The sequence below is a fragment of the Muscardinus avellanarius genome (assembly GCF_963383645.1).
Source record: "Muscardinus avellanarius genome assembly, chromosome: X".
In the NCBI taxonomy this organism is placed as follows: domain Eukaryota; kingdom Metazoa; phylum Chordata; class Mammalia; order Rodentia; family Gliridae; genus Muscardinus; species Muscardinus avellanarius.
The window spans coordinates 85,483,484-85,771,841 of NC_137792.1; the positions used below are offsets into that span (position 1 = coordinate 85,483,484).

General features: G+C 40.7%; 4 protein-coding genes across 8 annotated transcripts in view; 2 read left to right on the forward strand and 2 right to left on the reverse strand.

The window, feature by feature from the left end:
- Positions 1-16,848: 16,848 nt before the first annotated feature.
- MCTS1 (MCTS1 re-initiation and release factor) lies at positions 16,849-69,431 on the reverse strand (the record flags this gene model as incomplete). The annotated part of the gene is given in 9 exon segments (XM_080718954.1): positions 16,849-16,930; positions 18,695-18,762; positions 27,275-27,408; positions 32,618-32,715; positions 33,237-33,389; positions 33,898-33,913; positions 33,916-33,987; positions 34,481-34,916; positions 69,375-69,431. Coding segments are annotated over 9 exon segments (1,116 nt in total).
- A 107-nt stretch (positions 69,432-69,538) lies between these two features.
- On the forward strand, positions 69,539-118,265 carry CUL4B (cullin 4B; the record flags this gene model as incomplete). Of its 2 annotated transcripts, XM_080718781.1 has the most annotated exons (21): positions 69,539-69,632; positions 70,352-70,888; positions 72,917-73,032; positions 88,408-88,511; positions 89,000-89,069; positions 91,446-91,519; positions 93,778-93,940; positions 94,082-94,171; positions 94,474-94,556; positions 95,142-95,209; positions 97,851-97,969; positions 98,798-98,990; positions 100,327-100,431; positions 101,063-101,173; positions 101,613-101,698; positions 104,319-104,426; positions 106,429-106,542; positions 107,259-107,364; positions 108,513-108,685; positions 112,230-112,382; positions 118,170-118,265. In XM_080718781.1, the coding sequence occupies 21 exons, from the start codon at positions 69,605-69,607 to the stop codon at positions 118,263-118,265; spliced, it is 2,697 nt and encodes an 898-aa protein (XP_080574907.1). The 2 variants fall into 2 exon arrangements, with proteins under 2 accessions (XP_080574907.1, XP_080574908.1); XM_080718782.1 differs by lacking the exons at positions 69,539-69,632; positions 70,352-70,888 and adding an exon at positions 71,168-71,189.
- Positions 118,266-177,968: 59,703 nt separating this feature from the next.
- On the forward strand, positions 177,969-232,203 carry LAMP2 (lysosomal associated membrane protein 2; the record flags this gene model as incomplete). Of its 3 annotated transcripts, none has more annotated exons than XM_080719635.1 (9): positions 177,969-178,032; positions 196,522-196,640; positions 198,160-198,373; positions 206,207-206,365; positions 208,906-209,093; positions 209,902-210,024; positions 215,562-215,625; positions 216,414-216,578; positions 232,061-232,203. In XM_080719635.1, the coding sequence occupies 9 exons, from the start codon at positions 177,969-177,971 to the stop codon at positions 232,201-232,203; spliced, it is 1,239 nt and encodes a 412-aa protein (XP_080575761.1). The 3 variants fall into 3 exon arrangements, with proteins under 3 accessions (XP_080575761.1, XP_080575763.1, XP_080575762.1); XM_080719637.1 differs by lacking the exon at positions 232,061-232,203 and adding an exon at positions 228,615-228,754; XM_080719636.1 differs by lacking the exon at positions 232,061-232,203 and adding an exon at positions 219,999-220,138.
- A 48,809-nt stretch (positions 232,204-281,012) lies between these two features.
- The window catches only part of ATP1B4 (ATPase Na+/K+ transporting family member beta 4), a gene marked incomplete at both ends in the record, with an annotated part of 18,819 nt that continues 11,473 nt past the window's right edge, over positions 281,013-288,358 (reverse strand). For both annotated transcript variants that reach the window (XM_080718399.1, XM_080718398.1), the window contains 4 exons: positions 281,013-281,174; positions 281,885-281,980; positions 284,261-284,317; positions 285,738-285,934. In XM_080718399.1, coding sequence (XP_080574525.1) covers positions 281,013-281,174; positions 281,885-281,980; positions 284,261-284,317; positions 285,738-285,934 — 512 coding nt within the window. The remainder of the gene's footprint in view (positions 281,175-281,884; positions 281,981-284,260; positions 284,318-285,737; positions 285,935-288,358) is intronic.

Genomic DNA, 288,358 nt, shown 5'->3' on the forward strand with positions numbered 1-288,358 from the left:
GCATTCGACCTCCGAGCTACACCCCCTGCCCTACTTTTTATTCTTTTATTTTTGAAACTGGGTCTCACTAAGTAGCTGAGGCTGTCTGCGAACCGCGATCCTCCAGTCTTAGCCTCCCGAATGCTGGGATTACAAGCATGTGCCACCACACACAGCTACAAATCAAATTATGTTTAGTGTAAATTCAATGATAAACAGTATCTCTCCGAGTGTAACACACTTCCCTCAACACTATTGTGACACCTTGTTCTCAAAACCAATATATTAAAAATGTTCATCTTAATTACATTGGTGTATCAATGTACTGCAATAAGTATATCAGAAGATGCATTCCATTGTTTGATTTACCTAAGATAATATGGTACACTTATTTCTTTTTGTTTGTGTTTTTTTGTAGAACTGGAGATACGTAAGACCCAGGGGCATTCTACCTCTGAGCTACACCCCTAGCCCTATTTTATTCTTTATTTGGAAACCCGGTCTAAGTTGCAGAGTACCTCACCAAGGAGCTGAGGCTGTCTGCAAACCTTCAATCTCCTGTATCAGCCTCCCAAGTACTGAAATTACAAGCGCGTGCCACCACGCCTGGCTGAAAACATGATTTTTTATTTCTATTTATTTTTATTTTTATGGTACTAGGGATTGAACCCAGGGGCGTTCTACCCCTGAGTTACACCCCCCAGCCCTATTTTATTTTAGTGTGTGTGTGGTACCAGGGATTGAATCCAAAGACAATTAACCTCCAAGCTGCACTACACTAAGACCTGTTTTACATCTTTTGTGTGTGTGTGTGGGGGGGGGGGTTAGGGGATGGAACCCATGGGCATAAGAGCTCCGAGCTACACCCCCTGCCCTGCTTTTTATTCTTTATTTTGAAACAGGGTCTCACTAAGTTGCAGAGGGCCTCACTGAGTAGCTGAGGCTGTCCACGAACTGCGATCCTCTGGTCTCAGCCTACCGAATGCTGGGATTACAAGCATGCACCACCATGTCCGGCTACATTTTTATTTTGAAACAGAATCTCACTAGGTTGATGAGAGTCTCACTAATTTGCCAAGGCTGTCCTTAAACTTGCAATCCTCCCATCTCAGACTCCTAAATACTGGAATTATTAGTGTGTAGCACCACACCTGACTACTCTTTTATTTTGAAACATGATTTCCAAATAAGTTACTGTGCTCTGGCCTCAAACCTACAATCCTTTCTCAGCCTCCCAAGTACAGGGATTTAAAGGCATTTGACACAATGCATGGCTCTATTGGGATTTCTTAAATCAGGACACCTGTGTTAGAGAAGTTGCTGAAAGCAGTCTAGTGATGATATATCACTGTTTATCACTATTTCTACTTCATTTGTTAAGAACACTGTGGGGGTTTTTTTGGTACAGGTTGACTTTGATGCATGCCTGAGTGGTTATGTGAAGAGTTTATGTGTACAGAAGTTAGCTTTTTTGCATACAAAGAATTCAGAAATATTTACCAACTTCCCCAGTAAAAGAATTCCGACTGTGTGGTGGTGCATGCTTATAATCCCAGTACTTGGGAGGCTAAGACAGGAGTATCACAGGTTTGAGGACAGCCTCAGCAATGTGACCCAGCAAGACCCTGTTTCAAAAGAAAAGTAAAAAAAGGACTGGGGGTATAGCTCAGAAGTAGAGTCCTTAGGTTAAGTCCCCCGGACCACCAAAAAATAAAAATAAATCAAAAATCCCCCCCAACTTTAAAAATAACCACAAAAATTCTAACATCAGAGATAAAAATGCTATAAGACATTTAAAGGATAATGAAAAAATTACTTGTTTGAAAAGTATGAAATGGTGTGTAACTGGGGTCTGTGTCATAAGTTTTTTCTTTTTTCTTTTTGTGGTACTGGGGATGGAACCCAGGGGATTCTACCTCCATGCTAAACCCCAAGCCCTGTTTTTTATTCTTCATTTTTAAAACAGGATCTCACTGAGTTGCAAAGGGCCTCACTAGCTGAGGCTGTGAGTGGCTGAGGCTGGCTGCCATGATCCTCCTGTCTCAGCCTTCCAAATGCTGGGATTACAAGCATGCACCACCATACCTGGCTGTGTCATAATTTTTGTGTTTTTGTGTATGTGTAGTGCTGGGGTTCAATGAACCCTTAAATTTGTACATTACCAATCAAGCACTTTACCAATCAATCCCATTACCAAACCCTGCCCCCATCATATTTTTGTGCGTATGGTACTGGGGATTGAACCCAGGGTCATTCCACTACTGAGTTACACTCCCAGCCCTTTTTTATTTTTTATGTTGCAACAGTCTCCCTAAGTTATCATGCAGGCCTCAAACTTGCCATCCTAGTGTCTCAGCCTTCCAAGTACTGGGCTTACAGGCATACACCACCACATCTGTCTTCATAATTTTTATAATTTATTTGTTGAACTGGGAATTGAACTCAGGAGTACCTTACCTCTGAACTATATTCTTAGCCCCCCCTTAATATTTGAAACAGGGTCTCACTAAGTGCCTGGCCTCAAACACGGGGTCCTCCTGCCTCAACCTCCTACACATTGGAACTAGATATGCACCACCCACACCCAGCTAATAATTTTTAAAATAAAAAATTTCACTTTTATTAATGTGGCATCTATATACTATGATTTTTCCTGTACATCTATGAGTTCAATACCAGGCTTAGTACTTGGTGGAAGGCTAAAATGAACCCAAACTTGATACATTACAGGTAGTCAATCATTTGATGTAAGCTTTGCATGAGCAGTGAGACAAACCATAATTCATTAGAACATAAATGTTCCTTTTGCCTTGATAAATTTTGGACTTGATAAATGTGTGTGTGCGCGCGCGCGCGTGCGTGCCTGCAAGCATGCACGTGTATATAGAGGAACATTCTACCTCTAAGCTACATCCCCAACCTGTGGAAAGCCATTAAGGTTTTCCCCTAAAAGAATATTTCTGACTCAGCTGACTGTCTTTCGCCCAGAGTCAACAAGGTTTGGGGTTATGGAAAGTTCAAAGTAAAAGGTTTGAGAGAAGATCAGGTGGTGATGTTCAAAGTAAAAGGTCTGAGAGATCAGGTGGTGACGGCACGAGGATATTTATTAACCTACCTATAATGTATGTGCTTTGGATTGGTCTCTATTGTATTCTGGTGATGATAGCACAGGGATTTTGATTGACCTGTAACTCTATAAATACCCCAGGAGTGGAGTCGACAGAGGAGAGATGATATTGACCCAGAAGTAGGCGTCGGCCAGTAGGTCGGCCCAATAGAGAATACTGACCCAGGAGTAGGAGTCGACCAGTAGAGATATTGACCCAGGAGCAGGGTCAGCCAGTAGAGATAGTAGGCTGGCACCCCCACGCACGTTAGAATTTTTCAAAATTCTTTGAATCAAATTCTAAGAGTTTAATTCTTCATCCTCATGCCTCTCTTCAGAACCCATACTTTTGCCGGCGGGCTCAGGCACCAGCCCTTTATTTTTTTCTTTTGAAACAGGTCTCACTAGGTTATTGAGTCTTACTACGTTGTTGAAGCTGGCCTCAAACCTGTGATCCTCTCACAACTTCCCAAATACTAGAATAACAAGTGTGTGCTACCATGTCCAGCTTAAATGTTATCTTTAACCCACATGAATTCCAGTTTCTTTGGTAGTTTTCACTAATACAAGAATAGCCATAATGGTTATGCCATTGCTTTGGCAATGACAAAAACTCTTGACAGAAAAAATAGGACTTAAATTTTTTTTTGTGGTACTAGGGTTCCTGGAAGCCCTTCTACCCCCGGGGTAGGGCTACACTCCCAGACCTATTTTTATACTTTTGTATTTGGAAACAGGGTATCTTATGCCAGCACATGCAGCTGGCTTCAAACCTGCATGATCCTCCTGTCTCCGCCTCCCAAGTGCAGGGATTACAAGCGTGCGCCACCACGCCCGGCACTAAACTTTTTTTTTTAATACTTTAACCAGGGATGGTGGCATACGCTTGTAATGCCAGTACTGAGACAGGAGAATCACAGGGTTTAAGGACAGCTTCAGCAAGTTACTTCTATCAACCTGGTGGGACCATTTCAAAATAAAATAAAATAAAATAGGGCTGGTGGTCTAGCTCAGAAATAGAATGCCCCTGGATTCAGTCCCCAGAAACACACACACACACACACACACACACACACACACACACACTTTGACCTAGTGAATGACTAACACGTTCATTTACCCAGGTACCCAAAATTTTAGATAAATGGAAATGTTCTTAGTCAAAACTCCCACTGAGTACCATTTAAGAGGGTAAGGGAAAAACTCTTCTTGAATTCATGGAAAACTGAATACTGACACTGATAATTTTCTGTACTTACCACTAAAGTACTTGCCTCTGGAAAGAAGCTACATGGAACACTGCCTTTTCTCCATCTTTAAACATGTGAGCCATATGTGTACATTTAAATTTTCTAGTAGCCACATTAAAAAAAGACATAGGTAAAAATCATTTTAGCAATATAATTTATTTAACCTAATATATCTAAAATAGTCATTTCAACATGTAATCAACAGAAAAAAATGGAGAGTTTACATTTGCTTTTTATTAAGTCTTTGAGATCCAGTGTATATTTTACAGTTACAGAACATCTCAATTCAAACTAGTCACATTTCAAGTGCTCAGTAGTCACATGGCTAGTGGCTACCATACTGCACAGCACAGTTCTAAATAATTCCAGAAATGTGAGATATCCCCCAGGGTTAAATGTGAATGGGAGAAAACAAAGTTTCTTCTAAAAGTTGTATTTATTTTTCTGGTTGTCTTGAGTGCAATGGAAACTGCAACCTGACTTTTAGCAGACCCCAGGCCATTTCCTTGCATGAATTCATTCGCTGGATCCTTGTTCCCAAAATTAAATTATTTTATCTGGAGCAAAACATAGACCTCTCCAAGTTTCTTTAAATTATACTGAACCCAAACTGTTCCTGCCATTAATTTTAATATCCATGAATTTCTCCAACTGTCTTCAAAGCAACTGCAAATCCTGCCCTTGCATATTACACTCTACATTCACATTACTCCATTTATCTTTTGTTTGTTTTTATTTTGTGGTGCTGGGTATTGAAGTCAGGGGTGTTGTACCTGAGATACAACCCCAGCTTTATAGTATTTATATTGCTGAGGCTGGCCTCAAACCTGTGATACTCCTGTCTCAGCCTCCCAAGTAACTGGGATTACAGGGGTGTGTCACCACACTTGGCTCATCCCACTTCTTAACTTGCCCTCCCCTTTATGTTCTTTTCTACAGATCCAGCAGAAACTTCTAAATGACACACCCTTTAAATGGGCACAAATCATCTGGCTTGAAGGTAACCAACCAATAACAAGAAAAGTTCAGACCTCAGGACTGATTCCAATTTCTAAAGATTCTCCTAAAATACCCTGCTGTTGAAGAGGGAAAAAGAAAAATATTCCTTCAGCAGCACAGGGAAGACATTCCATGCATCCCACACATCTCATTCAGATCCTACCCACATTTTCCCACTGTAGAGAAGATGCTTGCCAATTTACACCTTTCTCCAATAACCCATAAAGATTAATGTTTTGTGAAATACAAGGGGAGAGTTTTCTGCAAAACATAGGCTTTGCAGACAGGAAGACCCGGTTTGAAATTCCAACCTTGCCATTCATCAGCTACATATCCTCAATTAGTGACAGAACCTCTCAGCCTTAGTTTCCTCATTTGAAAAATGAAAATTAAAATCTACCTCATGGCATTATTATAAAAATCAAGCAAAATACCATGTATTAAAGCTTCTGAACAGAGTAGGTACTTAGAGAATGTTCTTTCCCTTTTCCTTTTACACATCCGAACAAATTTAGCACTTTAAACAGTTAAATAGCAATCCTTTGTATTAATACCTTGTTGGTAAAATTTAAAATATTGATGTGAATAACAGCTGGCACTGGAGACTGAAATTCACAGGAAACTCCTTAATAATTTTAAGATGACATCTGTACATTTAATTGGTGCCATGTGATAAAACAGCTTTTCCTGAAACATCTTTTTTATAAATATTTTAAGGAGAAATTCGTAACTTTCTTTTAAGAACATTAGCTTTGAACCTCCTCTGGCACAGAAAATTAGATATTACTGGAGCCCAAATACCTAAATTAATATTGTTTCTAACTCTGCACACTTTAGTCAAGATGTTACTCTTTGTATTAGCAAATATTAACACCACATAAATAAGACTAAATGCATCTGGGCATTTGGTACTTGGTCCTGGAGAAAGAACTGTATTTGATAACACCCAGAAGCTAATGAGGCCATTTGCCTTCTCTTAAGAGCAGAAAAGCAGAATTACTTTGTGGACTCCTTTCCAGACATTTTACAAAATATACAATTTTAACCTTGAGAAACACAACATGAAATAGTGCAGTATAAGTATCCAAAATTTTAATAACATTCAGCCTCTACTATTTTGAAAATGGAATAAAGCAATGCCAGTAAAAAATATTTTCCAGTCATGCGCCTTTTGGAAGACAGATATTAATGAGTTAGAAATAGCTACTATCTAGCCGGGTGTGGTGGCGCACGCTTGTAATCCCAGCATTTGGGAGGCTGAGACTGGAGGATCGTGGTTTACGGACAGCCTCAGCTACTTAGTGAGGCCCTCTGCAACTCAGTGAGACCCTGTTTCAAAATAAAGAATAAAAATTAGAGCAGGGAGTGTAGCTTGGAGGTCGAATACCTCTGGGTTCCATCCCCAGACCCACCAAAAAAAAAAAAAAGAAAAAGAAAAAGAAAAAAGTAAATAGGTACTATCCAACTAAATGAAGCAATATCTACCCTATTATATTCAAATACATTACAAGTTGAACTTTCTTAAATCTAAAATGCTTACACAAGCAAATTTTAAGAATGCTGCTTGGAGCCTATACAAAAAGAACTCTCCTGGCCCTGACAAATCTAAATTGACATATAAATGGAAAGTGAATTTTGGCTTTAAAATTTTTTGAATGGAGCAATGTTTGAACTGATAAATACAGTACACAGGCTAAGAATATACAAAATCTTTCAGATTATGAGAAACTGAAAGCTAATATCAGTATGCAGTACACATTTTATTTATTCATTTTTTATTAGTTCACCTATATAGTAAGATTCAAGCTCTATGGACAGGAAAGCAAAACTATAAATACATACGCTGCTTCTCAAAGTTGTCTCAGGGCTGAGGTATGGTTCAGTAGTAGAACATTTGCCTAGCATGTGTGAGGCCCTGGGTTCCATTCCCAGCAATGCCCAAAAAAATTGCCTCAAATTTATGCTCACTCAAGGACTGTTGAGAGCATCAAACTAGCATGCAGTTTCATCACAGAATCATCTTACTGGTTTGCAAATTTCCAAGACTCTGTGCTTTATCATGTATTGGTATAGGACAACCCCACACTTTGGGGACAAAGACATACAGAGTCCTTTTCAAAATGGAAGCTGGTAAGACTAAAAATAGTTTGCAGGATCTCAGCAGGCTTCCCCTGAGGCAAAAGGGAGCTGAACTTGTTTTCAAAGCATATGTTTAGAGAAACAACTTTCTCCATGCAAGTGTTTAGTTAGAACCAATGACTTATTGATAAAAACCAAGTCCGGTGCTTGCATGCTTGTGAAAAACCAGAGGAAATTATATATTTACCATAAATTATAGTTATCATTTACAATCAAGTTTTGTGATTAAAAAATTAAAATAAGACAAAATAAATCACTGTATCTTTTTTTGTGTGTGTGGTACTGGGGTTTCTGGAAGCCCTTCTACCTCCAGGCTTCACTCCCAGACCTATTTTTTATATTTTTATTTGGAAACAGAGTCTCTTAAGCCAGTGCGGCTGGCTTCGAACCTGCGCGATCCTCCTGTCTCCACCTCCCAAGCGCGGGGATTACAAGCGTGCACCACCAACCCGCCTAAATCACTGTATCTTTAAAACAGGTATTTTTCTTTTCCCCCTGATGAAGTTCTGAGAACATTTTTTTTAATTGTGGTACTGAGTATTGAGCCCAGGGGCATTCTACCTCTGAGCTACACCCCAGCCCTATTTTATTTTTTATTTTGAAACAGCATCTCACTAAGTTGTGGAGAACTTCACTAAGTTTTTGAGGCTGGCCGTGAGCCTGTGATCCTCCTGTCTCAGGCTCCCTAGTACAGAAATTACAGGTATGCACCACCACACCCTACTCTCAGAACACTTACAATGAACCTCAAGGAAGTAATTCATTATGTTTCTGAAGTATTCTATATTTATATATTAGCTGAAACTAAAGTATTTCAAAAATTAGGGAATAGAATGAAAGCAATAAAAATTGTGTGGAAGTTACCATATTTTTCCACTTTAGAAATATTATTTTTTAAATGTTCAAATAATTTAATGATTTAGGTTTGTTTCCTTGTTTTGTTTTGTTTTGTTTGGTGGTACTGGGGTTCCTGGAAACCCTTCTACCTCTGGGTTACACTCCCGGACCTATTATTTTATATACTTTTTATCTGGAAACAGGATCTCTTAAGCCAGCACGGCTGGCTTCTAACCTGCGCGATCTTCCAGTCTCTACCTCCCAAGTGCGGGTGTTTACAAGCGTGCGCCACCACACCCAGATTTTTTTCTTTTTCCTAAAATGTATTTTGTGTGTGTGGTAATGGGGGTTGAACCCAGGGGCTTTTATACCTCTAGGCTATACTCCCAGACCTATTTTATACTTTATTTGGAAACAGGGTCTCACTAAGTTGCTGAGAGCCTAAGTAGCTGAGGCTGGCTTTGAACCTGTGCAATTCTCCTGTCTCAGCCTTCCAAGTGCTGGGATTACAAGCATGTGCCATCATGCCCAGCCTTTTTTGCCTAAAATTTAAACTAATTTAGTGTACGTTGATATAAATAAGTCTGTAATATTTTGGACATTATACCCTGTTGAATTATAGTTCTGTATAACACTGATGCCTGTAGTTCAATTTTTAATTAACTACTTCTGATGGTGACACATCTTTTCCTTCCTTCCTCTAATTCAAGTCTATTTATTTATTTATTTATTTATTTATTTATTTATTTTTGTGGTACTGGGGGTGGAACCCAGGGGCTTTCTACCTCTGGGCTATAATCCTAGCCCTTTTTTATTATTTTATTTGGAAACAGGGTCTCACTAAGTTGCTGAAAGCCTCACTAAGTAGCTGAGCTGGCTTTGAACCTGTGTGATCCTCCTGTCTCCGCCTCCCAAGCGCGGGGATTACAAGCGTGTGCCACCACGCCTGGCTAATTCAAGTCTTTTTAGCCATTTGAAACATCAGTTCTCACTTGTTAGGATTTCTATTTGCTATATTTCAAAAACTAATTGCCATAACAATTAGAACTGGGCATTAATAGTAAGCCACGTCATTCTGTCACAACTGGGATTTAAGTAGAAACTATTTTACTATTTCATCCTTTATTAGTCAAAGAATTCAACAGTAAAATTTGGAGTTCTTTATTTTTTTCCCTGAGGTATTCATTATATTAATATACTTAGATTTTTAAAATTTTTCCTCCCCACAACCTGTTCTTAATAAACATAATAGAAGAAATTCTAAGAAATTATCTCATATATATATGATATATATGAGATAATTTCTTGGAATTATCTTGAATATACATATATATATATATATATATGTATGTATGTATGTATGTATGTATGTATGTATGTATTCAAAAGGCTAGGCACTTAAACAAAGAAACCTGTCTCTTAATATCAACATTTATTCATTTATTTTTATTTCTTTTTTGTGGTACTGTACATTGAACCCAGGAGCATTCTACTCTAAGCTACATCCCTAACCTTTTAATGTTTTGTTTTAAAACAGGGTCTTACTAGGTTGCTGAGAGTCGCACTAAATTGCTGAGGCTATCCTCAAACGTGTGATCCTCCTGTCTCAGCCTCCCAAGTACTGGGATTTTTAGGTGTGCACCACCACGCTAGCTTTAACATTGATTTAAAAACTAGTACTCAGCCGGTGTAGTGGCACACGCTTGTAATCCCAGCACTTGGGAGGGTGAGACAGGAGGATCGCACAGGTTCAAAGCCAGCCTCAGCTACTTAAGTGAGGCTCTCAGCAACTTAGTGAGATAAATAAATAAAATAAAATAAAGTATAAATAAAGTATAAATAGGTCTGGGAGTATAAACCAGAGGTAGAAAAGCCCCTGGGTTCCACTCTCAGTACCAATAAATAAATAAATAAATAAATAAATAAATAAATAAATACTAAAAACTAGTACTCAATTTTGTTTTCACTCCTGAGCTAATTGTGTTGTGAGCTTTTCCTAGTACTTAATTGGTTTTAGTACAATATTAAACACATTGATATATGTGGTAATATCTACTCGTTATTTTGCCTACCATAAAAAGTATAATAAAAGTATACATACAAAATATAAAATACATACAAAATATAAAAAGTAGAATACATTTACATGCATCAGTCTCCATGTTAACAAGTATTGCTTCTTTAGGAACTGCTGCTGAAAGATTGTTCAAGATCAAGAGTACAATTATATTTAACCTAATTTTTACTGCCTTAATATTATTAACATATTTAACATAAGTGTTCTACAGGGCTTCCAAAATATTTTTATTGCCTAATTCTTAAAAGTTATTGAATAACTTGATAAGTTTCTGATTGCTTGAGACCTCAGATGTGATGGTTATATTGACATAAGATGCATACATTCTCACTGTTTCTTTCATTACAAATCTGTTTTAGTGGATACTCCTTTAGAAATTGGAATCATTTTGAGTTTCTTGAAGAGCCTTGAGAGATATATTCTCAAAATTAAGGAACCTAGATAAACAAAGTTAAAATATTTACCACATTTTGTTTGGGCATACATTCATTATTTCTATTAATATATAATTGCTATTTTAATAGTCTCATGAACAACAAAAAAATGAAAAATGATAATAAATTAAATACCTCTGCAAATTTAGTGAATTTCTTCTGAAGTACTCTAGAAACACCATATCCTCAGTTGCTGATTTTTATACAGAGGAGAAATTTGGCTAGAAAGAAGTATTATGACAAAATGCCAGATGACCTTTTGCTTGGGGACTATCAAATCCCTCAAATTAGAAATGTTTACAATTACCCCTGGAATAAACCCAGCTGCTTTTGCTTGAGATCTAGAACACGTAAAAGAGAGAAAGAAGGAAGAATAAAATGTATCTGCCACCAGACTAAGACCAAATCACTGTTAACAGTCTGCTAGAAGAGTAGAGGCCCATCTGAGTTAGAACACTACATTGTTACAACTCCAAAACTTGTGTGTGTGTGTGTGTGTGTGTGTTTGCGTGCATGCATGCACGCTCCTGCTTAGTACTAGGGATTAAACCCAGGGACATTCTACCTTCAAGTGACGCACCCATACCCTTTTATTTTTTGTTTGGAAACAAGGTCTCACTAGTTTGCTGAGAGTCTCACTATGTTGCTGAATACTGGGAATGTAGTCATGCACCACCATGCCTGGCTAACATTTGGATTTTTGTGTGTGCCATGCTGGGGATTAAACCCAGGGGCATTCTCCCTCCAAGATACACACGTAGCTCTATTTTATTTTTATTTTGAAACAGGATCTCACTAGTTTGATAAAAGTCTCACTGCTTGCTTAGGCTGTCAGTGTTACTCCGGTCTCAGCCTCTCAAGTACTGGGATACAGGTGTGCACCGCCACCATGCCCATCTTATATTTGGATTTGGATTCTTTTTTTTTGGGGGGGGGGGTTCCTAGGGATGGAAACCAGAGGCATTCAATCTCTGAGCTACAACCTCTGCCCTATTTTTTATTTTTTATTTGTGTGTGTGTGTGTGTGTGTGTGTGTGTGTGTGTGTGTGTGTGTGGTATTGGGGGTGGAACCTAGAGGCTTTCTACCTCCGGGCTATACTCCCAGACCTATTTTTGGAAACAGGGTCTCACTAAGTTGCTGAGAGCCTCACTAAGTAGCTGAGGCTGGCTTCAAACCTGTGTGATCCTCCTGTCTCAGCCTCCCAAGCGCGGGGATTACAAGCGTGCGCCACCGCACGTGGCTTATTCTGTATTCTGAAACAGGGTCGCACTAAGTTGCAGAAGGTCTCATAAAGTAACTGAGGCTATCCGCAAACCATGATCCTGTCTCGGCCTCCCAAATGCTAAGATTACAACCATGTGCCACCACGCCCAGCTGGATTTGGATTTTTTTAAACATTATATTAGATACAATCTAAGAGATATTTTTTATTTGTAAGATTTAAAATTTTGAGGAAGGGAGGTATTGGGGATTAAACCCAGAGACATTCTGCCTCCAAGCTACACTTTCAACCCTATTTTCTCATTTTATTTATTTATTTATTTATTTATTTATTTATTTATTTATTGGTGGTACTGGGGTTCCTGGATACCCTTCTACCTCCAGGCTACACTCCCAGACCTATTTTTTATACTTTTTTATTTGGAAACAGGGTCTCTTAAGCCAGCACAGCTGGCTTTGAACCTGCGCGATCCTCCTGTCTCCGCCTGCAAAGCACGGGGATTACAAGCGTGCACCACCACGCCTGGCTCATTTTATTTTTTGAAACAGAATCTCACTAAGTTGCTAAGGTTCTCACTAAGTTGCTGGCCTTGAAGCTGTGATCTTCCTGTCTCAGCCTCCCAAATACTGGGATTATAGGAATATACCACATGGCCAACTAATTTACTAATTTTGATGAATGAAACTGGAAAGGTATCTGTAAATTCCTACTAACTCCATATATTAGTATTAGGTTCTCACCATTACCTGGATATCTTTGTTTTACTTATTTATGTATTAATTTATATATTTGGTACTAATGACTGAACTCATGGGCACACTACCTATGAACTACACCCCCAGACCTATTTTATTTTATTTTATTTTATTTTAATTTAATTTTATTTTGAGACAGGGTCCCACTAAGTTGCAAGGACTGACCTCGAACCTGTGATCTTCCTGTCTCAGCCTCCCAAGGACTGGAATTATTAGCATGTACTATCCTGCCCAGTCAGATTTATTTATAAATTTTCTTTACTCTCTAGACTCTGCCCATAAGGATGGAGATACTTGCATATTATTTGGCTTTGTGACACTTCACCTACAACCTAGTAGTTAATAAATATCCATGGAGCTAAAATGCCTTTGGCTGAGCAAAAGTGAGTCAAATATACAGGAATGGCTACATTGTGGGTTGGTTTGATACAAATTTATGTGTGTGTGTGTGTGTGTGTGTGTGTGTGTGTGTGTGTGTATTTGGTACTGGAGATAGAACCCAGAGGCAGTCTACCTCTGAGCTACATACCCAACCCTATTTTTATTCTTTATTTTGAAACAGGGTCTCACTAAATTGTGGAGGACCTCACAAGTAGCTGAGGCTGGCCACGAACCTGTGATCCTCCTGTCTCAGCCTCCCAAGTACTGGGATTACAAACATATGTCACCACACCCAGCACAAAATTAATTTTAAAACTTACAATGAACTAGAGACACATTGCCTGAGAGAAAACTCTCTCCCTATATTCTTATCTCTTAGGAATATGGGTAAAGTTTCCTTAAGTTTCCCTCAAGCACAGTACCTAAAGAGAATGATCTATCTGCTGATTTAATCTCTTTGAACTGGCTTTCATATATGACTACTATTTAGAAGCTGAAAAAAGCATTTACACATAGAGTGACACCCATGATTAAAACTGATGAACTCAGACCTCAGACCCAGGGGAAGTGGGGAAACATACATATTTAGTCTATATCACCAGGGCAACATAGTCAGTGTACCTCAGCATAGCAGAAAAACAAGCACAGATGTTGATGTTGAATATTTTAAAACTCTTCTCTACACCCACTGTACCAGGGGTCAGAAGCAAGGGTAAATTATTTCAGAAACCAGGCAATTAAAAGTTTTAACTTCCCTAATGTGTGTTTATGTATACTTTGTTTTTAATTGCTAACACTCCATAGGCAATCTTGATCAATTAACCTTCTCTTTGCATCAAACTAAAAGTTTGAAGTATGGTTTTGACATAAATGATCCAATTATTCTTTTGTCAGAGTATAAGAAGCTATATGCCTCAAATAGGATACATCCAACTCCAAATGGGGAAACATCTGAATTTGAAAGCACTAAGTAGGTATTCAAGGAAACCACCCGCTGAAGTAACCTCTCTTGAGAGATTTCTAACTGTATTATTACTGTATTACTAATAAGACAACTTCTACTTTTTCTGTGTGTATAGTACTAGCGGTTGAACCCAGAAGCATTCTACCTCTGAGCTACACCCCCAGCCCTATTTTATTCTTTTATTTTGAAACAAGGTCCCACTAAGTTGCAGAGGCCCTCACTAAGTTGCTGAGGCTGGCCTCGAACTTGTAAATCTTCTGTCTCAGCCTTCTAAGTACTAGGATTATAGGTATGTGCCACCACATCCTGCTATTTATACTTTTATCTACCAGAAAGAAGTAATAAAGGAATATGGTAAGTTGTAGAGTATAACTGTCATAACAAAAAAAGAGTATTATACATAGAATTTGAAAAGGATATAGGAAGTAAAATATCAGAGCATCTCTACTGGCTAGGAAAGAGACAAGATTTTAGCCCAGATAAGCATTCTAATTAATGACGAAACAGGAAAAATTATCCAAGCCTTACCCTAGCCCAGATGAAATATTACCCCAAGTTATCAACCTTTCTTTGATCTTAATCCATGTTTACCAAAACACTTTCTATTTACTAATAGTTTATCCTGGGTAAAGCTATCACTATAAATTAATATATTTGCATTCTAATAGAAATGCTACAGGTCTGTCAGTAGGGCATGGTTACTTAATCAACCTGAGGGTCAAACTCTGAATCTAAATTCGCCTATGTTATATCTTGGGAGGCCCAGCTAGAACAGCCAGCCGAATCATCTCTCTTTTTACTATCCACCCTCACCTTTCTCACCAACTTCTAACTGTAACACAGGTCATCACAATCTTGTAAATGTCTGTATCCATCTGAAAAATAAAATCACATGTCATATATTGATAAACAACCAATGAAGATGGCTGAGACACTAGAATAATAGCAAGATTATTAGGAAAAAAGCCCTTTATCAATAAATAAATTCAGAGCTGTACTTTAAAATTCCCAAATAGATTACTGTTCTTACTAAAGGAGGTCAATGACCTTCAGGATAGAAGACACAAATTCTCTGGGAATTATGTTGGGGACCCAAATTTGGAAGTTCATCTTTTGGTATGATTTTACTCAAGAGAAAGCACTAAATATATGGAATCTTAATCTGATGGTGGCTGTCTGGTAATATGATATAGAAGGGGCATAAAAACAAGGTAAAAGACTTCACATTGAAAGAATTAACAAAATCCAGAATGTGTATAGAAACTTTATAAAACAACTAGATTTCTTAAATAATTTAAAGAATAGGGCTGGGGATGTAGCTCAGTGGTAGAACATTTGCCTAGCAATATACAAGGCCCTGAGTTTCATCCCCAGTACTTCAAAAAATGAATAAACAAAAAGCTGAGATCTAATTTAAAGGCTAAAAAGAGAAGAATTTACAAATTAAAAGAGACAAATAACCAAATGCAACACACAAGCCTTGTCTAGTGCCTAATTCAAGCAAAACAACAGTTAATAAAATTTCAGTTGCTGGAGTTGGCCTCAAACCTGTGATCACACATCAGTTAATAATTTTTTTTGGTGGTACTGGGGGTGAACCCAGAGGCTTTCTACCTCCAGGATATACTCCCAGACCTATTTTATATTTTATTTGGAAATAGGACCTCTTAAGCCAGCCGAGGCTGGCTTCGAACCTGTGCGATCCTCCTGTCTCAGCCTCCCAAGCACGGGGATTACAAGCGTGCGCCACCACGCCCGGCTCAGTTAATAAAATTTAAAAAGATAATTATAGAAATGTGGACAGTCCAGATAGTTGATCATATAAGGGAACAGTTAAATCTTTTAGGTATGATCATGTTATTGTAGTTATATTTTTTAAAAAGATCACATCTTTTAAAGATACATATTAAAATAGTTATGGATAAAATGATAGAATATCTGGGAGTTGCTTCAAAATAATTGTGGGGAGGGGAAGGTTAATCGAGGTAGAGATGAAAGAAGACTGGCCACAAATTGAAGCTGGGTGATGAATAAAGAAAGATCCACTGTACTATTCCCCGTATGTTTTTGTTTTTGAATCTCAGGGTGCTCTATCTCTGAGCTACACCGCCAGCCCTTTTTATTCTTAAATTTTGAAACAGAGTCTCAATAAATTGCTAAGGCTAGCCTCAAACCTGCAATACTCCTGTCTGAGCTTCCAAAGCACTGGGATTACAGGCATGTGACACCATGCCCAGCTTTCCCCATACTTGTAAACATGTGTAGATCTTTCCATAATGAAAAGCTTAAAAATAACAACAACAAACAAACACACGACACACACACACACACAAAAGAGAGGGTATTTCTGCGTGCCCTAGGATTATAGGATAAAATTCCAGTCTAGCCCCATTAACTACACAAATTATCTAGGGGGTCCACAATAAACTGGCAAGTCCAGTTACCAAGTCATATCATTAACCTAAAAAAGGACATTAAGTTCTGTTTAGTTACTTACCAGATACCTCTTAATGTCCACGTTTGCTACCCGATTTTAACTTGACTTAGAAATATTAAAATAATTTCTGAAGCTAACAGAATTTTGGCATCTGTAGAATTTATTCAGCATAACCACAGAGGCATTGTCTTCATGCTGTCACACACAGACACAAACACAGATACAGCACAATATCCATATTTAGCCCAAGTGCATTCCTTCTGAGCATCATTTATATGTCTTCATATGCCACAGCCCATCATTTAAATAATGGATATTTTCAATGCCAATTCCTTTGTTGACTTTCTCACTGTAGAAGGGAAAAAAAACATATTTTATGCAATTATATAGATTTATTCATGGTAAACATAACCCAAATTTCATACTATTTTCTAATAATTGAGTCACATGTAGAGAATTTATTATGTATTTTTGGCTATACCCCCAGCCATATTTTATTTTTTATTTTTTGAAACAGGATCTCACTAAATTGTGGAGGGCCTCACTAAATAGCTGAGGCTGGCTTCAAACCTGAGATCCTCCTGTCTCAGCCTCCCAGGTACTGGGATTACAGATGTGTGCCACCATACCTGGCTTATTATCATCTATTTTAAGTTTCATTACTCCACTGAAATTCATGTTTTAAAATGATTTTTGCAATGTAACTCATGGACCTACATAAGCAGAGTAATGATATCTACAAATGAAGCAAATATCAGAGTATTAACCTCAAACCAAAACTTTTGTGTGTGTGTGATACTAGGGATTGGAGCCAAGAGCATTCTAACCCTGAGCTACACCCCAACCCAACTTTACTTTTTGTTTTGAAACACGATCTTACAAGTTGCTGAGGATAACCTCAAATTTGTGATCCTCCTGTCTCAGCCTCCCAAGTACTGGGATTATCAGCATGCACCACCATATCAGGGCAAAACAAAATTAACAGGACTAAGTCTGGTCATCAAATGGGACCCAAAGTTTTTTTTAATATTGTCTATATTTTGGTAATATATATTATATAGTTCTCTAATATTTGACATTTCTTATGCCACCAGAATATAAAATAAACCGGGCATGGTGGTGCATGCTTGTAATCCCGGCATTTGGGAGGCTGAGACAGGAGGATCGTGGTTCAAACATAGCCTCAGCTACTACATAGTGAGCCCCTTTGCAACTCAGTGAGACCCTGTTTCAAAATAAAGAATAAAAAATAGGGCTGAGGGTGTAGAATGCCCTGGAGTTCCATCCCCAGTACTGAAAAAAAATATAAATATATATTATATATGATAAATATTGTATAGTGCTGAACTATCACTGATTTAAATTCTAGTCTTTTTTACATATATATATATATATATATATATATATATATATATATATATATATATATATATATATATATATCAGCTCTATGGCCAGGAGTGGTGGCACACTCCTGTAATTCCAGTACTTGGGAGGCTGAGACAGGAGGATCACAGGTCCACAGCCAGCCTCAGCTACTTTATGAGGCCCTCTGCAACTTAGTAAGACCCTGTTTCAAAATAAAAAATAAGAAATAAAAAATAGGACTATGGGTGAAGCTTGGAGGTAGAATGCCCCTGGGTTCAATCCCCAGTATCACAAAAAATTAAATAACTGTGGATATACAGGTTCTTTACAGAGTACTTAAGAAAGAATGCAATTCAGGTGTGGTGGTCAATACCTGTAATTACACTACTTTGGAGTTGGAGACAGGAGGATTACAGGTTCAAGGCCAGCCTCAGCAACTGAGCAAGACTATCAGCAACTTTGCCACACTGCTTCGAAACGCTATTTTTAAAGGGCAAGGGGTCGAACTTAAAGGTAGCATGCCCCAGGGTTCAACTCCCAGTACACACAAAAAAAAAAGAAAAGAAAAAAATGCAATCTTGAAGATGAAATATATCTCAAAGGATTCCCAAACATTAGGAAAAATCAGAAATGAGGCTTCTGTAATATGTGGTATGAATGAGAGCAAATTTCACCTGTAATTCTGATGCTTCCTGAGTTGGTTACCCATATCTCAAAACCTAAGGGGGCCTAAAGTGAGACTTACATATCTTCTGCAGACATCTTCATGACTCCAACACATAAAGCATGCTGTTTCCCTTCTGCCATGATTGCCTGAAAGCACAGCTAAGAAAACTATCTCTAAAAGTGTTTCATGGGAAGGAAAAGATATCACACAATAATCATGTTAATCAGTTAGCCACTCTGAATTGATCTTATATCTTCTCCCAGACTGCTGACCCTAGGAACCTAGCAGAGTCTGTGAGTATGAACTGAATGAATCTTACCATTTTGGTTATAGGACAAATGTCATACTACACCCCCATATCAACAAAACTAGAATGTATCAGGCAAAAAGGAGATATCATTTCTTGCAAATTAATACTAAAACAAGTCAAATAAATACAAATATTCTAATGTTTTGATAGCTAAATGGTGGCATTATTATTTTTATCATCATCATCATCATCATCATTACAATTCTGTGTGTATATATATGTGCAGTACTGGGACTTGAACCCAGAGGCATTCTACCTCTAAATCATCCCTTGCTCTATTTCATTTTGAAACAGGCTCTCTTGCCAGGCGTGGTGGCGCACACTTGTAATCCCAGCATTCAGGAAGCTGAGACAGGAGGATCATGGTTCACGGACAGCCTCAGTTACTTAGTGAGGCCCTCCAAAACTTAGTGAGACCCTGTTTCAAAATAAAGAATAAGAAATAGGGCAGGGGGTGTAGCTCAGAGGTCAAATGACCCTGGGTTTCATCCCTAGACCCACACACACACACACACAAAAAAAAAGAAATAGGCTCTCGCTAGGTTGATGAGAGTCTCACTACTTGCTGAGGTGGTCCTCCAACCTGCAATCCTCCTGTGTCAGCCTCCCAAGTAGTGGGATTACAGGCATGCACCATCCCACTTTGCTTGAATGGTAGCTTTATGGAAAAGCTATATTAAGCCAGATATGATGGTGCATACCTGTAAACCCAGTATTTTGGAGGCTGACACAGGAGGATTACAGGTTCAAGATTAGTCTCAGCAACTTATCCAGATTCTGTTTCAGAATAGAATAGAATAGAATAGGAGCCCAGTATGGTTTCATATACCTGCAATCCAAGTATTTGGGAAGCTGAGCCAGGAGGATTGCTGGTTGCAGACCAACCCCAGCAATTTAGTGAGATCATGTTTCAAAAGAAAAATAAAATAGGTCTGGGGGTATAGCTCAGAGTTCAATCCCTAGTACCTCCCCCAAACTATAATACCAGTACTTGGGAGGATTAGACAGGAGGATCTCAGGTTTGAGGCCAACCTCAACAACGTAGTGTGAAATCCTGTTTCAAAATAAAAATAAAACAGGGCTAGAAGTATAGCTCAAAGGTAGAATGCTCCTGGGTTCAATACCTAGTACAAGAAAAAACAAGCTGGGCATGGTGGTGCATTCCTATAATCCCAGTATTTGGGAGATTGAGAAAAGAGGATCACAGGTTCAAGACCAGCCTTAGCAATTTATCAAGACCCTGAGCAACTTAGTGAAAACCAATTTCAAAATAAGAAATAAAAGCCGGGCATGGTGGTTTAAGCCTGTAATCCCAACACTTGGGAGGCTGAGACAGGAGGATTGCAAGTTCCAGGACAGCATCAGCAAGTAGTGAGTCTCTTATAAACCTAGTGAGACCCTGTTTCAAAAATAAGAATAAAAATAAAACTGAGGGTACAATTCAGAAGTAGAATGTCCTGGGTACCACAGTACCACAAGAAAAAAATCCCCAGTACCACAAGAAAAAAATAAAATAAAAATAAAAAATAAAAATTACTAGGGCTGTATCTCAAAGGTAGAATGCCCCGGGTTCAATCCTCAATACCAAAATATAATAATAAATAAATAAAAAGAGCTGGGGATATATCTCTGAGGTAGAATGCCCCTGAGTTCAATCACCAATACAAAAAAGTACACATTAACTCAAATGTGGTGTTAGACACCTTGTAATCCCAGTACTTGGGAGGCTGAGACAGGAGGACTACAAGTTCAAGGCAAACTCAGCAACTAATGAGACACTTAGCAACATAGCAAGACCCTGTTTCAAAATAAAAAATAAAAATGGCTGGGGGGTATAGCTTGGAGGTAAAATACCACTGGATTCAATCCCTAATACCAAAAAGAAAAGCTGAGATGGGAGGATGGCATGATTCCATCAGTTCAAGACCATCTTGGGCAATATAGCAAGATCCTCATCTCAAAAAAAAAAAAAAAAAAAAAAAAAAAGCCGGTCATGGTGGCTCACTCTTGTAATCCCAGCATTCGGGAGGGTGAGACCTGGAGGATCGTGGTTCACAGACAGCCTCAGCTACTTAGTGAGATCCTCCGTAATTCAGTGAAACCCTGTTTCAAAATAAAGAATAAAAAATAGGGCAGGGGCTGGAGCTCGGAGGTCTTATGCCCCTGGATTCCATCTCCAGATCCGAGAAAGAAAAGAAAAGTAAAGGGAGGAAGGAAGGAAGGAAATGAGAGAAAAGTATGAAAGAAAAGGTTCTATGTACTAGGAAAATCTTCCATTTAAATGAAAGCTCAGAACTAAAAAGCTACCATGGTGGTGCATCCAATAATTCTAATACTTGAGAGGCTGTGGTCTCTCAAGTATTAGATAGGTCTGGGGGTATAGCTCAGAGTTCAATCCCTAGTACCTCCCCCAAACTATAATATCAAGAGGATGTCAGGCTCAATGCCAGCCTCACAATTCAGTGATACTCTCAAGATATTAGCAAGACCCTCAGCAACTTAGCAAGACCATGCTTCAATTTTTTTTAAATGAAGACTAATGGTGTAGTTTAAAATATTTCAAGTCCTAGTGTGCCAGTACTGGAAAATTGATTTGGTATTAATTTCCAAAATGTACAAAGTAGTCAGAGCCTGGGTGCTGCACAGGTACTCAAGCAGGGAGGAGCGGCAGCTATTACAATGCAGAGTCCCTCTCTCCCTTTGCCCCTCGTTCTAACGATTAACCTATTGTAAAATTTTGCCTTAGAGAAATAAAGCCTTTAATCCTAAAAATATTTAGAGGCAATCAGTGCCGTTTTTTTTTTTTTTTTTTTTTTTTTTTTTTTTTTTTTTTTTTACCTCGTCTCCTGTGTGACCTGGCCTGGGTATAGGAACGGTAAACTCCATGTGCTGCTTCAAAGCACCAATAGTTGATGAGCAACTAATACTGCCCAATACAATAGAAGCAAAGGCCAGGTAGATTATTAACCCCTGCACTCAGTAAGTGCACTGTCCAGGGACAAAGAGGCACCACCTAGCTAAGAAATAAGTTACTAACCCACTGCCTTGATAACACTGATAAGAAGATACCAATAAAAAAAAACTATTTAAAGGCTGGAGTCCCGAAAAGGATTATTTTCAGGCTCTCTAACATGCGGGCCAGCATCCTGCTTTTTCCTTTTCTTCTCTATTTCCTACTGATTTTGTAATAAAGACTTGTTAAAGTTGCACCGAGCTGCCTATTAGTTTTAATTTTTCTGTTCAACAAAGTTTAGTTGAATAAGAAAAAGAAAGCTGGGTGCGGTGGTGCACGCTTGTGATCCCAGCGCTTGGGAGGCTGAGACAGGAGGATCACACAGGTTTGAAGCCAGTCTCAGCTACTTAGTGAGGCTCTCAGCAATTTAGTGACACCCTGTTTCCAAATAAAACATAAAATAGGTCTGGGAGTAGAGCCCAGAGGTAGAAACCCCCTGGGTTCCATACCCAGTACCACAAAGAAAAAGATTCCATGGCATTACCAATAAGTAACCAACCTAGAGAAATAATAATGAAACAAGTAACCAATCCTGCTAGGTATGGTGGCACATGCCTGTAATCCTAGTTCTTGGGAGGCTGAGACGGGGGGGAGGGAGGGGGACGGGACACTGCATGTTCAAGGTCAGTCTCAGCTACTGAATGAAAACCTCAACAACCTAACAAGTCCCTATTTCAAAACAAACCAAAAAAGAAAATAAAAAGGGCTGGGGGTATAGCATAGAAGTAGAGTGCCCTTGGATCAATCACCAGTACAAAGAAAAAAAAGAATAACCAGTCCTCATTACTTTTATACTTGTTTTTTTTTCCCCTTTTTCTTCTTCTATCCCCCCTCCCCCATTTTTGCTTCTAGGGCTCTCATCCAGGGCCAGTCCTCTGAGCAGCTAACTCCACAGCTCTTTTGATTTGTTTGTCTGCTTTGTTTTGTTTTATGGCATTGAGGATTAAACCCAAGGGTACTCTACCACCAAACTACACCTGAGACTATTTTATTTTTGTTTTCAAACAGTGTCTTACTAAATTGCCGAGGCTGGTCTTGAACCAGCGATCCTCCTGTTTCATCATCCCAATTACTGAGATAACAGGTGTGCACCACTATACCTGGCTTTTTTATTTTGTTTTGTTTGGCTTTGAAACAGGGTCTCAATAAGTAGCTAACTAAGAACCTACAATCTCCCTGTCTCATTTTCCAAAATACTGGGCATATAGGTATATACCACATCTGCTCTCTGTTGGTTTTCAATTCATTAATCCATTCAATGTTCCACAAATGTTTTGGGGACCTATTATGTGATCAGTATCTTTGTTGACACAAGTTGTTCCTAATAAAAGTATGCAACTTCTTCTATCCCTTAGTCATTAGTAACACGATAGAGGATAGTTTCCTTTTGAGCGCAGAACACACCACTTATTTACTTATCTTTTATTTTGACAGTACTGGGGATGGAACCCAGGAGCATTCTACCTCCAAGCTACACCCCAGCCCTATTAGTTTTTATTTTGAAACAGTGTCTCACTGAGTTGTAAAGGGCCTTACTAAGTAGCTGAGGCTATCTGCGAACCATGATCTTCCTGTCTCAGCCTCCCAAATGCTGGGATTACAAGCGTGCACCACCACGCCTGGCTCTTATTATTTTTGCTACTTGGAATTGGACCCAGGGACATTCTTCCTCTGAGCTACAGCCCCAGCCCTATTTTATTTTTTATTTTGAAACAGGTTTTCCCTAAGTTGCTGAGGCTGGCCTCAAACCTGTGATTCTTCTGTCTCAGCCTCCTGAGGACTGGGATTACAGGCATGTGGCACCAAACCAAGCAAAGGACATACTCTCAACCCACTCCAATGGCATTCCTACACCATAGTTATCTCCCTGTTCCCACCAAATTCCACTCCTTTCCTCAACCTGAGGCAAATGGCTACTTTGCCTATGACAAAGAAGATAGCCTCGCCGGGCGTGGTGGCGCACGCTTGTAATCCCTGCGCTTGGGAGGCAGAGACAGGAGGATCGCGCAGGTTCAAAGCCAGCCGCGCTGGTTTAAGAGACCCTGTTTCCAAATAAAAACATAAAAAATAGGTCTGGGAGTGTAGCCCGGCGGTAGAAGGGCTTCTAGGAACCCAGTACCAAAAAAAAAAAAAAAAAAAAAAAGAAGATAGCCTCATGCCCAGACTCATTGACAGAAACCTATTTAATCCTGAACCTATTTGATATACAGTTCTGAAATATCACTGTAGAAATGGAAATATTGCTGAATTGGTCAACTACATCATGAATCAAATAGATTCTCAAAATCTATTTGGAGCTGGGTGGGGTAGCACATACTTTTAATCCCAGTATTTGGTAGGCTGGGAAAGGAAGATCAAAGGATTGAAGACAGCCTCAACAACTCTGTGAGACTGTTTCCAGATAAAAAATAAGATTGGCATGGGGGGAAGTAGCTCAAAGGTACAAAGCTCCTGGGTTCCAACCCCAGCCCACAAAAAAAAAAAATGGCTATTTGGAAATAAGGTACAGTGGTGTACCTGCCTATGAGTCCAACAGCTTGGGAAGGTCTTGTCTCAAAATGAGAAAGAAGGGCTGGGGACTTAGCTCAGTGGGATAGTGTACCGGGGTTCAATCCCCAGCACCATACACAAACAGGGGATTGCCAATATTTCTCTAATACAAAATTTTTGCCTGGGAAGAAATCTATACTTGCTACCTCAATTCCTTTCCCTTTTGAGTTCTTTTATTCCATTCTATCTAGGTGAATCAAACTAAGTCATAACAAGTGATAAATTGATGTCAGAAAAGCTGATCCTAGCTGAGTGTGGTGGTTCATGCTTGTAATCCCAGTAGACTGAGACAGGAGGATCGCACAGGTTCAAAGCCAGCCTCAGCTACTTAGTGAGGCTCTCAGCAACTTAGTGAGACCCTGTTTCCAAATAAAATATAAAATAGGTCTTGGAGTGTAGCCCGGAGGTAGAAAAGCCCCTGGGTTCCACCCCCAGTACCACACGCACACAAAAAAAGCTGATCCAATCACATCCCTTATATCATTGTGTGTATGTTACTGGAATTAATCTCAGAGGTGTGTTCTACCTCTGAGCTACACCCTAGCCCTTCTTTTTATTTATATGTATGTATGTGGTACTGGGAATGAAACCCGGGGGACATTCTACCTACGAGCTATACCCCAGCCTTTTGTTTTGTTTTGAAACAGGGTCTCATTAGGTTGGTGATTCTTACTAAATTGCTAAGGCCATCCTTGAATCTGCAACCCTCCTGTCTCAGCCTCTCAAGTACCGGGATTACAGATGTATAGCACTGCACCCAGCTTTTTTAAAATTTTGAGACAAGGTCTTGCTAAATTGCTCAGAATGTTCTTTTACTTGTGATCCTCCTGCCTTAGCCTCATGAGAAGCTGGAATTATGGGTTGTGCCACTGCACCTTGCTATCGTTTCAATTAGCAATCAAGAATTTCAGCTTGCATCCTGAGTCTGATAACAAAATTTCTTACTTTGGTACAAGGCAGCTGGCGCCTTCTCTGTGTATATGTGCATATGTGTGCGGTACTGGGGATTGATCCCACACTAAGCTACACCCCCAACCCTTTTTATTTCATTTTTAACTACTTAATTAAGGCATTGCAATTATAAATGATAGTGGGGTTCAGTATGCAAAAAACATACATGCACATAGCACTAGGTGTGTGTGTGTGTGTGTGTGTGTGTGTGTGTGTGTGTGTGTTACTGGGGATCGAACCCAGGGACATTTCACCTCTGATTTACACACAGCCTTCTTTTTTATTTTGAAACAGGATCTAAGTTAGCCAGGCGTGCTGGCACTCGCTTGTAATCCCCACACTTGGGAGGCTGAGACAGGAGGATCGCACAGGTTCGAAGCCAGCCTCAGCTACTTAGTGAGGCTCTCAGCAACTTAGTGAGACCCTGTTTCCAAATAAAGTATAAAAATAGGTCTGAGAGTATAGCTCGGAGGTAGAAAAGCCCGAGTTCCAACCTCAGTATCACAAAAACAACAAAACAAAACAAAACAAAAAAACAAAACAGGATCTAAGTTGCTGAGGGCCAATGTTGTTGAGGCTGGCCACAAACCTATGGTCCTCTTGTCTCAACATCCCGAATACTGGGATTATAGGCATATGCCACCCCACCCAACTGCAATTGGTGGTTTTGGAGGGGGTGAGTATGGGAGATTTAACCCAGGAGCATTCTATAAGGTCTTGTTAGGTTGCTGAGAGTCTTACTACATTGCTGGGGCTGTCCTCAAATCTACGATCTTGTCTCAGCCTACCAAGGACTGAGATTATAGACATATGCCACCACTCCTAGCCTCTTGGTAGGTTTTTTCTTTTTGTAACTTTTTAGTACTGACAATTAAAGCCAGGGGTATTCTACCTCTGAGCCACATCCCCAGCTCTATTTTATTTTTTATTGAGAAACAGATTCCCACTAATTTGCTGAGGCTAGCTTTGAACTTGTGATCCTCCTGTCTCAGCCTCCCAAGTACTGGCATTACAAGTGTGCGCCACCATGCCCAGCTTGTTTTTTTTTTTATAATTTATTCTGTATATGTGTGTTTCTCGAGGTTGGAACTAGAGGCATTTTCCTTGAGTTATACCCCAGCCCTATTTTATTTTTTACTTTGAAACAGGGTCTCACTAAGTTGTGAAGGGCCTCATTAAATTGCTGAGGCTAGACCCAAACCTTGGATCCTTCTGTCTGACCTTCTCAGTACTGGGACTACAAACATGCATGACCATGCCAGGCTTCTTGGTGTGTTTTGAGACAGGGTCTCAAGAAATTGCTGAGGCTGGCTTTAATTCTCCTGTTATAGCTTCTGAATAGCTGAGATCATAGTGGTAAGCCACCATACCCAGCAGCTGAGACTCTTATAATTTGTTTCCATTTGTATGAAACTACTAATATGAAACACAACTCATTTTTTTGCAGGTCTGGGGATGGAACCGAGGGGCATTTGACCTCTGAGCTATACCCTCTGCCCTACTGTTTTATTCTTTATTTTGAAACAGGGTCTCACTAAGTTTCAAAGGGCCTCACTAAGTAGCTGAGGCTGTCCAAGAACCGTGATCCTCTGTTCTCAGCCTCCTGAATGCTGGGAGTACAAGCATGCGCCACCATGCGCAGCATGAAACACAATTTAGTATCTAAAATATAAAAAGTTACTTTCCATTACTTTGACTGTGTCCAGAAAGGCATGAGATGACAGAAACAGTAACTTCCCAAAAAAGTACATCTAATGTACTTCTCACATATCTTTCCTTAACTACAAGAATACAACAAATACACTTGTAAGCAATTAGTGCCTGGAAAGGATACAACAATGGTATCTACTGCAGCTGGGTAAAGCTTAGCTCCAGGAGAAGTTAAGCCGGGACACATGATATTTGCTCCACTGAGTACAAATTTGATGGCGCCTTTATCAACCTGCTGATGTGGCAGAATAAAAGGATCTAAAAGAGAAGAAATAAATTGTATAAATTAATAAGACTGGAGACTCAACAGAAAAAGGTAAAGAACACAAACAGATATTTCCCAAATTACAATACTGACAGATACATAATAAAACTAGCACTACTCCTCACTGATCAAATTGGTAAATTATTTTTAAGAAATACAATTCCCCCCAAAGAAGAAATATACTTCTCAAATGCATATAAAATGAAGAAATGTAATCCCCAGTGCTAGTAAGAGGGTAGGAACACTGGCATTCCCATATATTGCTAGAAGGCTTATAAATGAAACCTTTCCTCGGGACTACTTTAACAACATACATCAAGAGTCTTGAAAAGGTTCAAACTCTGACTCAGTAATTTACTTTAAAAAATGTATCCTAATAAAAGTATGGGACATTCAATATATTAGGGATAAAGATAGTCTTTGCAGCACTAATATTTATAATAGACATAAACTAGGAGCAATGTCAATGTCCAACAATCAAGGAAAAGATAAAATACTTGAGGTATGTCTATTAAAAAGTCATGCAAGCATACGATAAAATCCTATTTTTTAGAATACTTAATGTCCAGGGAACTGTTCGTGATATAATGTTAAGTGAATAAAAGCAGAATAAAAAACTATCAGAAGTGTTGGTGATTATTAAGGGTTGGGGGAAAGGAGGAACACTGGGGATGTTTCAGACAGTAAATTATTCTGTATGATACTGGAACAGTGGATACTTGTCTTTATGTATCTGGCAAAATCTACAAAATTGTACAATCTGGAGTAAACTGTAATATAAATGACAGACTTTCATTGGTAACAATGTAGTAGCCAGGTATAATGTAGCAGCTGGGTGTGGTGGTACATGCTTGTAATCCCAGCATTTGGGAGACTGAGACAGGAGGATCGCAGATCACAGAGAGCCTCAGCTACTTAGTGAAGCCCTTTGGAACTCAATGAGACACTGTTTCAAATAAAGAATAGGGCTGGGAGGCAGAGGTGGGAGGTAGAATGCCCCTTAGTTGCACCCCCAGTACTACTACTACTACTACTACTACTAATAATAATAATAGTAATAATAATGTAACAATATTAGTTCTTCAGTTATAACAAAGGTATAGCACCAATACAAGCTGTTAATAATAGAGAATACTATATAATACAGGGCCCAAATTAAAAAGGAATACTAATGCTGGGTGTGGTGGCGCATACTTGTAATCCCAGCGCTGGGGAGGCTGAGACAGAAGGATCGCACAGGTTCTAAACAAGCCTCGGCTACGGAGTGAGGCTCTCAGCAACTTAGTGAGACCCTGTTTCCAAATAAAGTATAAAATAGGTCTGGGAGTATAGCCCAGAGGTAGAAAAGCCCCAGTGGTACCCCAAGTACCACAAAAAAATAAAAAGGAGTAATAGGTACTTGCCTATAATTCCAGTACTTGGAAGACTGAGACAGGATTGGAGATTCAAAGCCAGCCTCAGCAACTTAGCCAAGAACCTGTTTCAAAATTTTAAAAAAAAGCCAGGTGTGGTGGTGCACGCTTGTAATCTCAGCATCCGGGAGGCTGACACTGGAGGATCGTGGTTTGTGGACAGCCTCAGCTACTTAGGCCCTCTGCAACTCAGTGAGACCAGGTTTCAAAATAAAGAATAAAAAATAGGGCAGGGGGTGTGGCTCAGAGGTCGAATGCCCCTGGGTTCCACCCCCAGACCCGCAAAAAAATAAAAAGGTAAAAAAAAAAAACCTAAAATATTACTGGGGTGAAACTCAGAGGTAGAATGCCCCTGGGTTCAATCCCTAGCACCACAAAAGTAAATAGATAGATAGACAAACAAATGGAACAAAAGGGGTTGGAGGTATAGAGTACATACTGAGCATACGCAAGGCCATGGGTTCAATCCCCATCACCAAAAAATGTATAAAATATAAATATTTACATACATCACAATAAATAATTGGATATAAGTACTTCAATACACTGGTGATAGTTAGCACTAGGTCATAGGTAACTATTAGTTATATATTTCTGTGTATTCCAAACTTATGTGTATATATTCTCACCATAACTACTTTTTCTTTTCCTTGTTTTTCTTTTCTTTTTTTTTTGGTAGTGGAGATTGAACCCAGGGACATTTTACCTCTGAAGTATAACTCCAGCCCTTTATATTTTGTTTTATTTTATCTAATTTTTTTTGTACTGGGGATTGAATACAAGGACATTATACCTCCAAACTATACCGCACCCCTTTCTTATTTTGAAACAAAATCTCACTAAGCTACTGAGCCTGTCCTCAAGCAGGTGGTGCTTTTCTCTCAGACTCCTAAGTACTGGGATTCCAGGGGTACACCACCACACTCAGCTTCTATTGTAATCTTAAAAACTGTGCTTACTAATAATCAATAAGCTAAAAAAGGATTCCTGAAGAATTTCTAACAATAACTGCAGAGGAAAATTTTTGAGCTTCTTAGAGCTCTCTAGAAATGAGAATAGGTAAAATTTATTTACTTTACTGCCCTACTACTAAACCTCACTAGTTGGGAAACAGATAAGTCTTCTGATTACTAAGACTAAAAACTTATTTAAACCTAAGACCAAACTAATTTAAACATTTACTGATTATAAAGAACTTGAATGAATAAATGCATTTACTATGTACAAACCACAATCTATTTTCTCTTTCTTCATCCTCATAATACCTGCTCCTTTGATGATGATGATGATGATGATGACAACGACAATGATAATCATGATGACAAGCAGTAGGAGACATTTACTGAATGGTTGCTAATTCACTATGATGGCTACCATCCACTGAGCACTTGCTGTGTTTCAGGTATTGTTTTAAGTATATTATTTATGTCATTGTATCCTTGTAAGCCCATGGAGATATAAAATTACAGTATCCATATTTAAAGATAAGGAATCAAACCTTGCAGAGGTGACTTGCCAAAGTGATATGTACTAACCGGGCGTGGTGGTGCACACTTGTAATCCTCGCACTTGGGAGGCTGAGAGAGGAGGATCGCACAGGTTTGAAGCCAGCCTCAGCTACTTAGTGAGGCTCTCAGCAAGTTAGTGAGACCCTGTTTCCAAATAAAATATAAAAATAGGTCTGGGAGTGTAGCCTAGAGGTAGAAAGCCTCTGGGTTCCACCCCCAGTACCAAAAAAAAAAAAAAAATCAAAGTGATATGTATTACAAATTGAACCCAGGTCTGCCTAAATTCAAATTCATCATTTATGTATTTATTTTAGTGGTACTGGGCATTGAACCCTGGGGTGCTCTACCTCTGAGCTACATTCCCCAGACTTATTTTATATTTTGAAACAGTATCTCTCTAAATTGCAAACCTGATATCCTCCTGACTTGGTCTTCTAAATCCTGGGATTAAAGGCATGTACCACCATTCCCAGGTCAAATTCAAAAAAATTTTTTTTGTGTACTGAGGTTCCTGGATGCCCTTCTACCTCGGGGCTACACTCCCAGACCTATTTTATATTTTTTTAAACAGGGTCTCTTAAGCCAGTGCAGCTGGCTTTGAACCTGCGCAATCCTCCTGTCTCCGCCTCCAAGCGCGGGGATTACAAGCGTGCGCCACCACGCCTGGCCAAATTCAAAATTTAAACTACCAAATTATACTGCCTTGGTGGGGTGGGGTTCTGGGGTTTGAATCTAGGGCATTCCACTTGAGTCACATGCCCCCAAACCTCCCCTTTTTGTTAGAAACAAGGTCTTGCTAGGTTTCTGAGAGTCTCACTACACTGCTGAGGCTGTCTTTGAACCTGTGATCCTGCCTCAACCTCTCAAGCACTGGGATTATAGGCATGCTTCTTTCATGCCCAACACTTGGGAGGCTGAGACAGGAGGATCACAGGTTTGAGGCCAGCCTCAGCAACTTAGCAAGACTGTTTCAAAAAAATAAATAAAAAGGGTTGAGGGTGTAGCTCAAAAGTAGAATTCCTTGGGATCACATACACACACAAAAGAAATCAAATAATTATAATTCTTCTTTGTGTGTTTGTTGGGGGATAATGAGGATTGAATTTAGGAGCAGTCTACCTCTGAGCTATACCTCCAACTCTATTTTATTTTTATTTTTATTTTGAAACATCATCTCACCAAATTACTGTATATTAGCCTCAAACCTCTGATTCCCCTGTCTCAGCCTTCGAAGTACTGGGAATACAGGCATGTGCCACAACCAGCTATGTAATTATTCCTTTGTAAAATACTAAAATGCTTCACCTCTTTTGAAGACTTACCTAACAAGTTTACTATTCCTGAACTCTGCACCACCAGGGACTTAACATTTATTTCCTCTCACCAGAAGACAAATTCACTCACTCAACCACAGCAACAACAGAACGTACCACTTTATTTCCTTTCCTTCTGCCTCTTGGGCAAAATGCCAGGCTAAAAGGAGAATTTTACTTCCAACTTGAAAACTTCTTGCATATGGCATTATATCTTCCCTGGATAGTCTTTTGTAATATATTCAACCTAAGCCGGGCATGGTGGCCCATGCTTGTAATCCCCTCGCTTGGGAGGTGGAGACAGGAGGATCGCGCAGGTTCAAAGCCTGCCGCACTGGCTTAAGAGACCCTGTTTCCAAATAAAAATATAAAATAGGTCTGAGAGTGTAGCCCAGAGGTAGAAGGGCTTCCAGGAACCACAGTACCACCAAAAAATAAATAAAAATAAAAAGTAATATACTCAACCTAACACATACAAATGTGAGTATGAAATAAACAAGACTTGGTTTCATATCATCTGACCATGGCGGTAAACTAGTAATAACTGGGACTCCCACATTTACCCATTGCATTCCCATACATAGAATTATGTCATTTATCCTTTATCACAGTTTATGACTATATATTTGCTGAATTACCTACTTGTTTATTTTCCTAACTAGACTATCAGCTTTATAAGGATAAGACTATGTCAGCTTTTGCTTAACTGAATTCTCAGGAACTTGGTAAGTGCCTGCTACATAGTATGTTCAACAAGTATTTGTATTTGTTGAGTGAATGAATTTTTTTCTTGGGCTTTCTGGAGTGCATAATTAGAAAATTTGCATTTCTCAGACTTACCCCAAGATGGGCACTCCTTTAATTTCATATTCCTTATACCTAGCTCTAATAAGTAACAAATTAACCACCAGAAGTCACCCCTTTTGTATCTTTCTATATCCCCAAATTCGTATTTCTAACAAGACTTACATTTGTGAAGTAACCTTAGGGTTGGATAAAAAGGCCCTTCTCTTTGTCTAAAAAATAGTAATTCTCCATTTACTGTAAGGATTTCTATATGTTCATGGCTGTAAGACAAATGTCAAAGTACCAAGTTAGATATTTTCTTTCAAAAGTGAAGGTATGTCAAACATCCTTTAAAATGTACAACATGAAATGTGCATTTACAGAGATACAGTAAACTTTATTTTACTAAAGATCCTGACCAAAAAAGCATTGCTTACATTGTTTTACCTATCATACAAGTCCAACAGAGGAAAAAAATATAGGACCTGCTATAACTAATTTCATTTCACATTTTATTTTAATTCCATTGTTAGATAATTCAATAAATCAAATCTAATCTCTAAAGAATGAACTTAAATTAAATCCAACTCTTAAATTAAAAAATTCAATCCAATGAGACAATACACAAAGCCACACTTTTTATGGATATTAGAAAAATAAATATCGATAAACTTTAGTTATTCTATTCCAATCATTAATCTGTCAATATTTAATATAAGTTAATTCCATTTAGAATGAGAGCAACATGATCATTTAGTATTCAGCTACTCTAAGCTATACATAGAGAAAAGCAAAGACTTACCATCGAACTATTTTGACAGGATCTTTCTTAGGCATGATTTGATTAAGCCATGGTTCAATACCTGGAAATTGTTCTATCAATTGGTTCTTAATACCCTTAATAACTGAGGTTTTCAACTGGATGCAGTTGGACACATTTTCTTTTTCATCAAATCTGCCAAGTGATTTTTGCAAGAAAAAAAAGGCATTGCTAAGCAAAAGTATCAGAGTACCTAAAGGTATTGTTCTAATTAATCATCTATTCACAAGAAAGGGCTTAGACATTTAAAATAATTATGAAATTTTTTAAACTATAATTTCCCTTTTATTCTGACCAGTGCAAAACCAACATTTTTATAGAATATTAAAATGAACTGCTATATATTTACAGCAATTATCTGGGGGAATGAGACATAGCTTGCACTAGAATCGGTAAGCAGCTACACAAATGCCTTTCCTGGGAACTCTTACTCAAGGGGAAAAAAAACAGACTCCCACCAGTAAAACCTGTGTTTAAAAAAAAAAGATACAAAACACCAAACCAAGAATTACACCCCAAAAGAGCCTCTATTAGGCTATGTAATCTGCCAAAAATTTTTAAGTGATGATGATGATAATGATGATGTTGATGATTTCTAATATCCCTATCTGGTTTTGTTCAAAACTTCAAGCACAAAACCCACCTTCCTTTGCCCATGATCCCCTTTGCTTTTTGCGTCTACACAATCTGGAAGGCAAACCTACTAGGTTGAGTTCCCAAGGATTTTCTCTTCCTTAAACAGAATAGCCTATGGGAGTAATCACGTTATTTTAAAGACAAGGTTACTCTGGCAGCTAAGCAATAGGCATGACAGGCCACTAGCTTCCTGTCACCCAGACTCCTTCACTCCTATGACCCAGGAAGTCAAGCCTTCCCTTATTCAGTTCATAACTAATAAACATATGGCAGCGAGTGCAGGGCTCCCCTCTCAGCTTAAGGAGGATATGCCCCTAAATCATAGTGCAAGGATGTGATTGGTAGAACCCAAGGAAAGAGAGAGATTTAGGGGAGGGGGCAAAAGAAAAGAGGGGTAAGGAAAAAGAAAATGGGAGTGGAGGGACCGAAACCCGATTGAAGAGTAGGGATGAAAAGCTTAAAAAAGTGTTGCAAGTTGCGCGTGAGAGCAGAGTACTATAGAAAACCTTAGGGAGTCAGGATGGCAGGGGCGGGGGAGAGAGAAAGAGAATCTTTGCTCTCGCCCTCTTCCCCACCCCCACCCCCACCACCTTTGTGAGCAGCCGATGGAGGCCACAGCATGTCCTTACTTCTTGAACATGATCCAAGGTGAAGGGGGCGACGATAGGGAAGGGCCCGGAATGGGAAAGAAATTGAATTAGCAAGGGTCCGGCAGGTCCCCTTACACGAGGAAGGCCGGCACTGACAGTCGGAGCAGGTGTCGTTATCCGGAAGGTGAAGCTGCCCGGCGCGCTTTACGGCTCGCGGGGAAATCTGACTACTTCCGCTCCTCGGAACTCCACGTCGGCGCTTTGGCCGGCTCCTTTTGGGTACCTGATTCCTCTCCATTGGGGGCAGCTGAAAGGGCGGGACTTGAGAAGGAAGAAGTGATAAAGCAATTCTTTCTACTTGCGGGAAGAGAAGAATGGAGTAGGCGGGGAAATCAGTCAAGGCAGCATTTATGGCAGTTGCGTCAGTTACGGGTTCCTCAAAAGGTCAAAATTTTTCCGTACCTCTTTACTACCAACTGACAATCTAAACAAGTTTTAGTGGCAATGTGTTTTGCTCCCTAGTGAAATAACTAAATGAATTAGCTCTTTCTGACTAGCATGAACTCAGACAAGCCTCACAGCTTTATGTTAATGTTGGTACGGTCAGGTTTAGCAAATAAAATACAAGACTCATGGTTGAAGTTGAATTTCAGATAAACAGTGAATACTTTCTTAGTGTAAGTATACCTCGTCAATATTTTGGACGTAATTACACTAAAAGTACATAGTCCGTGATTGTCTGAATTGAACTGAGCAGCCTGGTTTTTTAATCTGGTGAACCTATTCAGTGGCCAGATTAAAGTGCCCCTATTGAGTTATGAAGTAAGTCAATAGGTTGCACTGGGCGTGGTGGCTTATGCCTGTGATCCCAGTACATGGGAGGCTGAGACTGGAGGGTCACCGATTCCAGGACAGCCTGAGCAATTTAGGGAAAACGTCAGCAACTTAGCAAGACCTTGTTTCAAAAAGAAAAATAAAATAGGGCTGAGGAGAGAGTGGCTTGGAGATAGAATTCCTCTGGGTTCAATCCCCAGTACCAATAAAAAAAAAAAAGTCACTAGCTTGTACAGCCAGACTTGTAGCATGAGACAGAAGGACCTCAGGTTCCAGGCCAGCATGGTAATTACAAAATAAAAGGGGAGCATCAGCCATAGACCACCCCTGGTTTCAATCCCTAGTACTACACACACACAAAGTCACTGTGTTACAGTTTCCTGTCCTAATACTTAAAAATTGAACTATAGCCAGGCGTGGTGGCACACGCCTGTAATCCTCACGCTTGGGAGGCTGAGACAGGAGGATTGCACAGGTTCAAAGCCAGCCTCAGCTACGGAGTGAGGGTCTCAGCAACTTAGTGAGACCCTGTTTCCAAATAAAGTATAAAATAGGTCTGGGAGTATAGCCAGGAGGTAGAAAGCCTCTGGGTTCCACCCCCAGTACCACCAAAAAAAGAAAAAAATTTGAACTATAAATCAAGAGAAATAATTTTCAATACAATAGATGGACTCTAGATGAACAATACTTGTAATATGATTGAATTGATAACAGCTTAAAAAACACATTTTCCTTATGGAAGTGTGTGTGTGTGTGTGTGTGTGTGTGTGTGTGTGTCACTGGGGATTGAAACCAGGAGCATTCTACCTCCCAGATATACCCCCAGTCGTATTTTATTTTTATTTAGAAAAAGGATCTACCTAGGTTGATAAGAGTCGCACTACTTACTGAGACTGTCCTTGAACCTGTGATCATCCTGTCTTAGACTCCCAAATACTAGGATTACAAGCATGCATCACCACACTTGGCTTTGCTTATGTAATTTTAAAAGAGAGATCTAATAAATAACCCAGCATAGTAGCACATACCTATAATCCCAGTACTTGGGACGCTGAGACCAGAGGATCACAACCTCAAGACCAGACTCAGCAATTTACCCTCAGTAACCTAGTGAGACAATGTTTCGAAATAAAACAGAAAATAAAAGGGCTGGGGGTTGTTGCTCCAGAGTAGAATGCCCTTGGGTTCAATCCTTATTACCTAAAAAACACAAACATTATATTTTCTTCATCCTTCATTTATTTCTCTTTTCTTCCTACTTTATTTCTTCTACCTCAAATCAAGTGTTTTGATCAGCAAAAAAGGAAGAGAAGATATTGTTTCAAAGCCTAAAGAGAGCCGGGTGTGGTGGCGCACATTTGTAATCCCAGCATCGGGGAGGCTGAGACTGTAGGATCACGGTTCGCAGACAACCTCTGCTACTTAGTGAGGCCCTCTGCAACTTAGTGAGACCCTGTTTCAAAATAAAGAATAAAAAAAAAATAGGGCAGCAGATGTAGCTCGGAGGTCAAATGCCTCTGGATCCCATCTCCAGACCCGCAAAAAAAAAAAAAAAGCCTAAAGAGACACTTGTAATCCCAGCATTCTGGAGTCTGAGACCAGAGGATCTCAGTTCACAAACAGCCTCAGCTACTTAGTGAGGCCCTCTGCAACTCAGTGAGACCCGTTTCAAAATAAAGAATAAAAAATTGGGCAGGGGGTGAAGCTCGGAGGTCAAATGCCTCTGGGTTCCAGACCCGCAAAAAAAAAAAAAAAAAAAAAAAAAAAAAAAAAGCCAAAAGAGTTGGGATAGATGTACACTGACCAGGAAAACAAATACACCAGTCTCTTTAGATAACCACTCTCTTGTCCATATTGGGGAGTGGGAATATTAAAATAATTATAACAAACAGTACTTTACATTTTTGCAGCAGCAGCACTGGGGACTGAACCCAGGGGTATTCTAACTCTGAACTACACCCCCAGCCCTTTTATTTTTTGGTTTGAAACAAGATCTACCTCAGTTACCATGCACTGGCCTTTAATCTGAGATCCTCTTGACTCAGCCTTCCAAATAATGGGATAACAGGTGTGCACAACTGTGCCCAGCTCGATACATTTAAATTGTTCAACTATGCCTGGCGTGGTGGCACACACTTGTAATCCCAGCATTCGGGAGGCTGAGACCGGAGGATCGTGGTTCGTGGACAGCCTCAGCTACTTAGTGAGGCCCTCTGCAACTCCGTGAGACCCTGTTTCAAAATAAAGAATAAAAAATAGGGCACGGGGTGTAGCTCAGAGGTCAAATGCCCCTGGGTTCCGTCCCCAGACACATAAATAATAAATGAATAAATAAATAAATAGTCCAACTAGACCAGCCCAGTGGCACACACCTGCAATTTTAGTACTTGGGAAGCTAAAATAGGAGGATCACAGATTTGAAGACAGCCTCAGCAATGTAGAGAAGCCATCTGAAACTTAGGGAGACCCTATTTCAAAATAAGCAATAAAATAAGGCTGGGGGTATAGCTTAGAGATAGAAAACCCCTGAGCTCAATACTTAATACCAAAATAAATAATAAATAAAATTGTTCAACCAACTCACCTTGTCTTGATTCTATGGTAAAAACAATCTTTGGAATATCATTCAGATTCCCATGAAGATCTGCCCACAAGGAAAGATTTGCTATTCATTTATTTGTTTTTGTTTGTTTGTTTGTTTGTTTGTTTATTGGCACTAAGGATGGAAGCCAGGGGCCTTCTACCTCTGAACAACACCCAGAGACTTATTTTATTTTTTATTTGGAAACAGGGTCTCACTAAGTTGCTGAAAGCCTCCCTAAATTCCTGAGGCTGGCTTTGAATCTGAGATCCTCTTGTTTCAACTTCCCAAGTACTGGGATGACAGGCATGTGCTGCCACTCCGGGATGGGATTTGCTATTTTATTTTTTTTTTTTTTTTTTTTTTTTTTTGGTGGTACTGGGGTTCCTGGAAGCCCTTCTACCTCTGGGCTACACTCCCAGACCTATTTTTTTTTTATATTTTTATTTGGAAACAGGGTCTCTTAAGCCAGCGCGGCTGACTTCGAACCTGCGCGATCCTCCTGTCTCCGCCTCCCAAGCGCGGGGATTACAGGCGTGCGCCACCACGCCCGGCAAGGGATTTGCTATTTTAAAGTCAAATCTGGAGCCAGGCGTGGTAGCACATGCTTGTATTCCCAGAATTTGGGAGGCTGAGATAGGAGGATCGTGCTTCGTGGACAACAGCTACTTAGTGAGGTCCTTTGCAACTCAGTAAGGCCCTGTTTCAAAATAAAGAATAAAAAATAGGGCTGGGGGTGTAGCTCAGAGCTAGACTGCCCCTGGGTTCCTTCCCCAGTACAAATAAATAAATAAAATAAATAAATAAATAAATAAATAAATAGTCAAATCTGCATGAGCAATTTGTAATGAGAGTTTGTCTTTGTAAATTAATAAACTGGCATTCAGGTTTTTTTTGTGAACATCCTTAGCATAAATTCACATTGCCGCCATCAATCAATTCTGCCACATTTTGGGGGGTGCTGGGGATGAAATCCAGAGGCCTTCTACCTCCAAGCTACACTCCTAGCCCTATTTTTTTTTTTTTATTTTGAAACAGGGTCTCACTGAGTTGCATAGGGCCTCACTAAGTAGTAGCTGAGGCAGTTCATGAACTGCGATCCTCCTGTCTCAGCCTCCCAAATGCTGAGATTACAGGCCTGCGTCACCATGTGTGGCTTTGCCACATTTAGAATACTGAGTTTATGAACTTGGAAAACTGAAACCCAGATCCCAAGCTGTCAGGATTCTTGCCAAACATCCTTCCTCTCCTGTAAACACATACCCTGGGCACCTGTCATTTTACAACAAATACGTTGTGTGTGTGTGTGTGCGTGTGTGGTACTAGGGGTGAAACCCAGGGGCTTTCTACCTCCAGACTACACTACCAGACCTATTTTATATTTTATTTGGAAACGGTTTCACTAAGTTGCTGAGAGCCTCACTAAGTAGCTGAGGCTGTCTGCGAATTGTAATCCTCCTGTCTCAGCCTCCCAAGTACTGGGATTACAAGTATGTGATACCAAGCCCAGCCAACAAATACGTTTTAAACAGCTATTATTAAGCAGTTTGAAATGAGTGAAAATAGATAATTTGCATTATATTTTATACAGTGTTCCTTGACTTATGACAGGGTTACACTCATGAACCCATCATTAATCATAAAATAGCATTAAATTGTAAGTGCATTTAATACACCTAACAAACCTCATACCTTGGCAACCCAGAACACAGCAGAGTATTGGTTGTTTCCCCTGACTGACTGGAAGCTGCCCCTGGCTCACCAGGACTACCCGCATAGCTGGAGACCCTCATACTACATATCTCTAGCCTAGGAAAAGATCAAAATTCAAAATAATGGTTCCAGGCAGGCATGGTGATACATACTTATAATCCTAGTTCTTGGGAGGCTGAAACAGGAGGATTACAGGTTTGCGGACATTCTCAGCAAGTAGTGAGACACTGGTCAATCTAGTAAGACTCTGTTTCAAAATTAAAATTAAAAAAAGAGGGCTGAAGCCAGGCATGATGGTACACGCTTGTCATCCCAGCATTTGGGAGACTGAGACCAGAGGATCACAGTTCACGGACAGCCTCAGCTACTTAGTGAGGCTCTCCACAACTTAGTGAGACCCTGTTTCAAATTAATAAAAAAATAGGGCAGGGGGTATAGCTCAGAGGTCAAATGCCTCTGGGTTCCATCTCTAGACCCGCAAAAAAAAAAAAAAAAAAAAAAAAAAGGCTGAGGATATAGCTCAGAGATAGAATGATACTGGGTTCAATCTTTAGTGCCAAAAAAATGGTTCCAGTGAAAGGGCATTGCTTTTACACTGTTATAAAATAAAAAAAATCCTAAAGTTGAAACAATGTAAGTCAGACAGTCTTTATGTGGTAATACTATATGTATTAAGTATATATTTCACTAGCAAATGAACCTTAACTTAATGGACACAGATATTAACAAGACCTAGATGGGCTTCCTAATTTCTTCAATATTTTTTTTGAGAAACTTACTAATTTTGTTGGTTTTGCAGTACTAGAGATCGAACCCAGGGACATTCTATTTCTGAGCTACACCTCCAGCCATATTTTTATTCTTTATTTTGAAATAGGGTCTAAGTTTCAGAGTGCCTAAGTAGCTGAGGCTGGTTGCAAAGCTATGATCATCCTGTCTCAGCCTCCCAAGTATTGGGAGTACAAGTGTGTACCACCACACCCGGCTCCTAATTTTTGAATTATTAAAAAGTACTATCTGGCCGGGCATGGTGGCGCACGCTTGTCATCCCCGCGCTTGGGAGGCAGAGACAGGAGGATCGCGCAGGTTCGAAGCCAGCCGCGCGCGCTGGCTTAGGAGACCCTGTTTCCAAATAAAAAAATGTAAAAATAGGTCTGGGAGTATAGCCCGGAGATAGAAGGGCTTCCAGGAACCCCAGTACCACCCCCAAAAAAACTGATCATAAACCAGACATGGTATCACACACTTGTAATCCCAATACTTGAGAGGCTGATACAGGAGGATTGCAAGTTTGTGGCCAGCCTCAGCTACTTAGTGAGGCACTCTGCAATTTAGTGAGACCCTATTTCAAAATAAAGAATAAAAAATAGGGCTGGGGGTGTAGCTCATAGGTAGAATGCCCCTAGGTTCAATCCCCACTACTGCAAAAAAAAAAATGAAAGAAAGAAAAGAAGAGAAAAGAAAGAACTCCCTGGACATGGTGGTGCACACATGTAATCCCAGTATTTGGGAGACTTGAGACAGGAAGATCACAGGTTTGAGGACAGCCTCAGCAAATAATGAGACTCTTATCAACCTAGTGAGACCCTGTTTCAATATAATAAAATCAGGCTGGGGATGTAACTCAAAGGTCGAATGCCTCTGGATTCATCCTCAGTACCGCACACACAAAAAAAGTACTGTGCTGGGCACAGTGGAACACACTTGTAATCTCAATACTTGAGAGCAGAGAGAGGACGATTTCAGGTTAGAGACTAGTCTCTGAAATTTAGCAAGAATCTCAATAACCTAATAAGACTTTTTAATTTGTGTGTGTATATATGGTACTGGGGATTGAATTTAGGGGCATTCTACCTTGGAGCTACACCCCCAACACTTTTTTATTTTTTATTTTGAAACAGAATATTGTGGCCTCTGAAATCTAACAAAACTGTCTCAAAAATGAAATAGAGCTGGGCGTGGTGGTGCACGCTTGTAATCCTCGCGCTTGGGAGGCTGAGACAGGAGGATGACACAGGTTCGAAGCCAGCCTTAGCTGGCTTAAGAGACCCTGTTTCCAAATAAAATATAAAATAGGTCTGAGAGTGTAGCCCGGAGGTAGAAAGCCCCTGGGTTCCATCCCCAGTACCTCCAAAAACAAAAAAACAAAAACAGAAACAAAAAAACAAAAAAACAAAAATGAAATAGAAAGCCGGGCCTGGTGGCGCACACTTGTAATTCCAGCATTTGGGAGGCTGAGACAAGAGGATCGCGGTTCACAGACAGCCTCAGCTACTTAGTGAGGACCTCCACAACTTAATGAAACCCTATTTCAAAATAAAGAATAAAAAATAGGGCAGGGGATGTAGCTCAAAGGTAGAATGCCTCTGGGTTCCATCCCCAGACCCGCAAAAGAAAAAAAAAAAGAAAAAAGAACGAAAGAACAAAAGAAAGAAATAGAGCTGCACATGGTGGTGTGCCCCTATAATCACGATACTTGGGAGGCTGAGACAGGAGAATCACAGGCTCAAGGCCAGCCTCAGCAAATTAGCGATAGTCTGTTTCAAACTGAAAAATAAAATAAGGCTGGAGATGTAGCTCAGAGGTAGAATGCGGCTAGGTTCAATCTCCAGTACAAAAAAAAAAAAAAAAAAAGATGAAAGTAAAATAGGGCTGGGAGTATAGCTCAGAGGTAGAATGCCCCTAGGTTCAATTCCCAGTATTATTACAAAAATAAATAAATTAATTAGTTAATTTTAAAAATTAAAAGGCTGAGGAAGCCGGGGCTGGTGGTACACACTTGTAATCCCTATACTTAGGAGGCTGAGCCAGATGGATTGCAGGTTCACAGCCAGCCGCAGCTATTTAGTGAGGCCCTTCACATCTTAGTGAGACCCTGCTTAAAGATAAAGAATAAAAAAATAGGGCTGAAAGTATAGCTCGGAGGTAGAAAGCCCCTGGGCTCAATCCCCAGTACCGCTAAATTAATTAATTAATTCTGTACAACGTATTTTCCAAAGGTACTCATCACACATGTAGCACAGGAGAGAAACCTCAAGTCTGTAAGACATTTTACTAAAAGAAGTAACTTAGCAGTTGGGTGTGCTGGTGCAACCCTGTAATCCCAGTACTTGAGAAGCTGAGACTTGAGAAGCTGGATCTCAGGTTTTTTGTTTTGTTTTGTTTTGGCAGTACTAGGGGTGGAACCTAGAGGTTTTCTACCTCCGGGCTATACCCCCAGACCTATTTTATATTTTATTTGGAAACAGGGTCTCACTAAGTTGCTGAGAGCCTCACTAAGTAGCCGAGGCTGGCTTCGAACCCGTGCGATCCTCCTGTCTCAGCCGCCCAAGCGCGGGGATTACAAGCGTGCGCCACCACGCCCGGCTTTATAGGGTCATTTTTTTCATAGTGGGTAGTCAGCATTCTACCTCTGAGCTACATTCATAGCCTACCCCCCTTGAACCTAGGGGCATTCTATCTCCCAGATAGAATTTGTTTTAAACAAATTCTCACTATGTTTCTGAGAGTCTTCCTAAATTGAAGTTGCTAAGGCTGGTCTGGAACCTGCTATCCTCCTGTCTCAGTCTCCCAAACACTGAAATTACAGGTACGCCATGCCTGGGATTTATTACTTTATAATAGTCAGGATGGAGGCAGACACCCATTCTCCCTATAGTTTCACCATTGCTATTGACTTTCTTGAGTACATCAGGTACTGGTGTAGAACATCTGTTTCCTTTTATGTCAATTATGATTACAAGCCCCCAAACTCCCAGGCTAACCTTCATGTAACCCACTCATCCCCATTCTGTAACCATCTGCCATATTTTCCCAACTACTGAAATCTTTCCACTTGTACCTTCTAGAACTTTTATCCATCATTAGCAAATATTTCTATGGTTCTCAGTTTCCTTTCTGTGTGTTCAGTTTTTATTATTCTAAAGAAAACCTGGATCTTCTCTGAAGGCATTGTTTTCTCCACAGTCCTCAGATGATGACTATTGATGATGGCTATTCATCTGGGATGATTGGGTATCCTCCTTGTTCCTTACTGACACTTCTAGAACATTCCCTCACTCAAAGCGCCCTGCTTTAAATTTCATGTCAACAGATATGTTTCCATCCACTTCCCACTCTTTGTTGTTATCATCTGCTGACCTCTGGATTATTCTTGTTCATTTCGTGTGTGTGTGTGTGTGTGTGTGTGTGTGTGTGTGTGTGTGTGTGTTACTGGAGCTTGAACCTGAGCTACATCCCCAGCCCTATTTTTTATTCTTTATTTTGTTTGTTTGTTTTGTTTTGTTTTGTTTTGTTTTGCAGTACTGAGAATGGAACCCAGGGGCACTCTACCTCCGAGCTACAACCATGGTCCTATTTTTTAGTCTATATTTTTTGAAACAGGGTCTCATTGAGTTGCGAAGGGCCTCGCCAAATAGCTAAGGCTGCCTGTGAATCCCGGTCCTCCGGTCTCCGCCTTTCAAATGCTGGGATTACAAGCATGCACTACCACGCCCAACCCTTTCTTTACTTTGAAACAGGGTCTCACTAAATTGTGTAGGGCCTCACTAAGTAGCTGAGGCTGGCCACAAATCTGTGATTCTCCTGTCTCAGCCTCACAAGTACTAGGATTACAAGTGTGCACCACCACACTTGACTCATTTTTTGTATTTTTCTTTTTGGTAATACAGATAAACCCAAGGGCATTTTACCTCTGAACTACATCTCCAGCCCTACATGTTTTGAAACAGGGTCTCGCTAAGATCTGAAGGTGACCTCAAAGCAGCAATCCTGTCTCTGCTTCCCGAGCATCTGTACCCATACACTCTTTCTTCTCTCCTATTGCTATAGGTCGGTAGTAGTTTGGGTGTGACCTGGGGGACCTCTGGGAGCCTATGATACGAGACCCTCCCATTTCCAGCTACATATGTGTATATATAGAAGGTTGATGTCTATCTTAGTCCACTTGTGCTGCTATAACAAAATATCTGAGATAGGGTAGTTTATAAATAATAGAAATTTATTTCTTACAGTTCTGGAGGCAAGGAAGTCTAAGATCAAGGTGAGGTCAGTGTACGGTGAGGCCTGCTCATCAGAGATGGTATCACATAGGTACCCTCACATGCAGAAAAGATAGAAAAGCAAACCCAGGAGAATTCCTTCCATCAAGCCCTCTAATAAGTGCACCTAATCCCATTCATTAAGGCATAATTTTCAGGATTCAGTCACCTCCTAAAAGCTATGCCTCTTAATACTGTGGTATTCTGAATTTAGGTTTTGACATGAATTTTTGGTGGGGGATAAAAATATTCAAACCATAGCATATAGTTGGGCATGGTACTACACGCCTATAATCTCAGTATTTGGGAAGCTGAGGAAGGAGAATCACAGGTTCAAGGGAAGCCTCAGCAACTCAGCAAGACCCTATTTCCAAATTAAAAATAAAATAGGGGTGAGATGTAGCTCGTTGGCAGAATACTCCTGGGTTCAATACCCAGTAAAACACACACACACACACACACACACACACACACACACACAGAGCATATGTCTACCCAAATAACATAACAGATTAAATGAAGAAGACAGAGCTGAGTTCAGAGGCAAAGGCTGTGATCCCAGTATTTGAGACTGAGACAGGAGGATCACAGGTTCAAAACCAGTCTCAGCCGGGCATGGTGGTGGTGCACTCTTCTAATCTCAGAGCTTTGGAGGATGACAGGAGGATCTCACAGGTTCGAAGCCAGCCTCGGCTACTTAGTGAGGCTCTCAGCAACTTAGTGAGACCCTGTTTCCAAATAAAATAGAAAATAGGTCTGGGAGTATAGCCTGGAGGTAGAAAAGCCTCTGGGTTCCACCCCCAGAACAACAACAAAAACATAAAACAACAACAACCAAAAAAAAAAAAAAACAGACTCAGAAATGTAGTGAGACTCTAATTAATCAAAGGAGACCATACTACTACTTGGGAGGCTGAGACAATAGGATCACAGGTTCGTGGCCAGCCTCAGCAACTTAGTGAGACCTTCAGCAATGTAGCCAGACCCTGTTTCAAAATAAAAAGGACCTAGCTGGGCATGGTGGCGCAGCTTGTAATCCCAGCACTTGCGAGGCTGAGACCAGAGGATCGTGGTTCATGGACAGCCTCAGCTACTTAGTGAGGCCCTCTGCAACTCAGTGAGACCCGGTTTCAAAATATAGAATAAAAAATAGGGCAGGGATTGTAGCTCAGAGGTCAAATGTCCCTCTGGGTTTCGTCCCTAGACCTGCCCCCCCAAAAAAAACTTTAAAATAAGAGGTGCAAACTGGCCATGGTGGCACACACTTGTAACCCCAGCATTTGGGAGGCTGAGACAGGAGGATCACAGTTCAAGGCCAGCCTCAGCTACTTAGTGAGGCCCTTTGCAACTCAGTGAGACCCTGTTTCAAAATAAAGAATAAAAAAATAGGGAGCGGGGTGTAGCTCGGAGGTAGAATGCCCCTGGATTCCATCCCCAGGCCTGCAATAAATAAATAAATAAATAATAAAAAGGGCTCATTGGTTGTGATGGTGCATGCTTATAATCCCAGTACTTGGGAGACTGAGACAGGAGGATCACAGGTTCATGTCCAGCCTCTGCTCTCTGCAACTCAGTGAGACCATTTCCAAATAAAAAATATAACAGAACTGGGGGTGTAGCTTGGAGGTAGAATACTCCTTGGTTCAATTCCCATTACCCAAAAATAAAAATAGTATCAAATAGTACTGGGGGTATAGCTCAGAGGTAGAATGCCCCTGGATTCCATCTCAGTACCACACACACACACACACACACACACACACACGCACACGCACACGCACACGCACACACACACGCACACATGCACGCACACACGCACGCAGGATCATTTATCTTCACATGTAATGACTTATCATTACTACTTTATAATTGTATTTGTCCATTTTCTGTTATTAATAATGTAATACAACAGACTTATTAGCTTTACAAAAAAGAAAATTATTTTATGTGTTTGGAGGTCCAAGGATTGAAGGCTGCCTCTGGTTACCTTCTTGCTGGCAGAGTCCCAAGGAAGTAAAGGCCATAACATGACAAGAGACTCAGTTTATCTCTCTTTTTCTCCGTCACTCTCTCTCTCCCTTTAATAAAGCCATGTGTACTAAGTCGTGGGAGCTTTGCCCTAATGAATTTATCTAATCCTAATCACCTCCCAAAAGTCCCAATTCTGTACTCTACACCATATGGTCAGATTAAGTTTCCACATTCTTAATACCTCATAATTGGGATTAAACTCTAAGATGAGCTACAAAAGATATAATCCATAAATGTTTAGGGAATAAACATTTTTAAATTTATGAATTTTAATTTATAATGCTCTAAATTAATAACCCATGTAGGCAAGCTCTTTGAATCTTCAATCATTTTTCTTTTATTTTTTGTAGTACTGGAAACTAAACCCAGGGGCATTCTACCTCCGAGCTACACCCCCAGCCCTATTTTTTAAATTCTTTATTTTGAAACAGAGTTGCACTGAGTTGCAAAGGGCCTCACTAAATAGCTGAGGCTGTCCTCAAACCCAGATCCTCCTGTCTCAGCCTCCCGAATGCTGTGATTACAAGTGTGGGCCACCACACCCGGCTCCGCAATAGTTTGCATAAGTACAAAAGGATGCCAAGATAATAAAGTTTGAGAACTGCTGTTATAGATCACGCATCCATGCTTAAATCTAAGTCCTTCACTGAGGTGCACACCTGTCATCCCAGTACTTGAGAGGCTGAGACAGGAGGATCTCAGGTTCAAGGCCAGCCTCAGCAAGTAGTGAGACTCTCATCAACCTAGCAAAACCCTGTTTCAAAACAAAAATAAAATAACTGGGGGTGTATATCAGAGGTAAATGCCCCTGGGTTCAATCTCCAGTACCACACAAACACACAAAAAAGAATAAGATGGGCATAGTGGCACATACTTGTAATCCTAGCCTTTGGGAGGCTGAGACCGGAGGATCGCGGTTCGCAGACAGCCTCAGCTACTTAGTGAGGCCCTTTGCAACTCAGTAAGACCCTGTTTCAAAATAAAGAATAAAAAATAGAACTCAGGTTGTAGCTCAAAGGTAGAATGCCCCTAGGTTCCATATCCAATACTACAAGAAAAGAAAATAAAAAGCTAGCCTGGGGCTGTAGTGCGGTAGTAGAGCACTTGACTAGCATGTGGTAAACTCTTGAGTTCAATTTCCAGTACAGAAAACAGAGAAATAAACAAAAATAGTGAAAGTCTCTTGAACTTACTTTCCCCTCTTTTTTCATTTCTGTACCCCCACAGAAGCACAAGGCCTGTGGAGACATCATTCTCAGTCGCTCTCCTTTTCCATCTCTCTCTCTCTCTCTCTCTCTCTCTCTCTCTCTCTCTCTCTCTCTCTCTCTTTTATTTCAGTACTGGGGGGTTTAAAACTGAAGCTCTCTACCCCTCAGCTGTACCCTAGTCCTTTTTTTATTTTATTTTGAGGCACGGTCTTGCTAAATTGCTCAGGCTAGCCTTGAATTTATAATCCTTACCCCAGCTGAGGACTCAGACATCGCAAAGTAGAAATGAGCCATCTCTTAGGTGCCACGTCTGACTTCTTGACCCAAACAATTGTAAAATATAATAATAAAAACAAAAATTTTTTTGGTGTACTTTGTAATTTCAGTACTTGGGAGGCTAAGACAGGAGGATATAGGTTTGGAACCAAACTCGGCTATTTAGTAAGGCCCTCTGTATCTTAGTGAGAACCTGTTTCAAAATAAAGAGTTACATATAGGGCTTAGGGTATACCTCAGAGACAGTATGCCCCTGGGTTCAATCCCCAGTATGACAATACATAAATAAATAAAATGTTTTAAACCACTATGTTTTGGGATTGTGTGTTATGAAGGTAATTGAGCCAATAAAAAATGGACTTCAGAGCTGGGCGTGGTAGCATAGGCTTGTAATCCCAGTCCTTCGGAGGCTGAGATAGGAGGATCACAGGTTCGCAGCCAGCCTCAGCTATTTAGCAAGGCCCTCCACAATTTAGTAAGACCAGGTTTGGTGATGCATACCTCTAACCCCACTACTTAGGAGGTTGAGGCAGGAGGATCACACGTTCAAGGACAATCTCAGCAACATAGTGAGGCTCTCAGCAACCTAGAGAGACCCTGTTTCAAAACAAAAAATAAAAAGGGCTTGAGGTATACCTCAGAGGTAGAATGCCCCAAGGTTTAATCCCCAGTACCACACAAATAAATGAATAAATGAATGAATAAAGCATCTTCATGAGCAACCCATCCTGAAACCCCATCAATTCAGCCCTCTAAGCAAATCTCTCTTTCTCTCTCACCCCCCCCCGTGTGTGTGTGTGTGTGTGTGTGTGTGTGTGTGTGTGTGTGTGTGTTTTCCAGGGATCCAACTCAGGGCTTTGTGTATGCAGAGCACAGTCTCTGCCACTGAGCTGTTAATCCCCAAGCCCACTAAGTATCACTTAAAACTCGCTTGCTCTTTCTTGGTGTCTACCATTCCCACTACCTTCATTTAAAATACCTTCTAATCAGAAGTATAGTAATAACCTTCTCATTGATCTCCTGGCATTGAATTTTCCCCCTCATCTAATACTTTCTTTCCTTTTTTTTTTTTTTTTTTTTTTGGTGTGGTACTGGAGATTGAACCCAGGGAAATCCTACCTCCAAGCTACACCCCAGTCCATTTTAATTTTTTTAAACAGGGTCAGCTGGGCATGGTAGTGCACTCTTGTAATCTCAATACTTGAGAGACTAAGACAGGAGGATCACAGGTTCAAAGACAGGCTCAGCAAATTAGTGAGGCTCTCAAAAACCTAAAGAGACTTCTGTTTTCTTTTCTTTTTTTTCTGTGGCACTGGGGATGGAACCCAGGGGCTTTTCTACCTCTGGGCTATACTCCCAGACCTATTTTATACTTTATTTGGAAACAGGGTCTCACTAAGTTGCTGAGAGCCTCACTAAGTAGCTGAGGCTGGCTTCGAACCTGTGCGATCCTCCTGTCTCAGCCTCCCAAGTGCTGGAGTTACAGCCACCACACCCGGCCTGAGACCCTGTTTTCAAATAAGAAATAAAATCAGGTGGGAGTGTAGCTCACAGGTAGAAAGCCTCTGGGTTCAATCTCCAGTACCAAGATAAATAAATTAATTAATTAATTTAATTAATTAAATAGAAACAGTCTTACTAAGTTGCTGAGGGCCTTGATAAGTTGCTGATGCTGGCCTCAAACCTTTGATCTTCCTGTCTTAAACTCCCAGGTAGTGGGATTACAGGCGTGCACCACCACAATAATTCCCAATCCACTCATTCATTCATTTTTAGAACTAAAGGTGTTCTTCCTCTGAGCTACGCTCTCAGCCCTGTTTTATTTTTTATTTTGAAACAGGTCTTGCTGTTCTTGAAGCTGGCTTCAAAACTTTAATCCTCCTGTTTCAGCTTTCCAAGTACTGGGATTATAGGTGTGCACCACCATGCCTAGCTCCCCCAGTCCTATTTATTTATTTTTATTTTATTTTATTTTATTTTATTTTTTGTGGTACTGGAGATGGAACCCAGGAGCCTTCTACCTCCAGGCTACACGCCCAGACCTATTTTTATACTTTATTTGGAAACAGGGTCTCTTAAACCAGCTGAGGCTGGCTTCGAACCTGCGCGATCCTCCTGTCTCCGCCTCCCAAGTGCGGGGATTACAAGCGTGCGCCACTACGCCTGGACCCTCTTTTTTATTCATTAATTTAAAACAGGGTCTCACTAAGTTGCGAAGGGCCTCACTAAGTAGCTGAGATCTGTCCACGAACGGCTATCCTCAGGTCTCAGCCTCCTGAATGCTGGGATTACAAGTGTGCGCCACCGGCTCCTGGTCCTCTTTTCTATTCTTTATTTTGAAACAGGATCTCACAAAGTTGTGGAAGGCCTCAGTAAGTGCTGAGGCTGGTCGAGAACCTGCGATCCTCCTGTCTTAGCCTCCCAAGTACTGGGATAACAACTGTGCACCACCACTTCCAGGTTTAAAGTAAAAAAAAAATAAAAATTGATTTTTTTTTTCTTTTGGTGCTGGGGATAGAACCCAGGGTCATTCTACTTTTGAGCTATACCCTCAGCCCTATTTTAAAATTTGAAACAGGGTCTCACTAAGTTGCTGAGGTTGACCATGAGCCTTGTAATAATTATTACAACTGTGTGCCACCATGCCTGACATAAAGAATTAAAAATTTTAAGTCTTAGAATAAAAAATTTCAGAATGGGCTGAGGATGTATCTCAGTGATAGAGTACCTATTAGTTCAATCCTCGGGACCAAATAAATAAATACATAGAGCTGGGCGGGTTGGCGCCTGCTTGTGATCCCAGCATTTGGGAGGCTTAGACAGGAGGATCATGGTTCTCGGACAGCCTCAGCTACCACTTAAGCCCTTTGCAACTCAGTGAGACCCTGTTTCAAAATTAAAAAATAGAAAATAGGGATGGTTCTGTAGCTCAGAAGTAGAATGCCCCAGGTTCCATCCCCAGTGCTGCAAAAAAAAAAAAAAACCCATAAGTAAATGCATAGATAAATAAATAGGAGAGAAGGAAGGAAGAGGGGAGAATCTCATGTTTGGTTATTTGTAAATCTTTGTTCTCCAAATTCTAACAGACTTTGCTTTGTCTCTTATGAATGCCATATGTGCATAAAATTCCATGACCATAACATATTCTTGGTGGAAAATATGTTTTGTTGATATTAAGTACTCATTTTTAGAAGGTGTGTTGACACACAACTATAATCATGGTACGTTGGAAGCTGAGACAGAAGAATTGCGGGTTCAAGACTAGCTTCAGCAATCTAGTGAGACCCTGTCTCCAAACAACAACAAAAAATGGGCTGGGATATAGCTTGAAGGTAGAATTCCCCAGGGTTCAGCCCCCAGAGCCCCCCAAAATATTTATTTTAATATTAATTATTGGCTATTTTTCCAGCATTTGTACAACTCAAAGGTTTTTTTTGTTGTTGTTGTTTTTTGTGGGGGGGATTTTTGGTGCTGAGAATTAACCTGGGGGCATTCTACCTCTGAGCTACTCCTTCAGCACATCTTATTTATTTATTTATTTATTATTTATTATTTTTGTGTGGGTCTGGGAATGGAACCCAGGGGCGTTCAACCTCCGAGCTACAACCCCTGCCTGATTTTTTTTTATTCTTTATTTTGAAACAGGGTCTCACTGAGTTGCAGAGGGCCTCACTAAGTAGCTGAGGCTGTCTGCAAACCGCGATCCTCCTGTCTCAGCCTCTTGAATGCTGGGATTACAAGCGTGTGCCACCATGTCCGGCATATCTTATTTTTTATTTGAAAATGAGGTCCTACCAAGTTCATGAGAGCATCACGAAGCTGCTAAACTTGGCCTTGAACCTGAGATTTTCATGTCTCAGCCTCCCAAGTACTAGGATTACAGGTACATGCCACCACACCTGGCTTCTGAATATGTCTGAAATGTTTTGAATGAGTCAGAGAAATAGAATGTGAAAATCAGTTCTGTTCCTTGTATTATTTCACTCCCTTACCCTACTGCCTGATCCCCGTGCACTATCAATTGTTCTACTTCTTCCTTTTATTCTTTCTCTTTCATGCTGCAGATTTTCCCCCAAATAATTCTGGAAATCCTTTATTGACTGCGCATATTAGTGAATGGGAAACAAATTGATTTGAAAACATAGTTGCCAAAGTTTCCTCAGCAGCTCTCTTGGCCTGTGTTCCTGGCTAGCCTATTTCCTGGGGGAGAGAACATTGTATACATTTTTTGGTGGTACTAGGGTTCCTGGAAGCTCTTCTACCTCCAGGCTACACTCCCAGACCTATTTTATATTTTTTTTTTTGGAAATAGGGTCTCTTAAGCCAGCCAGGCTGGCCTCGAACCTGCGCGATCTTCCTGTCTCCGCCTCCCAAGCGCGGGGATTACAAGCGTGCGCCACCACACCTGGCTATGTACATGGGTTTATTGTGTTCATCTGTAATGTTTTGCTTTAAGGTGGATGGGTACAAAGGACCCAGAAAGATGATCCTCCCCCACAACAAATTCCCAAAATAACTCTCTTCTGGCAGTGCAGGACTTACTTATATTTCTTTTCTGGTCAAAAATGCAACTATTTTATTTTAGTTACACTCCTAGCCCTATTTTCTTTTTTATTATGAAAGGGGATCTCCCTAGGTTACTGAGAGTCTCTCTACTTGTTGAGGCTGGCCTTGAACCTTCAGTCTTCCTGTCTCCGCCTCCCAAGTCCTGGGATTACAGGCATGGGCCACTATACCCAGTTTGCAACTCTTTGGTTTACTGTGAGTTTCCCTTATATTTTCTATAAATACAGATTATACTGAGATCTTTTTTTTCTAGGATCCTACACTAATAGCAGTAAACTATTGGAAGGAAATGTTTTACTTTCTTTAGACTCCTTATTTTCTTTAAGTTTTAATTTTCTTTATTTTTTTTACACTGGAGATTAAACCCACGGGCATTTTACCTCTGAGCTACACCCCCAGTGGCATTCTACATTCCAGCTACACCCCCAGTCCTTTTTCATGCCACTGCACCTGGCTTCTAAGCTTTAACTTTAGAATTAGTTGGGAGGGTATGAAATGGGGCAGTCACAGAGGCACCAAAGTGTCCTTTCTTTTCTGGCTGCAATTATTTAATGATCTGCAGGGGTCCCACGCACTTTGTATTTATTCATTCTGAGATCTGATTTTCTGTGAATTTGCTTCAGTAATTTTTCTCTTGTAGGTTTTGGACTGGGCTCACCTTGCTCTCTTATCAATCTGATTTCTGTTTTCAAGGGATCCTTTATACTTCCTTGGACCTGATGATATACTTTCCTTTTGTTCCTTTTGCTTTTCTGACGTTTTAAGAGATTTAAGGATAAATTTCCACCATAATAAAGGTGTGTCTCTTTCTTGTTTTGCTGTCGAGCATTGTATAATGTTCTTCAAACATAAAACTACTGTAACTAGAGTCAGGTGTGGTCACACATGCCTGTAATCCCAGTACTTGGGAGGCTAAAACAGGATCATCCAAGAAACCTAATGAGACCCTGTTTCAAAATACAAATAAATAAATAGATAACTAACTAAATAAATAAAAGGGCTAGGGGTGTAACTCAGAGGTAGAATGCCTCTGGGGGAAAACAGTACTGTAACTAAAAAGAGAAGAAAACCGAATCAGAACCACAACAGAAATCAGTATTTCTCCCTCCTTGTGGTGGATTAATTAGAAAACAGAAAAAAAAACCCTCATTTTTCTCTGCCTACAGTGGAGGGCATTAGAACACAAGGCTTAATAGGCTAAATTCCATTCCCCTATAAACAACCCTTGAGTAGGGCACATCCTACAGAAACTTATTATGCAGAACGATTACCTCTATTAGAGCCAATGACAGTGCCTACAGACAAGGCCTCTGCCTCCTGAGACTTCTCCCATCTCACACACACAGTTGAGAGGGCAGATAGAAGCTCAGAGATACTTGCTAAGGTAGGCCTCCAATGACCCTGGCCTTAACTGTCCCACCACCCACCACACCACAAGAGAGGCCTTAGACCTATGTTTTTGCAGGCAACCCAACAATTCTTTTCTTTTTTCCTTTTTTTTTTTTCATGGTACTGGGGGCTAAACCGAGAAACTTTCTACCACTGTGCTACACCCTCAGCCCATTTATTTTTTATTTGAAACAAGGTCTTGCTAAATTATCACATGCTGGCCTCGAATCCATGATCCTCCTGTGTCAGCCTCCGAAGAACTGGGATTATGGGCCTAGTCACCAGGCCAGGCTTTACTTTTCGAACCAAGAAATGAGGTCTTCAATGAAAATGCCACTAATAGTTCTCAGAGATCATTAACCCCCACTAAGCCTCTCTAGGACTATCTTCAGCAACTAGAAACAAGGCCTCTATCCACCTTCCTTGAATCTTCCCTCCAACTGGTCCCCACAACTCACCCTAGTGGTCCATCTGGGCCACTCACCAAAAGACAACTACACTTATTTACATCTTTTAGTAGAGTACAGACAACTGTATTAAATATTGGGGAGAGAGCTGTACTGGAAATTGAACCAGGGCCTTGCACATACTAGTCAAGCAATACAGGTGGTGTCAGCAAGGACCTAGTGGAGAATGAGGAATTTCACTACCACTCCGTGGTGAGAGTCCAGCCCCCATAGTATCAGTTTAGGAAACTGTGCCAAGCTTGGAACAGAACACGTCCACGTCCATAGGTGGTAGTATTAAATAGAGAATAACCCAAACCAGGCACTGTAGCACAGGCCTATAATCTCAGTATTTGGGTGAGTGAGACACAAGATTTCAGGTTGGAGGTCAGCATGCTTAATTTAGTAAGACCAAAAAATGAAGTAGGGCTGGGCATGTAGCTCAGAGGTAGAAAACCCCTGGGTTCAGAATCTTCTACCAAAAAGGTGAGAGATGGGGGAGAGAGACAAATAAGAGAGGGAAAGAGGGAGAAACGGAGAGAAAATAATTCGGACTTTGGAAAATGCATTGACATCAGTTGTTTTAAGCTTTTCTTCAGTGTTTTCAGCGTTAACTACAGCCTTCTTAGGCAAGAGGTATCCCCTGCAGAGATTGGTCAGATCGGCTGTCAATCATTCAGGACACTACTTAAACGTCCAAGTTCTGTGGGCAGGACTTAGCTGTAATAAACGGCTGAGGTATTAGCCTGTCGTCAAGTGGGAGTGGCCCTCGGATTTGAGAGAACAAAACGAGTTCTCCCCTCCCAGGACTGTGAGCGAAACCACCCTCTGAGACTGTGGGATGCTGGAGGGTGTCCTTTAGAAACTTTCTGAAGGTAAGCCGGGTTTGGGGTCACAAGACTAAGATAAACCACATTATTTCCATATTCTCCTTGTTGAACTCAATGTCCTTATTCCCAAACGTTTGGAAGGGACCTGTAATCCCTGTACTTGGGACGCTCAAAAAGGATCACAGATTCAAAACCAGCCTCAGCAATTTAGCGAGACTCTCAGCCATCTAGCGAGACCCTATTCCAAAACAAATCAAAATAAATAAATAAATAAATAAATAAATAAATAAATAAAGGGCTGGGGGAGTAGCTCAGGGGTAGAATACCCTGGGTTCAATTCCCAGTAACACCCCATCCAAAGTATAGCCTTTATTAACCTGTGATGTGAAGAATTTAGGAAAAAGCATGTTGAAACCATAGTAATCTATAGGAACACGAACTGGCATAGTAACCATGGGAGGGTCCTCAACAACCATAGCACCATGGCATGGAGAAAAGACCAGGAAAATAAGGATATTAGTGACCTGGTTCAGTTAATATATAAGATAGTCGTTTGAAGAACACAGAGAAAAAGCTGTTGGACACTTGAGGGAGTTTCTTTCTTTCTTTTTCTTTTAGCACTCAAGCTTGGGAGACCTCAAGTCATTGTAATTTGAAAAGTCATGTCAAATTTCCAATTTAAGGTATTATTCTAAACAAATTTGCTTTTCTTCCTCAGATTACCTTTATCAAATTATTTATTTGTAAATATTTATTTTGTGTGTGTGTGGTTCTGGAGATTGAACCCAGGGACATTCTACATCTGAGCTACATGCCAGCTCTATTTTTTTTATTCTTTTTTTTTTTTTTTTTTTTTTTTGCGGTACTGGGGATGGAACCCAGGGACATTCTACTTCCGAGCTACATCCCCAGCCCTATTTTTTATTCCTTATTTTGAAACAGGGTCTCACAGAGTTGCAAAGGGCTTCACTAAGTAGTAGCTGAGTCTGTCCGTGAACCTCTGCAATCCTCCTGTCTCAGCCTCCCAAATGCTGGGATTACAAACGTGCGTCACCACGCTCGGCTTCTATTTTTTAATTCTTTACTTATTTTTGTTGCTGTTTTTTGATAGTGGGGATTGAACCCAGAGGCATTCTACCTCCAGGTTACATCCCTCCAACCCTATTTTATTTATTTGGAAATAGGGTCTCACTAAGTTGTGGAGGGCCTCACTAAGTTGCCAAGGCCAGCAACCTGTGATCCTCCAACCTGTGATCCTCCTATCTCAGCCTCCCCATTACTGGGATTTCAATTGTGTACCACCATGCCCAGCTTATTATTTACTTTGAAACAGGGTCTAACTACGTTGTGGAACGCTTCACTAAGCTGCTGAGGCTGAGGCTGAGGCTGGTTGTGAACCTGCGATCCTCCTGTCATAGCCTCCCAAGTATTGAGATTACAGACATGTACCACCACTCCTGACCCTAGATTACTTTTATATAGACAATAACAAATAAATGTAAGAGTAGTAATGCAGAAAGCCCTGAGTTCAATTGCCAGCACCAATAAAAGAAAGAGAAGAAGGCCGGGCGTGGTGGCGCACGCTTGTAATCCCCTCGCTTGGGAGGCTGAGACAGGAGGATCGCACGGGTTCGAAGCCAGCCTCAGCTACTCAGTGAGGCTTTCAGCAACTTAGCGACACCCTGTTTCCAAATAAAATATAAAATAGGTCTGGGAGTATAGTCCAGAGGTAGAAAGCCTCTGGGTTCCACCCCTAGTACCACCAAAAATAAAGAAAAAAGAAAAAAGAAAAAGAAAGAGAAAGAGAAGGCAGTACAATTGCAAGACATAAAAGATAGTATTGAGATTAGCAGACCAAAATTTGAGGGTTTCTTGAAGATGTGGATTAAATGAATTGGTGACATCATACAACTCTGTGGGAGCTCTGCTGTGAACTGAATTCTCTGTTTTCTTATATAGCACCAAATGACAGAAGATGTCACACTCATCTGCATCAGAGCAAAGGAATGAGGATGGGGCCAACTCCGAAAACAAAGGTGAAGAATACTTAAAGGCTAGCTAATTGTTCCCAAGATATTTAGAGAGCTTGAGCAAATTATTAAGTACTCCTAAGAAGATCAAGCATTGTTACATAATAAAAATATCAAGGTGGAAATAAACTTTCCACAAAGAAAATTGGGAAAAGGGGATGGTGGTCAAGAAACCAATGATACTTTAGTTGTTATTTTACAGTGAGAATGGGATATTTCAACAAACAAAATAAAAGTTAGTGTTGCTAAGACAGTGGTGCATTCAGAAGATGGGGTCATATATTAGCATAGCACATCTACAGGGTGATGTGGCAATCTATCAAAAATTTAAATATACCTTTCCCTTGACCAAATTCCATGTCTTCAAATACATCCTCAGAAATACTTTTATACATACACAAATATCTATGTTTCAGGATATGTATGTATTGTAGCATGTTCATGGTCACAAAACATTGGGAACAACCAAATGTCCCCAAAGAGGGAAATGGTTAAAAATGTGTTTTTTCTATGAAATAGTCTGCAGCGCTTATAAACAATGACATTAGCCAGGCACAGTGGTACCCGTCTATGATCTCAGTACTTGGGAGGCTAGTACAGGAGGATCACAAGTTCAAGACCAGTTTCACCAACTTAGTGAGACCTGTTTCAACATAAACAATTTTTACAAAGGGTTGGGGGTGTAGCGCAGAGGTAGAACAACGCAGAGTTCAACCACCAATATCAAAGAACAAGAAAGAATAAAAACATCGAAGCTGATCTCTATGTAACATTATGGGAAGATCGTCAATATAAAGTAAAAAAAAAGAAATTGTATAGCTATAAGTATAATAATAACACCATTCTAAAAATACCACAGTTCCCATTTATATAAATATATGTGCATAAATGCCAAGGAAGGTAAAGGTAATATACCCAACTTAACAGAGAAGGGACACTTCTACATCTTATCCTATCTTCTTCCATATTGTTTGATTTTTATTACAAGAAGATAAGTATCATATGTATAAGTAAACATAACTGAAAGGTAACCATTTATAGAAAATTAGCACTATGTAAACTTTTCAAACACTAATAGTTGAAAAAGTGGAAGCCGGGCGTGGTGGCGCACACTTGTAATCCCAGAATTTGGAAGGCTGAGACTGGAGGATTCTGGTTCACAGACAGCCTCAGCTACTTAGTGAGGTCCTCTGCAACTTAGTGAGACCCTGTTTCAAAATAAAAAATAAAAAAATAGGGCAGGGGATATAGCTCGGAGGTAGAATGTCCTTGGGTTCCATCCCCAGACTGCAAAAAAAAAAAAAAAAAAAAAAAGGTGGAGATATCACCTTTTTGTAGTCAAAGATTTGTTGAGAGCTGGACATATCTTTATTTTTTCTTTTTTTTCAGTACTGGGGATGGAAACCAGGGGCATTCTACCTTTGAGCTCTACCCCCAGCCCTATTTTTTATTCTTTTTTTTTTTTTTGGTGGTGGTACTGGGGTTCGTGGAAACCCTTCTACCTCTGGACTACACCCCCAGACCCATTTTATATTTTTATTTGGAAACAGGGTCTCTTAAGCCAGCAAGGCTGGCTTCGAACCAGCATGATCCTCCTGTCTCTGCCTCCCAAGCGCGGGGATTACAAGCATGCACCACCACGCCCGGCTTATTCTTTATTTTGAAACAGGGTCTCACTGAGTTGCAAAGGGCCTCACTAAGTAACTGAGGTTGTCCATGATCCTCCTGACTCAGCCTCCCAAATGCTGAAATTACAAGCGTGCACCACCACACCCGGCTAGAGCTGGACATTTCTAAGTGTACATCTTATCATAATGCTTCCTTCTGTGTTTGAAGCCCTTTGGTGATTACCCATGACCTACTGGATAGAACCCCAACTCTGAAGCATGACATACAATGCTTGCTATGACCTCTAACCTGCCTGCCTCTGCCTTCATCTTCTACCATTACCACAGGTCTATTGAACATCAGTAAAATAGAATAGTAATACATAAGCTTGCCTAAATGGCCAATGATCTTTCCCATGCCTGTTTTTGCACACACTATTTCCTTTTTCACAAACGTGACTAGATCACACCATCTTAGTCCTACAAATTAATTTTGGATTGATATGATATGAATCATATACAGATTACAACAACTCTAATCCCTCATTTGTGGACCACAGAAAGTCCATTCTTCACTAGGTGGGGAGGTACTCACCTCATTCAATAAGAAATTTTAGGGCATTCACAAAATAAGCTTAAATTCTTCTAAAAGCAAGCCTAGCTGTCACTTGCCATCTTATTTGGCATTTGCCAGTCATTTTCTAGTTGTTATTTGGCAATTTTTTTTCTTGGTGTGTGTGGGGGTTGTACTGAGGATTGAACTCAGGGACATTCTGGGGTGTAACCCAGAGGTAGAAAAGCCCCTGGGTTCTACCCCTCTGTACCACAAAATAAATAAATAAATAAATAAATACGTAAATAATCAAAATCCTCCTGCTCAAGGCAAGAGTATTATCAGTAGCCAGAGTCAGCAGTGAGTATGAGTACTGTTTATACTAGGAAGGCCTGGGAACTGTTATATTCGACTTGAGACTGGATGATGTGTTGATTTTCCTCCTGGGCTTTCCAGGGTCTGGTTAGAGTGAAGCCAATCCTTAATAACTAGTCTCCTCACAATTTCCTGCATATGCTTTATTCTCACTTATCCTTGGGATTTATTTATTTATTGCAGTGCTGGGAGTTGAACCCAGGGGCATTCTACCTTTAAGCTACACTCCCAGCCTTATTTTTTATTCTTTATTTTGAAACACTAAGTTGAAGAAGGCCTCACTAAATTGTTGAAGCTGTCCTTGAATCTACAATCCTCCTGTCCATCTCTCAGCCTTCCAAGTACTGCAATTTACAAGTGTTTGCCACCACACATGGAACCCCAGCCCTATTTTATTTTTTTATTTATTTTATTGTTTATTTTATGTACTATTTTGGGGGGTACTGGGAATGGAACCCAGAGGCTTTTCTACCTCCGGGCTATACTCCAGACCTATTTTATATTTTATTTGGAAACAGGGTCTCACTAAATTTCTGAGAGCCTCACTAAGTAGCTGAGGCTTGCTTTGAACCTGTGCAATCCTCCTGTCTCCGCCTTCCAAGCTCTGGGATTACAAGTGTGCGCCACCACGCCCGGCTTTATTTTTTATTTGAAAACAGGGTCTTACCAAGTTGCAGAGGGCCTCACTAAGTTGCTAAAGCAGATCGAATCTGTGATCCTCTGGTCTCAGCCTCCTAAATACTGGGATTACAGGCACATGCCACCAAATCTGGCTCTTTCATTCCGTTATCCTGGCTAATTCCTGCTCACTCTCGTGGCTTTCAATTGAATTTCTTTCTCGGGCAGTTATTCTTTACTCTTTCTTCCCCTTCTCCTCCTCCTCTCCACTCCCTCCTTCTTTCTTATGCTGGGCCAGGTTCCCTCCTTTGTTTTCTCCCATAGCAGCTTTTATTACCCTGTCCTGTAATTGTCTGCCTCTATAGGCCAAGAACTGTTGAGGACAAGGTTTGTCTTTGTGTCAGGACTGGATCCTAATGGGTTCTTAGGCAAGGTTCATTCCATGTTTACCTGGATTGATCCAGAAGGAGCTGATTTCTACCTGAAATCAAGATCAGCTACTGGTTGAAGGTCCAGCCAAGGAATTAAGTCCTTCATTAGAACAGAATTGAAGTATGCATTGCCTGCTTCTCTGTCCTAACTTCTCAGTGATGGACTGAACTGTACCCAACCTTGGTCTCCTCTTGGGCATTGCAATTTGGCTCATCTCAATAAGGAAGTTATTAATTTTTTTCTCCTGGTGAGTGGGAGCTCTGAACGGCTTTTTTTAATTTGTTCACCCCTTGAGACTACTTTATGGCACATATCATTACTAAGTTGTAAGCTATGTGAGGTACTATATTTGAAAATAGTTTAACTGGATTTAAGTCTATGCATATTTTGTGACTTTGGCAAATAACTTTATCCTCCTTTGTGATCTGGTTCCTCATCTGTAAATTTGGGATGGTGCCTGTCCTATCTTACATATACATATGATTATGAGAACAAAACAAGATTGTGTGTGAAAATGCCTTGAAAAACCGCCAAATCAACTACAAATGGACTTTTGTATTAGTTCTGTATTTCCCCTTATTTTGGGGGGGGGGCCTCGGGATGGAACCCAGGGGCATTTGACCTCCGAGCTACACCTCCTGCCCTATTTTTATTCTTTATTTTGAAACCGGGTCTCACTCAGTTGCAAAGGGCCTCACTAAGTAGCTGAGGCTGTCTGCGAACCATGATCGTCCTGTCTCAGCCTCCCGAATGCTGGGATTACAAGCGTGCGCCACCACGCCAGGCTCTCGGTATTTCCTAAAGGCATCTAGCACCATACTTGCCGAGAGTAGTTGCTCAATGCATTTTTGTTGAATGATTAATTGGCAAGAGAAATAATGCTGTTGGTGGGAATAAAAGAAATAGAATCAGGAAAAATAGATGACTTAGTAATAGAAACTTCCAAATGGTGAGTGAAGTTGAGCATTTACAGATAGCTTGAAACCTATATTCCCAAATGTCTGCTTTTTGCTTAGAAAATATGAAAAAAATTATTTTAACATGATTTTGGCAACTGATATAAGCTGACAAACTTTGACTAGACTTTAAATATGCAGTCATTATGAAGTGGGATTGGACCTAGGGTGATACTGTGAGGTCAGCACGACGTACTCTCAGAAATCTTTCTTTCCTTGTTGATCTTACCTCTCTCCACCTCCTTTGCAGAGCCTTCTAGTTGGATTTACCCCCAGGCACTTTTTTTGTGTGTTAGCCTAGAGGCACTAGGTCTCATTGGCTAATTTTCCTTTGACAAAAGGTTAGGGACTGAGGGAAGCAAGGTTTTGCTAAAGGTATGAATAAATAATTATGCAATTTTAGCCATTAAGTGGAATGCAAGGAGCCGGGGGCTGGCGTGATGGCACACACTTGTAATCCCCACACTTGGGAGGCTGAGACAGGAGGGTCACACAGGTTCAAAGCCAGCTCAGCTACTTAGTGAGGCTCTCAGCAACTTAGTGAGACCCTGATTCCAAATAAAAATATAAAATTGGTCTGGGAGTATAGCCCGGAGGTAGAAAGCCTCTGGGTTCCACCTCCAGTACCACAAAAAAAAAACAACAAAAACAAAGTGGAATGCACAGGCTTATCAGCCCCATTTAAATCACAAGGCTTGTTTACTTCACCTATAACTTTGGCCTCTCAACCCTGAAGAAGTGAAATCACCTGGCTCTGATCTTAATACTGATAATTGAGGCCCCACCAAAGGTGATTCTGACTGAATAGAACTCAGTTTGGAACTGGGCAAAGATGATGATGATGATGATGATGATGATGATGATGATGATGATTGGTGATATTGGGGATGGAACCCAGGAGCATTCTACCTCCAAGCTACACCCCCAGCCCTATTTTTTATTCTTTTATTATATTTCTCATTTATTTTTTATTAGTGCGTTGTATTTGTACATCATAATGGGGTAAAAAATCTTGTGTAGGCATAAATGCACACATCACCCAGCCAGCCCCACCCAGTCCCCACCTCGCTCCCTCCCCATCCCTCCCTCCCATGCTTGGTTTAGTGGTTGACTTCGATATGATTTATTCTTTTATTTTGAAACAGGGTCTCACTAAGTTGCAAAAGGCCTCACTAAATAGCTGAGGCTGTCTGCGAACCGTGATCCTCCTGTTTCAAGATTAAAAAAAAAAAAAAAAATCCCGAGCAGATTCTGTTTTGCAGTCAGAGTTGGGAACAGCTGATTTAAACCTAAATTGGCCTTGCTCATGAGAAAAAAAAAACCTGAATGCTATTAGAAGATGAAACATGAAAGCAGTATGAGGGAGTGGAGGGAATGAGTGTCATTGATAAGGCGAAGAGAAGGTTAAAAATAAGCCCAGCACTAGGCATGGTGGCACATGCCTGTAACTCAAGTGATTTGAGAGGCTGAGGCCAGTCTGGGCAACTTAGTGAGATCCAGACTTAAAAACAAAATAAGCCGGGCGTGGTGGCGCACGCTTGTAATCCCAGCATTTGGGAGGCTGAGACCTGGTGGATCGCGGTTCGCCGACAGCCTCAGCTACTTAGTGAGGACCTCTGCAACTCAGCGAGACCCGGTTTCAAAATAAAGAATAAAAAATAGGGCAGAGGGTGTAGCCCGGAGGTCAAATACCCCTGGGTTCCATCCCCAGACCCGCAAAAAAAAAAAAAAAAAGCTCAGTGTGTAGTCCTGTGGTAGAGGACCCCTGGGTTCAATATCTAGTACTAGGGGGAAAAAAGGCCCAGCAACTCCATAGTAAGCAAGTACTTGCCAGCACCAAAGAGAGAAGGAATCTGTTTCTGTTCTCTGGTCTGGTTCTCCACATCACACCCCTTTGGGCCTCCTCCTAGTTTTTAAATCTGCTTTCCAGCCGGGCATGGTGGCACACACTTGTAATCCCAGCATTTGGGAGGTGGAGACTGGAGGATCGGGTTCAACAGACAGCCTCAGCTACTACTTAGTGAGGCACTCTGCAACTCAGTGAACCCTGTTTCAAAATAGGGCAGTGGGTGTAGCTAAGAGGTAGGATACCCCTGGGTTCCATCCCCAGTATCGCAAGGAAAAAAAAAAGTATATATATACATACATCCGAGCTAAGGGGGTAAGTACTCAAATGGTTCGTGAACCAAGTCAGTAAGTATTTGGGTGAGGAAATAATTTCACACAGAACATAAAAGTTTTTGTCAAATATGAGATGTGTCATCTATTTACATTTTGCTTAGCAACATAGATTTAGCATTTGTAATTAAATTCCTTGCTTTTAACCGGGTGTGGTGGTGCATGCTTGTAATCCCTGCACTTGGGAGGCTGATACAGGAGGATTGTGCAGGTTCGAAGCCAGCCTCAGCTACTTAGTGAGGCTTTCAACAACTTAGTGAGACCCTGTTCCCAAATAAAAAATATAAAGAAATAGGTCTGGGAGTATAGCCTGGAAGTAGAAAGCCTCTGGGTTTCATCCCCAGTACCATAATAAATAAATAAATAAATTCTTTGCTTTTATAAAATAACCCCAGGACAGGAAATGAATGAATTGACATTGTATAGCTGGATCATCTTTGCTTGAACTTTGGCCTCCTCACCCATTACATAGCAGCCCATTGCTATTGGTATAACAAAACCCATATTAGGATATAATCTTTACTATCTCATTACTGCTTCCTTTGCCTTCTCTATTTTTCATGCTTCAGAGATGATCCTTTAGCCAGGAGTGGTGGGTGGCACATGCTTGTAATTCTACTACTTGGGAAGCTGAGACAGGAGGATTGCAGATTCAAGGCCAACTTCAGCAAGTGATGAGATTCTCAGCAACCTAGTAAGACCTTGTTTCAAAAATATAAAAATAAAATAGGGCTGGGAGTATAACTCAGAGACAGAATGCTCCTGGGTTGAATCCCTAGTACCACACACACAAAAGAAAGAAAGAAAGAAAGAAAGAAAGAAAGAAAGAAAGAAAGAAAGAAAGAAAGAAGAAACAGGGTCTAAGTTGCTGAGAGTGTCACTAAATTGCTGAGGCTGGCCTTGGATGTGCAATCCTCCTGTAATACTCCTACAATCCTCCTATAATTTCAGCCTTCCAAGTGCTAGGATTATAGGAGTGCATCATGACTGGCCAGTCTGTTCCACTCAGTGGCAAACAATGTTTTCAGGAATGTCTAATGGCAAGCTCATGCTATGAGATGTCTGGAGAGGACCTAAAATGAAGCATCCTGGGGAAAACATTGTGATCAAGAGGGGAACCGGTTACACTCTGCCTTTTCAGTGAGATGCCCAGAGAAATAGGGGAATGGCCATTAGAAAAATCTGTCCTTGTTTGTATTTCCTCTATTAGTCATGCATTTACCTTAGGTTGGTTAAAAGAGATTCAATAATAACACCACCTCATCTGGCAACACAGTAAAGTTTAATTAATGTTTTTGAGGTATGAGTTGAACTCACAAGATGAAAGATTCTATATATGGAATATATATCATGTGCCAAATTTCATTTAGTCTGATAATGGCTATAATTGTATGGTGTTCTACATCATACATCTTGATTATTGTGGGTTCAGTTAGTTCAACCTTGAAAAATGTATTTCAGGCCGGGTGTGGTGGCGCACGCTTGTAATCCCAGCATTCGTGAGGCTGAGACTGGAGGATCGCGGTTCTTGGACAGCCTCAGCTACTTAGTGAGGCCCTCTGCAACTCAGTGAGACCCTGTTTCAAAATAATGAATAAAAAATTGAGCAGGGGGTGTAGCTCAGAGGCCAAATGCCCCCGGGTTCCATCCCAAAATTCGCAAAAAAAAAAGAAAGAAAAATGTATTTCAGTGTTGATAATGTGTTTAAGTATGTCGAATGTTTGGGTGTGTAGAATATATGCTTATATTTTAGCTGGCTGAAATTAAAAGATGTTTCACAAAACAACATGGGAGGTTTTCTTTCTCTTTAAATTGGTTCAAAGGTCCAAGCAGAAGCAACATTCTGGTGCTCACACATACAGGAATACCTAAGTTGCTTTGTGACACAAAATGTGATTATTATTATTATTATTATTATTATTTATTATTATGTGGTACCTGGGATGGAACCCAGAGACACTCTACCTTCAAGCTACGTCCCCAGTCCTATTATTATTTATTATTATTATTATATTATTATTATTATTATTTGCAGTACTGGGTATGGAACCCAGGGGTATTCTACCTCCGAGCTACACTCCCAGACCTATTTTGTACTTTATTTGGAAACAGGGTCTCACTAAGTTTCTGAGAGCCTCACTAAGTAGCTGAGGCTGGCTTTGAACCTGTGCGATCCTCCAGTCTCCGCCTCCCAAATGCTGGGATTACAAGTGTGTGCCGCCATGCCTGGCTCTACTGTTTATTTTGAAACAGGGTCTCATTGAGTTGCAAAGGGCCTCACTAAGTAGCTGAGGCTGTCTTTGACCTGTGATCCTCCTGTCTCAGCCTCCCAAATGCTGGGATTACAAGCATGCGTGTGTCACCACTCCCGGCCCATCCGTTGGTTCATTCTTTCTTTCTTTCTTTCTTTCCTTTTTTTTTTCTTTCTTTTCCTTACAGCATTAGAGATTGAGCCCAAGGGCATTCTACCTCTGAGCTACTCCTCCAGCCCTATTGTTTATTCTTTATTTTGAAACAGGGTCTCACTAAATTGTGAAGGGCCTCAGTACTGGGATTAGAAGCATGTGCCACCATATCCGCTTTATTTTTTGTTTTGTTTTGAAGCAGGGTCTCCCTAAGTGGCTGAGGGTCTCCCTAAATTGCTAAGTCTCTGGCCTCAAATTTGTGAATCTCTGTCTCAGCCTCCCAGATACTGGGATCATAAACATACACCCCTATGCCCTGCCAAAAGTTTATCTTTCTATGGTAAAAGTTGGTTTATCTTATCTTTATAAGTCCATTGCCTTCAGTTGTACTAATATTCATAAATTTAAAAATAGCTAGTATTTCCATACATCCTTCTAAGGAATTTAACTACACGAATTAGAACAACCTTATTAATTCCTGAAAATTAGAGTTAAACCTTCTTTTAGAAACATAGCATTATTTCTTTCTCATTCATTAAAATATTTAAGACTTTACTCTGCATTTATATACCATCTCACTTTACGGAGCAAAAATTGTAGTATATTCAAAACAGAAGTGTTTCCAGTTGTCCCCTTTCAAGCTTCTTTCTTCTTCCTGGGCCTTGGGGCTTTCATTCCATGAGAGCATTTCTTTCAGCAGGCACAAAGAATCTGGCTGATAACCCTTAAGATAGTAAACTTTACAGGAAGATTTCTACTTTAATCAGGGACTTCTCAAGACAAAACTGAGCCTCTAAAAAAAGTTAGAAAGGTGATTTATTTGATTCCGATTCCCCTATGACAAGCTATACCCTATAAACTGCTTTAACTCTACCCATATGCCTATTGATTCCTTTATAAAAATCCCAGCTTGAAGCCGGGCGTGGTGGCGCACGCTTGTATTTTCCGCGCTTGGGAGGCGGAGACAGGAGGATCGCGCAGGTTCGACACCAGCCGAGCTGGCGTAAGATACCCTGTTTCAAAAATATAAAATAGGTCTGGGAGTGTAGCCCGGAGGTAGAAGGGCTTCCAGGAACCCCAGTACCACCAAAAAAAAAAAATCCCAGCTTGCTTGTCTCCCTCCTGTCTACCATTGCCTACTGTGTAGATTTTCAAAGTTCTTGGCTTGGTGTGCCAGGCACTTTTAAACCTCATCTTCCTTATTCTCAGCCAGACATCTACTTTTTAGCTCCACTGCACTTCCCATGTTTTCATAAACAACCTTACCCCTTTGGCGACTCATTGCTTTGTCCTTGTTTCCACTGCTTAAAATGTACCCTCTCCCCTCTTGTATTTGGCATCTTCCACTTGGGATCCAGCATAAACGTTATCTCTGTGTGAAACTCTTTCTGACTCTTTCAGATTTTCCTCAAATTTCATGTTTTGCCTTTTTGCTTCCCTGCAGTCCTTTGTACATTTGTTCTAGTAATGGTATGAAAATTCACTTTCAAACCATCTTCCCCCACTTGCTTTCTCAAAAGGCAGGGAAACTGGCATAGCATTTGGCATAGAAGTATTTGGACACATGCTTATTTAATCTTTCTGCAGTTAGAATGATCACCAGAAGCTGGATGCAATGGCGCATGCTTGTAATCCCAGTACTTGGGAGGCAAAAGCAGTAGGATCCCACATTCCAGGTGAGCTAGTGGTAACATAGTGAAATCCTGTTAAAAAAATTATATATATATATATATATATATATATATATATATATATATATATATATGTATAGTGCCGGTAGTGTAGCTAAGATACAGAGTATCCCTGGGTTCAATCTTTAGTAACACACACTGTAATGATCAACAGGTTGGCAACATTTATTTTTCCCTCAGAGCATGCCCTAGGATCAAGTAAAAACTCCCACAGGGAATTTACAAGGTTTAGTTTAGGTAATTTAACCACACTGAAAAGTGTTTTTTTTTTTTTTAATCAGTAATCAACAGTAAAAGTTCATGGAAGCCAGGTGTGGTGGCACACGCTTGTAATCCCCAAGCTTGGGAGGCTGAGACAGGAGGATCACGAAGGTTCGAAGCCAGCCTCAGCTACTTAGTGAGGCTCTCAGCAACTTAGTGAAACCCTGTTTCCAAATAAAAATTTAAAAATAGTTCTGGGAGAATAGCCCGGAGGTAGAAAGCCTCTGGGTTCCACCCAGAAAAAAAAAAAAAAAAAAGCTCATGGAACACATTGGTAAAAAAAAAAAAAATTGACCTTTGTCAATATTGTTCTCCTTAAAATCTCTCCTTTGCGACAGTGTATTTATTTGGCAAATGAAGGAAGTGGGTCATACCTTGGGTCTACACATTACTGAGTTAATGGTTGATGAGATGGGAGTATGAGGTGGTCCCTGGAATTATGCTGGGTGGGGGATATTTCTTGGCCATAAACTGCACCATTGACTCTGGCCAGCCATCTTAGGAATGCCTGGTAGGAAGGTAAAAAGATTCACAGCTTAATTACTGAGAAAGGTATCAAAATTCAGGCCCTATTCAGTATTGGGTCTGTGATGTCCTTGATGTAAAAGAGAAACAATTTGTTGCTCCCCGGTACCAAAAACTCCTTTTCTTCCTATCTAAGCCTTTTTATCCCCTTATCCTTTTCTAGCATAACATCACAACATTCCTCGGTAGGAGCAGACAAAATTGCATGATTATGTTTTCCTCTATTTTGGGTACTCCCACCCCTACTTATTCCTTTATCTTTTTCAAAGTTTCCATTCTCCCTTCTTTTACTTTTTACCCCCTCCCTCTCTCCTCCTCTTTTTTCCCATCGCGCTCATCCCGCCCCTCGCCGTCACCACCTCCTCACCTCTCTCCTCCCCTCCCTTCTTGGCTTCTTCCCGCTCCATCTTCGGCCACCACCATCCCCCTCCGCCCGCCTCACGGTCAGAACGCTCCAATCAGAAGCTCCAACGGTGTCTCAAAGGCCCGCCCCTCTCGGTCTACTCCCCCCCCCTTATTCCCTCCCCCGACCCCCCCCACTGGAGTCCTGCGGACCTGGGGGCTTCGGGATCTGGGCGCTATGAAAAGTGTCTGCCCAGTCACTTCCGGTAAGGGCGCTAGGGCGCCAAGCTCCCCGCGGGACCGTTAAGGGACGGGTGGGAAGCTCCGGGGCCGAGGATAAGGGTGCGACGGGGAAGGGGGGCGGGAGCAAGCGAACACGAGTGTCTCGGGTGCCTCGGCTGCCCCTTTCCCGCCGCCCCACCACAAGCCAGCTACCCCCGCGGAGGCTGCAGTGCCTCTCTCCACCCCCCACTCCCCGAGAGACGCCGCCCCGCTTTCTGGCCGCGTGACCGGAAGTGGCGCCATCTTTAGCCTCTTGTGCTATTGACAATAACAAGCCCTGGTTCGCTCCCCCTCCCCCCCCCTCAGCCACAGCATCTCCCCTCCCACAGAGAGGGAGAAAAGGAGGAGGAGCTGCAGCAGCCTCAGACTCTCGGAGTCGCTCCTGCAGAAAAGGGGGGGAGAGAGATCAAAAAGCAGGGGAGGGGGACGGCACGGCCATTTACCTGTCTGCCGCCTCATTTGCTCTCCCCCCCTCGGTCGGCTCACTCCGGGTGTCAGCCTATCCGCCTTCCCAAACCCTCCCATTCCCCCGGTGCGCCCCCCCCCTTCACTTTCCTTCTCGTCCTCTGTGTTTCTCCTCTCTTCTTTCTTCCCTTCCCCCTCTAGCACTGCCACCTTCTCTCCTCCACGCACGCAGGCATATAAACGTAGGGTTTTGATGCTCCTCTGCCTGTTGACCCGGCTATTTTCATGTTTCCAACAGGTTTTTCTTCCCCCAATCCCTCAGCTGCTGCTGCTGCTCAGGAGGTCAGATCTGCCACTGATGGTAATACCAGCACCACTCCGCCCACCTCTGCCAAGAAGAGAAAGTTAAACAGCAGCAGCAGTAGCGGCAGTAACAGTAGTAACGAGAGAGAAGACTTTGATTCCACGTCTTCCTCTTCCACTCCTCCTTTACAACCCAGGGATACGGCATCCCCTTCAACCTCGTCCTTCTGCCTGGGGGTTTCAGTGGCTGCTTCCAGCCACGTACCGATACAGAAGAAGCTGCGTTTTGAAGACACCCTGGAGTTTGTAGGGTTTGATGCGAAGATGGCTGAGGAATCCTCCTCCTCCTCCTCCTCATCTTCACCAACTGCTGCAACATCTCAGCAGCAGCAACTTAAAAATAAGAGTATATTAATCTCTTCTGTGGCTTCGGTACATCATGCAAACGGCCTAGCCAAATCCACCACCGCCTCTAGCTTTGCTAACAGCAAGCCTGGCTCTGCTAAGAAGTTAGTGATCAAGAACTTTAAAGGTAACCAAGGCCAAAATCCATAATCACCTACTAAGGATTTGACACTTGAGCAGTCACGTGCTCTATTTATGTTAATTAAACAGTATAGAGATGGTCTAATGTTTTGTGCATAATCAATGAGGTGGAGGGGAGGTCCTTTTTTTGGTGGAGGGTTCATTTGCCCGGGGTGTTAGTTTCCTTGTGCTGAAGCATACACCGGGTGTTCTGTGCATTATTTTAAGGGCTTTCTCAACCCATTGTATCTAATCTGTTATTTTTTAAACATTGACAATCTACGGTATGATTGATCCGGATTGTGCAGGTGAGAAGTTTGTATTCTAAAGAGGTTTATTTCAGGTGCATAGTGAGACTTGGCACTGCTGAGATTTTTATTTTTCTTCTTCAGTAGGCCACATTCTCCAGTCTATAGAAATGCAGGTAGCAATGATGATCTTGTCACGCTCATATAAGATATAGTTAGATATGTAATGTTGACTACTATATTCATGAAATTCATCGCGGAAGCAATATTTGGAGAAAAATATTGAGGTTCTCTTAATTTCTTTCCAAAGGTAGGGATTGGATGTGAAAAACATTATGTATACACAGAAGTAGTAACTCTGTGTACCACTAGTCTAAAAATAGGAACAATTACTACATTTTCCATCACTAAAGTGGATCTTAAAGTATTGACCCACAGCTTTTAGATAATTTATTCATATTGTGTTTGAGATATGTGATTGAGAGTAGTATGAATGCATTGATGCAAATGTGAAATCAGCATTTAAACATGTTTTTGAGCTCAGCTAATTTTTATCTGTTGAATGTGCTTCTATTTTTTTTTTTTACCTTTTCACTACCCTCAACTGGCAGGTAAAACGTACTAAAATGTTTATTAAATGGAGAAGTAAATGAATGAACTTAATATTTACCGGCTGAATGCCTTGTGGCTAAATGTTAGCATTGAAAAAAATTAGGTTCTCTGTTCCATTAGTGTGGAAATCAGGAATATGCTTTATTTTGTATCAAGCAGAGAGGATATTGATGTTTATATTTAACCCTTTCTTTTTATATCACCCCTTTTTATCCCCAGGCTCTCAAGAGTGTTATTTTTTCTGACTTAATAGTAGAGCTTTCTAAAGTGAATATAAATTGTAATTAATTAATATGTTCATCATTTTACTTAGATTTATCAATTAAATATCCAAGAATTTTTAAATAAATGAGCTGTGATCCTAATTGCATTTGCAAATTGATTCCAGAGATTTTATTTTTCTCTCCCTAAAGTAAAAACATATTAGGGGAGTTGGATGCTAAAAATATGTCATTCTTTGCTGGCCAGTGAAGTTTAAAGCTTAGATTAAGAGCGTTCTTTCCATTCTGAAAATGCTGCATAGGTTTTAGCGTCATTGGATAGGTCAATATTTTAAAATTTTATTCTGCTCAAAAATGTAGTTTAAAACCTGAGTTCAAAAATTTCATCTCCATTTCTGTAGCTGCTGAATACATTTGGGGGTCAAACAGACCTGGATAAGAATCCTATTGACTAGCTATGGTGACCTTGGCAAGCTTAACAGATGAGATCCAGCCTCAGTTTCCTTGTCCTCAGTTGTAAAATAGGGATAATAATACTCCTTTCAGGGCATTGTTGAGATGATTATGAACTTTATAAAATACGTTGAACATAAGTAGATACTCAGTATTTTAAATTTTAAGTACAAAGTTCATGTCGACTTAGGTTTGACACGTGATACAATAAAGATCAGGATTGTTGTCTTTATTTGTCATTCTTGAATTTTTATTTTTTGAAGCAATACAATAGGAGAAAAAACCCTCACCTTCAGTTTTAATAGGTGAGTCAAAATGACTTAAACAGTATTCTGGAACTTTTAATTTTATTTGTACTGAGCTTAAATACTGTGGATACTTTGTTATTTGGGTATAATAGCTATTAAATCATAGTTTACCTTAAAATTATAATGCTGTACTGTCTTCTTTTGGCTACTACATTCTATATATTCTAATACCAGTATTTTACATATCACCTAGATAAACCTAAATTACCAGAAAACTACACAGATGAAACATGGCAGAAACTAAAAGAAGCTGTGGAAGCTATTCAGAATAGTACTTCAATTAAGTACAATTTAGAAGAACTCTACCAGGTATGTGTTCATGTGGATAACCAGATTTGAGAAAAATAAATCTGTGGTGGGAGGCATATAGATTTTTCTTTCTGAAACAGACATACTTAAGTAAACGTGGTTCCTTTCTAATTATAGCTACTTTATTAATTGATCCTCTGATCAGACTGCATATTCTCATGTAAACTATGGGTATCTAATTGGACCTTTCTTTTTTTTTTTTTTTTTTTTTGGTGGACTGGGGTTCCTGGAAGACCTTCTACCTCCAGGCTACACTCCCAGACCTATTTTTTTAATTACTTTTGGAAACAGGGTGTCTTAAGCCACCGCGGCTGGCTTCGAACCTGCACGATGATCCTCCTGTCTCTGCCTCCCAAGCACGGGGATTACAAGCCTGCGCCACCACACCTGGCTAATTGGACCTTTCTGACATTTGGTTAGGTATACCTTGGTATAATAATTTTATCTATACTATAATTCTGTAAATAGATCCCAAAGATGATTTCTTGTGACAGGTTATTCTGTTGTGACAATTTTTACATAGTTGTATTTTTCCACTTACAGGAAAGGTGTTTAGACACTTAGATAATGTTCAAATCTTTTTTTTTTTTTTTTTTTTTGCAGTACTGGGGATAGAACTTAGGGCATTCTACCTCCGAGCTACATCCCCAGCCCTGTTTTTTATTCTTTATTTTGAAACAGGGTCTCACTGAGTTGCAAAGGGCCTCACTAAGTACCTGAGGCTCTCTGTGAACTGCCATCCTCCTGTCTCAGCCTCCCAAATGCTGGGATTACAAGCGTGCGCCACCACATCCAGCCTTCACATCATTTATTCTGTTTCCTTATTAGTAGCTTTTTGCCATTGTTTTTCTTGGCTCTTTGTGTTAGTTTTGTCTCTTGGTCTATAATATATACCTTAGCATGGAAATGAAAACCAGGTTATATAGCCCAGCAATTTGGTATGTGGTTCAGACTTGTTTCTTTTGTACTTTTTTTTTCAGTACTGGGGATGGAACCCAGGTGCCTTCTACCCCCAAGGTACACCCCCATCCCTATTTTTTATTCTTTATTTTGAAACAGGGTCTCACTGAGTTGCAAAGAGTCTCACTAAGTAGCTGAGGCTGACCACAAACCGCTCTCCTCCTATTTTAGGAGGATTACAAGTGTGCTATGCCATCACACCTGGTTCCTCAGACTTGTTTGTTTTGCTTAATAAACAAAATATTTAATTTAAATATAATGTCAAGAGCAATTGCTTATTTAGACTTATTGTTACCAAAAGTGTTTGCCCTACTGTGTTTTTTATATACACAATGAATTTAAGAAGTTATTTTCTATTATAACACCAAGAGTTTAGTATTAAAATAAAAATACAGCCGGGTGTGGTGGCACACACTTGTAATCCCAGCATTCAGGAGGCTGAGACTAGAGGCTTGCAGTTTGCAGACAGCCTCAGCTACTTAGTGAGGCCCTCGGCAACTTAGTGAGATTCTGTTTCAAAATAAAGAATAAAAAAAATAGGGCAGTGTGTGTAGCTTGGAGGTTGAATGTCCTTGGGTTCCATCCCCAGACCAGCAAAAAATAAATAAATAAATAAATAAATAAATAAATAAATAAATAAATAAAATTAATTTTAAGGCCCAGTGTGGTGGCACATGCTTGTAATCCCAGTGCTTGGGAGGCTGAGACAGGAGGATTGCACAAGTTCAAAGCCAGCCTCAGCTACTTAGTTAGGCTTTCAGCAACTTAGTGAGACCCTGTTTCCAAATAAATTATGAAATATGGCTGGGGGTTTAGCCTGGAGGTGGAAAGCCTCTGGGTTCCACCCCCCCCACACCCAGTACCACACACAAAAAACTACTTTTAAGTAGAGCTGGGCATGGTGGCACACGCTTGTAATCTCAGCATTTGGGAGGCTGAGAGGAGGATTGCGGTTCGCAGACACCCTCAGCTACTTAGGCTCTTTGCAACTCAGACCCTGCTTCAAAATAAAGAATAAAAAATAGGGCTGGGTTGTAGCTTGGAGGTAGAATGCCCCTTGGTTTCATCACACACACACACACACACACACACACACACACACACACTTTTAACTACAGTAGATTGAGTCTTGTGTTGATGAATACCTTATAAGAGATTATGTTGACTCTGTATCACTGTTTGTAGTTTTTATATTTTAGATTTAGAGGTAGTTTGGGGATTAATGAACCGTGGATTAGGAATCAGAAGACATGATTGGAGCCAGGTATTATAGGCACATGCCTGTAATCCCAGTACTTTTGGGACGCTGAGACAGCAGGATCACAGGTTTTGAAGACAACCTCCACGATTTAGTGAGACTCTGGGCAATCTAGTGGGACCCTATTGCAAAATAAATAATGAAAAGGAATGGGGATGTAGCAAGGAGGTGAATGCCCCTTGGTTCAATTCCATACCCCCACTCACACATACACAATATGTTTGAGATCTAATTTTGATTGCTGTTACTCTTGTGATCTTGGGCAAGGTACTAAAATCCTCTCAGCTTAAGTTTCTCCTCTAGAATATAGGGCAAAGAACACCTGTCCTATCCACATCACAGAGATGCTTATAAGAATCAAGATGTAGCCGGGCATGGTGGCAAATGCTTGTAATGCCAGGATTTAGGAGGCTGAGACAGGAGGATCTTGGTTCACAGACAGCCTTGACTAAGGCCCTTTGCAACTCAGTGAGACCCTGTTTCAAAATAAAAATAGGGCTGGGCGTATCGCTTGGAGGTAGAATGACCCTGGGTTCCATCCCCAGTACTGCAAAAAAAAAAAAAAAAAAAAAAGACGTTTGTGAAAAATTAATGGAGAAGCCAGGTGTGGTGGTGCACACTAATAATCCCAGCATTCTGTCTGGAGGCTGAGACAGGAGGATTGCAGTTCGTGGACAGCCTCAGCTACTTAGTGAGGCCCTTTGCAACTCAGTGAGACCTTGTTTCAAAAATAAAGAAAAAAAAAAAAAGCCAGGCGTGGTGGCGCACCCTTGTAATCCCCGCACTTGGGAGGCGGAGACAGTAGGATCGCACAGGTTCGGAGCCAACCGTGCTGGCTTAAGAGACCCTGTTTCCAAATAAAAATAGGTCTGGGAGCGTAGCCTGGAGGTAGAAGGGCTTCCAGGAAACCCAGTACCACCAAATAAAAAAAACCCACAAAACTAGGGCTGGAGGTGTAGCTTAGAGGTAGGATGCCCCTGGGTTCCATCTCCAGTACTGCAAAAAAAAAGTTAATGGTGTATTATGATACATAAATACAATGTTATCATTAGTCACACTCTTTCATAAGCCATTGTAAACTTTTAAACTTTTTTTTGTGTGTTTGGTACTTAGGGGTGGAAACCAGAGGCTCTTCTACCTCTGGGCTATACTCCCAGACCTATTTTATATTTTTTATTTTGAAACAGGGTCTCACTAAGTAGATGAGGCTGGCTTTGAACCTGTGCGATCCTCCTGTCTCGGCCTACCAAATGCTGGGATTCTAAGTGTGCGCCACCATGCCTGGCCTAAACTTTTAAACTTGTAAATGTCAATTGAGACCACCTCTTTCTTTTACTATAAAAATTAAATCATTCAAATCATGGAGAATATTCAGAATAATGCTCACATGCACATACTAATAAAACTATGTCAGCTGGTGGTAGTAGTAGTGCTAACCTCTTATTTGATTATAAGGGCATCTCACTTGGCTCTTTTGGGATATTATATATTTGACTCCTGATGTACAATAATAAAGTAGAATTATGGAATTAAAGTTGGAAAGGACTTTAAAGAGATGATGTAGTCCAGTATCTTTCCATCATATAGCGTGCAGAGTAGATTCGTCTTCTGTTACCTCAGTTAAGCATTACAGAAACTCTTTCTGAACATATAGTAGTTATTCCTATTTTATTGACAAGGAGACCAATTCTCGAAGAAGTTAAATAACTTTTCCAAAGCTGTATGTTGCCAGAATAGGGGTATTCAAACAGATACTCATTCCCTAGTTTAATACATTTTCACTTCCATGCTGCCTCATCACTGCATTCCACATATCACCACAGTGCACAGTTCAGAGCAAATAAATTGTTTTATTTTAGGAAAAATTATCAGAGCAGGTCTTTTTTTTATTGCTTTATGTTTGTAGTATTTATTTGGATATGCTGGTGGACAGCATATTTTTTTGTGTGTATAAGGTATCGGGGATTGAACTCAGAGGCATTCTACCTCCGAGATACACCCAGCTTATTTAATTTCAAAATACGTATTTCAGAATTCATATTTAATTTCAGTGTCTTTTTATATTTCATATATGTAAGAAAGTTTGGTTGTGTTTATTAAACTTGTTTACCTTGAATATTTTTCCTAAGCTTTTGATTTGATGATACTTCACCTGATCTGTTACATCTTTGGTTTCAAGAGCTTATCAGATTTTTTGGATTGTTTTTGCTTTTTTGTACTTTAGAAATTTTACCTGCTTTTTGTTCATTTGCATTTTTTGGCTTAAAGTCATAAATGTCATAACTTTTCACTGTTTGCATTTTTGTAGTACCTTACTGCTTCTGCTATAACGAATTAGAAGGCATTTGTTTCTAGCTCTTTTATTTTTTATTTTTTGGTGGTACTGGATGAATCCAAGGGAATACTGCCTCTGAGCTACATCTACAGCGTATTGTATTCTTTTTATCTTGAAACAGGGTCTGTTACTGAGAACCTTGCTAAATTGCTGTGGCTGTCCTTAAACTTATAATCCTGTCTCAGCCTCCCAAGTATTGGGATTACAGGCAGGTACCATGCCTGGTTGGTTGGTTGGTTCATTCATTCATTCGTTCATTCATTTTTGAGTTACTGGGGATGGAACCCAGGGGCATTCTACCTCTGAGCAACACCCCTAGCCTGTTTTTTATTCTTTATTTTGAAACAGGGTCTCACTGAGTTGCAGAGGTCCTCACAAAATAGCTGATGCTGTCCACGAATTGCAATTGCAATCCTCCTGTCTCAGCCTCCCAAATACTAGGATTACAAGTGTGTGCCACCACACCCAGCTCTATTATTTTTTAATTTTATAAATGATGCTTTGGATTGTTCTCAGAAATATTATTTTGAGATACTCAGTTTCAAAGAGGAAGTAATGTTTTTTCATAATGTAGGTATTTGATCTCTGGCTCACTTAAAATGTAATTTAAAAGTATTCTCCTAGCCAGGTGTGGTGGCACATATAATCCCAGCATTCAGGAGGCTGAGAATGGAGGATCACAATTCGCGGACAGCCTCAGCTACTTAGTGAGGTCCTCTGCAACTTAGACCCTGTTTCAAAATAAAGAATAAAAAGTAGGGCAGGGGGTGTAGCTCAGATGTTGAATGCCCCTGGGCTCCATCCCCAGACAGGCAAAAAAAAAAATACTCTCCTAGCTGGGTGTGGTGGTGCAAGTTTGTAATCCCAGCATTTGGGAGGCTGAGTCAGGAGGATCACAGTTCATGTATAGCCTCAGCTACTTAGGCCCTTTGCAACTCAGTGAGACTCTGTTTCAAAATAAAAATATAAAAAATAGGGCTGGGGTGTAGCTCAAGGGTAGAATGTCCCTGGATTCCATCCCCATCCCCAGTACTGCAAAAAAATGTACTTTCCTAAAATTGAACAATATGTAGTTACAGAAAAATGTTCTCTAAAATCCATATCCATCATATTTCTTGAAGCAAACACTTTTTAGTATATATCTATGCATTACTTTTTTCTACATGAAAAACCATTTTGCTTTAAAGCTTAATTATGGAAGTCCCTAAGGGGGTGGGTTGCATGTACTCTACCTGAGAATTTCTAGGTTTTTAATTTCTAGAAAAGAACATGCTATTCAGAATACATTTGCAATAAGTAAACATTGTAGGCATGGTGGCGCACGCTTGTAATCCCTGCAATTGAGAGGCGGAGAAAGGAGGATCGTGCTGGTTTGAAGCCAGCCTCGCTGGCTTAAGAGACCATGTTTCCAAATTTTAAAAATATCAAAATAGGTCTGGGAGTGTAACCTGGAGGTATAAGGGTTTGCAGGAACCCCAGTACCACCACCGAAAAAAAATAAGTAAACATTGTCTTTGTTTTTTTCTTGTTGTTGTTACTCGGGATTGAACCCAGGGTATTCTTCCCAGCTATACCTCCAACCCTTTTGATTTCTTATCAGGGTCTTGTTAGGTTTCTGAGGGTCATGCTAAATTGCTGAGGCTGGCCTTGAACTTGATATCCTCCTGCCTCAGTCTTCCAAGAACTGGGATTATAGCTATGCATCATTATACCAGGTTTAAAGTAATTTTAAGTGAGAATTGCTGAGTTTTGAAATCAGTCCTTCCTTGACAGCATTGAAATTCTGTGGAAAGATGCAGTGATTAATATTTTGAGCTAGAGCCGGGCGTGGTGGCGCACGCTTGTAATCACCGCGCTTGGGAGGCAGAGACAGGAGGATCGCGCAGGTTCGAAGCCAGCCGCGCGTGCGCTGGTTTAGGAGACCCTGTTTCCAAATAAAAATGTAAAAATAGGTCTGGGAGTGTAGCCCCGAGGTAGAAGGGCTTCCAGGAACCCCAGTACCACCAAAAAAAATATTTTGAGCTAGGATATTTTGTTTGAATATTTTGTTTGATTCACTACCAATAAGACTATGGTCAAATATTGAGCTATTATTCTACCTTAAATTAGAGATTTGCTATTCCTCATAAAACTTGGGGATAGTTACTTCTCTAAATCTTGGTTTCCACGTTTTCAAATTGGAAACATTAACACTATATCACCAGGTTGTTTAGTTTTTTAAAAGATTTTAAAAATACTTAATATACTCTGCTAGATATTGGTTATTACCAGTGATCTAAAATGTTTCTGGAGTCCTTAAGAAATCTTTATTTTTACTTGTTTATTGTGGTACTGGGAATTGAGCCTAGGACATCTAACACTGAGTTATACTCCCAGCTCTATTATATATATGTGTGTGTGTGTGTGTGTGTGTGTGTGTGTGTGTGTGTGTGTGTGTGTCACTGGGGATTGAACCCAGGGTGCTTTACCTCTGAGCTACAGCCACAGTCCTATTTTATTTTTTATTTTGAAACAGGGCCTCACCAAATCGTTGAAGCTGGCTTTGAACCTCTGATCCTCCTGTCTTAGCCTCCTAAGTACTGGGATTACAGCAGTGCACCACCATACCTGGCTTAATTTTAGTTCGAAACAGGGTCTTCATAAATTGCTGAGGCTTATCTGGAACCTGTGATCCTCCTGTCTCAGCCTCCCAAGTACTGGGATTACAGGTGTGTGCCACCATGCCTGGCTATCAAGACTTTAAAATTAAATTTTATTTTAGAATGCCAAAGCCACATGTTTTAAAATTCTAAATCCATACTAGACCAGAATAGCTAGCTGACAAATAGATTATATTCCAAGTATGCTTCCATACACCATTAACGAAATTAGAAAAATAATAGGAACTCTCTAGGGACATTGTTCTTCTATATTTCTTCATGTATATGTCCTTTTTTCACATGTGGTATTGTACAGTTGGAATTTAGGTTATGATGTGAGTTTCTTACCAAGTAACATTTTAAATAAGGGGATTATTTTCCTCGTGCTTATAGCCTTTGCATACGTAACTTCAAAGTGTGTTTAAAATCAACTAAGCTGGGCATGCTTGTAATCACAGTACTTAGGTGGCTGAGACAGGAGAATCCAGGTTCATGGTCAGCCTCAGTTACTTTTGTGTGTGTGTGTGGGGGGGGGGTCTGGGGTTCCTGCAAGCCCTTCTACCTCCGGGCTACATTCCCAGACCTATTTTATATATTTTTATTTTGGAAACAGGGTCTCTTAAGCCAGCGAGGCTGGCTCTGAACTAGCGTGATCCTCCTGTCTCCGCCTCCCCAGCTTGGGGATTACAAGCGTGGGCCACCACGCCCGGCCAGCCTCAGTTACTTAGGCCCTCTGCAACTTAGTGAGACCCTATTTCTTTCTTTTTTTTTTTCAGGTCTGGGGATGGAACCCAGAGGCATCCTACCTCCGAGCTACACCCCCTGCCCTATTTTTTATTCTTTATTTTGAAACCGGGTCTCACTGAGTTGCAGAGAGCCTCACTAAGTAGCTGAGGCTGTCCGCAAACTGCGATCCTCCAGGTCTCAGCCTCCCAAATGCTGGGATTACAAGCGTGCGCCACCACGCCCAGCTGTGAGACCCTATTTCTAAATAAAGAATAAAATACAGGGCTGGGGGTGAAGCTCGAAGGTATAATGCCCCTGGGTTCAAACCCCAGCACCACACACAAAAAAATAAAATCAGCTACCAGCAAGGTATGCTAGTGCATGCCTGTAATTCCAGTACTTGGCAGGCTGAGACAGGAGGATCCCTGAAGGTTCAAAGTCAGCCTCAGTTTAGTGAGATTCTCAGCAATTTAGTGAGACTGTGTTTCCATATAAAAAAGGGCTGGGGATGTAGCCAGGAGGTAGAAGGCCCCTGGGTTCCACGCTTAGTACCACAAAATAAGTAAATTAATCAATTAATTAGTTTAAAAAATCTGCTACCTTAGCTGAGTGTGGTGGTGCATGTACACCTGTAATACCAGTATTTGGGAGGCTGAGACAGGAGGATCACAGGTTCCAGGCCAGCCTCAACAATGTATTGAGACCCTTTTTTGAAATTAAAAATAAAAATGATTGGGGATGTATCTGAAGTATAATGACCCTGGGTTCAATCCCTAATACAAAAATAAAACAAATCAACTACCTTTTGCCAGGCATGGAGGTGCAGATCTATAATCCCAGTTACTTGGAAGGCTGAGGCAAGAGGTATGCAAGTTTGAGGTCAGCCTCAACAACATAGCAAGACCCTGTCTCAAAATAAAAAAGGCTGGGAATGTAGTTCAGTGGTAGAGTACCCCTGGATTCAATCCCCAGTACCGCAATAAATAAATAAATCTACTACATTTTTTGGAACTGTTGGAAGTTTAAATATGAGTATAATATTTATAAATGCCTAGCTATTATTCTTTGAAAACAGGTCCAGACCATATTTCAAGACTGATGAAAATAATTTCATATGTAATTAATATAATAATGGAAACTCTGGTGAGCTTTTTGTGAAATAATGACCTCCCCCCCTTTTTTTGCAGTACTAGTGATTGAACCCAAGGGCATTCTACCTCCAAGCTCTACACCTTCAGCCTGCCTGCTTGCCAATGCTTGCTTGCTTGCTTTTTTATTTTTGTGGTACTGGGGATGGAATCAAGGGATATTCTACCTTCTAGCTACACCCCCAGCTCTATTTTTTCTTTTGAAACATGGTCTCACTGAGTTGCAAAGGGCCTCACTAAGTAGTAGCTGAGACTATCTTCTAACTGTGATCCTCCTGTCTCAACCTCCCAAATATTGGGATTACAGGCGTACACCACCACATGCATCTTTTCATTCCATATTTTTTATTCTTTATTTTAAAACAGGGTCTCACTCAGTTAACAGGTCCTCACTAAATAGCTGAGGCTGGCTGCAAACCTTCGAAGCTCCTGTCTTGGTCTCCCAAGTACTGGGATTACAAGCGTGCACCACCATTCCTGGCAATAATGAACCTTTTTTTTTTTTTTTTTTTTTTTTGCTATGCTAGGGATGGAACTCAGGGGCATTGTACCTCCAAGTTACACCTCCAGCCTCATTTTTTATTCTATATTTTGAAGCAGGGTCTCACTGTGTTGCAAAGGGCCTCACTAAGTAGCTGAGGCTGTCCTTGAACCAGATTTTCCTGTCTCATCCTCCCAAATGCTGGGATTATAAGCTTGTGCCACCACACCTGGCTAATAATCAACCTTTTAATGATTGTTTTATAGAGTATATGACCACAGCACTAGAAGGAAGTTGTGGATCCACATCCATCTTAGTATAGTTTAATATCTTTTTTGGCACCGGGGACTAAATCCAGAGGGATTCTACCTCCTAGCTACATCACCAGCCCTCCCCCTTTTTGAAACAGAGTCTTGCTAGATTGTAAAGGGTCTCGATAAGTTTCTAAGGCTGGCCTTGAACCTGCAATCCTACTGTCTTAGCCTCTTAAGAACTGGATAGACAGGTGTGTGCCACCATGCCCAGTGAAAGGCCATTATTCATTTTAAACCTGTTTCAGCCTCCCAAGAACTGTGTTGACAGGTGTCTGCCACCATGCCTAGCTAGTATAAGTCATGATTCATTGTAAAATCTGGTTATTTAAGCAATCAGTGGTTACAGGAGAGCAGTTAGTGGTGTGTGGGGGGACAGGATACAAGGGATTAAACCCAGGGACATTCTACTTCTGAGCTACAACCCCAGCCTTTTTTTTTAAATTTGAAACATGGTCTCATTAGGTTGCTGAAAGTCTTGTTACTTTGCCGAGGCTGGCCAAAACCCTGGGATCTTCCTATCTCAGCTTCAGTACTGGGATAACAGGCATGCAACACCATGCCCGGCTAGTATAGGTTATTATCTATTGTAAAATGTGATCATTTAAGTAGTCATTCATTAAGGGAGAGTGGTTAAATTCGTTAATAGTGTTTTTCACTGTCTCTGGATTCTGAGTAAGTTTAACTTTTATAACCGAGTTGATATTCTAAGATCTGTTACATGTTATGTATTTTTCCCCGTTTCTACTGAATTGTTAATCAGTATCATTACTGTTGTTTCAAAAATGCAGCTACGAATCCTTGATAATTTTCAATCTTATTTAAGCCCTGTTTGCTAGATGTAAGAAAGAAAAGTAATTGATATTTTATTCTATGGTTGGTTTCATTTCTGCAAAAAGGTCATTTATATTTTATTGCTGTATCATTTTTGTAAAGTTGTGTATATGCTTTCCCTTCTTTAAACTTACTGTTTTAAAAATAAGACCTAACCCATTAGGCTAGTGACTAGAAGTCAGCTCCATGGCAGGAATTCAGTATCCTTATTGTCTGTTAAGTAAATATTTGCATTTTATTTGCTACATGTTTAGACTGTCTTTGGGGTGTGCCTATTTTCCAAACAGGGCTTTTTTCGGGGAAGGTTACTGGAGGTTGAACCCAGAGGCATTGTACTTCCATGCTATATATTCAGCCCTATTTTAATTTTTATTTGGAAACAGGATCTCACTAGGTTGCTTAGAGCCTCCTAAGTATTGGGATTACAGCTATGTACCACCATACCTGGCTTGCTTCAAACTTAAAAAAATATTTATTGGCACATAGTAATTGTACATAATTATGAGGTAAATAGTTAAATGTTCATATATGCATATAGTTATTTGCTGTTTCCTTCTCCATACCTTCCTTTTACCTTCTTCTTTCTTGCATAATTCTTTCCACTACTCTACTGATTTCTCTTCTAATTTTTATGAGGTCTTTTTTTGTGATACTGGGGATTGAACCCAAGAACATTCTACCTCTGAGCTACATCACCAGCCCTATTTTTTATTCTTTATTTTGAAACAGGGTCTCACTAAGTTGTGGAGGGCCTCAGCCTCCCAGATGCTTGGATAAACAAGCATGTGCTACTACACCTGGCGATGAGGTCTCTTGTTTTCTTTTTGTGGTACTGAGGATGGAACCCAGGGCATTCTACCTCTGAGCTACACCCCTGCCCGATTTTTATTCTTTATTTTGAAACAGGGTTTCACTGAGTTGCAAAGGGCCTCACTAAGTAGCTGAGGCCGTCCCCGAACCGCGATCCTCTGGTCTCAGCCTCCAGAATGCTGGGGTTACAAGCGTGCGCCACCACGCCCAGCCACTCTTTTGTTTTCTTTTTTCCCTCTAGTTTCCACATATGAGAGAAAACATGTGGCTCATGATTTTCGGAGTCTGACTGATCTCCCTTAGCAAGACTTTCTGTAGTTCCTTCCATTTTTTCCTGCAAATGACGTAATTTTGTTTTTATGGCTGAGTAAAACTCATGCATGTTAGGCAAGTGCTCCACCACTCAGCCATATCCTCAACCTCCTTGAAACGTCATGTACTGCCTTCCAGATAAACACAGGTGAAACTGTATGCTTATAAAGCCTGGCTTAATTCTTAGTATTCTCTCTAGTTATTTATTCATTTGTCTTTGGAACTTCCTCTTTAGCCCAGGAAAATTTTCTAGACTTGCCATCCCTGAAAGGCTGGCTTAGGTTGCCTTCATATCTCTGCTTGTCTCCACTACAGCACCTGGCACACTCTGTTGTAATGACATGTTTTCTGTCAACTTTTCTCATATGTGCAGGGCACATTACTAATTGTAGATTCATTTGTTATTTAATTCTTAATATGTTTACAGGGTTCAAAACTCAAAATGTACTCAAGAATATATCCATACATGACCCTGTAGTTTTTGTCATCAAGGAAAGTCTAAGTGATGGATATACACATAAAAAGAGAAGTAGTATTGACTTAGTGGCAAGTCATTGCGGTATGATGGGTACAAGTGCTATGAGTCACTGGCAGCTGAGGCATCGGGAAGAACCTATTGGAAGAAGAGGGAGCTTGCTGAGTAGTAAGAGAAAATAGTATCTTTTGTGAGAAGATAAATAGATATGTCAAGGTACAGTGATGCACATCTCTAATCCCAGTACTTTGGAGGCAAAGAGGAGAGGATGGCAGAGAGGATTGAAGATTCAAGGCCAGCCTCAGCAATTCAGTGAGATCCTGTTTCAAAATAAAAATGGCTAGGGTGTATCTTAGAGGTAGAATGTCCCTAGGTTTGATCCCTAGTACTGAAATGAAAATTTAAAAAGCTCTTTTATGGGAGAAAGGAGAACACAGCAGTATTTTAGAAATATAGCAAATTAGGAATTTCATATAAATAATTGAAGCTGGGTATGGTGGTACATATCAGTAATCCCAGTACGTAAGAGGCTGAGACAGGAAGATCGCAGGTTGAGACCAGTCTCAGCAATTTAGGCCCTCAGAAACCTAGTGAGATTTTGTTTCAGAACAAAAAATAAAAAGGGGCTGGAGTTATACTCAGGGGTTAGAATTCTCTGGGTTCAATCCCCAGTACCCAAACCTGAAAACAAGAAAAGTAATTGGGAATTACTCCCAAGTGGAGAAGATAGGGTATGTGGCATATCACACATATGACAGAATCTAAGCAGGGAAATCAGAAATGCTAAGAAAATAAATTTAAAGCCGGGTGTGATGGCGCACATTTGTAATCCCAGCATTCAGGAGGCTGAGACCGAAGGATCAGAGGATCACGATTTGCAGACAGCCTCAATTACTTAGTGAGGCCCTCTGCAACTTAGTGAGACCCCTTTTCAAAATAAAGAATAAAAGCTAGGGCCTCACTTAATAGCTGAGGCTGTCTTGCGAACCTCACTGGGATCCTTCTGTCTCAGCCTCCCAAATGCTGAGATTTTCAAGAGTGTGCTACCAAGCCAGGCTTTTTTTCCTTCCTTCCTTCCTTCCTTCCTTCCTTCCTTCCCTCCCTCCCTCCCTCCCTCCCTCCCTCCCTCCCTCCCTCCTTCCTTCCTTCCTTCCTTCCTTCCTTCCATTTATTTTGCAGGTCTGGGGATGTAACCCCAGGGCCATTCTAGCTCTGAGCTACACCCCTGCCTTATTTTTTATTCTTTATTTTGAAACAGGGTCTCATTGAGTTGCAAAGGGCCTCATCACTAAGTAGCTGAGGCTCTCTGCGAACTGCTTTACAATCCTCTAGTCTCAGCTTCCTGAATGCTGGGATTACAAGTGTGAGCCACCACACCCGGTAGATAAGTGGGTTCTTTAAGCTTTCTTTTCATTTGCTAATTTACTTACTGGACCTGCTTTGCTGGGAATGTAACTTCCAAATACCTACTTAAAAAATTCCATTCCAACCAACAGAACTTGGATGCCCACCTAGAGTCAATTTTAAAGGAATTTTTCTTTTCTGTTATGGTGCGAAAGAAATCTTAGTATTATACCTAAGTCATTACCAGTTGGAATTGTAGGTTATATCAGAGTTCACTAGATTGTTGTTTTAAATTGGGAAGATTTTTTTCCTGTACTGAGACAGAGATATTCTACTGTTGAAGTGTACATCTCTCCATCCTTTTGAGAAAAAAATGGGTATAGTCGTGCACACCTCTAATAACAGTACTGGAGGGACTGAGACAGAAGGATCACAGGTTCGAAGCCAGCCTTAGCAGTTTAGCGAGACTCAGCAACCTAGCGAAACCTTCTTTCTTTCTTTCTTTCTTTCTCTCTCTTTCTTTCTTTCTTTCTTTCTTTCTTTCTTTCCTTCTTTCTTTCGTGGGTAGAACCCAGGTGTATTATACCTTCAAGCTATACCCCCAGCCTGATTTTTTATTCTTTATTTTGAAGCAGGGTCTCACTGAGTTGCAAAGGGCCTTATTAAGTAGTAGCTGAGACTTCCTTGAACAGGATCCGATCCTGCGTGTGACACCATGCCCCAATCCTGCCCTGCTTAAGACTCTGTTTCAAATAAAACAAAAAAAATATCCAGGGCCAGTGATGCAGGCCTCTAATCCCAGTATTTGAGAGTCTGAGACAAGAGGACTCTAAGTTTGAGGCCAGTTTGGGCAACTAAGTGAGACCCTCTTTTAAATTAAATCAAACCGGGCATGGTTGTACACACTTATAATACCAGTACTTGGATCGGCTGAGACAGGAAGATCTCAGGTTTGCAGTCAGCCTCAGCAACTTAGTGAGCCCTTGTTTCAAAATAAAAGAATAAAAATCAGGCTAGGGTGTAGCTCAGAGTTAGAATGCCCCTGGATTCCTTTCCCAGAACCATAAAAAAGGAAAAAAAAATCAAAGGGCTCAGGGGTATAGCTTGGCCATAGGATAGCCCTGGGCTCAACCCCCAGTACACCCCCCACAAATAAGATACAAAGTAAAAAGAGGGCAAAGGGTGTATTCCCCAGTAACACACACACACACACACAGAATAATACAGCTTTTGTTTTTTGTGGTACTGGAGATTGAACCTAGGGACACTTTACCTCTGAGCTACATCCCTAGCCCTATTTTTTATTCTTTATTTTGAAACAGGGTCTCACTCAGTTGTGGTGGGCCTCACTAAGTAGCTGAGGTTAGCAGCGAACCTGTGATTCTTCTGTCTCAGCCTCCCAAGTACTGAGATTACAAGCGTGCACCACCATGCCCAGCATAATAAAGCCTTTATATGTAGTTGTTTGATACAAACTGGATGTCTTCACAGGGTAGAACTTGATTTTCTCAATCCTTATTTTTTCATGATAAATGGATTAATTTGGTTTTGATACAGTATATTATGAAAATTTTCATCACCCACAATGATATGTTTTGTTGCTTTACTCTTATTGTCTTACATAGATGAATAATACTTCCTAATAAGTTAACATTGTAGAAATATCAAAATAATAGAAATTTCATATAAATAATTGAAAAATACCCCAAGTCTTCTAAGTAAATATGTGTTTAATCTTACAGGCTGTAGAAAATCTCTGTTCTTACAAGATTTCTGCAAACTTATACAAACAACTGAGGCAGATATGTGAAGATCATATCAAAGCACAGATTCATCAATTCAGAGAATATCCTTTTAAAACAAAACACTTACATTTTTGTCTTCTTTCTGTCTGGCACTATATAACCTAGCTTGAATTGGAATGCCTATTTTATCGATTTGTTATTTTTGTCTTTTATGTTTCTACAAAATTTTGGCTTTTCAGCTTTAATTAAATTCCAAATCTACAAGTGGTATTCATGTAAATAAACTTTCCTTATATCTTTACTCTTTTTATCCTAACAAATTTCCATTAGCGGTAAAGGAAAAATAATCTAAGGGAAATCATAATTGTAAAACATAATGCTTGGTTATGCTCAAGATTTGCTTCTAAGGTGCTTTTTAGTGAGATCTAAAATTTTTTGGCACTTCAAGAAATAGAATTTTATTCCGTAATGAAGTAGTATTTGGATTCATTTAGTGTCTAGTATATTCAATATGTAAGACAAATGTGCTCTTAAATTGCTTATATTACCTGTAGCAAACACTTTGAAATATCCTTAACATGTATCTCATGGATTCTTTGGATAGTGTCCTTTTCCTGAAGAAGATTGATAAATGCTGGCAAAATCATTGTAGGCAAATGGTGAGCTGGTAAAGTATTAATTTCCACTAAACACTATAATTAAACACATTTCTTCTAGGATAGGAGTGTTACTTTTTAAAGCTTTGCATTTGAGAGACAGCCTCAATAACTCTTCTTCTTCTCAGTTGGAAACTAATTCTGGTTGAGTTTTTATTTTAAAACTAGAAATTACAGGTAAATCAACATTTCAAAATGGCTTGTGTCTTAGAGCCATCATTTTATTTTATTTTATTTTATTTTTTTGCGGGTCTGGGGATGGAACCCAGAGGCATTGGACCTCTGAGCTACACCCCGCGCCCAATTTTTTATTCTTAATTTTGAAACAGGGTCTCACTGAGTTGCAGCGGGCCTCACTAAGTAGCTGAGGCTGTCCACGAACCACGATCCTCTGGTCTCAGCCTCCCGAATGCTGGGATTACAATCACATGCCACCACCATGCCTGGCTCTTTTTTTAATTTTTTGAAATGGATCTCCCTCTGTTGTCCAGGCTTTTCTCTTTTTTCCTGGGCTAGTTCCTTACCTCATCAGCTTAAGCAATCCTTCTGCTTCAGCCTTCTGAAGCTTGGTGTGCCCCATTCATTGCACATGACTTTTACAGTCCTTTTTATTTTTATCACACTGAACCAAAAATTATATATCTCATTAAAAGGTTACATTTTATCTGTCAATCTGTGTTTTTTTTGTGGGGAGGTACTAGCGATTGAACCACGAGGTATTCTATCTCCAACCTACACCCCTAGCCATTTTGTTATTTATTTATTTTTGTGGTACTGGGAATTGAATCTAGGGCCATTCTACCTCCATGCTGCATCTGCAAACCTATTTTATTTATTTATTTATTTATTTATTTATTTATTTATTTATTTATTTATGTTTTCCGGTATCGGGGGTAGAAACCAGGGGCATTGTACCTCTGAGCTACACAACCAGACCTATTTTTTAGTCTTTTAATTTTTTTGAAACAGGGTCTCACTGAGTTGGGAAGGGCCTTGCTAAGTAGGTAATAAGGCTGTCTGCAAACTGATCCTCCAGTGTTCGCTTCCCAAATGCTGAGATTACAAGTGGGCACCACCACACCTACACCCAGCAATTTTTTATTTTTATTTTTTATTTTTTGGTGGTACTGGGTGTGGAACCCAGAGGCTTTCTACCTCGGGGCTATACTCCCAGACCTTTTTTATATTTTATTTGGAAACAGGGTCTCACTAAGTTGCTGAAAGCCTCACTAAGTAGATGAGGCTGGCTTTGAACCTGTGCGATCCTCCTATCTCGGCCTCCCAAGTGCGGGGATTACAAACGTACGCCACCACGCCCAGCAAATTTTTTTTTAAATTTTGAAACAGGATCTCACTAAGTAGCCAAGGGCCTCAGTAAGTTGCTGAGGCTGGCTGTGTACCTGTGATCCACTTGCCTCCCAAGTACTGGGATTACAAATGTATGCCACCATGCCCACCTTTTTTTGTGTGTGTGTGGTGCTGGGGATTGTGCGCAGAGGCATTCTTCCTTCTAAACTACCCCCAGGCCGATTTTTTATTTCTTATTTGGAAACAGGATCTTCATAGGTTGCTGAGAGCCTCACTAAGTTGCTGAGACTGGCTTTGATCCTGCGATTCTACTGGCTCAGTCTCCCAAGTACTGGGATTACAATTGTGCACCATCATGCTCAACTCTATTTTGAAACGGGGTCACAGTAAGATTCTGAGGGTGTCTTGGAACCTGCAATCCTCCATCTCTGCCACCTAAATAGTGGAATTACAGGCATGTTCCACCACACCCAGTTTATCTATCAATCTCAATGATTATCTCATCTACTATTTGTTTACCTGTGAAGGTGCCTAAATGATAAATTTTTATTCAGATCACAAACTTTTTCCTTCTCTCTAGACTGGTATTAGTTTATTCCTTCTATAACTTATTATCTTAAAATCCATTGTTCTCCACAAAATTCCACAAGTACAATTTAAGTCAACTTCACCCAATAGCACTATTGCTAAGGAAGAATTATATTGCTGTCCCCTTGATTATGTTTTTATTTTCACTTCTCAAGTAGCAAAGGAGTCATAGAACTATTGAAAGTGTTTTTATTTTTTTTAGAAACCACAGCAAATATAAGACCATAGAATAGATTGATGAAAATATAGATATATTCTTAGGTAGATGTGTTTGTCTACATGTGTTTAATTCTGGTAGTCTAGTACAGTACAAAGCCCTTCAGTTTTCTTGTTTGTTTTGTAGTACTAGGAATAGAAGCCAGGGCCTTGCACATGCTAGGCAAGCACTCCACAGTTGATCTATAACTTCAGTTTTTTTATTTTATTGAGACCAAGAATTTCAGCCTCACAAAATATAAAAATTGTTTCTCTTTTTCATTGCAGATCATGATCAGGAGCATTTTTTTGTTTCTGGATAGAACTTATGTTCTTCAGAATTCAATGCTACCTTCCATTTGGTAAGGATACCAGAAAAATATAATGAAGATTTTTTTTAAAAAGCACGGTCTTTTGTGTGTGTGTGTGTGTGTGTGTGTGTGTGTGTGTGTGTGGTACTGGGGGTGGAACCCAGGGGCTTTTCTACCTCCGGGCTACATTCCCAGACCTATTTTGTACTTTATTTGGAAACATGGTCTCACTAAGTTACTGAGAGCCTCACTAAGAAGCTGAGGCTGGCTTCGAACCTGCGCGATCCTCCTGTCTTAGCCTCCCAAATGCTGGGATTACAAGCGTGCGCCACCACGCCCGGCTAAAAAAATCACAGTCTTAAGTATACTACTGAAAGAAAGCAATACTATAAGCCGGGCGTGGTGGCGCACGCTTGTAATCCCAGTATTTGAGAGGCTGAAACCTGGAGGATCGCGGTTCACAGACAGCCTCAGCTACATAAAAGAAAAAAAGAAAGCAATACTATGACTATTCTAAAACTTCACATTTGTCTTCTAGCCCATTATTCATTAGAAGTTTACTATCTTAATTATATTTTTCCTGTACTAATACTGAAGATAGCTAACTTTAATATATATAAAATTTCTGTTAGGCAGCCAGATTAAAGATTAGTAGAATATCAGTGAGTGAATCATTTTGATTCTCATCAAGAGTTCATTATTTATTTATTTATTTATTTATTTATTTATTTTTGTGGGTCTGTGGATGGAACCCAGGGGCATTTGACCTCCGAGCTACACCCCCTGCCCTGTTTTTTATTCTTTATTTTGAAACCTGGTCTCACTGAGTTGCAGAGGGCCTCAATAAGTAGCTGAGGTTGTCCGCAAACTGCGATTCTCCAGTCTCAGCGTCCCAATGCTGGGAGTTCATTAAATTTTTAAACAATATTAAGGAAAAATTTATAAATAAAAGTAGAATAGTGTAATGAACTCTTCTTTCCATCATGTGTCTAGCATATAACTACAGCAGTGACCTGAGTTAACCAGTTTTTTCTTTGTACTGAGTATTGAATCCTGGGATATTCTACCTTGAGCTATACCCTCAGTCCACTATTTATTTATTTATTTATTTATTTATGTATTTATTTTTGTGGTACTAGGGGTAGAACCCAGGGCCATTCTACCTTCGAGTTACACTTCCAGTCCTATTTTTTATTGTTTATTTTGAAGTAGGGTCTCAGTACATTGCCGAGGGCCTCACTAAGTAGCTGAGGCTGGCCATGAACCTGCGATCCTCCTTTCTCAACTTTCCAAGCACTGAGATTACAAGTGCATACCTTCATGCCCAGCCACTTTTTATTTATTTATTTATTTATTTATTTATTTATTTATTGCAGGTCTGGGGATAGAACCCAGGGGCATTCGACCTCCGAGCTACACCCCCTGCCCTATTTTTTATTCTTTTTATTTTGAAACCGGGTCTCACTAAGTTGCAGAGGGCCTCACTAAGTACCTGAGGCTGTCCGCGAACCGTGATCCTCTGGGTCTCAGCCTCCCAAATGCTGGGATTACAAGCGTGCGCCACCATGCCCGGCTCACTTTTTATTTTGAAACAGAATTTCACTAAGTTGCTGAGGTTGGCATTGAACTTGTGATCTTTCTGTCTCAGCATCCCAAGGATTGGGTTTACAGGTATGCACCACCATGCCAGGCGAGTTAAATGATTTTGAAATACTGAAACTAGTTAATGAATGAACAAATAAGCTAGCCAGGTGTGGTGGCGCATGCTTGTAATCCCAGCATTTGGGAGGCTGAGACAAGAGGATCAAAGGTTCAAAGCCAGCCTCAGCTATTTAGTGAAGCTCTTTGCAACTCAGTGAGACCCTGTTTCAAAATAAAGAATAAAAAATAGGGCTGGGGGTATCGCTTGGAGGTAGAATGCTCTTGGGTTCTATCCTCAGCACTGAAAAAAAACAACAACAAATAAGCTTTCAGTATCAATATGGTAAAAATCATGTCTTTGAAGTAATTTTATCTCTTGATTTGACAAACCAGTAGTCTACCACATGAAATAAATATAAAAAAAAACTTAGTTACGGAGGAAGGCAAGAATTCTGCTTCAGTTCTCATTGTAGACAAAATGAGTTTTGTCTATAATGTATCTGAGTTTTATATATACTTTATTAATGTTATTCAAAATTAAATATGTGAATTTTATCCTTTTACAATGTCTGCTTCAAAGCTTGGAACTCTAAGAAATTAAGCAAGCCTCTTCAAAAGTGGTATTGTTGTCAGTTAATTCAGATTATATATATATTTTTTTATTTTAGGGACATGGGACTGGAGTTATTTAGAGCTCATATTATAAGTGATCAGAAAGTTCAGAATAAGACAATCGATGGCATTCTTCTCTTAATTGAGAGGGAAAGAAATGGCGAAGCAATTGACAGAAGTTTACTCCGAAGCCTTTTAAGTATGCTCTCCGATTTGCAAGTGAGTTATTCTATTACCTACTGAGCTGATTGCTATCCCAGTTTGAAGTTTAAAAACATATTCATAGTGCTCTTAAGATTGAAAGTATTCAGTAAATCCTTCATGAACAAGTAAACTTGTTTATTGTGTTCCCTTGCCCAGATTTATCAAGATTCTTTTGAACAACGATTTTTGGAAGAAACTAACCGGCTTTATGCAGCTGAAGGTCAAAAGTTAATGCAAGAAAGAGAGGTATCTAAAAATCATGATTAATTATATTCCACTGTCTCTTAGAATAGACCTTACTTTTTAAATCATAAACTTCCCTTTGCATTTATCTTCCCAACATTTTGATGCTTTTCTCTCTGTAGGTGCTCCTTTCTTTTCTTTCTTCTTAAAGGCCAGAATTGTGGATCATAAACTCTACCTATAACTTTACATATGATTCAACCCTGTCACATTTGACAGGGCTACTCCCAGGATCTTTTGGAACTTGAAATTTTCTGAATGATTTATGGGGAGGAAAACAATAATATAAAAAACTATCTTTGTAGGTTCCTGAGTATCTTCATCATGTTAATAAACGTCTAGAAGAAGAAGCAGACAGACTTATTACTTACTTAGATCAGACCACCCAGTAAGTATTACATGCTCAGCCTAATAGTTTTAAACTGTCGTTAAATCACTTTAGGCAATATAGGCATGTTCGTAACTATTTTCAGGTGTGATATAAAATTGTTTTCGTAATGCAGGCTTCAAGCTATTATTTTCCCTAGCTAATTAGATTTAATCAAGGATTTGATTATTGGTTTTGTGTTTAGGATGCAATTTTAAAATAGTATTAGAGGCCGATGTGATCTTTAAAATCTTTAGGCTGATGAAAACTCAGTGCTTATTCACAGGAGAAACTGTTTTTCTACTTAAATATTACCAATCACACGGTTCCTGTAAGCAGTATAGATAATGTTTGTACCTTCCCAGTATGGAGAAACTTGGAAAAAAGCCAGCCATAGCAAGACCATGGACATATTGATTTCATTATGTAAATCAGTTTACAAATACATGTTTTTTCTTCTTTTTGGCATATAGTAACTCTGAGTACTATTAAATTTATATTTGATAGGGATGAACCTAAAATGAGATATTTATCTTATTTTCCTTTGGGAGAGACTTTAAGTTTTCTGGACAGCCAGATGTCAATAATTCTAAATTTTTTTTGTAGGAAGTCATTAATTGCCACTGTAGAAAAACAACTTCTAGGTGAACACTTAACAGCAATTCTTCAAAAAGGTAATTGGGAATTTACAAATAACTGATTACTCTAAAATTGGTAGTGGCAAACTAGTAGCAATTTTTTTTAACATTACCATTTTAAAAGCTTGATAGTAGCCAGGCGTGGTGGCGCACGCTTGTAATCCCAGCATTTGGGAGGCTGAGACCAGAGGATCGCAGTTCACAGACAGCGTCAGCTACTTAGTGAGGCCCTCTGCAACTCAGTGAGACCCTGTTTCAAAATAAAGGATAAAAAATAGCCGGGCGTGGTGGCACACGCTTGTAATCCCCACGCTTGGGAGGCAGAGACAGGAGGATCGCGCAGGTTCGAAGCCAGCCGCGCATGCTGGTTTAGGAGACCCTGTTTCCAAATAAAAATGTGCAAATAGGTCTGGGAGTGTAGCCCAGAGGTAGAAGGGCTTCCAGGAACCCCAGTACCACAAAAAAAAAAAAAAGAATAAAAAATAGGGCAGGGGGTGTAGCTGGGAGGTGAAATGTCCCTGAGTTCCATCCCCAGACCCACACACACAAAAAAGCTTGATAGTATATGGCTACATTACTTTTTTATGTTTTGTGGTGCTGGGGATTATACCCAGGAATATTCTACCTCTGAGCTTTTCTTTTTGTTTGTTTGTTTGTTTGTTTGTTTAGTGGTACTAGGAATTGAACCCAGAGGGGATTCTGCCTTCAGTCTGTACCCCCAAATAAAAATTATTTGGAAATGGTCTCAATAGGTTAATGAGCCTCACTACTTGCTGAGGCTTTCCTTGAACCTGCAATCCTCTTTTCTCAGCCACCCAAGTATAGGCATTACAGGCTTGTGCCACCACACCCAGCCTATTTTTTACTTTGAATTAGGGTCCTGCTAAGTTGCTGAAGCCACTCTCGAATCTGTGATCCACTTGTCTCAGCCTCCTAAGTACTGATAATATATGCATGTGCCACTATGCCTGGCTACATGACTGCATTTCTAAGAATGAACACAACTCTTTTCTCCATATTCATCATAGTAATCTTCCAGGAGGTGCCAGTTTTCTTAAATGAAAGATAATGAACTGAGAAGAAAGACCCAGCAACAGTAGTAAAAAACAAAAGAAAACAAAAAAACAACAACACTTTAGGGTCCCAGGGTCTAACTCAATGCCTAGCATGCGTGAAGCCCTGGATTCCAAACCCAGCACTGCTAAAAGAGTGAGAATTTAGGAATTCTTCATAGGTAAGACTACCATAAGGGAAAGCATTCCTTTGCGCTAAAATGGTTTCCTTGTTGTTCATAGCATGTAAAATCAAGCATTTCTACTAATCCTAGATCATCTTACAGTAGGCAGAAGTCTTGCCTTTCTCTTTTTTGCAGTTCTGGAGATGCACTCCAGGGACATTTTTACCTCTGAGCTATACTTCCAGCCATATTTTATTTTTTATTTTGAAAGAAGCTATTGCCAGGCATGGGGGCACACACCTGCAATTCCAGTATATTACTGCAAGCTGGCCTCAAATCTGTGATCCTCCTGTCTTAGCCTCCCAAGTATACTAGTATTATAGGCATGTTCCACCACACCCGGTTCATTCAACATTTTTTTTTGTTCTACTGAAGATGGAACCCAGGGGCTTTCTACCTCCAGGCTATACTTCCAGACCCATTTATATTTTTTTTATTTCGAAACAGGGTCTCACTAAATTGCTGAATGCTTCACTAAGTAGCTGAGGCTGGCGAGATCCTCCTGTCTCAGCCTGGGATTACAAGTGTGCGCCACTATGCCCTGCATTCAACTTTATTTTTTTAAGAGTGACTAAGATAGCTATATCTTAAGCTAGGTGTGGTAGTACACACTTGTAATCCCAGTATTTGGTAGGCTGAGACAGAAAGATCATGTGTTCATGGCTAGCCTTAGCAACTTGGTGAAGCTCTTTACAACTTAGTGAAATCCTGTTTCAAAATAAAATAGGAGCCAGGCGTGGTGGCACATGTTTATAATCCCAGCATTTGGGAGGCTGAGACAGGAGGATCTTGGTTCGTGGAGAGCCTTAGCTACTACTTAGTGAGGCCCTTTGCAACTCCATAAGACCTTGTTTCAAAATAAAGCATAAAAATTAGGGCTGGAGGTTCAGCTTGGAGGTGGAATGCCCCTGAGTTCTACTCCTAGTACCACAAAAAATATGCCTGGGGGTATAGCTCAGATGTAGAGTGCTCCTGGATTTAATCCCCAGTACCACAAAAAAGTAGTATTATTTATTTACTTTTCACCAGAAAGATGGCTGTAGTTAGAGATGGCCCACACCTGTAATCTCAGCTACTCAGGAGGCTATGGCAGGAGGGTCAAATGTTTGAGGCCAGCCTGGGTAACTTAGCAAGAATCTGTCTCAAAACTAAGAAGTGAAAAGGGCCAGGGTATACTAAGTGGTAGATCTCTTGCCTAGCATGTGCTATGAGGCCCTGGGTTCTATTTCCAGGCCCCCCCCCAAAAAAAGAAAGAAAAAGGTCATTGTCTATTTGGGTTTAATTCAAAGGAAATCTCTGCATTACAGTTCACATAACTAGTTGGTCATAGCTGAGTCCAGTATCAGAGCAATAATTTTAACTTAAATTTCATTCACTGTGTAATTTGGTTAACTTAAATGTGTTTACTATATTTTAATGCCAAAATGTTTCAAAATTCAGGTTTAAATAACCTCCTTGATGAAAACCGAATTCAAGATTTATCTCTCCTGTATCAGCTCTTCAGCCGAGTTCGAGGCGGTGTTCAGGTTCTCTTGCAACAGTGGATTGAATATATCAAGGTATAAGGGTTTATCTGTGACTTTTCTCTCTCGTGGCTTATAATCTGCATACCCAGAGTCATTATCAGTAAGCATTTATCGGTAGATCTAAATTTTTTAAGTAAAACATTTGAAATTCAAAATTCTCTTAAAACTGTCATGAGAATTTTGTGAAGCTAACCTGAGAATTATGAGTGTGTGATATATCAGCAGTAAAACCTGATTAATGCCCGTTGTGGTTTCCAGATCCAGTACTTAAAATAAGGAATGTGAGAAAAGAAAGGGTTTTCTTTGAATCTCAAGTTTCTTTCCTTCCTTTAATCTGACACTGAAGCCAGATTTCCATTAAAAAAAACTGACTTCTTAAAAATTAAGGAAAAGATGCTAGAGGTTTCTAATACTTCTCTAACAAGACATCATGTAACTAGTGGTTGTTCTTTATTATTTATGATTATAGGTGAATGATATCCATTTCGATATTTTATCACTGTTTTCCTCACTTCAAAACAACTTCATTTTGCTGGGCATGGTGGCGCACGCTTGTAATCCCAGCATATGGGAGGCTGAGACAGGAGGATGGTGGTTTGCGGCCAGCCTCAGCAACATAGTGAGGTCCTTGCAACTCAGTGAGACCCTGTTTCTAAATAAAGAATAAAAAATAGGGCTGGGGGTGTCACTTAGGGGTAGAATGCCCCTGAGTTCCATCCCCAGTACCGCAAAAAACCTACTTTGTTTTAATTTTTAGCATATTTAAATATAGTGTGCCAACTTAGAATACAATTTTGGGGTTATTTTCATTGTAGATAATCAGATCCAGTAAAAAAAATAGCGGCAATTTTTGTTTCTTAGGCATTCGGGAGCACAATTGTTATCAACCCTGAAAAAGATAAAACCATGGTTCAAGAATTGCTGGACTTTAAAGATAAGGTTGACCATATAATTGATATCTGCTTTCTGAAAAATGAAAAATTTATTAATGCCATGAAAGAAGCATTTGAAACATTTATTAACAAAAGGCCAAATAAACCTGCTGAACTTATAGGTATGTTTCCAATTCTTTTCTCAGTTATTTAATGTCCCCCTATTTTAAACTCTCAGTCTGAAGTTTTGACAAGGTTGTAGTATACCAACACCTAATTAATTTGGGTTTGCTTAGCTGGTAATACCAAGTCTGAAAAGTGTATCTGTGAGGAGTAAAGTCTTTTAAGCTAAATAATGTTTCAGAGTCCATTTATCAAACATGATGTACTTTTCTGGTAAGACAGAACATTGGACCCAATTTACTTTTATTGATAATAATCCTGATTATCTGTTTTTCAAGCCATTAGTTAATGACTTAGAAATGTAGCAGGGTGCTATTTCTAGAAGCCTAAAGTTAGTACTACAAGAAAGAAATACACGAAATTACAATTGCCAGTAAAAAAAGAAAAAAAAACCCAGGATGAAAACAAAGCATTTATTGTAGAGGTGTGATACATACTACATTGCTTCTCAGGTTTTCCCACCCATACACCTATGAATGTCAGAGGAGGGGATACCCTGAGAAGGTCTAAGGTCTTCTGCAAAAAGGATGAAATTTTGTTTTTTATTTATCTTTAAAATAGTTTTACAAAGTCTTCCTTCTATTCTGTAGTGTATCTGGTTTAATAGAAAAATAATTTTAAGAATACTAACCATCAAACTGGCCTTGATGGCTCACACCTGTAATCCCAGTACTTGGGATGCGGAGACAGGAGAATCACAGGTTTGAAGCCAACCTCAGGAACTTAGTGACACCCTTTTTCAAAATAACAAAAAACAGGGCTGGGGGGGTATGGCTGAGACAAAACACACTTACCATTAGTATAAAATGGGAACTCCAGAAGATACCTTTTGCCTTTGGTGGCTTTGATTACTCCCACACAGGGCAGTGATAACCCCACTGTCATAATCGTTATAGTGGAATGTTTACTCAATCTGGGTCAGAGGCTTGGGTTTGAGTTCAGGCATTGTTTTTTTATTAGATTTGTGGTATTGTACAAGTTCCTTCATTTGAATGTGGAGACTTTAAAATGCATATATATCTCGCCGGGCGTGGTGGCGCACGCTTGTAATCCCCGCGCTTGGGAGGCGGAGACAGGAGGATCGCGGAGGTTCGAAGCCAGCCGCGCGCGCTGGCTTAGGAGACCCTGTCTCTAAATAAAAATATAAAAATAGGTCTGGGAGTGTAGCCCAGAGGTAGAAGGGCTTCCAGGAACCCCAGTACCACCAAAAAAAATGCATATATATCTCTGAAGCACTGTAAAACTCAGTATATCATGCTCCTGTTGGTTTATGTATAGTGCCCAGTACCTCATGGATAACCATGGTTATTAAACAATAAACTTTCCCCATTTTAGCTAAGTATGTAGATTCAAAGCTTCGTGCAGGCAACAAAGAAGCCACAGATGAAGAGCTTGAGAAAATGTTGGATAAAATTATGATCATATTTAGATTTATCTATGGTAAGTATTTGTTACTATTACAGTATTTTTATTTTAAAACAAAGTTCCAGCTAGCTATGTTGATGCATGCTTTTAATCCTAGTACTTGAGCGGCAGAGACAGGAGGATCACAGGTTTGTGGCCAGCCTCAGCAACTCAGGCCCTCTGAAACTTAGTGAGACCCTATTTCAGAATTAAAAAAAATAGGGCTGGGGGTGTAGCTCAGGGGTAGAATTCACCCGAGTTCAATCCCAGTATTTTTAAAAAGTGCCTGCAGAGAAACTAGCTGGAGGGACTATTTGGAAATTAGAGATTTAAAGCTCTATTCCTGCCATTTAGTTACTGACTTTTCCACTGTTAAGAGCCTAGATATTTGCTCCTTGTTTTAATCTCTTAAATTTTGGTGCTAAAGTTACCAGTCAACTAAAGCTTTTCTGAAGAAAAGTTAATGCAGTCTTAATTATTTTCAATAAAGTAATTTTGAAATGTCTGGCGCAGAAATGGACTTCTGATGTTCTTCATTTAACAAATTGGATAAAATGTACAAAGTAAAATAACTTGGAATAATGGTGTGATTGATTAGGCACTTTAAAGCCATTCATCAGAACTTTAATTGTAATGTCATGAGTGTTGTATTTTTTATTTAACATAGGCAAGGATGTTTTTGAGGCCTTCTATAAGAAAGATTTAGCGAAACGCCTCTTAGTTGGGAAGAGTGCATCTGTAGATGCTGAAAAATCAATGCTGTCCAAACTTAAACACGGTATGATTGTCATTCTCTGTCCTTATCTTTGATAGCTGAGAGAAAATGTTAGCTTAACTTTTACTCTTAATTGCTTCTTGCTTCATTCATTATGTTGTTCAAAACATAAATTCTGCAAGTTTATGAAGTTGCCAACCTATTGTACATTTTCAGAGCTATTGCCGTTTTAAAAAAGAAAACATTATTCTTGTTTTCATTGTTTGTATAAAATAGCTCATTTATCTTATACCCAAATAGTAGATAAGGTAACCATAGGATTAAAGAGTTAGATACTGAATTAGTGGGGCATACACTTTGGAGTAAGGATTTCTTCTTAATGCAATGAGTAGAATCAGATTATATTTCATGCTAAAATTACTTTTATATTTTATGTTTCCCATTTTAAATTCTTTGTTTTTACCACCTTAAATATTTGTAAATGTACAAACATCTCTAATAGAATGTGGAGCTGCTTTCACCAGCAAACTTGAAGGAATGTTTAAAGACATGGAGCTTTCTAAAGACATCATGATTCAGTTCAAACAGGTAAAAGTGAGTTAAATTCATACTTAATTCTTCAAATTTAAATATATTTAGTTAGCTTTTTCTTCAGTTTATACTGAAAAGGATAAATAGAAACATTTGTTTCTTTTTTCTTTTTTTTCTTTTTTTTTTTTTTGCTGTACTGAGGGTCTCACTGAGTTGCAAAGGGCCTCACCGAGTAGCTGAGATTGGCATTGAACTTGAATTCCTCCTATCTCAGCTTCCCAAATGCTTGGATTATAAGCATGTGCCACCAAGCTGGACTTGAAACATTTCTTTCTTTTATTTCTTTATTTTTTTGTGATACTGGGGGTAGAACCCAGAGGCTTTCTACCTCCAGATATACTCCAACACCTATTTTATACTTTAGTTGGAAACAAGGTCTCACTAAGTTGCTGAGAGCCTCACTAAGTAGCTGAGGCTGGCTTTGAACCCGTGTGATCCTCCTGTTTCAGCCCCCCAAGCGCGGGGATTACAAGTGTGTGCCACCATACCTGGTGAAACATTTGTTTCTTACAAATACTTCATAGCCACATAAATGATATTCACAGCAGAGGGTAAACATCACCAATGAAAACCAAGTATATTTGAACTAGGATTTATTCTTAATAAGCACCCAAAATAAAAATAGAAGCCGGGCGTGGTGGCGCACGCTTGTAATCCCAGCATTCGGGAGGCTGAGACCGGAGGATCGCGGTTCGCGGACAGCCTCAGCTACTTAGTGAGGCCCTCTGCAACACAGTAAGACCCGGTTTCAAAATAAAGAATAAAAAATAGGGCAGGGGGTGTAGCTTGGAGGTCAAATGCCTCTGGGTTCCATCCCCAGACCCGCAAAAAAAAAATAGAAATAAAATGTATCAAACTGAAGCCAGAACAAGAAGAGCTGTAGCTGGACGATGGGAACAGGGTTTTCCCTGGCGGCTAATCACTTGATGATTTGCTGTTCAAAGCTCACAGTGGGAATGGGTAAGATGTCATAAAGTGCTTGTATGAAGCCTTTGGGGATATTTGGAATGAAAAAAGCTACATCTGTAATTGTGAAGATGTAGGTAGAAAGTAGTTTTAAAACACATAAGCCGGGCATGGTGGCGCACGCTTGTAATCCCCGCGCTTGGGAGGCTGAGACAGGAGGATCGCGCAGATTCGAAGCCAGCCTCAGCTACTTAGTGAGGCTCTCGGCAACTTAGTGAGACCCTGTTTCCAAATAAAATATAAAATGGGTCTGGGAGTATAGCCCGGAGGTAGAAAGCCTCTGGGTTCCACTCCCAGTACCACCCCCCCAAAAAAAAAACACATAAGAATATATTCTGTGTGGTGACACATACTTGTAATTGGGAGGCTGAGACAGGAGGATTGCAACAGGTTCAAAGACAGCAGTGTGCAAGAACCTATTTAAAAATAAAAATTTAGCCAGGCATGGTGGCACACTTATAATCCCCAGCATTTGGGAGGCTGAGACCTGAGGATTGTGGTCCATGGACAGCCTCAGCTAGTTAGTGAGGCCCTCCGCAACTTAGACCCTGTTTCAAAATAAAGAATAAAAAATAGGGCAGGGGTTGTAGCTCACAGTCGAATGCCTCTGGGTTCCATTCCCAGACCTGCAAAAAATAAGGCTGGGGAGGCAGGGATGCTGGCACACACCTGTAATCTAGTACTTGAGAGGTTGAGACAGGAGGATTGCAGTTTCAAGGATAGCCTCAGCAGTTTAGTGAGACTCTCAGCATCCTAGTAAGACCCTGTTTCAAAACAAAAATAAAGAGGACTGGGGGTATAGCTCAGAGGTAGAATGTCCCTGGGCTGTTTCCAGTACCACACACAAAAATAAAGTTGTGGGTATAGCTCAGAGGTAGAGCACCCCTGGGTTCCATCCCCTATACCTCAGAAAATGAACATAGCTGAGCATGGTAGTGCCTGTAGTCCCACATACTTAAGAGGCTGAAGTAGAAAGATTACTCACATCACGAATTCAAAACCATCTTTGGCAATATAGCAAGACCCCATTTTAAACAGTAGCCACTTAGAGTTTTAGTAATTTACTTGTTTACCGCTTGGTTGATAAGGTAGGAAATTAAAGTAGAAGTTTTAAGAGAAAGATCAGGGTTAGGATCAGAATCATTTAGTAGTTACAAAATAGGGTTTTTGTTTGCTTTGCCCTTTCTGCCTCTTCCTCCTTTCCTACTTCAGGTCTCCCCCTGCAAACAGGCAGTGGAGCAGGTGAAAAACCAGAGACTTGGGATGGCCGGTGGGGTGAGGAATGGGGGTTGCTGCAAGGTGGTCCAAACCCACGGGGTTCTCTTCAGGTGGGGCCTGCTGGTGACACTGGGGAAAGAATGGAGAAGACATGCTGTAATAGCTCAGCTGTGTGTGAGAAATGATTTGGGTTGATAATGCCTAGACTGATGTGGGATTCTCCTATACCATTATATTCAAGATAGTCATTTATGCACTTTTGTGGTACATTTTGGATAGGCTTCATTTAAAATCCTCTTAATAGTTGCCTCTTATTTTCAGGATGGTCAGTATTTGCATGTATTTTAATAATGTGGACCTTAAAAGAATCATTTTTATCACATTAAATGTATACACTTTTATGACCTCAGTATATGTGTTGATCTTATTGTAGTATATGCAGAATCAGAATGTGCCCGGGAATATTGAATTAACTGTGAATATCCTGACAATGGGTTATTGGCCAACGTATGTGCCTATGGAAGTTCATTTGCCACCAGAGGTAAGATGTACTTTTTTTGTGTGTCGTACTGGGAATTAAACACAGGGGCTTTCTACCTCTGAGATACAACCCTAGCCCTATTTTATTTTTTTTATTTGGAAATAGGATCTCATTAAGTTGCAGAAGGTCTCGGCACTTGCCGAGTCTCTCCTTGAACCTTCAATCCTCCTGTCTCAGCCCTCCCCCCAAGTACTGGGATTACAGGTGTGCACCATCACCAGACCCAGCAGATTTACTTTTTAGGTCAAGTTATAGGAATACAATATCATGATATTTCTTTTTTACTTGTCATTTAAAAATAGATGCCTTTTAAAAGCTTCTGTGTGACTGAGTGCAGTAGCAAACTCTTATAATCTCAGTACTTTGGAGACTGAGATAGCAGCATGTTTGAGGCCAGCCTTAGCAATTTAGTGAAACCCTGTTTCAAAATAAAAAGGGCTGGGAGTGTTACTTTAGAGGTAGAACCCCCCTGGATTTAATCTCCTGTACCAAAAAAAAGAGGGCTTGTATCAGTCAGCATATCAACAACCAATGCCAAATATTTTAATATTTTATTCTTGTACTTGTATCTCAAAGTCCAGTTTATCACATAGCAAATGCTGCCAAGTTTCTAGATTTAGAGCCAATTTCCCTGATTCTTCTTTTATTTTCTCAACTTATACCTCTCACTCCCAAGACATCAAAAATCTTAACCATGTTTCAACTGAAGGCAGAATTGGTTAATGATGGCTGCTTAAGTGAATTCATACTAGCTCCTGGGAAAATGTCTAGACCAGGAGTGAAGCCTTGAAAAGGCATTAAGGCTAAAATGGGAGGTATCAAGAATCCTATATGGAGGTGATCATGGAAGCCTAGGGATTATATTTCCCTCAGAGGGAATATAGGAAGGGATCATATGGAGAAGAACAAGAAAAATGGGCAGAGACAGAACTTTTTAAAAGACTCACATTTGGCAAGCAGTAGAAAGAGGAACCTGCAAAGGAAACCTTTGCAGAAGCAGCAGTGAGATAAAGAAACCAGCATAGTGTGGAGATGCAAGAAGTCCTAGAGGTGAATGTCTCATAAGAAGGGATGATTATGTTGTGCAGAAAGATCAAAGAATATAAAGACTTACAAATTCCATTAGATTTGATGGTTGGAGATACCATAACTTTATAGGAGAGCGATAAGTAGACCTGCTGGATCTAGTTTTTAAAATTTCCAGAGTCAGGTCCAGTGGTGCGTGCCTCTAATCCCAGTACTTAGGAGGCTGAGACAGAAGGATTGCAGGTTGCTAGATTTTTTTTTTAAATTAAAAAAAAATTTTAAAGGGCCAACGATAAATTGGGCATGGTGGCACACACCTATAATCCCAATACATGGGAGACTGAAACCTAAGGATTGCAGGTTCAAAGGCAGCCTCAGAAACTAAGTGAGATCCTGTTTCAAAATTTAAAAAATACAAACAGAGCTGGTGGTACATGTAGCTCACATGTAGACTATCCCCTGATTCAATGCCTAGTACCAAAAGGGGTGTGGGGGATTGGACAGCTGAGGGTGTAGCTCAGAGTTAGAGTATCCCTTGGCTTAATCCCTAGAACCAAAATATAAAACTTAAAAAGGGCTGAGGGTTTAGTTCAGTGGTAGAATCCCTCTGGGTTTAATTCAGAACCACAAAAAAGAGAAGTGAATAAAGTGGTGGGAGTGTGACTAGGAAGAATACCACTGGGTTCAATCCCCAGTACCACCACCACCACCACCAAAAAAAAGCCAGGTATGGTGGTACATACTTGTAATCCAGTACTTGGGAGGTTGAGGCAGGAGGATAACAGGTTAGAAGGTAGCCTCAGCAACTTAGGAAGACCCTGTTTCCAAATGAAAAATAAAATAAGGTTGGGGGTGTAGTTCAGACGTAGAATGTTCCCAGCACCACAAAAAAGAAATTATTATACACAACGTAGGTTAAGTATTAAGTAATGAATGTGGTATTGGATATAAAACTAAAAGCCTTATCTTACTTTAGATGGTAAAACTTCAGGAAATATTCAAGACATTTTACCTAGGCAAACACAGTGGCAGGAAACTTCAGTGGCAATCAACTCTAGGACACTGTGTGCTGAAAGCAGAATTCAAAGAAGTAAGTAGATGTTCCCAAAACTGAGTTTTCATCTTCATCTTTAATATTGAGATCATCTCTCTTAACTTGAAGATTCAAGGTCTTGTTTATAGAAGTGTCTTAGATGTCTGCATGACAACCATGATAGCTTGTCGCAGTTGCGGGTATATTTTAAGATTGTGGTCTTTTCCACAATTGATATGATCTTCAAAACCAACAACAATTACCCTTTCCCCCTACCTTTTTCCCACCTGTGGAAGCACAATTTACACCATCACCTTTTAATGGTAATCTTTTTGCTGGGAGCTAGAGAATAGAATGGGAGTTAAGGGGAACAATGTCTGTATCTAATTTCAAAAAACTGGAGCTTTTCATGACTAACACATTTGAACATAACATAGTGATTTCTTGGTTCTTCTGATGAATACCTGTAATGACATACAGGGCTGAATTTAATTTTCATTACTTTGTTGTTCAGTTTTAATTATAAGGCTTTGGAAAAGCCTGTTAAAAGGTCAACTAATCCATCCCCTTGTTTTAGGTAGGATCATACCTAAGTCATTCACTGAACATATTGTATCGCCACCTCAAATGGTTTTTCTGGATAATGTTAATCCATGTTTCCAAACCCACTAATTGGAAAATGCTTTTTCTGTAACAGATTAGTTATTTGATTAATTTTTCATGTGTTCTTTTTTATAAAAATGCTGGCTAAACTATACCTATTTCTCCAACAGGGTAAAAAAGAACTTCAGGTCTCTCTTTTTCAAACACTGGTGCTGCTAATGTTTAATGAAGGAGAGGAGTTCAGTCTAGAAGAGATCAAGCAGGCTACTGGAATAGGTTTGTATTGAATCAATTATGTAGCAAGCATTGTTAGGGTCTTCTGTGTGCACACCAATATATTAAGAGCTCTAGGGCATACTAAGAAATAATCCCTTTCCTCTATACTCTCAATATGACCATGGAGAAGAGAGAAAATGACACTTGAGATCATTTTAGAACCAGTAAGTATCAATCTGCAGTGCTGACTAGAACTGTGTTAGGAGTTCAGCAAACAAAAGGTCACTGTAGACTGACACAGTTGGGAAAACCTTCATAAAGGAAATAGAACTTGAGCCGGGCTTTCAGGTTTTGGTTAGGGAAAAAGCATATGAAGCAAGGGGAAATAGTGTGAGAAAAGGCTTAGATACAGCAGCAGTACACTGTGGTCAGGAATCATGGAGAGTTTAATTGCGGCACAGAATAGTAAACTACAAAATTCAATAGAAAGCTATTGGGATGATTCATATATTAAAGTACTAAGAAACTTAGACTAGAATGAGGCCATTGAAAATGGAGAAAGAGTTATCTCTAAGGAAGCAACTACTCAATACATGGAGGAATGAAGAAGGACTGGTTAGAAGGAGATTCCAGCCAGGCATGGTGATGCACACCTTAATCCCAGTAGAGAAGGCTTAGACGGGAGGATCACAAGTTCAAAGGCAGCCTCAGCTACGTAGTGAGGCTCTCGAGAACTTAGACCATGTTTCCAAATAAAAAACAAAACAGAGCTGGAGGTATAATTTGGAGTTAAATTCTCCTAGTTCAATCCCCAGGACCTCAGGAAAAGAAAGATGATTCCTGTGGTTCTCACCAGAGAAGTTTGGTAGTATCACTCCTGACAGTTGGCAAGAAGGTGTAGTTTTATGGGAAGGTGGGTTTGCTGGAGTTGATGATACTAAGACAGCCAGGTGGTGGTGTCTATTAAATGCAGGACTGGAGAAACTTGAAATGTCATTTCAGAAGATTGGTAATTGTCTACATGGAATGATAATTTATACCTTTAGGAGATCACTAGAGAAAATACCATTAGATAGGACAAGGAGGAAGTATTTGGAAACCTTGGAAAATAGAAAACAGTTTTAATTGATGGGAGTGGAAGCTAGATTGAGGTTGGAGGTAACTTCTTGCTAATGAGCTACTAACAGATAACAAAATTTCTTCTTCAGAGGATGGAGAGTTAAGGAGAACACTACAATCATTAGCCTGTGGCAAAGCTAGAGTTCTGGCGAAAAATCCAAAGGGCAAAGATATTGAAGATGGTGACAAATTCATTTGTAATGATGATTTCAAACACAAACTTTTCAGGATAAAGATCAATCAAATCCAGATGAAGGAAACGGTAAACCTTTTGCTTTCTGTAAATCCTAGTTTATTGTAATTAAACATGTTTGGGGTAGAAATTTATAAAGAAAAGCTTAGATGGGCTGAGACAGGAGAATCACAGGTTCCAGACCAGCCTCCACAACATAGCGAGACCCTGTTTTAAAATAAGAGTAGGTCTAAGCCGGGCGTGGTGGCGCACGCTTGTAATCCCCATGCTTGGGAGGCTGAGACAGGAGGATCAAAGCCAGCCTCAGCTACTTAGTGAGGCTTTCAGCAACTTAGTGAGACCCTGTTTCCAAATAAAATATAAAATAGGTCTGGGAGTATAGCCCGGAGGTAGAAAGCCTCTGGGTTCCACCCCCAATACCACCAAAAAAAAAAAAAAAATAAGAGTGGGTCTAAAGATATACCTTAGCAGTAGAACACCACTGGGTTCCTTTCCTAATACCACATACACAAAAAGAAAATGCTATACCTTTGATATCACCATTGCCATTAACATTGTCTTTGGCCGTATCTATCTGAACATGTTTCAAAATTTGATTTTGTTTTTTTTTTTTCCCCAGTCAGGGAGAGCACATGGTTGGGTTCATGCTTAATGTAGTTTCATATTCTACTTTTCTCATTTAATATTCAGTCTTTGGGGTTTTTCCATGACTTTAATATCAAATGGCTTAAACGACACATGGCTGATTGATATTCTCTTGCACTGCTATTGTAATTTACTCAATCACCATTCATTGTTGGACAGTTATATTTATAACATTTTTCATAACATTTTAGACAGCTTATCATTTAACATTTATGAACAGTTAAATTCATAACATTTGGAGACGTGGGAGGGCTGTCTCACTATATTGTGCAGTCTGGTCACAAACTTCAAATTCATGAGTTTTTAGTATTGTAAATAAAGTTTCAAGAAACATTTTTGTACCTAAATTTTAATCTCTCCAATCATTTCATTATGAGAAATTTATGAAAGTAGATATTGGGGATCAAAGTATGTGAATATATTAAAAGTCTTATTAGTAAATAATGCCATATTGTGTTCCATAAACAATGGACCAATTTATCCTCTGGTCAGCAGCATCTGAGTGCCTATCTAATTTACCTTCACAAGCAATGAAGATTATATTTTCTTTTTTAAATCTTTGCCATCTTGTTGGTAGACAATTTTGAATGATTCAATTAGCATTTCTTGTGTGTGTGTGTGTGTGTGTGTGTGTGTGTGTGTGTGTGTGTTACTGAAGTTTGAACCCAGAGGTGTTTTACCTTTGAGTTACACCTTCAGCCCTATTTTATTTTTCTGTTGTGAAACAGTCTCGCTAGGTTGCTGAGGACCTCACTAAATTGCTGAGGCTTTCTTTGAACCAGTCTTCCTCCTATCTCAGCCTCCAAAGCACTAGGATTACAGGTGTGCATATTTATTTGATTAACAGTGAAATTGAATATTTTGATTTTGCCATTTGAATTTGTAAGAGACTTGTATTAAAGAAGCTAACTACAGGGTCTTGAAACAGGTTGGTTTCAGTCCCAACAAGGTCAAATTCAGTACTTGAGAAAAAGTTTTAATGTGGGACAAGCTCAGTAACTTCTAACAAGGTCCTATTTTTTCCATGTATACATCAAAAACACAATATTACTTTAAGAGATTATATTTTTCTTACTTCAAAAACTTTTATCCAGCCGGGCATGGTGGCGCATGCATGTAATCCCCGTGCTTGGGAGGTGGAGACAGGAGGATAGCTCTGGTTTGGAGCCAGCCTTGCTGGCTTAAGAGACCGTGTTTCCAAATAAAAAATATAAAAATAGGTCTGGGAGTGTAGCCCAGAGGTAGAAGGGCTTCCAGGAACCCCAGTACCACCACAAAAAACCCCAAAACAACCTTTTATCCAATACCAAAGAGAAACTGCTGCCAAAAGTTCAAAGCATTCATTTCAGTTTAATTACACTAAAGATTAACATTTTTACTTTAGCATCAAGATTGGCACAATTACTATATCTTGAAGGAATGTAAGCACTAATAGAATGCATTTCAGATTTACATATTGCCAAGTAAAAATTAATTTTCAAAGACTGACTTAGAAGCAGGGCGTGGTGGCGCACGCTTGTAATCCCCACGCTTGGGAGGCTGAGACAGGAGGAACGCACAGGTTCGAAGCCAGCTTCAGCTACTTAGTGAGGCTCTCAGCAACTTAGTGAGACCCTGTTTCCAAATAAAATATAAAATAGGTCTGGGAGCATAGCCCAGAGGTAGAAAGCCTCTGGATTCCACCCCCAGTACCACACACACAAAAAAAGACTTAGTTAGCCTAGCTCATTAGTAACATGCCCTGAGTCAGAAGTCATAGTTAATTTTAAAAAATTGTTTTTTTGGTGTTACTGGGGTTCCTGAAAACCCTTCTACCTCCAGGTTACACTCCCAGACCTATTTTTATATTTTTTATTTGGAAACAGGGTCTCTTCAGCCAGCACCGCTGGCTTTGAACCTGTGAGATCCTCCTGTCTCCGCCTCCCAAGCACGGGGATGACAAGTGTGCGCCACCACGCCCTTTTTTTTGTTTGCTTGTTTGTTTTGGTGGTACTGGGGATGGAACCCAGGGGCTTTTCTACCTCCAGGCTATACTCCCAGACCTATTTTTTTTTAATATTTTATTTGGAAACAGGGTCTCACTAGGTTGCTGAGAGCCTCACTCAGTAGCTGAGGCTGGCTTTGAACCTGTGCAATCCTCCTGTCTCAGCCTCCCAAGTACTGGGATGACAAGCGTGCACCACCATGCCTGGCTATAGTTAATCAATTTAAGCAAAGCTATGATGTAGAAGTTTGGTCAGGAATCCCTTGTAACTGGTGCACACAAATGTATCAAGAAGAAAACAGTAAAAGAAAATGGTAGCTACCTGCAGTGACAAATGCCTGTAATCCTAGCTACTTGGGAGCCTGAGACAATTTAGTGAGTTTTATCACAGAGTAAAATTTAGAAAATTTGAGAAGGGCTAGAGATGCAGTTTAGTAGTAGAGTGCTTGCCTAGTATGTAGAAGGCTTGAGATTCAATCCCCAGTACCGAAGGAGGAGGTGGAGAAGGAAATAGTGAATCCTGTACCAACAATCTATACTCCTAGAAAAGCAACTCAAGGACAGTTTTATAAATTAATATTGAGCCGGGCGTGGTGGCGCACGCTTGTAATCCCAGCGTTTGGGAGGCTGAGACCGGAGGATCGCGGTTCGCAGGCAGCCTCAGCTACTTAGTGACGCCCTCCGCAACTCAGTGAGACCCTGTTTCAAAATTAAAAAAAAATGGGGCAGGGGGTGTAGCTCGGAGGTTGAATGCCCCTGGGTTCCATCCCCAGACTCGCAAAAAAAAATAATAATAATAATATTGACGTTACTTCATTGGTACAGGGCAGTATAATTAAAACAGAAAGGAGTTATGTTCATAGTTCTTTCTACTGTATCTATAAAGTTTTCATAAGAATATCATGTTCCTTTTTGTACAATTTGTGTGAGTAACCAGGTTTCACTTCAGGTACGGTTCTTAAGTTTAAAACTATTTTTTTTTAGGTTGAGGAGCAAGCGAGCACTACAGAAAGAGTATTTCAAGATAGACAGTATCAAATTGACGCTGCAATTGTTCGAATCATGAAGATGAGAAAGACTCTTAGTCACAATCTTCTTGTTTCAGAAGTGTACAACCAGTTAAAATTTCCAGTAAAGGTAAGTACTTCTCTGTTAAGCTTATTATAAATAAAAGGTGGTACATACCTGTAATCCCAGTACTTGGGAGGCTGAGACTGGAGGATCACAGTTTTGAGGCCAGCGCGCGCTAACTTAGCAAGACCCTTTTTCAAAATAAAAAATAAAAAGGGCTAGGAGTATGTAGCTCAGCCATTGCTTAGCACACATGAGGTTCCTGGGTTTAATCCTAAGCCCTGCAGGGAAAAAAAATCTGTGTATAGATAACTAGTCATCATTAAGTGCCTTTAAAATATTTTTTGTTTTTTTTTATTAACATGTATATATTAATGAAGTTTAGTTTGGTAATTTCATACATCCATACAATATGCACTAATCAAATCCAATCCCCCTTAGTGTATTTTAAAATGTCTAGCTAGCCCAGTACTTGGGAGGCTGAGACAATAGGATTGTGAGTACGTAGACGGCCTTAGCAACTTAGTGAGACCCTCAGCAACCTGATAGGATCCTATTTCTGAATAAAAAACAAAATCGATCTGAGAAAGTAGCTTAGAGGTAGAATTCCCCTGGGTTCAGTCCCAGCACCATACACATACAAGTCTAGCTAGCTGGGCACAGTGATGCATGCCTGTAATCCCAGCAACTCAGGAGGTTAAGGCAGGAGGATTTTCAAGTTTGAGTTCACCCTGGGCAACTTAGATTCTGTCTCAAAATAAAAAATAAAAATGGGCCGGAAATATAAATAAGTGATAAAATACTCCAGAGCTCAATTCCCAGTCAAAAAATGAATGGGAAATTGATGATGAACATTAATAGACATGTAGACATGTTCCAGAGTAAATGCCCAGTAATAAAAGTACGTAGGTATTTTGATGTTGTATTGGGGTATCATGTAAATTTTAGAAGATCCCTAAACCCTTGTGATGAACACTTAGTAGAGTTGGATAGTCATCTGGGTGTTAAGAGTTCTTAAGAGCTTTGGACTTTGGTAAATCACTTAACCTTGTTGTATTTTTTTTGTAAAATTGAAATAATTTTACTTGCCCAATAGGATTATTGGAATGCTTCAATGATTTCATGAATCTAAAAACCTTAGCATTGAACTTGACATATATAAGCACTCAAGAACTATTAGTTCTAGGAAGGTAGGCCTTTTCAAGTGCCTAATATGGCCTCTTCATTATCATACTTTCACCCTCATGCTTGGCCTAACAAGCATTTCACCTCCGTTAGCCCGTTAGAAGATCATTGTTATAAACATTGTGGCGGTATTCTAGGTCTTGGATCATAATTAAGAGGGAATTGCTTGATTTTTTTTTGTAGTACTGGGAATGGAACCCTTGGACATTCTACCTCCAATCTATACCACCACCTCTATTTTTTTTGTTTGTTTGTGTGTGTGTGTGTGTGTGTGTGTGTGTGTGTGTGTGTGTGTGTGTGTTACTAGGAATGGAACCCAGAGGCTCTCTCTGGGCTATACTTCTAGAACTATTTTATATGATTTTTGGAAACAGGGTCTCACTAAGTTGCTGAGAGCCTCACTAAGTAGCTGAAACTGGCTTCAAACCTGCGCGATCCTCCTGTCTCAGCCTCCCAAGTACTGGGATTACAAGCATGTGCTATCATGCCCAGCTATTCTTTATTTATTTATTTTTTTGGTGGTACTGGGGTTCCTGGAAGCCCTTCTACCTCCGGGCTATACTCCCAGACTATATATATATATATATATATATTTGGAAACAGGGTCCCTTAAGCCAGCGAGGCTGGCTCCGAACCAGTGCAATCCTCCTCTCTCCGCCTCCCAAGCACGGGGATTACAGGCATGTGCCACCACGCCCGGCTATTCTTTATTTTTTTGAAAAAGGGTTTCACTGAGTTATGGAGAGCCTGCCTCACTAAGTTGCTGAGCCTGTCTGCAAACCGCAATCCTCCTGTTTCAGCCTACCAAATGCTAGGATTACAAGAGTATGCCACCACCCCTGGCACTGATGGTTGTTTTTTTGTGGTGATGGGGGTTGAACCCCAGGAGCATTCTACCTCCAAAGTATACACTAGCCCTTTTTATTTTGTGTTTTGAAGCAGAGTCTGTGTGTTACAGAGAGTCTACTTGTTGAGGTTGACTTCAAACTTGTGATTTTCCTATCTTAGCCCCTCAAATTCTGGGATTATAGGCATGCCCACCATACCTGGCTTGATTTTCAAGCCTTGGGATTACTAGATGAAGTTTTGGCTGCCCTATCATTTCCTTTGTTCTCAATCCTTTATTTTATTTTTGAAACACAATCTATGTTGCCCAGACTGGCCTTGAACTCCGGGGATTAAACTGTCCTCCTTCCTTAGCCTCCTTCATAGCTGGAATTACAGTTGTGAGGTACCTTGCCTGATTTTTCACCTCTTTATCCAATGGTCATTTTACATATTCTTAAAATCTCCTTATGGGCAAGCAAGATTATACAATTACCACTTCATTTCAGTGGGTTCTGTATCTCTAGATTCAAGTAATTACAGATGGAAAATATTCTTCTAAAAATTGCAGTCGTTGGGTATAATGGCCTGTGCCTGTGGTCTCAGATGCTATGAAGGCTTAAGGCAGGAAGATCACTTGACACCAGGAGTTCAAGATTATCAAGGGTAACACAATGAGACCTCATCTCTGAAGACAAACAAAATTGTATCTGTACTAAACATGTACATATTTTTGGTCATTTTTCTCTAAACAATACATGAACTATATTATGGCTATTTACATAGCATTTACATTGTATTAGGCATTATAAGTAGGGATAATATTTTAAGTATGCAGGAGGATGTACATGGGTCATATGCAAATACTACACTATATTATATGTAAGAGACTTGAGAATTGCAGGATTTTGGTGTCTGGGAGCCCTCAAACTAATCATGAACACCTACTGAGGGAGTATTCCTTTTATAAGTGAGGTACAAAAGACATATAGTGTAATTTTGTCATCCAAGAGCAAAGTGCAATCATGAAGACAAGCTATAAGACTTCTTGGTGGGTTTTTTTTTTTTTTTTGGTGGTACTGGGGTTCCTGGAAACACTACTATCTCTGGGCTACACTTCCAGACCTATTTTTTATATTTTTATTTGGAAACAGGGTCTCTTAAGCCAGTGCGGCTGGCTTCGAACCTGCGTGATCCTCCTGTCTACGCCTCCCAAGCGCAGGGATTACAAGCGTGCGCCACCACGCCTGGCTTCTTGGTGGTTTTAAACCACAAGTAAGATTCAGAAATCTAAATCACTTATAGTAGGTAATAGTTAAAACTTCTATTAAGCCCAAGATATATAGGTGCAGATTATGATATAGTTTTTATTTGCGGGTCTAGGGGTAGAACCCAGGGGCATTTGACCTCCGAGCTACACCCCCTGCCCTATTTTTTTTTTGGTGGTACTGGGGGTAGAACCCAGAGGCTTTCTACCTCCAGATATACTCCCACACCTATTTTATATTTTAGTTGGAAACAAGGTCTCACTAAGTTGCTGAGAGCCTCACTAAGTAGGTGAGGCTGGCTTTGAACCTGTGTGATCCTCCTGTCTCAGCCTCCCAAGCAACCCTGCCCTATGTTTAATCTTTATTTTGTAACAGGGTCTCACTAAGTTGTGGAGGGTCTCACTAAGTAGTTGAGGCTGTCCATGAAATGCGATCCTCAGGTCTCAGCCTCCCAAATGCTGGAATGACAAGTGTGTGCCACCACGCCCAGCTAAATACTTTAGTTATTAAACCACTTGCTACAGTTTTTTTTTTTTTAGGTACTGGAAATGGAACCCAGGAACATTTTACTTCTGGGCTATACCTCCAGCCCTATTATTTTTTGAAACAGGGTCTCATCAAGTTTTTAAGGACCTAGCTAAATTGCTGGGGATGGCCTTGAACCTGTAATCCCTCATCTCAGCTTCCCAGGTATTGAGTTCACTGACCAGCGTCACCATCACCATGTTCTACTTGCAGTATTCTTTTTTGTTTTGTTTTTGTTTTTGTTTGTGGTACTGGGAATGGAACCCAGGGGTGCATTCTACCTCTTGAGTTATACCCCAGCCCTATTTTTAAAATTTTAAACAGGGTCTCAGTGAGTTCCAAAGAGCCTCACTAAGTAGTAGCTGAGGCTGTCCTTGAAACACGATCCTCCTGTCTCAGCCTCCCAAATGCTAGGATTACTTACAAGCGTACACCACCATGCCCGGCTATAGTATTCTTTTGAGTGACAAATTTTCCTATGCAGTGTGAATGTGTGTTTAACAGGTGATTTAAAGTAGGAAAATTCTACATCTGAACTATACCCCGGCCCTTTTTATTTTTTGTTTTGAAATAGGGTCTTACTAGATTGTTGAGAGTGTCTCTACATTGCTGAGGCTATCCTTAATCCTGAGCTCCTCCCAAGTATTGGGATTACAGGCTTGTTCCAACTTGCCTAGCTTCCCTATACAGTATATGGTGCTAAGGATTGAACCCAGGGGCATTCTATCTCCAAGCTACACCCCAAGCCCTTTTTACTTCTTATTTGGAAACAAGGTCTCACTAAGTTCCCGAGGCTGGCCTTCAACCTGTGATCCTCCTGTCTCAGTCTCACAAGTACTGGGATTACAAGCATATGCCACCATGCCCGGCCTTTCCCTATACATTGTTTTTTCTTATTTATTTATTTATTTATTTATTTATTTATTTATTTTCAGTACTCGGGATTGTATTTAGGGGCATTCTACCTCCGAGCTACACCTTCAGCCCTATGTTTTATTCTTATACTTGAAACAGGGTCTCACTAAGTTGCAGAAGGCCTCACTAAATAGCTGAGGCTGTCCTTGAACCATGATCCTCCAGTCTCAGCCTTCCAAAAGCTGGGAATATAAGCATGCGCACCACACCCAGCTCCCCTGTACATTTTTTAAATATTTTATAAAAATGAAAACTAACGTGGAGAACTAGCTTTTGCCCAAAGTAAAATCATACTTACCTTCTCAGATATCTTGGTTAAACAATAACATTATTTCCTAAAACTAGAATACATTCATTGTATTGTGGTTACAATAAGTTTAGTCTTGTATTTTATAGTTGTACAGAGAGCTCTTCATTTTGCGAAAAATCTCTTTAAAATAAAAATGTAATAGAAAGTATTATATAACAATATGGCTAGGGTGTGACGGTATAAGTGTTATAAATATAAGGTATTTCGTTTATTTTTTTTTCCGTTTGTATGGTCCTGGGGATTGAACTTAGGGGCATTCTACCTAAACATAGCTACTCTGAGCTACACCTTTAGCTCTATTTTATTTTATTTTGAAACAGGGTTTTACCTAGGTTGCTGAGACTGGCCTTGAACCTACTCTCCTCCTTTCTCAGCCTTCCAAGTACTGGGATTACAGTCTTGTACCACCATGCCCAGTTTAACATAAAACATTTCATAACCTGATGTATTCTCATTATTATTTTCTCTAAAACTCTAAAGGGATTTACATAAGTAAAATTCTTTGTGTATGGTACTAGGGATTGAACCCAGGGATATTCTACCTTCGAGTTACACCCCCAGACCAATTTTATTTCTTATTTGGAAATAGGGTCTCGCTAGGTTGCTGAGAGCCTCACTAAATTGCTGAGGCTGTCCTGAAACCTGCAATCCTCCTGTATCAGCCTCCCAAGTACTCGGATTACAAGTGTGCACCTGGTTTAACAATTTTTAAGGAAATACATTAAACCTATGTTTCAAATTGTTTTCTTTTCTAATGGCATGTTTTTAAGTAGTCTCAAGCTAGTGATTATGAGCTTTGCATTAAAAATTTGCCTTCTCTTCCAGCCTGCTGATCTTAAGAAGAGAATAGAATCCCTAATTGACAGGGACTACATGGAAAGAGATAAAGAAAATCCAAACCAGTACAACTACATTGCATAGTATGTGGGCGTTGGAACATTTGGTGTCGTATGCAGTAGCCAGTGGATAAACTAACATGTTGATCCTATATTATTTGACTTCTTTTATACTACCGATGACCAAATGAAGCATTGTAATGGAAATAGTTGAGTGGACTTTTTTTGAGTGGTTAACATGCCCATTTTAAAGAGTAATACTTACCTTTAAGAAGAATGTCGTTGAACTCTTTGCATGTTATTTAGTATGATGTGCAGAAAACATTTAAGAAAGTATGCGGTTTTTATGATTCCTCTTTGAAACTGAGGAAGAGGTTCCGATGGCTATTAAAAAAGGGAGAAGGGGTTCTTATACACCATTAATTATGATGCAAAGGATTTATTTGCTTAAAAAGTCATTTAAAGATACTTAAACTGCATGCAAACTTTATTTAGTGTACAGAATTCTGGATGTATTTATCAAATAGAAAAACCACCCTGGACTTAGTTGTTCACCTGTTTTGTGAATTCCCTTGAAAAGGAAAATAAGTTGTCATAGCTCTTGATATTTTACACTGAAAGGGATGTTTTAAAAAATCTTATTTGGAAACAAGTTTTCAAGTAGGTGACAGTTGCTTACATAGTATCTTGTATATTCACATCCTAAAATTTCCCATTTATGAATATGGGATGTGCATATATGGCTTAGCCCCGAGTATACTGTGCTGATTAACAGGTTCTTATAAAAATAGCTAAAATAAAAAATTGCTCATCAGTTGTACTAGAGGAACATTATAGGAGAGAAAAATCCAAGTTTCTTCATATTAAAAATGAATACAATATGAAAATTGCAAAAGAGACCAAAATCAATATGTTTTATTATTACAGGAGTGAAAATGCATCGACTAGTTTTCAACATACTTTAGACCTTAAATGTTGTTTGCACAGTTTTGTCTTTAACTTGGACCAATTGTAGATTGTTACAGGCTTCCTAGGATTTATCATTCCAGTTTTCTTTACCAGTTTTTTTAAACATCCCAACTCTTCTCTTTGATAAATGAGCCTTTTCATCCTTTTTCTTCCCCAAATCCTCGATATAAAGGTCTTCCCTTACTTTTCCCACACACCCCCTATTTGGGAATTTCACCTTCTGTATTCTTTTCCGAATTGCTTGAAGTTAAGAGTTCTCATAGCCACTGGACACCTACTTTTCAGGGTAATGTCCCAAGACTGTTCATACATAGAACATAACAAAAGTATTGTTCTTCAGATTGATAATGTGAGTAAAAGGCTTCTCTTGACCATCCATAGGTTTTTGTTTTACCTTCTTGTTTTTCATTGAAGGAATTAGGAAATAGAAGCCGAAAAATTGATTGTTTCAGTTTTACAAATATGTAATTAGTTCTTTGATACTTTTTGCAACAGCATATTTCCTTGCCTGTTTTTAGCCATTAGGAAGAATGCCTAGTTGCTAACCTTCAGCTGAGGAGATTTGGGACTTTTGTGTCTACTATTGATTGTTCTCTTGAGTTCTCAAAGACCTGTGGCCAGCTATACATAATGTATTTTTAAGTTGCCTGTTTCTCTCTAATTGCATCAACTTGCACACTGTTATCTAACTACATATAGTATTTTAGAACTCCTTCCTAATATGTTTTGAGCAGCCATTGCATTATATGTTCTCAGCTCCTTGGTTTCCTTATAGGAGGTCATCTGACAAGGAAATGTGGCTGTTTTGTTTGCCTTCTCTCCCTGTTGGACCATCTACATCAGTGTTCTAACTCACCCCTGATGGTCTCTGTGATACATGGACTATGATCTAGACTCAGTAGTTATCTAAAGCCAATTCGTCGGTAAAGTTGGTCCTATTAGGAGGAGACTCTTGATGTCACCCTCACTATCTTGAAAGTGGGTCCATTCCTTGAAGTTCTTTCGTTTTTGAAAACTTGATACTGTTTTAGCTGAAAAATAAGCAAGACTATTAAAAAACAAGGGGAGCTGTTTAACAAATTACAAAGCAATTGCGGACTCCATTGGAGAATTGTGACTTTCAGTTCTGTATTAGTTGACTCTTTGTGCTCTTTTTCTCTGTGTAAGTGGTGGTTATATTTTTCTCCAATAAAACTTTTATTTAAAAAAGTTTCTGGGGAAGATCTTTAAAATTTGTAATTTATAAAACCACAGGACTTAAAATCCTCCTGATGATATCCCTTAGTTGAATTCACATTTGTTAGTTTTGTTATTTTTAAAGTTCCTTTTTTTCTATTTTTTGGCAGTTTTGAGATAATGCTATAGGCCTATATGAGAGGGTATAGTAAAAGAAAGAGAGTAGAATTCCTGAGAATCCTCAAGGTAGGTAATTATTCTTAAATGTCATTTTAGAAAACTCAAGTACAAGGAAAAACACTATTTCATTCAAATCCTCAAAGTCAAGTAGTTTCATAAAGTCAACATGGAACTCATATAGATTTAAGTTGAAAGTAAAATACATGATTATACTCATTTTAGTTACTTGACCATTCTTTTCTGCTAATAATTTGTTTTCTGAGCCAAATACTTTTCACAGTAATATGTTTCTTGAAGTTTTTCAATTAAGTTCCTGAGTCTGCTGATTGGTCTTAACATGTTGCATAACATCTTGCCAGACACTTGAAATTCATGCCACATGTGTGATGTGTGTGTGTGTGTGTGTGTGTGTGTGTGTGTGTGTGTGTGTGTACCTGTGTGTGTACACATGATTTGGGATATCAGGTTATTCTCAATAGGTATCTGTGTATCTGTATTGAAGAATTTGAGAAGTTTTTCTTTCAATTTTTGTATCTGTATATCTTTTTAAATTAGCTCCTTTTGTTTTAATGACCACTGTTTAATGCTGCGAATTTCAGGAGTGTCAGGAACATATTTTGTTTGCTTATTTACATAAAATTGCCAAAACAAATTGTTCATTAAAAAGAAAAGAGCAGTGCTAATGGGAATTTGCATAATCATGCTTTATAAAATGGTGTCCTTTGCTAATGCTTCATTAATGAATATTTTTAGGTTGCTTACAAACTTTACAATTGAGTAATGAAGATGTTGAAGTCTAACATTTTGGTCAACCATTTTTCTTTGTTATTAGAAAAAAGTATTTCTTCTTTTGAATGGACACGTAATAATTTACTTTTGTATTTAATAATCTTTAGAAGTTATGTCTAGCATAGTAAAAAAAAAACCTGATCTTTTTGTGGAGTCTTTTTTGATGTAGAATATAAGAATATGCTTAATTTGAAACATTGGAACTTAATAGTTTTGCAAGCTACAAAAATAACAGATCCTTCTCACATATCCTCTACTTCTTGAAATAAAATCTCTTATTTGTTATTTTTAATTATAGTTTTTGGTGTGGTACTAGGGATTAAAGGCAGGGACATTCATCTCCATGTCCATTCCCAGTCCTTTTATAAAAAATTTCTTTTTGAAACATGGTCTAGCTCATTTGCTGAGTCTCACTACTTGCTTGAGATTGTCTTCATACCTGCCATCCTCCTGTCTGACTTCCAGTCCCAGTATATTACTTGGGAGGCTAAGATAGGAAGATTGCAGTTTCTCGGCCAACCTCTCCAAATTAGTGACAACCTGTTTCATAAATAGTAAGTGTGGAGCTGGGCATGGTGGCGCACACTTATAATCCCAGCACTTAGGAGGCTGAGACAGGAGGATTGCACAGGTTCGAAGCCAGCCTCAACTACTTAGTGAGGCTCTCAGCAACTTAGACCCTGTTTCCAAATAAAGTATAAAAAATAGGTCTGGGTATATAGCCCGGAGGTAGAAAAGCCCCTGGGTTCCACCCCCGGTATCACAATAAAAAAATAGTAGATGTGGGGGTATATAGCTCAGAGGTAGAATTCCACTGGGTTCAATCCCCATGAATATAGACACAAAAATTAATTTATAACTTCTTACCATGTTAAAATACATACATATAAGATAAATTTTAGCCATTTTAAAATGTACACATTAGACTTTCATTACATTTACAATATTGTGCAGCCTTCACCATTATGTAGTTTCAGAACATGTCCATCAACCCCAAAGGAAAGCCTGGTACTCGTTAAATGCTTTCATTTCTTATTGCCTCTTCACCTAGCCTCTAGAAACCATCAATCTGCTTTCTGTCTCTCTGGATTTGCATTACTTTGAATATTCCACAATAGTGACGTTTTATTCTGATTTCTTTCGTCTTAGCATTTTTTCCAAATCCACCTATGGCATCGTATGTATCAGTACTTGATTTCTTTTTATAGCTGAGTAATATGTATATACTGCATTTTTTTTTGCAGTACTGGAGATGGAACCCAGGGGCATTTCTACCTCTGAGCTACACTCCCAGCCCTATTTTTTATTCTTTATGTTATTAATTTTTAATTATTTATTTATTATTATGTTTTGGTGGTACTGGGGGTGGTACCCAGAGGCTTTCTACCTCTGGACTATACTCTCAGACCTATTTTTTATATTTTATTTGGAAACAGAGTCTCACTAAGTTGTTGAGAGCCTCAATATGTAGCTGAGGCTGGCTTCGAACCTGTGCGATCCTCCTGTCTCAGCCTCCCAAGCGCGGGGATTACAAGCAGCATGCGCCACCACACCTGGCTTCATTTTTTATTGAAACAGGGTCTCACTGAGTTGCAGAGGCCTCACTAAATAGCTGATGCTGGTTGCAAACTGCGATCCTCCTGTCTCAGCCTCCCAAATGCTGGGATTACAAGCATGCACTGCCATGACTGGCTTATATACTGCATTTTGATTGCCCAATTATTTGTCAGACATTTGGGGTTTTATTTTTTGGGCTACTTAGAATAATGCTGCTACAAAGATTTGCATACAAAAATTTGTTCAAGTCTCTGTTTAAAATCATTTGGCAATAAAGCCAGACGTGAAATTGCTAGGTTAGAAGATAATTCTGTACTTACTGTGGAACTAGCAAACTTCCACAGCCACTACAATTTTACATTCTCACCAGCAGTTTACAAGGGTTCCAATTTCTCCATCAATACTGGCTGTGTTTTAGTTTATATTATAGCTATCCCAGTGAGTGTGAAGTATAGTTCATCGTGTTTTTGAATTTCATTTCTTTACAGACTAAAGATAATGAGCATCTTGTTATGTGTGTGATGGCCACTTGTATATTACCTTTAGAAATATCACCACATCTTTGGCCTTTTTTTTTTTTTTTTTTTTTTTGCGGGTCTGAGGATGGAACCCAGAGGCATTCTACCTTCGAGCTACACCTCCTGCCCTATTTTCTATTCTTTATTTGGAAACAGGGTCTCACTAAGTTGCAGAGGGCCTCACTAAGTAGCTGAGGCTGGCTTCGAACCTGTGCGATCCTCCAGTCTCAGCCTCCCAAGCACTGGGATTACAAGCATGCGCCATCACACCCGGCTCTTTGGTCATTTTTAAATAGGTTATCATTTGTTACTCAGTTGTGAGAATTCTCTGTATATTCACATATTAAACCCTTAGCTAATAGTTGATTATTTGATAATATTTTCCCCAGTTATGGAAATTGTCTTTTCATTCACTTGTTAGTGTCCTTTTCACAAAAGGGCTTAATTTTTGTCAAGTACAATTAATCTACTTTTTTTTTGTTGCATGTGCTTTTTTTTTTCTGGTGCTGAGGACAGAACTCAAGGTCTTCTACTTCTGGGCTACACTCCCAGACCTGTTTTACATTTTATTTGGAAACATGGTCTCACTAAGTTGCCGAGAGCCTCACTAAGTAGCTGAGGCTGGCTTCGAACCTGTGCGATCCTCCTGTCTCAGCCTCCCAAGCGCGGGGATTACAAGCATGCGCCACTATGCCCAGCTTATTGATTGTACTTTTGATGTCACATTTAAAAACTATTGCCAGCCGGGTGTGGTGGCACACGCTTGTTATCCCAGCACTTGGGAGACTGAGACAGGAGGATCACAGTTCGTGGCCAGTCTCAGCTGCTTAGTGAGGCTCTCTACAACTTAGACCCCATTTCAAAATAAAGAATAAAAAAATAGGGCTGGATGTGTAGCTCAGAGGTAGACTACCCTGGGTTCCATCTCCAGTGCTGCAAAAAAAAAAGAAAAGAAAAGAAAAACAATTGCCAAATCAGAATTTATTTAATTTTTAGATGTATTCCTATGGGGGCGTGTGTGTGTGTTTTTCTTGAGATTGAACTCAGGTCATTTTACCTCTGAGCCATACCCCCAGCCTTATTTTTATTATTATGTATTGTTTTTTTGGTGCTAGAGATTGAACCCCGGGACATTTTTACCTCTAGGATACACCCTAGCCCTATTTTTTTTTTTTTTTTGAAACAGGGTCTCAGTAAGTTTCTAGTAGCCTAAGTTTCTGAGGCTGGCCATAAACTTGGAATCTTCCTATCTCAGCCTTCCAAGTACTGGAATTACAAGCATGTACCACCACACCTGGCTTATTCTTATTGTTTTGAAACAGGGTCTCAGTAAGCCACTGAGGGCCTCATTAAGTTGCTGAAGGTCGCGGGGCGTGGTGGCGCAAGCTTGTAATCCCCGCACTTGGGAGGCGGAGACAGGAGGATCACGCTGGTTTGGAGCCAGCCTCGCTGGCTTAAGAGACCCTGTTTCCAAATTTAAAAAAATATAAAAATAGGTCTGGGAGTGTAACCCGGAGGTAGAAGGGTTTCCAGGAACCCCAGTACCACCAAAAAAAAAAAAGTTGCTGAGGGTCTAGCTAATTTCCTAAGTATGGCCTCAAACCTGTGATCCTCCTGCCTCAGCCTCCCAAGTACTGGGATTACAGGTATGTGCCAGCACACCAGTTTACTCCTGTGTTTTTTCTTAAGAGTTGTATACTTTATTCCTTACATTGAGATTTTTGTTATTTGAGTTACTTTTGTAAATGGCATGAAGTAAGGGGGCAGCTTCATTCTTTTACAAATGGATATCCAGTTCTAACACCATTTGTCAAAGAAACTTCTTTCCCTCGTTAAATAGTCTTTTGACCCTTGTTTTCTTTTTTCTCTTTGTGGTCTTCGTGGTACTACACCCTTAGCCCTATTTTTATTTTGAAATAGTGTCTTCATTAGGTTGAGAATCTCACTACTTGCTGAGGCTGGCTTCAAGCCTGCATTCCTCCTGTCTCAGCCTCCCAAATACTGGGATTATAAGTAAGCACTACCATGTCTGGTCTCTTGTTTTAAGCTGGTTAACCATAAATGTGAGGGTTTTTCTTGATACTCAATTCTCGATACGCTGCTTGTTAAAGGTAACACTATACTATTTCTATTGCTATAACTTGTTAATTTTATTTCATTTTTGGTACTAGAGATCGAGCCCAGGGGCATTCTGCATTTGAGTTACACCCCTAGCCTTTTTAATTTTTATTTTAAAAGATTCTTGCTAAGTTACTGAGGATCTAGCTAAGTTGCTGAGGCTGACCTTGAACTTGTGATCATCCAGGTTTCAGCTCCCCAATTGCTGGGATGAAATACATTCACCTCTGTGCCTGGCTAATAGTACAATTTTTATTTTTTTTTTCATTTGTTAAGCCATTTTTGCATTCTTAGCATAAATCCCATTTCGACATGGCAAATAAACTTTTTTTCAACACTAGGGATTGAGCCCATGGGGCATTCTACCTCCAGGCTAAACTCCCAGCCCTATTTTATTTTTATTCCTTATTTTGAAACTGGTTCTCAGTAAGTTGCAAAGGCATTAATAAATTGCTAAGGCTGGCCAAGAATGTGATCCTCCTATCTCAGCCTCCCAAGTACTGGGGTTACAAGTATGTACCACCATACCTCACAGTGTAACAACTTTTTGATATGTTGTTGACTTTGGTTTGCTAGCATTTAGTTGAAGATTTTTACATCTTATATTCATAAGGAATGTTAGTTTTTAGTGTTCTTGTGGTGTCTTTGTCCAGCTTTGATGTCAGTATAATACTTGCATCAAAAATGACTTACACCTGGGCGTAGTGGTGCACAACTGTAATCCCAGTACTTGAGAGGATGACAGAATTGCAGGTTCGAGGCCAGCCTCAGCAACATAGGCCTGCCACAATTTAGTGAGACTCTGTTTCAAAATAAAAAAGCCGGGCCGGGCTTGGTGGCGCACGCTTATAATCCCAGCATTTGGGAGGCCGAGGCTGGAGGATCGCGGTTCGCAGACAGCCTCAGCTACTTAGTGATGCCTTTCACAACTCAGTGAGACCCTGTTTCAAAATAAAGAATAAAAAATTGGGCAGGGGGTGTAGCTCAGAGGTCCATCACCAGACCCGCAAATAAAAAAATAAAATAAAAAATAAATAAAAAAATTAAAAAGCCAGGCATGGCTTTTTAATTAATTAATTTATTTATTTATTTATTTATTTTTTGCTTGTAATACCAACTTTCAGGAGGCTTAGAGAGGAGGATTGTGGTTTGTGGACAGCCTCAGGTACTTAGGCCCTTTGCAACTCAGTGAGACCCTGTTTCAAAATAAAGAATAAGGCCGGGCATGATGATGCACACTTGTAATTCCAGTGCTTAGAATGCTGAGACAGGATGATCACACAGGTTCAAAGCCACCCTCAGCTACTTAGTGAGGTTCTCAGCAACTTAGTGAGACCGTGTTTCCAAATAAAGTATAAAATAGGCCTGGAGTATAGCCCAGAGGTTGAAAAGTCCCTGTACCACCAAAAATAAATAAGTAAATAATAAATAAATAATAAATAAATAAATAATAGGGCTGGGGGTATAGCTCAGAGGTAGAATGCTCCTGGGTTTTATTCCCAATACCACAAAAATAATAAATAAATAAATAAATAAATAAATAAATAGGGCTAGGGGTGTAACTTGGAGATAGAATGCTCCTGGGTTTATTCCCCAGCATTTCCCCCCAACACACACACATAAGACAAAACAAAAAGAGTTACCAAAGGAAGGAGTGGTGGTGCATGCCTATAATCCCAGTACTCAGGAACCTGAGACAGGACTATAGGTTCAAGGATAGCGCCAGCAACTTAACAAACCCTGTTATGAAATTTTTAAAAAGGAGCCAGGAAAGGTGGCACAGGCTTTTAATCTTAGTACTTTGGAGGCTGAAGTAAGAGGATTGCAGGTTCTAGGCCAGCCTCAGCAAGTTAGGCCCTGTTTCCAAGTAAGATATAAGATAGGGGTGGGGTGGGGCCTCAAAAAACACCCCTGTAGTCATTCACTAGAACAAAAAAGAAGTATTTATTCCTCTTATATTTTTTTAAAGAATTGTTTATTTGTTCTCATTTAAGTATTGATAGAATTCACCAGTGAAGCTATCTGGTCCCAGGCTCTTCTTGTTTTGTGGTACTAGGGTTGAACCCAGAGGCATTCTACCTTCAAACTACACCCCTAGTCTGATTTATTTTTTAATTTGGAAATAAAGTCTCCCTAGGTTGAGAGTCTTCACTACTTGCAGAGACTTCTCAAACCTGCAATCCTCCTGCCTCAGCCTCCCGAGTGCAGGGATTACAGACATATGACACCACTCCCAGCATCTGGTCCTAGGCTTTTCTTTTGGAGGAAGGTTTTGATTATTGATTCAGTCTCTTATATTCAAATTTTGCTTCTGAACAGCTGGGGGTATGGCTCAAAGGTAGAACATCCCTGGATTCAATCGCTAGTACCACCAAAAAAAAAAAAAAAAAATGAGGTCACACAGAAACTGGTAAAGATGCCTTACAATGTTGTTGAACTGTATAAAATTCCAGAATGTGAGTAGCAGATGACTAATGTAATGAAAACAATAAAATTTAGATACATTTAAATATGAAGTAAACAGAAATATATAATTTCCAAATAATTAGTATTGAACTCTAACCATTAAAGTCTGAGTCATATTTCTTTCCTTGGATAGTTTTCTAGCTTAAGTTTTTCCTAGATTCTTTGGCCCTGAGATGGAGGCTCCATTAAATTTCTTTTGTAATTAAGAATATCAAGCTGGGTGCAGTGGTGCATTCAGAATTCAGTAACTTAATGAGACCCTGTTTCAATATTAAAAATAATTGAGAGGCTGAGACAGGAGGATCACAGTTTGCGAACAGCCTCAGCTACTTAGTAAGGCCCTCTGCAACTTAGTGAGATCCTGCTTCAAAATAAAGAATAAAAGCCGGGGGTGGGAGACTGAAACAGGCAGATTGCACAGGTTTGAAGCCAGCCTCAAGTACTTAGACTTTCAGCAACTTAGACCCATTTTCAAATAAAATTTAAAATAGGTCTGGGAGTATATCCCGGAGGTAGAAACCCTCTGGATTCCACTCCCAGTACCACAAAAAAAAAAAAAAAGAATAAAAAGTAGAACTGGGGGTGCAGCTTGGAGGTAGAATGGCCCTGGGTTCCAACCCCAGTACTGCAAAAATTAAAAAATATATTAAAAATAAGCTGGATGTGGTGGTGCACACTTGTAATCCCAGTCCTTGGGAGGCTGAAACAGGAAGAACACAGGTTTAAGGACAACTTAAGCAACCTAGCAAGGCCCTTTTTCAAAATACAAAATAAAACAGGATTCAGGGTGTAGCTCAGAGACAGATGCCCCTGTGTTCAATCCCCATTATGGCATCAAAACAAAAACCAAAGGATATCAGAAAACTGAGTCTCCATTCAATGTTTCTGTGATTGAAATCAGCATCAATATTTCCTAGGTCAGTAAATCCAACAACATAATCTTGTCAGGTATTCCAGTCTTTCAAGAACACTAATACCTTGAATACTAATACTGGGAATACCTTGATAACTAGTCTCACAAAAGAAAGGTGTATAACCAGTTTCAAAAACTTAGTGGATTTTCTGTTTCTTGCATCAGTTTTGGTATGTTTCTAGGGAATTTACAAATTTCATCTTGGTTGTCTAATATGTATAGTTCATAACAGTCTTTTATCACCATTTTTACCTTTGCAATTGCAGTAGTAATGACCCACTTTCATTTCTAACTTTAGTAGTTTGAATCTGTGCCTTTTAGCCTACCTAATCTAACATTTTGTCAATTTTGTTTTTATTTTTATTTTTATGGTACAGGGGATGGAACCCAGGGGCATTCTATTTCTGAACTACACCTCAGCCCTATTTTTTATTCTTTATTATGAAACAGGGTCTCCCTGAGTTGCAAAGGGCCTCACTAAGTAGCTGAGGCTAGACCCAAACTGCTGATCCCTCTGTCTCAGTCTCCCAAATGATTACAAGCATGTACCACCACGTCCGGCTAATTTTGTTTTTGTTTTGTTTTGTTGTTTTTTGTGTTTTTCTTTTTTTCAAAAAATCAACTTTGATTTTTTATTTTATTTTGTTTTTCTATTTCATTTCTCACTAATCTTCATTATTTACCTCTCAGCTGTACTTTTTGTTTTTAAGATATAAAATTAGTTTGATTTGAAATATTTTTAGTATAGACATTCACAGCTATAAATTTCTTTCTGAGCACTGTTTTTGCTGCATTTCATAAATCTTGGTTTGTTGTTTTGTTTTAATTCATCCCCAAATATTTCTGAATTACTGTTGTAATTTCATGGCCCACTTATTAAGACTGTATTGTTTAATTTCCACATTTTTGTGATTTTTTCCGTTTTTCTTTGTGTGTTTATGTGTGTGTGCGTGTGTGTGTGTGCATGCGTGCACGCACATTATTATTGAGAATTGAACCCAGAGGCATTCTACTTTCAAGCTATACCCCCCAGAAGGATTTTATTTTTTATTTGGAAATAAGGTCTTCCTAGGTTGCTGAGGTTGTACTCAAACCTGCGATCATCCTGTCTCAGCCTCCCAAGTACTGGGGTTACAGACGTGTTCCATTACATCTGGCTTTTCAGTTTTTCTTCTGATTTCTTTGTGGGGCTACTCAGGCTTGAGCCCAGGGTGCTTCTACCCCAACATGCGCTTTTTATTTTTTATTTGGAAACAGAGTTGCTAAGTTGCTGGAGGTCTTTATAAACTGCTGAGACTGGCCTTGATCCTCCTGTTTCAGCCTCCTACATACTGGGATTACAAGTATGCACTGCCACACCTGGATTTATTTCCAGTCTTTCTTTTCAGCCTCAAATAGTTGCTTTCAGGGGTGGCTATGAGTCTCTTGAGAGCATGAAGCTTAAATTTCAAGTGGCTGAGGAGCTACAGTTGGATGGAAACCCTACCGAGAAGCGTGGGAGTGGTGGAGGTTTGGAGGTGAACATTCTAGGAACTGAAAGGAACTGATTAAAAACTTGAAGGTGGCAGAAGGAGGAGGAAGGATCAGGCAGTGGAAAGGAGAAGAGGTCATAAGGGAGTCAGTTTGGAGACAGCTTAAGTTTACTAAAGGAGGCAATGGGGTTTCAAAATGTTAAATTAACAAAGCATAAAACCTGCAGTTGGGCGTGGTGGTGCACGCTTGTAATCCCAGCATTCCTGGGGCTGAGACCAGAGGACCGTGGTTCACGGACAGCCTCAGCGACTTAGTGAGGCCCTCTGCAACTCATTGAGACCCGGTTTCAAAATAAAGAATAAAAAATAAAACCTGCAGTGCTTTTGTCAGGGGAGAAGATTCCATGAAGGGTCATGTGAGAAGTTCCTAGTGTGGTTGGGAGAACTCTGAACCAGTGGAGTCTTTGGTATATGCGATGGAAAAGAGTTTAAGCATGCTCACTAGTTAGAGACAGTAGGAATTTTATTTAAGGAAACAAAAAACTCACATTTAAGGGATATTGTAGACCACCTCAAAAGTGAAAGAAGTATTTGAGGGTTGGTCCATGGCTTTTTTTTGTGTGCTAGTTATTGAACCCAGCAGCACTATATCTCTAAGCTACTCCCCCAGCTCAGAGGCCCTCACTAAATTGCTGAGGCTGGCCTCAAACCTGCGATCTTCTTGTCTCAGTCTCCTGAGTACTGGGATTACAGGTGTGTGCCACCACACTTGACTCATGGCTCCTTTCATGGGATATTTTTAAGGGAAGGCTGGTGAGGGGGTTTGGGAGGGGTATGGGAGGATGGCATCAATTTGAAGATAACAAGATGAATTAGGGTGTTTTGGTCACCTTCCTGGCCTTGATAGGGCCTTAATTGTTTAATAAGTAGGTATCTCTTCTGCTTAAACTCTTTCTAGGAGAAATGACTAACAATATGTTAGGAAATTTTCATAAGTGAATGGATTTCCTGTTTTGGTAGTCATGGGTCATGTTTCCAAATCTTTTGTGTGAGCTCTGTTGTGTGATCAACAGATACCTCTTCTGCTCAATTTTTTACCAAAGTATTAAGGTAATGGAACAAGAGTGGAGTTAAACTATAATAAGGTCTTTTAAAAAAAAAAAAAGAACAAATATTACCTTTGGACTGTACAGGTACCCAGAAATTCCACTCTTAGTCATTTACTCAAGAGGAATAAAAACTTACCTTCACACAGAAAACCTATATGAGAGCTGGGTGTGGTGGCATGCGCTTGTAATCCCATCATTTGGGAGGCTGAAACCGGAGGATGGTGGTTTGCACCCAGCCCCAGCTACTACTTAATGAGGCCCTTTGCAACCCAGTGAGACTCTGTTTCAAAAATAAAGAATAAAAAATAGGGCTGGGGATGAATCTCAGAGGTATAATGCCCCTGGGTTCCATCCCTGGTACCAAAAAAAAAAAAAAAAAAGGCTTTGTAATAAATTCCATGTATGGTAAATTCCATTTACATAAGCCAGGCATGGTAGTGCATGGCTGTAGTCCCAGTACTCAGAAGACTGAGACAGGAGAATCGCAGGTTCAAGACCAGCCTCAGGAACCTAGATTCTTAGCACCCTGGTGAGACTCTGTTTCAAAAACAAAAAAGCTGGGGGTATAGCTTAGAGGTACAATACCCCTATGTTCCATCCCCAGTACAACAAAAAACCCAGAAGTTGGGCATGGTGGTGCATACCTGTAATCCCAGTACTTGGGAAGCTGAGACAGTGCGACTTATCAACCTAGTGAGACCCCCGTTTCAAAATAAGAAGTAAAATGGGGCTGGGGGTATAACTTGGAGGTAGAATGCCTCTGGGTTCAATTCCCCAGTACCAAAAATAAAATATGGATGGAAATGTAGCTCAGAGGTAGAATGCCCCTGGATTAAATCCCTGGTAAAACACACACACACACACACACACACACACACACACACACACACACACAAGATTTATCGACTGGGAGAAGAAATTAATAGAGCATATAACCATCAAAGGGTTAATATTCAGAAAACATGAATTTCATAAATCAAGAAAAATTGAGACTACTCATAAGCAAAAAGTATGAACAAATTACAGAAGAGGAAACCCAGATGGCCAGTTAATGTGTAAAATCAATCGTAATCATAGGAAAGCAAAATAAAACAAGGTACTATTTCACATACATCAGATTGGCAAAACTAGAAAAGCTTCACAACATTCATTGTTGGTAGTGAGAAGAAACAATGTAAACTCATCCAGGGTAGGAATGTAAATTGAAGCAATTTCTTTGAAAATTCATAGTAATAGTTTAATAAAGCCAGAGATGCCCATATTTTATGACTGAGCAGTAACAATTTTAAATAAATGTCCTAGAAAAATTCTCACACTGTGTGTCTTAGTGTGTTTTGTGCTGCTATAACAATGCCTGTCACTGAATAACTATACATAGAAAAGATTTATTTGGTTCGTGATTCTGGTGGCTAGAGAAGTCTGACCAGGATAGAACTGGCTTCTTGGTAAAGAACCCCTGGCTGCCTGCCAAACAACATGGCAGAGAAAGAGAAAGGAGGCTAGTAGCACTTATTTATTCATTCATTTATTTTTGTGATACTGGCGATACAACCCAGCCCAGTCTTAGTTCCTTCTTGGAAATAATGGTCTTGCCAAGTTGCTGAAGCCCTTTGCTAAATTGCTGAGACTGACCTCAAACATGGGATCCTCCTGCCTCAGCTTCGGAAGGAAGGAAGGAAGGAAGGAAGGAAGGAAGGAAGGAAGGAAGGAAGGGAGGGAGGGAGGGAGGGAGGGAGGAAGGAAATAGGGCTGGGGTTTGGAAGGCTGAGACAGGAAGATTGTGGTTCTCAGACAGCCTCAGCTACTTAGTGAGGCCCTTTGCAACTCAGATTCTATTTCAAAATAAAGAATAAAAAATAGAGCCGGGGGGTGGAGCTCGAATGCCCCTGGGTTCCACCCCCAGTACTGCTAAATAAACAAACAAATAAATAAAAATACAGCACCAAGCTGGGCATGGTGGCACATATCCCAGTACTTGGGAGGTGGAGACAGGAGAATTGCAAGTTCAAGGATAGCCTCAGCAAGTAGTGAGACTCAAATCAAACCAGCAAAACCCTGTTTCCAAATAAGAAATAAATATGAGCTGAGGGTGTATCTTAAAGGTAGAGTGTCTCTATATTCAATCCCCATTACCTAAATAAATAGAGTGTCATCTGAGTATGGTGGCACACACCTGTAATCTCAATACTTAGGAGGCTGAGGTTGAATCAGGAGAATTGCAGGTTTTAGATGAGTCTCAGCTGCCGTGCTTTTATAATCCCAGCATTCAGGAGCCTGAGACCGGAGGATCACAATTCGTGGACAGCCTCAGCTACTTAGTGAGCCTCTCCACAATTTATCAATTCCTGCTTCATTACTAGGAAGCTGGTTTTTTTAAATCAGTATACAAGATCATATGGTCGCCTGGAAAACCAATCCTCTTATCATTACATAATGACCTTCCTTGTCCCTAATAATTTTCTTTGTTCTGAAGTCTACTTTTTCTGATATTAGTAAAACCCTCTCAGCCGGGCATGGTGGTGCACTCCTGTAATCCCAATATCTGGGAGGCTGAGACAGGAAAATTGCAGATTTGCGGACAGCCTCAGCAAAGTAGTCACTCTCAGCAACCTAGTGAGACTCTTTCAAAACAAAAAGTAAAATTGGGCTGGGGATGTAGCTCAGGAGGAAAACATCACTGAGTCTATTCGCTAGTACCACAAAATTAATTACTTGATTAATTAAAAATAAAGCCCTCTCCTCCATTTTGTCAGTCAGGAAAGTTAAGACAGGAGAATTGCTGGACTGAGGTCAGCCTCAGCAAGTTGTCAGGACCTTTTTCAAAACAAACAATAAAAAATGTGCTCGGGATGTAGCTTAGTGGTAGAATGGCCCTGGGTTCAAGTCCCAGTAAAACACACACACACACACACACACACGTTTGTATGAGGGTATCAATTCAAATAAATGATGGTTGATTTCTCACTTGAAGTCATTGTTATGGAATAAATGTGTCCCTCAAAATTCATTGACTCCCTAGCCCCCAGTGTGGTGGGATTTGCAGATAGGGCCTTTGGGTGATAATTAGGAGTAGATGATGCTGTGAGGGTTGGGGCCCTTATAATGGGACTAGCTTCCTAAGAAGAGGAAGCAGAGATAGCTTCTTCTCTTTCTGCCAAGTGAGAGTGCAAGCAGGCAATCATCGTAAAGCCCGAAAGGGGACCCTCACCAAGAACTGAACCGGTAGATACTTGAATCTTAGATGTTTCAGCATTCAGAATGGTGAGAAACCAATGTCTATTGTTTAATGCACCCTGTATATGCTCTTTTATTTATTTTTTGGTACTGGGGGTAGATCCCAGTGGCATCCTATCTCTGAGCTACACCCCCAGCCCTATTTTCAGTTTGAAACAGAGTCTTGATAAATTGCTGAGGCTGCAATCTTCCTGTTCAGCCTCCCAAGTACTGAGATTTCAGGTGTGTGCTGCCGTGCCCAGATGTGTGTGTGTGTGTGTGTGTGTGTGTGTGTGTGTGTGTTTGTGTTAACAGCAGTCTGAGTAGACTATTACAGCAATGAAATTCAGAAAGAAGTGTGTATCATATATTTTTTGCTTCATATTTTCCTGATGCTTTTAAAACCCCACAAACAGGCTGTGAAAAACTGGCCGAGGTGAAAAGCATGCCTGGTCCTTGCCCCAAATTCCTCTTTCTGCCCTCCCCAGTGACCTAGTGACATTCAACTCTGTCAAGGAGTTTCCCTCATGCCTACTCTGACCCCAGTAAAGCTACTTGCCCATGTATCTTCACTGTAGGCTTCCTGTCTGACAATTTGGGATGTTCAGTCATTATTTCTGCAAACTCTCTGTTGAGGTACTAGAGGTTGAACCCAGGGGCACTATCCTGCGGAGCTATACCTGGCTCTTCAAATACACTTTCAAACTTTCCCTTCTCTCTCATCTGATTGCTAGGTCTTGCCAAATTGTCCCAGTGGTCCCTGCAACTATTCTTTTAAAATTCCATTTTAGCCAGGCGTGGTGGCACACACTTGTAATCCCTGCACTTGGGAGGCTGAGACAGGAGGATCGCACAGGTTTGAAGCCAGCCTCAGCTACTGAGTGAGGCTCTCAGCAATTTAGTGAGACCCTGTTTCCAACTAAAATATAAAATTGGTCTGGGAGTACACCCCGGAGGTAGAAAAGCCCCTGGGTTCCACCCCCAGTACCACAAAAATAAAATACAATAAAATAAAATTCCATTTGGTTCCTGTGTTCAGATTGAATGAATTCAATTGATCTGTCCTAAAATGCACTGATTCTGTTTCATCACCTCTGACATATTTAGCCCATCATGATTTTATTATGTTTAATTATTTTTTGCAGAATTGGGGATTGAACCTAGGGGCATTCTACTTCTAAGTGCCACGGCAAGCCCTATTTTTTATTCTTTATTTTGAAACAAGGTCTCACTAAGTTGCAGAGGGCCTCACTGAATAGCTGAGGCTGGCTGTGAACGTGCAATTCTCTCTTAGTCTCCCAAGTACTGGGATTGCAAGTGTGTGCCACTATTCTCATATTTTTGTGTGTGTGTTACTGGGGATTGAATACCGGGGGCATTCTATCTTTGAGCTATACTCCCAGCCCTTCTTTTGCTTTTGATTTTTCAGAGTCTCACTACACTGCTGAGGCTGTCCTTGGCTGTGATCTTCCTGTTTCAGCCTTCCAAGCACTGAAATTACAGATGAGCACCACCATGTTCAGCTAAGTTTTTGCTTTGAAACAGAGTCAAATAGGTTGCTGAGAGTCTAAGTTGCTGCGACTCTTTTTTTTTTTTGCGCGTCTGGGGATGGAACTCAGGGATGTTCAACCTCCAAGCTACACCCAGCCCTATTTATTTATTATTATTTTTGAAACACTAAACCTCAACACATTTAAACAAATTGAAATAATACACAGTGGGGTTATTTCTGACTGCAGTTGAATCAAACTAGAAATAAGAGGAAGGCAATAGGAAAACGTCTAAGCACTAAGAAATTAACATATTCCTAATAACTAATAATCCTTGAGTCAGAGAAATTCTCAAAGAAGACTTTAAAATATAAAGAACTAGCCAGATGTGTGTGATGGTTCATGCCTGTACTGTAATCGCAATACTTGGATCACAGTACTTGGATGACAGAAAGATCACGGGTTCGAGGTTGCACTCAGCAACTTAGTGAGGTTCTCAGCAACTGAGCAAGATCCTGTTTTCAATAAAATAGAAAAAGGGAGCCGAATGTGGTGGTGCATACATGTAGTCCCAGTACTTGGGAGACAGGGACAGGAGGATTTCAGGTTCTCAGCCATCCTCAGCTACTTAGGCTCTCCACAACTTAATGAGACCCTGTTTCAAAATAAAGAACAAGATGGGTGTGGTGGCGCACACCTGTAATCCCAGCATTCAGGAGGCTGAGACTGGAGAATTGCAGTTTGCGGACAGCCTCAGCTGCTTAGTGAGGCCCTCTGCAACTTAGTCCCTGTTTCAAAATAAAGAATAAAAAATAGGGCTGGGGTATAGCTCAGAGGTAGATTGTTCCTGAGTTCCATCCCTAGGACAGCAAAAAAGAAATGGAGAGAAAGAACAAAAGAAAGAAAGAAAGAAAGAAAGAAAGAAAGAAAGAAAGAAAGAAAGAAAGAAAGAAAGAAAGGGAAAAGAAATGAAATCAGGTTGGGGGTGTAGCTTGAAGATAAAATGCCTCTGGATTCAATCCCTAGTACCACACAAACTTTTTGTTGTTGTTGGTCCTGGGGATGGAACCCAGGGGCCTCTACCTCTGATCTACACCTCCAACCTATTTTATATTTTATTTTGAAACAGGGTCTCACTAAGTTGCTGAGAGCCTCATCAAGTAGCTGAGACCAGCTTCGAACCTGTGTGATCCTCCTGTCTCAGCCTCCCAAGTACTGGGATTGCAAGCGTGAGGCACCACACCTGGCTTAAAAAAAAAAAAACTTTATTTAAATACAAAGAACTACCAAAATATGATAATATAGCCAGGTGTGGTGGCACATGCTTGTAACCCCAGCATTTGAGAGTCTGAGACCGGAGGATTGTGGTTTGAGGACAGCCTCAGCTACTTAGTGAGGCCCTTTGCAACTTAGTGAGATCCTGTTTCAAAATAAAGAATAAAAGCCGGGAGTGGTTGCGCATGCTTGTAATCCCCGCGCTTGGGAGGCTGAGAAAGATCACATGGGTTCGAAGCCAGCCTCAGCTACTTAGTGAGGCTCTCAGCAACGTAGTGAGACCCTGTTTCCAAATAAAAATAAAAAATAGGTCTGGGAGTATAGCCTGGAGGTAGAAAGCCCCTGGGTTCCGCCCCCAGCACCACCAAAATAAAATAAAATAAAGAATAAAAAAATATGGGTAGGGGTGTTGCTTGAAGGTAGATGCCCCTGGGTTCCATCCCCAGTGCCACAAAAAAAATGTGGTAATGTACTCCTATTACCCCATTTCCTGGGAGACTGAGATAGGAAGGATCACAAGTTTGAGGCCAGTCTCAACAACTTAGTGAGGCTTTCAGCAACTTAGTGAAACCCTGTTTCCAAATAAAAATTAAAGCAGGGATGGGGGTACAGCTCAGAGGTAAAATGTCCTTGGGCTCAATCCCCAGTATCAATAATAATAAAAACAATAACAATGGTGACCTAATAAAATCAGTTGGAAAATGTTCTTTCTCTTCTGTTTTCTGAAAGAGATTGTATTGAATTGTAAACTCTATGTGTGGGGGGGTACTGGGGATTGAACCCAGGGGTTTTCTATCTCTGAGCTATACTCTTAGCCCCTTTTTTTGTGGTACTGGGGATGGAATTCAGAGACCTTCTGCCCCCAGGCTACACCTCTAGACCTATTTTATACTTTATTTGTGAACAGGATCTCACTAAGTTTCTGAGAGCCTAGTACTTGGGTTGCTGTTGATGAAACAGGAGGATTCAAACACAGCTTTGAATCTAGCTTCAGCAGCTTAGACCCTCCACAGCCTAATGAAACCCTGTTTCAAAATAAAGATTATAAAGGGCTGGAAGTGTAGCTTGGAGGTAGAATGCTCCTGGGTTTAATCCCCAATACAAAAAGAAAATGAGCAATCATTATTTCTATATTATTTTCTCTAATATGAACTTGCCATTTGGCTCTTCAGAGACTTGATTTGTATAGGTGGAATATTTATAAAATTAATTACATCTTATGCAATTATATATGTAATTGCATATATATTTTAGGTATTTTCATATTTACCTCTTATTTTTGTGTATTAGAACCTTTTCACAATGTGTGTGTGTGTGTGTGTGTGTGTGTGTGTGTGTGTGTACTAGGGATTGAATACATAGGTACTCACTGAGCTACACCCCTGCCGTTTTTATTTTTTTAGTGGTGCTAGAGACTGGACCTGGGCTCGTTCTACCTCACACCCAGTCCTGTTTTATTTTTTATTTGGGCACAGGGTCTCAATATGTTGCTAAGGGCCTCACCAAATTTCTAAGGCTAGCTGTGAATCTGTGACCATCCTGTCTCATTCTCCTAAGTACTGGGAGAATCTAAATGAATACTGCTTAAAAAAGAGCGCCCTCTGGCGTTCATCTCAAGTCAGTTCAAGATAATCATATTACATTTCAGTAGTCTGTGACCCATGCCTAAGGCCTATGAGCAGAGCTTTCAGTTCCAGGGAGTATTATTGAGGCTGTTAAAACTGTTGAGCTTGGTCCGGGTGCAGTGGTACAGGCCTGTAATTCCAGCGCTTGGGAGGCTGAGACAGGAGGACTGCACAGGTTCGAAGCCAGCCTCAGCTACTTAGTGAGGCTCTCAGCAACTTAGTGGGACCCTGTTTCCAAATAACTATAAAATAGGTCTGGGAGTATAGCCCAGAGATAGAAAGCCCCTGGGTTTCATCCCCAGTACCACAAAAGGTTGGGGGTATATCTAGGAGTGTGGCTTGGAGTTAAAATGCCCCTGGGTTCAATCCTCAGTACCACAAACAGCAAAACAAAACAAAACTGTAACCTTATTTAAGAAAACAACAAACCAGAAAACCCCCCAAATTTGTAGGTTTCAAAATACAAAACCTCTGGCTATTATAAAATGTCCTTGTCCCTGAACTTTCAAAGGTATAACAGAGGTACATATCCACATACATGCCATATTCATTTATCTGTGTACAGTTATTGTTGGTAAATATCATATGTTTGGTAAATATCAGGACAAGGAGTGCTCAACAGCAGGAACAGATTTATTTGGACATAAATCTGGGAGGCAGCACCTGACCACAAGAGAGAGTCCATGAGAGTCAGGGGCCCCTATCTTACAGACTAGGGGCTTTTTGTGGGGCATTAGGAGGAAAGGGATAGTGACACAGTCATGGTGTTTCCCCATTGGTAGTCTTGACAGAAGGCCGGACAGGTAGGTTTATGGGCTGGGGGCAGGGGAATGGTTAGGGTCACTTTTCCCGCCACTGCTGGAGTTCTTTGTTCTCCACCTCCTCTTGCCAGGCCTTACAGCCAGGTCTCACTGTGCCCACAATTATTACTTGCTCACTTTCCTAAAAGAAAAGGCACAGGTATTGGTGGCCCAGGCATTCAGGTCTACATATTCACTGTTACTGTGTGATCTGGGGCAAGTCCTTCTGCTGGAGCGAGCTTCCATTTCTCTTTCTCCCTTTCTTTCTTTCTTTCTTTCTTTCTTTCTTTCTTTCTTTCTTTCTTTCTTTCTTTCTTTCTTTTTCTTTCTTGTACTAGGGATGGAACCCAGAGGATTGAAACCAGAAGCATTTTACCTCCACCGATTTTATTTCTTATTTGGAAACAGGGTCTCACTAGTTTGCTGAGAGCCTCACTAAGTTGCCAAGGCTGGCTTTAAACCTGTGATCCTCCTGTCTCAGCCTCCCAAGTACTGGGATTACAAGCGTGCGCCACCACACCCATCTTGGAGTGTGGTACAGTCCCAGGTACACGAAAGAAAGAAACATTTCTAAAATGAAAACTAGACTAGATTGGTGTTTCACAAAATATGTTTTGTAGGATATTCCATTAATATTGAAACATCACATATATGATGTGGTGAGACAGGGAGGAGAAGGAGGAGTAGGGAGAAGGAAAAGGAGGAGGGGAAGGAGGGGCACATTATCAAATAAATTTGGAAAGTAAGGGCTAAAATAGAAGTATTTAGCTGGGCATGGTGGCGCATGCTTGTAATCCCAGAATTTGGGAGACTGAGACAAGAGGATCAGGGTTCACGAAAAGCCTCAGGTTCTTAGTGAGGTTCTTTGCAACCCAGTGAGACCCTGTTTCAAAATAAAGAATAAAAAAATAGGGCTGGGGGTGTATTTTAGAGGTAGAAAGCCCCTGGGTTCCATCCCCAGTACCACAAAAAGGTGTTTATTGTTGGACTGCTAAATATATGATGAAAATCTCAGCAAAGATAGAATGGAAGGATAGGAGAGGAAGAAGGCTGAGGTTGATTAATGGAAGAGTTGTTTTTTTAATGTTTTTGTTTTTGTTTTAGTGTTACTGTGGTTCCTGGAAACCCTTCTACCTCTGGGCTACACTCCCAGACCTATTTTATATTTTTATTTGGAAACAGGGTCTCTTAAGCCAGCCAGGCTGGCCTCGAACCAGCGCTATCCTAATGGAGGAGCTTTGTTTACACATCCGAATATGTGTAAATGTCCAGGTTAACCTGGGTACTCATTGCTGGGAGGGAGGAAGAGAAATGGGGGGAGGGCACCAAGCGCAGTCTAAATGTATGTCATTATCTATATGTTCTACATATAAATAAAGTTAAAAAGATAAATGTATGATGAATTTACAAGACATAGCTCTATTGTCCCAACATCAGTCAGCGGCAGAACCTTTGCAATATTCTTGCAGTGTACTGAAGAAAATAGTTTTGAAAACACTTGTCTATGGCACAATTTAATTTTGTGAGTCTCCCTGAACATTGGTCCCTTTGCTAGATAAAGACAAGGTCAGGCAACCAATCTGCTAGTGTTAAGACAAGTCACTGATAAGGGAAATCTGACAAACGTCCTGACTATGGGCTCTTCCTTGTAACACTGGGGATTACCCTCAGGGCCTTGCACATGCCAGGCAAGCACTCTACTACTCAGATATACCCCAGCCATTTTTGTTTTGAGACATGGTCCTGCTAAGTTGCCCAGGCTGGTCTCAAACTTGTGATCCTCCTGTCTCAGTCTCTCACATACCTGGTATCATAGATATGCCACAGTTGAATATAGCCTCTTAATAGTAATGACAGCAGCCATGATAATAGTATGTGTTTGTTGAGAGCCCTAGATGCTCAAGTATTGAGCTAAGTATACATGTTCTCTCATTCCATCCTCAGAACAACCCAAATTATTATCCCCATTTTAAATATGAGAAAGCTGAGTATGAGAAAGATTGAATAGTTTATCTAAAGTCACAAAGCTACCAAGTGGCAGAAGTGGGTTCAAAAGCCCAGGTTGTCTGCTGTTATCATTACTGTGACCATGCAAATTCTTTTTTTTCTTTTCTTTCTTTTTTTTTTTTTGTGGGTTTGGAGCTTGGAACCCAGAGGCATTTGACCTCTGAGCTACACCCCCTGTCCAATTTTTTATTCTTTATTTTGAAACAGGGTCTCATTGTGTGACAGAGGGCCTCACTAAGTAGCTGAGGCTGTCCGAGAACTGCGATCTGTTAAGTTGGGTCCTTAACTCATGTGACTTTGTGTCACATGACCTCTGCAGGGCAAGGGAGGGGCTGAAACCCCCGCGAGAACTGGGCATTCCCGCGAGTAAACCCTCCTCTCGCGAGATGCATACCTTGAAAAGGAGAGCCCGCATCCTCAAGCTTCGGACAGGCGCGCGGGCCCCATGGTGCCTCGCCCTGATCCCCGGGAGAGCCGTGCCATTAAAACTTTACATGCCATGTGTACCGGACCTCTCTCGTGTTTTTCACACTCCGCCGAACGCACATTATTTTTATTTTACTCGCATTTAATTTTTTATTTTACTTATCATTTGGTGCCGAACCGGGAGAACTCTTGGGTCCCTCCCCATTTTTTTTCCTTTTTTTTTTTTCTGTTTTCTCTTTTTATTTTTACTCTCTTTTTGAGCCCCGGACTCTCTGACCCGCCAGCATCTCGACTGTGAGGTCCCACACCAGCGCTCCGCTTGCAGGCGTTGCTCCCGCCACTGCCGCCACTGCCGCCCCGTGCCTGCCTGGACCGTAAGCCTTCTTCCCCAGCCCCGCGCTCTCCGGGAGAGCCGGCGGCCTTCTTCCTGCCCCGGGCTCTGCTGAGAGTCCGCGGCCATCTTTCCAGCCCCGAGCTCTGCTGAGAGCTCACGGCCATCTTTTCGGCCCCGCGCTCTGCTGAGAGCCGGCGGCCTTCTTCCCGCCCCGGGCTCTGCTGAGAGTCCGCGGCCATCTTTCCAGCCCCGCGCTCTGCTGAGAGTCTGCAGCCATCTTTCCAGCCCCGAGCTCTGCTGAGAGCCGGTGGCCATCTTTCTGATCCCACGCTCTGCTGAGAGTCCGCGGCCATCTTTCCAGCCCCGAGCTCTGCTGAGAGCCGGTGGCCATCTTTCTGATCCCGCGCTCTGCTGAGAGTCCGCGGCCATCTTTCCAGCCCCGAGCTCTGCTGAGAGCCGGTGGCCATCTTTCTGATCCCGCGCTCTGCTGAGAGTCCGCGGCCATCTTTCCAGCTCCGAGCTCTGCTGAGAGCTCGCGGCCATCTTTTTGGCCCCGCGCTCTGCTGAGAGCCGGTAGCCATCTTTCTGGCCCCAAGCTCTGCTGAGAGCCGGTGGCCATCTTTTCCCGCCCATGTGCTCTCTTCCGGAGCGCCTGCGGCCATCTTCCGCGGCCACCACCGCCGGGGCGTGCAGGCTCCACCGGCCGCCAGGCTGCTAGTTCCACCCGCCCGGAGCCAGGCTCCTTGGGTGATGCTGGCACCTGTTCTACTTGCTGACCTCCTGCACGGGCCAGGACCTCTGCCTGCCGCTTGGACCTCCTAAAACCGCCGTTCCCGCCTGCCCACGCCGCCCGCCGCTGGAATGGGATCGCGCCGCCCGCGGACTGCGCCACACTGCGCGCCTATGTCTTCTCCACGCCTGGCGTTGCTTAGACCCGCCTGCCGGGGCCGCCTGCCTCCTCCATCTAGGCGGCCGCCACTCTGCTAAACAGCCCCCAGCCCGCCAAGTCCAGCCCGCGCTCCAGCTGGTTCCTCCACTTGGACTCGCGCCCTGGCGCCCTTCACCCTGTGCCTGCCCACCCCTGCTGCCTGGGCCTGGCCATTCCGGTAAGCAGCCACATGGGATTACTGGGGGGGAGGGGGGTGTCGCCAGCTTTGGCCCGCCATCTTGCACACGTGGAATCACTGGGGGGCCGCCATCTTGGCCCCACCATCTTTAACCCCTCCCACCTCATGGCCTCACTGGAGGCCTCGCCATCCTTATCCCCTCCCACCTCATGGCCTCACTGGAGGCCTCGCCATTCTTAACCCCTCCCACCTCATGGCCTCACTGGAGGCCTCTCCATCCTTAACCCCTCCCACCTCATGGCCTCACTGGAGGCCTCGCCATCTTTAACCCCTCCCACCTCATGGCCTCACTGGAGGCCTCGCCATCCTTAACCCCTCCCACCTCATGGCCTCACTGGAGGCCTCGCCATCTTTAACCCCTCCCACCTCATGGCCTCACTGGAGGCCTCACAATCTTTAATCCCTCCCACTTTCCACTCCTAACCAATCCTAGGAGTCGGCGGCCATCTTTCTGGCCCGAGCCAGGCAGCTTGGCACTTGCTCTGCCTGCCAACTGCCTGCGCGGGCCAGGACCTCTGCCTGCCGCTTGGACCTCCTAAAGCACCGTTCCAGCTTGGTTCTCCGGTCACCGCTGGGACCTCTGGCCGGTTTGCCCCACCCGCCCCGAGCCAGGCTCACTGGCGGTGCTCCTCGGGGCCCAGCCTCAGCGTCTGGCGCGTGCCTGGAAGCCATTTTGTCTCCACGCCTCCTGCCCGGCAAGCCATGCCGCCTGAGCACCCCCACTGATCCCACCTGCGCCAGCCGCCAGTGCCGTCCACACCAGCCACCAGCATCCACGCGCCCCAGCTCCACCACGCTCCCAGCAGCTTCTCAGTGCTTCTGTCGCAGCCAGCGCTGGCTGGCAACACTTCACTCCGGTAAACTGCCTCCTTCCCTTGGTTAGCGGGTTCCGGACTTGGGTCTTCTGGTCCACTGGGACCCAAAAATCCAAGCGCTTGGTGACCCATTGTCCCCGGTCCACTGGGACCACCCTGTGGATGACCAGGTCATCCTCCGGTTTTGAGAAGGAATGAAGACGTTCTTCCCTATCTCTTAACCTCCGTTTCCGAACGATTGAGCAGGGAAATCGGGGACGCCCATTTCCTGTTCTTCGTTTCCGCCCGCGAACCAATTATGGGGAGTCGAACCTTTATACTAGCAGATGCCCACATCTCCATGCTCAACCTGTCTGCCTTGATACGAGTTGGGAAATGGGTTGTGGTGGCCCAGGAATAGTTAGGAACTTTTCTAAGCGGTCTGATATCCCTCCAAATGTTCCCCCCTATCAGCTGCCATTTATTTTCCCGCCAGCTGCCATTTTGTGATGGCGCGTAGTCGCTGCCTGGTGATGTCACAGTCACCATCTTGGCCCGCGCCAGACTGCAATTTTGCTGGGCGGCCTGCGTGGGCGCGCCCTAGGTGCTGTGGGAAATGCCGGGCCGGGGCTGGGGCGACACCCTCTGCCCATGGGGAGTCTGCGTTGCCATTCTTGCCGGACACCAGCCCCGGGACGTGCTCTTTGTGAGTATAGGTCCGTCACAGCTGACAGAACCTTAACATAGCATCTAAGTTTTAATTCCAGAGAGAAACAGGCGGAAATGGAGCGTACACTCCGACTTTGCCAAAAAGCAGATCCCTGGTAGCTGCCCTTCAGCTGGCGGTGGCGGCTCAGCCCTCTGGAGTGCCACCTAGGTGTGGAGGACTGCAACAACAACTACCTCCAGGAGCCTGCCTGAAGTGGGGCGAAGCCACGCCCACCAATCAGACTGTGCCCGGCGTGTGGCCAGGAGGGCCACTGGAACAGTGCCCTTGGAAAAGGGTGAGCCCCAGGTGCCTCAACACAGGGGGAGCACCTTTCCAGACCAGGCCCCGCCGCTGGCCCTACTCAGCCTGGCTGAAGACTGATGGCTCCTGGATTCCTCAACCTCCATCCTCTTTGCCAGCTCAGGGTAGCTCTCCAGGTACTGAGTAAGCCAGTCTCCTTTTGGTCGCCTGCTCAATCTCATGATTTGTTTTTTTCTTTAATAGCCCTTGCCTGTTCAAGCCTCCTCAAGCGCACATCACTAAGCTGTCCAGGGTAACCTCCAATTCGCACTGCAGCTATGCACCCACCTGCACCCCCTTCTGGGGGACTGGACTCCCAACTCCTCCCGGCCTGGGGCCCCTGACGACGCCCCTTGACAGCAGGAAGAAGCTAGAGGGTCCAACGTCATCCATTATCCCTACCATCAAAAGGCCGGGATGTTAAGTTGGGTCCTTAACTCATGTGACTTTGTGTCACATGACCTCTGCAGGGCAAGGGAGGGGCTGAAACCCCCGCGAGAACTGGGCATTCCCGCGAGTAAACCCTCCTCTCGCGAGATGCATACCTTGAAAAGGAGAGCCCGCATCCTCAAGCTTCGGACAGACGCGCGGGCCCCATGGTGCCTCGCCCTGATCCCCGGGAGAGCCGTGCCATTAAAACTTTACATGCCATGTGTACCGGACCTCTCTCGTGTTTTTCACACTCCGCCGAACGCACATTATTTTTATTTTACTCGCATTTAATTTTTTATTTTACTTATCACGATCCTCCAGTCTCAGCCTCCCGAATGCTGGGATTACAAACATGCACCACCATGCCTGGCTACCATGTAAATTCTTGTCCAAACTAGGAAACTTCTGTGTGACTAACTATATGTTTGAAAATAACTATATTTCAAACTATAACTACATAAGTTTGAAATTTTTTTCTGTGGTACTGGGAGTGAACCCAGAGACTTCTACCTCAGGGATATACCCCCAGACTTATCTTTTATATTTTATTTGGAAACAGGATCTCACTTAGTTGCTGAGAGCCTTACTAAGTAGCTGAGGCTGGCTTCAAACCTGTGTGATCCTCTTGTCTCAGCCTCCCAAGTACTGGGATTACAAATGTACACCACCATGTCTGGCTGAAATATTTATTTTGGATCAAACATTAATTTTTATTATATTGGTATTATATTTTTAAATGTTTGTTAAAAATTAAATACAGGCCTTTGCAACTAAATGAGACACAGTTTCAAAATACAAAATACAAAATACAAAAAGGTCTGGGGGTATAGCTCAGAGGTAGAATGCCCCTGAATTCAATCCCAGTACAAAAAAAATTAAAAAAAGAAGATGAGCCGGTAGTGGTGGTTCACGCTTGTAATCCTAGCCTTTTGGAGGCTGAGACAGGAGAATAATGGTTTGTGGACAGCCTCAGCTACTTATTGAGGCCCTTTACAACTCAATGAGACCCGGTTTCAAAATAAAGAAAAAATAAGGCTGGGAATGTAGCTCAGAGGTAGAATGCCCCTTGGATCCATCTCCAGTACTGCAAAAAAAAAAAAAAAAAAACAAACAGAATCTAGGTATATATTATTAGTACATAGTCACATAGAGTTTGATCAGTTTCTTAGTCCTGTCTTTTATGTGTGTGTAGGTACTGGGGATGGAATCCAGGGCTTTGAACACTGAGGCAAGTACTTTACCACTAAGTTACATCTCCAGCCCATTACTGGTATTATCTTAAGGTTGTATTTTTCAAAATATTATTATTATTATTATTATTATTAATTTTTTTGCATTACTGGGGATGGAACCCAGGGGCATTCTACCTTTGAGCTACACCCACAGCCCTCTTTTTTATTCTTTCTTTCTTTCTTCTTTTCTTTCTTTTTTTCTTTCTTCCTTTTTATTTTTTGTGGTACAGGGGATGGAACCCAGGGGCTTTTCTATCTCCAGGCTATACACCCAGACGTAGTTTATACTTTATTTGGAAACGGTCTCACTAAATTGCTGAGAGCCTCACTAAGTAGCTGAAGCTGGCTTTGAACCTGCGTGATCCTCCTGTCTCAGCCTCCCAAGTGCTGGGATTTCAAGCGTGTGCCACCACACCTGGCTTATTATTTTGAAACAGGGTCTCACTGAGTTCACAAAGGGCCTCACTTAGTAGCTGAGGCTGGCTGCAAACCTTGATCCTCCTATCTCAGCCTCCCAAATGCTGGGATTACAAGCATGCGCCACCACACCTGGCATAAAAAATTATTTAATTATTTATTTTTGTGTGTGTGGTGCTGGGGGTGGAACCAAGGGTCTTTGCTATCTCTCATACCTATTTTATATTTTTATTTGGAAACAGGGTCTCACTAAGTTGCTGAGAGCCTTACTCAGTAGCTGAGACTGGCTTCAAACCTGTGCAATCCTGTCTCAACCTCCCAAGTGCTAGGATTACAAGTGTGCACCACAACGCCTGGCTATGAAAAGTTATTTATCACACAGCTATATATAGTCTCATTATAGTCTCATGATCCTTGAGCACATTCTTTTTTATTTTTGTGGTACTGGGGATGGAACCTAGGGATATTCTACCTCCAAGCTCCACCCCCAGCCCTAATTTTTTATTTTTTATTTTGAAACAGAGTCTCACTGAGTTGCAAAGGGCCTCATTAAGTAGATGAAGCTGTCCGTGAATTGTGATTACAAGCGTGCAACACCATGCCCGACTGAGCACATTATTAAAATAACCACTGATTCTTTTTTTGTGTGTGTGTGGTACTGGGGTTCCTGGAAACCCTTCTGCCTCTGGGCTACACTCCCAGACCTATTTTTATATTTTTTATTTGGAAACAGGGTCTCTTAAGCCAGCATGGCTGGCTTTGAACCTCCGTGATCCTCCTATCTCCGCCTCCCAAGCACAGGGATTATAAGCATGTGCCACCACACCCGGTGACCACTGATTCTTTTAGGGGGCTGAGACAGGAGGATGGCAGGTTTGAGGCTGGCCTGGGCAACTTAGCAAGATCCTGTCTCAAAATAAAAAAATAAAACAGGACTGTGGGTGTATCACAGAGGTAGAACACTCCTGAGTTCAATCCCCAGTAACACACACACACACACACACACTGGGGTTGGAACCCAGGGGCATTCTACCTTTGTGCTACACCCCCAGCCCTATTTTTTATTCTGAAACAGAGTTTCACTGAGTTGCAAAGGGCGTCACTAAGTAGTAGCTGAGGCTGACCTCGAACCACAATCTCCCTGTCTTGGCCTCTCAAATGCTGGCATTACAAGTGTGCGCCACCACACCTGGCTTGTCATTTCTTTTTTTTTTTTTTATGCGGGTCTGGGGATGGAACCCAGGGGTATTCAACCTCTGAGCTACACCCCCTGCCCTATTTTTTATTCTTTATTTTGTAACAGGGTCTCACTGAGTTGCAGAGGACCTCACTAAGTAGCTGAGGCTGTCCGCGAACCGCGATCCTCTGGTCTCAGCCTCCCGAATGCTGGGATCACAAGCGTGCGCCACCACGCCAGCTCTTGTCATTTCTTAAACTAGGTTCCCTTGAATAACTGCATGTAGTTCTAACCAATGTCCTAGAGTAACATAATACTAAGTGTGTGTATGTATGTGTGTTTTCTGGGGATCTGGGAATTGGACCCAGTGACATTCTACCTCTGTACTACACCCCCAGCCCTAGTTTACTTTATTTTTTTAATTTGGAAACAGTGTCTCACTAAGTTTCTGAGGCCAGCCATGAGCCTGCTTGGTTCAATTCTTCTTGTCTCAGTCTCCCAAGTACTGGAATCACAGGTGTGCACCACCACACCCAACTATACTACTAAATATAATCATGATGATGGACGATTACCTGTGGAACCAGTTGATTACACTATCCTCCTTAAGTGTTCTTCCTTTGCTTGGCTTCTGGGGGATTTTCACCCTAACCCTGTTGTCCCCTTCTCTATCCACAACTATCTTTCAGAGTGTTTCAGGGTTCTGCTTCTCTGCCTGTATTCTCCGCAAAAGACAATGTTCCAAATCTACCTCCGGGCTATACTCCCAGACCCATTTTTTAATATTTTATTTGGAAACAGGGTCTCACTAAGTTGCTGAGAGCCTCACTAAGTAGCTGAGGCTGGCTTCGAACCTGTGCAATACTCCTCTCTCAGCCTCCCAAGCGCGGGGATTACAAGCGTGCACCACCATGCCTAGCTAAGTTCCATGGCTTTAAAGAGCATTTCTATGCCAATCATTTCTGGACCTGGATCTGCAACTTGAGCTTCTTCTTTGCATCTCAGACTCATATCCCCCATTGCCTATTTAGCATATCCACTCAATATGTTATAGACAATTGCCTGCGTTTGCATTCTGCCTCTCTGTGCTTTAATTTCTTTATCTTGAAAATGAGGATATTAATCCTAGAGGAGCCTTGTCATGTTAGTAAAAATAAAGCTTAGAACAATATTTGGCACATATTATTCACTCTATTTAACAAGTGTCACCTATTGCTTTTTTCATGAAAAATTTGAAATTATTTTGTCCACTTTTTTAACAGTCTTTCTCACTAGAGTTTAAACTTCTTGAGGAGACAATGTCTATTTAATTACTTACCATATAATACCTGCCCCATAATAGGTGCTTCCCATAATAGGTGCTCAATATTCGTTGAACTGAATGCATGCCTGCATGAAATAACATGTGATCCTATTCAAAGATTTTGTTGTGTGTGTGGTACTGGGGTTCCTGGAAGCCCTTCTACCTCCGGGCTACACTCCCAGACCAATTTTTTTTAAAACAGGGTCTCTTAATCGAGCGCAGCTGGCTTTGAACCTGTGCGATCCTCCTGTCTCCGCCTCCCAAGTGCGGGGATTACAAGCATGCGCCACCACGCCCGGCCTATTCAAAGATCTTGAAGCAAAATTCTTTGTCCCTACTTCTTTGAATCATGTTTTATGCAGGAAGTGGTGTGGAATGGAGGGTAGGGTGGGGTAATGACCTGAGGTAGGTGATTACTAGCTACATACATTTGTCGACCACAGAATTTTTTTCTTTTTCTTTTTTTGGTACTAGGATTGAATATACGGGCATTCTACCTTCAAGCTACACCCCCAGCCCTATTTTATTTTTTGTTTTAGAAACAAGGTCTTTCTAGGTTGCTGAGAGTCTTACTATTTGTGGAGGCTGTCCTTGAACTTGCAATCCTTCTGTCTCAGCCTCCCAGGTACCAGGACTACAGGCGTGCACCACTACACTTGGCACTCACAGGATTTAACTTTTTTGTGTCATGCTACTCTACCTCTGAGCTACATATGTCCCCAGACCTTCATTTGAGACAGGGTGTCGATTAAGTTGCTGAGGCTGGCCTCAAATTGGTGATCCTCCTGTCTCGGTCTCCTGGATTCCTGGATTACAGGCTTGTGTCACCATGCTGAGCTCCATGTATCTTTTTGAGAATTTTTTTTTTCTGGTACTGGGGAATGAGTCCTATTTTATTTTGATTTTGAAACAAGGTCTTTTTAAGTTACCGAACACTAGGCCGGGCGTGGTGGCGCACGCTTGTAATCCCAGCATTCGGGAGGCTGAGACCTGGAGGATTGCAGTTCAAGGACAGCCTCAGCTACTTAGTGAGGCTCTCTGCAACTTAGTGAGATCCGATTTCAAAATAAAGAATAAAAAATAGGGCAGAGGTTGTAGCTCGATGGTTGAATGCCCCTGGGTTCCATCCTCAGACCCGCAAAAATAAAATAAAATAAAATAAAACGTTTTTTAAAAAAGTTACTGTACACTGGTCTTGAAGCTGTGATCCTCCTGTCTTAGCCTCCTATGTACTGAGATTACAGACATGTGCCACTTTGCCCAGTGGGAATGTCATTCTTATTCACCTGTGTTATGGTTTGGATATGGAATGTCCCCAAAAATCTTATGTGTTGAATCCTGGTCTCCAATGCAGCAAGGTTCAGAGGTGGGGCATGGCTGGAGGAAGTGGATAAGTGGGAGAGTGGCCTGGACTATAATATAATATATAATATTATAATATGCCGGGCGTGGTGGTGCACGCTTGTAATCCCTGCGCTTGGGAGGCAGAGACAGGAGGATCGCGCAGGTTCGAAGCCAGCTGCGCGTGCTGGCTTAGGAGACCCTGTTTCCAAATAAAAATGTAAAAATAGGTCTGGGAGTGTAGCCCGGAGGTAGAAGGGCTTCCAGGAACCCCAGTACCACCAAAAAATATACATATTATATTATAATATATTATCCCTGCCCCCCTTGCCTACTCTCTCTACTTCTTGGCTACCATGAATTAAGCAGCTTTCCTCTACCACACCCTGATGACATGATGTTTCTGTTTTGGAGCCAGCTATCCGTGGACTGAACCTCTGAAACCATGAGCCAAATAAACCTTTCCTCTTCCCAGTTGTTATTGTCAGGTATATTGGTCATGAAACAAAACTCTGATTAATGCACGCTCCAAAGAAGGACTTGCTGCTAAACTGTGAAGAATATGCTCAGATACCAGTTGTTAAGCCACTCCATTTTGCCTGTGTGACATGACTGAGGGAGAGTGGGATGAAAACATTGCCTTTTCAGCCCATTTTGAGGCCCTCTGCAACTCAGGTAGACCCTCTTTCAAAATAAAGAATAAAAAAAAAATAGGGTGTATTCATTCGAGTCATCCCTCCATGCCAGTCTGGTATGGAGCTGTACCTGTCCTGTATTTCTATCTTTTAATAAACTTTAAAATCTTCAGCAAAAAGAGAAAAAGAAAAAGAAAAAGGGCAGGATGCTGGGCGTGGTGGTGCACGGTTGTAATCCCCGCACTTGGGAGGCTGAAACAAGAGGATCGCGCAGGTTCGAAGCCAGCCTCAGCTACTTAGTGAGGCTCTCAGCAACTTAGTGAGACCCTGTTTCCAAATAAAATATTAAAAAATGGGTCTGGGAGTATAGCCCGGAGGTAGAAAGCTTCTGGGTTCCACTCCCCAGTACCACCAAAAAAAAAAAAAAATAGGGCAGGGAGTGTAGCTTGGTGGTCGAATGATCCTGGATTCTATCCCCAGACCTGCAAAATACATACATACATACATACATACATACATACATACATACGTACAGCTTCTTTTTGAGGCAAAATTAGCATATAACCAACAGCACATATTTCATGTGTACAATTACTTATGCAAGTTTTGACATATGTATGTGACAGCAAGAACATGGTGTCTGTGGAAGTCATCTATGACCACAGCAGCATTTCTAGCCCCCTTGTGCCTGCTCAGGAGAGGCTCTGAGCTTCTGAGCAGGTCCATGCTTGCCCACAGGACAAGAATGACTAGGTATGTCAGAGAAAGACTTCAAAGCACCTCCTGCTGTGAAGTCAGGGGCATCAACTTTACTCATAAAGGGTAGCACTTTATTGCTGTTTTCTGGAAAGGGCCATAATTAACTGGTAAGGATTGAATGCTATTCTTGGCGCCAATGCCAAGAATAAAGCAGCAAAGCACCATAAAAAACAAACTGCACTTAAACCCCGGGGCCTCCAGGGGGCGGAAGGTCCTGGAGGAATGCCTGGGAAGCAACAAAGCCTCAGATGTCACCAGCTCCAAGTACAATGGTCGCTTTGCTGAGCAAGGTCGTCGTGACCGCTGGCAGGGAGCGCGGCCTCCCACAGCTGCAGCCGGCCCTGCAAAGGTACCAGACTCTGGAAACACAAAAGACCAATGTTTGGCCCAATCGACGAATTCCCGTCCTGGCAACCCGGCCCCGGTGCCTAAAGGCACGCCTGCTGCGGGCACCTCCACTTCTGCCAACTCGCAGTCAGGGCTCCACCCAGTGGAGAAACCGAAGAACACAGTAAACACCTTGCTCCTAGGCCCTTTAACCATCTGGACAGCTGGGGGAAGGAGAGGGCAGTTCAGGCTAACCACTGCTGGTTACGTTTTCATTTTATTAAAAACTTCACGTGACTGCCCGACTGTTGACTCAGCAATTCTCCAAACAGCTTCCTTTCATTTGTTGGTTTGTCATGCCCGCCTTCACATTTTCTTGTGCAATCCTGCCTACTCGTTTGAAACTTTTTTTCCGCGTACTCGGTACTCGTTTGAACCCCCCCCCGCCCCCCGCCCCCGCAGTACTGGGGATGGAACCCAGGGGAGTTTGAGACTTTTTTTTTTTTTGTGGTACTGGGGTTCCTGGAAGCCCTTCTACCTCCAGGCTACACTCCCAGACCTATTTTATATATTTTTTTTTAATTTTTTGAAACAGGGTCTCTTAAGCCTGCGCGGCTGGCTTGGAACCTGCGCGATCCTCCTGTCTCTGCCTCCCAAGCGCGGGGATCACAAGCGTGCGCCACCATGCCCGGCAGAGACTTTTAAAAAGACTTTTAAAAATTCTCTCATTTGATCCAAGAAACAAATTTTCTTTCTTTCTTTTTGTTTTCTATTCTCTTTTCTTTCTCTTTCCTTTTTTGCTGTGCTGGGGATCGCATCCAAAGGCATACACCCCCAGCCCGATTTTTATTCTTTATTTTGAAACAGGGTCTCACTAAGTTGCAGAGACCCCACATTAAGTAGCTGAGGTTGGCCTTGAATCTGCCATCTTCCTGTCTCTGCCTCCCAAGTAATGGGATTACAAGCGTGTGTCACCACATCTAAATGACTTTTCACTTTAAACGACCAGAATGAGACTTGATGTAAAAAATTGATTTAGCTAATTCATTTGATCCAATTTATTTCAAGCCTGCAAAATGATAACATGGGGATTTTAAATAATCATTTGGCTAATTTGCCATGGAAGCAACTGCCACACATTTTTTAAAAGAGTCATCTATTTTTCTTCTTAGTTCTGGGTTATTACAGACAAGAGATAAACTAGAAGAACTATAGAAATAGGTAGAAAGAAGACATAAAGGAAAGAGAAGGAAAATGCAACTTCAAAATGAAAGTTACTCCCCAAACCAGGCTGGTCACTCCCAAGTTTCTGTGAAATTTACATATCTTTAGTCTTTTACTTGTTAGTTATTCCACATAAGACTAGTAAAGCTAGAGAGCTATCTGTTGATCAGATAACAGCAGCCACACGACCCATCAGAAAAGATGACCTGGACTGTTATCTAGGTTCCTTAGGCACTGTTAGCCATCCCTGTGATCACCTAACTGATGTCATCCTCAAACTTTCCCATGCCTACCCCTCACCAGGTGTCCCTTAAAAAATACCTGTGGAGAGGGCATGGTGGCCCATGCTTGTAATCCTAGTACCTGGGAGGCTGAGAATGGAGGATCACAGGTTTGTGGCCAGCTTCAGCTACTTACTGAGGCCCTCCACAATTTAGTAAGACCCTGTTTCAAAAGAAAAATTAGGGTTGAGGGTGTAGCTCAGAGGAAAAATGCCTCTGAGCTCAATCCCCAGGACCACACACAGGCAGGCAGGCTCGCGTGTGCACACACACACACACACACACACACACACACAAACACCCCTGTGGACTCCCCAGGGAGTGTCTCTAACTATAGAAATGGCCCACATTTCCCCTTGAATGTGCATTTATTGCTTCCCCAAGTAAAATCCCTGTGTATATCTCTGACTGACAGGTACTGAAATTCTTGTAAGCCAACGACCTCATGGTCCTGAGTTGAGTTCCTTTCTCTACCTACAGAGAACTCCTTCTGACCTTTCCAGTAATCATCTCTTCTCTTATGACAGCCTCCCTCCCTCCTGTCTCTCTTTTCCATGAAGAAAAAACCCATAGATGATATATAGATAGATAGATATAGATAAGTACTCATTAGATGTAAACAGATTAATAAAAATCCTTATATTTATGCTGTACATGATTTTTTATTGTTTTATTTTTAGTTTTTGCAGTACTGAAGATTGAACCCAGGGGCATTCTACCTCCGAGCTGCACCCCAAGCCATATTTTTTATTCTTTTTTGGAAAAAGGGTCTTGCTAAATTGAGGAAAGCCTCAGTAAGTAGCTGAGGCTGGCCGAGAACCTGCAATCCTCCTGTCTCAGCCTCCCAAGCACTGGGATTACAAGTATGTGCCACCATGCCCAGCAAGAAATAACTTTTAACAACTGTTTGTTTCATGGTCCAATGTATGAATTGAACATGGAACACTTAATCCCAGTTCCCCACATTTGGGTTCATTTTTTTTTTCAATTGAGCAAACTATTTAAAATAACTCTATTGTAAATTCTCTCTCTGAAGTGAGGCACACTTTGAAATGCAAATAGCTACTCTCAGGCCCAAACTGTTTTTATAAGTTTGAGTTCCCATTTATTGGAGTTTGAGTTTGCTTAAGGTTAAACACACCCGACCTTTTCTTTTGAAGAAGTGAAATTGAGGTTTTCCTACAAATGAGGGTTTAAAATAAATAACAAAATCATTATCCTAAGCTTCATGGTTTTCCTAAAGCATTTTAATATGATATGTATTCATAAATACTGTGTGTGTGTGTGTGTGTGTGTGTGTGTGTGTGTGTGTGTGTGTGTTTTCCTGGGGATTGAACCCAGGGGCCTTCTACCTCTCAGCTAAATCCCCAGTTCTTTCATTGTTTGTTTTGTTTGTTTGTTTTGGGGGTGGAACCCAGAGGCTTTCTACCTCCGGGCTACACTCCCAGACCTATTTTATATTTTATTTGGAAACAGGGTCTCACCAAGTTGCTGAGAGCCTCACTAAGTAGCTGAGGCTGGCTTTGAACCTGTGTGATCCTCCTGTCTCCGCCTCCCAAGCACGCACGCCCGGCTTATTGTTTGTTTTGGAAAAGAGTCTCATTAGGTTGCTAAGGATCTCACTGAGTTGCTAAGGTTGACCCCAAGCCTGCAATCCTGTTGTCTGAGCCTCCTAAGTACAGAGATTACAGATGTTTGCCACCACACCCAGTTGATCCATAAATACTTTGGAATGGATTCAGTAGAATGGATGGCTTAGCTCCCTTCCCACTGAGCAGAAAGCAGAAACTTATAAAAAAGGAGTGTCCACTAAAATAGCCAAAGGGATTGAGGTGCAGGGGGACTGAGCACTAGAGAAAGTGAGATAAATTAAAGTAGTGTAAACGAAGTGTTTATTGCCTGTCTTGTCAAAATGAAATCAAATATGTGTGCAGTATTTGAACAGGCAGATTCCGAATGACACAGTCTTTTATAGCTCTACTGTTGGATCTGGCCTAGTATAAGCCCAGAGAAGATAAATTCATTCATTCTGATGTAGGATAGAAGGAATAAGTAGGTAGAAAGGAGACAGACAGGAAGGAAAAGTAACATTTAACTTTTTTGCATGTGTGGTTCTGGGGGTGGAACCCAGAGGCTTTCTACCACTGGGCTACACTCCCAGACCTATTTTCATATTTTATTTGGAAACAGGGTCTCACTAAGTTGCTGAGAGCCTCACTAAGTAGCTGAGGCTGGCTTCGAACCTGCGTGATCCTCCTGTCTCAGCCTCCCAAGCGCGGGGATTACAAGCGTGCGCCACCACGCCTGGCTCACTGCAGCCTTTTTTTTTTTTAAATTTTGAAGCAGGGTCTCACTAAGTTGCTGAGGACCTCAAATCTGTGATCCTCCTATCTCAGTATCCTAAGTACTAGGATTACAGGCTTGTGCCACCTTGCCTAGTTCTTTCTTTTTTAAATTAAGGACAAGGCCAGGTGACACATTTATAATCCCAGTACTTGGGTAGCTGAGACAGGAAGATCACAGATTCACTGTCAGTCTCAGCAATTTATCAAGGCCCTCTGCAACTTAGTGAGACTGTGTTTCAAAAAATCAATAAGCAAATAAAATAGAGGTAGGGATATAGCTCAGAGGTAGGATGCCCCCTGGGTTAATCCCTAGTACCACATACAAGAATTTAATTACTTTTTTTTTTTTGGTGGTACTGGGGGTAGAACCCAGAGGCTTTCTACCTCCGGACTACACTCCCAGACCTATTTTATATTTTATTTGGACACAGGGTCTCACTAAGTTGCTGAGAGCCTCACTAAGTAGCTGAGGCTGGCTTCAAACCCGTGCGATTCTCCTGTGTCAGCCTCCCAAGCGCGGGGATTACAAGCGAGTGCCACCACATCCGGCTAGTAACATTTAACTTTAATGTAAGAACCTGGAACTGAAGTGCTTCAGCCTCTAATCCACAAACCAGTTCTCTTTCCTAGGCCTAACTCTCCCCAAAATTCCTGGGAAACCTGTAGATCCTAGAATTAACAATATTTCCGAGAAAACCTATAATTTAGGATATCCCAGCTTATCCTTCAATCAACTAATGAGGACCCCAATCAACGCAAGATCATCTACCCTAAGGCTGACCAGACCACAGACCATCAGGAAGCGCCTCGGGGCTACTGAACTGAGCTCATCCACCCGAAGGTTGACCAGACCACCTGCCCACCATAAACCGCCTCGGGACTACAGGACTGAGCTCATCCTCACATACCTTCTCTAGCCCACCCCTCACGAAAGTCCCCTATGAGAAGAGAACCCTGAACTCCCCAAAATGCCTTCCTCATCTTGAGGTGGCCGCATTCTCTCTTGAATATGTATTTCCTTCCCTTTTCCTAAAATAACCCCTCTGTCTTTGTCTCTAGCTGGCGCATGCTGAAATTCTTTTCGTCACGTTAGCCAAGGACCATGCAGACCCCTAGTTCCTGAGCTGAGAGCTCACCCCAACAATTCGACATTATTTACTATCAACCATGCATCTGACACTGCCCTTGGTCCTTAAACCGGTGAACATAAAAGACATAAATTCCTACATGTTATGACATTAACATATTAATGAGGGAAGACAAATACTAAACATGGAACATATAAGTAACTTTATGTTAGAAGGAGATAAGTGCTATGAAAATATGGATAGGAAAAGGGCATTTGAAAAATGTGTGTATGTAGGGGGGCAGGGAGGAGTCATTATTAAATAGAATAGTCAGAGTAGTCATTAAGAAAGCAACAGCTAAGCAAAGACATAGAGGAAGTGAGTTAGTCATTGGAATATCAGAGAGAAGAATGTTCCAGGCAGACAAAACAGCCAGTCTCAAAGCCCTAGAAATAGGAGTAGACCTAAAAACAGGAGTGAAGCTACTGTGTACAGAAAGGAGTCAAACTGATTGTTTAAACGAATAAATGGTCAGACATGTGATTCCAAAGCAAAACTTAGCAAGAATGAAAAAAGTTCCCCTCAGTCTAAGAACTGAAGACAGGAATACCTACCTACCTGAGCAGCAGCTGGACTGGAACTAAGTTACCAGTGCTGATGGAAGTGAGGGGAGGGTGTAGAGGGGCTGTGCCAGGGAGCCAGGACCTAAAACTGCCTTGCAGACATTATTTAAATGTGGTACTAGCGGGAGTGGTGGCTCGCGCTTGTAATCCCAGCATTCGAGAGGCTGAGACCGGAGGATCGAGGATCATGGACAGCCTCAGCTACTTAATGAGGCCCTCCGCAATTTAGTGAGACCCTGTTTCAAAATAAAGAATAAAAAAACAGGGAAGGAGTTGTATCTTGGAGGTTAAATGCCCCTGAGTTCCATCCCCAGAGCCACAAAAATAAATAAATAAATAAATATGCTACTTCCTGGAGGATGAGAAATCTAACTCTTTAGACTATTGAAAACTAGCACATGCTTTTAATTTAGGATTTTATGTAAGTAGAAAGAGAAACCAATCCAAAAATAAAAACAAAACAACTCTCCCCCAGGAAAAACTGCATTTCCTATGGACATCTTCAGAATGCCAATTTCAGGGGCAAAATGTTCAAAGACCCACGCATTTTGCACTAAAATTGCTAGTATGTATTTTTGGTGGTGGTGGTACTCAAGATCGATTCCAGGGGTGCTCTACCACTGAGCTACACTTATATAGACTGGCCCTGAACTTGTTATCCTTCTGCCTTAGCCTCCATCCTCACCAGGATTACAGGAGTATGGCATAGCTCCTGGCAAAACCTGCTAGGTTTTCATACAGGGATTGCTATATTTATTTCCATTGCTGTTTTATCAAACCATTACCATCTTTTTTTTTTTTTTTGGTGGTACTGGGGGTGGAACCCAGAGGCTTTCTACCTCCGGGCTATACTCCCAGACTTTTTTATATTTTTTTATTTGGAAACAGGGTCTCACTAAGTTGCTGAGAGCCTCACTAAGTAGCTGAGGTAGGCTTCGAACCCGTGCGATCCTCCTGTCTCAGCCTCCCAAGTGCGGGGATTACAAGCGTGCGCCACCATGCCCAGCAAACCATTACCATCTTGAAGGTTTAAAATAATACACATTTAAATTGGCTGCAGTGGCACCCACCTGTAATGGAGAGGCTGAGGAAAATCAGGGGTTCAAAAGAAAAGACCCCCTTAGGAATTTAGTGAGACCCTCAGCAACTAGGCCCTATTTCAAAATAAGAAATAAAAAGGCCTGGGGGTTTAGCTCAGAGGTTGAATGCCGCTAGGCTCAATACCCAGTGCCAAATAAATAAATAAAACACAAATGTATTATCTTACCATATTGGAGGCCCAAAGTTTGAAAATTAAGGCTGTGAGGGAGAATGAGTTTCATTGCCTTTTTTGGTTTATGTAGGTGTCCACATTCCTTATCTTGGGGCTCCTTCTGTTGTATGCTATCCAGGTGAGAATAACTGTCCACAGCCAATTATTAGTCTGTCAAACTGAAACGGGGGTTTCTTGAGAGAACACCCCGGCGAGTTCTTGTCTACGGAGAGTGAAGAATGACACCTGCAGACCTCAGGAAGGGGAGTAAAAGGTTTATTGGAAGCAGCAGGGAATGGGGCAAGGGTGTCTGAACACCCCCAAAGGGGCTGGAACTCTGGGTCCAGCAGCTGCCTTCAGGACAATACTCGAGAGCCCAAGCCGAATTGCCTTCAGGTACAGGCTGCTTTCTTCCGGAGTCCACACGATCTGCCAGAAGGGAATAGAGAAAAGTGGCCGAACACCCCATAGGGGTGGTCGGAAATCCAGGGTCCAGTAGCTGCCTTCAGGGTCACTACCCGAGTGTCGCCCGAGCCAAGTGCCCGTCAGTTGCAAACTACTTTCTCCCAGAGTCCACGCGATCTGCCAGAAAAGAGGTACAGGTCACCCCTAGGGGCCTGGCCAGCCATGATGTCCAACAGAGGCCTTCAGGTCACTACTCGAGAGTTGCCCGAGCCACGTGCCCTCAAATGCACTCTGCCTTCTCTCAGGGCCAACACGACCTGCGAGAGAGAGAACAGCTCCCCAAAAGGGGAGGGGGGTTCCCAGAGTGGGTAACCGATCTGCTGGGGGGGGGGACTAAGGCTTTGTCAATTCCTGGGAATCCTTTCTTGGTTGTGGTGACTTTGGGATTCCAAGGAGAATTTGCATAGGGCATTTGCAAGTCCTTTGAAGGGTCTCCTTTCAGGAATGCCAGACTTGCTAGGTGGGTTTGTTGATTAGGAAATTCAGGATGGCTTTGTGAAGCTCTGGCCTTCTTATCTCTGAGCCTTTGGAATTTCAGGCATTTGTTTCCCCTCAGGAAACTCAGGAAATTAGCTTTTTTCTACCAAGGCCTTTTCCCTATCTGCCTATTTCTTTTCTACCTCCTCAAAACCACACTTTATTACAGGTTCGAACCTGGACCCAAGAGCATGTGTCACCACGTAAGCCACGATCGCCATTTGGGGGAAATTTTTATACAGTTGTACAACATCTTGCAAGTTATTCTGTTACATTATTGATGATGCTTTTAAAATTTACATCTTCCATGCAATAAGGTAACTTGTACAGACTGGTTTATGCCCTTAGCTAGGGCTTTTAAGATAACAGGGAAGGGGTAGGGGGTATGCGACCCGGACTCGGACAGATGCTCTCAGCTAGGCGGATGACCTTAGCTAGGGCAGATGCTCTCAGGTAGGGCAGATGCCCTTAGCTTTTCCAGGAATTAATTCTTCTGGGAGCCTTTTCCCGCTTAGATGCCTGGGCCTGCAACTTATAGGTAGACTTAAAGTTTAAACTTATTTAGGACTATTTAACTTAAAATACTCTTGTAACTATTTATTATTAATTACCATAAACTTATTATTTAATATTTTAACTATTATTGACATAATTATTACACACAATATTATTGATCAACATTATTGTACCAGTATTGGGAATGAATGGCCTAGGAAGATTTGGGGAAGCTATGATTATTATATATTTCAAAATAGTTGTGTCAAAATGACGGCAAACATGGGTAAAGAAAGGACTTGATTTCTGCCTAAAACAGGCAGGTATTCCAATGTAAATTAACCTAGCTCAAAGTAATTAACCAGTCAATAGGAGAGGAGAACTAGGCCTTTCTCTATTCTAAAGACAGATCTTAAGAGAGGAGAACTAGGCTTTTATCTAAAGACAGATCTACATGATGATCTAGGGAGGATGGAGCAGGGTTTGACTTTGCCCTTCATGAAAGAAGACACCTTGCCACAACTTGCTGGGGGAGGTACCTTTCAGGGACATTCACTACGTCAGAATTACATAAACAAGATGGAGGTCATGGGTATAAAAATTCCGGTCCATGTATAAGCCCTTTGGTGTATTCATTTCAAGTCACCCCCTCATGCCATTTTGGCATGGGGCTGTATTTTTATACTCTGTATTTCTATCTTTCTAATAAACTTCTTTAAATCTTCAGCAACTGTCCAAGCTATGCATATTTATTCTTAGCTTAGGACAAGAATCCACGCTTTTTCTTCTGTTTGGGGTTGTTTTGGATTTTGTTATGGGTTGGGGGAAAGTGTGTCCGGGACCCTCGCAGTGGTTCCCAGGGAACAGTTTCCCACAACCACATTCTCTCAATCTGTAACAATTAGTTTAAGCAGTTTCTTAGCAACTACACCGCACTGCACTCTCATAGTACACTTTATTATAAAACTTTAACCTAAAATTTTAAACACAACACTTCCTCACTTCCTCCATCTATTAAGGAAGCAATGGCTGTTGGAGTCTTTTTCATACTGAACTTTTCTTCCATTTCTTTCTTTGACTTTGCCACTTCCTTCTTTCACTTATGAGGTTCATTGTGATTATCTGATGACAGAGGACACGGAGGAAGCCTGAGGAACGAAAGGTTCCGAAAGAGTTAAAGGAGATTCTAGGAAAGGTCGAATCCTCCCAAACTCTGGGTGTGACTGCTGTCTTTTCTGGAATTTGCCCTCTAAGGCCCACCAGTGAGGGAAGGGACCGATCTTAATCACAAGACCTGTAATCATGAGGCTGATCTTAATCACAAGACCTGTGACATCAAATTCCTTTTGTCTTGCTTATGATTGTATCTTAGTGATTTACATGTCCTTCACTCACTTAATACCCCACTACTGTACTTTGGTGTTTACTCTTTTCTACTAGGATCTGATGATCAACCTAACTGGAGAAGGTTATAAAGATCTTAGTTTTAGAAAATAAATTTTGTCAGTTGCATGAGAGGCAATTGTCCGTGTGTCATTAATTCAGGTTTCCCCCTCCCAAGTCCTGGAGAGGAATCTCCACAATCTGAGAAGATCGTATAATCTTCTCTTATACAGTCACGTGATAACAACCTGAATTCCATCTGAGACCTCAATTTCCCCTTTTTCTGGAGATTAGGATATGGATGTCCCTGGCTACCAAACCAAGTGACTCCTGAGTAGAGGTTTGGTTTGATTGGTAGTGCTGGGATTCAGGGCCTCATGCAAGCTAGGCAAGTGCTCTACCACTGAGCTCCACATACACCAAAAGCTTTATGATGAAATATTTGTTGAAGATGTTTTTTTCAGTATCAGGTTTTGTTTGTTTGTTTGTTTTTTTGGTAGTACTGAGATTCCTGGAAACACTTCTACCTCCGGGCTACACTCCCAGACATATTTTTATACTTTTTTATTTGGAAACAGGGTCTCTTAAGCCAGCACGGCTTGCTAAGTTTCTGAAGATTTCACTAAATTGCTGAGGGTTTCAGTAAGTTGCATAGGCTGAGGCCAGGCATGGTGGTTCATGTCTGTAATCTCAGTACTTGGGAGGCTGAGACAGGAGGATCATAGATTCAAGATCAGCCCCAGCAACTTAGCAAAGCCCTCAGCAACTTAGTGAGACTCTGTTTCAAAATAAAAATGGTGCTAGGCTGTAGGTGTATCTCAGAGTTAGATACACCTGGGTTCAACCCCCATTGCCAATTTTAAAAAATGTGGTGGTTGGCCTCAAAACTGCAATCCTCCTGTCTCAGCCTCCAAGTACTGGAATCACATTGTGTGCCAATGTGCCTGGAACCCTATAGTTGTTGTTGTTTTTTTTTTTTTTTTTTTTTTTTTTTGCTGTACTGGGAATGGAACCCAGGGTCATTCTATCTCTGAGCTATACCCCAGCCCTAGCTTTTTATTCTTTATTTTGAAACAGGGTCTCACTGAGTTGCAATGGGCCTCACTATGTAGTGGCTGAGGCTGTCCACAAACCACGATCCTCCTGTCTCAGCGTCCCGAATGCTGGGATTACAAGTGTGCGCCACCACACCCAGCTCCTATAGTTATTTGAACATGGCTTCTGTTCACCAGCCTGATCATCAGCCCATAGGAAGATTTTCCAGAGTCTCGCTATTCTCAGCTCCTTCCTGGAGGCTCTGTATTGTGTTAAAGTCCTCCTGCAACAGTGCAACCCAGCATGGAATGTATAACTATGTAGAGTCCACTGGGACATTACCTCACCTCCCTTGACTCGAACTTTCCACCTAAGTGGCCCCAGCTTGCACTTTGCACTTCTTTTTTTAGAGTCACACTGTTGGCTCACATTGAGTTTGTCAGTAACAAAACACTGCAGGTCTTTTTCACATGAGCTTGTGTTAAGTACAGTTTTCCCAACTTGTATTTGAAAGATCAGTTTTTTAAAAGTCTGCAACCAGACTTTATGTTTCTCTTTGTCTGGTTTAATCTCACTGGTTTAATCCTACTATTCAACTCTGCTTCAGATAATTAAAAATTTTGATGCATTTGAGTCTGAATCACCAAGTGAACTTACTCTTCTAAATCTGGGTCATTTGTAAAGCTTATAATCAAGTAATTCTCAGGAAAAAAAATTCCTCCCATTTAGAATGTAATTTCCTTGCTTTTTTCACTTCACGCACATTGGGAAACAGTTTCATCGTTCATTCTGAATCACTAGCTTAGTGTAATATTTCTTTCTCTTCTTTCTTTTTGCCCTTCATTTATTTATTTATTTATTTATTTATTTATTTCATTCTTTCTTTCTCTCTCTCTTCCTCTCTCTCTTCTTTCTTTCTCTTTCTTTCTTTCTTTCTTTCTTTCTTTCTTTCTTTCTTTCAGGTCTGGGGATGGAACCCAGGGGCATTTTACCTTTGTGCTACACCCCTGCCCTATTTTTTATTCTTTATTTTGAAACCAAGTCTCATTGAGTTGTAAAGGGCCTCACTAAGTAGCTGAGGCTGTCCGCGAACCGCAATGCTCCGGGTCTCAGCCTTCCAAATGCTGGGATTACAAGCCTGTGCCACCACACCCGCCTCCTTCTTTCTTTTTTTCAGTCCTGGGGATTGAACCCAGAGGCATTCTACCACCGATCTACACCATTAGTCCTATTTTTATTCTTTATTTTGTAACAGGGTCTCCTTTGTGGATGGCCTCACAAAGTAGCTGCAGCTGGTCACGAACCTGCGATCTTCCTGTCTCAGCCTCCCAAGTACTGAGATTACAAGTGTACAGGCGTATGCTACCACGCCCAGCTTGCATTTTTTCTTTCTTTAGAGCAAGAACCATAATTGTTTCCTTCATATCTGACTATATCGACTACAAATTAATTTTTTTGCCAAAGTGCTTTGCTTGCTTTCTTCCTTCCTTTCTTTCTTCCTTCCTTCCTTCCTTCCTTCCTTCCTTCCTTCCTTTCTTTCTTTCTTTCTTTCTTTCTTTCTTTCTTTCTTTCTTTCTTTCTTTCTTTCTTTCTTTTTCCTTTTGGTACTGGGGATTGAACCCAGAGGCATTTCACCTCCGAGCTACACTCTCAGCCCTATTTTTTATTCTTTATTTTGAAACAGGGTCTTATTAAGTTGCAGAAGGCCTCACTGAGTAGCTCAGGGTGGACACAAACTTGTGATCCTCCTGTCTCAGCCCCCCAAGTACTGGGATTACAAGCATGTGCCACCACCCCATGCATTTTATTTTGTATTTTTGAAACTGGGTCTCACTAAATTGCTGAGGATCTTGTTAAGTTGCTGATGCTGGCTTTGAACCTACAATCCTGTCTTAGCCTCCTAAGTACTTAATTTTTGGTGTGCACTATTATGCTTGGCTCAAAGTGTGTGTGTGTGTGTGTGTGTGTGTGTGTGTGTGTGTGTGTTAGGGATTGAGTTGGGAGGATTGTTCTACCTCTTAGATGCACTTTCAGCCATATTTTCTATATATTTTGAAACAGGGTCTTACTAAGTTGCTAAGACTGGTCTTAGAACTTGCAATCCTCTTGTCTCAGCCTCCTAGTAAAGAAATCACAGGAGTGTGCCACCACACTTGGCTTCAAAGTTTTGTTTTGTTTTGCGGTACTAGGGATGGAACCCCGGAGCATTGTACCTCTGAACTACACTCCCAGCCCTATTTTAATTCTTTATTTTGAAATAGGATCTCACTGAGTTGTAAAGGGCCTCACTAAGTAGCTGAGGCTGTCCTCAAACTGCAATCCTCCTGTCAGTCTCCTAAATGCTGGGATTACAAGCGTGTACCATCACACCTGGTTGGCTTCAAAGTATTTTTAGCAAGTTAAAAAAAATTCCCAGAATTTTCTAGACATAAGTTCGTCTTTCTTTCTTCCTTTTCTTCTTTCTTTCTTTCTTTCTTTCTTTCTTTCTTTCTTTCTTTCTTTCTTTCTTTCTTTCTTCTTTCCTTCTGCTACTAGGGATGGAACCCAGGGGCATTCTACCTCTGAGCTACACTCTCATTATTTTGAAATAGGGTCTCACTAAGTTGCAAAGGGCCTCACTAAGTAGCTGAGGTTGTCCTCAAACTGCAATCCTCATGTCTCAGCCTCCCAAATGTTGGGATTACAAGTGTGTATCACTACGCCTGGCTCTTAGACATAAGTTCTTTTAGAACAAAGTTTCTCAAAGTGCTATCAACAGACCACATACAATGTTATCGCTAGTCTGTTTTCTTTTCTTTCTTTTTATTTTTTGTACTGGGAATGGAACCCAGGTGCACTCTATCTCTGAGATACACCTCCAGCCCTACTTTTTACTCTCTTTCTTTCTTTCTTTCTTTCTTTCTTTCTTTCTTTCTTTTCTTTCTTTCTGTGGGTCTGGGGATGGAACCCAGGGGCATTCGATCTCTGAGCTACACCCCCTGCCCTAATTTTTGTTCTTTTATTTTGAAACCGGGTCTCACTGAGTTGTAGAGGGCCTCACTAAGTTAGCTGAGGCTGACCTTGATCCTCAGGTCTCAGCCTCCCAATGCTGGGATTACAAGCATGCACCACCACGCCCAGCCTTTTATTCTTTATTTTGAAACAGGGTCTCACTGATTTGCAAAGGGCCTCACTTAGTAGTAGCTGAGGCTGTCTGCGAACTGCGATCCTCCAGTCTCAGCCTCCCAAATGCTGATATTACAAGCGTGCACCACCACACTTGGCTAGTCTGTTTTCTAAAAACTGCATATTTCTGGGCCCCATTCAGACCTTTATATTCTCTGGTAGTGGGGCTCAGAAATAATTTTATGTGGAATACAGATGGCTCTTATGAATGACAGAATTTAAGAACTGGCAATATATCTCAGTGGAAGCCAGGCGTGGTGGCAGATGCTTGTAATCCCCGCACTTGGGAGGCTGAGACAGGAGGATCGCACAGGTTCGAAGCCAGCCTCAGCTACTTAGTGAGGCTCTCAGCAACTTAGTGAGACCCTGTTTCCAAATGAAGTATAAAATAGGTCTGGGAGTATAGCCCGGAGGTAGAAAGCCTCTGGGTTCCACCCCCAGTACCACCAAAACAAACAAACAAACAAACAAACAATAAATCTCAATGTGTCTTGGTGCTGGCTGTACATTGAAATCACCTGTTGACCTTTTTTCTTCTTCTGTTGTACTGTGAATTGATCCCAGGACCTACATGCTAGGCAAGTCTCACATGTGTCTACCCATACCAAGTCACACCTCCAGCCCCTTTTATTTATTTATTTATTTATCTATTTATTTAATTTGAGTCAGGGTCTTGCTAAATTGCTAAGTCTGGCCTCAAATCTGTGATTCTCCTGTCTCAGCCTGCTGAGAAATTGGAATTATAGATGTGTCCCACTGTGCCCAGATCATATATATATTTAAATATGCCCCTCAAGTGATTCTAATGTGCAACCATTATTGAAAAACATTTATTTATATGCTCTATAATATTAGATTTATTTGTTAAATAATATCCAACAACTTAAATCTCATAAAGCCTTTCGGTTCATAAAATGTCACCTGCTTACTTTGGACTTTGAATGATTTGCTCTTAAGTAAAAAGCGACTTTTCACTGTAAGGGGAGACAAGCTGTGTCTCTTGTTCAGCACCAACTGAAAGTTCCAATAGCAATGGCCATCATTATTCGTCAGATAAAGTTGAGAGACAACTATGTGTGTGGCCCAGTGCATGTCCCTGGGGTAGATATACAAGTAGAAGACATGGTACCTCAAAGTATTCAGTCTAGTTGGAGAAGGCAAACAAACCTAGAGAAAGCCAGAGTGAAAGGTTATACAGAAGCATATTGTAGAAGTCCAGTACGGTGGGAGGCTGAGACAGGATGGTATCAGGTTCAAGGCCAACCTCAGTAAGCGAGGCCCCCAACCATGTATTGAGACCCTGTTTCGAAATTAGAAAATAGCATAAAATAGGTCTGGGGGCAATCTCAGAGGTAGAATTCCCATGGGTTCAGGCCCTAGTACTGCAAAGGAAAAAAAAGAATAAAAAGAAAAAAAGAAAAAAAAAGCATACTGTAATGATGTGGGCAGGGAAATCTTGCTCAGCAGGTAAGGTTTGAGCTGTGCCTTGAAAGCATTTCAAGATTTGAATTGATGCTGGAACAAATGGGCAACTTCCTGGGTAAAGAGCATTGTTCAGATAAATCCAAAAGTAACAAAATTCCTCAACTAGGAGTGGCTTAAACTTGAGCAGATATTTATTATCCCACTTGGTGTTGTGTGCTCCGACTGCTATAATAAAATGCTACAGACTGTGATTTTTTTTTTGCTGTACTGGGGATGGAACCCCAGGCATTCTACCTCCAAGCGACACCCCCAGCCCTCTTTTTTTATTCTTTATTTGGAAACAGGGTCTTGGTGAGTTCCAAAGGGCCTCACTAAGCAGCTGAGGTTGGCTGCGAACCTGCATGATCCTCCTGTTTCCCAAATGCTGGGATTACAAGTGTGCACCACCAAGACCGGCTCAGACAGTGATTTAAATAACAAATATTTAGCCAGGTAGGCTGGTGCCTGCCTGTAATCACAGTACTTGGGAGGCTGAGTCAGGAAGATCGCAGTTAGAGACCAACTTCCAACTCAGCATGACTCAGCAACCTTAAGAAACCCTGTTTCATAAAAAAAAATTTAAAAAGGTCTGGGGGCATAGCTTGAAGATTGAAAACCTCTGGGTTCAATTCCCAGTACCACACTAAAACAAAAACAAAAACAAACGCAAACACAAAAACAAAACTTGACAGACATTTACTTCTTTGGAGGATGGTGCACAAACTCAAAGTGCAGGCACATCTGGTACCTGGTGAGGGCTTTTTTTGTGTAGAATATGATGGCTGCCTTCTAGCTGTATCTTCACACAGTAGAGAGAAAGAGGGATGTGGTCTCCTCCTCTTCTTACAAGGACACAAATACCATGATAGGGTCTTCACCTTTGGGCCTCATCTAAACCTCACTACCTCCCAAAGCTCTCAATTCCAAATACCATCACATTTAGGATAAGAACTACAAACAACATAAGAAATTTGGGAGGAAATGTCCAGTCCATAGCATCACTTCACAAGAAATTGAGATGTGAGCGCTCCCAGTATTTACCTAGAAACTCAATAATGTTATCAATATTTTTGTCTTTTTTTTTCTGGTACTGAGGATCAAACCCAGGGGAGTTCTACCTTGAAGTTACACCTCAGCCCTATTAAAAAAAATGTTTGGTGGTACTGGGGTTCCTGGAAGCCCTTCTACCTCCGGGCTACACTCCCAGACCTATTTTATATTTTATTTGGAGACAGGGTCTCTTAAGCCAGCGTGCGCGGCTGGCTTCAAACCTGCGCCATCCTCCTGTCTCTGCCTCCCAAGCATGGGGATTACAAGTGTGCATCACCACACATGGCTATTTTTTAAATTTTGAAACAAGGTCTCATCAAGTTACTGTGCAATGCCCTTGAACCTGCAACCCTCCTGTCTCAGTGTCCCAAGTACTGGGATTACAGGTGTGGGCCACCATGTCCACTTGGTATTTTTGTCTTTTTGGTCTAATATCCTGAATGGGACAGCCATGTCTCCCCTCATGATTATGGGGTGACTGCCACAGCTTCCTGTCCTAACTCTATGAGCTCAAGCAAGAAATTGATGGAGGTGTTTCCCACACTCATCTCTTTTTCAAAGAAAAAAGCTACCCCAGAATCTTGTTTTTAATTAGGCAGACCTAAGTCCCCTGGTCACTAACAAAGTTTCCATGACTGCCTTAAGATAACTGCAGTTCAGATGGGTATGATGGCACACAGGGGGATCACAGGTTGGAGGCTAGTTTCAGCAACTTAGCAAGAAATGTTTCCAAATTAAAAAAAAGGATTAAGGGTATAGCTTGTAGGTAGAATGCCCCTGGGTTAAATGCCCAATCTAGAGAAAGGAAGGAAGGAAGGAAGGAAGGGAGGGAGGGAGGGTGGGTGATTCATCTCTTTCAGATGAACATATTGTCATCTGTGACATTAACATGGTTCTGTCACTAAGGACAGTTTATTTAAGAAAGGGAGATGGCAGGTATGCAAAAATCCGAGTCTGAGCCAGGCATGGCGGCGCACATTTGTAATCCCAGTATTTTGGAGGCTGAGACCAGAGGATCGCAGTTCGCGGACAGCCTCAGCTACTTTGTGAGGCCCTCTGCAACTCAGTGAGACTGTTTTTTTTTTTAAAGGGCAGGGGGTGTAGCTCAGGTATCGAATGCCCCTGGGTTCCAGCCCCAGACCTGAAAAATAAGAGTCTGGCCGGGCGTGGTGGCGCATGCTTGTAATCCCGCGCTTGGGAGGCGCTTGGGAGGCAGAGACAGTAGGATCGTGCAGGTTCAAAACCAACCGCGCTGGCTTAAGAGACCCTGTTTCCAAATAAAAAAGTATAAAAATAGGTCTGGGAGTGTAGCCCGGAGGTAGAAGGGCTTCCAGGAACCCCAGCACCACCAAAAAAAAAAAAACAAAAACAAAAACAAAAAAGTTCTCAGTCTGGTATGAATGTAATGTGAATTAAAATTTATGCAGCAAAAGAAAACTAGCCAATCAATATAATGCACCAATAAAAAATAAAAAAGAGAAAACTAGCCAATTTAAAGCAGTGAATATATAATGTGGAAATTGTGGAAGTAAGATTGGCCTATTAACAGAGAGAAGCTGGATAATGAAGGCCATAAAAAGCTAAGCAGAGTCTGACACAGTGGCACACATCTGTAACCCAAGCTACTTAGAAGGCTGAGGCAGGGGGATCGCAGTTTAGGCCACCCTCAGCAACTTAATGAGATCCTGACTCAAAATAAAGGGGGGGTGGCTGGCCGGGCATAGTGCGCACGCTTGTAATCCCTGTGCTTGGGAGGCTGAGACAGGAGGATCACAGCCAGCTTCAGTTACTTAGTGAGGCTCTCAGCAACTTAATGAGACCCTGTTTCCAAATAAAATATAAAATAGGTCTGGGAGTGTAGCCCGGAGGTAGAAAGCCCCTGGGTTCCATCCACAGTACCACAATAAATAAATAAATAAATAAATAAATAAATAAATAAATAAAGCTGTGATATATCTCAGTGGTGCCCCTGGGTTCAATCCCAGTGCCACCAAAATAAAATAAATAAATAAAAATAAAATAAATAAATATGAAGCTAGGTGTTGTGGCACATGCCTATCATCCCAGTACTCAGGATACTGAGACTGGAGGATCACAGATTTGAGGACAGCTTCAGCAAGTTGTGAGATTTTTATTAACCTAGGAGACTTTGTGTCACTCTGTACCCTAAAATTATGTAAAATTACAATGCATTCATGCCAGGCGTGGTGGCGCACGCTTGTAATCCCCGCGCTTGGGAGGCGGAGACAGGAGGATCGCGTAGGTTTGAAGCCAGCCGCGCTGGCTTAAGAGACCCTGTTTCCAAATAAAAAAAAAGCATAAAAATAGATCTGGAAGTGTAGCCCGGAGGTAGAGGGTTTACAGGAACTCCAGTACCACCACACACACAAAAAAATTACAATGCACTCAATAAAAAAGAAAAGAAAAATATAAAAAAATAGGGCTAGTGGTGTACCTCAGAGGTAGAATGCTCCAGGGTTCAATCCCCAGTACCATAAAAATAAACGAATGAATAAATAAAATAAATAAATATCAAAATCAAAAGGCTTGGGTATAGCTAAGTGGTAGAGAGCCTCAGGTTCAACTCCCAGTACTGTGAGAAAACCCCCTGAGTTTTAGTGAGCTACTGGAGTGGACATATTCAGTGGGCAGATGGATTTTCAGGGATTACAAATAGGACCTGGTGCTAGAAGCTTTGCACCATAGTGTAATGGTTAAGAACAGTTGACATTAGACCACCAGGGTTTGAAATCTGGCTTGACTCCACCACTTACTGGACATGATGATGGGCAAATTATTTTAACTTTCTATGTTTTCGTTCCCTCATAAGCAAGACAAAGTTAAATGCCTATTGCATCAAGGTATTTGAAGAATTGCATAATACATGCAGAAAGCTCACCACAATTGTTGGCATATAGGAAGAGCTAGCTATTATCATCCTTTGGGTATCACTGACTTAGCGGTAACCTGAGTGCCTGGCCACAGATGTGCTTTTCAGATGCTCTCCTTTGACCAGAATCATTAATCATAAAACAGGCCCATACTGGAAACCTAGAAGGGATCTGAGATTTTAGGCTGTTTTTGAAAGTGACCTTGGCAATATTCTTTTTTTCTTTGTTTGTACTAAGGATGGAACCCAAGGACACTCTGTCCCTAAGTTTTACCCCTAGCCCTTTTTCTTATTTTATTTTATAACAGAGTCACATTGTTGAGAGCCTTGCTAAGTTGATGAGGCTGGCCTTGTACCTGTGATCCTCCCATCCCTGCCTCCCAAGTACTAGGATTACAGGCATGTGCTGCCATGCCTGGCTACCATGGCAATATTCTAGCCATGTTTCCTGTAACTTTATTTTAGCCACAGAGCCTTTTTCTTGAATGAAAATTCACATGAACCCTACTATTGAAAACAGAGAAGAGTGGAGTTATTCTAAATGGAGTGAAATGAAAGGTGGGGTGCCCTACCCGCCGGATCTCTTCTTCATCCCCTCTGATATACTACCCCTGAACTCAAGGAGAAAGTGGTCAAAATGAAAGTTTGTCAATAGTAGTGGCCAAGGCTAGTGGGAAAAAAGTACGTATCTTGCTACTTTCCCTGATGTGACACAGAAGGAGAAAACCTGGGAAATAAGCAGGGGAGATCATTCCACCAGCTCAGTGCTGAGGTCATAAGGTTTCTAAAAGCCAGACCTGTATGTTATTGGGAGTAGGGTACTGAATATTGAACCCAGGGACATCCTACCTCCAGGTTATACCCAGTGGCTCTTTTTATTTTGAAACAAGGTCTCAATAAGTTGCTGAGACTGGATTTGAACCTATAATCTTCTTGTCTCAATCTCCCAAGTACTGGGATCACAGGCAGGGGCCACCATACCTAATCAGAACCTAGTCTTATTTTTTTTTTCAGTACTGGGGATGTAATCCAGGGAAATTCTATCTCTGAGTTACATCCCTACCCCTATTTTATTTATTTTTCTATTTTGAAACAGAATATATGTTCCTGAATGCCTTGCTAAATTGCTGACACTATCCTCGAACTTGGGATCTACTGTCTCAGCCTCCCAAGTACTGGAATCATAGGTATGTGCCGCCTTACACTGCGCCAGAACCTATTCTTCTATCATCTGCTTATTCAGCAACATTTGCTGAGCTAAACTTACTCTGAGAAGAGATTGGTGGAAACTGTGGCCAAGTCATCTGCCCTAAAGAAACATCTACTTCAGGGTCAGGGCCAGTGAAGAGACAATTACAGAAGGAAATTCCATGGTACTAGGGAAGAACAATTGAAATTCCTCTACTTCAGTGCTGGCTGTTAAGGAGCCAAGACTGGAGTAGAGAAAGTCCTGTCACTTGAAGAAGGAGCAGGAGTCAACTTGCTGAGAGAAAAGTAATGTGCCAGGCAGAAGAAAGACTAGGGGTCATTTTAATATTCTTTTTTGTGGTTAGCAGTGTTTTATAAGTGTTCTTCAATCAACATTTACTACATTTATATAAAAAGAATTGTAAAAAATGAAGGGTAAGCTGGGCGTGGTGATATACCCTTGTAATCCCAGCATTTGGGAAGCTGAGACAAGAGGATCTGAGTTCACAGCCAACCTCAGCTACTTAGTGAGGCCCTTTGCAACTCAGTGAGACCCTGTTTCAAAATAAAGAATAAAAAAATAGGGCTGGGGTGTATCTCAAAGGTAAAATGCCTCTGGGTTCCATCCCCAGTACAACAAAGAAAAAAATATGAAGGGTAGAAATGGCCCTCAGGTCAACCATACACAAATTAAGACAACCATTTTCATGAGTGTCTTAATCTGTGTATGGTGACGGTGATGAGATGCACAAAGGGAATGGGGTGACATTCCTAAAGTTACACTATAATCTGATGGCTGAATGTGGTCCAAAAATCTAGTTCAGTGGGATCAACCAGAATCAGAAAATTAAGGGTCACATGTTTCCTCTCATAGGTGGAAGCTAGAGAGTAAAAAGGAAAGAAAAGTGACCTCATGTAAATGAGGAGAGACCAGTGGAACATTACAACGGGACTGAGAGACTAGGGGAGGGAGAGGTGAGGTGGGGGAAGAAAACAGACCAAATAATGTTTTACATATAAAAATGTATCACCATGAATCTCACTATCATGTACAATTAGATTAATAAACAATTTGAAAAAGCCGGGTGAGCCGGGCATGGTGGCGCACGCTTGTAATCCCCGCGCTTGGGAGGCTGAGACAGGAGGATTGCACAGGTTCAAAGCCAGCCTCAGCTACTGAGTGAGGCTCTCAGCAACTTAGTGAGACCCTGTTTCCAAATAAAATAGAAAATAGGTCTGGGAGTATAGCCCAGAGGTAGAAAGCCCCTGGGTTCCACCCCCAGTACCACCAAAAAACAACAACAAAAAAAAAAGCCAGGTGTGGTGGCGCACGCTTGTAATTCCAGCATTCGGGAGGCTGAGACTGGAGGATCGTGGTTCGCAGACAGCCTCAGCTACTTAGTGAGGCCCTCTGCAACTCAGTGAGACCCTGTTTCAAAATAAAGAATAAAAAATAGGGCAGGGGGTGTGGCTTGGAGGTCGAATGCCCCTGGGTTCCATCACCCCAGATTCGCAAAAAAAAAAAAAAAAAAAAAAAAAAATTTCAGGTGTGGTGGCCCACGCTTGTAATCCCCGAGCTTGGGAGGCGGAGACCAGGGATGGCACAGGTTCCATGCCAGCCGTGCTGGTTTAAGAGACCCTGTTTCCAAATAAAATATAAAATAGGTCTGGGAGTGTGGCCCGGAGGTAGAAGGGTTCCATCCCCAATACCACCAAAAAAAAAAAAAAAAAATTGAGTTCGGAGCCAGGCATGGTTGTACATGTCTTTAACCATAGTACTCGCTTTTAGTGTTTCTCAAAGTGTGATCCATGAATAGCTTCAGAATCACCTGAAGTGTTTAAGAAAATAATAAGCTGAGCATGATGGCATGTACATGTAATCCCAGTACTTGGGAGGCTAAGACCAGAGGATGGTAGGTTCATGGCCAGCCTCAACAATTTAGTGAGATCCTGTTTCAAAAAGAAAATTAGGTCTGGGACTTTATCTTGGAGATAGAAGAATGCTCAAGGGTTCAATCTTATGTATCATAAAGAAGAAGGAGGAAAAGGAGGAGGAGGAGGGGAGGAGGAGAAGGAGTAGGAGGAGGAAGAGGAAGAGGAGGAGGAGGAGGAGGAGGAGGAGGAGACAGGAGGATTTTTGGTTTGAGGCTAGTCTCATCAACTTAGCAATACTGTTTCAAAATTAAAAAATAATAGGGCTGGGGTGTAGAGAGTCCCTGGGTTCACTCCTCAGTACCAAAAATAAATATGTAAATAAATAAATAAATAAAAACATATTTTAAAAGAAAGAGAAAAAGAAAATAACAAATTTGATTTGATTTCATTTGTAGAACTGCTACACATTTTCTATTTCATATTCTCTGGGGGAATGAGATACAGAAATCTGTATTTTTTTTGTGTGTGTGTGGGTCTGGAGATGGAACCCAGGGGCATTCAACCTCCGAGCTACACCCCCTGTCCTATTTTCTTTTCTTTATTTTGAAACCGGGTCTCAATGAGTTGCAGAGGGCCTAACTAAGTAGCTGAGGCTGTCGGGGAACCGTGATCTTCCAGTCTTAGCCTCCGGAACGCTGGAATTATAAGTGTGCGCCACCGCGCCCGCCTGTATTCTTTATTTTGAAACATGGTCTCACTAAGTTGTGGAGAGCCTCACTAAGTAGCTGAGGCTATCTGCAAACCGCTATCCTCCTGTCTCAGCCTCCTGAATGCTGGGATTACAAGTGTGTACCACCATACCCAGCTTGAATCTGTATGTTTTTTAAAAAAAGCCTGAAATGAAGCCAGTCGTGGTTTGGAGGCTGATATTCAAAAAAGAATGAAAAATAGGGTTGAGAGTGTCACTCGGAGGTATAATACCTCTGGGTTCCATCCTCAGTACTGCAAAATAAATAAATTAATAATAAAAATAAATAAATAAATAACCCTGAGATGATTCTTTTGGAAATTAACATGTGAGAATCAATGCAGAGTGTGTGTGTGTGTGTGTGTGTGTGTGTGTGTGTGTGTGAGTGTGAGTGTGTGTGTGTGTAGTCTCGCTAAATTGCCCAGGCTGGCACGAACTTTGCAACTCTGTTGCCTCGCCTCCCACATGGCTGATATTACAGGCCTGCGCCATTGCCCCCAGAGCCTAGTCTCAGCTAGGAAATTTGCACTTCTGAATGTGTCCATCTGTTGACTTCGGTTTCGCATTTTCACTTACCAAGCATACTGAATGTTTAGTATGAATGAATTACAGAATACTGCATATATAAACACAAGAAAAATATATGGAAGACTATATATGTTTACACACATATATTTAATGTTAGGTTCTCTTTCTAGGCAGTAATATACTCTATTTTTTCCCTTTATCCTTTCGTTTTCTCTCATTTTTTTCTTTTTGTATTTTATTTTCTTGTATTTTTGTAGTTCTGGGGATGGAACCCGGGGGCATTCTACCTCTGAGCTACACCCCTACTCCTGTTTTTATTATTTATTTATTTATTTGGAAACAGGGTCTCACTAATTTGCTGAGAGCTTCACTAAGTAGCTAAGACTGGCTTCAAACCGGCGCGATCCTCCTGTCTCAGCTTTCCAAGGACTGGGATTACAAGTGTGTGTCACTACACCTGGCTTTTATTTTTTATTTGGAAACAGGACCTAAATTGCAGAGGGCTTGAGTAGCTGGGGCTGACTCCGAACCCGAGATTCTTCGTCTCACCCTCTCAAGTACTGGGATTACAAGCCTACGCCCTCCACTCTCTGGTTTCTTCTTGTATTTTAAATAGACACTTCCTCCTTCAGAGTTCAAGTTTCCCCATCCAAGAAACTGAGTGTTGTAACTTGGAGAACTTCAACACCGAGTACAGCTTCGGCGGTCAGTGACTCCATACTGCCCCCTAGCTTCCGGGCTTATCTAATAGCATGAATTACATAAGTAACCAAAGGACTAAGAGAATAATCGTGCCTTATTTTTGTATGTATTATATCGGGATGCCTAACAACCGTTTTTTTCGCTCCGGCAAAATTCTTCTTCCACAATAAGTTAGAACAGAAAAAGACATACTCTCTACAGCCCTCAAAAGTTCATCCTCTCTCCTCAGCCTTAGAAAATGCCGTCCGCGTATCTCTCTCCGGAACATAAGAACGGTTGCGAACCAAAGAGCCAGGGCGTGGTCGCCCCGCCCACTGGCCCCAACCTCACCACCCCCTTCGCCGCTTTCTCGCGTGCCGATTGGCTGAATGCAAGAAAGGGCCCCGCCCTCGGTCTTATGACTGGGGCCGAAGCGGTGACTCTTGGCTTTTCCTGCCCTGTGATCGGTGGTCCCTGGCGCTCTTATCCCGGGTCCAGCAAGCCTTTCTTCTGGTATTGCTGCCAGTGTTTTTGCCACCGCCGCCTCCTGACCTGCGGGATCATGGTGTACTTACGTCTCTCTCCGATTCTGGGCTCGGGGATCGTACTGCTCTGCTTGGTCCTGGGTGAGTTGTCGGGCCCTCTGGATTAGCCTCTCCGCCTGGGCCCGGGGTCCGGGTTCAAAGGCCACAGACTGGATGACGGGTGTGTGGGGGAGGGGGTTGAGAAGCTCAGCAGCTGACACAGGGCGGCGGCAGGAGCGCCAGGGAGGCGAGCAGTGACCTAGAGTAGGCCTCACGGAGGATGGAGGAAGGAGAGCGCAGCCGAGTGCTGCTTAAGTGGGCAGGGAGCAGTGTAGAGTGGAGGGGGTCGGGCTAAAAGAGTAACTTGGGGAAGACACTAAGGAGGGCGGTACTTGCAGATTCTGGGGCAACAGAAACGACCCAGGGGAGTTTTGGTTTCCTGGAATCAGGGAAGAGTTTCGAAGATGGTGGAAAAACTACAGGGCTCTAAAAACTGGGAGGGAAGATACTGTAACTGCGTGGAATAGCCTAGGGCTGGGCGAGTATGGATAGGGGCAGATAGAACATTAAAGCCCCAGGGTCAGGGACAAGGCTGGAGGTTTCGAAGGAAGAATTTAAGGTTGTGGCAAAAAGGTGGTTGAAGCTCTGAGGAATGATGCTGGATTTGCGTTTGCTGCTGAGAGTTCAGAGGGTGAAAGGACCTGGGGCTACGGGGGTAGTTTTCAGGAGAGAAAAATGGAACCCAAACCTCTAGAGACAGAAGGAATGAGTGAGAACTTTGGCTGGGAGGAAATGTATGATTTGGAGGTGTTGAAGATGTTGATTTTCAATCAGTTTTGCTACTTCCTCCCAGCTAGACCCTAAAAAAAAAAAAAAAAAAAAAAAAAAAAAAAAAAAAAAAAAAGAAAAGAAAAGAAATCCCCAGATGCTTCTTTTGGGAAGCTTCTCAGATGTGAGGTTTTGGTGGTTGTGTACCTGAGGTTTGTAAACTACCTCTGCTGTCAGAGTCCTGTTTTCTTCTTCCCCGTCATAGAGATAGCCTTTTGCCACCCTTTGGGGGGGATAGTGACTTCTTTAGATTGGGTTCTTTAGTAGGTCCTAAAAATGGCTGGATGAATGTCTGCTGACTGTGCCCTGCCCCAGCAGACAGTGGATTTATAACAGCTTTAATGTCTAAAGGTGAACTTTGACCAGTGTGTCTCTTCCCGACCTGATTCATCCAGAGCTTGTTACCCACTGGCTATTGCTGTTTATGACCTAATAAGACAACAGAAGGAATAGACCCAGACGAGAGTGGGGAGGAAAGGGACATATTAGGGGTGTGGATAGGCACTGAGAGATAAACATTTTGTAATTCACACTTCAGTAGAATAAAAGCAACACCCCAGAGCAGTGGGTTCTCAGCCAGGGGACATTTGGCAATATATCCAGAGATAATTTTGGTTGTCACAACTGGAGTGTTGCGTTTGGTATATAGTGGACAGAGGCCAGAGATGCTGCTAAACTTCCTACAGGTCCAGGGCAGCCTTTCTCAACAAAGAATTGTCTGCTTCAAAATACAGTGTAAGGTTGAGAAGCCCTACTTCAGAGCCATAGCACTGAAAGGAATATTGATTATCGAATCCAGTCATTCTCAAGGAACTTCTCTGAGATAAAACTTTTTAGAATGTTCCTAAGAAGGCATCTGTCCTTTTCACTCTCACTCTTTCACCAGTGTACAGTGGACTTTACCAGAGGCCACATAACATGTTGATGTCACCACCCTGATGGCTGTGATGTTCTCGTGTTTTGCTCATTTCTCCGTTGTCATTTCTACTGTAGTAAATGCCAGTAGATAAAATTCAGATAACTCAAAGCTATGTGAGATCGTACCTTGATCTAGTTCATCTAGCAACAGTGTGCAGAAAACCCTTGTGTAGCAAATCTGAAATAAGGCCATTCACCGTCCCCTGAACACTTAATTTGAAGCCTTAAATATAGTATGAAGCACTTAGTGAGGGTTGACTGATCAAGAAAGCCTTATTTACAATGGAAAGTACATTATCAGTGACTAGAACACTTATGACCAAGGCATCTATTAATCAGTAATTCTCTGCCAGTTGAATCTATGCACAAATACAACACTGTTATTGTTTAGTGAAAGGGAGAAAAAAGTTATAGTTGTCCTACTTGTTGGTTTTCAATCCATTAAATATTTTTGTTTTAGCCGAGCCTGGTGGTGCACACTTGTAATCCCCGCGCTTGGGAGGCTGAGACAGGATTGTACAGGTTCGAAGCCAGCCTCAGCTACTTAGTGAGGCTCTCGGCAATTTAGTGAGACCCTGTTTCCAAATAAAATATAAAAAAATAGGTCTGGGAGTATAGCCCAGAAGTAGAAGGCTCCTGGGTTCCATCCCTAGCACCACAAGAAATATTTTTTTTGTTCTTTTGATGAAAGCTTTTGTTTTGTTTTCACAAAAGTGGTGCTTGTTCACTGCAGAAAATAAACGGGCAGAAAACACATAAGAATCCATCAGAACATGGGCTAGTTGGGCATTTATTGATCGAGACTAACTAGATTCACCACCTTGGAAGATTTCCGAGACTGATTCCCTCCACTTCCAAGTTCAGAACAAGATTTGGAGCAGTAAAAGTTAATAATGTGGTTAGATTCCATCTTTAAAAGGCTCTAGAAAGCAACAGCTGCTTTTTCTGACGGGTTTTGCTTCTTTGTGGAGCTCAGAGTCCTGTGTCTTTTAAGAATTTAGCAAGTCTTCACTTGCTTTATGTATTTAGCACATTACTTTTCTATATCAAAATGGATACCAAGAACAAATTTTTGAAAACTCAATAAATATTTTTTAAAGTAACTATTCTAAGCCGGGCGTGGTGGCACATGCTTGTAATCCCAGCATTCGGGAAGCTGAGACCTGGAGGATCGCGGTTCATGGACAGCCTCAGCTACTTAGTGAGACCCTCTGCAACTCAGTGAGACCCGGTTTCAAAATAAAGAATAAGCCGGGCGTGGTGGCGCACGCTTGTATTCCCCACGCTTGGGAGGCTGACACAGGAGGATGGCATGGGTTCGAAGCCAGCCTCAGCTACTTAGTGAGGGTCTCAGCAACTTAGTGAGACCCTGTTTCCAAATAAAATATAAAAAAATAGGTCTGGGAGTATATCTCAGAGGTAGAAAGCCTCCGGGTTCCACCCCCAGTACCACCACCAAAAAAAAAAAAAAAAAAAAAAAAAAAAAAAAAAAGCCAGGCGTGGTGGCGAACACTTGTAATCCCAGCATTTGGGAGGCTGAGACCTGGAGGATTGAGGTTCGCGGACAGCCTCAGCTACTTAGTGAGGCCCTCTACAACTCAGTGAGACCCGGTTTCAAAATAAAGAATAAAAAATAGGGCAGGGGGTGTAGCTTGGAGGTCAAATGCCCTGGGTTCCATCCCCAGACCCACACACACACAAAAAGAATAAAAAATAGGGCAGGGGATGTAGCTTGGAGGTCAAATGCCCCTGGGTTCCATCCCCACCCCCACATCCACACACAAAAAGGTAACTATTCTATACCTGGTACTGTGCCCAGGGTACCTTAGAAGGTAGAGTGTCTGTCCTGCATTTGTGGTCTTATTAGTGTTAGTGATCTAGGTGTGCCATTTTTACTTTGTAACTTTATAACTCTATCCCAGTTCCACCTGTAGCCTTTTATTTCACAGAAATAAATTATACTGATATTTATTTGAATGAGATAGCTGATAAGAGAACATTATGGGAAAAAGCTATATGACTTAGAGTTATTATAGAAAAGGCAGTGGATGAAAGTTTTTTTTTTTTGTAGCCTCATTGCTTTATTTTGTTTCCTTTGTGACATCAGATATTTCAGAATTCTTCAGTGGCTATTGATTTTTACAACTAGTTTGACTTCTGTTTTTTTTATTTAGGGTTGAGTGAGGCATACATTTTTAAAGCACTGACACTCTTCTGGCTCCTGTACATACCATTAACACATACTTCACTGGTGAGAGACCCTCCCTCCCACAAATGTTTATTGAATACCTGTTGTGCATGTTTGAATGCCAGTGTGCTAGGTGAAAGAGAGAGCATTGGACAAGACAGATGAGGGCCTGCTCTCATGGAATTTACTTGGGAGAAGATAGCCCAATAGGTAAATAATGTAATTCCAGATACTGATAAACCTCATAAAGAAAATAAAGTAGATAATGAGGAAAGAATGAAAGCTTATAAAAGGGGTAGGTGGAAGATGGAGGATGACCTGTCTTAAACTTAAGTGGTTAGACGGCTGTCCATTCTTGAGTGACATTTGGGCAGATACCAAGGGTTAGAAGGTCAGTCATTTGACCATTTGGGGGAATCAGACTATATATTTTCTTTTCCAAACTCTTAGGGTATTACTGGCTTGTTTTCTGTTCCATTTTTCCTCCTAGTTTTAGCTAAGTCTCATTAAGGGAGAATATCTTAGGTACTTTTATTTTCCATAGCCTACTTGGCACTGGGCCTGGTACATGTTTAATCTCCAGTAGATACTTTTTGAGGGTATTCATTGATGAGCACTGTGGATATGATGGTGAACTAAATCAACTTTGTCTCCTTTTTCTTCTGTGAACCTTAAATGATGTTTGAAAAGTTCTTTAGTGTCCTTGGATTGAGGGCCTTAAGCTCAGTGTTAAGCATCCAGGTAATTATATATCTAGTTATTAAGGTAAAATCCCATAGAATGATGCTAGTCTCTTACCTGTATCCTTTAGATCTGCCTGCATAGACATGAAGGTTAATATGGAGAGCTAGGAAGACTTCGGTGAGGAGAGTTAGGTTTTCACAAAGAGCTAATATCTCTTCTTTTTGAGGCTGTCTGAAAAAGAAAATGCAAGAATTAAGATTTTCCTATAGCCTTACCACATTTTCTTTAACTGATAACTTTGACTTCAAGATTGTGTCAAGCGGGGCGTGGTGGTGCACGCTTGTAATCCCAGCATTTGGGAGGGTGAGACGGAGGATCGCTGTTCGCGGGCAGCCTCAGTTACTTAGTGAGGCCCTCTGCAACTCAGTGAGACCCGGTTTCAAAATAAAGAATAAAAAATAGGACAGGGGGTGTAGCTCGGATGTCAAATGCCCCTGGGTTCCATCCCCAGGACCCCCCCCCACACACAAAAGATTGTGTCAAAATTGTAGCTATGAGAGAGATACTTCAAAGAACTGGCTTGTGTTAATCCATTAGTCATTGGTCATTTTATCTGATAGTATTATAAATATTTAGACAATTATCATGTCTACAGCTTTCTTCTCCTGTACCCTTGGGTGGAATTTATAACCAAAGGAGGGGAAAAAAAAATATATATATATATAGTGGGTCTGGGGATGGAATCCAGGGGCATTCGCACTCCGAGCTATAACTCCTGCCCTACTTTTTTTATTCTTTATTTTGAAACAGGGTCTCACTGAGTTGAGGAGGGCCTCACTAAGTAGCTGAGGCTGTCCATGAAGCCCGATCATCCGGTCTCAGCCTCCCGAATGCTGGGATTACAAGCGTGCACCACCACTCCCAGCTCGCAACCAAAGAATATTTCAAAGCTCTGGTGCTGATCTAAGTGTCCCTTGGTGTAGGAGAAAATTAAATTATACTGATATATAGAACATTCTGGAAAAAAAGCGGTATGACTTAGAGCAGGTAGTAGATGAAAGTTCTTCCTCATATAGTAAGAGACACATTCTTTTTTTTTTTTCTTGTACTGAGGATCGAACCCAGGGACCTTCTATGTGCCCAGACCCCCATTTTGCAGCATTGGGGATAGAACCCCTGGGCATTCTATCTCCGAGCTACACCCCCAGCCCTGTTTTTTATTTCTTATTTTGTAATAGTGTCTCACTGAGTTGTAAAGGGCCTCACTAAGTGCCTGATGCTGTCTACGAACCGCGATCCTCCTATCTCAGCCTCCCAAATGCTGGCATTAGAAATGTGCACCGTTGATCCGGGAATGGTGGCGCACACTTGTAATCCCAGTATTTAGGAGGCTGAGACCGGAGGATGGTGGTTTGTGAACAGCCTCAGCTATATAGTGAGGCCCTCTGCAACTCAGTGAGACCCTTTTTCAAAAAAAAAAGAATAAAAAATAGGGCTGGGGGTGTATCCTGGAGGTCGAATGCCCCTGGGTTCCATCCCAGAACTCTCCCCGCCCCGCAAAAAAAGGAAAAAAAGAAAAAAAGAAATGTGCGCCATCATGCCTGACTTCCCAGTCCTTTTTTTTTTTTTTTTTGGATGGTACTGGGGGTGGAACACAGAGGCTTTCTACCTCCGGGCTATACTCCTAGACCCATTTTATATTTTATTTGGGAACAGGGTCTCACCAAGTTCCTGAGAGCCTCACTAAGTAGTTGAGGCTGGCTTCAAACCTGCGTGATCCTCCTGTCTCAGCCTCCCAAGGGCGGGGATTACAAGCGTGCACCACCACGCCCGGCTGCCCTTTTTTTTTAAACCTTATTTTTGTTCTGAAACAGGATCTCACTATTTGGTGAGAGTCTAGCTATGTTGCTGAGGGTGGTCTGAATCTGAGATTCTGTCTCAATCTCTTAAGTACTGGGATTATAGGCATGTATCACCGTGTTCCACTGACAAAAGCATTCTGATCATATTTGAATTTGTAATTGGAGTACTTTGGAACCTGACACAGGAAGATTGCAGATTCAAGGCCAACCTTAGCAATATAGCTTAGCAATTTAGTGAGGTTCTTAGTAATTTAGCAAGACCTTGTTTCAAAATAAGCGGTAAAAGCCGGGCTTGGTGGTGCAGGCTTGTAATCCCCATGCTTGGGAGGCTGAGACAGGAGGATCGCCTTGATTTGAAGCCAGCCTCAGCTACTTAGTGAGGCTCTCAGCAACTTAGTGAGACCCTGTTTCCAAATAAAATATAAAACGGGTCTGGGAGTATAGCCCAGAGGTAGAAAGCCTCTGGGTTCCACCCCCAAGTACCACCAAAAAAAAAAAAAAGAAAGAAAGAAAAAAATAAAAACCAGCCGGCCATGGTGGTGCATGCTTGTAATCCCAGCATTTGGGAGGCTGAGACGGGAGGATCGCTGTTCACGGACAGCCTCAGCTACTTAGTGAGGCCCTCTGCAACTCAGTGAGATCCGGTTTCAAAATAAAGAATAAAAAAATAGGGCAGAGGGTGTAGCTCAGTGGTAGAATGCCCTGGGTTCCATTCTCAGACCCGCCCCCCCCCAAAAAAAAACCCACAACAAACAAAACAACAACAAAAACAAAATAAGCAGTAAAATGTCTGGAGGTATAACTCTGAGGTAGACCTCCCTGGTTCAATTTCTAGTACAAAAAACATAATTTGGTATTGAAGTGATCAGAGATCCCCTCAGATTCAGAAGTTTATTTTATAAGTACTTCTTGGTATCCTGCTTTGTATTGCAAAATAATTCTGGAGGTCTGCCAAATTCTGTTCAGCAATAAGCACTTTCCATTAGTTGTATAGAGTTGAAACTCATTTCCTTACTAGCTCTCTGACATTAAAAAAAAGTGATGCTGGGCATTTTGTCACATCCCTGTAATCCCAATACTTCGACAGAAGGATTGCAGGTTCAAGGACAGCCTGAGAAACTTAGTGAGACCCTCAGCAAATTAGTGAGACCCTGTTTCAACATAAAAAATAAAATAAGGCTGGGGTGTAGCTCAGAGGTAGAACGTCCCCAGGTTCAAGTTCTAGTACAAAAAAGAGTTCATCTTGTAGGTTTAAACTTTTTTTTTTAATTAATTTTATTGTTCCTTTTCACTTGTCCATCGTTCACAGCTTAAAATCATATTATTGTTTTTCTGTTCTAAGAGACTTATCAAAAAGCAAGAGGATAAGCAACCAAATGTAGCAAATAAACCTATATTAGGAATTATAAATGTGGAAAGTTAATCTGATTTAAAAATATGGGAAAGGCATCATTGAATAGTAAAGAGAGGTATGGTATGTCCTGTGTCGTGTGTCGTGTGTGTGTGTGTGTGTGTGTGTGTGTGTGTGTGTGTGTGTGTTACTGGGAATTGAACCGAGGAGCATTCTACTTCCGAGCTTCCAGCTCTATTTTTTATTCTTTATTTTGAAATAGGGTCTCACTAAGTTGCAGATGGCCTCACTAAGTAGTTGAGGCTGGCAGTGAACCTGGGATCTTTCTGTCTCAGCCTCCTAAATACTGGGATTACAAACATGTACCACCATGTCTGGCTCTGTGTCCTTTTTTTGTTGTTGATGGTGGTACGGGGTTTCCTGGAAACCCTTCTACCTCGGGGCTATACTCCCAGACCTATTTTATCCTTTTTTTTTATTTGGAAACAGGGTCTCTTGCTGGCTTCGGACCTGCGCAATCCTCCTGTCTCCGCCTCCCAAGCGTGGGGATTACAAGCGTGTGCCACCATGCCTGGCTCTGTGTCCTTTTCTTGTGTGTGTGTGTGGGTCTGGGCCGGGGATGGAACCCAGGGGCACTCAACCTCCAAGCTACACCCCCTGCCCTATTTTTTATTCTTTATTTTGAAACCGGGTCTCAGTGAGTTGCAGAGGGCCTCACTAAGTAGCTGAGGCTGCCCTCATACCGCGATCCTCCGGTCTCAGCCTCCCGAATGCTGGGATTACAAGCGCGCGCCACCACGCCCAGCTTAGTGTCCTTTTTGAACGACCCTTTTTTGGCCAACATCATTCTGAATGGATAAAATTGAAGACAAGAGTCCTTTCCTTAATATGAAAATAAGCATGAAAAATTTGGAAATATCCCTTTTAGATTGTGTTTACTAGAAGGGAGGTTTATAAACCGGGATCTCTAACTTGATTGGCAAAGGGTTTATATGCTTTTTGTGTGTGTGTGATACTGGGGATTGAGTCTAGGAGTGTTCTACCTCTGAGCTACACCCCCAGCCCTATTTTGTTTTTTTAGTTTGAAACAGTCTCAGTAAAATTGCTGAGGGCTTTGCCGAGTTGCTGAAGCTGACCTCCTGTCTCAGCTTCCCATGTACTAGGATCACAGACCACCATGCCTAGCTGCTTACTTGCTTTTGAAGTATTAATCACAGAGATATGCACAACAATTCTCAGCAAGAATGACTTGCCCATAGTCTCATAGCTAGTGAATTGGACTGCTTCATTTGAATTCTAGACTTTAGCTCCAGGGATAGATGCTCTTAATCATTAATTTCCTCATTATATTGTTTCTTAGGTGTGTGTGTGTGTGTGTGTGTGTGTGTGTGTGTGTGTGTGTATTAATGGGGATTGAACCCAGGGGTACTCTGCCTCTGAGCTACACCCCCAGCCTTATTTTATGTTGAAATAGGGTCTCATTAAGTTGCTAAGCTTCTCACTAAGTTGCTCAGGCTGTCCTCGAAACTGTGATCCTTCTGTCTCAGCCTCCCAAGTATTGGGATTATAGGCATGCAGCACCACACCTGGCTAGGTCATTATTTTTTTGTTGTTGTTGATTTGGTTTTGTCAATTTTGAGCCGGGCGTGGTGGCGCACGCTTGTAATCCCAGCATTTGGGAGGCTGAGACCAGAGGATGGCGGTTCGCGGACAGCCTCAGCTACTTAGTGAGGCCCTCTGCAACTCAGTGAGACCTAGGTTCAAAATAAAGAATAAAAAATAGGGCCGGGGATGTAGCTTAGAGGTAAAATGCCCCTGGGTTCCATCCCCAAACCCGCAAAAAAAAAAAAAAAAAAAAAAAACCCAAACAAAACACTTCCAATTTCGTTTCTCCATGCATATTTTTCAGCTACACTTTACACTGGGTCGGATTTTTATTTTATTTTATTTTTATTCATTTATTTTTTAGTGGTACTGGGGTGGAACCCAGAGGCTTTCTACCTCCAGGCAATACTCCCAGACCTATTTTATACTTTATTTGGAATCAGGGTGTCACTAAGTTGCTGAGAGCCTCACTAAGTAGCTGAGGCTGGCTTCGAACCTATGTGATCCTCCTGTCTCAGCCTCCCAAGCGCGGGGATTACAAGCATGCACCACCACGCCCGGCTCTGGGTCGGATTTTTAAAACTCAGCCACTTTTTGTTTCTCATGTTTAGGGCAAATAAAAGCTGATTTCTTTCTTACTTTTTTTTCTCCTTTCTTTCTTTCTTTCTTTCTTTCTTTCTTTCTTTCTTTCTTTCTTTCTTTCTTTCTTTCTTTCTTTCTTTCTTTTTTTGGTGGTACTGGGGTTCCTGGAAACCCTTCTACCTCCGGGCTATACTCCCAGACCTATTTTTACATTTTTGTAAATTTGGAAACAGGGTCTCCTAAGCCTGCGCAGCTGACTTCAAACCTGCATGATCCTCCTCTCTCCGCCTCCTTAGGGCAGGGATTACAAGAGTGGGCCACCATGCCCGGCAGAGCTGATTTCTTAAAGGACCTATAAGGAATTTTTTTGGAAACAGGATTGAGAGGATATGTGAATTTGAAAATGTTGATTTTTTTTTTGTGGTCCTGGGGGTGGAACCCAGAGGCTTTCTACCCCTGGGCTATACCCCCAGACCTTTTTATATTTTATTTAGAAACAGGGTCTCACTAAGTTGCTGAGAGCCTCACTAAATAGCTGAGGCTGGCTTCGAACCTGTGTGATCCTCCTGTCTCAGCCTCCCAAGTGCGGGGATTACAAGCGTGCGCCACCACTCCCAGCTTGAAAATGTTGATTTTTGAGGTGAGACATTCTCTATTCTTTGAAGAATCAATTCTCAGCTCCATAATCATATACTCTAGGATATATGCAGATATGACTTTTTATTGTCATTAAGCCCTTTAAGAAAAACTGGTTTAGTTTTTTTTTTGTTTTGTTTTTTTTTTTTTTTTTTTTTTTTTTTTTTGCGGGTCTGGGGATGGAACCCAGGGGCATTCTACCTCCAACCTGCTCCCAGTACTATCCTATTTTTATTCTTTATTTTGAAACAGGGTCTCACTGAGTTGCAAAGTGCCTCACTAAGCAGTAGCTGAGGCTGTCCAAGAACCGGAATCATCCTGTCTTATCCTCCCAAGTGCTGGGATTACAAGTGGGCTGGGATTACAAGTGGGCGCCACCATGTCCCCCCCTTAGTTATTCTAATAACATTAAGCATAGCAATAAGAATGGAAATTGCATGCTAGATGCTTTTTGCCAAAGTGTAAATACTTTACTTATGGAAAAAACATTATTCTTATCTTGAGATTCATGTCGCTATTTGATCAGAAAAGTGACATAAAGGTGTGAGGGAGTATCCAGGAGACTGATAGGTTCATGATTTGGAAGTTCTAAAGGGCTAACATTCCTTTAATCAGGTCAAGCTATATATTTGTCCTCATGGTGGGGTATTTTCAATGTTTATTTAAAATGTAATATGTATTCAGCACTACCAGGAATGATAAGAGATAGAAGAAAAATAATATACCTGGTCTTTTTCACCAAGATGGGCACTCATAAAAGACACACTCCTATGGGCTGGGGCAGAGCTAAGACCATTTGATTTGGGGGGCATATTGGAATTCAAATGAGGGTCAAAAACAAGGGGAACCCTAGCCAGGTGTGGTGGCACATGCTTGTAATCTGAGCATTTGGGAAGCTGAGAAAGGAGGATCGCGGTTCACAGCCGGCCTCAGCTACTTAGGCCCTCTGCGACTCAGGGAGACCCTGTTTCAAATATAAAGAATAAAAAATAGGGCTGATGGTGTAGCTCGGATGTAAAATTCCCCAGGGTTCTGCCCCCAGTACCACAAAAAAGAAAAAAACAAACAAACAAGGGGAACCTTAAAAAAAAAATCAATCTATCATTCATTCCCAGACTTTTGGTACTTTTTTATTAGTGACAAGAAACTTGTCATATACTATAATTTTCCATGGCATGCTGGTTTGTTGTAAAGTGACAGTTGGAAACTGCTATTTTGGAGCTGTTGACAGTAGAAAAGATGAGACTTACTGGCATAAAATAACTTTGAGTAGTTCCGAAGAATATAAAATATACTGAAATGTGGGAGTATACAGTATGACTGTTCCTTGAGGGCTTTTGCAGTCAAGAAAAGCTTTGTGGAAAAAATAGCTTCTGAAAAACGGATAGCATATCAGTCCAGGTTCTTGACTGCGAGCAAGAGAAATAAAGTAAGACTGATTTTAAGCAGAAAGGGAATTTATTGAAAAAGACACTGAAACCCATTGTTTATCTTTTGGCCTAACAATTTCATTCATGGCGCTCTATCCAGCAAACACACATGTGATTACCAATATGCTCAAGGATGTTTACAGAGGCATTTATAATAGAATCAAACTGGAACCTACGCAAATGTCGATCACAACAGCATAGATAGGTAATGGATAATCAAAAGTTATACAGCTCTGAGACTGAATGAACTGCAATTGTGCAAAACGTTGGTAAATTTCATGAAACATTACATTGAGTGAAAGGAGACAGACATAAAACGCATGTAGTGAATGATTCCATTTCTATATCAGGTTAAAGAACAGGGAAAAATTAGTCTCTAATGTTTGAAGTTAGGATGGTGATTACTCTTGGGATGGGATAGTAACTGGAAGGAGAAGCAAGGGGGGCTTTGGGGATACAGTTGGTCCTCATTCATGGGTCCACATCCATAGATTCAACCAACTATGGATCAGATATATTAGGGGAAAGATCATGTTTATACTGAATGTGTACAGACTTTGGTTCTTGTCTTAGTCCTGTGTTTGATGTATGGGGGGGTTGCTAGGGATTGAACCCAAGGGCATTCTACCTCCAAGCTCCATCCCCAGGCCTTTTTAAAAATTTTCTTTCTTTTGAAACAAAGTCTCACTAGATTGCTGAGAGACTCGATACTTGGTGAGGCTGTCTTCAGATCTGTAATTCTTCTGTCTCAGCCTCCCAAATACTGGGATTACAGGTGTGTACTACCACACATGGCTTTGTTAGATTTTTATAAGTAATCTAGGAATGATTTAAAATATACAGGAGGATGACCATAGGTTATGTGCAAAAAAAAAAAAAAAGGACACCATTTTATTTTATTTATTTATTTATTTTTGTGGTACTGGGATGGAACCCAGGGGCTTTCTACCTCCGGGCTACACTCCCAGACCTATTTTATATTTTATTTGGAAAGAGGGTCTCACTAAGTTGTGAGAGCCTCACTCAGTAGCGGAGTCTGGCTTCAAACCTGCGCGATCCTCCTGTCTAGGCCTTCTAAGTGCTGGGATTACAAGTGTACGCCACCACGCCCAGCATGACACCATTTTATATGAAACTTGAAGATCCATGTAAGTATCCTTGAGGGCCCTGGATCCAATCCACTGATACTGAGAGATGATTATACTTGTAATGTTCTATTCCTTGACCATATGAGGGTTCAGTTTGTCAAAATCCTTTGTGTTATATGCTTAATGAATATTGTATGAGCTTTTCCCTTACATATGTTACGCTGTGTACTTTTCTGTGTGTTTGTCACATATCAATAAAATATTATGAAAATATACATTAGGTAACTCAGAATGACTGGAGCTCCTGGCTATGTATCTTATTTTTATTTTATTTTTGGTGGTACTGGGGATGGAACCCAGGGGTCTTCTACCTCTGGGCTATACTCCAAGATCTATTTTATATTTTTATTTGGAAACAGGGTCTCACTAAGTTGCTGAGAGGCTCACTAAGTAGCTGAGGCCGGCTTCGAACCTGCAGTATCCTCCTGTCTCTGCCTCCCAAGCGCAGGGATTACAAGCGTGCGCCTGGCTTGGCTGTGTATCTCAAAGCCTGACTAAAAACCCAAGGCATGCCACTGAAATGCACTACCACACCATTGAGTTTGAAAATAGTTTGTACCAATGGCCACAGCCACCTTGTTGCTGAGCACTTAATCTCGCTGTGGCTACTCCCAGTCCCTGCGATGCTTTTCCATTCCTGGCTCCATTCTCCAAGTCTGTTGTAGCTACCTTTGTTAGGCAGAGTCTAGTACAGCACTAGTTTCCCTCCTTGCTGCAAGGGAGCCTGGGAAAGAAAGTAAACAGCGTTGTCAGCTTCTATAGCAGGCAGCAATATTAGACAGAAATTATAATCAAGTTGAGGATTTGGGGCAGCCCCAAAGGAGGAGCATCTTTGATGTCAACATTTAAGTCAGTAGAACAAAGTAGATTTCAAGAGCTAGAAACAGAAGCCTAGGGGTAAAAGTTGAATGGAGTATGGTGGGTGGGTCCAGCAGGAACCAGTTAGACCAGATTATAGGGTGTGTTCTGGGAAATTGCCTGCAGAGACATTGAAGGAATAGGGTGGGCAAGATTAAGGATTACTTTGAAAGGTAGGGAGAGGAATTGCAAAATAATATGGTAATTCAGGAGCCAGTAAAAATTTTTGAACAAGAGAGTATCCTGAGAGGAGGTTGGATTTAAGAACTGCTTATCTAAGTATGAGAGGAAAAAAAAGAACTACGAATCTGGCCAACATGTTTAGGAGTAGCAAGATGTCTGCAGCAGTTTTGGGGTGGAGTAGTACATTGGGAGAAGAAATAAAAGGCAAAAATATATGAGATTTTTTGTGTGTGTTGGGTATTGAACCCAGAGCATTGTACTCTGAGTTATAGCCCCAGCCTTATTTAGTGTATATATAGTACTAGGGATTGAGTTCAGGGACATTCTACCTCTGAGTTATATCCCCAGCCCTATTTTATTTTTTATTTTGAAATAGGGGCTCACTAAGTTGTCAAGGTTCTCACTAAGTTGCTGAGGCTGGCTTTAAACCTGTGATTCTCCTATCTCAGCCTCCCAAGTACTGGCTTCATAAGCGTTTGAAGGCCAAAATTAGTAGGACTTCATGAATCAGGTGCAGTGGCACACCTAGTACATGGGAAGCTGAGACAGGAGGATTGCAGGTTTGAGGCCATCCTCAGCAACTTAGCAAAATCTTGTTTCAAATTTTTTTGTGGTACTGAGGATTGAACCCAGGGGCATTTAACGTCCAAATGTCCTATTTTATTCTTTATTTGAAAATAGGGTCTCACTGAGTTTCAGAAGGCCTCGCAGAGTTTCTGAGGCTGGCTTTGAACCTGTGATCCTCCTATCTCACTTTCCCAAGTATTGGAATTATAAGCATGCACCACCACGCCCAACTTTACTATTTCAAATTTTAGAAAGGGGCTGGGGGTGTAGCATGAAGCTATGATGCCCTTGGGCTTAATTCTTAGTCCCTTCCCCTTCCCACACACAAATTGGAATTCCTGAAGGTATGAAGTGGAAGCTATTTTCACCACTTCTGAGCCTGAGTTCTTGGCCCTGCCTTTTATTTAGAGATAGAATGGATGAGGAGAGAGAAGTAGAATAATGAATTTTAGTTTTGGAAATGTTAAGTTTGAGGTGATGGCTGTTTGAGTGATAGTCTTCCCATGCTGTTGGAGATGGAGTCCAAGAGCAGAAAGAATCGCTCTCAAGCAGAAAGGCTTAGAAGGGAATGGAGCAGATTGACTATCTCGAATTTAATTTCAGGTGATAAATGTGAACCACAACCTATGCCTTCTGTTTCATAAAACTTCAGTTCTCCCACCTCAGGACACATTGATCCTATTATCATTTTACCTGGTTTTCTTCCTATTACACTAATGTCTTTGGAGAGAAAATGATTAACGTATGAGAGGTTTTTCTTGGCTGCTTTTTAAATAGTTTTGAATGCTTTGAGCACAAGGAAAATATGCTAAGACTAAGGGCTTTATTTTTATTTTACTTTATTAAATATATAAAATTATAAGATCATGTATAAGAATGGAGTATCATGTGATTTCTTTTGTGGTACTGGGGATTGAACCCAGGGGCATTTGACTTCCAAGCTACAACCCCTACCCTATTTTTTATTCTTTAATTTTGAAACAGGGTCTCACTAAGTTGCGGAGGGCCTCACTAAGTAGCTGTGGCTGTCTGTGAACCGCAATCCTCAGGTCTCAGCTTCCTGAATGCTGGGATTACAAGCATGCACCACCACGCCTGACATCTTTTTTATTTTCTTCAATACTGGGGATGGAACCCAGGGGCATTCTACCTCTGAGCTACAGCCCCTGCCCTATTTTTTATTCTTTATTTTGAAACCAGGTCTCACTGAGTTGCAGAGGGCCTCACTAAGTAGCTGAGGCTGTCCTTGAACCCTGGTTCTCCTGTCTCAGCCTCCCAAATGCTGGGATTACAAACATGCACCATGTTTGGTCTTTTTTTTTGGTACTAGGATTGAACCCAGGGGCATTTTACCTCCAATCTACAACCCAGACCTATTTTATTTTTTAGTTTGAAACAGTGTCTTGTTAAGTAGCTAAGAGTCTTGCTAAACTGCTTAGGCTGGCTTAGAATATGTGATCCTCTCGACTCAGCCTCCCAAGTACTGAGATTATAGGTATGTCCCACGCTTCACAGAATATTCCTAAATTTAAGTGTAGAAGATTAGAATCAAGTTAACTGAAGAATGTAAAGCTTGACTTTGTAAGGTTTCCTTGCATGAAGAGGTAATATAGGCTGGGGGTGAGGCCCTGGGTTCCATCTCCCAGAACTGCTAGGGGAGGAGAGCACACAGAAAATTTAGAAATTAATTTTGAGTACATGTCAAAAGACTAACCAGTCTTTCTAGTTAATTTGATGTTAATATGGGAAATAAGAGATAAACATTGGATTTATGAAGATTAACATTTTTACTATGGATATAACAGCTCTTTACAATGCTTCTTCTTGATCATGTGATACATATATTTAGAGAAACTATCCCATATCTGATTACATCAGAATAAAATAATTTGGAAGATACCCATGTGTCCTGGGTCATATAGCTTGCAACAGGTTCTTTTAGGGGGCGGGTCTGGGGATGGAACCCAGGGGCATTTGACCTCCAAGCTACACCCCCTGACCTATTTTTTATTCTTTATTTTGAAACAACAGGGTCTCACTGAATTGCAGAGGGCTTCACTAAGTAGCTGAGGCTGTCCGCAAACCGTGATCCTCCTGTCTCAGCCTCCCGAATGCTGGGATTACAAGAATGCACCACAATGCCTGATTCAGGTTGTTTTTTTAATTATTATTATTATTGTGGTGCTGGGGATTGAACACAGGGACATTCTACCTCCAAGCTACATTCCTGGCCCTATGTTATTTTTTATTTGGAAACAGGGTCTCACTAAGTTGCTGAGAGCCTTGTTAAGTTTCTGAGGCTGGCCTCAAGTCTGTGATCCTTATGTCTCAGCTTCCCAAATACTGCAATTACAGGCATGCACCACTATGCCCAGCTTGCAAGAGGGTTTTTTTTTTGTGTGTGTGTGAGTCTCGGGATGGAACCCAGAGGCATTTGACCTCCAAGATACACCCCCTGCCCTATTTTTTATTCTTTATTTTTAAAATAAAGGGTCTCACTGAGTTGTGAAGGGCCTCACTAAGTATCTGATGCTGTCCGCGAACCGCGATCCTCCGGTCTCAGCCTCCCAAATGCTGGGATTACAAGCGTGTGCCACCACGCCGGCTATTGCAACAGGTTTTTTTTTGTTATTGTTGTTTGTTTTTGTTTGTTTTGTTTTGCGGGTCTGGGGATGGAACCCAGGGGCATTCGACCTCCGAGCTACACTCCTTGCCCTAATTTTTTATTCTTTATTTTGAAACCAGGTCTCAGTGAGTTGCAGAGGGCCTCACTAAGTATCTGAGGCTGTCCGCGAACCACGATACTCCGGTTTCAGCCTCCCGAATGCTGGGATTACAAGCGTGTGCCACCACGCCCGGCTTGCAACAGGTTTTAAAGCAATAAAAACATCGAATCTATTACTATTACAGAGAAAATTCCACCAGCTGGTCTGAGAAGAGATATTTAACATCTCATTCATGCTTCCCCTTAATTCATTTGCTTCAAAACCCCAAAAAGGCAATTGTGATTGCCTAAAACAAAACTAGCAAGGCACACAGATGAATATGGAAATGATTAGTAGGAGGCAGAAATTGGTCTGTGCCACTATGTCAGCATCCCAGGTCTAGGAAACATTCTTTTGGGAGGGAAATGCTGCCTTTATCAACAGCATTCTGTTAAAAATTATAAAGAAAAAAGCCTGGCATGGTGGCACACGCTTCTAATCCTAGTACTTGGGAGGCTGAGACAGGAGGATTCCAGATTTGTAGTCAGCCTCAGGTACTTAGTGAGGCCCTCTGCAACTTAGTGAGACCTTGTTTCAAAATAAAGATTAAACTGGCTGTGGTGGTGCAAGTTTGTAAATCCCAGTACTTGGGCGGCTGAGACAGGAGGATTGTAGGTTCTCGGCCAGCCTCAGCTACTTAGGCCCTCTGTAACTAGTGAGACCCTGGTTCAAAATAAAGAATAGAAAAATGGGCTTGGGGGGGTGTAGCTTGGATGTAGAATGCCCCTGGCTTCAATCTCCAGTACCGCAAAAAAAAAAAAAAAAAAAGAATAAAAAAATAGGGCTGGGGATGTAGCCCAGAGGTAGAATGCCCCTGGGTTCTATTTCCAGTACCTTAAAAAATTATAAAGAGATAAAAACAGCATAGCATATCTCTTTTAAAATACTTTGCTTCGTTTTAGAGCTAGTCGAACTTTAGTAGCTAGAACTCGTTTTTGATATATGTAGTAAAAATTTTAAAATCTCATTAAAAAAAATAATTGCAGGAGCTGTCCGGGCTTATGAATTGGAGTTGAAGTTGAAAGATTCAGGAAAAGCCACTTGCCTTTACGCAAAATGGCAGATGAATTTCACAATATACTATGAAACCATAAACAAAACAAATGTAAGTATATATTTGAAGTTTTCATTGGGTTTTATAGTGGGAATTTAATTCTGACCTTTTTTAATCCTTTAGATACATTTATACAAATAAGGGTTCATGTTAACTGACTTAAACACATAAATTCCGAACTTTAAAAAAATATTATCCTTTTGTAGGTATTTTGTTTAGTGTTATAGTATATATTTATAATATTTATTTTACAATTATTCTATAATTGTTTCTTTGGAATTTTTCTTAGAGACAGGTAAGTGCAAACGATCTGATGACTGTATGGTATTTAGGTCTAACCAAATCTGTCTTATGTTTAAAATGTACTAACATTAAAGCTGGGCGTGGTGGCGCACGCTTGTAATCCCTGCGCTTGGGAGGCTGAGACAGGAGGATCGTACAGGTTCGAAGCCAGCCTCAGCTACTTAGTGAGGCTCTCAGCAACTTAGTGAGACCCTGTTTCCAAATAAAAAATAGAAAATAGGTCTGGAAGTATTGCCCGGAGGTAGAAAACCTCTGAGTTCCACCCCCAGTACCACTAAAAAAAAATGTACTAACATTAAAGCTTGCCCTTTTTTTAATTGTGGTCCTAGGGATTGAACCCAGGGACATTCTACCTCCGAGTTACACCCCCAGCCCTATTTTTTAGTCTTTATTTTGAAACAGGGGCTCACTGAATTGCAAAGGGCCTCACTGAGTAGCTGAGGCAGTCCTTGAACCGTGATCCTCCTGTTTCAGCTTCCCAAATGGTGGGATTACAACCGTGAGCCACCATGCCCAGCTAAAGCTTACCCTTTAAAAAAATAACAACAAATAGCTTGAGCCAGGCATGGTGGCACATGTTTATAATCCCAGTACTTGGGAGGTTGGGACAAGAGTATTGCAGGTTTGTGGCCAGCCTCTGTAACTTAGTGAGAACCTGTTTCAGAATAAAAAATAGGGCTTGGGGTATAGCTCGGAAGTAGAATGCCCCTGGGTTCAATCCCCGGTACCGCAGAACTAAAATAATATTTATTTTTCTACCTCTGGGCTATATTCCCAGACCTATTTTATTCTTTATTTGGAAACAGGGTCTCACTAAGTTGTTGAGAGTCTCACTCAGTAGCTGAGGCTGGCTTCGAACCTGTGCGATCCTCCTGTCTCAGCCTCCCACATGCTGGATCACAAGTGTGCGCCACCACACCCAGCTCAAAACTAAAATAAAATTTAATAAAAGTTTGTTATTAAAATACCCTTTTTTTCGAACTCCACTTAGTCCTGTTGCCTTGTTTTCTTTTGGTTAGGGTACTATCTGCCTGTCACAGATTAGCTCAGTGTTGGAGTGCTTGCCTCCTGTGCCTTTAGGCCCTGAGTTACATTCACAGCACCACAAAACAAACACAAATTAGCTAATAAACAACAGTTTGAGCCAGTTTTCCTCTGCTCTTTAGACATACATGAATTCATCCAGAGGATGTGCGTGTATTTGGAGAATCTGAAACTGGTTTACACAGCAGTGTGTTCCTCACTGGAAAACTTCTTTTTCTTTTAGGAATCGGTAACTATTTCAGACCTTGGCCCTGTGACATACAATGAAAGCACTTGTGGGGATGGCAAGAATAGTCCCAAAATAGTGGTGCAGTTTGGATCTGGTTTCTCCTGGGTTGTGAATTTTACCAAGGATGCTTCTGATTATTCAATTGACAGCATCTTATTTTCCTACAACACGAGTAATAAGAGCATATTTCCTGATGCTGAAGATAAAGGTAACTTTAAAAAATGGATTTGTGTTATGTTCTATTGCTTTTATTAGTGATAAAATGTAAGCAGTTAACTGTCTTCCTAACTAGAATGGACACTTGATGTCTTTGTAACCCCTCCCCTGCCCTCATGTGTAGCACAGTGTTGGACCCAATAATGATACTGACTGTCATTGCTTGAGTGTTATACTTTGTACCATTTATTACCCCGTGTTACTTACAGCATCTCACTTAATTCATAACAGCAACATGGGGAAGTAGATATGATATCAGCTTTACTAGTAAACAGAGTAGATATGGTATAAGTTTTACAAGTAAAGAGAATGAGGCTTAATGAGATTAAGTGACTTTGCAAAGGTCACAAATCCAGCAGGTGGGTGAACAGCTGGTGTTTGAACTAAAGTCTGTTGAGCTGCAGAACTCAACTATTTTACTCAATAGTGGGTACTCACCAAATGTTGAATGAATGAGAAAATCTTTGCAGAAAACTCTTAAATGTGTACATGCTCAGTAACCTGAGGCTAGGAGAAATGCCTCATCTTCAGATTTTTGTACCATTTAATAGTATTTTGACTAGAAATTATGAGATAAAGTTAAAATCACAAAAGTCAACATTTGCTGCTATATTGAGACAATTTCAGGTCAAAATGAACTTGAGAAGGCACTGGCAATTAGGCCATTCTGTAAGTCACAGAACTGAAATGTGTATTAAAATATTTTTTTGGGGGTAAGCCGGGTGTGGTGGCGCATGCTTGTAATCCCCGCGCTTGGGAGGCGGAGACAGGAGAATCGTGCAGGTTCGAAGTCAGCCATCCTGGCTTAAGAGACCCTGTTTCCAAGAATAAAAATGTATAAAATAGGTCTGGAAGTGTATCCCGGAGGTAGAAGGGTTTCCAGGAACCCCAGTACCACACAAAAATACACACACACACACACACACACACACACACACACACACGTACTGGGGGTAGAATCCAAAGGCTTTCTCCAAGCTATATTCCCAGCCCTATTTTTAATATTTTATTTGGAAACAGGGTCTCACTAAGTTGTCAAGGGCCTCACTAAGTAGCTGAGGCTGGCTTCGAACCTGTGCAGTTCTCCTGTCTCAGCCTCCCAGGCACTGGGATTACAAGCATGCGCCACCACGTCTGGCTGTATTAAAATATTTTGAAGGTATGGATAGTGGAGCTTTAATATAATTCTCTCCTCTCTTCACCTTCCATTGAGATTAAATTAATATGGTATTTATAGTATCTTAGCTCTTTTCATAGTATTTCATTCTCTTTCAAGAAACACAGGCAGATCCACTTGAGTTGCCTACACCTGGGAATTAAGAGCTCATTTGGATTTATGACTCAAAAGATCATATTTAAAAGACCCAAAAGTGATGGGCGTGGTGGTGCACGCTTGTAATCCCAACATTCGGGAGGCTGAGACCGGAGGATCACAGTTCGCAGACAGACTCAGCTACTTAGTGAGGCCCTCTGCAACTCAGTGAGACCCGGTTTCAAAATAAAGAATAAAAAAAATAGGGCAGGGGGTGTAGCTTGGAGGTCAAATGCCCCTGGGTTCCATCCCCAGACCTGCAAAAAAGAAGAAAGAAAAAAAAGACCCAAAAGTGAATGCGTTCACATAAAACTTGGGAGCTAGTTCAGACTGAGACTTGAAAATCAAAAACTAGTTTTTTTTTTTTTTTTTTTTTTTTTTGTGGTACTGGGGGTGGAACCCAGAGGCTTTCTACCTCCGGGCTATATTCCCAGACCTTTTTTATATTTTATTTGGAAACAGTGTCTCACTAAGTTGCTGAAAGCCTAAGTAGCTGAGGCTGGCTTCGAACTGTTTGATCCTCCTGTCTCAGACTCCCAGGCGCGGGGATTATAACCATGCACCACCACGCCCGGCTCCTAGTTTTCTTTTTATTAAGCCCCTAGTTTAAGAGGATAATGAAAACAAGTGGTTATTGGCTGTTATGTATTTATCTTTGTTCTCTGTGTTGTCTTTGAGAAGTAGGACAACATTTACCACTTACCTTTTTTTTTTTCAGTACTAGGGGTGGAACCCAAGGGTATTTACTTCCAACCTACATTCCCAACCCTATTTTTTTTTTTTTTGCGGGTCTGGGGATGGAACCCAGGGGCATTTGACCTCCGGGCTACACCCCCTGCCCTATTTTTTATTCTTTATTTTGAAACCGGGTCTCACTGAGTTGCAGAGGGCCTCACTAAGTAACTGAGGCTGTCTGCAAACCGCGATCCTCCAGGTCTCAGCCTCCCGAATGCTAGGATTACAAGCATGCGCCACCACGCCCGGCTCCCAACCCTATTTTTGATTCTTTATTTTGAAACAAGGTCTCACTGAGTTGCAAAGGGCCTAAGTAGCTGAGGCTGTCTGCAAACCTGCCATCTTCCTGTCTCAGCCTCCCAAATCCTGGGATTACAGGTGTGCGCCATTATGCCTAGCTGGCACTTAACCTTTTTTTTATGTGTGTGGTACTGGGAATTGAACCCAGGGGCATTCTACCTCTGATCTATACCTTCAGTTCTATTTTTATTCTTTATTTTGAAATAATATTCTTTATTATTCTTTATTTTGAAACAGGGTCTCACTGAATATGTAGCTGAAGATGGCCATGAACTTGTGATCCTCCTATCTCAGCCTCTCAAGTGTTGGGATTACAATTATGCGCCACAATGCCCAGCTTATATCATTTATTTTTACGAGGCTAGAAACCATTTGTGGAGACAAAGCTAAATTTGTTTCCTATGTTATTTGAAAAAATTGGAAAACATTGAGCTCAATCTAATTTTTTTCTGTTCGTATTTTTGTTTAAGGGAGTAAAGGGCTCATAAATCATTTCTTTTTTTTTTTTTTTTGGTGGTACTGGGGTTCCTGGAAGCCTTCTACCTCCAGGCTGCACTCCCAGACCTATTTTATATTTTTTTATTTGGAAACAAGATCTCTTAAACCAGCAAGGCTGGCTCGGAACCAGCTCGATCCTCCTGTTTCCGCCTCCCAAGCAGGGGGATTACAAGTGTGCGCCACCACGCCCAGCCCATAAATCATTTCTGACAATAAGAGGACAGCTCTAGACCCTCTCAAAACAGAAAAAGGAGCACAGTAAACTCTGCATATTGTACCAAATCCCCAGACTCATCTGTGGATCTCTATGGCTTCTTAGCTTCTTTAATTTTTTGGTACTGAGGATTAAACCAGAGGCATACCTTCAAGTTATACCCCCAGCCTTATTTTATGATATTTTTATTTTGAAATGACCTCACTAGGTTTCTGAGAGTCTCACTAAATTGCTGAGGCTCATCTTGAACCTGTGATCTTCCTATCTCAGCCTCCAAAGTACTAGGATTACAGGTGTGCACCATCATACCCGGCTTTAAGAGTGCCCTCTTTAAAAAGTGTTATCACTAGTGGGCCTGATTAGGAGCAGAGGAAAAGGAAAAGTGAGTGTGTAATGTAGGAGAAGGCTTAGTGGGGAAGTAGGGCCTGAGTTGAAACTTAGCTAATGGTCAAATTTTAGCAAGCAGAGAATCTTGAGTGGGATGCTTCCAGCAGGGGGTAACATTGCCTGGGCAGCAGTCATTGGAGAGCTGCCTGATGAAAATACAGTCTGTGTGTGCAGCAGGATGAAAACAAAGTTGGCCATGTGCATTGAGTCTAAATTATAGGAGGCCTCAGAAGCCAAGGAAAGACATTTAGCGTGCACCACCCCACCCGGCATGTTGTAGGTTTTTTAAGCCACAGAATGATACAACAAAAGCAGAAGGTAGTTTATAAAGAATATTCTGCAGCCGGGCGTGGTGTTGTATGCTTTCAATCCCAGTATTCTCGAGGCTGAAACTGAAGGATTGTGGTTCGTCGACAGCCTCAGCTACTTAGCAAGGCCCTTCACAACTCAATGAGACCCTGTTTCAAAAATAAAAAGACTTAACACGCTTATAATCCCCGTGCTTGGGAGGTGGAGACAGGAGGATCGCGCAGGTTCGAAGCTAGCTTTGCTGGCTTAATAAGAGACCCTGTTTCCAAATTTAAAAAATATATAAAAATAGGCCTGGGAGTGTAGCCCAGAGGTAAAAGGGTTTCCAGGAACCCCAGTACTACCAAAAAAAAAAAAAAAAGACTAAAAAATAGGGCTGGGCGTGTAGCTTGGAGGTACAATGCCCCTGGGTTCCATCCCCAGTACTGAAAAAAAAATATTCTGCAGGATTAATTCAGAAGTGAGGAGACTGCGGGCACAGTTGCCAGCTTCAGAGGCTGTTACAGTAATTAAGGGATGATGTAATAAATTCCTGAGCCACAGGGGCAGCCGTTAAAAAAGAGATTTAGTCTGACGTATTTGTATAGAAACACTAAAAGGTTAACAAGTCCCTCTCCCTCTTTTATTTTAAACAAAGGAAAGAATCTTTTCTGTTATTAGCTTCTGTCTAATAAGACACTTGAAAATATTTGGAATTTAAAATGGCTTCCTTCAAGCTGGGCGTGGCGGGTGGCACACGCTTGTAATCCCCGTGCTTGGGAGGCTGAGACAGGAGGATCCTGCAGGTTCGAAGCCAGCCTCAGCTACTTAGTGAGGCTCTCAGCAACTTAGTGAGACCCTGTTTCCAAATAAAATATAAAATAGGTCTGGGAGTATAGCCCAGAGGTAGAAGAGCTCCTGAGTTCCACACCCAGTACCAAAAATAAATAAATAAATAAATAAATAAAATGGCTTCCTTAAATTCAATGTTGATAATTGTTTTTTTATATAATTCAGTATTTCAAAATACTAACTTATTTTCAGGTATCTGATAACTGAAGTAACTATGAAGCTAGTGTGTGTGTGTGTGTGTGTGTGTGTGTGTGTGTGTGTGCGTGTGTTGGGGGAATTACTGGGGGTTGAGCCCAGAGGCATTCTACCTTTGCACTACATCCCAAACTCCTTTTTAAATTTTTTTTTGTTTTGTTTTGAGAAAGGGTTTCATTAGGTTGCTGAGTCTTACTAAGTTGCTGAGGCTGGCTGTGAACCTGCCATCTTCCTGTCAGCCTTTCAAGAACTGGGATTAGAAGCAAGACATGCATCACCACTCCTGGCTTGTTATTTTCTTTTAAGAATATTTTCATGGTTAAATTACAAACAAAGCCCAGAGAATAATATAACAGACCCATAGGTAGCTAATACCTAGAATTAATAAATGGCCAATTTTAATGTTTCCTTCATTCTTTTAGTTATTTAAAGGAATACAACCATATAGATATATTGGAGGTTTTCTTTCTTTTCACTCCCCAAATCCATTTTCTTTCTGCCTGCAGAGAGGCAACCATTCTCATGACTTTGGAGTATAAACTTCTAGTTCATTTGTTTATATTTTATCTTATTTTTTTGCGGGTTTGGGGATGGAACCCAGGGGCATTTGACCTCTGAGCTATACCCCCTGCCCTATTTTTTATTATTTATTTATGTATTTATTGTGGTACTGGGGATGGAACCCAGGGGCCTTCTACCTCCGGGCTACACTCCCAGACCTATTTTATATTTTATTTGGAAACAGGGTCTCTTAAGCCAGCTGAGGCTGGCTTCGAACCTGCGCGAATCCTCCTGTCTCAGCCTCCTAAGCGCGGGGATTACAAGCCTGCGCCACCATGCCCGGCTTTTATACTTTATTTTGAAACCGGGTCTCACTGAGTTGCAGAGGGCCTCACTTAAGTAGCTGAGACTGTCCGCGAACCGCGATCCTCCAGGTCTTAGCTTCCAGAATGCTGGGATAATAAGCGTGTGCTGCCATGCCCGGCCTTTGTTTATATTTTACTACATATGCATATATTCATAAACAGTACATAGTTTTAAAAACTTAGGTTTCATTCACAGTGTAACCACAACATGTCTATAAATTGTACTATTCAATTTTTGAGGTCTATCTATACACAGCCTTCATCTATTCACAAAAAAGGGTATTCTACCCTAGAGTTCCATCCCCAAATCCTATTTAATTAAATTAATTAATTTATTTTGTGGTACTGGGGATTGAACCCAAGGGCATTCTACCTCTTGGCTACAACCCAGCCCTATTTTATTTTTATCTTTGAAACCTAGTCTCACTAGGCTAATGAGATTCTCACTGTTGAGACTGGTCTTGAACCTGTGATCCTCCTGTCTCAGCTTCCCAAGTACTAGGATTATAGTAGTGTGCCACCACACCTGGTTTATTGTTTTTTTTGAAACAGAGTCTCACTAAGTTACAGAAGGTCTTTCTAAGTTGCTGAGGCTAGCCTGAAACCTGCAATCCTCCTATCTTCTCCACCCAAGCACTGGGATTATAGGCATGAGCCACTACGCCTGGCTATCCACCACTGTTAACAGTGAGAAATAGTTTTGTGGAAAACGTTCTAGTTCCTTGGTTTAACAAAGAGTTTCTTTCACCATTAGGGGACACCAAGCCATCAGACTGCCTTGCTACATGGTGGAGAAGCACTGAAGGCAGCCTGTACTAAGGACCTTGAAATACCTTCCTTTCTCACTGCTTCTCCAAAAGAAACTAGGTCATTTAGATAAGTGTGATAGTAGTCTTTTGAAGTCTCACTGTAGGCATTTCTTTGTTATTGTTGGTACTAGGGATTGAACCTAGGGGCATTCAACCACTAACCCCTTTTTATTTTGCAACAGTTGCTAAATTGCCCAGGGTGGACTAGAACCAGTGATCTTATCTCAGCCTCCCAAGTACTGGGATTATAGGTGTGTGCTACTGCATTCTAAAACAAACCTCTATATACAATGGCTATAATTTACTTCTTTCATATTCTGAAGATTTCCTGAAATGGAACAGCCTTTATATTCCATCTGGGAAGAAGTTCTGTAAGCTTGAGGTGAAGTAACTTACTTTGGGATGGTACCACAAAAAGGACGTACTATAGATTCTGTGACTAAACCATCTCTTTCCTCCTTATTTAATAGTCACTAAGTCTTGTTCTGCCTTAGATGGACGTTTCCAATTTGACTTTATTTTCTTCTTACTGCCCATTACCATCTTTTGTTTTGGTGCTAGTGATTGATCCCAGGGGCATTCTACCTCTGAGCTACATTTCCAGCCATGTTTTATTGTTTATTTTGAAACAGAGTCAAACTGGGCCTGGTAGCATATACCTGTCTAGCCTGAGCAGCTTAGCAAGGGCCTCTGCAACTTAGTGAGACCCTATTTCAAAATAAAAATAAAATAGGGCTGGAGGTATAGCTCAAAGATAAAATGTCCCTCGGTTCAATCCCTAGTAACACACACACACACACACACACACACACACACAGTCTTGCTAAGTTGCACTGTTGAGGTTATTCTTGAACTCCTGTCACAGCCTCTCAAGTACTGAGATTATAGGAGTGCCCTATCATGCCTAGCTTTTCACCATCTTAGTGTAGGCAAGCCCCCCTCACCTTTCACCTTACCCAAACTATTGGCTTCTAACTGGTTTCTCTCTTGAATGGCTTCCTTTAAAAGTTTTCTACTTATCTCCTACATATTTGTTTTCTTTCTTAAATTAGACATGTCTTATTTCCTTCTTCAGCAACTAAAACTAGCCCTCAATCAGTAACAAAGAAAGACCATACCTTGAATGGTAGAAAATGCTTCAAGTGAGACCAACACATCTTGTCTTTCCTTCTTAATCCCATTAATTCTTCCTTCCTATTTCCTATGCTTTAGCCACAGTGAATTTGTCATTCCTTTTAACATGTCATACCCTTTCTTACTTTGGGCATGAGGTAGGGCAGGCAGAGAGAAGAAAGCCTGTACAAGTATATTTATATTATCACTTTTTCCCTGACTTCTTAGAAATAGCTATTCTTACCTTGTTTTATAGGAGTGATTACTGTTCATGACCGTTGGGCAATCAGAGTTCCATTGAATGACATCTTCAGATGCTATAGTTTGTGGACTGTAGAAATGAACGATGTTGTCCAGCACTACTGGAATGTTCTTGTGCAAGCTTTTGTCCAAAATGGCACAGTGAGCAAAAAAGGTGAGTATTTAAAGTATGTATTTCTGTGTTTGAGTCCTAATAGTATACCATGTGGTGTTCATTGGGGTCGTTTTCTGAAAGGATTTATATATTAAGGCATATTTGTAGCTTACACTAAAGTTTTTGTAAATAATAGCATTTTTGTGGAATTTACAATTTATCTTTATTTATTTTTTTGCTATTGGAAAATGAACTCAGAGGCATTCTACCTTTGAGCTACCTCAGATCTTTTTTTTTTTTTTTGGTGGTACTGGGGTTCCTGGAAGCCTTTCTACCTCCGGGCTACACTCCCAGACCTATTTTATATTTTTATTTGGAAACAGGGTCTCCTAAGCCAGCGCACGCGGCTGGCTTTGAACCTGCGCGATCCTCCTGTCTCTGCCTCCCAAGCGCGGGGATGACAAGCGTGCGCCACCACGCCTGGCTACCCCAGATCTTTTTTATTTTTATTTTTATTTTGAAACAGAGCCTTCCTAGGTTGCTGAGAATCTCCCTAGGTTGCTGAGGCTGTCTTGATCCTGTGATGCTCCCATCTCAACCTCCCAAGTAACGGAGTACAGGCATATACCACCATTCTTGGCTCTTTATCTTTTAGAATTTTTATTGTTGTATTAAAATTACATACAATAGTGGAATTTGTTGTCACATATCTGTACATACACATAACATAATTTGTTTGTTTTGTGCGGGTCTTGGGATGGAACCCAGGGGCATTCGACCTCCAAGCTACACCCCCTGCCCTGTTTTTTATTCTTTATTTTGAAACCCGGTCTCACTGAGTTGCAGAGGGCCTCACTAAGTAGCTGTGGCTGTCGGCGAACCGTGATCCTCCGGTCTCAGCCTCCCAAATGCTGGGATTACAAGCGTGCACCACCACACTCAGCTCACATAACATAATTTGAAAAATTTTATTCACCAGTACCTCCCCTATTTCTTCCCTCTGTCCCCTTTCTTATACTTATTACTAGTAGTCTCTGCTGTTTTCCTGAGATCTCCCTCTTACCCCCCTTTTTCCTCTAGTTTACACATATAAGATAAAAAATACAACCCTTAACCAGGCGTGGTGGTGCACGCTTGTAATCCCAGTATTTGGGAGGCTGAGACAGGAGGATCATGGTTCAAGGACAGTCTCACCTACTACTTACTGAGGCCCTTTGCAACTCAGTGAGACCCTGTTTCAAAATAATAAAAAAGGATTGGGGGTATAGCTCAGAGGTAGAATGCCCCTGGGTTTCATCCCCACTACCGCAAAAAAAAAAAAAAAAGAAAGCCTCGATTTTCTGCGTTTGGCTTATTTCACTTAACATAATGCTCTGAAGGAATTTGCAGTATAAACTTTATGGCATACATGTGGAATGATCTTTTCAAGCAAGGTTTTTTTTTTTTGGTAGTGATGAAGATTAAACCTAGGGCCTTGAGTATGCTAGACAAGTGCTCTACTACAGAATACCCCTAAAATGGTCTTTTAAAAACCTCTACCTATAATGTTTCCAGCTGATAAAATCTAATCTTTGATCAGATTCTCAAATAACTTGATGGTCTGTTATTTAGAAGTTCCAAAGGCAAAACTTAGAAATTAGATTTTTGTGTTCTAATCTTGACTTTTGTAAGTTAGTTTTATAACTTGTATGTGATTTTATGGAAAAGTAATGTCTTATTCACTAGTTCTAGAAAACTACTAACCCTTCTAAGAAGAGGTTGAAGTGCCTATGATTTGCTGTAGGGGTAATGTAAATGAAAGTTTCATTTGTGTTTAAACATTTTAAATATTTCTAAGCTTCTTTTCTAGTAAACAGCATCCTTCCTTATAATTTTTGTATATGGGAAAGAAGAAGGCAGCTAGGTAGGGGTGAAATGTTTTCAGATATAAATCTGTGAATTTAGCTGTGTGTGGTGGTGCAAGCTTGTAATCCCAGTACTTGGGAGGCTGAGACAGGAGGATCTTAGGTTCACAGACAGCCTCAGCTACTTAATGAGGTCCTCTGCAACTTAGTGAGACCCTGTTTCAAAATAAAGAATAAAAAAAGATCTGGGTTATGACTCAGAGATAGAATCCTCTTGGGTATCATTCCTGATACTACAAAATAAATAAGTAAATACATTTCTGAATTTTACATTAAGGGCAAGTGAAATTCTTTGAGAATAAAGGCATTTAATTGTATGAACCAAGAGCTGTGTGCATATATTTTTCTGACAGTCTGTATCCCAATATGATGTAAAATTACAATCCACCCCAAAAAGTAAATACTAAAATTGAATAAAAGGGAAAAAAGGTATGTTTATGGCCACGTTTGAATAGATTAAACTTTTGGATGTATCCTACATTTTTCTGCTGTGTCATATCTTATAGAGATTATCTGTTGTTTATGAAGTAGTTTTGTAAACCTCTGCCTCATTTAGTTTCCAATGTACTAACAAGACATTCCTTCTAATTAACCCTCTTGGATTTCTTTTGTGAGAATTATTTTGCTCTTCCTTGGCCCAGTCGATTATGAAAAAGGACACTGTAATTTATTTTGTCCTTTGCTTGCTTGTTTTAGAGTATGTGTGTGATAAAGACAAACCTTCCACAACACTGGCACCCATCATTCACACCACTGTGCCATCTCCTACCACACCATCCACTCCAAAGGAGAAACCAGAAGTTGGAACCTATTCGGTTAGTAATGGCAGTAGCACTTGTCTGCTGGCTAAAATGGGGCTACAGCTGAACATCACTCAGGACAAGGTATGGCTGTCTATTTCTGTATTTCCTTCCAAATATGTACATGCTCCTTTTAGCCCAAGTGTAGTGTTACTAGAATGATTCCGTTTAAATAAAGATTTGATGTTGTTGATTTTCCATTCGTTTGGAGTTACTATAAGTATGAACAGTTAATATCACTTAAAAGGTGTTGTCTTGGCCGACAGAAAACCTAGAGCTTGATAGGACTCTGTGGGGTTGAGATTCTGTTTGCTCTTAGTGGATTTTATTATTTTATTTTAGTAGATTTAAAATATGGCTCCTCTGCTAGGGTATAGCTCAGAGGTAGACCACTTCCCTAGCATTCTTGAAGCCCTGTGTTTGATCTGCAGAACACTTGTATTTGAAATGCACTGTAGGTCAATGGTACAATAATAGCGCAGCTTTCTGTTTCTCCAGCTATTTGATGGCTCAGTTTGTACACTCAAGTAAAAACTGGCTCTTCTGGTTGCAGTGCACCTCTGGAGCTCTAGAGGGAGTGCCAGCAAACAATCCCATCTCTAGACTGCAATTGAAACCAGCTAGACAGATGGCTCTTGTGCTCCAAACAAATGTGTGTTTTCATTTGGTTCATTACTGAGGAAGCTTCCTTCTTGTTGTTGTTGTTTTAAGTTGTCTGAGTCATAGCTCGAGAGCCTGTGCCAAGTTGGCTTGAAAGTAAGACACCACGAATTTAAGTATCCAAACAAAGAAGTTTTTGTTCAACATGGACGTTGGTCTTATTAAGTATAAGGCTTTGCTGTCAGCTTTTATAGTTAATTTGCACCTTCCTCCCCTTTTACTTTCCCTGAAGGTTTCTACGGTTATTAACATCAACCCTAATACAACTAGTGTCACCGGCAGCTGCCAGCCTCAGACTGCTCAACTCAGGCTGAACAGCAGCAACATTAAATATCTTGAATTTGTATTTGCCATGGTGAGTAAGACTTTTTTCTAAAGTTAATTTTATTCTTTGAGGAACACATCTGCAAATAAATAGTTGTGTGGTAGCAGTGGGGGATTATATTTAGCTTTATTTTCCATTTCAATATTACTTAATTTTACAGTGTAGTTCATTGATCCCTGTTCTTCCTTTGGAGTCGGCTTGGTGGTATGTAGGCAAGACTCTGTTTACCAAGAGAGGCTATTCTGCCATTATGTGAACTGTAGGGTAGGAGCAAGAATTAACTCACCTAAAAAAATCTATCTAATCTCACCATAGAAAAGTAATTTCTTTGATAATATATCTTTTCTATGGTTAGTTAAGCAATTGTCATATTTGTCTGTTACATTTTTTTTTGTGGTACTGGGGTTCCTGGAAACCCTTCTACCTCCGGGCTACACTCCCAGACCCATTTTATATTATTTTTTATTTGGAAACAGGGTCTCTTATTAAGCCAGCGTGGCTGGCTTCAAACCTGCACGATCCTCCTATCTCTGCCTCCCAAAGCGCAGGGATTACAAGCGTGCGCCACCACGCCCGGCTTGTCTGTTATATTTGTAGCCCTTTAAAAGTAAAGCTGTAATAATGTTAGTAATACTAATAGCCACCATTTGTTAATTATAGTTGACCCTCTATATCTACGGGTTTTGCTTCCATGGATTTAACCAACCTTGGATCAAATACATTAAAAAAGAGCCAGAGTATAGCTCAGTGGTAGAGTGAGCACTGCAAAAAAGTTACATCTGCCCTGAACATGTATAGGCTCTTACCACTGATCCCTAAACAATATAGTATAACTACTGTTTACATTATATTGGGTATTATACGTAATTTAGAGATGATTTAAAGTATACAGGAGGATGCGTATATGTGAGGCTCTGGCTTCAATCTCTAGCACCTCCTCATACACACAACCCAAAGTAAAAATTCATCCTCTTAAATATAGTAAAAGTAGGCTTCCCTAAATACATTTTGTCTTAATGTCATAGGAATTAAGGTCAATAAAAATGAGGAAAGTAATATAGTAGGTCATGCTCTTTTTATTGAGTTTGATCTTGCTAGCTGTGGTAGGCTCCTGAAAGGAACATGGCTTCTTCTGGTTCTCACAGGAAATGTTCAATGTTAATAATTACAAATATTTAGCCGGGCGTGGGGAGGATCATGTTTTGCAGACAGCCCCAGCTACTTAGTGAGGCCCTCTGTAACTTAGTGAGACCCTGTTTCAAAATAAAGAATAAAAAATAGGAGCTTGGAGGTAGAATGTCCCTGGGTTCCATCCCCAGACCTGCAAAAAATAATAATTACAATATTTATTTTGCCCAGAGAACTGTTGTTTTTGTGGCACTTGGGATTGAACCCAGGGGCTTTCTAACTCTGAGCTATATATCCCCAGCATTTTTTATTTTTATTTTGAAAAAGGATCTCACAGAGTTGCTGATGATCTCACAAAGTTGCTGAGGCAGGCCTAGAACCTGTGATCTCCGTCTCAGCTTCCCAAGTCCTGGCATTACAGGTGTTTGTTAACACATCTGGTTTCCCAGCAGACTATTTTTTTCTTTTGTGGTACTAGGGCTTGAACTCAGGGGCATCCTACCTCTTGAGCTATACCCCCAGGCCTTTTAATGCTTTATTTTGAAACAGTCTTGCTAGGTTGCCGAGGGCCTCCCCAAGTTGCTGAAGCAGTCATCGAACCTGTGATCTAACTTTCTCAGCTGCACATGTGTTGGGATTACAGGCATGCACCACCATGCCTAGCTCCTAGCAGACAATTTGAAAATGTAATCCAAGATGAGTGTGGTGGCACAAGCTTGTAATCCCAGTATTTGAGAGGCTGAGATGGAGGATCCCAGTTCATGGCCAGCCTCAGCTACTTAGTGAGGCCCTTTGCAGTTCAGTGAGACCCTGTTACAAAATAAAGAATAAAAAAATAGGGCTTGGGGTGTAGCTGGGAGGTAGAATACCCCTGGGTTCCATCCCTAGTACTGCAAAAACACCAAAACCTTAATCCAGCCAGTACAGTGGTGCACGCCTATAATCCCAGCTGCCTGGGAGGCTAAGGCAGGAGGGTCCCTAGTTCAAGGGCAGTCTGGTAATTTAGTGAGATCCTGTCTGAAGATAAAAAAGCTGGGGGTGTAGCTTAGTAGTGGGTAGAGAGAGCACTTGTCTAGCATTTATGAGGCCCTGAGCTTGATTGTCAGCACCACTAAATAAAATGTAATCTAAAATAGTGTTATTTTAACTGTTAAACAGACACTTGGAAAGTGGAAGAAGCTCCTGTAATGTCTACAGTCAGGGGGCCATAGCAGCCTCAATCCTGTTGTGACAGGTGTTCTTCAGAAGGATTTATAGAATTTGAGTATGTTATAAGGCTGCTGTGAGGGGATCTAGAGAAGAAGAAAGCCCGTCTTCTTAAGGAGCTCATAGCTTAAGATAGAAACACACAAATCATTAGCATTTTTGTGGCAAGCCCTCATGCTGCACTCAGCTATTGAACGTGATTCTATGGGCAGTGTTACACTGTGGGAGGTGCATACAGAATGGGAAGAGTGCCAGAACAGAGGTTAATACAGAGTGCTGTAGGAAAGAGGAAGAGGGGCTGGAGGTTAATACTGGCTTGAAAGTCAGGAAAGCCTAATGGAGGAGATGGTATTTGAGCTTAGCCTGCAAGGACGCATCTGAGTTGTACATTTACAGAATATCCCCGATAAAGTAACATAGTGAGGACCAGCTGGGACAGTGATGTAGGTGGCATGTTTAGTGTAAGTATAAAAATATAGTTGAGACCACTCGTGGAGAACCTTGAATGCTAAGCCAAAACATTGCCTGAGAGGAATGTGAGGAGGTCATCAAATCCTCCTTTATGCTTCCTCCTCAAATTTCTCTTAAGATTGTCCCCTTGTTTTCATTCCTCTCTGTCTTTGGTCTGATTCCAGCCATATTACCTCTTGTCTGGATTGTCCAGCAGCCTCCTATCTAGTCGCTCCCCCTCTTTATCTCCTCAGCTTAATCTTCCTAAAGTGCAGCTCTTCCTCAAATACTCCCAGGCTCTGTTTTGCCAAGGCAACATCTATAGTCCATGGCAATGTAATTGAGCCCCCTTTTCCCGTGCAGTGCGGCTGGCACCCACAGCCTCAGTTTCCTTCACTCTCTCTGCACCAACCTCATGTTTCCTTCACCCTGACTTCCATGCATATCTTGTGAAATGGGAGCACACATCTGTGACCTCTTCATAGACTCCTCAGCCAGACTTGCTGGGTTTACACCTCAGCTCACTAACAACTAACTGCTTAATTGTGGGGTCACTTAGCATCTCTGTGCTTGGATCCCTGCATTTCCAAATGGGGATGACAACAGCATCTGTTGCATATGGTTATTGCCATTATTCATTCAGCGAGGCCTCATATGTGAAGTTTTGAGAGCAGTGGTGGATGCTTAGTAAGCTGTCAAATGCTCGAATGCCTGGGATTATGCTTATTTTTAGACTACCTTTACACACACTGTTGACTTTTCTAATACCCCTTTTGTACTTGTTTCCTAATCAAATCCTGTCCAGTTCCAGTGCCTCATCCCTAAGCTGGCATTTCTTCTGCCCTTTTTCTTCTGTGGAAGTAATTTCTCTCCTAGCAATGTTCATAACTTATACTTCTGTTTTGTTATATGATTGTTTATTTATATATTTATCTTATCTTCCCTGGCAGATTATATCACTATAAGGAAAGAATTCAAGTCTGGTTTGCTTTGCTAGCTCCCTGGAACACTTAGACATATTACCTTTTTGTGTGTGTGTATGTGTGGTACCTCTGGGGATTGAACTGAAAGGCATTCTGCCTCTCAACTACCCCCACAGCTCTTTTAATTTTTTTTTAAATTTTGAAACAAGGTCTTGCCAGATTGCTGAGAGTCTTGCTAAATTGCAGAGGCTGGATTTGAACCTGCAATCCTCCTGACTCAGCTTCCCACATACTAAGATTATAGGCATGTATCATCATGCCTGGCTCATATTACCTTGCATATAATGAACACTCAAACAGAATGACTGGCTGATTGGTTTGTGTTTCTCAAGAAGATAATACCAGGGGAGGCGAGGAAGGTTAGAGGGAGGCTGGATAATGGGTACAGAAACATAGTGAGATAGAAGGGATAAATTCCAGGCTCACAATAACCTATTATATATTTTGTGAAGTTCAAGAAGAGAGGACCTAAAAGCTTCCAAACATGAAGAAATTATAAAGAGCCAGGCATGGTAGTGCACCTTGTAATCCCAGTACAGGAGGATCATAGGTTTGAAGCCAGGCTCAGCAATTTGTGAGACTCTCAGTAACCTAGTGAGATTTTATTTTCAAATAAAAAGTAAAACAGATCTGGGGGTATAGCTCACAGGTAGAATACCCTGAGTTTGTCCCCAATACCAAAAAAAAGAAAAAAATATTATAAAGAGAAGGAAATTACACTGATTTGATCTGTACATACTGTATGGATATATTGAAATATCTCTGTGAGCTTGGTTATATATAATTAATACATGTTAATCAAAAATTTAAAAATTAAAGCCAGGTGTGGTGGCGCATGCTTATAATCCCAGCACTTGGGAGGCTGAGACAGTAGGATCACACTGGTTCGAAGCCAGCCTCAGCTAATTAGTGAAGCTCTCAGCAACTTAGTGAGACCCTGTTTCCAAATAAAGTATAAAAATAGGTCTGGGAGTATAGCCCAGAGGTAGAAAAGCCTCTGGGTTCCACCCCCTGTACCACAAAACAAAACAAAACAAAACAAAACAAAATTTAAAAATTGTTCTGGGGATGTAGCTCATTGTCTGTCTGCAAAGACCTGGGTCCCATCCTCTAGTACCACACAATAAGATAAAATAGAATAAAAGGATAATAGCAATCTAAGCTACTCAAGAGGCATAGGCAGGCAGATCACAAATTTAAGCAATCCTGAGCAACTTAGCCAGACCATATTTCTTTTTTTTTTCTTTTTTTTTTGTGGTGGTACTGGGGATGAAACCCTTCTACCTCTGGGCTACACTCCCAAAGTTTTTAAGAAAAGTTGGGGATATAACTCAGTGGTAGAGCTTACCCAGCCTGTGTGAGGCCCTGGGATCAATCCTCAGTCTCTGCAAAAGGAATAACAACAAGAATAATAAAAAAATAAAATGAGTTAATAAAGTAAACAAAAGAGATAATATCAATGAAATGGAAAGAGTAGAGCTGGAAGGGCTGAAAGGCAGGGAGCCAAGGTAAGAGGCTGTTGTGATCCAGGCTAGAGGTAGTGTGGACTCAGTAAGTGAGGTGTGAAATCAAAGGGATGTATCATTGAGGGTCCAAGAACCACAGGTCTACTCCTGTGGCCTTAAAGTCAGAAATATGAAAGAGGATTTTGTCACATTGTGAGTTCTCTTGTTCAGTTGCAGTTTATTTGACTGCCCTCCTTCTGTGTAATAGTACCAGATTGCTTTTCTTCCATAGATAGTAATTGTACCTGTAGACAGTTGTGATATGTTGATTAACTGGAAGCTCTTTTTCAAACAGAAAAATGAAAACCGATTCTATCTGAAGGAAGTTCATGTCAGCATGTATTTGGTTAATGGCTCTGGTAAGCAAAGCTTTGACCTGGGTGAAGGAGAGTGTGAGTTAAACCAAATAAATAGAAACTATATGCCTCTTATTACCAAAGAATGCCTTGTTTATTTTTCGTGGAACTGGAGTTTGAAGCCAGGGGCATTCTATCTCCGAGCTCTACCCCCAGCCCTATTTTTTATTCTTTATTTTGAAACAGGATCTCACTAAGTTGCAGAAGGCCTCACTAAGTAATTGAGGTTGACAAAGAACCCGTGATCCTCCTGTCTCAGCTTCTCAAGTACTGAGATTATAAGCTTGAGCCACCCTGCTTGGCGTCAAGAATGTCTTACTTAATAAGACCTTGTAATAAGTATAACTGGACCATAACTTAAAATCTGTAACTTTGAACTTTTGCTGTATCCAATCTTTTCAAAGTCTGGTGGGAAACAGTTAAGGAAGTAACTATAGAAAGATAAGGGAGCCAGGCATAGTGGCAACATGCCTCTAATCCCAGCTCCTTGGGAAATTGGGACAGGAAGATGAAAAGTTCAAAGTTAGCCTGGGCAACTTAGTGAGAAGCTGTTTCAAAGTAAAAAAATAAAAAGGACTGGGGTATAGATCAATGGTAGAGAGCCTATGGGTTCAATCCCCAGTAACAACAGAAAGGGGGGAAGGAAAGATAAGAGAACCTCGGAAGAATTGATTTTGATAGTTAGGTCCTCTCCCTCAAGCTCCTATACTTCACTAAAAGGCCCTGAGGACTGTCCCATCTTTATGTTAATAGGATAAGAAGTTACTAACCTGTTTTTATTTTCTGTAAAGATTTCAGCACTTCAAATAACAACCTAAGCTACTGGGATGCCCCCCTGGGAAGTTCTTATATGTGCAACAAAGAGCAGACTGTCTCAGTGTCTGGAGCATTTCAGATAAATACCTTTGATCTAAGGGTTCAGCCTTTCAATGTGATGGAAGGAAAGTATTCTACAGGTAAGAAAAAAAAGCACACTTTATTCATAATTTATGTTCTGCTGTTGACTGATGGGTGATTCTTCCTTTGAGTTGTGGAAATTTATATATTGCAAAAGAGAAATATGAATTCATCTCTTGACTCTGATGTAGAGTTCCTGTGGTCTTGAGCAAGCTATGTAACTATATTTGGCTCATCATTTTGCACAAAGTAAAGATTTTTGCAGTCTGAAAGCCATTTTCAGCTTTAAGTGAGATTACTTGAAACAAAGGTGCTCCCCCTAGTTTTGAGTTTAGGGGTATTGGCACCATGGAGCAGCCACTATTTCTTCTTCCTGCCTTCTTGGAGTCATGTCTCCCTGGAAATATTTTCATACCTAAATGAAAGCAGTAGGGTCTGCTTTTTTTTTATGGTACTTGGGGTGGAACCCAGGGGCATTCTACCTCCGGGCTATACTCCTAGACCTGTTTTATACTTTATTTGGAAACAGGATCTCATTAAATTGGTGAGAGCCTCACTAAGTAGCTGAGGCTGGCTTCGAACCTGTGAGATCCTCCTGTCTCAGCCTCCCAAGCTCTGGTATTACAAGTCTGCACCACCATGCCCAGCTAAGAGTGGTTGCAAAGCCAAAAATATCCTGAACTATATTTTTGCCATCCAGAAAGATCTGTAGAGTCCTGAAAGCATGTACCAATGCAAATGAAGCTTTTTAAAGGTCTACTCAGGACTAATGCTCGTGTTTATATGATTTTTAGTGAAAACTTTGTGAAGGGCTCATTATAATGTGTGTGTGTGTGTGTGTGTGTGTGTGTGTGTGTGTGTGTATATATATATGAAAAATATATTTGTTAAAATTTGCATGAAGGAGAAAAGTACATAAAATTCCTTAAGTAACTTCTCCTTTTAAACCAATTACTTAAAATTGGGGGTTTGTAGATCACAGATTTGCTGAGCAGAGCTATTCATTTTTTTTTTTTTTCTGGTACTGGGGATGGAACCCAGGGGCATTCTACCTCTGAGCAACACCTAGCCTTATTTTTTATTCTTTATTTTGAAACAGGGTTGCAGAGGGCCTAAATAGCTGAGGCTCTTCTTGAACTATGCCTGGTCTAGAGCAGGGCTCTTCTAACTATCTATATCCTTTTAAATTAATTCTATGGTTTAAAAAAATGTAGTGTTTAAAAGTGAATGTGTTGCTATCCATGGTGGCCTAAGCTTGTAATGTCAGCATTTGGGAGACTGAGACAGGAGGGTCTCGGTTTGTGGACAGCTCCAGCTACTACTTAGTGAGGCCCTTTGCAACACAACACAGTGAGACCCTGTTTCAAAATAACGAATAAAAACTAGGGCTGGGGTTGTAGCTCAGAGGTAAAATGACCCTGGATCCCACCCCCAGTACAGAAAAAAAGAAAAGAAAAGAAAAGAAAAGGAAAAAAAAAGTGATTGTGTCAAGCCTGGGGTGGTGGCACATACCTGTAATCCCAGTACTTGGGAAGCTGAGACAGGAGGATTGCAGGTCAGCAATATGGCAAGTCCCTCTTTCACAAGAAAAAATGAAAAAGTTATAGTTTGGAGGTAGATTGCTCCTGAGTTCAATCTCCAGTACCAAACTAATACAAACAAACAAACACATAAATAAATAAATAAAAATGTGAATGTGCTGTGAGCCATTCAACTCCTTTTGCATTGGTCATGAGTACCTAGGCTGACTTAGGCCAAAAGAGGAGTTGTTCTCTCTCTTTTTTTTATTAAGCCAAAATAAATTGGGCTCTTCACTCTACCATGCTTGTAACTCAGGAGGTTAATCACAACTTAAAAAGTGTCTTCAAGTCGGACGTGGTGGCGCACACTTGTAATCCCAGCATTCAGGAGGCAGAGATCGAGATTTGCAGACAGCCTCAGCTACTTAGTGAGGCCCTCTGCAACTTAGTGAGACCCTGTTTTAAAAATAAAGAAGACTTAAAACTAGGGCTGGGGGTATAGCTCGGAGATAGAATGCCCCTGGTTCCATCCCCAGACCTGCAAAAAAAAAAAAAAAAACTATCTTCAAGAACTCATTTTCCCTTTTGTCAATTTTACTTATGTACTTCACTTATTTTGATCCTTTAATAGCTTTATTTTTGGAATCTTAATCTAGCTCGCCTACATCATTACCATAAATTTAGGTCCTTATTTGTGTTAAGAATTTAAAATCAGCCAGGCATGGTGGTGCATGCTTGGCCTGAGAGAGGAAGATCGCAGGTTCAAGACCAGCCTCAGCAACTAAGCAAGACTCTCAGCAACCTAGCAAGACCCCATTTCAAAAAACCAAAACCCAGCCGGGCGTGGTGGTGCACGCTTGTAATCCCCGTGCTTGGGAGGCGGAGACAGGAGGATCACACAGGTTCGAAGCCAGCCTCACTGGCTTAAGAGACCCTGTTTTCAAATAAAATATAAAATAGGTCTGGGACTATAGCCCGGAGGTAGAAGGGTTCCATCCCTAGTACCACACACACACACACATACACACACACACACACCCAAACCAAAACAAAACAAAATAGGGACTGAGGATGTTGCTCACAGGTAGAATGCCCCTGGGTTCAGACCCCAGTACCACAAAAAGACAAACAAAAGAATTTAAAAATTATTTGCAGTGTTTTTTATCAGTTCAGGCCACTTATCTAGTCAGCTATAATATAGATGAGCTGTGCTTTGTGTCTAATTTGAAGCTTTTCCAGGGGCATTCTACTTCCAAACTACACTCCCAGACCTATTTTATATTTTATTTAGAAACGGTCTCGCTAAGTTGCTGAGATCCTTACTAAGTAGCCGAGGCTGGCTTTGAACCTGTGTGATCCTCCAGTCTCAGCCTGCCAAGCACGGGGATTACAAACGTGGGTCACCACACCCAGCCCTGAAACTTTTTTTTTATGTACATAAAATATAAAATGTCACCTCAGGAGGTATGCAACATTGAATACTGGTGATGAAAGCATAATCTGTTTGTGGAATTGAGTTTTAGGCTGTGAGTTCTTATCCCCAGTACCTCAAAACATTAATTAAATAAAACAAACAGATAATACTTGAGTGTATACAGGGAAGAAATAGAATTGCAATAAGGTAAAAGAGTGTTGATTCGAATTTACTGAAAAAAGACTGCTTTCTTTATTAAAAAGAAAAAGTAGCTCCCATAGGTTGTTTAGTGTGGACCAGACTGATAAGAAATGTCGGCAACACACTCAGGTTGGTCAGAGGTACCAGTTTCTTGACTCTTGGAATCTCTAAAATCATGTATTCTAAGTCTTAGGGCAGCAAACTTTTTATAAAAAGGTCCAGAAAATAAGTGTTTTGTTAGGTTTCATAAGAGCATTTCTGACTTTTGAATCAACATCTTTTACTTTTGGACATTCCCTTTTGAGTATACTCACTATTTGTTACACACTTTTTCTCACTTACAGCCCAGGAGTGTTCGCTGGATGATGACACCATTCTAATACCAATTATAGTTGGTGCTGGTCTTTCAGGCTTGATTATTGTTATAGTGATTGCTTACCTAATTGGCAGAAGAAAAAGTTATGCTGGATATCAGACTCTGTAACACTAATTCATATATGATCTCTGTTACAAAACAATAAAGCAAGTACAAATTCCAATATGCAATATTGTTCTATTTAAGGTATATTTTAGCTATAGTCCTGCTTTTAGAATGGGTGATATGGTAGATTTTGAACTTAAACAAAAAACCCCCAAAAAACTCCCAATTAGCCAATGTAATTTTGGTTTCCCCAATCAAGGAACAGTTATTTCTATACCACAAGACACACTCAAAATTACCTGGATGATATTGGTTGTATTTTACTGTCTTGACTTAGTACCTCAGTATTCTCATTTGTATAATCTGTCTGGAAATACACAGTTTAGAAAAAATAAATTTTAAAAAGATTTTCCCCTGCATGAGTTTGAATGGGGACAACGTATTATACAAAGAGTTTGTACTTGCTTCTTTCGCATTTTTATGTGGTTCTGTTTGCAGGTTAACTTAGCTACTCTGGCATTGCTGCATATTTGACCTATGAGAGATATGCTAGTACATTTGAATAGGGCCTAGTTATTATGTTCTTAGAAATGAATGCTTTTTGAATACATTTGTATTTAATGTGGCTATAATGAGAAGAGATACGGAAGCTTTTAAAATTTTAGGAGAGGTGTTAATCTTATTATTTAATCCTTTAAAATAAACTGGACATTTCAATCTTTTAAATTGCAAGACACAAGACTTCCAATTGGGTATCTCAGTCTGTTTTTCAAGGTGCTTTATAGATAATTGCTAGGCAGTGCCAACTGAGGATATTTGTTCTTTGTACCCATAAATTGGCCTCTCCATGAAGTACTGAAATTAATGCAGTTTCTCTTTAAACTTCCAGTTGGTGGTAATGTGTTTTTTATTATTTCGTTTTTCTTAACAAAGAAATGCAAGTATGTCTTAGAACCTAGATAAAGTGCACTTACACATAGAAAATAACTTGTACCTAACCCAAAAGTCTTGGTCTTCCTTTAGTCCATTAAAGTTGTTTCCAGTTTACATTGGTTGAAACAGCATTTACTAATATGACTTTTAAATTTGAATGGTTCTGTGCTAATCAAAACTTACATTTTTATTGTTCAGTATAGTATAATCATTATTAATTTGTGTACTTTGTATTCATTTTTGTCCTTGGGTAGATGCACCAATTGTCCATGTACCACATAGTGGTTATATAAGAAAATAAAATATTTCCACATGATAGTTAAATACATCAAGTATTCCTTGCAGCTTCTCGGAGACCTTTTATAGGAATATAAATATTGGCATGGTTGAGCAAATAGTTAAAAATAATTAATATGCTGGATGTGGAGGTGCATGCCTGTAAGCCCAGTACTTGGGAGGCTGAGACAGGAGGATTCTAGGTTCAAGGCCAGCCTCAGCAACTTAGGGAGACCCTCAACAACTTGGTGAGACACTGTTTCAAAATTTAAAAAAAACAAATAAGGGTTTAAGCTTGGAGGTAGAATGCCTTTGGGTTAAATCCCCAGTAGCAAATAATAATTATTAGATTCCTGTGGTTATTTGTGGAGGGCAGATTATATGCCTCCCATTTACTAGAAAATGAGGACCTAGGGCTGGAGATTTGGCCCAGTGGTGTAGCGCTTGCCTAGCAAGTAAGAGATCCTTGGTTCAAGCCATAGTACCACACAACACATGAGCGCGCGCGCACACACACACACACACACCTGGGTTCTAAAACCCTGATGTTGAATACATTAATATGTACACACATAGACATATGCACATGTATATAGGTGATTGCATGCTAGCATGTTTGTGTCTGTAACTGTCTTTTGAGTTATATTGGAGTGATAACTTTTTTCTTCCACTTAAATTTCTGCCTGTTTACCCTGCAAACTTTACTGGCTCTGAAACCAATTCCTGACCACCCTTCTTCTTTGAGCTGCATTGCCAGCAAAATTTCTTATTAAAGATTAAATATCAACCTGATTTTTAAAAATTATTTTTATTTAAACTGTATTTTAGAATAACATTGGATAATGCTTTTAAAAATGTGGACCTTAGATTGTTCTTATGAGTCAAAACAAAGCAGCTTTTTTAAAAAATAAGAACTGGAAGCCCAAGTGGGTGGCACTGGCTTAATGCTGTTAATGTTTCTAAAAGTTTCTACATTTAGATTATATAGCTGATTCATATTAAAATACCTCCAATAAGCACTGTTTTATAGAAAATATGACTTCAGTGAATATTTTTGTATTTTACATGGGCCAGTTTATATACTGCTATATACACTATTATTTCCTATAGCCACATGTTCTATGTACCTTTTGTAGTTTTTTTGTTGTTATGGTTGTTTTGTTTTGTTTTACTATGTTTGTACTTTGATGATAACACTCTATTTGGTTTGGGGTTTTTTCATGTTATGGCACTGGTATAAAGAAACTGGTCCATGTAAATACTTTCCATGTTTTTTTTTTTCCTCAAATGTTTAAACCACTAGTCGATGTATTAGATATTTGCCTGTTTGCTCAACATTGCTTCTAAAACAATAAAGATTCATTTATTTCTTAAGTAAATTTGCTCACATTTTTTCCCGTTGGTTAAAGTTAAGATTTTGTATATGACATAATGGCAGTTTCTTTCAAGATGAAACACCTTAGAAATGGAAATCATTTAAAAAATGTTTTGTCTGTGTATTACTGTCTGGAAGGAGAGTCGCATATATGGGCTTCAAGCAATAGATTCTAGGATGGCTGTAGAATTAGAATCACCTGAGAAGTATATTAGTATATTCCAGGCTCCATCCCTAGAAGATTTCACTTCGCAGGTTTTGGATGAAAGAGAGAGGGAGAGAGGGAGAGAGAGAGAGAGAGAGAGAGAGAGAGAGAGAGAGAGAGAGAGAGAGAGAGAGAGAGAGAGAGAGAGAGAGAGAGATATTATGTTTGGGTGTGTGGGTGTGTATATGTGTAAGCTGTCCTGCTAAATCTGATGCATAGCCAGTGAGGGAACCAGTAATCTAGACTTTATTTCATATTAAAAGCTTCAGAGTATCCCTTCATACACTTTTCTCAATTCTTAAGTTGAGGCTGATATTATCTGTATATAGTAGCTTTACATCTTGGCCATCCAAATTAAGCTAATGATCTGAACCAAAGTAGGATTGTGTGCAATCTCTCTCTTAGATCGCCTTAAAATACTTGAACCTTCCAATTTCCAGATAGTTTCCCAGTCATCATAGTGTATCACACGAGAAAACATAGCAAGCTGGGTGGTAGTTTTTCTTTTTTTTTTTCTTTTTTTTTTGTGATGCTGGGGATTAAACCCAGGGGCACTCTACCTCTGAGCTATGCCTCCAGCCCTATTTTATTCTTTTATTTTGAAACAGGGTCTCCCTAAGTTGTGGATGGCCTCACTAAGTTTCTGAGGCTGGCTGTGAATCTGCGATCCTCCTGTCTCAGCCTCCCAAGTACTGGGATTACAAGTGTGTACCACCATTCCCAGCTAGGTGGTAGTTCTTCTCTGGGTTAAGCCAAGTGAATACTGGTAGTCTTAATGGCTCCTAACACTGCTATTATCTACTATGTCACTTTGTCCTGGCTTAATTTCTGTGGAGTCTCGGGGCTTTTTTTTTTTTTTCATGTAGGGGTTGAGAGCTTTAAAATTCTGTTACTCTTATTTGAGTGATAGTTTCCATTTCAGAGACTATAAGTATACACTTTAGTAATTTCTGAAGAAATTTTATAAGAAGCTAATTGTTAACTATCAAGAACATACTTTACATTTGGTATACAATGCACCATCTTAAGTTTCCTCCATTTTTTTCAGGAGGAATTCTTATAAGACTCAGATTTCTTTTCTTATACTGGGGATTGAACCCAAGGGCAGTCTATCTCCTAGCTACTCCTGTCTCAGCCTCCCAAGTACTGGGATTACAGACATGCACCACCACATCTGGCTAAGACTCAGATATTTTTAAGATTATAGCATGTCATTTTAAAAAAATTGTCTTGGACTCATTTGTCTTGTGTCCATCTCCTTTTCTTTTACCCTGGTAGCTAACTTTCTGAGCCAATAATTGTTATATCTTATCTTTGAAATTGGCATAGACATGTAAAAGTGATAGCACAAGATAGCTTCAAGTAACTTTTTAGCTTCATGTGATATAATCAGACAGTTTGAATATAGCTCTAAAAGGTATCTAATAAATAACGTGTCAGCTTTAAGAATATTCTTAAAGCTGATTCTTCCAAAGAGAAATCTTGACTCGGTTGTTTTCTAAGAGGAGATTTGTATTTTTGCGGAGTTTATGAAATTTATTTTTATTTTATTCAGTGATTTACTTATTTTTGGTGCCAGATATTGAACCCAGGAGTATTTTGTTATAAATGTGTATCTCAGTTTTCCAAATCTCATGCTGAAAATTGTATTTGAAAAATTTCTGAACAAAAAATTGAAGATTAACAGTATTTTAATCTACATGAAATTTCTCATTAAAATTTAATTGGCCATAAAACTTTTTAAATAAATTTTTATTGGCTCATTGTAGTCATACATCTCAATGAGAAAAAAAAAACTTGTGGAAATGTACATGCACACATCACCCAATCAGCCCCTACCTAATCGCTAACCCCTCCCCTCCCCCTCCCTTCTACCCATGCTTGGCTTCCTGATTGACTTTGATATGTTTAAGTACATCATGTGCTTTAAAGAGTTTCCCTGATCCTCCCTCTTATCCCCTCAGATATGTCACCTTCATTGCTCCTCTGTAGGGTCCCTTCTTCATCTAGAGTTCCTCCTGTTACCCATTTCTCTCTAATATTTTGCACATTAAGAAAAGCATCTGATTTCTTATTTTTTGTGACATTTTACTGTGAATGCCATAATTTTGGGCCATAAAACTTTTTAACGTTTTAAAGTCTTTATCTTAGCTGAGTGTGGTGGTGCACGCTTGTAATCCCAGCGCTTGGGAGGCTGAGACAGGAGGATCGCACAGGTTCAAAGCCAGCCTCAGCTACTTAGTGAGACTCTCAGCAACTTAATGAGGCCCTGTTTCCACATAAAATATAAAAAATAGGTCTGGGAGTATGGCCCAGAGGTAGAAAAGCCCCTGGGTTCCACCCCCAGTACCACACACACACAAAATTCTTTCTTATTATCTATGGCTACTATACTCCTTGAAAAATCTTCAATATGGTGTTAAATGTACATTAGGTAAATAGATCAAGTTAGAATAACTTACAGAATGAAATTTTCTTCAGGGTACAGTCTCATTAAAATTACTGCTTTGTTCAAATTTCTTTCCACTGACTAAATTTTAAAAGTTGAATTCATAAAATCAGTTATCATAAATTAATATTTCACACACTAATTTAGGGGATTTTAAGCAAGTGACAGTATCTAGAAAGATCTTTGTATTAGCAGAATTGCCTTTTTCTAATCTACTTTGGGGATATTTGTCTTACACGAAAGCCATATTATTGGCAGTATTCATGAAAGTTGTTTCAGTACTAGGTCATATATCCAATTTGAGAAGAGAGGACTGTGAGTCTGGTGCCAGAATAAGAAATTAATCTGCTAATGGATCTTTTAAAATCCAAGAGACAGTAAATCCAAAGCATAACACTTTATGGTATGTGTCACCTAATCGTTTATAGGCTGGGAAGTAATTTGAGAAATTGAAGGGGAGGATCTAACTGGGGACTTCTTTTTTTTTTTTTTTTTTTGGTGGTACTGAGAGTGGAACCCTGGGCTTTTCTACCTCCAGGCTATACTCCCAGACCTATTTTATACTTTAGAAACAGGGTCTCACTAAGTTGCTGAGAGCATCACTAAGTAGCTGAGGCTGGCTTCGAACCTGTGCGATCCTCCTGTCTTAGCCTCCCAAGCGCTGGGATTAGAAGCATGTGCCACCACGCCCTGCTTAACTGGGGAATTTTAACACTGTCTATTCACAATCACATCTGGCAACCTCAGCTATTTGGACTATTAACAGAAACAAGTTATAATGGTCATTGAGCTGGCAGTTAAAGCCAATGTCAAAAAGTTTATAAACTCTAGGGTTTCAATCTTGTTCCCAGCTATTACCCCAGAGGCTAGCAGGAAAAAAAAAGAACCTGGCACAGTTTTTGACTGCAAGAACAATAAGAATTTTCTTGCAACCTCCTCATTCTTATTTTTGACACAATTCCAATAAGTTTAATTGCCTGATTATCAATCCCCGGTAGATTGCAAGCTAGGAAGAGAACTAGGACAATATGAAGCAAGCGCATGGGAATTAGAAGTGGTGGTTCAAGATGTGCATAGTAGCTCACTCTTCTAATCCCAGTGCTCGGGAGGCTGAGGCAGGAGGATCACAGGTTCAAAGCCAGCCTCTGCAACTTAGACCCTGTTTCATAATTTAAAAAAAGTAAAATAGGGCTGGGGTAGAATATGCCTGGGTTCAATTGTGAGCACCACACACACACACACACACACACACACACACACACACACATACAGAGAGAAAAGTAGTGGTTCAATATCCTAGTTCTCTTCTCATTCCTGGTGTGTATCCATATCTATCATTCCTCCCTTATCTTCAGTGTCACAGTATGTTTTCTTTTCCTGGTCAAAACTTCTGGAATCCTATTCCTTCTCCTCCTCCTAGGAGATCTTCTACCATTCAACAGCTTCAACCTGTCATTATAATGGCTTTCTTCCTCATCCTATAAACACATTTAAGTCTCTTCCACCCAGGCAGCATCCTTTTTGTATTGGGATTACAAGCATGTGCCATCACGCTCAGCTAAGAGAAAGACTTTAAAACACAAGTCCTAAGCTATCACTTCTCATTTATTCCTAAGCTTGTGTTAATTTGACTCATATTCTCCACTGTTCACATTGCTAGATGTGACCACTATTTTTCCGAACCCTTTCTACTTATTTTTCCTGTTTTTTTTTTCTCTCCCTTAAATGTTGGTGCTCTCAAGGCTTTGTCTCTGGTCTTCCTTTTTATTTTGCCTCCCCTCACTGAGAAATATCTTTTTCATGGTTCTAAATGCCACTTAGATCCATATATTAGGTCAACTTGGTTAGGACAGAGGCATCTTAAAACTGAATCCAAAATGGAGTGTTATCCTCTTCCTCCCTTCCTCCCAATCCTCCTCCAAATAACTACAAACACAACAAAACCAAATGTTACTTACATTCCTCCTTTTAGATTACTATCATCATTGGAGCCAGCATCTGCATAATCAGTTGAGTGTGGAATAGGAAACCATCCTATTATCGCCTCCTTTTACACACTCGACATCCATTTGGTCAATTCTGCCTTCTAATTGGATCTCCAATCTGTCTCTTCTGCATCTGCATATCATTAACCCAGTTTAGCTGAGGGCTATATTATTGTTTATTTGGACTCTAGAAATGCTGGCTCCTCCTAACTTACCATTTCTGGTCTTCATTTGTCTTTAAGTTCTGAAACAAATATCCTGCTTAAAATCTTGACACAGATTTTTTTCCCCATCAGGATAAAACCAAACTACCTAAAAGCATACAGGGATTTTGTGCTGCTGCTAGAACACTTTTTCAGCTTCCTCCTGTCCCACAGTTTTGTTGTTTTAGCTATGCCAAACTGCTCGTGTTACCCCCCAAAGGGCCATGTTTTCTTACCATTCGTAATTTTCTCTGTATCCTTTCTCAAACCTGGAATTCACTTATCCTATTATCTGCATGGTTAATTCCTCCTCATTCGGAAAACTCAGTTCACATGTTACCTTTCAGAGTGTGCTTTGTGTAACAGGACTGAGAAGAGTATGTCTCTGAAACACTTCCACGATAACTTGGTGTCTCACCTGCCCTGGCATATTTTGAAGTTGTAACCACTGATCACCTTGTCTGACTTTTATACTAGACTGACTCTGCATCTGCCAACATTTATGCCACCAGGGCCAGTTTATTTCTTTTCCTGAATTATGAAATGACCCCAGATTGCCATGCTTGGAGTTTTTATGTCTGTTTTGTGTAGTTGTATACTTTGGTGGGTTCATACTCTATAGGCCCTGTGCTTCTTCAATATCATAACATGCTTACTTCTGAAATCTCATAACTTGTTCATCAAGGAAAAGCTAATCATATTTATTCATTATCTTTTTTAACATTTTTATTGGTGCATTATATTAATCAGATGCTTTCCCTAATATGTGAAAACTAAGGAGAAATGGGTCATAGAAGGAACTCTAGATGAAAAAGGAAATCCTATTCATTATCTTCTGTTTAAGAAATCTGGGAAGCATGCAATAATTTTATACATCTTTCACCAAAATGACTGCAGTCTTTTGTGCTTTTTTGGTATATATAAGCATGAATTGGCTATTTGGAAAGTCATTTTTGTGGAACATCATCTAATTTGCTGATAATCAATTGACTTACTACCTTGGTGTGAAAAACAAATCTCTGTGTTGGGAAGTGCTGTCATTATGACATAAAATGGACAGCTTTGAAATTTTGTCGTTGTTTGTGTTCTCAATTGTCCTTTCTCCACATTTAGCTCAAGACTGCAGTGCAGATGACGACAACTTCCTTGTGCCCATAGCGGTGGGAGCAGCCTTGGCAGGAGTACTTATTATAGTGTTGCTGGCTTATTTTGTTGGTCTCAAGCGCCATCATGTTGGATATGAGCAATTTTAGAATCTGCAGTCTGATTGATTATATAAAAAAATACATGCAAATAGTAAGGTTTTCTTGCTTCTCGGTTTATGAAACTCCATAAAATTTATATATTGATACCTTAACTCTTAAATTAGCTCCAGCATTTTGAGATCAGTCTTTATTAATAAAAACTGTTCTCGTTGATCAACTTAAAATTGAAAATGTTGTATTTCCTGTTCCTAGAGAAAAATTGTTAAAAAAAACATTGGTGTGCAATATTTTAAGGTCTATTTTGAGAAGCTTTGCCCAAATTTTGAACCTAACCTAAAGTGCCTTACACTTATTAACATGGCCTTATAAGAATAAAGTGTATAGTGTGTCTTAATGAAATTAATAAATATTGTTTCATTACTGGTGTTCTTATTTATTTATTTATTTATTTATTTATTTTTGGTGGTACTGGGGTTCCTGGAAGCCCTTCTACCTCTAGGCTACACTCCCAGACCTATTTTTACATTTTTTATTTGGAAACAGGGTCTTCTAAGCCAGCGCGCGCGGCTGGCTTCAAACCTGCGATCCTCCTGTCTCTGCCTCCCAAGCGCGGGGATTACAAGCGTGCGCCACCACGCCCAACAGGTGTTCTCTTAATGTATAATAACTGTCCTTATTTAAACTCATCTCTGTACCTTTGAATATAGTTCCTTAAATAAATATTGATGTGGCATATATGTTTACCACATATGCTCAAACTTGGTTTTCAGAAAAATGAAGCAGAGACTTTCCTCAGGGCCATCCACATTTTTAAGGTGATGTGACTTGCTGATTTCTTTGAATTCAACTTAAGAATGATATTAGGATCTCAGGCTTGTGATTTTCCCTAGGTATAAAACAGACCCAAGATACTATCACAGAAATTAAACTGGCCTCAGAAATAGAATTTTCTTTTTGCAGTACTGGGGATGGAACGCAGGGGCATTTGACCTCCGAACTACACCCTCTGCCCTATTTTTTATTCTTTATTTTGAAACGGTCTCACAAAGTTGCAGAGGGCCTCACTACGTAGCCGAGGCTGTTTGCAAACTGTGATCCACCAATCTCGGCCTCCTGAATGCTGGGATTACAAGCGTGTGCCACCATGCCCAGCTTGAAATAGAATTTTTAATTGTTTATCTTTCAGCAATATAGATTGAAAAGATTCAAGTATATTTAACCACTTGCCTTTCCTCCCTTGTGATTAGCTCATCTTTGGATGCCCAATTAGCATTGAAAGATAGAAATATTCTTTGAACTAATTTAGAACAGATTGTGTTGTGTTTCTCTACCTCATCTGGTTGATCTCTGGAGCATTAAAATCTATTTAGTGTTGTCATCAGACTGGTACTTATGAAATGTAAGCTAACAACAATCTCAGAAAGGAGGCAGTGAAGCATAGCAACTTACTCTTGCTTCTTCAAGATGTTCCCCATGGGACAGAGCATAGATGGAAATGTGGAGAGAGTCCATTGGAATTAAAGTGAGCTAGATAATCAGTCTTGATTGAAACATATTCTATGGTGTAAGTGAGGCACAGATACCGAATGTATGGATAAATGAAGAAGGAAGCTTAATAGATGAGATTTTCACATTGAGGTGATGATTTATTTTTTTCTTTCTTTTTTTTTTTTTTTGCAGTACTGGGTATGGAACCCAGAAGCATTCTACCTCTGAGCTACACCCCCAGCCCTATTTTTTTTATTCTTTATTTTGAAACAGGGTCTCACTGAGTTGCAAAGGGCCTCACCAAGTAGCTGAGGCTGTCCTTGAAATTGGATCCTCCCGTCTCAGTCTCCCAAATGCTGGGATCACAAGTGTGTGCCACCACGCCCGGCTATGATTAATTTATTTTAACATATGTCTTGACTTGTTCCAAGTTTCTGAAATTTGCTGCTTAATAGTATAGTGCATCTTGGTACGAAGCCCTCAGTCTCTGTTTGAGGGCTTCCAGTAAAATACACTAAATACTTCTAATAAAGGCTAACATGGTTACTGAAATTCACCTTATGTTTTCAGAATGTTAACTGTTTTATGAATGACAAAAGCACACGAAGAGGAAAAGTTTTAAAAGTTATTGCATAATCACGATAAATCACATCAAGTATTATACTGTGAATTGTATTACATTTTTATTGGAAAGGATCTGAAATATTATTTACTGAAACTCCATAATTTTACAAAAATGGTAGTGATTTCACTGAGATTACATATCCAGTGTATAACAAAACCATCGTTGACATTTTGATAAAAACTACCCAAATGAAATCTAATTGCTCAATAGGAAAACAACTACTGATTTAAACTTGAAATAATGAGATCTTGGCTGGGCACTTTGAGCTGCTCTGCTATCTTTTGCTTAAGTATTTTTAAAGCACGGCATATTGTTTAGTAATAATATGCTGAAACACTCCTATTACTTCTGTCATTTCAAAACATAAACTTCTTCAGATGAGATCACAAACATGGGAGGAAAACAGAAGGGAATGAACACATAACTGAGTTCCTGATGTATGTCATCAGGTGCTTTAAATATAATTACATTTAATTCTCAAATACCTTATAATATTATTGTCTCTTTTATAGTTGAGAAAAGAGACCCAGTTTAAATATGTTGACAAAGTCCTTTAACTAGTACTCGAAGGAATCAGGATTCCAATTCAGTTGTTCCACAGTTCAGAGCTCAAAGTCTACATTGCACAGTGTTTTCCTAGTGGTCCAGTCGAGTGGACTGCTGTTTCTTAGATTCTGTTCTTATTCTTCCAGGCCCCCACTGTTCAGCTGAAAAATATATAGAAGACGATAGCTACCTAATGTCTGTGTAAAAAAAGTAGATATGTTTTGCATTTTCTTGATTCTAAGTATTTCTTTAATTTAAATTTTATTACCGTTATAGATTTCTTATTTATTCTTATTTATTCTTTAATGATAGATGTGGCCAGGGGGGAAGGGAGTAGGAAAATACACAGGCAGTGGTTTTAAAGTAGATGGCTGCTCTTTTCCCCAGCATCATTAGACAATGAAACCTAAAATCTTCCCATATTAGGCAGACATAGTTCTGTATGGCACCCGTTCCCATTCTTTAACTTCTGCTTTTGTTACTGAGAAATTTGTTGTGATTTTTCGTTGAATTGGTAATAGGTATAAAATGATCAGTTGCTATGAAATGTTTGAATGGATACTAAGAAAATAAGGATAATGATATTAAAAGACTAACCCGTATGCACTCAAAATGCTTATTTCTTGTTTATTTCTGCTTAACTGCATTCTTTACTAATTTCTTTTCCTTGCTGTCTGTCTGTTCTTTTCTAACAGCTGAAGAATGTTCTGCTGACTCTGACCTCAACTTTCTTATTCCTGTTGCAGTAGGTGTGGCCCTGGGCTTCCTTATAATTGTTGTATTTATCTCTTATATGATTGGAAGAAGGAAAAGTCGTACTGGTTATCAGTCTGTGTAATCATTTAAATGTAGTGCTTTGAGGATTTCTCTCTTTTTTATTTTTGCAATCAGAAGTTGTGTTACCATTAGTTGAAGCCAGGAAATTCTGTGCAATAGATTGAGATATGCAGACTAACCCAGGGAGTTGCTATCAAATTTGGGCATGAGTACCACTTATTTAAGAAAAAACTGTACTAAAACTATTTATTTCTATTTTATTTTTATTTTTTGTTAAATGTAATTGAAAGAAAAATTATGGCATATAACATGTCTTTTAAAGCAAATAATTATTTTAAGCCTCTGGATTCAATTATCAAAGCATTTCTACTGAAGTATAATTTTATATTTTGCAGTTACTTGTATTTTGCTACTTTGACATTATTTGCAAAACCAAAGCCCTTAGAGAATTTAACTTGCTTCCGGAAATAAATTCAGGAACATAATGAATTCATTTTCATTGGTGACAAACATACAGTTTAGTTCATGATAACACTTTCTTTCCTTACTGCCTAATGAGGATTATTTAAATCTTAGATTTTATTTTAAAGAATAAAACAGGCTAGGGGTATAGCTCAGTGAAGAGGGCTTGCATAGCATGCCTGGGGCCTTGGGTTCAATCCCTGACACTGGAAGAAAAATAAAAAGATTTCACAGTAATGTATTTGTGGTGTGTGTGTGTGTGTGTGTGTGTGTGTGTGTGTGTGTGTGGTGTTAGGGATTGAACCCAGGGGAATTCTACATCTGAGCTACACCTCTATTCCAGTTTTTATTCTTTATTTTGAAACAGGGTCTCACTCATTTGCAATGGGCCAAAGTAACTGAGGCTGGCCACAAACGCAAGATCCTCCGGTCTCAGCCTCCCAAGATTGGGATTCCAAGCGTGCGCCTCCATGCCCAGCTGACAATAATGTATTTAATAACAAAAGTCTGGTAGTTTTCTCCATTACCATTAATAGCTACTATAAAGATGTCTTTTTTGTTGACTTTTGGGTTTTGCCTTTTGGAGTTTGAAATCGATTATGTTAGATTTGACATTTTTGCTGAATGATGAAGTAAGATCTTCAGCTTTTTTTTTAAGTTTTGGAATGAGTTTTTCTTTTTAAGATTTAGAATTATTTCTTCTCAGAGCCTTAACTTGTTCAGAAAGTTAATCCTGCACTAAAGCATCTTTGCTATATTTGGTGTGTGTGCCTCCTGCACGCTTTTGTTCCTTATATGAATAAGTTCCAATTGCTATTTCTAATGCACTGATTTCTTTTATTCTCACAGCAGCAAGTGCTAACTAGAGGCCAGTGGGCCCTGACATGTAATCAGTCAAATGGCTGCCTAACTAAAGCTGGACTAGCATTAATCTGTAAATTTCTTGCTCTTGATAAAGACTTATATCCCTGCTTGTGCAGTAAGGTACTATAGACTATTCCTCCCTGTGTCTTCCGATTTGTTCAGCTGCTGAGTTGCCCTTTTATTTGGAAGCACAGTGCTATGGTTGTCTAGGACCCAAATGGCAACTTTGCACACCTGTCCTTAGCATAAACAGTTCTATTATCAAACTATTTTACATCTACATGAACTAGAAAGTTTCCAAAGATCTGCCTTCGCTTCAGAAATTTTTCTGAATTAAGTATAAACCTAGAGATTGAACTTAAACCTTAAAATTAGTTTGTTATTAAATCCAAGGATTAAATTCCAGTCTACCTCTCAGTACAATGCAGATGCTTGCCACTGTATTGCTGCCATTTAATGTTGCTAGAACTCTTTGCCAATAACTGGAATTACAAAATTTTGTTAAAACAAAGTACACCAACATCCTTACTGTCTTATCTATATGCCCATTTTGACAGTCAGGTTGCTCAATTACATCTCCTTTAGACCTCTGTCTCTCTCCCTTGCAGATTAAAGTTTTCTATTTGTTATAGCCTATAAAGAATGTTTTTCTTTAAAATGTTCCCCTCTGGAAGCATCTGCTTATTTGTTATATGGTAAAAGGCATTTGGTCAAAATGATGGTACCATAAACAACAGTGACTTTATTTCAGTGCAGATATTTTTCAGATGATTGTCCAAAACGCCTATTAAATCAGCTGTGACCTTGCTGATTTTTTTTTTTTTTTTTGGTGGTACTGGGGTTCCTGGAAACCGTTCTACCTCCAGGCTACACTCCCAGACATATTTTTATACTTTTTTTTTTTAATTTGGAAACAGGGTCTCTTAGGCCAGCTCGGCTGTCTTCGAACCTAAGTGATCCTCCTGTCTCTGCCTCCCAAGCGCAGGGATTACAAGCGTGCGCCACCACGCCCGGCAGACCTTGCTGAATTTGATATTCAGATACATTCAAAATTATGGGTTCATTTAAAATTTTTCTACCTTCTGGGTAGGAGACTGATACCACTGCTGCACGCGATATTATGGCTTTTTCTGAGGTCATTAGAAAACATGTGCTTAATTCTTTGAGAATTAAAATACAAAATATTAATTGTTGGTTAAAACAAGCTGCTTCAACTTCAGTAAAAATTAGGAAGCTCAAAATATGTGAACTGAGTGTCCAATTGGCTTTGCGAACCTGCGACCCTTCAGTCCTAGTCACAGACTCGCATGTAGACGGCTCAGCCGCAGGGTCAGCACGGCACCGCAGTCTGGATTTGGAAACTCAGATCCTATAGGACAAGATGCTAAGTCAGAGAGCACTGATTGGCTTCAACCACTGAGTTCATTTTATGTTATTACGACAGTGGATCAGACAGCAGGATTTTGAACTCACGAACAGAACAAAGTGTTTTTTTTTTTACCTAAGCTGCTTTGGGAGAACTGATGCTTGCTGCTACTTAAAGTTTTGGATATATCAATTTAGAGAACTAAATTTAGAGAACAGGAGTACCGCATTAGGTTTGATCTGATATGTGTGATTTTAAATTCACATATTAAAAATAAGGAAGACCATATATTCCATGTCACTATGGCTAACTTCATTTTGATCCCATATGCTCAGCCTTAAGAGCTTAAATTCATTTGCATAATCTCAATTCCTTAAATTCCTTTTTTTTTTTTTTTTTTTTTTTTTTTGCGGGTCTGAGGATGGAACCCAGGGGCATTTGACCTCCAAGCTACAGCCCCTGCCCTATTTTTTTATTCTTTATTTTGAAACCGGGTCTCACTGAGTTGCAGAGAGCCTCAGTAAGTAGCTGTGGCTGTCCACAAACCGCGATCCTCTGGTCTCAGCCTCCCGAATGCTGGGATTACAGGCGTGCGCCACCACACGCGGCGTTCGATTCCTTAAATTCTATCTTTTTGAATTGTCAACCAGAATTATGATCTCATAGGTCTGCACCTTAACCAAGCCCCAGCATCAGGAAGGCATTAGAACCTTTTTGTGCACGCACTTCCTGGTCATGCTCATGAAAATTCCAAGAAAACCTTGAAAATAAAATAAGAGGGAGGCCTAGCAAATGAAATAGCTTTAAAATAAATATACTTTTATCATGTATCTGTCTACATGGATAAGTCATACCCATTGTTAAAGTGCATTCCATTCTGCACAAGACACACTGCACGGCAGGAGCAGGAGAGGAACCTTTCCATTTTCTGAAAGGTCCCTTAAATTCCTTATAACCCAGTCTAATGCTCAATTGTTATATATGATTTGATTAAATGACAACACATGCATCAATACTCCTTACAAAAGGGATATTTTTAGTAGGAGAAGTAATTGAATATCAGCTCTCTCCATAGTCTCTTAGCAATGGGTTTTTTTCCCTGATTGTTAAAAATTTAATAGCTTTTAATTAAGTCCAAAAAAAAAAAAACCCCGACCTTACCTTGCATTCATGGGACTAGCAAGGGGGGGTGTCATAGAAACTATCTTTGTTGTCTCAGCTCCTTCACTGAACATACTTTACAACATTGCACCTCACTTTAAGCTTATTGCTAGCAAAAATAGTGGTTCTTTATATTGTTTGTGAGGCTTCCCATGCATTCTAAAAAAGTCAGTTAAAGGTTCATCTTTTTAAAGTTCAATGTTTTAGTTTAGTTTTAGAACTCTGAGGAAATGTTATTCGTTTCCCTTGTTTTTACTGTCTGTCTGTATTTTGATGGAAATGTAAATTTTGGTCTTTTATTTCAAGCAATATACGCAAGAAACAAGAGAAATCTTGATACACAATGCATTTTTAGTGGGAGAAAGCAGCCTATTTTTGCTGAGCAGTTCCAGTGCTATGCACTTCACACACATTATTTTGTTTAATGCTGACAGTAACTCTCTGATATTAGGCAGTATCATTCCCTATTTACAGATAAAGTAACTGAGGCCTGACTTGGTTACTTAACCAAAGTCTTAGAGAAGTAAGTGGCAAAACTGATATTTGAGCCCTGCTCATTCTGCTTCCAAAGACCATTTTCTTAACTGCTATACATTCTGCCCTTTTAGAAAACAGTAGACTTATAAAAGCATATGCCTTACATTAAATAGTTACAGAAATCTGACTTCTGTGCTCTCCTATTCTGTATATAGTCACTTTATAAAGGTTCAGTATTCTTAAAATAACTTGAGTTACATCCAGCCTACCTGAAAGGTGACAGGTGTTGTGGCAGCATGACTTGAAAGCTCAAAACCAAGGCCAGTTTGTATTGTACCTCATCAGTAGTGTTGAGCCCTGACCATCACTTTTTCAGGGTTGTCTCACCTGATCATATATCATTATCTTTCTGCCCTCGAACTCCTCTGAACCATGAATCATTTTGATTGTGCATTAGTGTGTTTAAGAGAGTAAATGGAACTGTCTCTCTCCTCACTTTCCTTAAATTAATGCCATCGCTATCCCCCTAGACATCCTTTGGCTTTAAGTGCTGTTTAGACATGACACTCAGGGGTTCTTGCTAGGGGCTTCTCAACCCTGATGCAGTTCCCACTTCCAAATCCAGAGCCATTTTGGGAGAGCTTCAAGAAATCCTCTCATATTTAAGTTTCCCACCAGAATCTGTACCATCCCAGCCCTCCCTTTCCTCTGCTCACTCCTGTCGCCCTGGCCTGCTCACGACCCTTCAAAACTCTAAGGGTGCTCTTCTCTCCAGGCTCTCATGCTTGCTGTGCCTTCCCCCTGAAAAGGTCTTCCTCCACTCTTTCACTCCAATCAAGTGTCTAGTTGTCACCTCACCAGTGAATGTTCCCTGACACCCTGTTTAAAATCACACTCCCAACGACTCACCATTCCCCTACCCTATGCCATTTATCGTCACCATCTGACATGCTGTGGCTTGTTCATCTACATTTCACGTATGCTTCCCGCTAGAAGGTAAGCTTCATGACAACGGGTGTTGTCGCTGTATTTATGACTCTGCTCCAGTCCCAGTGCCTGGCACATAGTTCACACAGAATATTTGCTGAATGAATGAGTGCTCGTCTTGTGCAACAGCTAAACTTTTATTAAGTACTTAATGTTTTATTTTATTAGATCTAAGATGCCACAGTTGTAAGATACATACTGCCAATTAAACTGTGGTCACCAGAGGCCTACTGGTTTCAAAGATGTTAAGGTATGGGAGGTAATGTGAATTTTGGAATTGAAAAGTGCCAGGCATTGTGGAGAGTGCTATACATGTATTATACCACTTACCATGAACCATTAATTATGTATCAATTAATTAATAACTAATCATATATCATCTAAGTGGTCCAAGCCAATGCCTTTAAGCGTTCAGTCACTATAGTCTTCCTCTAGTACAATATACTGATCTGTCATTTCCAATTCTAAAAACAAGTCTGGATCTATGGTTGCTATAATTTTCAATTTTAAAGCAGATAGAATGTTCAGTATTCACCTTTCCTTATTTTAAGTGCTGTGTATTAAACAATGCAGTAGCAGTGTAACCTTAGACAAGTTACTAATGTGTCTAGGCCTTATTTAGTGTGTCTAAGCCTAGATAAATTATTTAATGCGTCTAAGTCATTTAATGACACAACACTACTTTCTCTCTTATAGGGTTTAAAGGAGAATTAAATTAAGGTAATTCCACCAATTATATAGTAGGCAATAATTCTTGGCTTTTAATTACATCAGTCTGAATCTTCTTCCTAAAGTCAATAAATATTGGATGTTTAGATATGATAACAGAAGGAAGTGGAGAGATAGAATATGCCTGAGATAAAACCTTAAGAGGGAGAAATCTACTCAGAATAGGTTTTAAAAAGAATGAATTTTGAACGTACAGGGTAAATCTCACCAAATCCAGTGGATAGAAGTCTATCCGGGACTCCAAGAGACAGGGAAATAAATTTTAAAATTTCAGTAGAGAGCCGGGTGTGCCCACACCTTCAATCTCAGTACTTGGGAGGCTGAGACAGGAGAATCACAGGTGAGGATAGACTCATCAGTGTAGTGACACCCAGTACCTTGTGAGGCCCTGTTTCACACACAAAAATGTTTCAATTGAGAGAGAATAAACAGGTGATGACTACCAAAAAAGTTTAGGAAAAGGATGAATAATGAGAATACTAAAATGAGATACCACCTCACTCTAGCTAAAGTAGGTATTACCAAAAAGACAATAACAAATGCAGGAAGAATGTGAAGAAAGGGGAACTGCACAGAGGTGCATTTGATAGGAGAAGTAACCTCTAATGTTTATAGCACACTAGGATAGCTGTAAATGGCAACAATTAATTGAATATTTCAAAATAGCTAGTTTGAGGGGATTTTGGATATTACCAACATAAAAAATGATAACTATATAGGAGGCAATGGCATATATATAATGCACTGTTATTGGGGATATAATTAGCCATTATGGAAAACAGTATGGAGGTTCTGAAAACTAGAAAGAGCTACCTTGTGATCCAGCAATCCCACTACTGGATTTATAATAATAGGAAATGAAATCAGTATGATTCTGTGCTTGCATGTTTTATTACAGCAATATTCATAACAGCCAAGGCATAGACTCAACCTAGGTCTTCATCAGCAGATGAGTGTAAAAAGAAAATGTACATATACACAGTGGAATATTATTCAGGCTTGAAAAAGAATTAAATTCTTTCATTTGAAGCAACAGGGATGGAACTAGAGGACATTGTGTTGAGAAAAATAAGCTAGGTACAGAAAAACAAATGTCACATGTTCTCGCTGATATGTGGGAGCTAAAATGTTGGTCTCGGAACAATAGAATCATGGTTACCAGAGGCTAGGAAGGGAAAGGGAAATGGAAAACAGAGGGTGGTTACTAGGTACAAAGGTGCATTTTGTAGGAGAAATTACCTCCAATGTTCTATACCACATTAGGATAGCTGTAATTTACAACAATTAATTGAGTGTTTCAAAATAGCTAGTTGAGAGGATTTAGGATGTTACCAACACACAAAAAAACTATATAGAAGGTGATGGATATATTAATTACCCTGATCTGATCACTACATATTGTATAGTAAATGTATTGAAATGTTACACTGTATGTACAATTGTGTTCATTAAATTTTTTAAATAAATGGCATTCTTCAGATTAATAAAAAGATCAATAGAGTGTTAACTTGCACTGCATTTATGAAAATGTGTTATAAATCTAGAAACATGTTAGGTGGATAGTAGAATAGGCCAAAAGTCCAGAGGACAAAACATCGTATATGCACAGATACCTTACATGTGTGTGTGTGTGTGTGTGTGTGTGTGTGTGTGTGTGTGTGTGTGTGCGCAGTATCTGATAAAGATGTTCTTTTCAGAATAGTGGGGAAAGAATGGGGCATTTAAAAACGATGCTGAGATACCAAGATAGGTTAATTTAGAGGAAATACAGATTTAGATATCTGCCTCTCAACAACAAAAATAATTAAAGTATGAGTAAAGAATTAAAAAATTTGCCAGGCACGGTAAGTAATCCCAGTACTTGGAAGGCTGAGACAGGTGGATGGAAGGTTCAAGACCAGCCTCAGCAACTTAGCAAGACTCTGTTTCAAAACAAAAATAAAAATGGCTGTGGGTGTAGCTTGGAGGTAGAATGCCCCTGATTTCACTCCCCAGGACTCGCCCCCCCCCACATGATGTGCATGTGTGCGTGAGTGCACACACACAATTTAAAAAATATATTAGAACAGCAACAGAATTGAATATAGATGATTGCACATATCATCTCAAAGAAGACCTGGCTGGGTGTGATGGGACATGTCTGTAATCTCAGTATTTGGGAGGTTGAGAGAAGAGTGTCTCAGGTTCAAGGCCAGCCTCAGCAACTTAGTGGGACCCTCAGAAACCTAGCAAGATCCTGTTTCAAAATGAAGTGTTGGGAGTAGAGCTGGGAGGCAGAATGCTACTGGGTTCAATCCCCGATACAAAAAAGAAAAAAACCTAAGAATAAAAGAAAAAGAAGTGACTGGAAAAGATTTCAATATATCCAAGTTTAATATTTCTGACCTTTGCCATGAGAAACATTTAAAGACAAATGTAAAAATCAAGAGAAGATATGTGCTATCTTAAGTACGACAAAGGATTAGGATAATATCCTTACCATCAAATATTGACAAAAGATAAGATAAATATTTCAAGAGTGGACTGGAGTAAAGGCAAAATAAATCATGACAGAAATACAAATGGATAAGCAGCTTGACAAAATGTCTTTTCAGTAAACAAAGAAATGTAAATTAAAACAAGATATCATTCAAATTTGCCAAGACATTTCTAATGATAATATTCACTCTTGACCATGGTTCAGAAAACGATACACTAACATAATGTTGAGAATCAAAATGAAAATTTGGGAACAATCAAAATGCCCAGTAAGATAGAACTAGTTAAATATATTGTGAGAGCTGGGCGTGGTGGCGCACGCTTGTAATCCCCGTGCTTGGGAGGCTGAGACAGTAGGATTGTGCAGATTCGAAGCCAGCCTCAGCTGGCTTAAGAGACCCTCTTTCCAAATAAAATATAAAATAGGTCTGGGAGTGTAGCCCGGCGGTAGAAGGCCCCTGGGTTCCATCCCCAGTACCACCAAAAAAAAAAAAAAAAAAAAATATATATATATATATATATATATATATATATATATGGCATTAACATGACAGAATGTTATGCTGCCATTTCAAATCACATTCTTAAATATGAATAGGCTCATGTCTTACTGCTAAGTAAAACTAAAAAATGAACATTGGAAAGAAAACTCTCCCATCTGTCCTGGTAAGTATCTGTATATCTATCTATCCTTCTCTACCACCTGAAGATTGCTTTTTCCTATGCATATGCCTTCCTACATGCTGGGTACAGAGGCCACCATTGAAGGGTCCAGATTGGAGCCACTACTTCTACACTTGAGGAATTTATAAAGAATATATAACCCTTAACCTGTCCTGGTATGTATGTATGTATGTATGTATGTATGTATGTATGTGAGAGAATTTATGTGTATAAAGTAAATACATCAATGTAGAGACAGTAGTCACCTCAAGGTTCTTGGGTTATGGGTGATTTTAATTGCTTTTCATAGTTCTGTTCTGTTGAATCCAGTTGGCGTTTTTGGGGGGGTCAGGGTGCCGGGGACCTCTGAGCTACACTCCCAGCCCTTTTTATTTTTTGTTTTGGAGACAGGGTCTCAATAAGTTGCTGAGTTTCTCACTGAATTGCTGAGGCTAGCCTTGAACATGCTATCCTTCTGTCTCAGCTTCCCAGGTATTGGGATTACAGGTTTGTACCACCATGCCTAACTTCAGTTTGCTTTGAAAATCAGGTCTCAGAAAAATTATTTCCTAAGAGAGTAGGTTGTAAATCTCTTTAGTTTGTTTAAAGCCTCCACTTCTGCCAGATATCATGGCATTCTCTTCATTTAAAATATGTTTTTATCAAGAAAATTCCCTTATTTGACATTGATCATTAGTCCATTTGTCCTGATCTTGTACAGCTCTCACCCCAAAGGGATGCAGAAACACTTAGCTTTACCCTCTTGCTGCCTCCTGGCCAGTTAAGAGGTGTTACTCCTCATCCTTAATACCGTTCCACATGCTGTCTGCAGAGTCCCTCACAGGAAGGGTCTGGGTTGAGTGAGATGAGTGAAGTGAAACTTTTAATGGCAGGGGGTTGTGTGGGGGTGGGGAACGTGCCAGCCACCACACACCACTCTGTCTCTGCATGCCTGTCTCTGAAGGTTTCACCAGGCCAATACCCTTAGGTGCCATGTGCCACCATCTATATACCTCCTTTTCTAACACCGACTTTATTTATTTATTTATTTATTTATTTATTTATTTATTTTTGTGGGTCTGGGGATGGAACCCAGGGGCATTTGACCTCCGGGCTAGACCCCCTGCCCTATTTTTTATTCTTTATTTTGAAACCGGGTCTCACTGAGTTGCAGAGGGCCTCACTAAGTAGCTGAGGCTGTCCGCGAACCGCGATCCTCCAGGTCTCAGCCTCCCGAATGCTGGGATTACAAGCGTGCGCCACCACGCCCGGCTCTAACACCAACTTTAGACACCAAGCCTGACACTTTGCCACATCCACCCCCACCCACTCCCCTTTACCAGACCACCTCTGTGACTTAAAGTCCCTCCATTTGTGTCATTTCTATGGCACACACTATTAAATGCTACTAATTGGCAAGGGTAAAGGATTAAGGCATTGTGCTATAGTAGAATACGGCGTTTAGTGCCATATTCATATTTAGTGCTAGGCAAGTCAGGATATGGATCCAGGCTTCACTAACTCTTAACTGAATTTTGCTAAGTGATTGAGTTGCTCATCTGTAAAATGTTGTAAAATTGTCCCTGAAGAACTCAACAGGGATATCTATTATACCTATACCTTACATAGCTGTGATGGCCACTGTATTAGTTCATTTTGCATCACTGCAGTAAAATACCTGAGACAAACTAACTTTATAAAGAAGTTAGTTTGGCTTTCAGTTTTGGACATTCAAGGGTATGGTACTAATATGTGTTTAGCTCTGGTTAGAGCTAGAACACATGTGTGAGAAAGAAATCACATACTGGAACAGGACACCGGAGAGTGACTCAGCAGTCAGGCTCAGACTTTTATAACAACTTGCTCTGGCAAGAACTCACTCCAGGCAACTAATATTCTGCCAGTGGCCTAGAGACCTCTCACTAGGCCCCGCCTCTTAAAAGTCCCACCACCTCCCAATACTGTGACCCTGGGGACCAAACCTTTAACACATGAACCTTTGGCAGGGAACAAAAAACATCCAAATGTTAGCAATTGCAAAAGGATAATAGCCATAAAGTCTCACACAGTAAGCATTCAATGGTACGAGTAGGCCCTCACTGGATACCCATTACTCTGTAGTTACAGAGCAGATCCCCAAGGGTAGGGAAAGGAAGCAACACTTTTGGGAGCATGGGAAATTTTACTAACTTGTTTGACATAACATAGCTAGTGAATAGCAGAACAGGTATTCTAAACCAGTTCTCTGAGCCAGGTGTGGTGGCACATGCTTGTAATCCCAGTGCTTCGGAGGCTGAAACAGGAGGATCATGCAGGGTCAAAGCCCGCCTTCGCTACATAGTGAGGCTCTCAGCAACTTAGGGAGATCCTGTTTCCAAATAAAGTATAAAATAGGGCTGGGAGTATAACAATAACAATAAAAGTTCTCTGGCTTCAAAGCCTGGGCTCCTCCAACAGACACCTTGATAGCCTTTACCTGCATGTTCCCAGCCAATAATAAAGAAGGAAGTGCATCTGGGTGTGCTGGCACACACTTGTAATCCCAGCACTTGGGAGGCTGAGACAGGAGGATAGCAGTTCACAGACAGCCTCAGCTACTGTCCTCTGCAACATAGTGAGACCCTGTTTCAAAATAAAGAATAAAAGGGCTGGGGTGTAGCTCAGAGGTAGAATGCTCCTGGGTTCAATCCCTATTACTGCAGAGAGAGAGAGAGCGAGAGAGAGCGAGAGAGAGAGAGAGAGAGAGAGAGAGAGAGAATTTAGAGCCAACATCAGTTATTCTAGCCAAAGATTTAGGCAGATTGCTGTGACAAAAGTCAGCCTTATACTGGATGATCTCATTGGACTATAGAAAAGGTATGCACAGACCTATAGACATTCCCATGGACAACAGAGTGTATTGTAAAGCTGGCAAAGAACCAATCATAATGAGATCTAGGGTGATTTGCTTGCATTACACTATGGATTGAAGTTCTCACACTTAAGCATGCATCAGAAATATCTGTGGGGCTTCACTTTCAGAGCTACTGGGTGATTTTGATGCTGGTGGACCAGTGAGAACCACATTAAAATGTACCATAACACTCCTAAGTTCCATTTTCCTCAAGTTTCAAGGAACATTAGTAACAGTAGTACACACAAGGATATCACAAAACCATCCCCCAACCCAGAAAACTTATCTTTAATGTCTGATGTGTTGTCCCTGATAGATCCCTTCTTGACATTCCCCTCCCAAGTAAGCAAGACTCTCCCAATACAACTTGGAAGGCAATGAGAATGTTGGTGAGGCACGGTTATTTTTTGTTCTCTGCCTCCATTTTTTTTTTTTTTTTTTTGCGGGTCTGGGGATGGAACTCAGGGGCATTCGACCTCCGAGCTACACCCCCTGCCTTATTTTTTATTCTTTATTTTAAAATGGGGTCTCACTAAGTTGCAGAGGGCCTCAGTCAGTAGCTGAGGCTGTCCATTAACCACAGTCCTCTGGTCTCAGCCTTCCAAATGCTGGGATTACAAGCGTGTGCCACCATGCCTGGCTACTTTGCATCCATTTTTGTCCCTATACCAAGTGGGTAGCCAGCTGATCCATCTTGTCTTATGAAATGTTTGTCTTCTGAGCAGACTACAGCCTGGCTGCTTTACAGAGTCCTGAGTACCTTGATAGGATTATGCACAGGAGGGAGGAGACCATGTCTTAGAGGGAAGAAAGTAAATTTCTGCATATGGTACATTCGAGGGCCTCAGGGATAAAAGACCTCAGGAAAATGGCCTTTTAGTACAGAGGGAGGCTAGACCCCACACATTAGGGCTTCATCCTAAGCAGGAGCACCATCTCATCTAATCCTGTACACTCCACCAACCCTGAAGCAGCAGACATGGACCATCTGGACTTGTATAGTAAGGGTAGCAGGGAAAATCATGATAGATTGAAGGCAGCACAGAGGTTTACCAGTTCTTGGATGACTTGTAAGGAGAGGACGGGTTGCCTGATGCGGTGGTGCATGCCTGTCATCCTAGCTACTTGGAAGGCTGAAGTAGGAGGATCCTAAATGTGAGGCCATTCTAGGCAATTTGAGACCCTGTGTTGAAATAAATAAAACGGGCTGGGGGATATAGCCTAGTGATAGAGCATTTCTGGATTCAATCCTCAGTATTGCAAAAGAGGGAAGAGGGGCCCTCCAATAATGAATGAGGTTGAGCTTCCCTACACCTGAGTGGGATGGAGGAAAAGTAAGGATGTAAGCTGTCACCTCTGATCACATCTGCCACAAGATATGAACTACACAAAAGATACATCAGGTAAGTGCACACTCTTTATTAATGGGATCAGAAATCCCCTGACAAAGGTTGAACTTGGTGGGCTGGGGTAACCTCCCACCCCTGGGCTCCACCCTGGCTCCTCCTTGCTTTTCAGCAGCTGCCTTGGGGAAAAGAGAACCTGCAGATGATATACATAGTGTGGAAGGGGCCCAGGAGCATTCTCAAGAGTGCTCGCCCTGGTCCAGTTCTATTTTTAACACAATTAGTCCTCCCAAGAGGAGCACCTTCCATACATAGCACAGTGGCCCTGATGTCTGCCCTTGGAATGCATTTTGTTCTCAATCCACTATTGACTAGAAAAGGACTTGGGATGGGGCAACCCAGGCTGAAGGTGAGTCTGTATAACCAACATTCTCCCAAGCATTGTCTTTTTAAGGACAACCCAGTGATCTTTCAGGCAGGCTGGTGGGCAGCCAGGAAAACAGCTGTGACTCTCAAGAGGGGAAAAATGAAAAAGAGGAGAAATCGCAGAGGATCAGAAAAACCCTGCCTGTGCTTTCCCCAGAACACTTTCCTGATTTTTGTTAAGGCTCATTCATCTCCACTGAGACCAATGTGATAAGCAGTTGAATCACTCAAGGTCACACTTAATGCAAGGCAAGAAAGACACCCCTGGTCCACAGTGTATCTCAGGTCAGGCTCTCATCATTTAACCAACCTGTGTAGAAGGATTACAATGTGTGCACCAAATAACATAGTTGTAGTTTTTAACACATATGAGGCCATCCATATTTGTTCAGTGAACTAATGAATGAAATTATCGCTGGGCATGGTGGTGCATGCTTGTAATCCCAGCATTTGGGAGGTTGAGAGAGGAGAATCAAGGTTCGAGGACAGCCTCAGCTACTACCTAGTGAGGACCTTTGCAACTCAGCGAGACCCTGTTTCCAAATAAAGAATAATAAATAGGGTTTGGGGGTGTAGCTCAGAGGTAAAATGCCCCTGGTTTTCATCCTCAGTACAGCAAAAAAGTTATCAAGCTTGCTATAACCTCTAAAATTTAACACTACCCTCCCATCCTCCAACCCAGAAAACTTATCTTTAATGTCTGATATCCCTGATAGACCCCTTTGAACTATGCAATGTCTATCCATTTTCTCCAACAGGATTGAGTTTTAACAAAATATATCTGCTCTCCCTTGTTTTAAAATGTGTGCCAAAATGTTTCCTTCTTATGATTCCTTCATAGTTATGTTAGCTTCGGCTATTTGAGGTATTACTGAAGTGAAGGCTGCTGAGAACTAGAGGAGTATTTCATGAAGATTCATCTGCTAGGAGCTGGAGTTTCTCCAGGTCATAGAAAGATTTGGAGCTTAGAGTCACAAAGAACAGGCCCTATGAATGTTATAAAACAAATTGAGGAACAAATATGAACACTGCTGCAGTTTACAACAATAACATTTTCAAGGAAAAAGCAATGTTCTTGGAACATCATGTATCTTATGTTTTAAAAGCATAGCTATTTCCAGCAGAAGACCTGGTGCTACGGGAGACAGGTGAAGGAGAATGCAGAAAAGAGAAAAAGAATGTTCTGTAACGCCATATTCTTCAGGGTGTCAACCAATCAATAGCAGTCATCCAGAGTCCACCTGTGAACTTAAACACAATTGTATTGTCTTGTTTGAGGGGCGAAGAGGAAAATCTCTAAAACACATAATGTACTTAAACATATCGAAGTCAACCACTAAGCCAAGCATGGGAGGGAAGGATGGGAAGTGAATGGGGTGGGAATTGGGTAGGGGTTAATTCAGTGATGTGTACATGTATGCACACACAAGTTTTTTACCCCAATATGATGTATGAATATAATGTACCAATAAAAAAAGGAAAAAAGAAAAAACACAGTTGGAAAAATTTTCCTTTCAAAGATTAGCGTATTCAATAAAATCTCATCTTTCTTGAAAATAATACAAATTATATATACAGATATGCATGTATGATATGAAACAAATCTCCAGATGTAAAAACAGTGTTAAAATGGTTATTTCAGCATGGGGATATAGTTCAGTGGTAAAGTGCTTGCTTATTAGCATGTAGAAAGCCCTGGGTTATTTATTTATTTATTTATTTATTTATTTATTTATTTATTTATTTTTGTGTATGGTACTGGGGATTGAACCCAAAGGTGTTTTAACTATGAGCTACACCCCCAGTCCAATTTTATTGTTTATTCTGATACAGGGTCTCATTAAGTTGCGAAGTGCCTCATGTTACTGAGGCTGGCTGTGAACCTGCAATTCTCTCTCAGCCTCCCGAGTACTGCACCACCACACCCATCAAGCCCTGGGTTTAGTTCTCAGCACTGCAAAAATGGTTATTGCTTGATGGTGGGATAATAAAATTTTTGTTTGGGTTTTTGCATTTTCTATGATGGAAATAAAATTTTTATTAGAAATGGGACTCCAGAAATCTCTCTCTCTCTGGAATATATCACCATTCTACTTCCCCGAATTTAGTGAGGAAATTATTTTGGATGAAGACTTCCCATCTTACCTGGCAACTAGATTTTCTTGCATTTACAACAAGCTAAAAATGAGGCACACTTTACACTGTCCTTCTAAGGTCTAAGGCAAGTTTCTTTTCTTCCTGGGATTCAAAGGCTTTCTTACCTTTTGGTAGCCTCGTTATCTGTCCCTAAGGCTGTTACTTTCTTGAGCTTCCTCCGTTGTAGCTATGTTCAGAGCGGTTTCTGAAGCGAGATCTCACAGGACCTTTCTCCTGGCTTCTTCGGTTCCTCCTGCCATTCAGAGGGGCCATCGCCCGAGGACTCACAGGACCTTCTCCCTGGCCGTGGCTCCTTGGGTCCCACTGCTGGACTATTTCACCCTGGAACCGCAATGCTGCCAACTGCAGGCCAAGTGAGTAGATGCCCTGGTAGGTACTGGGGGTGAGACTGAGGCCCCAACCACCCCTCTTAACATTACTCTGGGTGGGGGAGGTGTTGGGTATGGGAACGCCCTTGGGAATGATGTAGAAAATGGCACTGACAGAGGAGGTTGAACAACCTGGGCTCAGATACTAGGAGCTCTTGCCACACCTGCTGGGGGGGGCATCTGGGCCTCTACTTTCCACCCACCCTGTGACCCTGGGGAAAGTGCCTCACTCTGCTCTTCTGCATCCAGGGACCATACCTTGGTTCCTGACTGCTCAGCTGGCAACTCAGGTTGGATTTCCTGAGACAGCTCAAACTGGATCAGCCTCTGATGCAGCTCATCCCGCTCGTTCAGCGTTTGCTGCAGGTCATCCTTAGCGCCACGCAACTGAGAGACCACATCCTCCCGCTCCTCCCGCAAGCGCTCCAGCTCCGAGGCTAGAGCCCAGCAAGCTTCCTCACGCTCCTCCATCTGCTCACGGAGCTGCCGGGCTCTACGGCTCTGCTGCTCACGTTGCCTTGCGGCCACTCGCACCCCCAGGGCCAGTGCGCTCCAGGCGCAGGCCCTCTTGATGGCACGCGACACCTGTGGATCAGCCACAACGGACTGTAGGTTGTCTTCTATCTCGTTCCAGGGCCTCGAGCGAAAAGTTAGGTAGAAATCTGGGCCACCACCATTACGGAGTACCTCTTTGTTGATGAACATGACCACCTCTCTGTGGCGAAAACCGCTTCGGGGGTCTCCAAAGTCCACTGCCATGGTCACCGTGGCCTAGACACCCTGGCCGCCCCTCCTGCCCTTCTGAGCCAGGGTGACCCACCGGCCACCCTCGCTCCTGTCCTGATCAGGCTTCGCCCAGCCCGGATCTCTTCTTTAGTCTCCTTATTCCCTTTTCTCACAGACTGGGGCCCTGAGGCTAGGTCCCCTCACACCAACTCCCAAGACGGCAGTGCACGTCACAGACGTCACAGACGTCACAGACGTAGCTTCGAGCTTTGCCGCAAGAGCTGCTGGAGCCGATGCTCCTGGCCAGAGCTTCCCTCAGGAGGCTCGCAAGTTGGGCTGCTGCTCTACAAATAAGTGAACTGGGCGTCAGGCCTGCACACTGCAGCAGGTCCAGAGTCTCTGAAGTACAACGCTCAGCCAGGTGACATGGATTTCTAATCTGCAGGTGGGGTAGATGTCTGCCCTATTTCCTTATCTGAAATTTTCTGTGTGTAAGTGGGTGGTGCTTGATTGTGAACCCAGGGACATTTTACTTCTGATCTATACTCCTAGTCCTATTTCATGTGTGTGTGTGTGTGTGTGTGTGTGTGTGTGTGGTACTGGGGATGGAACCCAGGGACTCTCTATCTCCGGGCTAAACTCCCAGACCTATTTTATATTTTATTTGGAAACAGGGTCTCACTAAGTTGCTGGGAGCCTCACTAAGTAGCTGAGGCTGGCTTTGAACCTGCATGATTCCCCTGTCTCAGCCTCCCAAGTACTGGGATTATAAATGTGTGCCACCATGCTCAGCTCCTGTTTCATTTTTATTTTATTAAAAAAAATTTTTGGTGCATTGTCATACATCTTAATGGGATGCAAGATGGTACAGACATACATGTGCACATCACCCAGTTATCCCTTACCAAATTCCTGCCCCATTCCCTCCCCCTCTATCCTTCCCATGCTTGGCTTAGTGATGGACTCTGATATGTTTAAGTACATCATGTGCTTTAATTATGTATTTATGTATTTATTTATTTTGGTTGTACTTGGGGTGGAACTCAGAGGCTTTCTACCTCCGGGCTATACTCCTAGACCTATTTTTTATATTTTATTTGGAAACAGGGTCTTGCTATGTTGCTGAGAACCTCACTAAATAGCTGAGGCTGGCTTCAAACCTGTGCGATCCTCGTATCTCAGCCTCCCAAGCACAGGGATTACAAGCGTGCGCCACCACGCCCGGCCACATCTTCATCAAGAGTTCCTCCTGCTACCCATTTCTCCCTAGCTTTCACATATTAGAAAAGCATCCACTTCTTTTTTGTGACTGACTAATCTCACTTAGCATACTATCCTCCAGTTCCATCCATTTCCCTGTAAATGATGTAATTGTGTCCTATTTCATTTTTGAAACAAGGTCTCATTAAGTTGCAGAGAGAGGCTGGCTTGAACCTGCTATCCTTCTATCTTAGCCTCCCAAGTATCTGGATTACATCATGTGTGCACCATCACGTCCAGCTCATCTGAAATGATTTTGTCCCATTGTCCCAGAAGTAGAATATGTATAAAAACTTAAATGTAGTGCCAAATGTGGTGGCACACACCTGTAATCCCAGTACTTGGGAGGTTGAGGCAGGAGGATCACAGGTTTGAGGCAAAAATCAGCTAAATACTGATACCACTGTAACTTAGTAAGAAACTATTTCAAAACAAAACATAAGCTCAGAGTTAGAATGTCCCTGGGTTCAATTCCACACACACACACACACAACCCTTAAAATGTAGTATATAATATAGAATTGCATTATAATAATATAATAATTATAATAGAATATTAGTATATGTGTATATGTGTAAATTCTAAATTATGAACTCCAACCTATTTTATTTATTTTTGTGATACTGGGGATTGGACTTCCAACCCTATTTTTTCGTGGTACTGGGGGTGGAACCCAGGGACTTTCTACCTCTGGGCTACACCCCCAGCCATATTTTATAATTTATTTGGAAACAGGGTCTCACTAAGTTGTTGAGGAGGCTCACTAAGTAGCTGAGGCTGGCTTCGAATCTATGTGATTCTCCTGTCTCAGCCTCCCAAGTGCTGGGATTACAAGCGTGTGCCTCCATGCCCAGCAAACTCCCAACTCTATTTTAATATTTATTTTGAACAGGGCCTCACTTCATTGCTGAGACTGGCCTCAAACATCCAGTCCTCTTAGCCTCCCAAGTACTGGGATTACAGCCTCCCAAGTACTGCAAATGACCTTAGATTGGTTGCAATATCTGTAATCCCAGCTGCTGCAGAGGCTGAGTCAGGAGGATTACAAGTTTCAGGATACCCTTGGCAATTTAGTGAGATAATATTTCAAAATTAAAAAATACAAAATGGCTGAAGATGGGTTTCAGTGATAGAGCACCCCTGGCTTCAATCTGTAGTACTGCAAAACAAATTCTTGGCAAGAAAATCAAGTGAATGAGCTATAAAGTCACTAAGATTTCCTTACTAAAGCCCATTTCCTTGATCCAGATACTAATACTTTCTATTTCATTTCCTCTTGGAGATTTATTTTTGCAGTACTGGAGATCGAACCCAGGAGTGCTCTACCACTGAGCTACACCCCGAGCTCTTTTCAGGTTTTATTTTGAGACAGGGTCTTGCAAAGTTGCTTAGGCTGGACCCAAACTTAATCCTCCTGTCTCAACCTCCAGACTCGCTTAGATTCCAGGAATGAGGCACCACACCTGGCTTCCTTAGACATTTTATTCCCCCTATTTTTTCTGCATCTCCCTCTTCTCCTGTGTTACTGCATATTTGTCTCCTGTATTTGTCCTCCTCTTGAGTTCCTTCCATGCTTAAAACCATTTCCTCCCTCTATCTTGTGTCTTGCCCTTCTCAACACCCCTCTTTCTCTCTTCTCATCAATGGATAGTAGTCTACCTCAGGCCTGCTTCACTGTACTTGCTTAATCATTCAACCTGCTCCTTTTCTCCCACTATTGGGGATTGAACCCAGGGGCACTCGCTCTTTTTATTTACTTGCCTGCCTGCTTAGATGTATCCCAAGCCCTTTTTATTTTGAAACAAGATTTTGCTAAGTTACCACACACTGGATATAAACCTGCTATCCTTCTGTCTCAGGCTCCCAAGTAGTGGGATTATAGGGTTGCACACCATGCCAGCTCCAATTTGGTTTTCAGTCCCAAAATGCTAAAGGTGGCCTGCAGTTCGTACCTTAGTATAAAAGCTGGTGGATGCTTAGAAAGTTAGTTCTCGCATGATCCTTCCTTCTTTCCTTCCTTCCTTCCTTCCTTCCTTCCTTCCTTCCTTCCTTCCTTTCCTTCCTTTTGTTCTTTCTTTCTCTCTCAGTACTGGGAATTGAACTCAGGGGAATTCTACCTCTGATCTACACCTTAAGCCCTATTTTTTATTCTTTATTTCTTACTAGGTTATGGAGGGCCTCACTAAGTAGCTGAGGTGAGCCATGAAACTGTGATCCTTCTGTCTCAGCCTCCCAAGTATTGGGATTATAAACTTGCACCGCCATGCCTGACTTCTCACATGATCTTTCAATAGGTCATTGATCTATTGAACATTCCTTCCGTAATAATCCTGTCTTGGGTTCTGTGACATCAAATTCTAGTGATTTTCTTCTGGTTTCTTTCAACTGGTTGTTCTCCTCCTTCACCATCTCCTCCTCCCCTTTCTCCTGAGGCTCCTCCTCCTTCTACTGATGAAGACTGCACCTGGGGCTCCCTGTAGCTGAGCTGAATAATTTTTTTTTAATTTTCAGAATAATTTTATTTTCAGAAAAGGTCTCACCAAGTTGCTCAGGCTAGTCTCAAACTTTCAGTTGTCCTGTCTCACCATCCCAAGTGCTGGGATTAAAGGCATGTTCTGGCTGGAACTGCTTGTTCTTCTACCCAAGGCACCAAAGTTGGTGTTTCATTAGTTTTGTACTCCTTGTTTTTTTTTTTTATTCACTCCTGTAATTGTAAATACTGCTTCTGTCATGACTTTGTATTTCCATTTAGACTACTTGGCTATCAGATCCATAATTCGTTCTTTCTTCTGCAAATAGTTGTTGAATACATAGTAATTTCATTTGACAAAAAGCAGTGAAAATATCAAAATGTTTCTGTCCTCTATGCCATTTATATTCCATTTGTGGAATAATAAATGAAAAACAAAACAAATAAGCAGAATATTGATAAATTGTACCATTTGCTATCAAGTTAACATGTAAATTGATATAAGACTGGGACTACACAGGGGTTTGAGATTGTCTCCTTTACATAAGGTGTTTGGGAAAGATATATTTGAGAAGGTGACATTTTTGTTTGTTTTGTGGGTACTATGAATTGAACCCAGGGGTACTCTTCCACTGAGCTACATCCTCAGCCATTTTTATTCTTTTAGTTTGAGGCAGGGTCTTGCTAAGTTGACCAAGCTTTAAACTTGGAATCCTTTGGCCTCAGCCTCCTGAGTTGCTGGGATTACATCCATGTGCCACTATAAGAAGATGACATTTGATCTCAGATCCAGAACTTCAGTGGCAAAAGTGTTAGTATAGAAAAAGCTTCACCCTTTCCAGGTGTGGTGGCATATGCTTGCAATCCCAGCATTCGGGAGGCAGAGACCAGAGTATCGCAGTTCATGGATAGCCTCAGCTACTTAGCGAGGCCCTTTGCAACTCAGTGAAACCCTGTTTCCAATATAAAAAGGATTAAAAAATAGGGCTGGGGTGTATCTAGGAGGTAGAATGCCCCTGAGTTCCATCCCTAGTACTGCAAAAAGAAAAGAAAAGAAAATGTTTCACCCCCTCTAAATAATAGAACAGATGCTAGTGTGACCAGAGCATGGTAACTAAGGGAGAGAATGAAATCACATGACATTATGTTTGAAATGTAGACAAAGGTGTCATTTTACATATCCTTCAGAAGTAATATTCAGAGTATTGATTTTTATTCTAGAAGTGAGGGGCTACCACTGCAGTGTTTCCAGTGGTAGTGTCACCAGATCTGAAAAGTTTTTTCTCTGGATTTTACATGGAATAGAGATTATATGGTGTCAAAGTTATAAGTAGGTGTAACAGTTTTGAAGTTTTCCAATTACACAAGCAAGAAATAATCAAGATTAGGCTTAGTCTAAAGTGATATTAATGGGGATGGACAGATGGAAAGAGATTATGTTTTTAAAGTAAAATGAATGGGTATTATATATAGTTTGGGTGAGCAGATAAAGATTGAGAGAAAGAAAGGAGATAATGATGACCCTCCAGTTTTTAGGTTTGAGCAACTGAATGAATGGGGATGCCATTTTTGAGATGGGGAAGACTGAGAAAATAAAAGGAAAAAAAGAGTACTGTCCCAAAAACGTGGTTTGTGAAGTTTCTTAGCAATCAGGGTGGAGATATTGTTGGACCTGACGGCCTCCAGGAAGTGCGCACCCCCCCCCCCCGCCAGGAATCACTCACAGGCAGAAGTCGATGCAATCTGCAAGAGGTTTATTTGGCCAGCACGCTGGGGTCGCCCGCAAAGAAGAGGGAGGCGACCCCTAGAAACAGAAGCTTGCAGCTTTTATACTCTTAAAACACAAAAGTACAGTTAACAGTAAGCATTAGGTGTCTCATTGTCATTGGTTCTTACTTCTGACCTTTACTAGGATTGGGTAGTTTATCAGGTATTATTCTTTTTTTTTCACTTTGTTAGAAAAAATTTATTTAAGCTTTTTGTGTTTTTTAAATTTTTTTAATTTATTTTTTATTGGTGCACTGTATTCATACATCATAATGGGATACAAAAAAAAAACTTTTGTAGACATACATGCACACATCGCCCAATTAGCCCCTACCCGATCCCCACCCCGTTCCCTCCCCATCCCTCCTTCCCATTCTTGGCTTAGTGGTTGGCATCTAGTATTATAGCAATTTGTCCAAAATTAACCACGATAATCTCACATAACAGTTTCATTTGTCTGATACCAAGCTTTTGATGACTTAAAGATAGCATTTCAATATTTCTTTTTTGCTTTCTTACCAGAGAATATTTTTTTCTTTTTTTTAGGTGAAACTATCATACATTTATTTATTTATTTTTCAGAAAAAAAACTATCCTAATGTGGAGTATGGACTCTAGATACTCAAAACGATCTTGAAAAAGAACAAAGCTAGAAGATGTATATTTTCTTTGGCACTTAGCAACAGTTGCAGCTAGCAACAGTTTCTTGGATGGGTCAGTTCCTGGAACACAAGGAAGTAAAGTCCCAGCAATGGAAAGTCCCAGTACCTGTAAACAGGGGCACTGGGGCAGAAAGTCCCGAATGCCGGGGCTGTTGGGGTGCTGGGGTCCTACAATATCAAGTAGATAGACCTTTTGGGATGTATAGTTCTGGAGCACAAGAGAGAAATTTGTTTGGAAATATAAATTTGGAAATGAGTTATTACTTGGTGATATTTAACAACCATGGACCTAAATGAGACTTCCTAGGGAAAAAAGTTATATAATGCTAAGTAGAAAATAGTGGACTGAGTCCTGGGGTACTCCAAATTTTAGAAGCATAATTAGAGTATAAAAGCACAAGAATGTTTCCATGTTAATTTCTACTTAACCTTTAAAATCAGATGATTATGGTAATAGAAGATATTGTAGCCCATAGAACAATATGAAAAGCACCCCAGAGCATGTTATGTAGCCATCATTATACCCAATGAGAAAAATATATTCCCCTAAATGCTATTGAGCCATTTCATTTATAAATATAGCTGCAAAGAAATTGAACTGACTTTTCTGTTATTTTTTTTAATATCCAAGAGCATTCCTTGTGAGATTCTCACATTATTCATGAAATATTAAATTTGAAAGCATATTATGCTAAGTTAAAATGCATATTGTAAGTTAAAGGTACCACACCTTAGGAAAAGATGGACAGTTTCCTAGTTCCTTTTTATGAGTCAGCAAAACTTTAATAGCCAATCAGAAAAATAGTGTGGAGAATAATACAGTATGAAATATACTGACATATCTTCAAAAACTATATATAAAATATCTAAAAAGGGGATGTACTATCATTCATGTGGCAGATATTGTTGGTTAATAACCAACAGCAAATCTACTTTCTTTAATGCTAACATAACTACTACATTTCTAAGCCAGTGATGTGGGAAGCCCTGGGTAGTGTCTCATGATTCATTTTAGCCAGTCTTGTTCCCCTGTGTCAGTGATGGGCTTAGGGGTAGGCATGTAACCCGATGCTGATCGGGGAGATGTATCAGGAAATATGGGGGCTTAAGGGAAGGAGTTTTCTTTGTGATTAGGCAGAGGACAAATACAGTAAAATCTTTCACCATTTTTTATCTTCTCATTCCTTATGTATGTAATGATGTGTTATTTGAAGCTGTAGTAGTTTCATTGAGACCATGAAAAGAGACATGGTAGACTTATATTGTGACTATCATGCAGAAACAGGGTGAACTGTCACTCAAAATTCAATTTAGAGGTCAAGAATGATGATAACATATACATTCTAAGGGAATATGAAAATGTTTTTTATTTACCCAATGAGCTTTCTGAAGTTATGCCTCTCAAGTTAGTCCAAAAATGGCTTGAGAGATCTAGAAGACTGGCTTGAAATTTTAATTGTGAATAGGAATGGAACTTAAGTAGTTTGAAACTCCTGCCTGACCCAAAAGAGAAAACACTAATGCTTTCTTATTACCTTTCCCAGAAGTGTGGCACAAAGAGAGAGAGAAGAGTGGTGTTTAAAAGGTACTAGTAGTCAATCATCAAAAAATGGAGTCATGGGATGTGGGCTATAGCTCAGGGGGAGAGCATGTGCTTAGCATGTTCAAGGCCTTGAGTTCAATCTCCAGCACTCATCTTCATGTAGTTGGTCTTTTCCTATAATTTACCTCCAATGTCTGAGTGATAACAAAAATGTACCATGCTTCATCTACCTGAATTTAAATTTATTTAAATAAGCTATCATTTCACTCTATGAGGCCTGTAGCCTGTATGTAGCCTATAAGGATGGTGAAAGATCCATTGAATGCCTTTATTTATTTATTTATTTATTTATTTATTTATTTATGCATTATATTCATACATCATATTGGGGTAAAAAAACTTGTGTGTACATACATGAACACATCACTGATTTAACCCCTACCTAATTCCCACCCCATTCTCTCCCCATCCCTCCTTCCCTTGCTTGGCTTAGTGGTTGACTTCAATATGTTTAAGTACATTGCATGTTTTAGATTTTCCTTTCCCCCTCCCTAAAAGAGCCCAATATTATATATTTTGAAAAGTGAAATAAGTACCTTGGTCACTATCAGTTAATACCTGGAAGTCCAAGGGGAATAAGGTGTGACCTGGTAAAATCTTGAATTGTGATTTCAATATATGTATTGGCATGTGTTACCTTGATTTATATTCTGCCCAGAATATAAGTGCTTGAGGCAATAGAGATTACCAGATCTCTTTAACTCAAAGAGGGAAACCTTGGAAAATGAATTATTGTTGCTACCACTGGCAAGAGCAGAGAGCCAGACCATTGACAATGGCCCAAGAGTCTGTAAAATGATACAGATGGGGCTGATATTCAGCCAAGAAAAAGTGCTAAGAGACCTGCATGAAGTTTGGCTGATTGTGTTGACCCTTGGTTCTATTCTTTATCAGGGATGTTCTTTTTAAGAATGAAAACCGTAGCTTTCTTGTGAGCTCCAATCACATGTAATGGTAACAATAGATGTGAAGTGTAAATACTGTTCACTTAGTTGCTCTCAGAGGGCTCCCCAGGTAGCCAAAGAGTCTTTTAGAGTCTTGTCTTTAGTCCATGTTGTGTTGCTATAACAAAATACTTTAGAAGGAAAGAGGTTTAATTTTGGTTCATGGTTTTGGAAGCTGAAAAGTCCAGGTTTGGAGAGCCACATCTGATGAGGGTCTTGCATTATGTCATAGCATGGCGGAGAACATCACATGGTGAGAGCACATTTGAGAGCAGTGAGCAGGCATGTGCAGAAGAGGACAGATGTGGGGTGGCCTTTATAACAGCCTGCTCTTGTAGAAACGAATCCAGTCCCATGAGACCTAACTATTTCCCATGAGGTGGACATTGATCTGATGAGGGGAGTGCCCCTATAACCTAATTATCTCCCATGCCTTAAAGGTTTCACTACCTCTCAGTACCATTACATTGGTTGAGAGCTCTAGCACATGAACCTTTGAGGAACAAACCATATCCAAACCATAGCAAGAGATGGCCCCTTCAGCACTATGACACCTGGAAAGAAACTGAGAACAGTGGAAGCTACCCCTCCTGTGGGTGGCCCCTCCATAGTGCATAGGTTTGGTTCCACTGTAACAAAGAGGTGTCGTTGCCATATCAAGCTTATGGGGTGCAATCTTTATGACCTGATGTATAATAGGCATTAGATATGAAGGATAATGGGCTCAAGGACCTGTGAGATCTCTATTTCCAGGAAAATTTAGTATGTGGCTGGTAGTTGCTGCTCCAAAGACTTACAGCACAGGGCTGAGAAAAGCAGATTTTTGTTTTGTTTGCACCAGAAGCCCATATGCAATTTATGGACATTGTGGGTGGTCCAGAAACATCAGAAGAAATGAAAGTCAATTAATTACTAAAGCCCCCACATAATAGTTGAAAGGAAAAGTAATAATATATGGGGCTGTTGTATTGCTATTTTGGCCTAATCTAGAGTCTTTTGTTGGAAGAGGACTCATTCAATTCAGGTTGATTTGCAAACACTTGCACAAAGAGGTTTAAATATTTTCTTGTTTTTTTTTTATTTATTTATTTTTTTAATTTTATTTTATTGGTGCACTGTATTCATACATCATAGTGGGATACAAACTTTTGTAGGCATACATGCACACATCGCCCAGTCAGCCCCCACCCGATCCCCACCCCATTCTCTCCCCATCCCTCCTTCCCATGCTTGGCTTAGTGGTTGACATCTAGTATTATAGCAATTTATCCAAAATTAAAAATGATAATCTCACATAACAGTTTCATTTGTCTGATACCAAGCGTTTGATGATTTAAAGATAGCATTTCAATATTTCTTTTTGCTTTCTTTCTTACTAGAGCATATTTTTTTCTGTTTTTTTAGGTGAAACTATCATATATTTATATATTTATTTTTCAGAAAAAAATCTATCCTAATATGGAATATGAATTCTAGATACCCAAAACGATCTTGAAAAAGAACAAAGCTAGCAGATATATATTTTCTGATTTCAAACCATATAAAGCTACAATAATTGAAACAGTGTAGTACTGTTCTAAAGGCAGATATATAGACCATTGGAGTTAAATACAAGCCTGGAGCTAAATTCTTCCCTATATTGTCAAGTTATTTTTGACAAGGTTTCCACGAACATTTGGTGGTGGAAATAATAATCTTTTAACTAAATATTGTTGAAAAATAATAATTACATGGAAAAGAATAAAATTGGACCTTTACCTAATCCCATATACAAGTATTAACTCAAAATAGATAAAAGACCTAAATATAAATCTTAAGACTATAAACTTTTAGGAGAAAATCTGGGTCATAAAACCTCACAACATTGAAATTGGCAGTGATTTCTTGGATATGATTTCAATGGCACAGGCAACAGAAGAATATACAAACTCCCTAAAAAATAAAAGAAAATATTGTATATCCAAAGACAATGTAAACAGAGTTAAAAGTTACTAATAGAATTGGATAAAATATTTCCAAATGCTATATCTGAAGGTATATTAATATTCCAACTAGAAATCCTAAAAATTAACAACAATAAAGGCAAACAATACAACTTAGAGATAGGTAAAAGACTAACATAAATAATGAATCTCCACAGATAACCAATCTTAGTTGTCTGTTGGATGGAAACTCTTGTTTCTCTGGTTCTGGTAAGTGTTACCTATTTCTTCTTTGTAGTTAATCTCTTTGAGTATTTTCTCTAGCGCTGGTTTTGAAGACATAAATTCCTTCAGTTTCTGTTTGTCATGGAAGCTTCTTATTTCTCCATCTAATTTGATAGAAAGTTTTGCTGGATAGGAAATTTTTGGCTGGAAGTTGTTTTCTTTCAGAGTTTGGAATATGTTACTCCAAGCCCTTCTGGCTCTCATGACTTGGTTTGGGAAGTCTGGAGTGATTCTAATTGGTTTGCCTCTGAATGTCACTTGGCCCTTTGTTTTTGTTGCCTTTAAGATTCTCTGCTTGGCTTCCACATTGGTCATTTTGACAATTATATGGCGTGGGGATCCTCTTCTCGGATCCTGTCTAAAGGGAGTTCTATAAGTTTCCTGGATCTGTGTATCAACCTCTTGCTCCATATTTGGAAAATTTTCTGCTATTACTTCCTTGAAGAGATTGTTGATCCCTTTGGTTTCACTTTCTTTTCCCTCCTCTATTCCAATTATTCTTAGGTTAGCTCTCTTAAGATGGGCCCATATTTCTTCAATGTCAGATTCCTGCTGTTGGATATTTTTTTCTAGATTAGAAACTATGCATTCATTTTTGGATTGCTCATCTTCTAAGAGCGAGATTCTGTTCTCCATGTGGTCTAATCGGTTGTTTGTGCTTTGAATTGAGGCCTTTACTTCATTAATTGCATCCTTTATCTCTTTTTGGCTCTCTCTGAGTTCTTTTCGAAGCACCTCTATTATTTCTACAGTTATTTTCCTGATTTGATCTTCTAGAAATCTCTGATTTTCTGTTTTATCAGGTTCTGATGTTGTGGGGTTGTGCACATTCATTACTCCAGTGTTATTCCTCTTTCCCATGATTTCGGAGGTTTGTGCCTTCTCTTGGTTCTTCCCTTGGGTCACTATGGCTTCACTTAAGGTGCTCTGGATCTCGAGTCTGTATTATCTCAGACCCCACTACTCCTTTACTGGGTTGTATCACAGAGTCTCCGACCCAGGGAGTCGATAGAGGCTGCTTTAAACTATGGGGGGTGCCAGGTTGCACGTTCTCCTATGGTGTGATATCTCTGCCACCACCACTCCCTCACTGGGTCAAGTCCCAGGAGGCACAATACTGCGATTTCTCCTCTGTGGCCCGTAATTTGACTCACTGTTCTTGAGTACGCAGATGTAGCTGTACTGGACTCGGTGAATTCACTGCTGCTGCCGCTGCCGGTGGCAATATGGCGCCTCTGCCACGCCCTCGGCCATGAGGCTGGCGTATTTTTTCTTCTCTGGTTTTGATTTCCACTCTGAATCCCTGCAGCATGTGCTGAGCTCAGCCACTGGGAGCTTTAAATGCTGTCTGCGCCGAAAGATCCCGCCTGGCTGTTCCGCAGCGGCTCACCTGGCTTGCTGTAGCCGTCCGTTGAGTTCGCCGCTGCCGCCGGCAGTATGACGCTGCTGCCGCGTCCTCGGGCTCGTGTGTCTCCTCTGTGGCCCTGAGCTCTGTTTTCAGTCCGCTTTCTCTCTGGAGCCTGGTGGTTTTTTTTTGTTTTTCTGGTGATGGTGTTTTCTGGCTATGAAAGGCGCTCTTTTTGTGGTAATGGAGATTGGTTGTTAGCGGGACTCTTAAGCCCCGCTTTTCTCGGTCCATTTTCTTGTTTTTGCATGGTACTGAAGATCGAACCTAGGGTACTCTACCACTGAGCCATACTTCCAGCCCTTTTAATTTTTATTTTGGAGCAGTCTTGCTATATTATCACAATGGCCTTGAATCTGCCATCTTTCTGCCTCAGCCTCCCAAATACTGGGATTAAAGGTGTGTGCCACTGTGCCCCTGCTTAAATTAAATTTGTAAAGCGGGATGAGCCAGGTGTAATAGTATACACCTAATAATTCCAGCATTTGGTGGCTGAGACAGGAGGATCATAGGGTTAAGGCCAACCTCTGCAACTTAGTGAGACCCTCAGCAACTTGGTAAGACCCTGTTTCAAAATTAAATACAAAGGGCCAGAGTATAGCTCAGAGGTAGAATGTCCCTGTGTCCAGTCCCCAGTGTCAAAATAAATTAATTTAAATAAGGAAGAATACATTGCTTCCTAAACATGAAAGGCCTGAAAGATGTTGGGATTGTTTTAGCATTGTAGGGACTGAGAGGATCAATTAATGCCAGTTTCTTGACAATGTAAAGAATGGACCAAATCTTGATTTGCCAAATAATTTTCAAGAATTTACAGTGTTGGTGATGTAGCCTTGTAGAATGTGTGAAGCAACAGCTCACCCACATTTTTGTACTCCTTGTGAGTATTTTTGTATGGCCTGAAATGAATGTGTCAAATGAATATCCTCAGAAGAAGATGTCATGACTATAATTTCATACCCCTGCCCCTGGAGACAGTTGGATGCAATAAATATTGTGTCTGCAAAGAGTGTATGTAATGGCACAATACCCTATGGATAGCTGGGTACACATGTATCATGTCCCTTAGAAGATGAAGGCAAAATTTATCTGAGTGAGCATTGAAATAGACATTGAATAGATAATTTAAGCCAAATTTATTACAGCAAGATATTTGCCATTTACTGATTAGATGGAGTAATTTCAATAGCTTTGGCTTTGGGGCTTTAATGGATGGGACTACAACACTGAGCTTGCAGCAATCTACTGAGAGACACCATTCATTCTTTCAAAGTTTAGGAATAGGTAAAATTGACCAGGTGTGGTAGCAAACACCTGTAATTCCAGTACTTGTGAGTCTCAGACAGGAAGATCACAGGATCGAGGACAGCATGAAGCAATTTAATGAGACGTTTTTTCAAAATAAAAAATGAAAAGGGCTGGGGGTGTAGCTCAGGGGTAGAACTCTCCCTGGATTCAATTCCCCAGTACCACATACAGAAAAAGATAGGTCAAAATGGAATTATCCAATTGATATAGATTTTGTACAGTGGAATTTAATCCATAAGGCCCTCTTTTAATTTACATTGGACCTTATTAACTATTTTAATGAGAAGAAGCTGAAAAAGGTGTGTGTGTGTGTGTGTGTGTGTGTGTGTGTGTGTGTGTTGCATCGTAATACAACAGCCCCATCTATTAGTGATCCTCCATTCAATTATTATGCAGGGACCTTAGTAATTAATTGACTCTCATTCCTTCTGGTGTCTCCAGACTACCCACTGTGGCCATAAATTGCTATTCTTCTGAGGATCCTCTATACTGTTTTCCAAAGTGGTTGCATTAATTTGCAGTCCCACCAACAATGAATTAGAGTTTCCACTTCTCTACATTCTCACCAGCATTTGTTGTTGTTTGTGTCTTTAATGATTGCCATTCTAATTGGAGTTAAGTGAAATTTCAGGGTAGTTTTGATTTTTATCTCTGATTGCTAATGATGTTAAACATTTTTTCATACATTTATTGGCCATTTGAATTTCTTCTTTTGTAAAGTGTATTTAGTTCACTTGCCCATTTTTTATTGGGTTATTTGTCTTCTTAATGGTGAGTTACTTGAGTTCTCTGTATATTCTAGATATTAGTTCTCTATCAGAGGAGTCATTGGCAAAAATTTTCTTCCATTCTGTTGGCTCTCGAGTGAGGTTCTTGATAGTTTCCTTTGCTGTACAGAAGTTCTTCAGTTTAATGCAACCCCACATATTAATCCTCTATTTAATTTCTTGTGCCTTTGGGATCTTGTTGAGGAAGTTTTTAACTTGTGCCAGTGTGTTGAAGTGTTGGACTGATACCTTCTTCAAGGAGCTGCAAGATCTCTGGTCTGATTTCCAAGTCTTTGATCTATCTCTTGTACAGGGTGAAAAAGTGGAGCTTATTTCCATTTTTCTGCATATGGTTAACCAGTTTTGTCAATGCCATTTATCAAAGAGGCTTTTTTCCCAGTGGATGTTTTTGGCCCCTTTGTAAAAAATCAATTGGTTTTATTTGGCTCCAATGGTCTATGTGTCTGTTTTTGTGCCAGTACCATGTTCTTTTTATTACTATGACTTTGTAGTATAGTTTGAAGTCAGGTATTGTGATGCCTCCTGCATGGTTCTCATTGCAGAGAATTACTTTGGCTATTCTGGTGTTTTTGTTGTTCCAAATGAATTTAAGGATTGATTTTCTTTTCTTTTCTCTTTTTTTTTTTTTGTGGGTCTGGTGATGGAACCCAGGGGCATTTGACCTCTGAGCTACAATCCCTGACCTATTTTTATTCTTTATTTTGAAACCGGGTCTCACTGAGTTGCAGAGGGCCTCACTAAGTAGCTGAGGCTGTCCGTGAACCGCGATCCTTCGGTCTCAGCCTCCCAAATGCTAGGATTACAAGTGTGCGCCACCACACCTGGCTGCAATGACTGATTTTCTATGTCTGCAAAAAATGACCTTGGTAATTTAATGGGTATTGTGTTTTGGAAGAATGGCCATTTTCATGATATTTCTTCTGCCTATCCAAGAACATGGAAGAGCTTACCATCTCCTAAGGTCTTCTTCAATTTATTTTTTCAATGTTTTTTAATTTTCTCAGTAGAAGTCTTTCACCTCCTTGGTTAGGTTTATTCCTAAGTATTTTATTTTGTAGGTGATATCATGAGTGGGAGTGTTTTACTGATTTCTTTTTCAGTGGATGTATGGTTGGTGTACAGAAAAGCTTATAATTTTTTAGGATTGATTTTGTTTCCAGACACTTTGCTAAATTAGTTTATTACTTCTATAAGCTTTTTGGTTGAGTTTGTTGGGTCTTCTAGGTATAGTATCATGTCATCTGCAAATAAGGATGGTTTTAGTTCTTATTTTCCTATTTGTATTCCTTTGCTTCCCTTATTGCTCTGACTAGAGTCTCAAGTACTATATTGAAAAGAAATGGTGAGGACTTCTGTGAAGTTGGTGACCATGGGAAGCATCACACATCAGTCCTGCCGACACTCCATCTCTATTGCAGTGAAAACAGCATTCTGACAAAAGAATGAAACCAGCACAAATTTGCATAGGGCACTGACAAGTTAAAGGTGGCAGAAAAAAGCTAGAAGGCAGATCAGACAGCTGAAAAGTACCCGCCCACCTCCAATGGTTGTGGCCATAGGGGCCAAGGTGGCTGCAACAGCACCATCTTGCCTCACCACACTGGGACTGTGAGAGACCCCCAGCAAAAAAGCCAAAACTTGAAACAAAGTAAGTGGCTGCAGCTCATATGAATTATAAGCAGTTGGCTCTTCCTGTGAAGACCCTGGCTATAACTTGCAGCAGTGGCATTTGAGCTCAGTGAGTCCTCTAGAGATCCAGAGTGGTGCTCATCAACATTGTAAGTGAACCACCATTCCTGCAAGAGACCACCCACCCTGACTGCAGGGAATCTCACAGCAAGTGATAGACTAGCAGGGTCTGATACTTTGCAGTTTACCATGGCGAAGGTAGGGGTAAGGTCTGCTGTTGGACACAGCAGAGATTCAGATTAGCAGACAGCTTCCAGGGCCAATTAGGCAAAAAGCCCTGCAGTCCCCAGGATTCAGAGCCCTAGCAGAGCATCTGGAGATAGCCACATACCACCCAATCGTAGTGGCCAGGGAAAAGTCAGACCAACCCAGCCCTAGCTGAGGAGAACAGAAACTCCTATATATACACTGGGTCTGGGTCCCAGCAGCACCCACCACCTACACAGGCAGGGAGAATCATTGGGTTTAGCATCAGTGGAAAGTGTGGAGACCTGTGCTCAATACTAGATACAGCCCTATTGATACAGGCCACCTGTGTAGACTAAAAGAGTTTCATAGACATAGGTTTGCAGCAGAAAAGGTGCTGTTGGTACTCAGTGCCTGCACAGAGACACTAGGCCAGGGTCCCGATCATAGAAGTAGATTAAAAAGTGGGGCTGTAACTGACATCATTACTATAGGTTACAGAGCAAATGAAAGTGATTTGAACATGCTCAAGAATCTATACTATAGAGTGTAAACTTTAATGGCTGAAAGAATCCAAGCAGATCTATGAGGACCGCAGAGGCCAAGCCTGCACAGTATTCATATATTTGTAAGGTTGTATTATTTTGTTGTTTTGTTTTTTTGTGGGTATGCTTGTTTGTTTGCTTTCTTCCCCACTTCTTTCACAAGCTTCTTCCCTAGTGTATATCTACTCTTCTCTCCATTCCTTTTCTTTGTCATGTATTAAATACACTTTCTATCACTATACTAAATACTCTACATTGGTTACTGGAATCCTACTACATATTCACTATCTATAATATCTACTATATAATACCTTACCAAACTCATACTCTCACTCTATTCAGTCCTATCTGCAACTTTACCCTTCTTGCATTTACGACTTTATCATGTTCCTCCTCACTCAAACTTACTGAATACAACACAACTTATCCTTGTATAAGGTAACACTTGACACAGGCTGAGAGAAATCTATCAAAAGCAAAATAATACAAACTTCTGAAATCATGAGAAGGAGGAATAACAGGGAAGCAACATGCTCCCACAACCCCACAATAAAAGAACCCATCAACACATAATTGCAGAGATTACCAGAAGGACAAATCAGAAATTTAATAGTAGAAATACCGAATTTCTGAAAATAATTTAGAGAGAATCTGAAAGAAATAAAGGAAAAAATAAAACAAATAATCTGACACCCTGAACAGTAATCAGAAAGAAACTCTGAAGAAAATAAAGGATGCAAATCATTGAAGTGACAAACTATAAACAGTAGATTAGACCACATTGAGAATAGAATCTCACTCTTAGAAGATGATCATTCCAAAAATTAACACATAGTATATAATGTAGAAAAAACAATTTGACAGCATAAACTGGACATCGATAAGATTTGGACCAATTTTCATTTTGTGTGTGTGTGTGATACTGGAGGTGGAACCCAGGGACTTTTCTACCTCTGGACTATACTCCCAGACCTCTTTTTATATTTTATTTGGAGACGGGGTCTCACTAAATTGCTGAGAGCCTCACTGAGTAGCTAAGGCTGTCTTCGAACCTGGGCAGTCCTACTGTTTCAGCCTCCCAAGCCGGCTGATTTAAAGGCACTAACTTAAGGGTAATAGGCATAGAAGAGGAAATAGAAGCTGAAAACAATGGGATAAACAATCTTTTCAAAGAAGTAATTTTAGAAAATTGTCCAAACAGAAAAAGAGGTTGATACACATGGGCAGGAAACCTATAGAACCCCCTTTAGACAAGATCAGAGAAAAGGTTCAGCACACTACATAATAGCCACACTGACTAACATAGAGGCCAAGGAGAGAATCTTAAAGGCAATAAAAGCAAAAGACCAAGTGACATTTAGAGGCAAACCAATTAGAACCACCCCACACATTGCAAACCAAATCATGGAAGCCAGAAGAGCCTGGAGTAACATATTTCAAACTCTGAAAGAAAACAACTTGTAGTAAAAATTTTCTACCCAACAAAACTATCTTTCATATTTGAAAGGGAAATAAAAATCTTCCATGACAAACAAAAGATGAAAATTTTATGTCTTCCAAACCAGCATCAAAAAAATACTCAAAAAGATTAACTGCAAAGTAGAAATAAATAATAAATGCCATAAAAAGAGAAACAATAATTTCCATCAAACAAACAACTAAGCAAAGAAGAACAAACACTACTTCAAGCAGTAGTTAAAACTCAAAATGTTGAGAATTAAAAAGATAGTCTCAAAGTAAAGGTGAAGGACTGGAACATACCAAAAGAAATGGAAGAAAAAAACAAGTAGCAATCATGATATCAGACAAAGTGAACACTTGCAAATTTAAAAAAAAAATGTGACATGCTCTTCTGTGTCTTTACAGATCACAATGGAACGAATCTAGAAATCATCTATAAGAAGACCCAGAGCAACTACATAAACATGTGGAGACTTAACACCACATTGTTGAATGAGGAATGGGTCATAGAAGAAGGTGTGTTTCTTGCAAGGAGAAGATGGAGTCTGGTTTTTAATCCAGTTTGCCACTTTATGTCTTTTTGTTGGAGAGTTGGGCCATTTATGTTTAGTTTGATTATTGAGAGATGTTTTTAACTCTCAATATTTTGAGTTTTAATTTCTGTTTAAACTAGTGTTTGTTCTTCTTTGCTTAGTTGTTTGTTTGATGGAAATTATTGTTTCCCTGGTTCTGGCATTTATTAATCATTTCTTTTTTTTGTGTGGGTCTGGGGATGGAACCCAGGGGCATTCAAACTCTGAGCTACACACCCTGCCCTATTTTTTTTTTTGGTGGTACTGGGGTTCTTGGAAACCCTTATACCTCCGGACTACACTCCCAGACCTATTTTATATATTTTTTATTTGGAAACAGGGTCTCTCAAGCCAGCAAGGCTGGCTTCGAACCTGTGCGATCCTCCTGTCTCTGTCTCCCAAAAACAGGGAATAAAAGCATGCGCCACCACACCTGGCCCCTGCCTTATTTTTTATTCTTTATTTTGAAACAGGGTCTCACTAGGTTGTGGAGGACCTCACTAAGTAGCTGAGGCTGTTCGTGAACCGCAATCCTCTGGTCTCAGCCTCCTGAATGCTGGGATTACAAGCATGTGCCACCACACCTGAATCTAATAATTTCTTTTTGCAGTTAATCTCTTTGAATATTTTCTCTAGTGCTGGTTTGGAAGACATAAATTCTTTTAGAAATGGAGAGAAGAGAGTAGATTTGGATGAGGGGAGAGGCTTGTGAAAGGGGTGAGGAAGAGGGCAAACTAATAAGCACACATACACAAACAAAAACAAAAACAAAACAACAAGCTGGGTGTGGTGGCACACACTTGTAATCCCAGCATTTGTGAGGCTGACACAGGAGAATCAAGGTTCATTGACAGCCTCAGCCACTTAGGCCCTTTGCAGCACAGTGAGCCTCTTTAAAAAAAATAAAAATAAAGCTGGGTGTGTAGCTCAGAAATAGAATGTCTCTGGGTTCCATCCCAATACCACAAAAAATAATATAATTTAACCTTACAAATATATGAATACCGAACAGGCTTGACCTCAGTAGTCCTCATAGGTCTGCTTAGATTCTTTCAGCCATTTAAAATTCATATTCCATAAAAATAGATTTTTGAGCATGTTCCAATCACTCTCATTTGCTCTGAAACCTATAGTAATGATGTTAGTTTACAACCACGCTTTTTTGTCTCCTTAAATGAATGGAACCATGGCCTGGTGTCTCTCTATGTCTATGCACGTGCCAGGTGTCACTGGTGCTTCTCCCACTGCAGGCCTGGGTCTCTGAGCTCTCCACAGAATCTGTGGCTCAGTCTCTTTCTCTGTCTACACAGGCAGGTGGTATCACTGGCTCCAGATCCAGTGTAAGCTTGGATCTCCAAGCTTTCCACAGACCCTGAGTTTGTGTCTCTCCCCATCTATGTAGTTGATGGGTGCTGCTGGGACCAGACCCAGAGTATATGTAGGAGTTCATGTTCTCCAAAGGTAGGCCTGGGTTGATCTGACTTCTCCCTTGTTACCACAACTGGGTGATCTGTGGCTATCTCTGGAGGCCCTACTCAGGCGCTGTGCCCTGGGGACTGTAGACATGTTTTCCTAGTTGGCCCTGGGGGCTGTCTGCTAATCTGTGCCTCTGCTGTATTCTACAGCAGATTCTATCCACACCTTCACCAGGGTGAACCGCAAAGTCTCAGACCCTGTGCGTCTATTGCCTGCTGTGTGAGTTCTTGCAAGCACACTCGGCGGTCTCTTGTGGGGACAGCTGGTTCACTTAGGTGTTGTTGAGTGTTGCTCTGGATCTCTTAAGGATGTGGTGAACTTGACTACCACGGCCACATGTTCTAACAGGTGTCCAGGCAGTAGGATCTCTGTGGAACATGGAGCAAGGTGCTGACCACTTACAAATCCGATGAGCTGCAGCAGCTTGCTACATACCAAGTTGTTGGCTTTTGTGCTGGGAGTCTCTGGAGGCCATAATTTCTGTAGCCCCAGCACAGTTAGGCTCAATGGAACTGCTGCAGCCCCTGAGGCTGTAGCCATTCACCAGGCAGGGTGGGTGGGGTACTTTGCTGTCCCCTGTTCTGTATTCTAGCTTTGTTTTTGTCACCTTTTATTTTTTTGTTGCCTTGTTCAATACTTGTCAATATGCTATTTTCACAGTGATAGAGATCGAGTATTGGCACAACTGAGATGTGCTGCTTCCCTCAATCGCCATCTTTCAGAAAGTCTTGATTGGGACTTTTTATGAATGTTAGGGTGTGGGCTTAGGTTAATGATTTTGTGGGGAGAATGGAGCATGCATAATTTGGACACAGTGGCTGATACAAAATAAAGGAGCAGCAAGGCTTTCTGATCAGCTTGCCAAGTGATGCACAAGGGGAAGATGGAGTGATGAAGTTTAAAAGCTGTCACAAGACAAAAAGCCAGGCATGGTGGTGCACACTTGGAAGGCTGAGACAGGAGGATCACACAGGTTTGAAGCCAGCCTCAGTTACTTAGTGAGGCTCTCAGCAACTTACTGAGACCCTGTTTCCAAATAAAGTGTAAAACCAGGTCTGGGAGTATATTCCGGAGGTAGAAAAAGCCTGTGGATTCCACCCCCAGTACCACACACACACACACACACACACACACACACACACACACACACATACAGATATCAGAAGTAAAGCACTGAAAAATGGAATCAGATTATTTATTTTTACATAGTTCTGATGACAATATGGAAAAGTGAGAGTGCTTGGTATCTTGGTGATGTAATCCAACTTCTTAATTGACATTGGAACCACCTGTTTCAGACTTCTAGTGGTGCTAAATAATTCAACGTCTTAGCCAGGTGGCATACTTCTTTTTCTCAGTATATGGGAGACAGAGACAAAATGATTGCAGGCTCAAGGGCAATAAGAGCCATTTTCAAAATAAAAATTAAAAGGGTTGAGAGTGTATCTCAAAGTGTATCTCAAAGCCAGAATCCCCCAGAATTCAATACTTCATACCACAAAAAAATTCAGTGTCTTTATGCTTATGGATTTTTTTAACTGGGCTATCTGTTATTTACAGCCAAAGTACTCTGAATTGATACAATGTTGAAGATATAATAAATTATTACCATGTTGGAATATTCAAGGAATCAAGAGTGGTTTAATAGAATTAAGTCTATCAATGTATTTCATAACAAAAATGAATTAAAGAATAATATCATAGTTTCATATTAGTAATATACATGTAACCTTTCCTACAATTCAGCACCTGTATCTAATAAATACAGAGATAAAAGAACAGAAATACCTACCCAAGGTGACTGATATGGTAATTACTTGGATTTTTTTCATTAACCAATGTATATATGAATCAAAACATCATGTTATACCATATTAAAATGTGTGTTATATGACAATCAAAAATCTAAAATTCATTTTAAAATACCAGCAAATATCATTCTAAGGAGTAAAACACTAAGAATGGCTTCAAGATAAGCAAGAATTACATTTTATTTGAGATTCCAATAAAATGCAATTAACGAAGAAAATTATGTAGCATAATAAATACTGAAAAAAGTTAAAATTTTTTGATGTGAGTGTACACCCAGAAAGTAGAAGAGACACTAATAAAAATTAATGCAATGCCAGGCGTAGTGGCACACGCTTATAATCCCAGCATTTGGGAGCCTGAGACTGGAGGATCATGGTTCCTGAACAGCCTCAGCTACTTAGTGAGGCCCTCTGTAACTTAGTGAGACCCTGTTTCAAATATAAAGAATAAAAAATAGGGCTGGGGGTGTAGTTCAGAAGTAGAATGCCCCTGGGTTCCATCCCCAGTACCGCATAATAACAAAAACAACAACAACACAACAATAATACTACTACTACTACTACTAATAATAATAATGCAATAAATAGAACTGACAAGGTTGCAGGATACAAGATAAATACGAGTAATTTTTCTTTATAGTAGGAATAAGTGAGGATAAATAGGAATGGAGAAAATATTTCCTTCACAAAAGACTTATATTACAAAATATTTCTGGTTTTTTTCATGGTTTGGGGGATGAGATCCAGGGGCCTTCTACCTTTGGGCTATACTCCCAGACCTATTTTATATTTTATTTGGAAACAGGGTGTCACTAAGTTGAAGAGGGCCTCATCAAGTAGCCGAGGCTGGCTTCGAACCTGCGCAATACTTCTGTTTCAGCCTCCCAAGTAATGGGATTACAAGCATGCACCACTACACCCGGCTCTTCTGTTTATTTATTTATTTATTTATTTATTTTATTTTTATTTTTTTACTGAGAATTAAACCTAGGGGCATTCTACCTCTAATCTACATTCTAGCCCCATTTTATATTTATTGGGAAACAGGGTCTTTCTTGCCAAATTGCTGATAGTCTCACTACACTTCTGAGGTTGTTCTTGAACCTGTGATTCTTCTTTCTCACCCTACCAAGTACTGAGATTATAGATATTTACCACCATGCCCAGCTACTTTTAAATATGTATTTGTGTGTGTGTGTGTGTGTGTGTGTGTGTGTGTGTGTGTGTGTTACTGAGGATGGAAACCAGAGGCCTTCTACCTTCTACATTCCCAGACCCAATTTTTATATTTTATTTGGAAACAGGGTCTTACTAAGTTGCTGAAAGCCTTACTAAGTAGCTGAGGCTGGCTTCAAACCTGCAGGATCCTCCTGCCTCAGCCTCCCAAGCACTGGGATTACAAACATGTGCCATCACACCCAGCTCATTTTATATTTTGAAACAATCTCATTAAATCTCTGAGAGTCTTGCTAAATTGTTGAGTAAAACTGGTCTCAAACCTGTGATCCTCCTGTTTCAGCTTCCCAAGTATTAGAATTACAGGTGTGTGCCACTACACCTGGCTTATAAAATGTTTCATGTGGTAAGTTTATAATGGGCAAAGTTCTTTATGTTTAACTGTGTTTTCCCGAATACCTTTTTCTTTATATTTCTAGTTAGGGTAGACCACAAGAGAGATTACGTTGGGAGAATTGGAGGTTAGAAGGGAAGCAGTAGCCCTTTTGGAGCCTGAACATTCTGCTTCTTTTCTGCTGGTTTACCACATTTGTACAAGACAGCATCTGGGTATAGAACTCCTTTGCATTTCTCTGGATCCTCTTTTGGCTTCTCTCTCTCTCCTCAGCTGGTTGTTTGATTTTAGCTATATCACAAAGTGCCTTAGCTTGTGCTGGATGGCACACCATCAAGGACTGGCGTACCAACAAGGTCAGAGGAAAGAAGAGTGGACACAGGACTCATTCATCCTTGGAAATATCAGTCTGTGCTTGTGGATTCCCATCTATGTCTATCTTACCCTCCTGTCTGTACTCTGGAATTCAAGCTCTAGTATCAACTGTGAATAGAGTAGCCTAACAGAGCTGCCTAATCAGCATTCAGAATTGCAAATGTAAAATATCTGTAACAGATGCTTTTTAGAATTCACACACACACACACACACACACACACACACACACACACACACACACAGTTCTACTCTGATTGAAGCCTGACTTATACACTCTGAAATAAAGTATTTTAAAAAGGATATGGAGTTTTACTATTGGTCAAGTTGATATAATACAGCCTGAATTTATTATTATTATTATTATTATTATTATTATTATTATTTTATGTAATGGGATTGAATCCAAGGGTATTCTACCTCCAAGCTACATTCCCCCCAAGACTTTTTTTTTATTTTGAAACAGGCTTTTGCTAAGTTGCTGAGGCTGGCCTTAAACCTGTGATTCTCCTGTGTTAGCCTCTCAAGTACTGGGATTACAGAAGTGCACCAAAATGCCAACTCAGACTGGATTTTGAGACTAGAAGATAACCAGTGTATAGTACCTTAAGGACTCTGTTTCAAAAATGAATGAATAAATAAATTAATAGGGCTAGGAATGTAGCTGAAAGGTAGAATGCCTCTGGGTTCAATCCCTAGTACCACACACATACGCATATAAAGTACAGAATGAATTTACTCTTATGCTAAACAAAAGTTTTGAAATGGTCAAAATATACAAAATAGTGGTTTTCTAGTCACTGAGCATCAAGTAATAAAGGACAATAATCTCTGAGAAATGAGATACAAATGAAGTAAGCCCCATGTTTATCTAGAAAGTATCCAGATCATAGTATCAGTTAGTTATTCAGGGGAAACAGGAAAATTCCATGAATTGAGAAACTGGAATGGAGAATCTGGCTAGGATTTTTGAGACATAGTACCAGATAAGAAATATATCTAGTAGGAAGATACCACATTTAGTAAGGTGGTAGATTTAATTATAGGTATATCAACAATCCCATTATATGTAAATAAAGAGCTCAAGTAAGAGAGATTTTCAGGAAGTAAAAAATGCAAGACCCTTGGTTATTTAAGGAAATTAATAAAATAGATAAATGGCCAGACTAATTAGGAAAAAAGAGAAAAGACATAAATTATCAATATAAGAAATTAGAAAAGACATCATTACAGATTTATACTGACATTAAAAGGATTATGAAAAGCCAAGTGTGGTGCTGCATGTTTGTAATCCCAGTACTTGAGAGGCTGAGGCAGGAAAATCACAGATTCAAGACCAGCCTCAGCAATTTAGTGAGATCCTGTTTCAAAATTAAAAACAAATGGGGCTAGGGATGTAGCTCACAGGTAGAATGCCTCTGAGTTTAATCTCCAGTAAAACACACACACACACACACACACACACACACACACACACACGATTATGAGGGAAGGAACCATGGCTATACCTTGGTGGCACAGTGCTCGCCTACCATATGCAAGGTCCTGGGTTCCATCCCCATCTCTTCACATACACACGCGCATGCACAAGTACGTGTGCGCACACGTATAAAGCATTTGATCTTACACTCACAATTGATAGTTGGCATATCCCTCCTTTACTATCCATTATACATGCTCTTTACCTTTGTAACCACCTTTGTAGTTCAGTGGCCTAGCTAATGGTAATGACCCTAGGCATTCATCCTCAAGGAAGCTGATTCTCCATCATTGTGTCCTCAGTTCATGATTGTTATTCTTTTCCATTTATAGTCATAACTAGAAAATAGTACCTAGAAATATTCAAGTAGATCACCTGGGTTTTACAAATGCTGTTGTAGGGGAACAATTCAACTATGGCACCCTAGCATCCTGCATAAAATCATAGAGGCCATAACGGCAATGCTCAACCAGAGGACCTATGTCTTGGCAAATACCTGATGATCCATTCAAGAACCTGACAAGCCAAGCGTGGTGGCACACACTTGTAATCCCAGCATTTGGAAGGCTGAGACAGGAGGATTGCGGTTCACGGCCAGCCTCAGCTACTATTTTGTGAGACTCTTTGCAACTCAGTGAGACCCTGTTTCAAAATAAAGAATAAAAAATAGGGTTGGGGTGTAGCTCAGAGGTCGAATGCCTGTGGGTTCCATCTCTAGTGCCACACACAAAAAAGAACCTGACAAAAAATTTAGTGAGGGGCTGTCATAGAGCTATTTCTCTATTTCTCATCAGCTTCTTTACATTATGGAGGAATGTCAGAATCAGATTCTCTTCTACCTCCCTGCTTCCAATAAGGTATAGAACTATTCATCCTGGCTGCAGCAGCAGCCTCTTCCTCTTTTCCTTCTCCTGTTTTGGTACTGGAAATTGAACCCAGGGCTGTTCTACCTCTGATCTATAACCCCAGCCCTATTTTATTTTTTATTTTTAAATGGGGTCTTGCTAAATTGCTGAGGGAAGTTGCTGAGTCTGGCTTCAAACCTACAATCCTCCTGACCCAGGCTCCCAAGTTCTGGGATTATAGGTGTTTGCCACCATGACTGGCTATGACCCTCTTAGTTTACCTCTGCAGGCAATAACACTGCTTGGTTATAGTCTAGAATTAACTTCTCAGTAACAGAGCGAACTATCAGTCATGTCATCTGACCCCTATGTTTCAGTGTCATCCTGTGGGATTAGGATGTGGGGAGCTGATACTAGACTGATCTTGCTTATATTGTCCATGTAAGTCATAAATTGTGTGTATCCACTTGATCTTGTTATCATCATACTGGCCAGATCTTTGACACGGTAACCAGTCTCTGCTTTTGCTAGAGACTACATGACCCCCCAAGAATTATTCCCTGTTCCCATTGTATAAAGTCACATCTACATCCTTCTGACAATCACTGAGTTCAACTGACCAAGTTAGGATGGTGACTTTTCTAGCCAGGTGTGGTGGCACACAGTTGCAATCCCAGTGCTTGGTAGGCTGAGACAAGAGGACCACAGGTTCGATGCCATCCTCAGCAATTTAGTGAGACTCTGTTTCAAAATAAAAAAAGAGGTTGGGATGTATCCCAGAGATAGAACGCCCCTGGGTTTAGTCCCCGGTACAAAAAAAGATGGATACTTTGCTTGCTTCCTGGCCCCTGAAGAGAAAGAGATCAAAATGCTCAGAAAGCAGCCACAAATTATAGTTTATATGAATATTCTTTGCCTTCATTGATTATAGCAGTGGTTCTCAACTTGGGGCAAATTAATCCTATAGAGAAAATTTGTCAATATCTGGAGACATTTTTCTGTTTGTCACATTTGGGAAGGGTATATTACTGGCCTCCAGTTGGTAGAAGCCTGTGATGCTGGTAATTTTCCTATAATACTACAACCAATAATTATCCAGCCCCATATGTTACTAGTGGCAAGACTGAGAAATCTTAGGCAATAGTGAGGTCCTCCAGGGCCAGGACCTCTTAACTAGAAGGTTCAGAAGTGCACAGATGGTTTATTAGCCTTTTCATCATTATGGCTAAAATACCTGACACAAACAACTTAGAGGGGAAAAGCTTTGTTTGTTTATTTATTTGTGGTACTAGGGATTGAACCCAGGGGCATTCTACTTCTGAGCTATACTCTCAGCCCTTTATATTTTTTTTTATTTTGAAACAGGTTACCAGAAGTATTTTTTACTGAGGCTGGTCTTGAATCTGCAATCCTTCTGTCTCAGCCTCCCATATACTGGGATTACAGGTGCACACCACCACACCCATCTAGGAAAGGTTTATTTTGGCTCAGTTTCAATGGTTGCAGTCCATGGTAGGATGGCTCCAACAGTCGTGCGCCTAAGGTGAGGCAGAAAATTATGGCAGAAGGGCAAATAGAGTAAACTGCTCATTTCATGGCAGCAAAGAAACAGCGAAAGAAGATACAGGAGATAAGATATAGTTCCCAAGAGCATGTCCCCAGTTACTTACTTCTTCCAACCATGCCCCACCTGCTTTATGGTTTTTACCACTTCCCAGTAGTCCATTCAAATTATTAATCCACCTGCTGTGGTAGCACACACTTGTAATCCCGACATTTGGGAGTCTGAAGCAGGAGGATTGTGATTCGCAGACAGCTTCAGCTACTTAGTGAGGCCCTTTGCAACTCAGTGAGACCCCGTTTCAAAATAAAGAATAAAAAACTAGGGCTGGGGGTGTCGCTTGGAGATAGAATGCCCCTGGGTTCCATCCCTAGTACCGAAAAAAGTATTAATCCATCAAATGGATTAATCCACTAATGAAATTAGCATACTCATAATCCAATCACTTCTAAAAAGCCCCACGTCTATGAACATTGCTGCATTGGGACAGGAAGATCACAGATAAGAGGGCAGCCTCAGTTACTTAGCGACACTCTCAGCAACCTAGCAAGACCCTATTTTGAGTTTTGAGGCCAACTTCAGCAACTCAGCGAGGCCCTCAGCAATTTAGTGAGACCTTGTTTCAAAATAAAAAAAAAAAATCAAATGGGGCTCTGGTAGAATGCCTCTGGATTCAATCCCCAGTATCAGAAATTAATTAATTAATTAATAACAAATCATACATTCTTTTGTTGTACATTTCTTTTTATTTCAATTTATTGTTGTCAACAATCCCCCAAGACCATATAAATGTTTTCTACATGAAAACCCCTAGCAAATAGATGCCTAAGAAAGATTACTTTAGGATAATGATTTCAGAGGGGTAGAGAGTGAAGAATCATATCCAAAGCCTAGCAGACAAAACCATGAAGGCATTTGGAAGTAGTATTTCTCAATGACCATCAAGTAAAACCAAGTGCATTGCAACAGATGGTATGCAAAGCAAGTCCTGGTATAGCACAGTATGGGAGACTATTTAAACTAATCAACTGGAAATTTATTGAACAGTTAGAATCTAACATTAATGAATGTATGTATTAATCCAGTTCTGTATAAAGAAACTATTTTTCTTGTTCTAGCTGACAACCTAAACTAGTTTAGTAGTCTTCAATACTGCTTTGAAATTGTGGGCATGATAGAGTCGATTGAGAAATACTGAATGACAAAAGAGTCATAATTCTTAGTCTAATAGTCAACATATTTAAGAGGATAATGTATTATATATAAAATATAGCACCAGTAGTTGAATTCCTGTGAAACATCAATTATCTTACCTCAGATCTGACATATGTTTCAAAATGTTTGGAATAGCATTCATTGATTTTTAAAAAGATGGTATTTCCTGGTAAGCAGCAGCTCAGAGTAGAAAGAGCACTGGACCTGGAGTCAGATGCAATGCAGGTTGTTTTCTCTAAGCACTCTCTAATGTCCTTTCCAGATATAATATATAATATCCTTTCCAGATATAATCTTTTATTGTTGAATCTTGAGAGTTTGCTTGTGGTTACTTTGTAAATGGTCTTAAGTTGTCTTTTCCAGTTTACCCTTTTTCTTTTTAAAGGTTAGCTTTGAAACTGAACTTAAAGAGGTTGACAGGAGGCAGTTTCATCTATAGATCTGCTGGCATGACTATCTTCTATTATTTGTTAATAGAGGTCAACTTCCCTTTAGTCTGTTAAGATTTGGAAGGTGTCTGGGAAGAAGATTCCAAAGATCAATAGCAGTCTTTTCTTCCACAAATCCAAGAAAAATACACTATGTTAGGGATTTGATTGATGTAGTGTATTTCTGTAACTGACTCAAATTCCCAAAATTAAATAGCTTATAATTTCTTAAGTGAGTTCACTTAATCAAATGTTGTTTTTGTTATCAGCTTTCCTTCTCTCCAATTCTACATGTGTTTATATCTCCACAACAATTTCTAAACAGAAACCGCAAGCCTAAAATGTCCCAAGCTGATCTCAACAACTTCCTCTCCAAAACTGCTTCTCTCTTATACCCAATCATGGGGAACAATATTACCATCTCATTGGTTTTATTCAAGCTCAAAACCTTTGGATCATTTTTTTTACTCTTTCTTCTCCTCTTCATTCCCCAGTCTTGTCCGTCTGTGGTCTATCTACCCCTCATGCTGTGATTGCCAAAGAGCCCTTTCTAAAATGTAAACGTGATCCCAGATATTCCCTGACTAAAATAATTTAAAGACTCTCTTTGACCTACTGAATAAAACTCAAGGTCCCTTAATACCTTTGTAGCCTTCCAATTCCTGTCATTCTTCTGAGCTCTTTACACTCTAGTTACCCGAACTGTTCAGTTACCAAAACAGACAGCGATCTTTTTCTGATTGTGGCTTTGCACGAAACACTTCTCTACTTCCTCACCTGGAAATTTTTTCCTCATGTTCCCTATAGCATCTCTACAGATTAGTTTTATAACACTTGTCACACTATATGATATTAGTTCTCCATGTATTTTTCCTTACTACCAGACTGTCAGTTCCCTGTTTTGGGAGAAAATAAACATTGTAGAGGAGATTCAGACGCTGGATGCTTCTAAGTGGCCTTTAAGATCGTTTTGGACCCTGAGATACTATACTGTTCACCCTTCTCTATTTGTCCCAGCTCTTCCCCTGGTGGAGGTGTTAAGAAGCAATGGTCCCACAGCCAAAGATAAGACAAAGGGAATTGCCTGATCCACAACTTGGATAAACATCTGCCTCATGTTATTTAAAGTAAATGCAAAACCAGCTAATGAACATTGCTTTAGGATGGCCTGGCAGGAGCTTTCTGTCTTACTATGTATGAATTAGCAGACCCTGATTTTAATACCTTGGGATGTAGCTGAGAGTCAACACACTCATCCCTGATGGTCTCAAAGAATATCCCACTTAATGTCAAGCAAATATCCCAAGAAGAATTCGCTGATTCTTCCATGTTTTTACTTCTGCTTGTTGCTTGAAGCTCAGCCAAACCTATTTGTAGGAATGTTTGACTTTGGATGATTATACCACAGAGTAAAGAATCAACCACCAATTGCATCCATATGCTAAGTATTCTTCCCAATCTCAGTGGGCCCCAATCTCCAAAAAAAGCCACATGGAAGATATTCATCTCTATCCCAGAACACTATCAGCACTGCTTTCTGTCCCAGTTGAAGATAACCTAGTTTTGAATCAATGTTTAGTTCCCTGTGGGAGGCAGCCACTTTCTCAAATACCCCTAGATATAGAGTTATATAGGTATAGTGGCCCTGGGTATAGTCTGACTTGGTCTGAATGGTGATTCCTGAGGAAATACATTGCCAGACACATTAAAAAGGAAGGTGTTAGAGTATCATCCTGTTTGGGAGGAATATAACTTCTAAAACCAACAAAATTTTATAAAGCATGATAAAGTTATAAGTTGAAGTATTATACACATTCCCTTGACCATGGCTATTGTGAATTATATCAGATACTACATTTACACTACGGTGAGACTTCTATCAGTAAGAATGAGTTTAGTTTTAAGTGGGGGAAGGGGAAATTAATATAATCTCATTGTCACCAAGAGAGAATACCTCTAACAAATCAAACAGCCCCCACAATGTCACTTCATATATTCATCAAAGGCAAGGAAAGATGACCTACTGTCTTAGGCATCCATCTGGATGTGTTCTAATTGAAGAATAAGAATTCAGGTGCTACCAAGAATAACATGAAATGAAACAGAAATAGAAACTGGTGGGAGTGGCCCCCTGAAGTTCTTAGGTTTCTATGTTCAGGGTAAAGATGACCCTACCCACAAAACGATCGTTGATGACATCATTGATGATGCCTTTGCCCTTCAGTTGGCACTGCACGGGAACTGCTTGGTTCTTCACCACATCTGTAAAGTGCATTGCCACCAGGGGGGAAGTATAGTTAACCTGTAGGTGAAAGAACAATTAATTCTAAGCCTGGAGGGGAAAGGAGGGAAATGAGCAGATATTCCGTACAGAATGAGATAACCTCCTCAAAGGGAATTTGAGTAAATCTCATGATGCCAAGTCACAAATGGCCATAGCAACAGACATGCTCTCTTTGTCTTGGGAAAGTGTGGGGAAAACATTTCACTCATAAGTCACTGTTAGATGTCTGATTATACTCTGGGGAGAAACTAATTCTTGACTCAGAATGATTTGATTTTCTGGCTATCCGACCATGAATCAAACCAGAGCTAGTTTCTATCAAGTCCTTATGCTGGAGATGAAGCCTTCACTGCAAGGCTGCAAATGGGAGAAACAGGGAACTGGTTATTTGAACATGATTAAAGACAATGATGTCTTAATTTGTCTGCAACTGGCTCTGCCACAAATTAATTACCCATGTGACCTTGGGTAAGTCACTTCCTAGCTCTGAATCCCAATTTTCGCATTGTAAAACTGAAGCGGTTAGACTAGACTATGTATGAGATTCTTTCAGATATGGGAACTTGTGTAGTTGTTAGGAATTTGTAGAGAGAACCCCTGACTATGACCAGCAAACTATTCACCCATCTATTACTACCTGCTGCTCCAGAATTTTCAGAAATCCCAGACAGCCCTTCCTTTCTCTCTAAATACTTCTTGAAAGCAAAGTAGAAGGGGGTACAACTTACATGAGTCAGTTTGCCATAGTAAGGGTAGTAGCGAAGGTCAAAAGAAGCCGACTCTGGGTAGTAGTTGATGGACCGGATGTCATTTTCATCACCTCTCTGTAAGCAAATGCAGATATATATGGAATGCCAGATCATAAAGTGGGCTGTAGTCTGGGCTAAAGGGACTTGTGTCCTAGGTGAAATCACTGTGTAGATCACAACCATTATTCTAGGGAGATCACAGAATAAATTAGGCAGAGGTCAGTTCTGACCTAACTGCAGAGGAGCATTAATGGGGGCTGACTTCCTTTGGCTTTTTAATTAAAAGAATACTCAACAGAAGGCCCAAGCATAGGAGGCCAAAAGTGTTCAGTCTGATTCTATTCTGGGTTTTAGAGGGCCCAGACAGAAAGGCTCCAAAGGGCTTACAGTACTTGGTGTTGCTCTGGAAAGAGGGTTAACCCCTTTAGCCCTTCACCAAAAAATCATACTGGGCCTGGAACCCAGTCTTAGAATTTGAAGTTGAAGCAGGTGTTAGAACATATTTGTTAAATCCCACTGCACAACTTGCACATTGCAAACGTGGTTCTATGAGGAGTCCAATCAAATACACAAGGACCCAATGCATAGACACATAGCTACAGTTGGCTCCCTTAAACCTGTGTCTCTGACCGTATTCTCCGTAGTGCTTAATTACAGTAGGTAGAATCAGGAAGATAAGCAAGAGCCTGGTAATAGAAATGATTATCCTTAACACATCATGTCAGGCAGGGGATGCCTATCTATAAATTAGGCTTGTTCTAAATAGTAGAGGTCTGAAAACTAATAAGAACAAGTAGTGCATCACTACTAGTGAATTACTCACTGGTGTCATGTGGTTACTTTTGTAAATATACATATTATAATTATCTTTGGTATAAACTGAGATCTTCATAATTTATTCTAGTCATTACCTCATCCTCCTTGATTTCAACAAGTGGACATAGATTTGACAAGTATTGATTGCTATAAAATGTATAGAGACTCTACATCTTTCTTTTTCTTAAAAAGATCTTAGCAAGGTTTGATGTGAGCTGAAAAATGAAGAGCTTCCATTTGGGAAATATGAGCAGAACTTTGTTCAATTAATATGATAAGTTTAAGGGCTTGGGTGTAGCTCAGTGGTTGAATGCTTGCCTATCATGCTCAAAGCCTTGGCTTTCACTCCCAACACAGAAAAATGAAATACCAGTTTAAAACTGAGTTAGTCTTTATGGTTTATTTATATAGTCTTCTAAAAAGCAATTAAATTTATTGTTCATGAATGGCCCATGGAATCGATTCTACTGGTTATTATCTTACATATGTAACTATTTACACACACACACACACACACACACACACACTAACAGAATAAATGTCCTTTCAACCTTGTTCACAGTGCAAATATTTCCTGACTCAAGCTCATCTTCAGCATCACCACCACCTACATGAAACTGACCTTTCTCCCTTCAGTGTCTCCACTGTACCTCTCATTGCATCTATAATATTTCATTGCCCTCATTTCAGAGATAGAGTCATGTTTATCTTGTAACCCCAACACCCAGTACCTGGTATATAACAAGTGTTCAAGAAATGCTTGCTCAGTGTGGGGTATTGGCTGAATAAATGCTGCCTTTTGCTGTTTTTCTGCTCTGCTACCCTGAAGAATGAAATTTTGAGCTTTATTTCTAATACTGAGAATGGAATTATCTGGCCTTCCACATTTGCAAGACAACTGTCCAGACCTGGGGATTATAGTTGATGTCATTGAACTGGAGGGAGTCACTGCCTGTTTAAGCAGCAAATCCAAGATCTAGGGCATTTTCCTACAAAGGAACTAATTGGTGCAGATGAGATAGGAATTAATGGTCCAGTTAATTAGCATATTAATGGAGTTCTGTTTATACTTCCCTTGTAGTCATCTGTTATTGCAACACCCAGAGCTACTGGTCATTGCTGCAAAATGTGAATTTTAGTTTTAAAATCAGGGACTAATGACTAATAAAAGTGGCTTGTTTAGTTCAAAGAAACAAGTAATTAGAGCTAAAAGCAAAATTGTAAACAGAATCCCAATTAATGACTTGGCACATCATTGTTTCATGCTGTGGCTCCTAGCTGAGGTTTAATCTTTGGATTTTACAGGTATAGATCATGACACAGTGACTCTCACACATATATGTTCACACTGCACAAACAGACATGATTTGAGTGCTTTCTGGAAATAGGAAAGCCTGAAGACAATAAAGGGAGGTATAGTTATGAAAAAGATCAATACTTTCCCTAGCCTACCATCCATGTATAAGTGCTTGGAAAGGCTAAAATATTTTTTACATGGAAGAGATGTGCTAACAATACTTATTTAAAAGGACACTTTACCTGAACTTTGCAGGAAACCTTGACAGGATCTCCCAGCTCAGGACGAAAGCCTACAATCTAGCAAAAGAAAACCAATGGTTTTTAAAAACAAATTTGGATTTGACAGTTAAAATGTTTTTTTCTACCTCTCTAGCCATCCTTCTTAAAGCATAAGCTTGATCTACTTTGCCCTCTCAGAAATGTCACAAATAGCAGAAAGTGCAAAACATCTCCAAAATTGTGCAGCCCAGTTTATTCTGTGATATATTTGTGCCTGATATCCATGCACAGGAGAAATGGCAGATAATTCTAAAGTTGTAAAGAACTCTTTGGTTTCAGAAGCATTATACCTGGTAAGGCTCTACCAGACCTAGGACATGAGAGAAGAAAATTGTATTTTTTGATATACAAAAACTATCCCTATCACGACCTCATTTCAGTTCTTTGTTCCAAACAGCTCAGGAGTCTCTAGCTGAGAGAGGCAATAAAGGGGCAGGTTTGGGACTAAGGATGAAGAATGGCAAAAGGAAATGTTCAAGGAGAAAAAGCAATTGAAAGATATTTCTGATTAATCTCACTTATCATAATGTTTTCCAGGTCCTTCCATTTTCTTGCAACTGACATAATTTTGTTCTTTATTGCTGAGTAGAATTCCATTGTTTGTATTTTCCATAGTTTTATAATCCATTCCCCTTTTAATGGACACATAGGTTGGTTGGTTCCATAGTTTGGCTATTGTGAATTGTGCTGCTATGAACATGGGGATATTACTGTAGTTCCCTGGTTTCAACCCCTTTGGAAAGATACCCAATAGTGGTATAGCTGGATCATAGGGTGGATCCATTACCAGTTTTCTAAGAACTCACCACACTGATCTCCATAGTAGCTGAACTAGTTTGTACTCCCACCAACAGTGTAAGAGTTCTTATTTCTTCACATCCTCGCCAACATTTATTGTTACCTGACTTCTTGGTGATTGCATTCTTGAGAACACTATGTTAAGTGAGGTTAGCCAGTCACAGAAAGTACAGGTTCATATGTTTCCTCTAATATGTGCAAGTTAAGGAGTAACTGGGCTCCAAGAAGGGCTCCAGATAATAGAGGAGAAACCTCAGTGGAGCCAGGGAGGTAGTCTAACAGAAGGGAAGTGGGAAGTCTGAGGTTATTTAATGGAAATACTTCCATCAACCATGTGTACATACGTGACTATACCAATGTCAATCTCAGTACTCTGTATTGAGAATGGGGGGAATGGGAGGTGGGGGGACACCAAGTGCTGTGTGCATATATGTCACTGTCATACATTATGATGTGAGACTATAATGCACCAATAAATGCACATTAAAAAGATGTTCTGGTTGGTTGCATTTCTGATGCTATTGATAAAGTAGCCAAACCTGCAGTGTGTGAAGACCATATCCCAAAAGAAATGGAATACCCAGAATCCTCCTAAGCAGCTCACCCACTCATCACTATCAGATACCAAGGGCCAGTATACCCGGTTCATCTTTAGGAGGATGCAGGGCTGTCCAGTAGAGTATCCAAAAGTAGGGTCCTCCAGACCAGAGCAGTTCTTCAGGAAGGAACGCTTAAATTGGCAGGCCTTCTTGTCCTCATCCTCATCGCCATCTTGGATGAAGTACTGCCCCGGGGGACAATCTACATTCATTTCTTCTTGAAGACTGTCATTATAACCTAAAGTGTACATGGATGGTGGCAAAGGGTCATGTTAGACAAGTGGTACAGAGGAAGGCCATGTTCATAGTAGTCCTCCTTCCCTCACATCTTTTCTCCAGCCTGCTTTTACCTTTCTGAAAAGCCAAATCTACCATAAATCTTCTGACCTGTCCTCAGGTGCCCATTGGCCTTCATCAAAAATATTCTCTAGGGAGCCTTCCTGGCTACTCCCCTCGCCACCTGATTGCCTGCTTTCTTGCTTCTCATTCTCTCAGAACTTCTGTGTTCATCTTTGGGTCATCTTTTGGTCACCTTATAACTTTTCTGTTTTACCTTCTTTCTTTTCAGGTATGATAGACTATAAACTTGGAGGACTTCCCTCTTCTATTTCTGGAACATACTTGGTAGATTTTGGAAGAGATACTGAATCATGTCAAGGCATGGCATACATAAAGAGGCTAAACCAGGTGAAGCGGTACATGCCTTGTAACCCCAGTACTTGGGAGGCTGAGACAGGAGGATTGCAGGCTTGAAGCCAGCCTCAGCAATGTTTAACAAGATCTTCTTTCAAAATAAAAAATAAAGTGAGTTTATTTACAGCTTGGAGTTAGATGACCCTGGATTCAATCTCCAGTACAAAAAAAGAGGCTAAATTCCTAGATTAAATCTCCTTGAATTCAGTTTTAGAAACATCTCCTTTAAGGTCAATGAGAGGCATCTGAAATAAGTGATAAGTGTATTGTTATTATATAGATGTACAATGTCCCCTGGAAAGTTTATATATGGCAATGCAAAGAAGTTCAGAGGTGAAATAATTGGCTCATGAGGGCTCTAATCTCATTAGTGTGTAAATCCATTGATAGATTAATAGATTTATTGAGTCAAAAGGTATGCAGGTAGGATGTGGCTGGAGGAGGTAGGACACTGGGTATGCGGCCTTAGGAACTTGTCCCCTCCTTTTGCTCTCTCTGTTTCCTGTTGTCATGTCATGAGCTCCACAGATATGACCTGGTCTAATATGGATTGGAACCTCCAGAATCATGAGCAAATAAATCTTCCTTCCTATAAGTTGTGGTCATAGGTATTTGGGGTCACAGCAGTGAGGATTCTGACTGAAACATGTGTTGTGAAACAGAAGAAAAGTGAAGTAGGAGGAAAAAGTGGAAGGGGGATTCACAATCTTTTTTTTTGTGTGTGTGATACTAGAGATCGAACCCAGGGACATTCTACCTCTGAGCTACCCTCAGCCCTTTGTTTGTTTGTTTGTTTGTTTGTTTGTTTGTTTTGAAAGAGGGTCTGGCTAAGTTGCTGAGGCTGATCTCAAACCTGATTGTCCTCCTGTCTCAGCCTCCCAAGCCCTGTTATTGCAGGCGTGCACCACAATGCCTGGCTAGCTTCTTATTCTTTATAACGAAAAGTTAGCATTGCAAATAGGAGTTTAGGTTGAAAGATAGAAAGCAATGACAACCACAGGCTCTCCATTAAGAGGGAGAGGGGGTGTTCTCTATTGAGAACTGAGACACTAAGGATTATCATCCCTTTACATTGGACAGAATGTAATGGGTATCCAAGGTCTACCCATCAGGGAGCTGCAAGGGTTTGTATTTTTACACTTTGAGCTATAAATATGGGCTTTGGTCACAGGTTTGAGGCCAGTGCATGGTAATTTAGCAAGACCCTATTTCAAAATACAAAAAAGAGCTGGGGGTGTAGCTCAGAGGTGGAACACCCCTGGGTTCAATCCCTAATACACCCCCCAAATTACTGTATTATTTCCAATGTGATTTAGAAATGATGGAGCCTAGTTAATCCTGTTAGGATCAATACCCCCTCCCAGTATTCATGTCTGAAGTAGCTCGTATTTTCAGAGGAGATTGTGCATGTATGGCCCACCATAGGCAAAAGTCAAAAAGTACTGCTGGATTCATATCTAGACAGGTTGTGTCTCAGGTTTGATGTTAAGAGGCAACTGGAAATTTAAAATCTATTCCAATTATGGCTATGCCTTTAATTTTCCTTTGATAAAGCTACATTGAATTTAAGTTCTTGTTTTAATCTTTTTTTAGGGACAGGGACTATGCTCAGATAATAACTTTCTAAATAGAAGCTGCAATCATGTGCTCATTGTTTCTCTTGAGGTAGTTCCATTAAAAATAATGCAACATGGGCATGACCCTTATTGCAAAATCACAGTCCTCATGGAAATGAAATTGATACTTTGGGATGTCTATTTCAGACATGTATTCCTTTGTAGCAGTACATATTATCTGCTCTTAGGAATGAAAAGCCCAGCGCTTTTCCTATCATTCTCGGACTCTCATCAAGTCAGAATTGGTATTTCTCCATCTACTAGCTTCTCGGAGAGATTTCCTTAGCAGAGATTCTGACAAAATACAAATTTGTAACAGTTCCCAAGCATTTTGAAAGAAAAGAAGATATTGT